The 285,241-nt window shown below is 46.0% G+C and overlaps 9 protein-coding genes and 1 long non-coding RNA gene across 21 annotated transcripts; 3 read left to right on the top strand and 7 right to left on the bottom strand.

Annotated features, from left to right (window-relative positions):
• The first annotated feature begins 5,431 nt into the window (after positions 1–5,431).
• Oxt (oxytocin/neurophysin I prepropeptide) lies at positions 5,432–6,323 on the top strand. The gene is made up of 3 exons (XM_021156364.3): positions 5,432–5,655; positions 5,906–6,107; positions 6,192–6,323. The coding sequence occupies exons 1-3, from the start codon at positions 5,536–5,538 to the stop codon at positions 6,245–6,247; spliced, it is 378 nt and encodes a 125-aa protein (XP_021012023.1). The 5' UTR covers positions 5,432–5,535; the 3' UTR covers positions 6,248–6,323.
• Positions 6,324–9,927: 3,604 nt separating this feature from the next.
• On the bottom strand, positions 9,928–11,899 carry Avp (arginine vasopressin). Its single transcript, XM_021156520.2, has 3 exons — positions 11,739–11,899; positions 10,390–10,591; positions 9,928–10,152 (listed from the first exon to the last, which is right to left on the bottom strand). Exons 1-3 carry the CDS (start codon positions 11,868–11,870, stop codon positions 9,980–9,982), a joined length of 507 nt encoding a protein of 168 aa, XP_021012179.1. The 5' UTR covers positions 11,871–11,899; the 3' UTR covers positions 9,928–9,979.
• A 7,417-nt stretch (positions 11,900–19,316) lies between these two features.
• Positions 19,317–59,627, bottom strand: Ubox5 (U-box domain containing 5). Of its 3 annotated transcripts, none has more exons than XM_021152707.2 (6): positions 59,520–59,627; positions 34,106–34,247; positions 32,180–32,274; positions 29,144–30,341; positions 26,851–27,009; positions 19,317–21,343 (listed from the first exon to the last, which is right to left on the bottom strand). In XM_021152707.2, the coding sequence occupies exons 3-6, from the start codon at positions 32,231–32,233 to the stop codon at positions 21,135–21,137; spliced, it is 1,620 nt and encodes a 539-aa protein (XP_021008366.1). In that variant the 5' UTR covers positions 32,234–32,274; positions 34,106–34,247; positions 59,520–59,627; the 3' UTR covers positions 19,317–21,134. The 3 variants fall into 3 exon arrangements, with proteins under 3 accessions (XP_021008366.1, XP_085690280.1, XP_029329960.1); XM_085834154.1 differs by lacking the exon at positions 59,520–59,627 and adding an exon at positions 58,114–58,225; XM_029474100.2 differs by lacking the exon at positions 59,520–59,627 and adding an exon at positions 53,186–53,260.
• On the bottom strand, positions 43,700–59,628 carry Fastkd5 (FAST kinase domains 5). Of its 5 annotated transcripts, none has more exons than XM_021152700.3 (2): positions 59,520–59,628; positions 43,700–46,566 (listed from the first exon to the last, which is right to left on the bottom strand). In XM_021152700.3, exon 2 carries the CDS (start codon positions 46,527–46,529, stop codon positions 44,100–44,102), a length of 2,430 nt encoding a protein of 809 aa, XP_021008359.1. In that variant the 5' UTR covers positions 46,530–46,566; positions 59,520–59,628; the 3' UTR covers positions 43,700–44,099. The 5 variants fall into 5 exon arrangements, with proteins under 5 accessions (XP_021008359.1, XP_021008363.1, XP_085690262.1 ...); XM_021152704.3 differs by having other exon boundaries at positions 43,700–46,603; positions 59,520–59,597; XM_085834136.1 differs by lacking the exon at positions 59,520–59,628 and adding an exon at positions 58,114–58,226.
• A 2,748-nt stretch (positions 59,629–62,376) lies between these two features.
• Lzts3 (leucine zipper tumor suppressor family member 3) lies at positions 62,377–72,437 on the bottom strand. 4 transcript variants are annotated; one of them, XM_021156774.3, is made up of 5 exons: positions 72,312–72,437; positions 67,466–67,628; positions 66,522–66,998; positions 65,335–66,189; positions 62,377–65,028 (listed from the first exon to the last, which is right to left on the bottom strand). In XM_021156774.3, the coding sequence occupies exons 2-5, from the start codon at positions 67,535–67,537 to the stop codon at positions 64,330–64,332; spliced, it is 2,103 nt and encodes a 700-aa protein (XP_021012433.1). In that variant the 5' UTR covers positions 67,538–67,628; positions 72,312–72,437; the 3' UTR covers positions 62,377–64,329. The 4 variants fall into 4 exon arrangements, with proteins under 4 accessions (XP_021012433.1, XP_021012435.1, XP_021012436.1 ...); XM_021156776.3 differs by having other exon boundaries at positions 65,398–66,189; XM_021156777.3 differs by having other exon boundaries at positions 66,864–66,998.
• A 12,478-nt stretch (positions 72,438–84,915) lies between these two features.
• Positions 84,916–95,548, bottom strand: Ddrgk1 (DDRGK domain containing 1). Its single transcript, XM_021154328.3, has 9 exons — positions 95,383–95,548; positions 94,226–94,432; positions 92,955–93,067; positions 92,615–92,716; positions 89,439–89,561; positions 89,150–89,188; positions 86,088–86,144; positions 85,563–85,611; positions 84,916–85,207 (listed from the first exon to the last, which is right to left on the bottom strand). The coding sequence occupies exons 1-9, from the start codon at positions 95,471–95,473 to the stop codon at positions 85,041–85,043; spliced, it is 948 nt and encodes a 315-aa protein (XP_021009987.1). The 5' UTR covers positions 95,474–95,548; the 3' UTR covers positions 84,916–85,040.
• Positions 95,549–98,689: 3,141 nt separating this feature from the next.
• Positions 98,690–111,181, top strand: Itpa (inosine triphosphatase). 2 transcript variants are annotated; one of them, XM_021155000.3, is made up of 8 exons: positions 98,690–98,812; positions 101,121–101,178; positions 101,276–101,340; positions 101,765–101,838; positions 103,714–103,745; positions 104,979–105,094; positions 108,728–108,804; positions 110,540–111,181. In XM_021155000.3, exons 1-8 carry the CDS (start codon positions 98,747–98,749, stop codon positions 110,646–110,648), a joined length of 597 nt encoding a protein of 198 aa, XP_021010659.1. In that variant the 5' UTR covers positions 98,690–98,746; the 3' UTR covers positions 110,649–111,181. The 2 variants fall into 2 exon arrangements, with proteins under 2 accessions (XP_021010659.1, XP_029330607.1); XM_029474747.2 differs by lacking the exon at positions 101,765–101,838 and having other exon boundaries at positions 98,737–98,812.
• A 2,608-nt stretch (positions 111,182–113,789) lies between these two features.
• On the bottom strand, positions 113,790–126,998 carry Slc4a11 (solute carrier family 4 member 11). The gene is made up of 21 exons (XM_021156219.3): positions 126,864–126,998; positions 126,180–126,265; positions 125,610–125,672; positions 121,631–121,795; positions 121,494–121,543; positions 121,014–121,245; positions 120,855–120,936; positions 120,291–120,414; positions 117,620–117,823; positions 117,453–117,546; positions 117,241–117,366; positions 117,050–117,163; positions 116,838–116,970; positions 116,552–116,625; positions 115,696–115,954; positions 115,415–115,521; positions 115,160–115,328; positions 114,896–115,069; positions 114,531–114,726; positions 114,285–114,454; positions 113,790–114,176 (listed from the first exon to the last, which is right to left on the bottom strand). Exons 3-21 carry the CDS (start codon positions 125,653–125,655, stop codon positions 114,107–114,109), a joined length of 2,589 nt encoding a protein of 862 aa, XP_021011878.1. The 5' UTR covers positions 125,656–125,672; positions 126,180–126,265; positions 126,864–126,998; the 3' UTR covers positions 113,790–114,106.
• An 8,784-nt stretch (positions 126,999–135,782) lies between these two features.
• Dnaaf9 (dynein axonemal assembly factor 9) lies at positions 135,783–278,537 on the bottom strand. 2 transcript variants are annotated; one of them, XM_021151874.2, is made up of 37 exons: positions 278,372–278,537; positions 260,251–260,330; positions 258,525–258,644; positions 252,199–252,323; positions 248,377–248,473; positions 246,368–246,474; positions 242,474–242,551; positions 236,059–236,157; positions 231,986–232,041; positions 229,851–229,986; positions 223,146–223,227; positions 215,389–215,425; positions 209,851–209,938; positions 208,645–208,721; positions 205,506–205,550; positions 204,841–204,886; positions 199,811–199,925; positions 196,806–196,876; positions 194,894–194,944; positions 193,721–193,808; positions 179,830–179,933; positions 172,715–172,861; positions 171,298–171,386; positions 170,272–170,370; positions 169,891–170,008; positions 166,719–166,807; positions 165,835–165,993; positions 160,386–160,511; positions 156,687–156,724; positions 149,609–149,744; positions 146,981–147,067; positions 143,225–143,331; positions 142,757–142,831; positions 142,045–142,247; positions 140,594–140,659; positions 139,721–139,814; positions 135,783–138,926 (listed from the first exon to the last, which is right to left on the bottom strand). In XM_021151874.2, exons 1-37 carry the CDS (start codon positions 278,452–278,454, stop codon positions 138,808–138,810), a joined length of 3,537 nt encoding a protein of 1,178 aa, XP_021007533.1. In that variant the 5' UTR covers positions 278,455–278,537; the 3' UTR covers positions 135,783–138,807. The 2 variants fall into 2 exon arrangements, with proteins under 2 accessions (XP_021007533.1, XP_021007542.1); XM_021151883.2 differs by having other exon boundaries at positions 209,851–209,935.
• On the top strand, positions 277,602–281,310 carry LOC147005815 (uncharacterized). Its single transcript, XR_015046201.1, has 3 exons — positions 277,602–277,953; positions 278,186–278,398; positions 278,845–281,310. It is a non-coding gene; the product is annotated as an uncharacterized LOC147005815 (long non-coding RNA).
• Positions 281,311–285,241: the final 3,931 nt, after the last annotated feature.

Below are 285,241 nucleotides of genomic sequence, written 5' to 3'. Positions count from 1 at the left end.
TTCTTGGAACCCATACCTTTGTGTAATCTCAGCATGTGAGAAGGACCCATACATGTTTTTCTAAACAGTGATGTACAGTACAAGTGGTGCAGCCAGCACCAGCCCCGAGGGGGCCGTCTGTGCAGTGTCAGCCCCTCAGGAACATTCAGTGCAGTGCCAGCCCCTCGGGTACAGGGTTAGCCCTCAGGTGCAATCGGTGCAGTGTCAGCCCCGCAGGAGCACTCCATTGTAAGAAAGATGGAGGCTCTGGAGGGTGTGATGTCATGAAGATTCCTCTCAGCTTCAGTTCAAAATGTAGTGATGCTGGTGGACCTCACCAAGCAAGTGAGCTATTTGGTTCAGGGGCTCTTTTTAAGACAGGGTCCCACTATGTAGCTCTGTCTTACCTGTAGCTCACTGCATAGAACAGGCTGGCCCCAAACTCAAGAGATCTGACTTCCTGTGTCTCCTGAGTGCTGAGATTAAGGTGTTCATCCCCACACTCAGTCAATTTAGTCCTTTAAAAGTGGGTCTAAATCAGGCAAAATGGGAGAAACAACAGGATCTCTGCAAGGTTAAGGCCTGCCTGCTCTACATGGAGAGTTCCAGAACAACCAAGGCTACATAGTGAAATCCTGTCTGGATGGATAGATAGATAGGTAGATAGATAGATAGATAGATAGATAGATAGATAGATAGATAGATAGATAGATAGATAGATAGATGACATAGAATGTGAGGCTAGCCTTGCCCATGCTCAGAGACTTGATGGAACAGAATCAGTCTCTCACTTTCCCTTTGTCTCCTAGTCCTCAGAGAATCAGGGATGGATGAGATGGTCAGCAGTTGGAAGCACTGCTTGCTCTTCTAGAAAACCAGGATTCATTTTCCAGGACCCATATGCCAACCCACAACCACCCGGAACTCCAGTTCCAGAGGATCCGACACCTTCTTCTGGCCTCTATGGACATTGTGCACAGACATGCATGCAGGCTCACACACATAATTTTTAAAAAATATTTTAAAGAAGCAAGCTGCCAGGTGATGTGCAACTGCAGGGAAATGAGTTGTGCCCGCGGTTACCATGCTCTGGTGAGGGCTGCACACTGGCTGAGGCTCAGCTGTTGCAAGGACCGTGAGTGAAAAAACCCTGCCTGGGCTCCCCCCGCCAAGCTGACATAATAAATGGATATTTCTAGAGTTTGCACTTGTGTTCACTTGTACATAGCAGCGACACACTGAGCCTTCTGCACACACACGCTTTGTTTCCTCTGTCTGAGTACTCACAGGTCGCCCCAAGGAGAATGGCAAGCATTTCCTAATCCATCCCCTGCATAATTTGGGTCTGAGACCCCAAGAAGGGTGGTGAGAGAATGAAGAAAGGGCAGACACATGGACAGAAAGGCTGGAGTCAGGTGGTCTATGCACTCTTTGATGGAATGGTAGCGACCATGGCAGCAGCCCAGAACCTTAATGTGTCCACTTTGCACAGCACAGGAGAGGGCCTGGCTGATCTCTGTAGGCAGCAATCCCAGGTTGTAAACGTCCAAGGGGAGGCTGCGGTTTCTATTGGCTAAAGCACACACTGGTCCATCCTTTGTAAACACTTGTACTAGCACACACTGTCAGCATCAGCACTCAGACCAGAGGAAGGCTTTGACAAACCCCTCTTCACCTCACCCCCAGGGGACGGGGGGAGCTTTGCCAAACCTCACAGGTCTGCAGCCCATGACAAACAGTATACATTCACCCAGGGCTGTCTCGGCTCTCCTCAGAGGATCCAGACATAGACCTTGTCTAAGCACCCATCATGGTGGTACCTACCAGCCTCCTTCCTAGCACATTCTGCCTTTGGGGCTACACTTACCTTTGTTTCCTATGGTGGCTTTCAATTGCTATAACAACCCCCCCCCAGGCAATTTTTAAAGAATAAAAACAAAAAGTTTAATTTGGTGGGTTTTGATTTGGTGGGTGGTATCTCATACACCCCTGAATGGCTCTGAACTGTCATTTATCTGGGACTGGTCTTAAACTCCTGACCCTCCTGCACATTTCCAGCATGCTGAGATTGCAGGTGTGTGCCTCCAGGCCTAGAAGGTAAGGGTTATTTGGGCTCACAATCTCAGAAACTCCACACCATGATCCATGGCCCCTGTTGCTTACAGGTCTATGTCGAAGTACACATCACAGCAGGAGCACACGGAGGAATGACTGCACCCCTTCATTTCATGCCTGCAAAACCAAAAGAGAGATCTAGGAGGGACCAAGTTCTTACAGCCTCCTTCATGGGCATGCTGTCAGTGACCTAAAGACCTGCCATTGGGTCTCTCTATTTTAAAGATCTCGCCATCTCCCAAGACATCTTCCTGAGGACCTACAACATAACACAAGGGGAACACCCATATCCTAACTAAAGCAGGAACCTAATGTAATATGCCTCTGATTTCATAGTCGGCCTCCTCCAGTGACATATAACCCCATGGGGATAGTGACTTTTCTCCTGGTACTGACACTGTACCCAAGGCCCCATGTACTCTACCTTGTAGAGGTAGAGTACTCAGTGTGGCATTGTCCTCCTGTACTTAGTGTGGCAGTGTCCTCCTGTACTCAGTGTGGCAGTGTTCCCTGTACTCAGTGTGGCAGTGTCCCCTGTACTCAGTGTGGCAGGGTCCTCCTGTACTCAGTGTGGCAGGGTCCTCTTGTTCTCAGTGTGGCAGTGTCCTCCTGTACTCAGTGTGGCAGTGTCCTCCTGTACTCAGTGTGGCAGTGTCCTCCTGTACTCAGTGTGGCAGTGTCCTCCTGTACTCAGTGTGGCAGTGTCCTCCTGTACTCAGTGTGGCAGTGTCCTCCTGTATTCAGTGTGGCAGTGTCCTCCCACTGAACTGCAGCCACCCCAAGGACTAGGATCCTGTCTGTCTGCTGTGTACTGGTCTCAAACACAGATGAGCTGGTGAGCATGTGGAGACATGCTGGCCTAACAGGCGCATTCTGCACATATTTTATGACATGCTAATTTATGTGCATGGATTACCTTAGGTGAGATCACTATGCCCTCAGAACATGCAGACTGTCTCTCTGGGGCCACTTTGGGGGTCAAACTCTTGGCCTTCTATGCCCAGAATGCCAATAGGCAATTGTGGGTGAGAAATGAACTGATTTGTAGTACGGTTCCAATCAACCTCACCACCCACTTAGCACTGATAACTCACACCAGTGACTTGGGAGCTGTTATTCAGGGTCAGATGAGCTGGGGAACCGGCTTTGCCCTGTCGGCCCCAGCCCCTTGAGAAGGTTGAGGAGAAGGACAAAGAGCCTAGGGGCTTTTCCATTCTCTCTAGGGGCAGAGACTACATGTGTCGAGCTGGTCTCTGGGACACCGGCTGTTACTTCTTCCTGGATGTTGCAGGACACTTTCTAAGAGAGCCTGAGATGAAGTTTAGAACACGGGACTGGGACCCACCCCCGTGGAAGAGAAGGGGTACGGGAGCAGAGCCAGTATGCAGATCTCAGCTGACCTAAAGCCCAAAGCTGAAGTGCAGTCAGGGGTACCCAGCCTTTGTACCAAAATGGATCAACCGCTATATGTGGATAGCTGGGAAGGGCCAGCTAGCTTTCTGCAGCTAAGACCACACTCCCGGCAGCTGAGGGCAAGTGTTTTCTTAAACAGGAGCCTAGGTACCTGGCATGGTGGTACACCCAGCACATGGCAGGCAGGTGGATCACTGTGAGTTCAAGCCCAGCCTGGTCTACACAGACAGTTCCAGGCCAACCAAGAGCCTATCTCAAAACAAAATAAAAAGGAATTCTAGACAATGCTTCACCTTTCCTTTTTAAAATTGTTTTAGATCTATTTATTTTATTTTACGTGTCTGAATGATCTGCCTGCATGTGAGTAATGCACTATTCGTGTGCCGGCTGCTAAGTCAGAATAAGTCCCTGGCTCCACTGGAATTGTTGTAAGTGGTTGTGAGCCACCCTGTGGGTGCTGGGAATCAAACCTGAGTCTTCTGCAAGAGCAGCTCTCAGCCACTGAGACAGCTTTCCAGCCCCAAGATGGCAAGATATTTAACATGAGCCCCAGTGGACGATCTTCAGGTCATTGAGGGCAAGCCCTTGAAGTGAGTAGTGAGACCTTCATCTCCCCTGGAGAGGTTTTTGATTTCTCAGCCATAAAATGAAGGGGTTGAGTCTTCTATGTCTTCCTGCTATGCTTTGTCTGTCTGTCTTTCTTTTGTTTTGGTTGGTTTTGGTTTTGGTTTGAAGCCCTGGCTGTCCTGGAACTAACAGAAATTCTCCTGCCTCTGTCTCCTGAGTTCTGGGATTAAAGGTGTGCACCCCCAGCACTCTCTCTTGATATGTATTTCATTATAAGGGGCTGGAGAGATGATTAGCCTGCACAGTGCTCTTGCAGAGAACCAAATTTTGTCCTGGGCACCCACATAGGCCTACCCATGATCCCCTTTAATGACAGCCCCTGGGGATCCAGCATCCTCTTCTGGCCGCCAAGGAAACCTGCGTACACAAAGGTACACACACAAAATTAAAATTAAAATTGTAATGCAAAAACTGTTCCCAAAATGTACTGCTACCATCATGCTGGGGACTTGCCCCACCCAAGGCCACTCACGCACTAGGCAAGCAGTCTGTTACTGGGCTGCATGTAACACCCTTCCCATGTAGACCTATGCAGACCTGCAGCCCAAACCTGAAATGCACCCAGAGCTGCCCAATTGATTGTACCAAAATGGGCCAACCATTATATGTGGCCACCTGAGAAGGGCACAAATGGCTTGCTGTAGCTGAGGCCACCTGTTGGCCACACTCCAGCAGCTGATGGCCACTGTTTTCTCAAACAGGAGTCTAGGCACCTAGCATGGTAGTGCATAACTTTAAGGTCAGCATTTGGGAGGCAGAAGCAGATGCAGCGCTGTGAGTTCAAGGCCAGCCTGATCTACACAGCAGGTTCTAACACAGAGTTTTAAATACTAGTGTAATTTTCCTTTTGCTCTAATTTTTCTTTCTTTTTATTTTATTTTGGTCTGTTGGCTGTGTTTTGGTTTTGATCTCTACTGAGACTTTGTTTTACGGGCTAGTTAGAAGAAGAGCTGAGCTGCATTCAGAGATTGAACAAGACGCCATCTTTTTCCCCATCTAAGCTTCAGGTCCATGAAGGACTCCCTCACCCACTTGCCCTATCCTGCCTTATTCTGAGATATTGGATATCTGTGAAAAACAGCTCCTGGCTAGGGCGCACCTCCACCCCCTCCCACGTCTCTCTAGCCTCTTGTAGCCTAGGCCACCCCTTCCAGGCTGCTTCTCTTTTGAGTTCCAGGTCATTAGCGGAGCCGATGACCTTGACCCTAGCCCAGACCCTGCAAATGAAGGGCCTGCCTCTAAACAGCATGGAACAATTTGACCCAAGAGACCTTCTGTGACCAGTCATGCTGTCACCCTCTTTAGACAGTGCTCCACCATGGCAGTGGCCAGACATAAAAAGGTCGGTCTGGGCTGGAGAAGCCATCACCTACGGCGGATCTCAGACTGAGCACCATCGCCATGGCCTGCCGCAGTCTCGCTTGCTGCCTGCTTGGCTTACTGGCTCTGACCTCGGCCTGCTACATCCAGAACTGCCCCCTGGGCGGCAAGAGGGCTGTGCTGGACCTGGATATGCGCAAGGTGAGTCTCCCCGACCCTGTCCCTTCTGGTGATGCTAAAGACCAGAGAAGCTCTCCCACCTGCAGAGAGCATTCCCGCACACTTGCCAGCCCTACCAAGGCCTCGCGTGGGAACCCAGGGCGTTGGGAAGTGTTAGGCTCCCTCTTGACGCCGTGAAGGTAACGGCAATGCCGGAGCACCCACTGCCCCTCGCTCCGCCGCAGTCCGGATTCGGATTGTGTACGGCGCCCACCCGCATCCTTCCCCGCAGTGTCTCCCCTGCGGCCCGGGCGGCAAAGGACGCTGCTTCGGACCGAGCATCTGCTGTGCGGACGAGCTGGGCTGCTTCGTGGGCACCGCCGAGGCGCTGCGCTGCCAGGAGGAGAACTACCTGCCCTCGCCCTGCCAGTCCGGCCAGAAGCCCTGCGGGAGCGGGGGCCGCTGTGCCGCCACCGGCATCTGCTGCAGCCCCGGTGAGCAGGAGGGGGCCCAGCAGGGTGACCCGTTAGGGAGCCGTCGGGTTTGCAGCTCAGAACACTGACCCATTTCTCTTGCAGATGGCTGCCGAACGGACCCCGCCTGCGACCCTGAGTCTGCCTTCTCGGAGCGCTGAGCCCACTTTGTGGGAATAACTTTAGCGCGCTTCCTTCGTTCCCCATGGCCACTGTCAGAAAAAAAGAAAAGAAAAGAAAAATAAAGTAGATTTCCTCTTCAAACTTGACTGGTGTCTAATTGTCGGAAACGGGAGGGGGGAAAGGCACTGGGAACGCCGTGGATCTTGGCATTTTGTAGCAGAAACAGTCCAGCAGGCTGCTGGGGGACCGAGGGGTGCTCTATGGGCTGCCATCTCCCATTAGCCCCATTTCCCACCCCCAACTGGGCTGGGCCTGATATACTTAAGAACAGCATTTGGAAGTCCAAACAGCAACGGTGGACTTCTGTGGGAAAGGGCAACGCCTAACAGGGGACTGAGGAGCCTAACAAGGCAGGCTAGGAGGCAGGGGACCTAGTTCAGTCACTTCCATATCTGAGAGGGGGCTTTAGCTGTGACCTCCGAGGTTGAGGGGGCAATCCTGGCCTAGAAGGCAGGATCTTGGCCAGGGGAGGGTAGTTACAGAACCATAAGGTTTCCACAGAGCTGAATTCTCACGCAGGCCCCAAGGAAACCACAGCTGGAAAGATCAAGAACCAACTGGCCTCTCCTCTGCTGTCCCCAGGGCCCAGCCTGAGCTCAGGCGGGGGGGGGGGGGGGGGGCGGGGGGGGACCTGCCCGCCTTTGCAGGACAGCGTGCTCTGGGGAGACATGGGATCTAAGAGCCAGTGGGCACAAGTGACCACAAAGCACGAGCCCACAGACAAGCAGAAATTCACAATCTATACTGCTCCCCTACTGCTGGATTAAAATACCGCCCTTGCCACGAAGCGCCTTGCTTGGCTGCCAGTGTTCTCAGCAGTAATGGGCAGAAGTGAGGGCATGCCCCGCCTCCACAGGGGCACGTGATTCGCTGTCAGAACAAAGTGTGATGGCTTGGGTGGAGCTCAGGGACTGGAAGTCTTGCCCCATTGGCTAAGGTTCTGGGCTCCATCCCATCGTGGCAAATAAGTTAAACATACAAACAAGCACTTTCTGTAGTTCTCCCACTCTGAAAATGAGCACAGATGCCGCCCTGTCCCCATAGGTGAGATTCACAGACAGGGTGGAGGCCAAAAAGAGACTTCAAGATTGATTTGGGTTTTTCTTTTTCTTTTTTCTTTTTGGTGGTAATGGGGTTCTTCATTTTCTGGGGCTGGCTTTTAAAGTTAGTTGTTGTTTTTATTTTATTTTATGACATTTATTCTACTAAATTTCCATTTCTGTGTACGTGTCTCTGTGTGAGAGTCCATGTACAGTGGACAGTGGGCACTCTTCCCACCTCCTCAGCACCTTTAACCCTCTCTGCTTGCCTGGGTTTAACCAGGAGGTACAAGAGCCAGGCAGACTCCAATGCCAGCCTCCTCGTGCAGTGCCCACGGGAACCAGAAGAGGGCATCAGATCCCCTGGCACTGGAGTTGTGAGGTGGTTGTGGGTCATCCTAAGTGGGTGAGGGGAACAGAACTGGGGTCCTCTGCAAGATCAGCGTGATCACTCACCTCCTGAGCCGTCTCCCCAGCCTGAGAATTGTCTAAAGTACTTTTCACTATTGCTTCGCTATGTGTTTGGGGGTTGTACACGTGCCACAGCATCCGTGTGGGGGTCAGAGCACTCCTGGCATTTGCTCACACAAGTCCCTTTGCTTCTGGAGGCTGCAGAGAGGAGGCAAGCATCTACTGTGAAGTCTCGGAGTGCCCTTCAATGGCCCTGTAGCAGAGGAAGGGACTCCTTGAAAGGGAAGAAGAATAGCATGTCCAGTAGGCACAAGTGGGCTGGGCAGATGCAATCCCTTTCCTTGGAAATAGGAGCCTGATTCTTCCAGAAACAGGTCTTGGAGAGGGATGTCTCCACGCCTCCACCTGGGCAGAGGAGCAGAGTGAGGCTCTCGCCTCCATTCTGAAGCTGTCCTAGGGATTGAATCAAGGGTGGCCACACAACCTGCCACACCTACCTCCTTTCTGTCCCTTTTTGGCCCTGCCCTTCCTTGGCCCTGCCCTATTGGAGGTCAGACCCTGAGAGGGCCATGTAAGGAGGAGGCTGGGATAGGAGTCTGCCTGGCCCCTGTACCCCCTGGTTAAACCCAGGCAAGCGGGGAGGGGGAAAGTTGCTGAGGAGGTGGGAAGAGAACTGGAGACTGGGTAGACGACCAAGACTCTGTCCAGAACTGACCATCCTGAGCCACCTAGTCAGGTCACTGAGACTAATCTCTTTCTCCTCTGTAGTTGTCCCTGACCTTAGAGTCTGCAGAGCATCCCAAGAAGCTATAGCATAGTGTGGCCTTAGGAGACCTTGCTGCAGTCTTAGGAGAAGAGGCTGCCCGGGAGGGACTGATGGGGCAGAGAGAAAGAGTGGGAAGTTAACAGGAGGGCGAAGAACAGGGAGACCAGAGGATGGAAGGATGGAAAACCTGGGAGAGCACCCCTCTCTGGCCAAGGCACCAGAGGGCCTGGAGGAAGGAGGGGGGGGGAGGGCTGAAGTGCTCGCTGACTTGGTCGTTAAGGTCAGTTAAGAGGACTGGGATTCAGTTCATAGTGCCCACATGGTAGGCTGTAACTACCTGTAACTCTAGGTCCAGGGAATCTGATGCCCTCTCCTGACCTCTGCAGCACCGGGCACACACATGATGCCAGGACATACATACATATGTAATGAAATGTAATGAAAAAGCATCCATATACATAAATAAATGAATAAATCTAAAATTTTAGAAAAAAAGAGAAGCTAATGAGAAGGGGAGGGAAGGAGTGCCAAAGAGAATGAGTATGTCAGTCTGGGCGCTACTGTGAGCACGTGTGCGCTGCTGCTGGACTCATGCGTCTCTCTGAGTCCTGAGCTATGGTTGCGGCCAAGAGTCATAGAAACGCCCCTAGCAGCTGTTACCCTTTCCTCCTCTTCCCCTTTCCCCTCCTCTTCCATCTCCATGGTGCTGGGGACCAAATCCAGGCCAGGGAAGCCTTCTGCTCCTGAGCCACAACTCCAGCCTATCTTGTCTAGTTCCCTGCGGGAGCGTGGGCGTGGCAGTTTGAACACGTGCCTGTAAGGGGCTTGTAGCTAGGCTCTCACTGGGGTCTGCCTCTCAGTGGTTGGGTCCCGATGGTGGAGCACCTGGAGAGAATGCAGGTGGCCTTGTCTCCTTTAGGTCTGGGGTAACATCTCTGTGCCTTCTCCCATCCAAGCACAGTCTTGGGTGAGTGGAAGTCCTTCAAGCTGTTTTTGCCGTAGGTGAAATCAGGGCTGAGATGGCCACCCCTGGCTTGTCCCCCCTTTCTCTGTCACTCTTGCCGATCTGTCTCTCCCCATATCCCGCTCAGTTCCTTTTGTCCAAAATGGCCTGCCTCTCTCCTTTTATTCGGGTCTCAGCCAAAGAATCAGTAAGTCACCCTGACCCTTCAGGGCCGCTCTGGGTCTCAGACCTTTTCCCTCTTCTGAGCTTAGGGTTGCCTTTGTCCTGAGTATTATGTGGGTATCCAGGAGCACCAGATCGCTCCCTTTATACTATAAGGCTTGCAGGTTCTGCCCCTTCTGGTGGGGAAGGGGGCGTGGACTATGCACGACTTCGGGTGTGGGGGTTAGCCAGGGCAGAGTAGAAAGTTCCCACTCCAACGCCTCTCCCTCCCCTCTTCTCCCCACCCCAGAAATAGAGACAGACACCAGGGTGCAGTTTTTAAAAGTTTATTTTCCATGCTGTAGGGGCGAGGCGTGGGGGTGATGGCTCAGTAGACCCGGGGCTTGGCAGAATCCACGGACTCCCGTGTCCCAGCCAGCTGTACCAGCCTTAGCAGCAGCGCCCGAGCAGGGCCGTCCAGCTGTGTGGCGTTGCTTGGCTCCCGAGCGCGGGTGAGGCGGAAAAAACCGTCGCGGCACTCGGGCTCCGCCACGCAGCTCTCTGAAGGAAGGGCTCTGTGAGCGCAGGCGCCCTTGGGGCTCAGCTCCAAGGGTGCGGTCCCAACAATCCCCACTGCTACCTTCCAACCCTCGACTCCCTTCATTCTCACCCTCCAACCCGGCGTCCCTACCTCCATTCCCTGTCCTGATTCCCCAGCCCCCCATTTAGCCACCGCCTTTACCTCCCACCCCACTTCATGCGATGCCCCATGCGATGCCCGCCCGGCCCTGTGCGCACCGTCGCTGCAGCAGATGCCAGCGGCGGCGCAGCGGCCTTCGCTCCCGCAGGGCTTCTGGCCGGACTGGCAGGGCGAGGGCAGGTAGTTCTCCTCCTGGCAGCGCAGCGCCTCGGCGGTGCCCACGAAGCAGCCCAGCTCATCCGCGCAGCAGATGCTCGGTCCGAAGCAGCGTCCTTTGCCGCCCGGGCCGCAGGGGAGACACTGTGGAGGAAGGAGGGGGGGTCAGCTGGAATAAGGCCAAGAGGGGCGGTGGGAATCTAGTGTCACCTGCTGCTTTGCGTTGCTGGTGCTCTGGCGATGTCCAGGACGAAGCAGCGGTAAAGGGCAAGAGTGGAAATATAACCGGCTGGGTCATCAGAAGGATCAGTGCTCATGAGGTCTCAAAACCCTCTCCTGCTTTGGCAGAGTCTTGCTGCGGGGCAACACTTGAGGGAGACCTTCCTCAGTTCTCAGTGTCACTGGTGTGCAGCCATCTCTTGGAGGCTTACCTCTCCATCATTCAGATGATCCTCCTACACATCGCTAGATTCACACTCCCCACAGAGCATCTAGATAGCTCACTCGTTTTCTGGCTTTGCTCTTACCCCTGCCCCACGCTGGTGGGCTTCATATGAGCCTTTACCTCCTGCCAACCTATTATGTCTTAGTTGGTAGGTGGCAAGGACCAAATTAGGTGCCCAGACACACCTCCAAAGGAACTCTGCAAAGGGAAGGCAGACTACAGGAGCTGCCTACCTGCCCACTCGAGCCTGTTCAACAACTCAAAATTGAGCCACCCATGGCCTGACCAGAATTGAGCCTAGTAGCCGGATTCCCTACAACTCTGCCAGAGGGGCAGACTCACAGCTGAACATACAATACAACAGATCTGGGCAAGAGGCTGAATGTGGGAAATGCTCCACTTGAGCATGGGGCAATGGCCACCTTCTGTGGACAGGAAGAAGCTGGCACTGCTGGCTAGAAAAGGCACCAAGGGAGGCTGAGCTGGGTGGGAAAGGATTTGAATTCAGGCAAGAATAGTTTTGTATACTCTGCCCAGTCCACAACCTCCGGGTGTGCAGAGGAGTCCAGGGCACTCAGTTTAACCTGTTCCCATCCCAAGCCCAGTCATAAGGAAGTGTCTCTCATTTTCTGGCATACCCCCTGCCTGGGAACAGTATCCTTTATGCGGCTTCTCTAGCACCTGGTCCCCTCTCACCCCTCTGGGTAGTCCATCTACTCTGCCGTAAGATACTGCCTCCTTCCAGGAACCTCCCCTAAAGTCTGACTGCTCAGACATTTCCCTCTCCTAGCCCCTCACCCGTTCCAACAGGCACTGCCAGCAGCCCTAAAATGACCACAGTGGTACCTGTCTTAGCTCCATGTCAGAGATGGCCCTCTTGCCACCTCTTGGGCAGTTCTGGAAGTAGCAGGCGGAGGAGAAGGCCAGCAGGCTCAGGAAGCAAGCGGAGAGCGTAGTATTGAGCATCCTGGCGAGCATAGGTGGGCACTGTGTGCAGCTCGGCTCTGCTGCCTTGGCGGGCTGGGCTGCCTATTTATGTCTGCAGGTGTTCCCTAGGAGGCGACAACGTGGCTGCTAACCCCCTCCCCAGTGGCTCCCCAGGAGCCCTCAGCCGACAGGTCCCAAGCTGTCAGCAGTGATTCAGGCATCTGGGGACACACGTGGGCCTGTCTGTGCAGAGGGTGGTGGAGGAGGGGAGCCAGCCATCAGGCTGTCACCGGCCACCGTGTGACAGGAGCCACTGCCACAGTGATTGGTGCTGTGCGATCAGTGAGGTGAGCCGACTGGAGGGTCACCTGGAAATCATAGTTGAATATTCCAGCTGCTCTCAGCAGACTAAAGGGGTCCACAGGCCCCATCCAGCAAGGGCTGGCATGTTTGAAGCAGGGTCAGCACCAGAAGGGGTGGGCAGGTTTGTTAGCTGTGGTATAGGATGAGAGGAAGCACCCATATCAGATGGGCTTTAGAAGGAGATTCCCACTTGCAGTCTTATGGGCTAACGGCCACAGTCATGGAGTCAAGGCTGAACACAGTGAAAGGTCTGCCCTGTGCCAGGCGTGGCTGCCTTTGGGGGCACCCAGGATGTTTCTATCCCATGCATAACCCTGTAGAGCTGGGGGTGGGGAGAGTTGGGAATAGTGCCCGTTGTTTCCACTAAGGACACAAATGGGAAAGCTATGGTGGCAATGTCAACTCCAGGCTCAGTAAGGTGCAAAGCTTGCACAGAGGATCTGGCTTCATGGGCCTGTGGTCAGAGCCACTTGGGAAGCTAAAGTAGGATGGTCAAAAATTCAAGGCCAGACTGGGTAACTTGGTGAGACACTGTTTCAATATTAAAAACATAAAAAGAAGGCCAGTCGTGGCGCGTGCCTTTAGTCCCAGCCATTGGGAAGCAGAGGCAGGAGAGTTTCTGTGAGTTCCAGGCCTTCTAGGGTAGAAGCTAGGGTGTAGGATAAAGCTCAGAAATAGTCCTTGGTGAGACCCACAATCATAAAGAGGAAAGAGCTTTGGGGAGACCCCAGGCCCTGAGGTTGGAAAAAGCTCAGGTCTAAGGCAGGATTGGAAGTGGAGACCCAGCTAAACAGAGCCAGTCTGAGAAAGCTGGTGTAAGTCCTGACTTTAGACTGTAAGTCATTTGTTTGTTTCTAAGGCAGTCTCGTTTAGTCCAGGCTGGCCTTGAACTTACTACACAGCTGAAAGCTGGCTTTGAGCTCTTCATCTTTTTGTCTCTGCCTCTCCAGTGCTAGGGTTACAGGTGTGCATCACCACACTCTGCTCTAGGCTTTACAGACTCCTTTTCTTCAGTCACCAGAAAAACTTTATGGTTTGGGGCCCAGGTTAGTTGGCCTATGCTTGACCTATGCACAGGAGCACAGTTAGCCCATGGCTTCTAAACCATGCATAGGCCAGGGTCCTCCCATCCCCATCGGTTCTTGCCACCCCTCCCGGGTACACCAGCATGCTTCAAGAGCTCCAGAGGACTGCTTGGCCTCATCCCAACAAGTACAGTGGGGACAGGGAGCCAAGCTGCCTTTCCATACTGGGGAGTGGAGGCCAGACCTTTTCAGGAAGGACTGTGTGGCACTTGAGGATAAGAGGCAGCTGCTATGTAGGGAGGCCGAGGACATGCTGGCTTCTATGCCTCGAAGCTTTCTGACTGGGCAGGTCATCTGGGGTGTCTGACTCCCCACTTAACTCCAGCATAAAGTAGTGAAGGGCAAGCACTCTGCAGGGCTGTGAGCCCTGAGTCACTTACTATGAACCCCAAGGGAAGTGCTTGCGTCATGGTGATGTTAGCTGACAGCGGCTTTGTGTTATGAATGTCCTTGTTAAGTGATTGTTTTCCAGAGGAAACAGCTTCCTTGGTCAGAAGAAACCTTTTTTCCACTAATGGACTGAAGATGAGCGTTGAGGCAGACTATTGTCTGGGCCTGTCCAGAGCCCTTGAGTGGCACGTCCACCAGAGCTTTGAGGGCTCCGTGCTGCTTCATGAATGGATGTCAGGTCCACGAGACTTAATCTTCACCTGCCTTAGTATCTCTGCTGGCTAGGAAAGGTCCCGCCAGCATGCTGGCTCTCTTCACTTCAGGTCCTCCCTCGCCACATGCCACATGGACTCCCAGATACCCTCATAGCTTCTTTTTCCCAAATACTGACAAGGTCTGAATCTGTAGCTCTGGCTGGACTGGAAATTTCTACGTAGACCAGACTAGCCTCAAGCTCACAGCCTACCTCTGCCTTGGGAGTGTTGCTTTCAAAGATGTGAGCCACCATGCCTGTCATGTGATCTGTCATTCTTCTTCAAAAGTCAGCATTTACTCTGTAATCCCTGCATTCCGATTTCTGCCCAAATCCGCCTACTGAAATTACTACTGTTGTAATCAGAAGAGCTTTGTGTCGCCATTTTGGTGGGCGTGTCCATCTTTATTTTACACTGGGCCTCTCCCAGTGGAGTTTCACACGATGAAGCCTTTGTTTTGACTGCACACTCTGTGCTCTCCTGGTCCTTCTGCCACACCACCCCCCTGCTTCGTTTTCTGGCTTCACAATCCTGGAACATCCCAAGGCTTGCTTGCTATGCTGTCCCTTCTCTTGTCTTCTTCCTAGAGTATTTTCATACTTTTTACAAACTTATGATGCCCCAGCTCAAACCTTCTGAGCCCTTCCCTGACATGCCAGACCTGTAGTTAGAACCTCCAGTGACAGCTTCCACTGGATAGGCATGGGGCCTTTCTGACTTAACATAGTTTAACTCCTGTTTTCCCCCTTCTCAGGGTTCCAATCTGCAATCACTATTCAAATAGCTGCACCCCCCACGACTTAATACTCAATGCCAGCATTCAAGAGACAGAGGCAGGCAGTTCTCTGAGTTTGAGGATAGCCTGGTCTATAGAGCAAGATCCAGGATAGCCAGGGCTACATAGAGAAACCCTGTCTCTAGAAAAACAACTTTCTTTTTGTTGTTTAATTTTGTACAGAGACAAGTTGGGTAGATTCACAGTGCTGGGTCGGGTGACCTGCTATGCTAGACAAGGACAAAACCACCCACCCCCAAAAGGTATGACAAACCTGTTTGCAGGGAAGTGGGAAAAACCAGCCCTGTCCATCTTCCCGCAGAGGCATCAAGCAAAGAGGCAAGAAACACTGCTGGGTGACAAGAAACTCACAAGGAAAGACAAAAAAGCCTCTGGGGTCGAGCAGAAATTGTGCAGTTTGGTTAGCACGCAGGGTTAGGTTGGCTCCATAGAGGCACACTGTGTCCCAACAACCAAAGGCACATGAGATGGCAGGCCTGGCATCACTCAGCACCATTGCTGAGGGATGAGGCTGTGCACGGCCTTGCAGGTCCCGGCTGGATAGAAGCCGACGGCCGCTAGAGACCTCCCCACACCTTCAGCTTGTGACTGCAAAGAGGAAGTCACTGAAAAAGGTGGTGAACCATATGCCCACGGTGTGGGGACCCCAGCCCTTGGGAAGAGTGAGAGGGCACAAACTCGAAGGCTATGCAGCTTTATAAAGGACTGAAGCCTCATCCAGGCATGAGTGCTTGGGTGCCTCTGTATGTGTGTGTGTATGTATGCACATGTGCACACATTCTCCTGTCTCAACTTACCAAGTCCTTGGATTACTGCCTTGAGCCACCCACCACTCTTGGCTTCACACATAAGTCTCAGAGTATGCAGCAGTCTTTTTGCCCAACTCACATAAAACACTGTGAGAAACTATCTTCTCCCTGTTCTTAGAAAACCGAGGGACAGAAATTGCGTCACAGGCCCAAAAATACACAGTAATAAGGCTAGGCAGGGTGGCTTAAGTCTTTAATCCCAGCACTAATGACACAGAAGCAGGCAGATCTCTGCAAATTTGAGACCTGGCCTACAGAGTGAGTTTCAGACTAACCAGGTTCACAGAGTGAGACCTTGACTGGAAAACAAAACCAGAACCGTTCCTCTGTCCCAAACTCCACAGCTGACAGCTGACTAAACTATAAAGTGTATTTACTCCATGACTGAGGCGCTGGTGACTGAGCCCACAGTGGTAGGTGATGTTGCATGTTCCAAGTTCCTAGGAAAAAGTCTCACCCCCGGTAAAGACTGCAGCTCTAATGACCAACTAGAACTTCTGTGAATGTGGAGAGCTGGAAGATTCTGTGTCCAGAGTCACATGACCTCGAATATCTTTAGGCCTGCTTAGGAGCTATCCACTGCTGACCTCTGTGTCTGACCAGCACTGAGCCTAGCGACTGAGTAACAGGGCTCAGAAAGAGGTTACCCTCAAAGCCATTGCCTGAACACACTAACAGTTTCATGAAATTGGCTTTTTAAATTTTATTTTCATTTTTATTTATCACTATTAGATGTGTGCTCAGTGTGGGTATGTGTGCAGATATGGAGTTCAGAGGACAGCGTCACGGAGTCAGTTCTTTCCTTCTGCCTTCAAGGGTTCTGGGAACCAAATTCAGGTCGTCAGGTCATCTTGACTGCCTTTGTGAGGATTTTATCGTAACAGAACAAAGCTGTCAATCAAGACACTGAAAACCTCATTGCTGGGGGTGAAGAGATGACCAACCCATTAGCAGCAGTTACCAGCATGCTCTTCCAGAGGACCTGGATTCGATTCCTAGCAGCCAGTGCTCTCAATCGAGCCATCTTTCCAGTCTGGCTGTACAGGGTTTTTGTTTGGTTTTGTTGTTGGTTTTGTTGAGCTTGAAGTCTACACAGTAAGTTTTAGGCCAGCCAGAGCTGTAGAATGAGACCCTGTAACAAAAATTAAAATGGTTGCAGCCTCAGCTTCCGCCAGCAGAGGCTGGAGTGGCTGGCCTGGGACATGCCCCATCTCCCTGTGGCTTTCCTGGAGGAAACTTTTGAGGTTCAGGCAACTCAGCTCATTTCCATGTCTCATCGGTGACCTCTCTGAGACATCACACACATACGTGTGTGCGCCAGCATCTCATTTCCCCTGTTGCTCATGGTCTCATTCCCCTCTTCCAGTCTCAGGGGCAAAGCTCCCCTGCCTGAGCTCATCCCCTGGGCGTGAGGGAGGAAGGCAGGTGAAAGGGGTTCTCTCTGGAGGCTCCCAGACAGGCTAATTACAGACTTCCTAATTAATGAGCTATTGGGCTGCATTTATCAGCTGAGTCATGGCTAATGTCTAGGCCCTGGACGACCTAAAGAGAGGGTGCCAAGAGTCAAGGAGGGCCCCGGGAGACAGAGACCAACTTGGAGCTGCTGTCTAACCCATTTGATAGTCTGCATTTGACCTTATAAATACATAAATAAATAAATAAATAAATAAATAAATAAATAAAACCACCTTACCTTATTTTTTAGGTATGTATGTACATGTATCCCCCCGTCTTGTGAAGGCAAGTATGTGAAGAGTCTATCTAGAGGCTAGAGTTTGTTTGTGAGCCACCTGGCATGGATGCTACGAGCTGAATTTGGCTATGGGGAAAAGCAGTGAAGTCTCTTAACCACTGGGCTATTCCTTCAGACTCCCACCCTTCTTCCCTCCCAATTCTCAGATTTCTGTATTTTATGTGTATGAGTATTTTGCGTGATATATGTATGTGCACCACATGCATGGCACCACGTGGGTGCTGGGAATAGAATGTAGGTCCCCTGCAAGAGCAAGAGCGTTTCTAACCACTGAGCCATCTCGTCAGTGTCCTGAAGGGCCCATTCCCTCCCTTCTTTCCTTTCTTCAGGAAAGGACAGGGTCTCTCTTTCCAGTTCTGAAATGGATGTCCTGAAACTTGCTATGTAGACCAGGCTGGCCTCAAACCTAGAGATCTACCTGCCTCTGCCTCTGAGAGCTCATACTAGCTTGCCTGCCTCATGTGCCTGAGACCTGGGGTTTGATTCCTCAGCCTGGGTGCACAGTGGAAAAGGCTTTTTTTTTTTAATAGAAGTGTTGGAAGAGACAAAATATCTTGAATGGTGCTATGTAGCACTGTCTTGTTGCAGGAAGATACAAGCAGCTGTGACAAGCTGTTCCTCTCTTATCTTTACTTCTGTGGCCTCCTGGAAATGTTCTCTTCTTGGCAGGTTATAAGGGTGTCACATGGGGTCAGGGAAACGCTTGCCTAGAATGAGTGAGATCCTGGTTTCTATCCCAAGCATGAGGTTGGGGGAGGGGTGGCAAGAGAGCCACTTCAACAAGTGGAGCCCCACATGGTGGTCAATGGTTAGCAGAGTTTCAAGCCCTTCACTGTTCTCTCGTCCATTCAGGGGTCTTCTCTCCTAGGAGAAAAGCTTCTATGGGGCACACCAGTCTCACATTCATATCTTGGCCTCGAATCGTGATCACGATTAAATGTGACAGTAGAATTGGTCCCTATCTCAACTGTCCAGTCTAGTGGCCTCTATGAAATGTGGCTGGCTGTTGACAGCAGGAATGTAAATCCAATTTGCTTCATTTTGAGACAAGGCTTCTCTCTGTAGCCCAGGCTGGCCTCAAATGCACAAGGGCTGGGAATACTAGCGTGAACCATGACTCCAGCTTTTATTTTAATACAGTCACCCAGGAATGAAAGGTGACTGCTTTGAACAGTATGGCTTTGGCTAGTTCCCAACCTGGCTCTCCCCTTTCCACTCAGAAACTGCGAGAAGATGCTGCACGTGCAAGGGGCCTGAAGGCCAGGTGAGACGGCAGTGGGCCTCAATGGGGAGCAGAGTGGGGGAAGCTGTGGGCCAAGTCCTCCTTCAAGAATGCACAAGGGAGCTCTGTGGGAGAAGGCCAGCCCACAGAAACCCCACTCCACCCCAGTGGCCATCACAATGGAATTCAGGTCTGCGTCACAATGCCACAGGCAGTGGGAGGCTGGTCTCTTTGTTTGGAGACCTAGTTACAGGAACTCCAGCGTCAGAGGACCCTGTTTCCTGGGGAATGGAAAGGAGCCCAGCAGCTGAGCAGCCTCAAGATGGAGAACTGTAGGAAAAGCAAGTCTAAGGCTAGACAATCCTACTCAGTCCCCAGACTTAGCGGCTGCAGGACCCAGGTGACGGCCTGCAGGGAGCGTGGCTTCTCCGTGAACAGCGAGCAGCTGCTGATCTTCTTCCTGGCTATCTGGTTCTTCTATTTCTTCTACCTCCAGGACTAACTCGACAGAGCCTCCTTTCCACCAGCTCAGGGATTGGCTGAGGGTCAGAGCCTTGGCCCCATCAGGCAGCTGACCAGGCCTCACCTGTTAACTTAGGGGGGATGAAGACCCAGAGCCCGGAGCTGCCACCCACCTTCTGTTCTCACAACACCACGGGTCTTCAGTTTTGTGCCTTCATTGAGTATATGACTCCATTAACAGGCAGAGGACATGTCATCTCTGGAAGGCAAAGTTGAAGCTGCATATTCTTGGTAGATGGTGTTGAACATGGAAACTATTTTGTGCCTGGCCTCAGGCCCAGTTTCTAATGAGAAATAAATGTCCACTGGGCCAAATATATTTTTATTTCAGTGTCTTTGAGACAAGAGTTTGCTATGTGGCCCAGGCTGACCTTGAACTCACAGCAGTTCTTTAGATGTTTGGATTTACAAACTTACATCACACCCAGCTCATGTATTTTAGGGAAGATTACAATTCTGGTAGTGGATGAAGGAAAAGAGCACTTCCATGGAGGCGGGGGTCAGATCTTTAAGGGAAAACTTAATCACATTTACGGTGTGGGAGTGGTTCCCCCCATCCTGGACTCCAGCTCATCCCAGGGCCTCCCAGACCTAGTTTTCCAGCAGAGTAGGCCAGGCATCTCTGGTAGAGCTGCTGAGGGGCAGCAGCCTGGGGGCTCTTGGGGGGGGACGACGACAGGGATGGCTCCTGGTACTCACATCAAGATGTAAAGGCTGAGTGGGAAGTGGGTTACTCCAGAGTCCATGACAGGTTATGGGTAGGTGCCAACCCCCAAAGCAAGACCTCTGTAGGTGCATGGGCTAAGAACACACCACTTAGAAGGGAGGCGCAGGCATAGAGTGGGGTGTACTGGAGCCACCAGGCAGTGCAAGTGGCCTGTCCATGCAGATCCTGGTGTCTCATACAAAGGCTGAAGCACAACAGGCACTGGTGGCATGTAGGAGGAAGGAGGTGGCATTCCCGTACTGGCTACCTCTATGGAGACATCTCCTGGGAACTCTGAAAGCTGATTCTCTCTCAGGACTGAGTCCTGGGCAACCAGGGGAGACAACATGTAGCTCAAGGGGCTGTGATTTATCTCAAAGACAGAGCAGGTCATGCCTGGAAGGGAACGGGAAAGCGTGAGGACCTGTGCAGGTATCCTTCTACTGGCTGGAAGCTCTGTCAAGCCAACAGAGTTATAGGCAATCAATTTCTTTGGGGCTCCATACTGTTTAATTTTGGAAGGAAAAAAAATGCAGCCTATGGGATCTGAGGAGGTGGTTCAGAGGGTAAAGGAGACTGCCACACTGCTGATGACCTAAGGTTTTGGGAGCCACATAGTTGGAAGAGTGAGCTGACCCCTGGAACACTGACTTCCATAGGTGTACCAGGGCACACACGTGCCTGCACACATACAGAATTTGTTAAAAGCCTTTTCTATAAGCAAGTGTTTTCCTGCCGTGGGTTACATATGGAACATGGATCCTCTCCCTTGGAGAGTGGCTCCAGGAGCAGCCAGACATACTCTGGCACCTGGCCTGATGGAAGCTGCTCGCCCTCCCTTGGCACTGGCACACCCACACTAAAGACATCTGAACCCTTGCTTATCTGGTAGCAGCAACTAGATATGGCTGTCCTGTTCTGTGTGCCAGGAGGAATCCTTGTTGAATGTCAACTGTCACTTTATTAAGGCTGCAAGTATCTGCAGAGGTGGGGGTACACATGGCTAACTCATGTGCTTAACAGCCCCTACCATGGTCCACTTCTGAGTGACTGCGAGGCAGAGAAGGCTGTGTGAGGTCCCAAGTCAGTCTATTGAGCTCCATCCACAAAGCTCCATTAGAAGGTTGTATGCAGATAACATGGGCACAGGGGAGTGCTCCTGACCAGTGAGGGCTGGCTCTGGTTGGGAGTGACAAGGTGGGCCAGGGAGAGTAGGGATGTCTTCCCCAGCCCAGCCCTATGGCTTTATTATCCTGTTGTTGCCTAAGCAGGAGTGGGATGTCCCTACCCAGTCTCCATAACACACCATGAGGTATTCAAGCCCAAGAGAAAACAGAGGCACTGGGGTCCTGTTCTTGCTTCCTCCACCTTCAGGTCTCCCCCAAAATGAGGCTTCTCCAGTTGAGGTTCATCACTCAGAAATGGACCCGGAGCACATCCTGGCTGGTGACTGGCTGTCGACAGGCTGTGCACATCATGGGCTGGGAACGTTGCTTCTCACTCAGGCAGGGTCGGCACAGAAGGTGACCACAGGGCAGTTGGTACACAGGCTCATTTGTGGAGTAGGAAGAAAATGCTTGTTTGCAGGAGGCACACTCTGGGCCAGAAACACTCCTTGGATGCTCTAGTGAATCAGAAAAATGAGGTAGGGTTAGGTGAAGTTGTTCCTCAGTGCAAGCTGTGTTCCTGGGAGCTGGAACTTCTTTTTTTTGGGGGCGGGGGGGTGGGTTCGAGACAGGGTTTCTCTGTGTAGCCCTGGCTGTCCTGGAACTCACTCTGTAGACCAGGCTGGTCTCGAACTCAGAAATCCGCCTGCCTCTGCCTCTGGGATTAAAGGCGTGGCCACCACGCCCGGCTGAGCTGGAACTTCTTTATCTCTATCTTGGTGCTGTGCATGAATGTTTAAGAATTGACTTTTGGTGGAAGGAGGTACAGAGACAAAGTTTGGAGCTGTGATGAAAGGATGGACCATCTAGAGACTGCCATATTCAGGGATCCATCCCATAATCAGCTTCCAAACGCTGACACCATTGCATACACTAGCAAGATTTTGCTGAAAGGACCCAAATATAGCTGTCTCTTGTGAGACTATGCCGGGGCCTAGCAAACACAGGAGTGGATGCTCACAGTCAGCTATTGGATGTATCACAGGGCTCCCAATGGAGAAGCCAGAGAAAGTACCCAAGGAGCTAAAGGGATCTGCAACCCTATAGTTGGAACAACATGATGAACTAACCAGTACCCCGGAGCTCTTGTCTCTAGCTGCATATGTATCGAAAGATGGCCTAGTCGGCCATCACTGGAAAGAGAGGCCCATTGGACTTGCAAACTTTATATGCCCCAATATAGGGGAATGCCAGGGCCAAAAGAATGGGAATGGGTGGGTAGGGAAGTGTGGGGGGGGTACGGGGGACTTTTGGGATAGCATTGGAAATGTAATTGAGGAAAATATGTAATAAAAAAATATTAAAAATTAAAAAAAACAAAGAAAAAAAAAGAATTGACTTTTGGGGGTGCGGGGGGAGATGGCTCAGTGGTTAAGAGCACTGACCACTCTTCCAAAGGTCTTGAGTTCAAATCCCAGCAACCACATGGTGGCTCACAACCATCCATAATGAGATCTGATGCCCTCTTCTGGGGTGTCTGAAGACAGCTATAGCAAACAGGGCCAGAGCGAACGGGCCAGAGCAAGAGCTGGAGAGTTGGCTCAGCAGTTAAGAGCACAGATTGCTTCCAGAGATTCTGAGTTCAAATCCCAGCAACCTCATGGTAGCTCACAACCATCTGTAATGGGATCTGATGCCCTCTTCTGCTGTGTCTGAAAACAGCTACAGTGTACTTTGATATAATAAATAAATGAATCTTAAAAAAAAAAAAAAGAAGAAGAAGAGGCCTGTCCCCTGGTCTCCCCCACCAGAGCCAGCACAAGGCACAGGTTTCCTCTGCCAAGAGAAGCTGTGAGGAAGTATAAAGCAGATGTGGGCCAACACGCAGGACAGTCAGAATGGTCGGGGCAGGGGGATCCTCAGAGGGGCAACCTCTATTTTTCAGTGGCTGCCTTCTAACCCCTTGATCCCTTGAACTGCCCTGGCCTTGGGCACCCCCCGCCCTGCCCCACTACAGGATTTATGGTAAGATTTCCTCAAGGCCTCTAAGTGAGGGCAGCTCTGGTCCCCAGACCCCTGTGGCTCGCTCTTCCTTTTAGTTTGAAAAAAGCTGTTCTTTCTCCTCAACTCTAGGAAATACAGAGATCAGACTGGCCTGTTTTCAAAGCTCACTCCCCAGTGACTTGGGGGATCCCCAAGTTGTCACACTTTGTAAAAATTCCTTGTTTTTGTCTTTTTTCAGGTTGATCCTGAACTTAGGATCATCTTGCCTCAGCCCCTTGTAGGCTTAGGACTACAGCTGCAAGCCTACTCCTGCCTTGGGAACTCTTAACTCCAGCCCTGCTTTCTTTAAAAATATTTGGTTTTATGTTTATGTTTATGTTTTGCCTGCATATATGTCATTGTACTGTGTGTGCCTGGTGCCCACAGAAGGCAGAAAGATTATCAGATCATCTGGAACTGGGTGTATAGACAGGTGTGAACCATCACCCAGATGCTGGCAACTGAACCCAGGTTCCCTGCAAGAACGAGCACTCTTAACCACCGACCCATCATTCCAGCCTATGCTGATCTTTTAAATCTTTGTATGTGAGTCCTGGTATATGTGTACCTTGGTTGGAGTGTGTAAGTCAGAGGACAACCTCAACTGTTGGTCCAGGCCCTTCAACCTTGACACAGGGTCTCCTGTTTGCCTCTGCATACATCAGGGTGTTAGTCTACAAGTTTCCAAGGGTTCTTTGGGAATGGGTAAGTAGGCAGAAGTAGGAGAACTGCCTTTAAATTCAAGGAGTACATAGCAAATAACATAGTATCTAGAGCGATGTAGTAAGATAGGACATATCAATCATCCTAGCACATGGGAAGCTGAGGCAGAAAAAATCACTGCAAGTCTGAAGCCAACTTAGGGTTCATAGTGAGACCTGTGATGCTTTGAATATGCTTGGTCCAGGGAGTGGCACTACTAGGAGGTGTGGCCTTGTTGGAGGAAGTGTGTCATTGTGATTGTAGGCTTTAAGACCCTCATCCTAAGCTGGGCGTAGTGGCACATGCCTTTAATCCAGCACTCGGGAGGCAGAGACAGGTGGATTTCTGAGTTTGAGGCCAGCTGGTCTACAAAGTGAGTTCCAGGACAGCCAGGGCTATACAGAGAAACCCTGCCTCAAAAAACAAAAACAAAACCAAAACAACAAACAAACAAACAAAAAACCCTCATCCTAGCTGCCTGGAAGGCAGTCTTCTGTCTGCCTTTGGAATGAGATGTAGAAGTCTCAGCTCCTCCTGCACCATGTCTGCCTGGACACTGCCATGCTCTCACCTTGATGATAATTAATGGACTGAACCTCTGAACCTGTACGCCTGCCTCAATTAAATGTTGTCTGGTCAAAGTGTCTGTTCACAGCAGTAAAACTAAGAGAGACCCTGTCTCAAAAAAAAAAAAAAAAGGCTGATAAAAAATGAATTCTTGTCATATGGATGACCTCAGAAGCATCCAGCATAGAGACTGCACAGGGGAGCAGGGTCACCTGTAAACAGCAGGGTCTCCATCAGGACTAGGACTGCAGGAATGGATCTCTCTCTCTCTCTCTCTCTCTCTCTCTCTCTCTCTCTCTCTCTCTCTCTCTCTCTCTCTCTCTCTCTCCTCTCTCCTCTCTCTTTGACACTGGGTCTAAGTATTTCAGGTTAATTTTAATGCCTGTACCAAGTGCTGGGCTTATAGACACAAAGTATCAAGTCTAGGTTAAGTGGTGCTGGACACTGAGCCTAGGGCTTTGTACATGGTAGGCAAGCACTCTATCAACTGAAGTACATACCTGGCACAGCACAGAAACATACACGGGCTGAGCAGTGGTGGTGTGTTCCTGTAATCTTAGCACTTGGGAAGCAAAGACAAGGTGATCTTTGTAAGTTCGAGGCCAGCCTGATATACAGAGCACAGCCAAGGCTACACAGAGAAATACACAAAAGGCTCCAACTGCCTTTAGCACCAACAGGAAACCCCATTAATAGGTCTCAGAGATCTAAAGCCTTGAACAATTTCAGAGACAAAAACAAAGATCATTAAAGCTAAATAAATAAATAAGCAGAGATGGTGGTATGATAAAGAAGAAAGGAGATACGGTACAGTGGGGCTCTGACTCATGCCATGTGGATCTTAAGTGGAACACTGTGATCTATAATTGTAAAAGAATCTGACTCAGTAAGGACAATGAGGCTGTGGACAATGGGGATGGTGAGCAAAGTAGCTATGGGAGCTAACAAGAGTGTTGCATGGGCTGGGAAAGGGTGCAGAGCTGGTACCAGGGTGTCTCTCAGAACCACAGCAAAGAAAAGCACAAAAGGGGCTGAAGAGAAGGCTCAGCCTGATGATCTGAGTTCCATCCTGGAATCCACAGTGGGGAGAACCAACTTCTTAACGTTGTCACGGCCTCCACATGTGTGCAAGAAGGATCTGATAATGAATGTTGTTAGAGAGAGGACACTGAAGGACAAACTGACTACTTCCATGTTGAAGGTCTGACAAGTGTAGACAAGGCTCTGTATCAACATGGGCTGAGGGAGTACTGGGAAGGAGAGCTCTGAAAGGCAGACAGCACAGTTCAGAGTTAGAGTAGGTGCTGGAGATGCCAATGAGAGAGAGGGTCTCAGACACTGTCAAGGAGGGTGGGGCCTGAGTTCTGAGGAGAAGCAGGAGCCAAATGGGCAGTATTAAATTAGGGCTCTCACTGGGAGAGATTCTCACAATGGAAAGTGAGAAGAAATGGCTGAAGGCAGGAAAGGCTGGCCAATCACATCCCTGGATGCTGAGTGGACAAGCAGCCACAAGCCTCATTCCACTGGGCACTTTAAAAGACACATTCTTGGAAATAGTTAGGAAGAAATAATCGAGTAGGCAGGAATGAAATGAAAACCCAGATGACAACAGGAGGACAGACTTTGCAGCAGCAGGGGGAGTCAAGTGCCTGCCCATAAGTCTCACCAGGCTTCACCTTGTCCTTTGTTTTATAAGGGCGTGGGGAAGGGAAATGTAACTGGAGAGATGGCTCAATGATTAAAGCTCACTGGCTGTTCTTGCAAAGGACCTGGGTTTGGTTCCCAGCACCTACATGGTGGCTCACAACTACCTGTAACTCCAGTTTCAGGATATCTGATCCTTTCTTCTGAACTCTATCAGGCACAGACATGGTACACAGACATACATGCAGCTAAAACAACCATACATATAAAATAAAATGGAAAAAAAAGGGGGAGGAAAGAAACCAAGTCAGTCCCCCACTTTGTATCTGCCACACAATACAATCCTAGGTTGTTGTTGTTTTTTTTTTTTTTTTTCCTCTTTTTTTTTTCTCTTTTTTCGAGACAGGGTTTCTCTGTGTAGCTCTGGCTGTCCTGGAAGTCACTCTGTAGATCAGGCTGGCCTCAAACTCAGAAATCCGCCTGCCTCTGCCTCCCAAGTGCTGGGATTAAAGGCCTGCGCCACTATGCCCGGCTGGTTATTATTATTTTGGGCAGGGGAGAGGAGGCTGTGTCTCAGTAATTACTGTTGTGCTTTTCTAGTACAATGATAAAAATGTTGCCAAGAAGGGCAGAAGATGACATCTGAAACCTCAACCTTTCTTCACATGCACATAAAATATCCAAACATCAGATGAGGGGAAGGTTAGGAAACAGAAAAGGAAAATGAGTGTGCCAGGAGAGAACTATGCAGTTCACTGCAGCCAGGTGTGGCGGGTACCTCTGTAATCCCAGCACTTGGGAACTGGAAAGTTCAAGGACAGCAAAGACCCCATGTCAAAATAATCAAAACAAAACCCTGTAGCAAAGGTAGGCAGGCCAGAGCCCACAGAATGACAGGGCTAACTAAAGGGCTGGCTCAGGAGGAGCCCCAGGCAGCCCTTCACCTCCTCTGGAGAAGACAAAAGAGAGTGGGCACCGCAGTAAAGGAGCTGGCTGCGCAGGCCCATGGTCCTGAAGAGACTAGATTCAGCATCCCGAACAGGCAGATGTTAGAGGCCCTGGGGATTACCGGAGCTGGAGGCTGGCCTCCTGCAAGCACTGCTCCCTCTTGTGCCCAGCTGGAGCTGCCCTTTGGTGAGCCGGGCAGTGAAGGAAGGCATGGAGCCAAGGGTGGAAGTCAGGGCAATTTCCAGACTTTGCGACAGCTTCTGCTCATGGGACACTGGACCTGTAGAGAGATACACACACCATAATATCCAGGAAGACTCAGCAAAAGAGAAATTGCCACAAGTCCTTAGAGGCAGAAAATGACCCTTTCAATTTCAGACACGTAAGTATAATGTCCCCAGGATGGTAATGACAGAACGAGGGAGTCAAGTCCTGGGAGCCCTGACATCTCCTTCCCATCTCTGATGCAGAAGCTCTGGGCTTCTCTCGCAGCTCCCTCGACAAAGTGTTGTGCAGGACAGAGCCATCTTGAGGCTTCAAGCTGAACTGCATCTACCTCCTTTCTTCCTTCATTTATTTTGTGGTACTCTGGATATAGCCTGGAACTTGTGTCTTCTAGATAGTCACTCTACCACTTGCTCAGCCACACTCCAAGCCCCTGTGTTACAGTTCACAAGGCCTTCCTGCTGGCCAAGGAAATGATGAGACAAGCAGATACCAGCTCTGGATAGCCCCTATCATACTCTATCCTCTGCCTCAGCTGCCTTCCCTCCTGTTTTCCTCTTGGTTTCTTTGAGATAAGGTTATCACTATGTAGCTCAAGATGGTCTCAACTCATGTTGATTCTTCAGTCTCTGGCCTCTCAGATTTAAATGCTGGAATTACACACATTTGCTACCATACCTTTCTGATAAAAAATAAAATTAAAATAAAATTAAAAAAAAAAAAGAGGCTCAAGTGCTACTCACTGGCTGTGAGTGAAGTAGCTGCAGCAAAGGCATGAGGACCTGAGGTCATTTCCGGGACTCTGTGCCACAGCCCCAGGCGCAGTGGAGCACACCTGTAACCCTGGTGGTGAGAGGCAGATGCCTTGAGCCTGCTGGCCACATAAAAAGTTACATGGCATCTGCCTCCTCAGCACCAGGGTTACAGGTGTGTACCACCAGAGAGAGCAAAACACACTCTTCCTTTCATCTTCCTTCTGGTTGCCAGTTGGATTCCTTACAAGTTTTTCTTAACTGCTTTCCACTTTTGTTGTTGTCATTGTGTGTGTGCTCATGTGTCATGCTCATGTGCGTGGAGGTCAGAGCGCAGCCTCCAGGGTTAGTTATTGTCTTCCTTATGGGTTCTGAGGATTTGCCAGACATTTCCAAAGCAAGCCAAGGGCTGCTCTGTTCACATGGTGGTGGGGATACCAATCCAGGGAGTCCCTGTGATGTCACCAGGAAGAGGCAGGAAGCCAGGCAGCTGAAACCTCATACTCAGCAACAGTACAACTAACTCACTCTCACATTTACCAACCATGTTTTCTTCCTGAGAGGTGGGCAGACCTCCAGCCTCATACTTTCCACTTTCTTGTGTGTTGTGTCTTCCCGTGGATAAGTGAGGCAGGGGGACCCACAATGCACTTCCTTCCATCTCCTCTGGGAAGACAAGACATAGTACTCCAAAGGCATCCAGATACAAGATGACATGGTCTGCTTTAAGGAACCTATTGTTTCTCCTCCCAGCAAGTCTGAATGGAGGCTTCAGGGCAGGAAAAAGCATTGCTCTTGCCAGAAAGCACAAAAGGAACTCAAAGCGGGGAGTTCACCAATAAGATGGTCGATCACAAAACATGGTGACAGAACTCAGGAACAGTCAGGTGTGACAGGAGGCTCAACACAGTTCAACACGAGTCAAGACTACACAGTGGGCTTTATCCTGAGCTACAGAGTGAAGCCTTCTTTCTAAACAGACAAACAAGCAAACAATTTAAAAAAAAAAAAAAGAAATCTCAGAATAATAAGAGAACACACATAATCCTTTGGGGCTTCCAGGTTATCTAGGGGCCAAAGACAAATCTGAGATGCCTTGGGGCTCAAGAGATGGCTCAAAGGTTTAGAGCACTGGCCGTTCTTCCAGAGGTCCTGGGTTCAATTCCCAGCACCCACATGGCAGCTCACAAGTATATATAATGGGATCTGATGCCCTCTTCTGATGTGTAGGTGTACATGCAGACTAATCACTCATATTCATAAAATATATAAATAAATCTTAAAACAAAAAACTGAGATTCCCTACAAAAATGAGAAGGCAGAGGCATGGTCTCCAGCCTCCTACATCTAATCTACAGAAGCATCCCGCCAAGGGCCGTGGCATCGTGTCAGCAGGAAGGGCAGGGAAGACAGCCTGACCACACAAGAGTGACTTACCTGCTGAACAGTCCATGTCTGTCAGGCCGAGCTCACTGGCGGCTTTCATCTTCTTGGCAGTTGGCTCTGAGGTAGTAGGTGAGAATAAAGGGCTTGTGGCAGAGGAAGACGCACTCATGCCAAGGCTGTAGTGTGAGCTGTGTTCAGCCTGCTCTGTCTTCCTTTTCCTTGAGGGCAGGGTAATGACAGAAGGGGTCATTGCTGATGGAGTCTGTGCTCTCCCAAGCAGGCGGCAGCCTGAAATAGAGTGCTGGAGTAGGAACCGGTCGATCCGGGCCTTCAGGGAAGGATGAGGGAGGGGCTGGGACTGTGCAGTAAAGGCTAGCCCTGTGAAAGGGTCACTGGGCACTCGGCCCCAAGCAGCTTCACTGAGGTTACACTTCTCCAGAGTGCTCTGGTCAATGACCTTGCCTGAGGGCAGCAGCATGGGGCATGGCATGATCTCCAGGGTGATAGGATCCAGGAACTCCTCTGGAACATCACTTTCCACCTCAGACATGTCCTGTAAGGTACAGGGAGACTGCTGGCCCTCAGACTGACCCCCAGGGTCATAGTCACTCTCCATGGGCAAGGCTGGAGCATGCAGATCCAAGTCCTGAGGCAGGCTTTCTGAGGCTGTCAACAAGACACTATTTATCACCTCCTGAGAGCAGGTCCTGGCTGGCTGACCCCACACCTCTAAACGCTTAATGCAAGAGATGCCACTGCCTGTCACATGGGTGATGCCGATCTTGAGGTGGGCCACATGACTAAGGGAAAGAGCCCCTTTATTCCAGAGTTCCTGGGATACCACAGCAGGAGAGAGGAGAGTGACTTCCATCGGGCTAAAAGGTGGCCTGGCCTTGAAGCCCCTGTGGCTGAACACCACATGGTTCTGGTTTTTCAGTAAGACTTTGCCGACCAAGGTGAAGGCCTCCTTGTCTGGGACAGATGTCTCCACCGGGCCTGTAGTCCAGCAGTCCTGGGCATCCTGAGAGACTCTGCTAGATAAGGCAGATGTATATAATTCCAGGCCAGAGACATTCTGACATCCCCCAGTTGTGAGATCTATGTTAACCCTACAGATTTCCACATTAAAGGGAAAGGAAACTGTCACATAGACTGGAGGTCTAATGAAATACTCTGTCCTAAAGCCATGGCTTCTCTTTATGAGGTCTTCAGAGATGAGATTTTCTACTTCATAACCATCAGCTGACACCTAGATGTAATGACAAACAGGAGATACACTGACCCAAATGAAGACAACTTGCTTTCAAAACTTGTCACTTACACAAATACTCTTTTTAATATTGATTTTTATTTTATGTATATTGATAGTTCTCCTGCTTGAAAGTTTGTGCACTACATGCATGCCGTGCCCATAGAGGCCAGGGAAGGGTGTCAGATGCCCTGGAACTGAAATTCCAGAAAAACTGCATCTGTGTCCTCTGGAAGAATGGTCAGCACTCTTAACTACTGAGCCATCTTTCCAACCCTGTAAAACTTGATTTTAAAGAAAACTTTAAAATCTTAATTTTTGTTGTTGTTGCTGTTGTTGTTGTTTGTTTTTTCAAGACAAGGTTTCTCTGTGTAGTCCTGGCTGTCCTGGAACTCACTCTGTAGACCAGGCTGGCCTCAAACTCAGAAATCCACCTGCCTCTGCCTCCCAAGTGCTGGGATTAAGGGTGTGCGCCACCACTGTCCACAATTTTTAAATTTTATCTGTTAAACTGAATTGCCCCAAGTTTTTGGAGGCATTCAATATCATGTCAAAGACTGAGGGTAAATATCCCCAAGCATGGCCCATTATTAGAAATACGAGCAAAAAGCAAGGCACCATGGTGCATATCTATATCCCAGCACTTGATAAAGCAGAAGGACTGGGAATTCAAGATCTTTTTTCTTTTCTTTTTCTTTTTAAAGATTTATTTATTTTATATATGTGAGTACACTGTCGCTGTCTTCAGACACACCAGAAGAGGGCGTCAGAACCCATTACAGATGTTTGCTGGGAATTGAACTCAGGACCTCTGGAAGAGAAGTCAGTGCTCTTAACCACTGAGCCATCTCTCCAGCCCTTCTTTTTTTTTTTTTTTTCTTTACTTTCTTTCTTCATTTCTCTTTGGATTTTTGAGACAGGGTCTCTCTGTGTAGTCCTGGTTGTCCTACTCATTATGTAGCCTAGGCAGACACGACAAGCTCAGAGGTCTGCCTGCCTCTGCCTCCCTAGTTCTGGGACTATGGGATTCAAGGCATAAACCCACCACTACCCAGGTAAAAATCATCTGATGCTACATAGCAAGTTAGAGAATAGTCAGGGTTACATGAGATCCTTGACTCAAACAAGCAAAAACAAACCAAAAATGACAGTCCATGATACTGTGTGAGCTTCACACTGGTGAGTCCCCACACTGGAGGGTGAGGAAGAAGGGTCCGTTCAAAGTCGTCCTTGGTTACATAGTGATTTATAGTATAGGTCAGACTGGGTTCTGCAGGTCAGCAAGAGACTCTGTCTTTTAAAAAAAAGAAAAAAAAAACAAAAAACCAAAAACCAGGTCTGGAGGACTGTCTAGTGCTTAAGAGCATTCAATGATCTTTCAGAGAGGACCCAGTTTTCCGTTTCCAGCACCTGGCTGGCCTTGAACTCACAGAGATTCTCCTGCCTCTCTGCCTCCTGCCTGCTAAGATTAAAGGTATGCACCCACAACACCTGGAAAAAGCATATGAATCTTAAAAACAAAACAAAAACAAGTCAACAACAAAACAACAAAAACAGAGAGGAAAGGGGAAGGGGCGGCAGGAGAGGGAGGGAAGAGCGCTCCTGAGTGATTCATCTGCTGTGCGCCTACTGGGTACAGTGATGCTGCTTGACACTGCTTGGCTGAGAGGACAGGGCACAGCTGAATGGTCTTCACAAACACGTCACAGAGTGACAGTACTGTGATTCTTGGGGACTGGCCAGTAATTGTCCAAATGCTGCCTAGTGGGACCTAAGGGGGAGAGTATACAAGCCAGGAAATGGGGAAAAGTATATGTGTATGGATTTGTTTGGCTTACCTTGTTGCAGTGAATTCTTGGTCTGAACTGTGGGAGGCAAAGATTTATTACCATCTTAGTAGCTGAAACAATAGCTTCCAAGCATCAAAACAGCCCTTTAAAAAAATATAGAGAAAATTAATATTAGCCAGACACATTAAAACTCAGTTTTAAATTTTCAGGAGTTGAATCTAAGAAAGGAGCAAATAGGCAGATGCAGAACTTCTGGTACATTCTTCCAGTCTATACCATTTCCCCGTGTCCAACTGACGCTGGGGAAATTACTCACTGAAAAGTTAAGAAGGGAACAAATAAAAAACCCCAAAACTTACTTGGGTGTGTATGCGTGTCTGAGTGTATGCCTGTGCACCAGGGGTGTGCAAGAATCCAAAAAGGTCAATAGAAGCTTCAGGTACCCTGGGACTGGACTCACACAAGGTTGTGAGCCACCATGTGGGTGCTGAAAATTAAACCCAGGTCCCTTTAACTGGTGAGCTATGTCTCCAGACCTGAGAAGGTACATTTCTGAAATAAGTTCTACAGGTTGGCAAAGGCTACCAGGCTTCTAGTTGATGGTAAAACATGTCAGTTCTATAGCATTTCCCATAGGGAGGAGACATGTATACAAGCAACAGAACACAATAAAATGGGTATGGGGGTACACACTGAATGGACAGGGTCACAGGAAACAATCACCGCAGTGCTAGGTACTCTTGACCCTGTCCGTGTAACTGTTTCCTTATTAAACAAAACACCTGGAAGACTCAAAATTATTTTTGAGAAGGCTGGCTGTGTTATTTTCTTGGTTTTTAGATCTATGCAGCGGTTGAGGGTATTATCATGGCACTCTCATGGCGAAATCCTTCTGAGCATGGCATATATGCCCACGTATTTAAGTATACCAGATTCCTTTTTCCTACTTTTACTTTTGACAGGTGTTATTGTGTATGTGTGCATATGAAGTGTGTGAGGCCGTGCATGAGGCCACAGCGCATGTGGAGGTGGAGGACAACAGGGCAGCCAGTTTTTCCCTTTTCCCTTTCTGTGGGTTCTAGGCATTTAACTCAGACCACTAGATTTTGTCATTTAAAGAACTTGTGTAAAATTACATTTATTTATTTACTATGTGTGTGCATGTGTGGCTCACGTATGCCACAGTATGTGAGGGAAAGACAGGACACCTTGGCAGGAGTTGGTTCTCTCATTCTACTATGGGAATTAAGCAGAGACTTCAGGTCATCAGGCTTTGCTTACAAGTGACTTTACTGGCTGTGCCACCTCTCCTATTCCAGGGTGGCTTCTAAGAGAAGGCTCAGAAGTTAAAAGCACTGGTTGTTCTTCCAGAGGACCTGGCTTCCATTCCTAGTACCCACATGAAGGCTTACAACCAGCTGTAACTCAGTCGTTCAATCTGATGCCTTCTTCTGGCCTCTTTGGGCACCAAGCAAGCATGTGGTACAAAGACATACCATGCAAGCAAGAAAACCATGCACATAAAATTGAAAGTTATTGTATGATATAGAAATGTGGAAGTATTTTTTTGTTTGTTTTATATTTTTGAGATAAGGTCTCTAGGCGCCCAAGCTCCTCCTACCTCTACTTTCCAAGAGGAATTCGCCACCACACTCAGTTTATGTGATCATGATTAAATCAAGGCTCTACATGCTAGGCAAGCACTCTACCAAATGAGCTACATCCCCAGCCCCTGAACCAAGGGAATCTTGATCACCCTTTCTGAGATACATCAGATCAAGTCTCAAGGGAAACCTTAATGGGTCCTGCCCATTGTCACTGCCTTTTTAGACCCAAGAGCCTTCTAGTCAAAAGTCTCACTCAGCTCATAAAGCTGCCACAACTTGATCAATGGTGGCCAACTCCATGAGTACATTACTGAAGCATACGTGCCAAGGACAGCCACACACAGACTACCTTTCTCCAAGCACTTACTGAGTTGGAAGGAATCCACATTAAATTATCTTCATCATCAGCCTCAGTGTTATCTCTTGCCTTTGGTCTGGTATCTTTAGGGACTGTGGCAGATTGTATCCCATACCTGATAGCTTTCACAGCGTTTAAATGGGATCCTCACCTGTAGCAAAAACAAATGAAACACATTAATACCATTTTAGGGCTGCGGGTACAGCTCAGTGGTAGAGCATTTATTTGCCTAGTCAGCATGCATGAGGCTCTGGGTACAATCTAAAGCACCACAAATAACTTTTAAAAATATAAAATAGGGCTGGAAATATAGTTCAGTAGTAGAGAGATCTGTAAAACTCTATGTTCAATTCCTAGCATTAGGAAATTTAAAAAATATAATTTGGTTGCTATATACAATGGTTTGAATGAGAATTGCTCCCAAAGACTCAGTCATTGAATGGCTGGTCCCCAGTTATTGGAACTGTTTAGGAAAGACTCAGAGGTGTGGCCTTGGAGGTGGTGTCACTGCAGCAGGTTTCAAAAGCTCATGCCAGGTCTAGTCTGTCACTACCTCTCTGCCTGTAACTTGAACATCAGATACGAGCTCTCAGCTACTTCTCCAGCACCATGCCTGCCTGCCTGCCACCATGCTCTCTGCCATGATGACCATAGATGAACCCCCACCCCCTGCAATAGACTAGTGACTAGGACACTTTATTAGTGTGTGTTTTGTTGTCGGAGAAAAGAGTTTATTTGGCTTTACTTCCACATCACAGTCCATCACTGTGAGAAGTCAGGGCAGAAACTAAGCAGCATTCTGGAGGTGGGAACTGAAGCAGAGACCATGGCATGATGGAGCTTCCTAGCTTTCTCTTTATATCTCCTGCAAGGCCCAGTGCTGGTACTGCCCACTCAGGGCTATACCCTCCCACAGAATTATCAGTCAAGAAAATGACCTACAGACTTGCCTACCAGCTAACCTGATGGAGGCTTTTGTTTTTGGTTTTTTGAGACAAGGTCTTTCCGTGAAGCTCTGGCTGTTCTGAAACTCACTGTGTAGATTGGGCTAGCCTAGAACTCACAGAGATCTACCTGCCTTTGCCTCCCCAGTGCTGGGATTAAAGTTGTGCACTACCACAGCTGGCTAGAGATTGTTTTTGTTTTGCCTATATGTATAATTATGTATGTATGTATGTATGTATGTATGTATGTATGTATGTACAACTATGTACCACATGCATGTCTGGTGCCTATGAAAGCCAAAAGGCGGGGCTGGAGAGATGGCTCGGCGGTTAAGAGCACTGACTGCTCTTCCAGAGGTCCTGAGTTCAAATTCCAGCAACCACATGGTGGCTCATAACCATCCGTATAGCTACAGTGTATTCATATACAAAACATAAGTAAATAAACCTTTAAAAAAAAAAAAAGAAAGCCAAAAGGCATGTCAAAGCCCCTGAGACTGGAGTTATAGATGGTTACAACCTGCCATATGGTGGGTTCTCTGGAAGAGCAGTTGGTACTCCTAACTACTGAGCCATTTCTACAGCCCCCAATTTTTTTCCAAGTGAGGGTCTCCTCTCTTCCCAGATTACTTTAGCTTGTGTAAAGTTGATCAAACATTTACCAGCACAGTAGGACACATTAGCTAACAACCACAATATTTCTAAGATGTATCTTTTCTCAAGCTGACTCTCTGGATAGCATCCTGGCCTACCTAGCCACTGTCATGACCATGCTCCTTATCATACAGCACATATGCATGTATCTAATTATTCTGTGGAAACCCATTTGTAAGATGGGATGCAGTTTTCTTAAGTTGTTAAATGATCATTCTCTATGCTACCTGTTATGCTCTTTCTGAGACCCATGACAAAATTTTCCTTTGTTCTTAATACTAAAATAAGTGTTTCTTCTAAGCAACTTGATATCACTAAGGTACAATCAGGATCCTCTCCCTTGGCTGCTATAAAGCAGGAATAAACCACGTGTGGTAGGTCGTGGTCCAGGCGTTTAATCTGAGAATTAGAGGCAGAGGTTGACAGATCTCTGAGTTCCAAGATAACAAGGACTATGTAGAGAGACCATGCTTCAAAAAACATAGGAAGGAAGGAAGGAGGGAACGAAGGAAGAGCAAGCGAGCAGTAATAAAATCTGTAGTTTAGCACTTAAATTTATCTTTGTCTAAAATATTTATGTCATAAAGTTGCTATGAAATCATTTTCAAATAGGATGGTGTACTGGCTAGTTTTGTGTCAACTTGACACAGGCTGGAGTTATCACAGAGAAAGGAGCTTCAGTTGGGGAAATGCCTCCACGAGATCCAGCTGCAAGGCATTTTCTCAATTAGTGATCAAGGGGGAAGGTCCCCTTGTAGGTGGTGCCATCTCTGGGCTGGTAGTCTTGGGTTCTATAAGAGAGCAGGCTGAGCAAGCCAGAGGAAGCAAGCCAGTAAAGAACATCCCTTCATGGCTTCTGCATCAGCTCCTGCTTCCTGACCTGCTTGAGTTCCAGTCCTGACATCCTTTGGTGATGAACAGCAATGTGGAAGTGTAACCCTTTCCTCCCCAACTTGCTCTTGGTCATGATGTTTGTGCAGGAATAGAAACCCTGACTAAGACAAATGGGTAAAGCATGATTCAATAGTGAATCCTACTCCTACTCTTGTAGTCGGCAACACACATGATCACTATGCAGCAAAGGTATCCTGACTGCTGCTGGGACCACCCATGTGTGCCACCACAGCAGTCCTGAGATGCACATGTTCAGTAGATTTCTGTCTTTTCCCTTAGTCTTATTTCAGTTTACATTTTTAAATGGAATCTACATGTTTTTAAAGATTTCAATTAATAATAAATTAGATTTTCTTACATTTATTTTTGTTGTTGTTTAAAGCAAGCTGTCAAGAACCCTAGGCTAGCCTTGAACTTATTACATAGCCACGACTAGCCTTGAGCTCATGATCCTTTGGTCTCCACCTCTCTAGTGTGGAGTAACAGGCATATACCGTCATGTTGACTTCCATTAATGTTTGAGTCAGTTATTCTACAAACAGAAAAAATACACGGTTCAGGGTCTTTATATGCAAAGTTTGTTTATTTTTTTATTTTTCTGGGGGGTGGTGCTACTTGAGCTTCATGCATATTAGACAATCTACTACTGACTTTGGGTTTGAATTCACTGGTTTTAATAGATGTTGGGTTGGTTTTCTTGGATTTTATATCAATAGTAGCAAGCTTCCTGAAATGATAATTCTTACTGTCTCTTGTTTTACTGTATTAGCTAGAACTTTCAGAATTCTGTAACAGAATATCTATCCTCATTTATTCTCATCAGAAAAATGCCTCTTTGGAAGAAATGAAAAAAGAAAGAAAGAAAGAAAGAAAGAAAGAAAGAAAGAAAGAAAGAAAGAAAGAAAGAAAAGAAAAGAAAAGAAAAGAAAAGAAAAGAAAAGAAAAGAAAAGAAAAGAAAAGGAAAAGAAAAGAAAAGAAAAGAAAAGAAAAGAAAAAACAGAAGATGCTTGTGAGAGGCTCAGTGGATAAAGGCACTTTCTGCCAAGTCTGAGGAGCCACGGGGTAGATGCAGAGAACCTCCACACATACTTACTGTGGCAGGCACCTCTCTCAGGAAATGTAATACAATTTTTTTGTTATTTGTTTTTTCATGACAGGCTTTTTCTGTGTAACACTGGCTGTCTTGGAACTTTGTAGACTAGGCTGGCCTCAAACTCAAGAGATCTGCCTGCCTTTACCTCAGCCGATATAGCTTTATTAGCTACCTATCTAGTTTCAACACACTGATCTTTCAAGGACAAAAACCTCCTGTCCTTAATGCTTCATCCAGGAAAATAAAAGGGTGGGGATCAATATTAAAAATTAAATAAAATTAAATAAAATAAAGACAAAGAGCCTAGTCTAGGAAGACAGCTTTCCCAGCCCTGCCAAGAAAATTGCCTTGCAACCCAAATTTATTGTAAATTCTGCTTGGTAAAATACATACAAATTTAGCCTCCTTTTCCAAATGTGGTGACAAAGTAAAAACTGGGAAACTCAGATCACAGCTAAAGTAATTGGCTGCTCAAAGAAATAGCTTGAAATCAGGCAGCAGTGGAAGTCTGAGACTTGAGTTCAATCCCTGTGACCCATATCATCAAAGAAGAGAACTGACTGCTATAAGTTGTGCTCTGATCTCCACACATGTACCATGGCATGTGTGCAACTTCCCTCCTTCCCCCCAACCCCCACTCCACCCCCGCAATGGAAGAAAATACAAAATACCAGAAAATGGGTATTATGTCATAAAGCTTGCCTCAAATTTGTACAAACATAGTTAATACAAATACTTGTTCAAATAAAATATATTTCTTGCTGTGGCTCTGGATTTAAAAATAAAGAAACCTCTGGCCAAGTAGGGGATAGTGGCAAACTCCCATAATTCCAGCACTTAATAAGGTGGGGATAAAGGATCTGGAAGTAGCTCAACGTTAGAACTTGGCAACACAGTCAGACTGAGACTCTGTAGTCTAATGTTTACTCGTCAAAAAACAAAAATAAAATATAATTCCTGGGCAGTAAACATCTTCGGTCAGTCAGGGCTACATACTGAGACCTTGTCTCTCACATATGCACACACCCAGAAGAAAGAGAAAAAGAGGCGCGAATATGGTCAAAACATTGAAAACAACTCTCAAAGAATTCGTAAAAACTGACAAGGAAGAGCCAGGCATGATAGTGATCATGCATTTCACCCCAGCACTTGGGAGGCAGAAGCAGGTGGATCTCTGTGAGTTCGAGGCCAGTCTGGTCTACAGATGAGTTCTAGGACAGCCAGGATTACATAGTAAGACCCTGTCTTAAACAAAACAGCAAGGGTGGGGGTGGGGTGGCTAGAGAGACAATGGCTCAGTGGTTAAGAACACTGATTTTTTTTCTTTTAGAGAATTGTGATTTGATTCCCAGCAGTCATACCAAGTAGCTCACAACCACCTGTAATTTCGGTTTCAGAGTATCCAACGCCTCAGGCACCAGGAATACGTGTGATCCATACTCACACGTGTGCTAAACACTCATAGTCATAAAGTAAGAAGTCATAAAAGGAGAAGGGGCTAGAGCACTGGCTCAGCACTTTAGAGAATTTATCGCTTTTGCCAAGGACCTGGATTCGATTCCCAGCACACAGGTGGAATCCACAGCCATCCTTAATTCCAGCTCCAGGGGACCTAACACCTTCTTCTGACCTCTACAAGCACCAGGCACACACGTGATTCACAGACATATATGCAGGCAGCATACATACATAAAATAAATCAATCTAAAAAAAAACAAAAAACAAAACAAGAACCAAGAATAACACTTACATAACCAGTGTGCTGCACTGATTGAAACAAGGTCTCCCTCTATAGCCTAGGCAGGTCTCAATTTTATGGCTATCTATCCTCCTTCCTCAGCCTCCTTAGTGCTAGAATTACAAATGCAAGCCACCACACCAAGCGTGGCTGTGTGCACCTGTAACCCACCCTTGTGCTGAGGAAGCACAACTGGTGAGCTCCAGGCTCAGTGAGGGATGCTGTCTTGGAAAATAAAAAGGAGTGATTGAAGAAGACACACCTGACCTTCTGGCCTCCACATACACCTACATGTGCATCCATCTACGCGTGCACATGTAGACAGACACACTAAGTGCTGAGAATATAACTCGGTGGTAAAGTGGGTAGCCTATCTATCACTTACAAGGTTCTGTGTTTAATCTCCAGAACGAAACCAAACAATACCCCTACAACACATCCCCACACACACCAAAAGAACTCTTCAAATTCTCAAGTTGGTGACATAGCTCCATTTGCAGTGTCCTTGCCTAGCACATACAAAGCCCTAAATTGATCCCTTTCCCCACATAAAGATGCAGTAGTGATGCACGCCTGTAATCCCAGTACTCAAGAGGTGAAAGCAGGAATATCAGTACATCAAAATCAGCCCTGGCTATAACTGTTCAAAGCCGGCCTAGACAACCTGTCTATATGACAGCCTAAAAAAAAAAAGACCCTAAAGTTTGAGAGCTACTGGTCATAGGTAAGTCATAGAAGGCTTACAACAAAGGAGAAAAATGACATTCATGAGGTTGTGCCTTAACTTCCTAGATGACAAAGGCAATTCCGAACCACTTAGAAGCCTTCACCCTTCAAAGGGCTCCTCTGTCTTCTAGCTGAAGAGCTCTCACACACTCTCTCTGTTCTACAGAAGGGGTTCGAAGACAACAAAGATGCACGGTACAAACTACTTCTCAGAAAGTCTCAATTTTTATGTTTCCTTTTAATTTTTCTCCCTTTTGTTTTTTGTTTTCTTTTGCTTTATTTTTGAGAGAGGGATATTATCCAAAAGAGAAACAAGGAAAATGATCTATGTCCCATATGTTACTGAATACACTGAAAAAAACTCAAAGCCTCTAAGAAATTGGTTGGGTTTACGCTTTTGCTTTTTTTTTTTTCCTTTTTGAGGTAGGGTCTTACTCTGCAGCTCAGCATAGCTGGAACTATGCAGCTGACGGTGGCCTAGAGCAGAAGGCCATTCTCTCACGCTCACCTACCAACTGCTAGTATTACAGGTATGATCTACTAGGGCTGTCACCAACTTTAAAAGTATTTATAGGCAGTCACATAAATAGGCATACACACCAAAGCACGTATGGAGGTTGAAGGACAACTTGGGGAGCTGAAGCAGGACAATTTAGAGTTCAGGCCAGAACGGGTTACACAGCGAGGCTGCCTCAAAAAAAAACAAACAAAAAACCCAAAAACAAAAAAGGTAGGGATTGTGTTGAACGTCTGCCTCAAATCCACAGGCCTTGGGTTCATGCCCAGCACCACAGAAACAAAACCCCTCCACCTAGGAATGCACATGCAGTTTGGAAAGTTATGGTGAGCACACAGAAGTTAAAATCTGACTACAGTGGACAGTTATGTTGGGGATTTTTTCCTTTTTTGTGTTTAAAGCTGAGGTAGGTAATTAAACACTGACTGGACTCCGCGGGTCTTGGAGGTATAAGCAAGGACTGAGCATCCACAGCTATACTCTGGGGAGGGGCAAATTTTTTTCTTCTGTGCTCAACCTTAGGAAGGGAAGAGTCAAGAGGAATTCTCTAGTAGTTACTGGTCTACCCAAGATTTAGGGATTTCCCAGAACACAGGACTTTGAAAACTGAAGTGGACAAAGTCCTGGGAAAATGAAAGGAATTATCTTCTCTAAAAGGTAGCTGACCGTGTGCCCCAGAGCTTGAAGCAACCAAGCTGACATTTTGTTGTTGCTGAGATTCAAAATGTAGAGGCGGAGAGGTAGAGAGCTACTTTGGAAGAGAATAGGGTGACCATGACATCTGAGCATCTGAGTACCCATTTGGGGCCTATAAAGAAGTTGTCATAGCTGAGTTATACAATCTGACTCTAAGTTTCACAAGAACGTAATGGAAAGTGATTCTGGAAGATACATATATTTAAAAGAGCAGGTTCAAACAGGTTACCAGGGACGTGAGGATTACCTGTCAAATACTGGAAAAGCATTTAACCTTAAAGAATAGAAGGAACACCAATGCAGTGAGCAATTTTAGAAATTGGATACTTTAGCCTTTAAAAACCACATAGTACTTATAATCTCTAAATTGAGTTACCTGTCCATCCAGAAAAAAAAATGTGGCTTGCAACATTTTTCAGACCTAGTTAAAATAAAATACAGCTCTCCTAGCTATTTCTATACATATATGGCCACTGGGACAAGAGGATTAAACACAAGGTGTGGGTCTAAGAGACACCTGTAACTTGATACTGTGTGCAGGCAAGTCACAGGCTTAGTGTGTCTGAGGCACTACACAAGACACATGTCAACAGTTTTATCTGTAGTGCTGTGGACCACACCCAGCACCTCATACATGTAAGGCAGACACACATAACTGACTCACGTCCTTAGCCTTGTTTTCATTCTTAGGGAAAAGAAAATGAAAAAAAAGAAAAAAAGAAAAAAAAAGTGGTTTTTCCCCTTAAGACAATTAAGATTAATAATGTACTCAGTGTTTAGTAACGCTGTCTGAAAGTTGTGTGGGATCCTGACCTTGTGGCCCTAAACCCCAAGATACTATCTTATTTTATATCTGTCAGACTTACCAAATAGTGCTTAAACTGCTTCGGCTAAACAATGAATTGATTTTTTTAGACATAAGATTGGCTAAGTGTGATGGCCTTTAAATTCCAGCACTCAGGAGACAGCAGAAGGCAGATCTCTGTATCCAAGGCCAACATGGTCTACATAAAGAATTTCAAGATAACCAGGGCTACTGAGAGACCCTGTCTCAAAAACAGTAACAACAGAATATTTATTGAGTGTTTAATGAACTAGGAACAAAAAGCAACCCCCTGAAATGCTAACGTGTGTATGAAGACCCACAGCTGACACCATACTCAATGGCAAAAGGCCACTGTGTCCCCCATACAATCAGAAGACAAGGACGCTGACTTCCATGATTCAAACCTTAGAATTCTTGCCAGAGCTGGTTAGGTAAGAGAAATAAAGAAAGCCAAAATTGAAGGGAGTCACATAATTCTATGTACAGATACATGAGCTCATATACAGAAAATCCGAAAGAATCCACATCACAACTAAAATCTTTATGGATTCAGAGAAGAATTAAATACAATGACAGGTTCTGACAGGTCATGATCAAAGACCAAAGGAGTCGTTTGAGTTGGTAGGATCAGAAAAAGCCCACCACAGAAGTGACCTTTAAAGAGGAGAACAAAATGATGATGAAAGGTAATCCCTTTTAAAATAAATTCTCACAAGCACATGGGTGTTTACCAATGATTTATGTTAATTACATGCATATAATCTCCTTATGTGGTTGGCTCTCACACAACCAAACTCTAATCAGGCAAATCACAAACTCACTGGACTTCACAACCTAAGAGTTAACACATTTCCTTCATCTGAGCTACTTGTCCTATTTGGGAAGCAGTGACCCAACCAGCACTTTAAACAGTGTGTGTGAAAGAGTGCAGGTCCTGCAGAGGCCAGAGGATGGCACTGGATCCTCTGGCGCAGGAGCTCCACGGGGATACTGAGAGCTGAACTCTGACATTCTGGAAGAGCAGCACAAGCTGAGCTGTCTCTCCAGCCCTCCAACAAAGGTGCTTAGTGAGTCTATACCATGTCTAAGGCTGTTTTGTTTGTTTTGGTTTTGAATTCATTAATTAAATGAATTTGGCTTTTTTATTGATTTATTTAAAATTGTTTTTTGGAACAGGGCTTTACTATGTAGCCCTAACTAGGCTTGAATTCACTATCTAGATCAAGCTGGCCTCCTTCTGATAGAGATCCACCTATCAACCTCCTGAGTGCTGCGATTGAAGGCTTTGTACCACAACACTGGGCTATATTCTTCTGGGTCTAGTTTTATGATGCTGCTGATGGTAAGCTCAGTGGTTAAGAGCGCTTACTACTCTTGCAGAAAACCCAAGTTTAGTTCCCAGCACACACATAATAGTTATTTAAAAAACAAAACCACCCCCTCAAAATAATTGTAACAAGGCTAAGACTAACAGAAACAGAAAAAAAAATGCAGTAAGACTTTGTGGATCAACGTCATTTTGAAGATGCTTATTTATTCTGAGCAAAACATACCAACTAGAGTACAACCAGGGTGAGACAAAACCTGTCGTAATATATAACTGCTATAGGACCTGCACCCATGGCTACTCCACAGATGGTTATTATCCACCCACACTGTGGCTCTTATAATTACTTGGAGGACAGGCTGAGAATCCCTGTATCAAATACTTGAGACTAGAGGTGTTTGAGATTTGAAGTCCAGGGTATCTACATAGACTACCTACCACTTGAATATCCTTGATCTGACACCTGTCAGTACTCACTTCCAGATTTTTGAATATTTGACTCTGATTTTCTGGTTAAGGATGCTCAACTTACAGGTAGAAGGTATGCACCTATTCCTTTTATGAGGATAAATGTCCATGAGTGCCCTTCAGAGAGCCGAGGTGAACACTTTCTCATGGAGGTATGCTAGCTTCTCTAAGCGAGTTCTTTTTAGTAGTGGAAGCCATTCCCAGTGGGGTAATTCTACCACACGGTACCCAATTTGAACTAGCTGCCTCCTCTTCATATTGTGCAATCCAAGTAGAGCCCTGGAACCATAGCAGTATTGGTTCTTGTTTGTGAACTGGATAGCTAGCTTCACTAGTGGGGGCTGCATGTGGGCTAGAGGGCACAAGCCAACCATCCCCACATCCCCCAATCTATCTGTCCCATTGCAACCAGGGTTCACCAAGGGTACAGTTGTCTTCTTTCTTAACTCCATGGGTGGCTGGCCAGTCTCTAACTCAATTTGCCCCTGGAAATACTTCTTGGCTTTTCCCTTTAGCAACTGATTCATCAAATCATCTGTAAGGCTGACTCCCACTTGCTTAAACTGTAACTGAGCTCCATCTTCAGTTGGTGTTGCTTCACTATTAAAGGGCAATGGTTTCATGTTAGCATCAAGCTGAACCTCTAAGTCAGAAGAGCGGGTATGAGGCAAAATCATATGGTGCTTGATGTACTGGGGGCCACCCAACATGGTCTCAAGTAAATAGAGAGTTTCTAGGAATTCAGGCTTTGATCTCATATCCTTGCTTGCTAGAGTCCACAGATTTGCAGATGCTTCTTGTTGAAGGTGAGAATTAAGACGGTTGCCCTTGTAATCTGGACATTCGATGGCAACTGTGCCATCAAGAGTAAACAGTTCCTTAGTGAGTTCAAACTTACTTCTCTCTCGAGCTAACCTGACAAATCCTGGGCTCAGAGCAACATTTATGAACTCAACTGGAAAGTATTCAGAAAATGCCAAGCCAATCAGGCAGGTGAGAAGGTGCTCTGGGTACTGGTTGAATTCAGGCATCTTTCTGTGGATTTCATTTATGAGACTGGAATAAAATTCTTCTGTGTTGGGTGGCTTATAATTCAGAGTTCCAAAGGACCACAGAATTTTGGCAACATCTTTACTTCGACAGTGTGCTACCCTCGGAGGCAAAGAGGCAGCTACTGCGTTCATTACTCTTTCATCCAGGATGCGTAAGGCTGAGCAGGCAAGAGTGAGGTGCATAACACCCTGAACCCCCAAGGAAGGAATTCTCTGAGGAGCAATTTCTCCAAACTGCTTCATAAAATTTATATGATCTACATGAGTGAAGCGGAACATTTTAAGAATATGAACTAAGGTGTGGCTACTCAGATGCTGCATGTTAGCACAAGCTAGATCTCCAATTTTCCGCATGACAAATTCAGAGAGACTACTACTTGATTTAAAAAACCCCAAACAGATTGTACCAACTTCCTCTAAATTGACTGAATCTACATACTTAAGGATCAGTGATTCTAGTTTTTGCATCAGGTCCTGTGGTACTTGACGATTTTCACCTATAATATAAATTAAGTGAATCAGCTGAGACAAAGATAGCTCTCTCCAGTGTAAATTAAGATAACTAAAAAAAATTTTTAAAAAACGAGGCACTCTGCGGCCTAAGTTCCGCCAAAGATCAGCTACTAGGAGAAGCTGATCTAGAGTCATCTCCCATACCTGATGGCAAAACCTGGTTTCATACACATCTAGCATGGACAGGGAGGGGGTAAGTCTTAAGTCAACAAAGGCTTTCAAAATACTGATCAGATCGGAGGTGTTAAAGAGCTGTATGTTTTTCACACTCAGCTGGCAGAGCAAAGCAAAGCTGTTACTGGATAGCAAAACAGAATTCTGTTCTGCTGGCAAAGAGCTGAGCTTATAAAAATAATTAGTTATGACTTCTGGCTGGAGTTTATTTTGGTAGAATGTGACTTTGTGCAAAATTAGTTCAACTTCTGAAGCAGATATGTGTTGGCGAGTGTCACTTCTGTTATAGCTGTGAAGCTGGTACTCTGGCCTTAGCTTTAAGAAAACTCGGGTTGCTTCAAAGGAATCAAAGACCTCTACATCCTCTTCACCTCTTCCAGCGCTGGATGAGTCTGGATGCAGTGTGCTGGCATTAAGGGTAGAAGCTTTGTTGAATTCCAAACCCAGGTGGGCACTGCTGGTTGTGAAGGTTCTCTGAGGAAGGGCGGTATCACCAACGTTCTTAACTTTTCTGGCAAGATGGCAGGAGCTATTATGTTTAGGGAGAGTCTGTCCTCCATGTTGCGTGATCTTTTCCATGTGCCAATAGGCCATGCTTTGGGCTGCATGGTAAGCAGAAGGATTACAAGACGCTTTGTACTTTAAAAGTTTTAATAGCTTGAGAGCGGCTGACATTCTGGAGTCTGTGCTGATCGTTTTGGCAGTCAGAGCAAAATCACATGTCCTTGTTTGATGGGGCTTCATTAGAGGTGGGCAGGGAAATGTTCCACAGAAACTGCCTGTAAATCTTCGGCATACCACAAGAGCCATGGGCCACAAATGATGGGGCCAGAATTGGTGCCAGATACTGAAAAAAGGGTAGATGAAGAATGAGTGGCTTCTACCTATAACACAAAATGTACACATTATAAGAATTAGGTGCAGCCAGGTGTGGTGGCACACACCCTTTAAATCCAATACTTATAAGGTAGAGGCAACAGGATGTATGCCAAGACTATCTTATAAAGCCCTGTCTCAAAAGACAAAAGAAAAAAGAGAAAGATGCAGACTGTACTACTGTCCATGCAAGTATGTGCAGTGTTAGTGAATGCCCAGAGCACAAGCCATTGAGTGTGAAGGACAAACTCTAAATGCATTTAATGTTAGTGAATGCCCAGAGCACAAGCCATCAAGTGTGAAGGACAAACTCTGAGTGCATTTAATGTTAGTGAATGCCCAGAACACATCAAGTGTGTGAAGGATAAACTCTGCATGCACTGCGAACAAGAAAACCTTACACCCAAGGCACCATTAGGTGATTTCTAGACTGCTGCTTGATATAAATTCACTTCCTTGTAGGGAAGGACAGATTTCCAAAAGAAAGCTGGGTTTAAAAGTAGGCAACTCATTTTTTTTTTCTATCATAGTCCCTGGAGAATACAAGCAATTGATAAAAGCTGCCATGCTAATAGTATAAAAGATTTGCCTTTTTAACTTTTTTATTTTTATTTGATGTGTACGGATATTCTATCTGCATTTATGCGTGCATTTATGTGTGCGTACCACCTGTGTGATTGATGTCTGAGGAGGTCAGAAGAGGGGGTTGGATTCCCTGAGCTAGAGTTACAAGCAGTTGTGAGCCACAGGACTTGGGTGCTAGAAACTAAGTTTAGGGTCTCTGAAAGCGTGGGTAATATATATTTTAAGGCTTTTCCGCCTATTTATTTATATATTTGCGTATAGGTGGGTTTGTTTGTTTATTTAATGTGTATGAGCGTTTTGCATACCAGAAAAGGGCATCAGATCCAATGGGACTACAGTAATAGACCACTGTGAGCCACCATATGGGCAATGGGAATTGAACCCAGGACCTCTGGAAGAGCAGCTTGTACTCTTAGCTGCTGAGCTGTCTCTCCAGCTCACAACACAGGCATTTCGTGATTCTATTCCTCTAGGTCCATTTATTTTTTTCTATGAAACAGGGTCTCACTGTGTATCGTTGCCTGGCCTCTATAGAGAACTCACTTTGTAGATCAGGCTGGCCTCAAACTCACAGAGATATTCCTGTCTCGGTCTCTCAAGTGCTAAGATTAAAGATACACATCATCATGTCTGGCTTAGGTTAGGTTTCAAAATGAAAATCTGGGAGGTTCAGAAAGGATTATGCAAGAGTAGAAGTGTGAATGATAGAACTAAGCAGAAGATATCTAACTCTGAAATGACTCTTTACAGTAAGAAGAATCAGAAATTAAAAATAGCCAACAAATATAAATAACAAAAACTTTCATTTTTGGAGAATATAAAAACACAAGAGCAATTAAAATCCAGGTGCTGCTTTGGGAAAAGACCTTTAATGCTGGCATGATGGAGGACTATAATCTCAGCCTTTCAGAAGGCGGGGCCATCTCTCCCGACCCTTAGTGTGCTTTAAACTGGGTGTAAGCTTTAATTAGTTATAACCACAGTAACCTTCCCAGTTCTCACAGTACAAACTTATAGACTCCTGTCATTTTCACTGCTAGTCCTCTTAGGAAAGGCCACCTGTCCTTTTCAGGCTGCTTTGTTTCCTGGGTAGTCTTTATATAGCTTAGGCTGGCCTCAGTCAGGATATTCTTGCCTCCATCTACTTAAAAAATGCTGGCATTGCCAGGCATGGTGGCACATGACTTTAGTCCCAGCACTCAAGAGGCAGAGGCAGGCGGATTTCTGAGTTCAAGGCCAGCCTGGTCTACAAAGTGAGTTCCAGGAAAAGCCAGGGCTAAACAGAGAAACCCTGTCTCGGAAAAATAAAAAAATTGCTGGCATTACAGGTGGGTACCACCACACCCAGCTTCCAGATGCCAATAACAGAGCTTGCATCACTAGTGCAAACAGTCAGGAGCTGGGAAGCATACTCAGAAAGCTGTACATGGTGGTGGTGGGTGGGAAGCAAAGTTCAGAAGCCCGTTTACTGCTGATGCGTACAAAGGCAGAAAAAAAGCCTACTCAACCCCATGCTTCAATGACTAGCAATGCCAGCTCACATGACTGTGCTGCTAACAAGCCCAGGGCAAGGCACATCTCCCCTGGAGGAGGCAGAATGTGATGATGCCATGCCAATGAGTCAGAACTAATTATGTCCTCACTTGGCTGGAAGCAGTACAATTTCCATTTCCTCTCATGGAAAATAATGAGCAGCCCATACAAATGACTTTCCCATACTCCTCCTCCTCCTCTTTTTAAAACAAGATTTATTTTCCTACCGAGTGTGGTGACACATGACTTTGATCCCAGTACTCAGGAAGCAGAGGCAGGCATATCTCTGAATTTCTCACCAGCCTGGTCTACACAGTGAAGCCTTGTTTCAAAAACAAACCAACCAAAAAACCAAAACAATAGCAAAAATCTTACTTTTTCCTGTTATGTTACATGGGTGCTTGGCCTACTTGTATGTCTAGGCCACATGTGTGTGCAGTACCATGGAGCCAAGGTGTTGGATCCTCTGCAACTGGAGTCTCGTGTTAGCTACCACATGGGTGCTGGGAACTGAACTATGTTCTTTGTAAAAGTAACAAGTGCTCTTAAGTGCACTGAGACATCTCTCCAGACCATTTTTTTTTCATTGCTCATACTTCTACCCCCTAATCCCCCGCCCCCATACATACTTGCAAATCCCAAGGAGATATGAGTGGTCAATGAATGGACAGACCATAGAAGGTTGTTGCTACGAAATATCCATGAGTGACCTTCTGCTTCTCAAAGGTCTATTTTTTCTTATTTTTAAGATTTATTGAGTTCGAGGCCAGCCTGGTCTACAGAGTGAATTCTAGTGTAGCAGTGTACACAGAGAAACCCTGTCTCAGAACAAAACAAAACAAAACAAAACAAAAAAGATGTATTTATTTAACACAAGAAGAAGGCATCGGATCCTATTACAGATGATTGTGAGCCACCATGTGGTTGGTGAGAATTGAACTTAGGATCTCTGGGAGAACACCCAATCCTCTTAACTGCTGAGCCATCTCTCTAGCCCCTGAAGTGTCTTTCTAACTCCACGTTTGACCTCTTCTTCCCAGAGTCCATAAAGAGTCATGATTGCATGACAGGCCAAAAGGCTTTGTTTTACCTACCAAGCTTCTTTCTCTAGGTTATAGGGACGGATGTTCCAATTTCACAGTAAATCGTTATACACTGGGATCCTTTTTTTTGAGACAGTATCTCAGTATGTGGCCCTGACACTCACTAGGTAGACTATGCTGAACTTTGCATGAACTCATAGAGATCCATCTGCCTCCACCTCCCTAATGCTGGGATGAAAGGTGACTACCATGCCTGGTGCTACACCTGGTGTTTTACCTGGCCAGCTTCAACTGTTCAGGTGATCACAAACTACATCCTGGGGCCCAAACTGCGCCCTGTACCTGGTTTCTTAAGTACATTTTATCTAGACACATCTAATGTCTGTGCTGGCTTTCCCAACAGAACTGAGTAACTATTTCAGAAATGACATGCCTGAAAACATAGTGTTTCTTATCTAGCTCTTTATAGAAAAAGTTCACAGTCCCATGCTACAGACCACTAGTTAGTTGTGATGAAAACTATCAATATGAAAGAGTGCATCAATAAATAAAAAACCCTCTGTTTACTGTTAAACAGACTGCCTCTGTCATCATTTCTGTTTGTCTGTATTGGCCTTTTTCAGGCAGAGTTTCATAAAATCCACACCGGTCTTGAGCTCATCATCTTCTGGTTTCCACCCGCTAATGTAGGCATGTGCTCTAGTTCATAGTCAGTCATTTTTAGGTGGCTTTGTTTGTTTGTTTGTTTTTGTCTTCTTGGTTTTTCAGGGGTTTTGTTTGTTTGTTTGTTCAAGGGAATCTATGCCCTCTTCTTGCTTCTGTGGGCACTAGGCATGTATACAGTACATACACACACATTCAGGCAAAACAGTCATACACATAAAAGTAATAGTCTAGAAAACATTTTTTAAATTACCTTTATAAACCAGGCATGATGGTGCAAACCTTTAACCTTAGCACTTGGATGGTAGAGACAGGTAGATCTCTGTGAGTTCAAGGCTGGCCTGGTCTACATAGAATTCTAAGACAGCCAGAGCTATATAAAGAGACCTTGTCTTAGGGACAGGGACAGGGACAGGGAGAGAGGGAGAGAGGGAGAGAGGGAGAGAGGGAGAGAGGGAGAGAGGGAGAGAGGGAGAGAGGGAGAGAGGGAGAGAGGGAGAGAGGGAGAGAGGGAGAGAGGGAGAGAGAGAGAGAGAGAGAGAGAGAGAGAGAGAGAGAGAAGAAGAAGAAGAAGAAGAAGAAGAAGAAGAAGAAGAAGAAGAAGAAGAAGAAGAAGAAGAGGAGGAGGAGGAGGAGGAGGAGGAGGAGGAGGAGGAGGAGGAGGAAGAAGCAGCAGCAGCAGCAGCAAGCAAAGGAAATCACCTCTCTGCTGGCTACGGCGATACACACTCAGCACTCAGGAGGTAAAGCAAAAGCTCTATGAGTTGAAGCAAACATAGCCACGTAGTTCAGGCTTATGACTTCATGCTGAGACTTTATCTTAAAAAAAGAAAGCTATGCAGGGCAGTGGTGGTGCACGCCTTTAATCCCAGCACTCGGGAGGCAGAGGCAGGCAGATTTCTGAGTTTGAGGCCAGCCTGGTCTACAGAGTGAGTTCCAGGACAGCCAGAACTATACAGAGAAACCCTGTCTTGAAAAACAAACAAACAATAAAAAACAAACAAAAAAACAAAAAAAGCAAGCTATGTTGGAGAGATTGGCTCATCACTTAAGCGCACTGGCTGCACTGCCAGAGATTTGAGGTTCAATTCCCAGCACCCACATGGTGGCTTATGACCATCTATGATCCCAGTCCTGGGAGCCAACACCCTCTTCTGGTCTCTATAGGCACTGTGGACAGACATACATGCAAACAAAACACTCAGAAACGGAAAATAAATAGAAGGCTGAAGCTACATAAGACCCTGCCTCAAAAGAAAACAGCCAACTAGGCAGATTAAGTTCTAAGATGGAAGATAATATCTTTTTCTTTTCCTAATTAAAATTTATTAGTGAACAGTAGGTTTTTACATTTTCTAAAAATAATTATTTTTTACAATTATTTACTTAATGTATATGTGTTGTGTCTGACTGTGGAGATACATATACCATAGCATACATGTGAAGGTCAGAAGACAACACGCAGGAATCAGTTCTGTTCATCCCCCACGTGGGTCCAAAGGGTTGAACTAAAGTTGCCAGGATTGGTGACAAGTGCCTTTATGCCACCCTCAATGACCCTAGACAAAGGGTTTTATTTATACCATGTTTGTACACGCACATCTTTATACACTGCTCGTATTCACACCCCTCCATTATCCTCTTGCCCTCTTCTGCTTTACTCCTGTGTGTTGTACACGCGTGGAGACAAGAGGACAGCCTGGTATCCTCCTCTGTGCAGGATTGTCACTGAACCTGAAGGTCACAACTGGGCAGACTGGCCAATGAGCCTGGAGATCCTCCTGCCTCCACCTCCCAGGAGGGCTAGGAATACAGGCACATGACACATCATATCCAGGTTTTTATGTGAAGGTTCTGGGGATACAAACTGGGCCCTTAAGCTTATGGGTCAAGCACTTAACTCACTGAGCTATCGCCCAAGCATCACCTCGATTGTTATGTATAGTCTAGATTCTACACAAGAGACAACATACAATCTGTCTATCTCCCCACCATTACCCTTTCTTGTTCCCTCCTCTCCTCTGGTTAGTCTCCATTCGAGGCTCAAAGTCCTAAATGAACTATTTATGCACCAACCTAGACCCCAATCCCCAATCCCCCTTTAGTTTTTTGAGACAGGGTCCCATATGTAGCCCTAACAGGCCTAAAACTTGGAGAGATGCACCTGTCTGTTTCCCTAGTGCTGGAATTAAATGCTTTTAATTCCACTACACCCTGCCTTAAGTCTTATTCTAACAACCCTTCTGTAAGGTAGGTTTATTATTTCTGTATCAGTTATGAGGGAAGAGACTTTACAAGATTAAGAAATTTCTCACAAGGAAAAAAAGAAATCTTTCACATGGTACAGAGGCACTGGGCTGAGTGGAGCTTGATTCCAAAGACTGCCAAGGCCACACACAGTACTGATAGCTAGAGAGACAGCAACACCATTCAGGAAGCTCAGGTCCAGACTTGAGGGGAGGGCTCAAGAAGCTACTTCGTCCACACTTTCCAGACGCCAGGAGCTGGAGTATTAATACCAGGTCAACGCAAGAGCATCTCCTATCTACCTAATTCTAGTATTCTAGTTATCACTATAGTCAATTCACCCTACTTATACAGAATAAAGAGAAGACGCAAGAACTGACATCTGTATGAAAGAATGGATCTTCAGGATATTCTACAATCAAAACAAAGAGTACCACAACCAAAAGACCTAAAAGTTGGCAGATGTATGAGATGGAAAAATTAAAGAATTTTAGGGGTTGAGGGACTGGGGATACAGACCTGAGTTGATTCCCAGCATCTACATGGTAGCTTGCATTTCCATCTGTAATTCCAGTTTCAGGGGATCTAATGTCCTCTTCTCAGCTCTGTGTAACAATGGTACACAGACATACATGCAGGCAAAACATGTAGACACATGAAATAAATCTAAAAAAGAGTAAAGGTGGCACACACCTTTAAACCCAGCACTTGGGAAACAGGCAATCTTTGAGTTCAATGCCAGGCTGGCTTACAGAGTATAAGTTCCAGGATAACCCAGTCTCCAAAAAAAAAAAAAAAAAAAAAAAAAAAAAAAAAGAAAGAAAGAAAGAAAGAAAATTCAGGGGCTGGAGAGATGGCTCAGTGCTCTTCCAAAGGTCCTAAGTTCAAATCCCAGCAACCACATGGTGGCTCACAACCACACCTAATGAGATCTGATGCCCTTTTCTGGCTTGTCTGAAGATAGTTACAGTGTACTTATTTAAATAAATCTTTGGGCCAGAGAGAGTAGGAGCGAGTAGGATTGACCAGAGCGAGCAGAGGTTCTAAATTCAATACCCAACAACCACATGAAGGTTCACAACCATCTGTACAGCTATAGTGTACTCATATATACATTAAATAAATAAATCTTTAAAAAAACAAAAATTAACAAATAGTTTTAGGAGCTGGAAGATGGCTCAGTGGCTAAGAGCACTTGCTCTTTCTTGCAGAGGACCCAAGCTCATTTCCCAGCACCCACATGACTAACAATTCTAGTTCCAGGGGAAGGATAAGGGTACCAGGCATGTCCATGGTACACATACATATATGTAGGCAAAACATTTATATATGTAAAATAAAATAAACCTAAAGGAAATTTTAAAAAAGAAAAATTAAGTTTCTATGTGTTGGGCATAGTAGCACATGCCTTTAATGCACTGGTGAGATAGAGGCAGGTAGATCAACGTGAATTTGAAGCCAGACTAGTCAACACAGCAAACTGCAGACTAGCCAGTGCTAAGAATAAGACCCTGTCTCAGGAGGGAGGGCGAGTTGGTTTTAAATTAGTCGAGGTGGCACTTACCTATCTATACCTCTAACCTCAATACTTTTCAGACTGGAGCAGGAAGATCAACACATGTTCAAGGCCAGCCTAAACTAAACAGAGAAACTTTTTCCAAAATAACAAAACTGACAAACTTCTAATGGATAATCTAGGGATGGACAGGCAAATAAGGCAATAATAACATTAACAAAAACTATTGCCAGGTGTACACATACACTCCAGGTGCAGTGGTACTTATAATCCCAGCACCGAAGAGACTGAAGCAGGAAGGCCATGAGTTTGAAGCCAATATTGGTTATAATGAGATCTTGTTTTCAATTTTAAAAAGATAAAAGGGGGAGCCGGGCGTGGTGGCGCACGCCTTTAATCCCAGCACTCGGGAGGCAGAGGCAGGCGGATTTCTGAGTTCGAGGCCAGCCTGGTCTACAAAGTGAGTGCCAGGACAGCCAGGGCTACACAGAGAAACCCTGTCTCGAAAAAACCAAAAAAAAAAAAAAAAAAAAAAAAAAAAAAAAAAAAAAAAAGATAAAAGGGATGGAGGGGCTGAATAGGTGGCTCCGTGATTAAGTAAACTTCCTGCTTTTCCGAAGGCCCTGAGTCAGCTCAGCTTAGGAACAACGGTAACTGTACCTCCCAGGAAGGTAACACCCTGGCCTTTGAGAGCACACTCACACACAGCACTCACTCACATACACATAGACAGAGATCAAAATAAAACAAAGACAGAAAGTGACACCAGAAAGAATCAATTGTATTCCTTGCTCATTAATATTCCCTATTCCTATGTCAATGATGAGTATATGATTTTTAATACAATAAATCTTTAATAATGACCAACTAAACTATGAACAAACTATATTGATGTGGGACAGTTAATTTTTCAGCTTTGGAGGCCAGGAGTCTAGTATGAAAGTAGTGTAGTATGGTGAAGGTCAGCTGGTTGGTCATCCACAGTGGAATGCATAATATATACAGGTATGTAAAAAAGACAAAGACAGAACTGGCATGGGGAGAGGGTGGGAGGTGCTGAAAACAGTCAAGGAAACAGGAATGTGTCTCAAAGTCAAACCTAAGAGAGGTAGGGAAGGGGGTGAGCAACACTGGCCATTCGACGACGGCTCATCCCTGTAATCCCAGGTACTCAGGAAGCTGGAATGGAATAAAAATTCTACCTGGGTGACTTAGTCCCAGCCTCAAAACAACAATGTTGTAAGAGCATCTTGCAGCTTCTTCTGAGGACCAGGATTCAACTCCCAGCTCACAACCATCTATAACTCCAGTTCCAAAGGATCCGATGCCCTCTTCTGACCTCTGTAGGCACCAGATGAATATGTAATGCATATACATTCATATAGGCAAATTACTCATACACATAAATAAATCTAAAAACAAAAACAATAACAATAAAAAAGGCCCATGGATGTGACTCAATAGTTGTTCGTTGCCTACCACACAGAGGCCCCGAGTTCACTCCCCAATACCACCTGAAAGCAGGAAGAAGGCAAGCAAGTCTGCCCAACCAATAGAAATGTGTTATATGAAAGCAGCTGCTCTAAAATGTCTCTTAATCACGTTGATACAACACTAAATCAAACCTCAAAGAAAAAGAAATAAACCAACAGATGCCAAGGAACAGATTATTGAAAATGCTTTAAGAAACAAAAATGGAGGGAGAAATGGAAAAACCTAACAGTGTTATGAACACCACTGAACTATTTAAATCACAGGCACAACTTCAACAAAAATTAAATTTACAAAATACATGTGTGAGAGCTGTGTAATGCCTGTAATCCCAGCATTTTTGAGGCGGAGGCAGGAGTTCATAGCCATCCTTAACTATATACTAAGTTTGAAGCCAGGCTAAGATATATGAGACCCAGCCTCAAAAAGAAAACAAGACAAAGGCCAAACCTAGCCAGGCATAGTAATACACATCTTTAGTCCCAACACTTGGGAGGCAGAGTAAAAGCTTAGAAACTGGCAGTAAGGGTCCTGCGCTGTCAGTGAGAACATTAACTAGGTTGGTCTTCCTTTTTGTTTCTGCATAGGAGCAGAGCCTACCAAAGTAGTCTAGGACAGGTAAGTTTAAGTGTATAAGTGTGTAGGTCAAAATAAGTGTCCATGAGCCAGGCAGTGGTGGCGCACGCCTTTAATCCCAGCACTTGGGAGGCAAAGGCAGGAGGATTTCTGAGTTTGAGGCCAGCCTGGTCTACAGAGTGAGTTTCAGGACAGCCAGAGCTATACAGAGAAACCCTGTCTCCAAAAAAACAAAAAACAAAGCAAAACAAAAAAAAAGTGTCCATGAACTAAGCCAAAACAAAATAATATCTAGCACAAACCAGCCCTCTTCCTTTTTTCCCCTTCCTCCTCTTTCTTTTTTTTTTTAAGACAGGACCTTAAACTACATAGCTGAATGAAAAAAAGACAATGAAGACCAACAGTTCCTAGGTATAGTTGAGGAGTTTATTGTAAGTATGAGGGAGACAACAGCCAGAGGCATCTGGAAGAGTCCAGAATGAACATGGCCAACAAACTAAACTGGGCCATGTGGAGAGGAGAGCCAGAAGCCAAGAGGCCAGGAGAGCAGGAACCAAGAGGCAAAAGGGTAAAAGGGATGGTAGCCAAAATGGCTGAGATTATGTAGAAATCAGAGAAGGCAGAAGAAGGGAAGCTCAGCGTATGGGCTAGAGAGTTTAGGATAGGAGGGGAAGCCTGCCAGTCAGGAAAACTCTACAACAGGTACTGGGAGATGCTGGGAGACCGGATGGCCATTTCCACTTTGATATGTTAGATAGGCACTTCACTTAGTCATTTGTCCAGGGTTGGAGAACTTAACACTAGCCATAGAGGCAGGCCTTGCACTGTGTGCTAAGGTTAGATATGTCACCTAGCCCACCCTCCATTCTAGAAAATGCAAGCAAGTGGAGAGAAATGTAAATACCCATGGTCACGAGAGAACTCTCAACAAAAGTTCCAGTCACATGCACCCAAATTTGTAAGATTTTAAAGTAAGAAACTCCAGAATTCCCTTTGTTAGAGGGGTAGGGAGAGTACCGGGTCTTACTCACAGCCCTGTCTGGTCTCAAACTCACAGAGAAGTGCCTCCTTTATCTCCTGAATGCTGCCATTAAAAATGTGCACCATAAGCCGGGCGTGGTGGCGCACGCCTTTAATCCCAGCACTTGGGAGGCAGAGGCAGGCGGATTTCTGAGTTCGAGGCCAGCCTGGTCTACAAAGTGAGTTCCAGGACAGCCAGAGCTACACAGAGAAACCCTGTCTCGAAAAACCAAAAACAAACAAACAAACAAACAAAAAAATGTGCACCATGGTACTAGAGAGATGGTTCAGCAGATAAGAGCACTGACTGCTCTTCCAGAGGTCCTGAGTTCAATTCCCAGCAACCACATGGTGACTCACAGCCATCTGTAGTGGGATCCAATGCCCTCTTCTGGTGTGTCTGAGGACAGCTACACATATACTCATATACATAAAATAAATAAATCTTTTTTTTAAAAAAAAGGCACCACCAGCCAAGCAAGGTCTCGCATGCCTTTAGTCCAGTACTCAGATCTCATGAGTTCGAGTCCAGGACAGCCAGTGCTGGTTACAGTGAGAAACCTTGTCTTGGAGTGGTGGCACTGGGGGAGAAGAAGGGGGGAGTGCACTACCATGGCTGGCCAGAATCCTGAAAGGAGTCTTATGAAACCTGGTGGTGGGAGTAGTGACAGAACTAGTTTTTAATCCCAGCACTTGGGAGGCAGAGGTAGGTAGATGTCTGTGAGTTCAAGGCCAGTCTTGTCTACCAGACAAATTCCAGGACAGCTAGCGCTATACAGAGAAACCCTGACTTGAAAAAAAAAAACAAAAAACAAAAAACAAAGAAAAAGAAAAGATGACTTACTGGCTGGAGAGACTGCTCAGTGTTTAAGAGTACTAGCTGCTCTTCCAGAGGATTGGGGTTTGATTCCCAGCGCTCACACTGTGGCTCACAGTCAACCTTAATTCAAGTCCCAGGAGATCCAACGCCCTCGTCTGGCCTCCTCCAGCACTGCATACAAATGGTGCAGACATGCATAAATGGAAATCACCCATACACATATAATAAAAAATATAAACTGACTTATTTACATGATAAATGCCAAGACTTCGTTGGGGACCAAATAGATAAATAAATAAATAGATAAATGAGGAAGACACACAGACACATCCGTCCGGCACAACTCTCAGCTGTATGAAAATTCAGATTTTATTTTGGTCTACCAAGCAGGACTAAATCCCCTAGAGCTAGCCTGCGGCAACTGAGGACAGTAAGCCTTAGAACCTAGTTCTAGAAAGGCACTGTTCTAAGCCAGGCACTGTTCTACGCCTTTAATCCCAGCACTCGGGAGGCAGAGGTACGATTTCTGAGTTCGAGGCCAGCCTGGTCTACAGAGTGAGTTCCAGGACAGCCAGGGCTACACAGAGAAACCCTGTCTCGAAAAACCAACCAAACAAACAAAAAACAAAGGCACTGTTCTGAGTCCTCAGTGTGGGCAAAGTGCAGAAAACATGAGCACAAAATACCAGTTCTCTCTGACGTTAGAGTATCTAGATTTGAGCGTCACAGGATGAAGCAATGCCCAGATGCCTACACCGAGTGAGCAGCAATGTAGCCTCTGAGAAGAAGGCTACATTGTGAATGTATCGAGTATAAAGGCTCCTGTCCAGAGTTCCCGAGTTAGAGCAAAAAGATCTTAACAGAAAAGGAGCAATTACTTCCTATCCCCGGGGGGAGAAAGAGAAGGGGGAACCACTCCTGGCCCGAGTTGGGTTTGTACAACCAGAAACTGCTTAAAATGAAGAAAGGGTGTTTGTCCTATTGCCTCACCCCATCCTAAGCCCTACATCAAACGCTGCTCAAAGTGCTGGCGAGATGCTGGTCAGAAACGCCGACTCGCAGGCGCCGACCGAGACCCTTAGGCTAAGTCACTTTGCTAGGGTTTCACGTGCACACTGGAATGGAGAGAGAGACCGGGGAGACTGCTATCACAACAGCCCCGTGAGAGACGCAGACACGATCTCCACCTCGCAGGGGGCTAAAAGCGCCGTCCGGAAAAGTCCTTTGCCCACTCTCACAGCAGTCCGCCGTGATAAGGTGACCCTAGATGGTGATGCTGAGAGGTGCTCCGGGGCGGCGCGAGGACAGCCGACGGGGAAGCGCAGCAGGCCCGGGAGAACCGGGATGGCGGAGCGCGCGGCCCGGGCCCGGCGGGGCCAGAGTGCAGGCAGCAAGCCGAGCCACTTCGTACTCCCCGGCCGCCCACTCACCTGAAGCCTGCGAAGGCAGCTCCCTAACTCCAGTCCCGGGCCGCCCCGGGTAAGTCAATGCACAGACTCCTGCATCAACCGCTCCACAACCCACTTCCGGCCAGCGGCCCTCACCTTCCGCTTACGTTGGTACCGGAGCCTCTGAGGCTCAAAAAACCGCAGTCGAAGTTTTCCATGCCCATATTCTAGTTTCTGACTTCAAGGGGTACCTTAGAACATGGGGAGGAAAAAATATCCTGGATGGGTCGCTTTGAAAGTAATTGCGCAGAAGTAATTGGCACAGGTTCTGGGTTTTATGACTTTGAAGAAGTCACACAAACTTTTCAAGCCTAGTTTGTCATCTATACAAAGAGGATCATGATGCATTTCTAATAGTGAAAATGCTTTCAAAAGAGGAACTAGCAATGGATAGATGAAAATGGATGCAAGGAGCCCGGCATAGGGATGCACGACTTTAATCCCAGAACTAAAGAGGCAGAGACAGGTGAATCTTTATGAGTTCGAAGCCAGCCTGATCGAAATAGTTCCAGGACAACCATAGCTATATAAAGAGACCTTGTCTCAAAAGAAAGAGAGAGAGAGAGAGAGAGAGAGAGAGAGAGAGAGAGAGAGAGAGAGAGAGAGAGAGAGAGAGAGAGAGAGAAAGGGAAGGAAGGGGAGTGGAGAGGGGAAGGGAGTGGAGAGGGGAGGGGAGGGGAGGGGAGGGGAGGGGAGGGGAGGGGAGGGGAGGGGAGGGGAGGGGAGGGGAGGGGAGGGGAGGGAAGGGAAGGGAAGGGAAGGGAAGGGAAGGGAAGGGAAGGGAAGGGAAGGGAAGGGAAGGGAAGGGAAGGGAAGGGAAGGGAAGGGAAGAAAAAGTGGAGCTGGAGCTGGAACTGAAGGTGGGTAGGTCAGGATGGTCTACCTCCCTTAGGAGGGCCTCACACGTGGCTGGTTTGACTATCAAGGCAAGAAAGATTCTCCCAAGTCCTATGTAACAGAAGTGCCTGTCCCAGGCCTGTCGGTGTCTATTCAGTCTTCAGCCTTGTCAGTGCCATCTATTTGAGACGCTGTGAAGGAAAACTGAGAGAGACACCATACTTTCTCCAAGGCACTGGTGGGGAAACAGGCTATATAAGAGGTTGTGACAAAGAGATTTGAGACCAGCATCCCAGCTTCTGGGTTCTATGTAAGGCAGCCTGCCTGGCTGTGAACATTTGAACATTTTGCCTTCCAGACCATTGGTAACATGGCCCTCACTGACTGGGGACCTCTTACCTGCTTACAACCTGCTCATAAACCCAGAGTGAAAAGTCCCACCCCCAGGGGACAAACTTTGACTGCTCCTGGGCAGCCATAGCAATCTAGTTTCTCTTTGCAAAATGCTGTTTCTTAGTCTCCCACGAAGTGGGAGGAGCTTGTAGCCCACCTCTAGTCAACTGTACTGGAAAGGAAGAGTTATTGCATGCTCCTAGGACTTTCTTGGTTTGCGCATATGGAGGCCAGAGGTCACCATCAGGCGACTTCCTCAATCACTGTCTACCTTACTTTTTGAGACAGTGTCCATCACTGTAACTGGAGCGCACAGATTCTGACTGGATGGTTAGTGACAGACCTAGTGGCTCCTGTGCGGGGTTACAGACAGAACAGGCTTCAGGGCCTGCTCTTATATTGTTGTCGCTGATACAAATTCAGGTTTACACACCTGTATGGCAGGCACTTTATTGTTTGAGCCATTTCCCCAACACCCAGAAAAACTTTTTTTCTTTTTAAAGTATCTGTATAATTTTTATAGGCTTGTTTGTTTGTTTGAGACAGTGTCTGACTGAGTAGCTGTTCTGGAATTCACTCTGTAGACCAGGTTGGCCTCAAACTCAAAGATCTGCCTGTCTCTGCCTCCTGAGAACTGGGATTACAGGTGTGTGCTACCACACCCAGCCTCAGGAAAACCTCCAATACCACGATGAACTGGTGCAAATCAATCTTATCAAAGAGCTGGGATGCTTGGGGTAAAGAGGAGACAGGTTGGGTGGATGAGTAAGGATGAAAAAATCTAGACTCTAGCTCATTGGTTCTCAACCTTTCTAATGCTGTGGCCCTTTAACACAGTTCCTCATGTTGTAGTGACCACCAACCATAACATTATTTTTTTGTCACTTCTTCACAACTGTAATTTTGCTACTGTTGGGAATCTTAATGCAAATATATGATAGCAGGATATCCAATATGCAACCCCTGTGAAAAGGTTGTTTGACCCCAAAGGGGTCAAACCCATGGGGGTCAAAACCCACACATTGAGAACCACTGCTTTGGACCCACAGAGAGCTAATATCTGTGATACCTATTACTGGACTTGTTGGGTGAAGGGAAAATAAACCATGTTTTAAAAGTGGTTAGATATGATGTTTACTGAACACTCCGTTGTTGTTGTTGTTGTGAGGCTTTGTGGGGAGAACTGCAGGAAACCCTGTAAAGGACGACGGATCACCATTTTACAGCATACCTGGGTCTTTTGTCATTAATTGAAAACCCATTCTTGTGATTCCATGCTAATCACTGGAGTGTTCAAGTGACTGCAGACTGTGCCTAGCTGTCCATATCACCTGCCTTCTGGATAGCAGCCTAGTGTATGGCGCCTGAGCTAGTCAGCTGGTAACACTGCTAACAGCCTGAACTGAAGAGAGAACACCCCCATTGGTAGGAAAGGTGGAACCACAACTCCTGGACAAGTATGGAAGACTTGGGCTTTGAGCCAATCTCCTTGCATAGTACAATGAGTAACTCTGGTCCCATGCCTCCTCTGAAGAAATATCTGTTCCAGCTTTGCCTGCACCCCCCCCCTTACCTCCCGTACTTGCAAAGATACAGGCTGGCCACGGAATTGCCATCCAAGAGGCTTTCTCCATTTTATTTCTTTGGGAAAGGAAAAATGAAAACTCTTTCCATCACATATGGTAGATATATATATTTATATATTTATATATTTATATATAATTTATTTTGCAGTTGGACATTCCAAAGCTGTTCATATTTTTCTCTCCCCGAATCTCTTTTGTTTTGTGTTAATGCCTTTTCCCAGTCCCTGTGGACCAGGCTCAGGGTCTGGATCAGGTGTCGTGAGGGATTAGAAGAATGGGCAGTGGTTGCCAGAGTAGCCGCCAATCAAGGTCAAAACCCTGCTGAGGACCACCCAGAAGGGCTGTGCAGAGAGGTGGAGACTACAAATAGGGCACTCCTATTTTTGTGGGGGATGCACAGCTTGTTAAACAGTCACCAGTCATGGGAGGAGGCTGGTCAGGGCTTGGGGGACTTGCTCACAGTAGTTACCAACCCTCTCCATCCTGTCCCCAAGATTCCATCTTGGGGTGGAAGAGAGAGTGAAAAAGAGAAATACAAGGACTGAGGGCCAAGTCTCCTCTGATTGTTATTGCTGGTGAAGTGGAAATTTACTTTCTTAAAAGAGAAATTAGAATTTCCCTGCCTGTCTTGGGGAGATAGAATCTGAGAGATCCTAGAGAAGGAAGTGACATTGACTGTCACGTCCCATACTGATGACCATACCAGCCAACCCTGCCAGGACAAATGAGCCAACTCAAGAGTCTGGCAAGCAACCCAAGGGTCAGTAGTCCTCTCTCTCTCTCTCTCTCTCTCTCTCTCTCTCTCTCTCTCTCTCTCTCTCTCTCACACACACACACACACACACACACACATTAGCCTTGTTCCTCTGGGGCAGTCCCATCCAACTCGGACTGGCCCCTCAAAACAAGGGCCCCAGGCTCAGACTTGGGCCAGTGGAGCTGGGGATGAGCAGTGCACCAAAAGCCAAGCAGAGCTTTCTGCTGGGAGGAAAGGTGAGACTTGGAAGAAAAGGCAGCCTGGGAAGATGTGAGCGCAAAAGGAGGCCAAGGGGAGAGATCGAGGGAAAACACAGGAAGACATCAAACATCCATCCATCTGACCTCAGAAATGGTGCAAACAGAAGACCTAAGAGGCAGGTATAGCTATAAGCAGAACTGAGCAGTGACCCTGGGTTGGGGGATCAACCAAGCAGCAGGGGATGTAGCCTTGTAAGATCCTGGCCAGAGGGTGAGGGTGGGGCTGAGAAGCCTCTAGGTGACCCTTCCCGAGGGTAGGAAGGCAGATCTCCCCTTGGGATTGAGTTTCCAGCCTCTGCTCTCACTTCCCTCACTATACACAGAGGGACACATGCTCAGGACTAGTCCAGGCTCTGAGGCTGGAGTCCAAAATACCTTGGTGGGGGAGGGGTCGGGCAGGTAGCCCTCTCAACCACAGGCAGGCCATCTGCTCCCACTTCCCCTGCCAATCTGCCTGGGGAAGGAGAAGAGCACATGAAAGAGAGAGACTGGGAGCCTAGGGTCTGTCGACACAGGCAGACCCATGCAAGATCCCTCAGGCTGTGTGGCCTAGGAGGGCACAGACAGTAGCACTGGACAGACGGTGGTAGCAGCCCAAGAAGGGAAAGGAGCTGGGGTACTCCCTGGCAATGCAAGCCTGCTGCCTCTATCTCCAACACGAGGCTTCCCCAGAAAGGGAGCCTTGCTCCATGCGCCTGGGACCTCACCCCATTGCACTCTGCCCTCTCCCATGCTCTCCTTGGCAGGGGGGCTGGAGTGGTCACCCACAAAGGCAGTGCTGGAGCTGCATGGACGGGGGACAAGGTGGGGGGGGGGGGCTGGTCACAGCTGCTTCGAGAACCTCTTTGGTCTGGGGATGTGCAGCACACGTGGGGAAGGGAGATGAATGGAAGGGGACATTGGTGACTCCGACCTTCAGACAGGGCACATGTCAGAAGGTTGTGCACGTAGATAGAGAATCAGATTTCAGTGGACTCGATGCGCTCCAGGCGGGAGGGGGTCCAGGCTTTCTTTTCCTCTCCATGTTGGGGAGTAGGCGTGCTGGACCCCCCTGCTGCCCCACGCTCCCGAAGTCGCCGCTCCAGCTGCTGGTTGCGCTGATACATCTCCACGTAACTCAGCTGGAGCTGTTTCTGATACTCAATGACCTTCTCCTTCTCCTCCAACCACACCCGGCGCTCCTCCGCAAAGCTGGCACCCTGGCGCTCACGGGCGCGCCGCTCAGCAGCCAGCTCAGCCTGCAGTCTCCCCACCTCCCTGCGTAGGGCCCGTGTCCCACCCTCTCCTCCAGCCTCCACCTCCCCATCAACAGAAACCAGGGAAGCGGCAGCCGCCACGCCAGCCTGCCGGCGCATCTTGGCCTCGTCACTCTCACAGGAGGCCAGCGCCTCCTGTGGCTCGACCAGGTCCACGGGGGTCAGCGCAGGCTTGAGGCAGGCAGGGGGCAGCTCGCCTTCACTCAGCTCCAGGCTGGCCTGTTTGCTGCCGAAGGAGTCCCTCAAGCTGAGCAGCTGCTCCTCCTTCTCCCGGAGCGAGGCCCTACCCTCCCGAAGCTGTGAGCGCAGCCCCACGATTTCACTCAACTTCTGCGACACATCGGCCTGAGAGTCCTTCAGTTGTTGCTTCAGGAGGGAAATCTCACCGGCCTTCTGGCACACCTGGACAGGGGCAGGCGGAAGCAGAAGCCGGGGTAAAGGCACAGCCGAGGTAGTAAAGGCTCATCACTACCCAGCTCCCAGATCTATCTCCAAAGGCACTAAGCACTCACAGTGGGGCTCCCTGCCAGGCTCATCTCTAGAGCCCGGGGGCAGCCTCTGTTCTCAGTTACTCTGAATTGAATTGGTCCAACGCCTTTCGTATCCCACCCCCGCCCCCGCCCTACACAGGAGTAAGTCTGGAATCTCCAGGGGCAGAAAAGATGAAAGGGAGTCAGAGAGGGGACACCTAAGCTCCCCAGCCCGCACCTCCCACTTAGTTTCCTCCATCCGGGGCAGGAAGTCGGCCTGCTCCTTCTGACAGACGGCCACCTTGTCCTCGAGCTCTTCCCGCTGCCTTATCAGCTGGGCCGCCTCCTCCTGCAGCTGTTTCTTGTCCTGCTGTAACCGCAGCACCTGCAGCTGTAGGCCCTGCTGGGCACGCTGGGCACGGCGGGCCACCTGCTGCAGCTTCCCACTGCAGCCCTGCCGGAGCTCGGCCAGCTCCCGCTCCCATGCCTTCTGCCGCTCCTCCAACACCTGGGCCACGGCTGCCTCGCTCTGCTCCAGGCTGCGCCGCAGAGCTGCCACCTCCTGCTCCTTCTCCCACAGCCGCTCCTCCAGCTCCTGGATCAGCGCACTGGGCGAGGGTGGTGAACAGGCTGCAAATGGCAGGCCCCCATTTCCACCCTCCCCGGATCCCAGGTGGCCTGACCGCCCCATGGATGATGACGACCCACTCTTACTGGAAGCCCGCCCACTGTCAGAGGTCCCCAGATCCTGGTAGCCTGACCCCCCACCGCTGCTGCCACTACTATAGCCAGCGGTGCCAATACGGTTGATATGGCTGGTGGAAGCACTGAGGGGTGCCAGATGCTGGCTATAACTGGAGCTATAGGTGGGCAAGCTTGTGAGTGAGTTCCGGCCTGAGTCTGAGAGGCCACCCCCACTCCCACCAGCTGGGGTCATGGTCCGAGACTTGTCCAGTCCGCCTTTGAGGCCTGCGGGGCCCTGTCGTCCCTCAGGGGTCCCATTGGTCTGTGGAGGACACAAGTTCTGCATGGAATGAAAGTTCTTGGGTACAACAGGCTTGAAGGCTGATGGCCGAACTAGTGGCTCCGAGCACTGCAGAAAAGGAAACAGGTTAGAGGCATCAGATTGAGATTTTATCCTTGGCCCCTCCTCTTCTTTACCCCCAAGACTTGTTCAAGAACCACCTCCTGCCCTCTGTTAGATCTCCCCATCTGGGCCTCCACCTCAAGTCTCCCATAAACCATCTCTGTCCTGAATCCACAAGTGAGACAGTAGCCCCAGGGTTACACTCCAGGGTTCCCCATGATGGTGCCCATCCTGCTGCCCATGGTTCCCACTAAGAGCTCCCACCTTAACCTACTTTCTTGGTTAACAATTCCCACTCTAAACAAGACTATGAGGCTCTCCTGGTCCTGGGGACTAACCTGGTCTAGCTTGCCAGAGGTGGTCAGGAGCTTGGGTGGGTGATTGGGTTCGCGATACTGGGGTGGAGCCTTGTCGCTGCCCCCACTGCTGCTGCTGCCCCCACTGCTGCCCACCACATTACCACAGACATCTGTGTGGTCACTGCCCCGCAGCTCGCCATTGAGGTAGAGAGAGTTGGCGAGAACCTTGTCCTCTGATGGGTAGCGACCAGGTCTCTCCCTGCTGGCCCCGCTACCACTGCTTCTTGGACCAGGGAAACTGCCTTGGTTGCCCCCACCCCCTGTTCGAGTGCCCACGCTTTTCATAGGAAACTCCTGAGCATGGGTCACCCCACTACCCACACTGCCCATAGTCAGGCGGGGATCTGGGGGTCCAAGCTCAGAAGGCCGGGGGGCAAAGGCCAGGAGAGGATCCCTCCCTGGATCAGTGCGCACAGGTAACGTCTCCAGCTTCGCCATGATTAAGCCAGAAGGGCACTGTAGGCACAAACGAAGGTAGAGAGGTCAGAATCTATCCCACCTCCACCCCCAAGCAAGTCAACCGGGGCCCCACTTTGTCTCTTTGTGTTCCTTACAATGGACACCAGAGTTACCAGGCCTCCAAGATGAAGGTACACATACCCTCTGAGCTGGGCTCACTCCTTAACCCCGCTCCAAACCCAGCAATCCTCTTAACTGTGCTGCAACTCCCAGACTTTAGTTTTCATTAAATTTATCCTGGGTCATGACTCTTATATTTCAGTTTCATGGGCTGGGGGGATTGGACTGGTTGAGAAAAGCAGTGCCTGGATCCAACAGGGGACCTCAGAGGTTAAAGGAGAGACAAAATAACCCTTATACAAAAAAAAAAAAAAGCTGACAGCTCGGGTCTTTCCCAGCCCCCTGAACCAAATTGGTAAATGATCAAGGTGAAAGCCGACTACAGGGTAGACTTCTCTTCTTACCTTTCCAAAGAGGTGGGGGGCCGGCGGGTCCTCAAGCTTGGGACCCTCCGAGGCCAGGTCTGCAGGGGCCATATGGCTCTTTCTCGAAATCCAGGCTCGGCCCTAACCAGCTGCGCGACTTTGGACTAGCCAACCAAGCCATCCCGTACTACAGTTTTCTCCTCTGTGAAATGGGAGGAATTAAAAAACCGTGCTGCCGCAGAGGCAGCAGGCGAACGAAAGAACCCGGGTCTTGGAGTTGGATGGGCGGAGCTGCCGCTTCAGCCTGCGCCAAGGTCGCGGGTGGGAGCAGTCATGGTTCTGCAGACCAAGGCACACGGGCTATAGCTGCAGCAGGTAGCAAGAGAGCTTTCCCAGAGGTTTTCCTAACTTGGCCTCATGGGGGCTTGGCCCCAGAGTGCCCCACTCTCTGAGATCAGTACTTTACAAAAGTCCCGAAGCTGGCAGAGGCTGGGGCAGGGCCGCGCACTAGAACACCAGCAGCCAGCTCCTTCCTCCTGGCTTTTCCCACAAGTGGGTGAAGGAGGGGCGGGGCTTGTGCAACCAGTGGTGACCCCTGAGGATGCCATGCCTGCTGAACCCTGCTAAGAATGCAGTACCACCAGGAAGAGTTCTTGGATTAGCCATTTCTCCACATACACACGCCCCTTTGGACCTTGACCCCGTTCAGGTGACCATGAAGTTCGTTGAGCCAATTCTGTTGGGTGTGCTTTCAAAGCTGTCCCACAGAAGGGAGAGCAAGGCCTCAGATTACAGGAGCTCAAAGCCGCCTAATTTGCTTCCTGGTTCTTTTGTCTCAAGTTAGCTCCTTGGAACACCTGCCCTAGAGATCTGTATAATATCGGTAGGTAGGGACATCAGGCAAGCCCCTGCCACTGGCCTGAAGCTCAAAGAATACCAATTATGAAAGAAGAGTGCTCTTCAGGCCTGATAGCCTCAGACACCAAGCAGGGCACCTTTCTTCCCTATCAAAGTTGGGTCCATGCAGCATCCCCGTGAATGCTCTGCAAACCTCCTTCTACTTGTGATGCCCAATTCTAATGTTGTGTCCTTCCTGTCAGGCCCCAAACCTGGGAGGCTGCCAACACACATACCCTTTAATTTCTCCTGGCCACACGATACATCTGGCTCTGGGTAAGTTCACTAGCAAGCTGGTCGTTGCTATTGTAGAAATCCGTTCCGTGCACATCCCCACAGATGTGGAGAACAGCACAGATGCCACCCCTCCTCCTTTAGGACAGTTTGTGCCCACACGTAGGCTTGCACTAGTCTTGGGCACAAACACCTAAGAAAGCTCCTAAGTGCAGGATGCACAGGTGACAGGTATACCGCCCAAGGAGAGGCCTCTTGGCATTCTGTGCCCTCAGATTTTTTTTTTCCTTCCCCTAGCTCCTGCTATCTCCACTCTGGGGGTCCAGAGACTGGCAGAGTGAAGGTTGGATAGCCTGCTGCGGCTTGGAGCCAACAGAGAAGCCTGGGCATGGTTATAGGAAGACCTGTCTGTAATCCTCATGCAGCTGGAGCTCAGGTGGAGAGAACACGCACGCACGAGAAGAGGCTAGGGCGCTGCTGTGGGTGTGACATCATTAACATGACAGGCAGAGATTGCCTGGGAGAAGACCAAAGATACCTCTTCCAGGGTGGAAGACTGATTGTTAGCATCCGAGAGTGGCGTGGGTGGGCCTAGCATGGAGCAAGGGCGGTAGAGCCCCCATAAGTCTGGGAGAGCAACAAGAAGTCCAAGAGAAGCTGTGCCCTGACAGCCAAAATGGGAGGGGGATTCAAAACAGGGGCACTAACCAGACTGGAAGCACGGGTCCTGAATCCTTGCTACTCTGGATTTGAAAGCAAAAGGATTGCAAGTTCAAGGCCATCCTGAGTAACTTAGTGAGACTGAGGCTCAGTGGTTGACTATCCCTACCAAGATCCCAGATTCAATCCCTAGTACAAAAAAAAAAAAAAATCAGAGGAGGACAAGAAGACAGGCAGGAAGAAAGCAGGAGCAGCAGCGAGCAGCCTGAGCCACCTGAGGGGGTCGCTTGAGTCCAGAAGTTTGATGCAATGATGAGAACCAAGTAAAATTCCATCTCAAAAAACAAAGAAATAAAACAAAGGAAGAGGGAAAAGGAAGGAAGGAAGGAAGGAAGGAAGGAAGGAAGGAAGGAAGGAAGGAAGGAAAGAAGGAAGGGAGGGAGGGAGGGAAGGGAGAGAAACGAGGGAGGGAGGAAGTGAGGGGAGGGAGGGAGGGAGGGAGGGAAGGAAGGACGGACACAAGGGCAGCTACCAGTGTTGAAAAGAAATATTCCAAAAGGTAAAACTAGAGTTGAGGAGTGTGGCCTGAATTTAGCAGCTGAGAACATCGTTGATGTCTATGTCAAAATGGCTTCAGAAAAGCAGTGTAAAACAAAAGCAGACTAAGCAAAGGGATGGCCAAGTGCTGAGAAGAGAGGACAGAGGAGGCCTGCACTGAAGGAAGTGTGGAATCAAAGGCTTTTCTTTCTCTTCTAAAAGTAACCCTGAAAGCTGGATGTGGTGGCATTCAGGCAAAGACACATCAAGAGTTCAAGGCCCGCCTGTAGCGTATACTGAGGTAGAGTCTAGTCTAGGCTGCATGAGATTGTGCCTCCAAAACCAAACAGCGGAAAATAGAATAATTAATCAACAGTCTGGGGAGATGGCTCAGTAAGACTGCCTGCTGCACGAGCATGGTTACCTGAGTCTGAATCCCCAGAAGCCACCTAAAAAGCCAGTGACGCTGGTGCCTGTAACCACAGCGCTATGGAGGGCTGAGACTGGAGGATCTCAGAGAGTTGCTTGCTGCCAGCCTAGCTCTGGCTTCAGTGAGAGACTCTCGAGGGAATGAAGCAGGCAGGGGCAGAGCAGAACACCCGTGATCTCTCTGTGTGCGCACACACATACATTTCCCCAAAATCCAAACAACATTTTGATAGGAATTAAAAATTAGATAGCAACACTGAAGGCAGGCACCTCCAGGGGAACAAGGCAGAACACTAGCAAGGGAACTGCACCAGAGGCTGCAGAGGAAGGAGCGAACTCCAGGAGTGAGCATGTTGACTGAGTGACAGGGGTAACATAGTGAGTGTTTGGGAAGATCTTTATAAACTGCGAAGTGCACACCCTTTCTGAGTGCCAAAGAACCAGAGTGTGGAGGGGGTCACATGTCACTCTGCATCACTCTGCTTCAGTTGAACCTTCTCAGGTTCTTGGGGTCCTAGACATTGTCCTGAGGTTCTATGTGAGGACAGCTTTGCAGTCAACCCATAAGCAATTCCCACAGAGTTCCTTGCCACAGTTCTAACCTGCCAGCGTCAACATCTTATAGCCACTCCCTGCCCCTTGCCTCTTCCAACCTCGGGCTCCTGCAAATTCTTTCCTCAAAACCTTGGTAGAGTTGGAAGGACAAGGAGTAGAATCTATTTCCCTGGCAAGTAGAAACTGCCGGGAGAGGAGGGCTGAGAGCCCTCTCTGAGACAGGCTTGAGGACTGCCCTAGGTGGCAGTGTGATCTGCAAGGGCAGTTGAACAGCATCACTCTGGGATGATAGCCTGTTGCCTGAGCCTGCCTCCATTTCTGTTCTATCAACCCTCAGTGCCTGTGACATTACAATACTAGCAGTCAGAGGGGCCAAATGGACTAAACCCTTCCCTGAGCAGGGTCAAGGGCCTTAGAATTCCTGCAGCATCAGCTCCAGGTGTAAATCACAGCTCAGCTACAGAACCTCAAGCAGACTGTTCCACCTCAGATTCTCACACCTACCTTACAGCAATTTTTAAAAAGGAAACGGATTATGTGTAAAATCCATGGTATTCTTTTTGGCACCCACAACCAAGTAGAGTTTGTAGCAGAGTCTCTAAGGCCTCTCTTGATATCCACCCTGTATTTCTCCTGAAAGCAGCTCTTCACTCCACACATGACCTCTTCTCAGCTCTCTGCCCAGCCTACATTCTTCTGGAACCAGTCCAAATACTCCTCAGCATAGCATCCTTGGTACCCAAGGGGTCTTGGAGCACTTAGCTCAGGATGACCCAGGGAGATTACTGTGAGACTTCCCCATTGGAAGCCTGTGTTACCCCAGGGGTCTCTGGACCCCCGGCATCATGAAAATGCAAGGCCAATACTTGTGGGGATGTTGGATATGAGCAATGTCAATAGGTAATGAATGCAGACATAGAAACAAGGAGAAGCTTCCAGGAAGGATTAAGGGAAGGGATTCAGGGAGCAGAACTTCTTGGTTGGGATGTGTGAGGGGAGATTCATCTTCCCTTGGAAATGTGGGCACCTGCAGGGGAAGAGGCCCATCCCCTAGATCCTGGCTCTGATGAAGCCAGTGCTTCAGTGCTGAAGGTACGACAGCACACCCCCACCCACCCGCTCACACAGGAGCCTGCCTCAGCTGTGCATGTGTGTGTCAGAGTGTGTGTGTGGGGAGGGGGAGGGTCGCCATTCACTAGCACATAGACCCCAGCCACAAAATCTCTGCAAAGGTGCCACAGAGATCTCTGCGGTTGGAGAAATTCCACCCATACCTCCCTCGGTTCTCCACCAACGCGCGTGGTCCCCGGGGGGGGGCGGGGTGCAGAGAGAAGAGGTGACATAATCCGGGCCGCACCCCCTCCGGCCGCCACCCCCCCCTCCCCGCGCGCCGGTTGAAGCGTCCATGACATCATCGGCCTCATCCCCCCCCCCCCCCAGCTCCCTGGTACCCTAGCAGCGGGACGCGCCCCCTCCCCAGCTTCCCACCGGCCAGAAGCAGCGAGCAATGCAGCGGACATGGTGACCTGAGGGAGAATCTGGAGGGGCACCCCGGCAGGCCTGTATCACTTACTCACTGCCTCAGAGTCCGGCGCAGAGGCTCAGACACCGGCGCTAGCTGTCCCGCTCTCTGGCGCAGCCCGAAGCCCGCCCCACAGGGCGCGCGGCGCGGCCGGGCTCTGCTCTTGGCCCCTCCCGCCCCGCGCCCGGCCCGCCCACCAGCGGCTGCGGCAAACGCGGGCCCGCCCTCCGGCCACGCCCCCGGGACCCGCCAATCCTGGACGTGGGTGGGACTCGGTGCCTTAACCCCTTTGGTCGCTGAGCGCGGGCCCGCCTGCCCAAAAGGCTGGGTGGCAGATACTCGGCCTCAGTCCCTGTTAGCCACTGTACCAAATTCTTGGGGTCAGCCCCCAATTTCTGTCCTACAAGAAATTCAGCAAATTTCTACTCTCTTTGAACCCCGTATCTGGGTGTATGAGCCCTTTGGTTTATGGACAACCTTGCTTGGACTCTAGATTCAACTCCTGCACCAGCTATTCCCTGTGCAGCAGATGTCCTAAATCCTTCAAATATGGGGCTGGACAGATGGCTTAGTGGTCAAGGGCACTGGCTGCTCTTCCATAGAACCTGGGTTTAATTCGCAGCACCCATATGATGACTAGTTACAAGGGATTCGACACCTTCTGGCCTCTGTGGGTGCTGCACAAACATATGGTCGAAACAACCATACACTGAATTAAAAAGTAATTAAGGGGGGAAAACAAAACAAAAAAAAACCCTGAAGAGCCTTCAAACCTACAAGATTCGGGGGGGTGAAGGCACCTGTGGCTATGATCTAGCTGGAGGCAAGAGCCAATAAATTGACCAATTTAAAACTTGACGCTACAGGAAATTTGTATTTTATACCTTGTGCTCCGTGCCTGCTGTAAAACTAACAAACCCCATCCTAAAAAGAGATTGAGTAAAGACTTTATCTTGACTCAGATCAACACCTTGGCAAGTGCAGGTGGCATACACTACAGGGGCTGCCAGCTGCCCAGGAAAACTTCCTAAAGGAAGCACTCAGCCTTCAACTATGCCCTTGGTCTGATCAGTATGAGGAAGCAAGCTAGGCCCAGGCTTCCGCCTTAGCCAAAGGCTGGCAGTTGTGATTGTGATAACTGATGAGTTTAGCCATCCTATGACATAGGACTGTGTCATAGATTTTAATTTTTTTTGGATTTTTTTAAACAATTGTTTTTATTTCCTATAGTGAATTTAATGAATTCCTGTTTTCAGTTATAATGATTGCTTTTAAATGTATTAAGTAAATGTCTTTAATCCCAGAACTTGAGAGACTGAGGCAGGGTCTCAGACTGATTTCAACCTGGTCTACAGATCGAGTTCCAGGACAGCCAGGGCTACATAGAGAAAAACACTGTCTCAAAAAACCAAAACCCAAACCCCAAACCCCAAACCAAACCAAACCAAAAAACCAAAAAGCCAAACAACCAAAAAAACCAATCAACCAATCCAAATAAGGAATTATATTAAATAAACTAAGATATTATTGTCATTAGCCAATGACAGATCATTTATATAATTCTACAACTCTGTGAACTGAGTGTCATGGAAATGTGATGATCCTCATGGTTTGTGGCCACCATATTACAAGATAAATTCATTTAGGTCAGAGAGGTAATGTGTCATCCTTGCTTTAAACAGATGAGTCCAGCTTTGCTACCCTTTTCAGTGAGAAGAGGATGAGAAGAGAACAGAATATGGGAAGAATCCCCAGGAGACATTTTCTTTTCCTCCTCCTCCTCCCTTTTTTTCCCCTGAGGCAGGGTCTCTCTATAGAGGCCTGGCTGTATGGGAACTCACCATCTACACCAGGCCTCAAATTCAGAGAGACCTGACGGCCTCTGCCTACAGAGTACTGGGGTTAGAGGTCTGTGCTACCTTGCCAGGCAAGAGAAAGTTTTGATTGGCCCACAACAACATGTATTTCGAGGCGTTATTGTGAGGGGTTTTGTTTGTTTGTTTGTTTGTTTTGAGACAGGGTTTCTTTGTATAGCTCTGGCTGTCCTGGAACTCACTCTGTAGACCAGGCTGGCCTCAAACTCAGAAATCCACCTGCCTCTGCCTCCCAAGTGCTGGGATTAAAGGCATGCACCCCCCCCCTTGGCTGTTTGTTTTTTAAGACTGGGTCTCACTAGGTAGCTCTGGCTGGCTGGCTGGCCTGGAATTCCCTATGTATTCACCATGGCCCTTAAGTCAGAGATCCCTTGTTTCTGCCTGGGGAATGCTGGGTAAGGATGTTGTAGTTCAGGGACAGAGTATAAACCTAGCGAGTATGAGACCTTGGATTGCATCCAACACCACACATACCCATTTAGGCTGGTTTGGGCTTCTGCCAACTCTGTTTACTTGGTCTCTTGTTATTGCCAGTATTTAAGCTCTGATTTTTCTATTCCTACTTTGGACCCACCTGTCACATGACTGTTTTCTGACAGTTCTAAGCATCTGACCTAGGTGAAAATGCTTTCACACTCTGTTCACAAAATTCTTCCCATCTTCCATCTTTATCCCCTTGTCTTCTCACTGGAAATGGCGGCAGAGGGGGGCTTATCTGTCTAAAGCAGACACTTTTTTTTTTTTAAAGATTTATTTATTTATTTATTATATGTAAGTACACTGTAGCTGTCTTCAGACATTCCAGAAGAGGGCGCCAGATCTCGTTGCGGATGGTTGTGAGCCACCATGTGGTTGCTGGGATTTGAACTCTGGACCTTCGGAAGAGCAGTCGGGTGCTCTTACCCTCTGAGCCATCTCACCGGCCCCTACCTCGAGTTTTTATGAGTGTGTCTCATCCTTTTGAAATTATTGTTGAGTTTTTGAGGAAGAGCGAGCGTGCCATGGCAGATGTGTGGAGATCACAGGACAACTGTTGGAGTCAGCTGAACCATCTCATCTGCTCAGAGCTTTTCTTTATCCTCAGGACTCAAATGTTGCTACTATATGTCTCAGTAGCACCATTTGTTAATTTTGTAGAAACAAAAGATCCTTTCAACTTAGAAAAGCCACAATACATTCCTGTCATTTTGTGAACAGATTTTTAGGGTCCCACTAAAACCATGCATTCAATGACTGTTGTCAAATGTATCTCTGCATCCTGAGAAAGCGGGTGAAACATTTCTTAGCCATCACAGATCCAATCTTCTTTGGCGTCTCCACAGAGACATTTATTCTGCTCATTTCATCCCTGTTGGCCTATTCTATTACTCCCCTATGTTCAATTTAAATTATTCTCTTTACAGTTCTCTGTCCTTATTTCATGGAGAATGTGGTTTTTTGTTTCTTCAGAGTAATACTATCAAGGAGGATGGGGCTATCCCAGCACTCAGGTAGCTGATGCATGAAGACTACTGAGAGTTTGAGGCCAGCCTGGGCTAAGCATAAAAACCTGCTTCAAGAGAAAGAAAGAAAGAAAGAAAGAAAGAAAGAAAGAAAGAAAGAAAGAAAGAAAGAAAGAAAGAAAGAAAGAAAAGAAAAGAAAAGAAAAGAAAAGAAAGAGGGAAGGAAGGAAAGAAGGAAGGAGAGAGAGAGAAAGAGAAGAGAAGAGAAGAGAAGAGAAGAGAAGAGAAGAGAAGAGAAGAGAAGAGAAGAGAAGAGAAGAGAAGAGAAGAGAAGAGAAGAGGTCATGCACAGCTCTGAGTGGTAGGCAGCACACGTTCGTCCCAGAAGCCTGAGGTGGAAAGACTTTAAACCCACAAACTGGAAGTCAGTTTGGACAACGTAGTAAGACCCCTTCTAAAAACAGTAAATGATTCCAGGGCTGGAGAGATAGCTTAGCAGCTAGGAGAACCAGCCAGCTACTCTTCCAGAGGACTCTTTCCGCTAGAGGTTCAAGTCCCTGCACCTACATGGCAGCTCACAACCATCTAGAACTTCAGTCTCAGATCCAACACCCTCTTCTGGCCTCCAAAGGCCATCAGTAGTGCATGCAGTGCCCAGACATACATGCAAGCAAAACACCCATCCACATTAGAAAAACAAACAAACAAACAAAAACAAAAAAACCCCACAAAAGGTATCACATACCTTTAATCCCAGCACTGGGCACTGGGGTAGGAGAGGCAGGAAGACTGCCGCAATGTCAGCCTGGGGCACATAATGATCTCCATATCAGCTAGGTCTACATGGAGAAATGGTAGCTAAAAAAAATTAATAAAAAAAAAGAAAAGAAAAACCAATACCTAACGCTTGTGTACTGGTGCTCTTCAAATGTATACATTTGGAGCTGAGACAGGCAGACCAAAGTTCAAGGATATCCTAGGTTATATAGAATGAGTTCTAGGCCAGCCTAGACAAACAAACAAACAAACAAACAAATTAACTTTAAAAATTACCCAAGCCCAGGCATGGTAGTTCAGACCTGTAATCCCAGCTCTTGTGAGGCTGAAGTAGGATAACTGTGTGTTCAAGGCCAAGCTGTCTTAGTTAGGGTCTTACTGCTGTGAACAGACACCATGACCAAGGCAACTCTTATAAGGACAACATATAATTGGAGCCAGCTTACAGGTTCAGAGGTTCAGTCCATTATCATCAAAGCAAGAGCATGGCAGCATCCAGACAGGTATGGTGCAGGAGGAGCTGAGAGTCCCACCTCTTGCTCCTAAGGCAATTAGAAGACTGGCTTCCAGGCAACAAAGATGAGGGTCTTAAAGCCCATGCCCGTGCCCGTGCCCTTAGTATCACAGCTGATACTAAGATTCCAGATTATGTACTACCTTGGCTTTGGTAAAACCACAGCCTATATGGTCTAAAGCACAAGTTGCCCTCCTACTTTGAATGTGTGAATAAATCCCCCAAGCTTTGTACCAAGTGGAGCAGGCACAACTCCAGTGCAGCCTTGCCTGGCTTGTAGTATCTTCTTCCATTGAACTGTGGTCAATGGAAGCATTTAAGAAACACACGATATCAATCTCACTTGTCTAGTGTCAGGTGGTCTGTTTGGTAGCTCCTGTAACTTGGGCTTAGGAGTCCCTGTGTTATCAATGGGATAAAGAAGAGGCATTCAAAACAAACATCAAAAGAGACTGGAAAAAAAGAAAGAATAAAGAAAGGAAGGGAGGGAAGGAGGAAGGAAGGAGAAAAGAGTGATGACTGGGTCTTTATGGTGGCACAGGCCTTTATCCCAGCACTCTCTGGAGGCAGAGGCAGATGGATTTTTCTGAGTTCTATATATAAGTTTCAGGCCAGCCAGGGCTATGCAGTGAGACCTTTTTTAAAATAAGAACACTGGCCGGGCGTGGTGCTGCACGCCTTTAATCCCAGCACTCGGGAGGCAGAGGCAAGTGGATTTCTGAGTTCGAGGCCAGCCCGGTCTACAGAGTGAGTTCCAGGACAGCCAGGGCTACACAGAGAAACTTTGTCTTAAAAAACAAAAAACAAACAAACAAAAAAACCAACAACAACAAAAAATAAGAACACTGATGTGGCTGCGCAGGGTCAGAGTAAGACAGATCTCTGAGTTGAAGGTCAGCCTGGTCTACAGATGTAGTTCTAGGATAGCCAGAGCTACACACAGAAAACCCTGTCTAAACAAACACAAACAAACAAAAAAAGTTAACCAGTAAAGAGAGAAAAACATAAGGAATACTAACTTGACCACAAGCTGGATAGAGAATGACATAATTGGTTCTGCAGATGTACCTGGACAACCAGCAGACTATTTCTTGAAAGGAATCCAGTCCTACCCTGCATAACCTATATTAGAGTTAAGCCTCCAAATGTAATAAATCTACATTGGGCTGTGGCTATAACTCAGTGCTTACATGAAGTCCTGGGTTTGAGCTCTATCACAATATAAAACTGAGCAGACCTGTACTTGGGAGTTAAGCAAGAGGATTAGAAGTTCAATGTCATCCTTTCTTACAGATGGAATTCAAGGTCAGCCTGAGAAACAAGAGAACCTATATCAAAATAACTGTACACATGATAAATCTGGAGCTGGAGATGGCTCAGCAGTTAAGAGCACTGACTGCACTTCCAGAGGTCCTGAGTTCAAATCCCAGCAACCACATGGTGGCTCACAACCATCTGTAATAGGATCTGATGCCCTCTTCTGGTGTGTCTGAAGACAGTGACAGTGTGCTCACATACATAAAATTAAATAAATAAATCTTGAAAGGAAGGAAGGAAGGGGAAGGAAGGGGAAGGAAAGGAAGAAGGAAGGAAGGAAGAAGGAAGACTGTGTTGTCCCCAACTCTTGGCCCTGGTAAGATGTTACGGCAGCATTGAAAAGCAGGTATAGAAGGATGGTCACTGTTGGTGGATGAAATCACAACCCAAATGTCTACTGTGAAGTAGACAACTTCCGGCTTCGAAGAGGAATGTGGGGCTGCTTCTGTGGGAGAACTGTGCCTCTGCACACCAAACTCTGGTGGATGATGAACTTTTAGCTTAGATGTGTGTATAAAGCTGGTGCATGGTTTACGTGGGGGTCTGGAGGACATCAGGCACTCCCACCTTGCTCACTCTCCACCTTGGATTTTTTTTTTTTTTTTTAAGATTTATTTATTTATTATATGTAAGTACACTGTAGCTGTCTTCAGACACTCCAGAAGAGGGCGCCAGATCTTGTTACGGATGGTTGTGAGCCACCATGTGGTTGCTGGGATTTGAACTCTGGACCTTCAGAAGAGCAGTCGGGTGCTCTTACCCACTGAGCCATCTCACCAGCCCTTTTTTTGGTTTTTTTGAGACAGGGTTTCTCTGTGTAGCCCTGGCTATCCTAGAACTCACTCTGTAGACCAGGCTTGCCTTGAACTCAGAAATCCACCTGCCTCTGCCTCCCAAGTGCTAAGAAGATTAAAGACATGCGCCACCACTGCCCAGTTACCAACTTGATTCTTTTTTTTTTTGTTTTGTTTTAAAGATTTATTTTATTTATATGAGTACACACTAGAAGAGTGCATCAAATTTCATTACAGATGGTTGTGAGCCACCATGTGATTGCTGGGAATTGAACTCAGAACCTCTGGAAGAGCGGTGAGTGCTCTTAACTGCTAAGCCATCTCTCCAGCCCCACCAACTAGGTTCTTGGAACAAGGTCTTTCACTAAAGCTGTAGCTCACAGGTTTGGCTGGACTTACCCCAACGGTGTGTAGGCCATATTCCTCACACACACCCCAATTACAGACATATGCTGGCACTTGGCATTTATATTGGTGCCCACTGTGTACTTTAACAACTGAGCTACTGTCCCAGCTTCTGTATTAAAAAGTCTTGTTTTAAGACAAGATTTCTCTGTGTAGCCCTTGATGTCCTTGAAATCACTTTGTAGATCAGGCTGGCCTTAAACTCAGAGATCCACTATCTCTGCTCGAAAGTGCTGAGGATAAAGAGATGTGCCAAAACTTTTTTTTCGTTTTTAACAGCAGTGCTTACTTAATGAGAAAAACCCTTTGAAATTGGACCAAATATTTATAGAAATGACCTGTAAAGGTCCTTAAGTTGAAAAAGACCAATATCAAAAATATAACTGAAGTGGTTATGACCCAAGTATGGTGAGGTCTTTTATGATGTTATATAACTGATTACATGTACAGTCTATGAAAGCCAAAAGGTAAAGAAAAATGTAAAACTATATTCATGACTGTATTCGTATCACTTTTTTTTTTTTTTGGTTTTTCGAGATAGGGTTTCTCTGTGTAGCCCTGGCTGTCCTGGATCTCACTCTGTAGACCAGGCTGGCCTCGAACTTAGAAATCCACCTGCCTCCCAAGTGCTGGGATCAAAGGCGTACACCACCACGCCCGGCTTTGTATCAGTTTTTAACTAATGTACGCCTCCATATATGTCTGTGTGAGAGTGTTACATCCCTTAAACTAGAATTACAGACAGCTGTGAACTGGCTTATGGATGCTGAGATTTGAACCTGGGTCATTTGGAAAACCAGCCAGTGCTCTTAACCACTAAGTCATCTCTCCAGCCCCCAAAGTAGACAGTTTGTTTATATTTTTATGTTCCCCAAGGTCTCAACATTCAATTTTGTTTTGGGAGTGATGGCTCACACTTTTGATCTCAAGTACCGGCAGATGCAAGTAGTTCTCTGGCTCAAAGCCAGCCTTGGTTTACATAGAGAGTTCTAGGCTTGCCAAGTCTACACAGTAAGACTTTGTTTCTAAATAATAAAACAACAAAATAAAATAATAGTAGAGTTATATTATAATACTAAGGAGCCACCTGTACTTGATCACTGTAAACTTCTTTGTAAGATACAAAATAAAAAGAAATATCTATCACTACCTTAAGTAAACTCTCTTTACTATTTGTGAAGCAGAAGAGGTTTTTTGGTCTTGTGTTGAAGGAAAAGTCTCTAGTTCCCTGGAGCCTGCTATGTAGCCAAGGAGGGCTGTGAGCGTCTCACCATGTAGCACCTATGTGCTGGGGTTACACAGACACTCAATCGATTTCATGGAAGCATGCAGACTTTTAAAAGACAGCACTCATCCAGCTCAGAATTTTCAAACACTTGTTCTACATATTTACTACAGACAGACTTGGTGATGACCTAATGAGACTTTTATTATCTACCTTTGTCTCTCATTTTACCATGCCCGTGTCTTTTCTCCTGAGTTGTCACCCAGTAGGGACAGTAACTGAGTTGTGGAAACAACTTCCTGATGATTATGGGCAATATGCTCAATAATATCTCAGTTATGACTTTGTATTTGTTACTCCAGTCTATTTTGATACGAGACAATATGCACAAGATAGGACAGTAAGGCAGCTGGGCAAGACCAAAAGTCCATGGCTTCTGTGGTGTTTTGAAAGACGTCAGCTCCCACAGGCTCATGTTTGTATGCTTCGACTCCTACTGATATCAGTCATTAGGAGTGACCTTGTTGGAGGAGGTGTGTCACCCCAGTCCCAGTGTGTCTGTCTGTCAGTCTCTGCCTGCTGCCTGCCATTAAGGATGTAGAGTTCTCAACTACTGCTCCAGTGCCTTCCTGCCTGTTGCCACGCTCCCCACCATAATGCTAAGAAACCAACCCTCTGAAACTGTGAGCAAACCCCCATTTAAATGCTTTCCTCCATACAGGTTGTCTTGGTCATGGTGTCTCTTCACAGAGCAATACAAAAGTGACGAAGGCAGCCAGTTCAGTCTACATAGTGAGTCCCAGGGATGTGTAGACCTGACACTTATAACTCTATCTCCTGCCATCTGACACACTTTTTGGATACCTGCAACCAGATGATACACACACAGAGAGAGACACACACACACACTAAAGCTTTAAACAAACAAATAACAAACAAATAAAATAACAAATAACAAATGAGCTGGAGAGATGGCCCAGTGGTTAGCAAACCTGCTATTCTTGAAGAAGCCCTGAGTTCAGTTCCAGCACCCATATCTGGCAACTCAGAACTGCCTCACTCCATGGGATACCACTGGCCTCCTTAAGTACAACAGACAGACAGACAGACAGACAGACATACCCCCACATACCACGACATTGCCAATGTAGTGGCTCAAGCCTTCAATCCTAACACCCAGGAGGCTGATTGCATTTGGTCATATTGGCTGAGTACCTGTTTAGCATATCAAAGGCATCAAGTTTAATATCCATCATCAAAATGAACAACCAATCAAGCACACTCACTCATACCATTAATGTACAACATATAATGCTTACCTAGGTACTCATTCTTGGCCCTGTACTCGATACAAAACGAACAAGGCTCTTTAGGACACCTTTTATATCTACTCTCTTATTTTTAGGTGTTGGGGATAAAATGCAGGGCCTCACATTGAAGTACTCTAATACTGAAGTACATTCTCACATCTCCAGGTCAAAGATCTGCTCATGGAGCCAAGTGTAGTGGTGTACAATGATTCCAGTGTTTGGAAGGCAGAGACAAGAACTTTGAGAGTTCAAGGCCAGCTCAGGCTGGAGCTTAGTAAGCTCCTGTTTAAAATAGACAAAAAGGGCTGGTGAGATGGCTCAGTGGGTAAGAGCACCCGATTGTTCTTCCGAAGGTCCAGAGTTCAAATCCCAGCAACCACATGGTGGCTCACAACCATCCGTAACGAGATCTGACTCCCTCTTCTGGAGTGTCTGAAGACAGCTACAGTGTATTTACATATAATAAATAAATCTTTAAAAAAAATAAAATAAAATAGACAAAAATTAGATTTGTTGAATGACTGTAAGATCAAGCCACCATTGAGGTGCTGAAAATCTAGCCATTAGACCAGCACTGAAGTACAATAGACAAAAAGCACCACACACTAGACTATGCAAGCAATGCACTCTGAAACGTTTGCCTCTGCTGCTTCTAAGATTTGCTTGAGTTACATGAGAGCCTATCTAGAAACAGAAACAAGTGTTTAAAATATTTATATATTAACTTTTTGTGTGTGCTAAAAATCAAACATGAGACTCTATATGTGCTATATCCACAGCCCTGAGAATTTTGTTTTGTTTTGTTTTTTCGAGACAGGGTTTCTCTGTATAGCCCTGGCTGTCCTGGAGCTTACTCTGTAGACCAGGCTGGCCTCGAACTCAGAAATCTGCCTGCCCCTGCCTCCTGAGTGCTGGGACTAAAAGTGTGTTCCACCAGCCCACTTTATTCTTCAAGTTTTACCTGACTAGTTGTGAAAGCAATTTGTACATGTTTAGTGAACTGTTAGCTACTTACTATTTAATGAACTGTTCGTTTAATATGTTTATTACATTAACAGATTAAGTACTAGATAATGAATACATAATGCACAAAAGATTATATGCTTGTAGTGGGGCTGTAGAGATGGCTGGGTGGATAAAAGCACTGGCTGCTCTTCCAGAGCCTGGGTTCAATTCCTAGAATCCAAATGGTAGCTCAAACTGTTTGGAACTCTAGTTCCAGGGGATTCAATGCTGTTTTCTGGTTTCCATGGGCATTACATGTATGCGGTACACACACACACATACACACACACACACACACACAGGTTATAGGCCTTTTCTTTCATATCAAGCCTTTGGAACATCACCAATCATTAAAAGCTGGAAGCAGGAGCATGGCATATATACCTATAATCCCAGCCCCTGGGAGGCTGAGTCCAGAGCACCCTGAATTTGAGGGCTCTGCTACCATCGCACCACAGGAGTCCTGGATTACAGGTGCATGGTAACATTCCTAGCTTTATATGTGGTATCAGAGACTGAACCTGGGTCAACAGGTTCCTATGGATGGTGCTTTTACCTGCTGAACCATCTCCCCCGTCTTCACAGTGTAGTCCATGGGTTTTGAGCCTTGCTGCCATTGGCAATCTGCTGTTGATGTATTCTGATGGCATCAAGATTCTTCCTTAACTTGCTCTGTGTGTAGTCTATCAGGAAAGGACTAAGAACCCATGGGTGGATCTAATGTATAACTAAGTAATCACTGATAGGCTGACTCTACTGTCAACTATGTCTCTCCTACCTTCTCTTACTGTGGTCATCTGCATTTTTTTCCTCTCTTACAAAGACTAGGCTATAAATGGCCTTACCAACAATGCATACAGCCCTTTCCTTTTCTCTGTTTACTGACTACAAATGCCTACTGTCTCAAAAAACAAAGGAGACTGTACATGTTGGTGCATGCCTTTAATTCTAGCACTTGGGAATCAGATAGATCTCCGAGTTCAAGGCAAGCTTGGTCTATAAAGTGAGTTTCAAGCCAGCTAGTGAAATATTGCCTCAACACACACACACCAAAGTAACAAACAAGGGGCTAAAGACATGGCTCAGGCAAGCCAGATAGCAAGTTTTGTCTACACACACACACACACACACACACAGAAGAGTAATAAGTGGCTAGAAACATGGCTAAGTTAGGAGCATCAGCTGGTTGCTCTTCCAGAGCACTCAGCAATCCACCTGGTGGCTTACAACCCTCTGTAATTCCAGTACCAGAGGATCTCATGCCCTCATCTGGACTCTGTAGACATGCACATGGTGCACACAAATCCACACAGGCAAAAACCCCATACACATAAAATAATTTAAAAATGTGTCTCGTTCTCAGCACAGCATGCTGCCCACCGCATGCACACCCCACAGGAACCAGAGCAAATGACCCTGCAAGAGTCCCACATCTTCCATCCCACACCCACTTCTGAGCATATGTTCCTCATATCCTGCAGTGGGCAGAATCACCCACACCAACTACAACTTTTTCTTGTCTAGGATTTAGGGCTGAATTCATGTGATGTGTTGTCAGAACTGTGAACATCCAGCCCCACTGGTCCTTCCTCCTCTCCCTGTCTCATACACAGCCAGCCAGTCTTTTTTCCAGAGACCTTCCTTTCAGAGGGACCTATGTCTCCTGGTCTCTATCTTTGGCATGTCTCATTAACTCTTCTTCCTAGGGTTCTCAGCTTACTCTGAACTCCTGGGTCTGTAAATAAGATGGTGAGATTTCCCTCACCAACTGGAGGAGATATGGCCTGAGAGACTTCCCAATCTTCACTTTTCTCTACCCATGAGAAGGTACTCATCTAGGGATTGGGGCTTGCAGGGCATAAATATAATAAATGTGTTAAGAGGTTTCTTGTGAAACCTGAGTGGGACTTCTGGCACCTCTAGATAAACCCTGAGGTCTTGATTTTACCTGCTTATCTGAGACCCCAGTGAGGCCTTCTACACACAACAAGCTCAGCAGTATTCACAGGCCTTTAATCCACAACTTTCTGGTCATATTCCATCCCTGCCCCAAGATGGCATTAGAGAAGGATGAAGACACATGTAGGCCACAGGATACACTCAAGGAAGGACTGGAGTCAGGCTGAAGCCTGGGCAGAGAGGTCCTGGCCCCAGGAGATGAGGGAGTTGCTGGCCTGGGCAAGCTCTGTGATGGACACCCGGCCCCGCTGTCGGATGAAATTGGCCACGGCAGCCAGTTCCTCTGGGGTTATGTAGATAAACTTGCCCCGGTCGTCAATCACACCTGTGGGGACATGCATGTAGTAGGACTGAGTCCTCCTGGGCTTTCTCTACCTAACCTGAGAATTTCCATCTATTCCTTTATAAATGATCTACAGCCTTTCAGTTCTCATGTCAGCCTTTCTGGGTACAACAAAGCCCATGTGGGTGAGTTGCACAAATCCTTTCTTCCCATGCCTCATTCCAAAGCTAGGCGAAGGCTTCTAGGTCTTCCTTGTGACCAAGTCCAATTCCTCAGTGTCCCTCACTGTGTATTCCTCCCGCCCCGGAGAGGCCAGGCTGCCTCTGGAATAAGTCTGCAGGCCTCTGTGCTCACTCAGCCCCACAGGTCAGGGCATGTTTGTAGGCTTGGCTCTCACCTGTTAGAGTCCCCTCCGTCAACAGGTCCTGGATGCGGTTTATGGCGTCCTGTGAGGAAACAAAGTCTCAGAGCTCATTTCGTGGTTCCCATACCCACAGACCCATCATTCCTCCTCTCTCTCCCTAGTGTGCCGTTCCTGCTGTGGCTGTGCTTCTCCTAGGAGGGAGTCCTGACTGAAGGAGCTCTGATCGTTGGAAATGCCAAGCCCCGATGGAAGCTCTCTTCCAGCCAGAAAAGGAATAGTGGAGATGTCCCCTGGCAAGACAACCTTTGGCAAGAAGTAACTAGATCTGGGCTGCGCTGGCCACAGGACTGTATAGCGCTTGACTTTCCTTTTTCTTTCCTGTTCTCTTCATCTCTGTAGAAATGCAGAATTCCTGGAATGCAAAGAAATCCCTACACTCTGTTCACTCTTGGTTGGGGACAGTCTGAAAGGGCATCACGACTTAACCATCTTCAGGCCAGCCTCCTACTCTCTACTGGCCACAGACCCTGTAGCTATATTCCATATTCTGAGGCTTACCTGAGTCCTAAGGCCCATCTGGAAAGCCAGATCTTCCAAAAGCACAACCTTGGACTTCTACAGATAAAAGGGAGAGGAGAGAGAGAGAGAGGGAGGCTGAGACCACTTGGCTAGCTCTATGCCAGTGTGATGCCCTATCTTTAAAAAAAAGGTGAAACAATATGCAGAGCTGTCTTCTGGGTTCTACATTCACACACACACACACCATTTCTTTAAACCAACATTTTCTAATTAATTAATGTGTGTGTTTGTGTGTGTGTGTACATGTGCAACAACACACACGTAGAGGGCTCAGAGGACAACTTTCAGAAGTTGGTTCTCTCCAATCACCATGTGAATCCAAGGACTGAACTCAGATCTTAAGGTTTGACATCAAGTGTCTGCACCTGCTGAGCCATCTTGCCAGCCCAAAAGTTGGTCTTTTGTTTTCAAGTTTTTAAAACTAGAAAATGGTTACCTAAGCCAGGTGTTGTGGTGCATGTCTGTAACCTCAGTGTTTGGCAGAAGAGTCAGGAAGGTCAGGAGTTCAAGACCGTGCATTCACACACATTTAAAGGAGAAAAGAAGAACTGCAGGAATGGTAAACAAGAGTCAGTACCTACCGCTGACCTAAAAGCCTATCTGGTGAAACAGACATACACAGACCAGATGATGACAGGCCTGGGGTCTTTCACAAGGCCCAGAGACTTGTTTCTCTCTTGTGTTTGCCTCCCATTCTTCTGCTTCGATCTCCACAGTCCTGAGAGGTGTACACTTCTTTTCACTCAGCCTCTTCACACTGTCTGAGGCAAAACCCTCTCTCACCTGGAATGGCCAAATAACTATCGCTAGGGCTGGCAAGATGGTTGCCAGGCAAGTGCTTGTGTGCTTCTGAGGACGTGAGTCCAATACCTAGATCTCACATAAAGAAGCTGGGTGTGGCTGGAAGTGGCAGTGCTCGCACTCAGGAGGCAGAGGCCGATGGATTGCTGAGAGCTCAAGACTAGCCTGGTCAACAGAGTGAGATCCTGTCTCAAAAGCAAGCAAGCAAGCAAGCTGCTGGGTGTGGCAGCATTGCGTACTTGGAACCTCACTGCTGGAAAGGTAGACAGGTAGTCTATTTGGCTCACTGGCCAGCTAGGATAGCCTGCATGGTGAGTCCCAGAACAGCGAAACAAAGTACATCACTCCTCCTTGCAAGAAAAAAAAAAGGTGGACAGTACCCAAGGAATAAACAATACCTGAAGGCCCCCAGATATGTATCTCCGTGCTCACCAGTACACGGGAGCACCCACACTATACACACACACACACAAAGCAGCCCTGTGAGCAGTGACAGTGTTCTCCCTCTGTGGTCCTGGCCCGTGTCTCATGACTGCTCTTGCACTCTTAGTAGAAACTTTAGCTCAGAGCAGCTCACACAAGGAGTCACAGCTGGGTCCACGCATGCATCTGCCCCCACCTTTGCCACATATAGCATACGATTTGAGAGAAGGCGGTCCTTCGCATTTCTGTGAATCTTCCACAGCAAATGAGCTGGGGGAGTAATGACATGGTGACACCTCCTCAGCTACATATGGCATGTGACTTGTTGGAATGCCAACCCGTATGTGCAAGCAGGGGTGCGGGGTGGGGGTGGGAGGGTTGGGAAGGATACAATCAAGAGGCAGCTGGGCCAGGGAGTGGGCAAGCGCAAAATGATCTGGCCAGCAGCTTCTACCTATGACATAAACCAGGCACTAGGATCTCAGGAGTCCCCTCCTATGCTGCCTGGTTCCTGAGGATCTGGCCTGAGGCAATATTAGAGTCAAAGTGTAGCTGCACAAACATCCTAGCCATGGTAGGAAGGAGAACAGACATCCTTACTGTTCACATGAAGTGGGTTGTGTGCAGAAACCCTCCTCCTTCTGAAATTCTGTCTAAAGGGTCAGATCCCTTGGCGTGCGGAAGGTGGATAGAGTGAATTTCAGAAGTCCTCTTTCTTCCTCCAAGCGTTTGGAGAACACCAAGAGTAGAATCTCCAGGGAACCACCAAAGGCAAGAGCCAGAACTACCTAGGAACTTTCTTCTGGCCCCTGCAGAAATGAGAGTAACATTGAAGTTGCCCCCTAAATCTACCTGGGAGGCCTTGTGAAGGAAGTATTTTAGACCTACAGGTAGAGGCAGATAGTTAGTTCTCAACAACAGGACATTGTGAAAAGTCACACTCAGGGCAGTGTGCCAGGGTGGAGTGCGGGCTTCATCAAAGGGGAAGGCTTACAACCTAAGGGAAAAGGACCCTCTGGAAGATGCTATGGCTTCTCCCTCTTAGGGATTCTGGGCCCCAGACATGAGCCCAGTCCCTCACTGCTGCAGGGAGATATCTAAGCCCTGCTCTCTTTTAGGAGAGGTGGGGGAGGATTATGCAAGCCCCAGCTTCTTGGCAGCCCCTGGTGCCACCCCCAGTATCGCCCCCGCTCCCTCTGCACTCCTTCCCTCAGCTGCCTCTGCACCTCTGAGCTGCACTTGAAAACCTCTCCCCTTCTCGCATCCTTTGTGGGAGACAAGTTGCTTAGCAGCAAAGCGGATCAGGATGTGCTTATGCAACCCAGAGCAGCATCCGGGCAGCCTGTGGAGTGGCTGTGGATGGAGGGACACGGCCAACTGCTCAGGATTGCAATGAAAACACTATCCTACTTCTTCTTGAAGGCCCAAACTCCCAGTCAGGACCACAGAGCATTTGTTCCGATTCAGTGGAACCTCAGCGTGACAGAGCTGACAGAAAACACATGTGAACTGACTTCAAAACACGATGACTCATTGAGCGTGGGGTCTGAAGAGCAGAGGGACTGTCAGTCAAGTATTAGGAAGCTATTGGAGGCTCCCACGCAAACCTCGGTCCTTCTCTACCTTCTAGGTCTGAAGAAAAGGGACTTTCCTGGCCAAGAACCAGCAGCCAACCCTTCTGGACCCCATGCCCATGCTGATCGAACATTGAATGAGACAGACACACCTGCTTGGTCCTGAGAACATATACAAAATATACATAGACACACGCATACTCACCTGCAGGAAAAGATATCAGAATTCTCTGAGCCTCTTACCTTGATGTAATTGATGAATTCTGTCAGGAAGCTGTGAGACTGAAGGGCAGAGAAAGCAGTGAGTGCCACCCCTGGTTGGAGGCCTGCTCACCCGCGTATGCTGCCCGCCTGCAGCCTGTCTTCTGTTCCCACCCCATCACCTGCTTTCATGAGATGTAAGGGCCTACACTTACTGGCACCCGACTCGCTTCTCATTATACAGCCCCAAGTGTCTAAGGTGGTGTAGGCGGCCTCGGACTTAACACACACTACCCTCATGGCACAGATCTCCCAGGAGTGACGGGCCCACCTGCTCCTCAGTCATGGTCTCGCTAACACCTTCTTCTTCTACCACGAAGGCCTCCTTCAGTTTCAGGTACTCCTCGTGCTCCCGCCGGGCCTGCTCCTCCCGAGCCTTCCTCTCTTCCTCCTCCTGTGGACCAGAGGAAGAGGCAGGTATTTGGGGCAGCTGCCCGCTCACATCTGTTGCCGTGGCTGCAGGATACAAGTTTATGCACTCCAGAGATGGTGCTTCTTCAAGACTTTCACCCTTTGGTCTCAAGCTACCCAACAGGCAAAGGCTCTCCTCATCCGCCCTACCATTGTCCAGGCCACGCTGCCCGGACCCTTTCCCTGTCCTCTTGCTCAGGAGAGTCACTTAGGAAAAAATCTTGAAAACCTTGCCGCAACTTCTTCCTGGTCATGTCTAGGTCTGAACAAGCAGCAGATTCTACACCCTACCGGCTGGCACATAGTCAGCCCACTGTTTCCTACCAGCCATGCACACAGCCAGCCCACTGTAGTCTGGCTTCTGAATCACGTGAGAAGAGAGTCTCACTAAAGAACTGTTCTGACTGCCTTGCTTGATGCGGGAAGGTCCACCTTTCTGTGGCAGCCCAGACCAAACCGGCAGATCAGAAGATTGCCTCGCCCCCGCTCAGGCAGTCTCTCTGCTCACCTCCCTCTCCCATGGAGGCCAAAAGTGGGTACCAGATCTCGAGCTGGGGTTGCCAGTGTGTGCCACTTGGTAAGGGCGCTGGGATCCAAACTCTGGTCCTCCCATAGAGCAGTGAGCCCTGACCCACTGACCCATCTCCGTTTCCTAACAGTGACTTATTTCCACACAAGTCTGAGGAGATGGAGAAAAACAGTAAAAGCATACAGGAATAGTTCAAAAGTGGAGCACTTCCCTGGAATGCACAGGCTCTGTGTTCAATACTCAGTCCTGGGGATAAAGAAAACCAAACAAAGAAAACCGCAACAACAACAACAACAACAACAACAACAACAACAACAAGAAGCAAACCCCAGCATAACTCCAGATTACTAGTCATCCCAGGACTCCAAATGCAGGGTAAGCAAAGTACAAGTTCAAGGTCAGCCTGGGCTACAGAGAGTTTTAGGCCTATTTCTACATAGTAAGACCCTGTCTCAAAACAAAACAAAACAAAACACCCACAAAAACAAAACAAAAAAAAAAACCAAATTAATTCAAAATAAAATTTAGAACAGGGTGTGGTGGTCCTTTAGTCCCTGCATTTAGGAGGCAGAGGCAGAGGCAGAGGCAGGAGGATCTCTTGAGTTTGACCTCTTGAGTTTGAGACTAGCCTCATTTATAAAGCAAGTTCCAGGACAGCCAAGGCTATATACTGTACAAAGAAACCCTATCTAAAACAAAACAAAAACAAAAACAAACAATAATAAACAAACAAACAAGTATCTGGGCTGGAGAGATGGCTCAGCAGTTAAGAACACTGGCTGCTCTTGCAGAGAACCCAGTTTGGTTGTCAGCACCCATATGATGGCCCCTATTTTTTTTTAATCTAAAAGACAAATAAAGGAAAATAAAAATAAAAACTAGCCAATCCAAATCAAGATACATTTCACAGACTAGTTTTCCAATATCCTTCAAAGCTAGTAAGATGATAAACAAGAAAAACTGACAATCAATCCCCACAGAGGCCTAAGAAGACAAAACAAGTGACCAAACACAGTGTGTTAGATATGACCCTGCAAAACAAAAATACCTGGGCTGGAGAGATGGATGGTTAGCAGCATTGACTGCTCTTCCAGAGGACCTGGGTTCAACTCCCAGCGTCCACATGGGAGCTCACAACAGTCTCTAACTACAGTTGAGGGGGATCTGATGTCCACTTCAGGCCTCTGAGCTTATTTGCAGATAAAGCACCCATATACATAAAATAAAAAAAATAAAATACTAGGGTCAGTGGGGATGCATGAAGCTCAGTTGGTAGGATTTTTGCCTACCAAGTTCTGGGTTCAATTCCTATCTAAACCAGGCATAGTATAGGCAGACATCTGAATAAAGAATAAAGTGTGCCACTTAATTTAAGGATGTGCTATTATTCTTGTGAGAAATATACCAATACATGAAAAACTAAAACAGGGAGAAAGCCAGAACAAAGGAGGTATATTAGGCATGACCGTTACTCAAAGGTGAAGAACTTTCTCTGTTCATGCCCTTCACTGACATTCCTACAGTGTGCATGGCCAGGCTTCCTCCAGACATACAGAGTTCTGGAACAAGCCAACCAGACGCCCTTGTGTTTTATGCATACTACATGTTTGCACTTCCCCCTTTCTTAGAAACCAGGTTCTAGAATAATCTGGCAAATAAGAATTCATTAATCATCTTTCAATGGTGGCTCCAGTTCTCCAGCACTAGTCCTATGCTAGGCCCCAACGCACTCACTGTCTCCTAAGACTGCTGACAATCTCAGGATCCTCTGTACTTCTCTATCGACTTTGTTCCTCGCTGCTTTCTCAGTTCCAGACACTCTGACCCTGTTCAAATATCTAGGTACCTGTAGCTCATGCTCACAAGAATCCCCAGCTCTGGGCTGGAAGGAGCTCAGCACTTAAGAGCATTGGTCGCTCTTCTAGAGGACCTGGGTTCCAATCTAGAACCCAATGGTGGCTCACAGCTATTTGTAATTCCAGTCTTCTGGCCTCTATAGGCACCAGGCATATTCACAGTGTACAGACGTACATGCAAGCAAAATACCCATACAGGTAAAAGGTTTTGTTTTGGTTTTTTGGAGACAGGATCTCTTTACATAGTTCTGGCCATCCTGGAACTTAAGAGATTGGCCTGTCTCTGACTCCCAAAGTACTGGATAAAAAGCCTGTACCACTATACCCAGCTCTTTTTTTCAACCCCCACCCCCATACACATAAAATTGATGGGGGGGGGGTGTTGAAAGAGACTCTCAGGTCAAAGCCATGCTCCTTCTGCAGGTGATGTTCTGAGGCAGGCCCTTGTGCTGGGTCCATGGCCAATCCTTAGTTTTGAAGACAGGAGTTAGCTAGTTAGTCCAGGCTGTCCTCCTGCCTCAGCTTCTCAAGTGATTATAGGTAGGAGTCACCACCATACCCAATACCATGGCCTATCTTGTAGGATGGAGGCATTTGGGAGCAAGGTTAGGTAATAATGGGCCAGGCAACAGGGTCCAGGGTCAATCTTACCTTCTGTTCTTCCTTCAGGCGAAGCCGTTCCTCTTCCTTCTTCCATTCGGCCTCACGTTGGGACTCTAGGCGTTTCCGTTCTTCACGTTCAGCCTCCTCTGCCTAGAGAGAGATTTCTATAGCACATTTCCTCTTCCTCTAGCTAGTTTTCTCACCCCCTACAGAGGCCAAAGAAAGCCATTGCCTGGGCCAGGACAAGGGCTAAGACTGCAGGCCACAAAGCCAGGGAGACAGTAAACACCAGCACAGCATAAAAGGAACCCCAAGGGCAGTCTGTCATGGGAACTAGAGATTGGTTCCTTTCCTACCCTTTGGAGCTATTCCCCAACCCCTTGCTTGCCTCTCGTTGAGCCTTTCGAGCCTGTTTTTCCTCTAGCTTCCGTAGTTTCTTGGCTCCAATTTTCCCTGTTGGGTGAACTTCTGCTGGCTTCTCAATGCCTTCTTCCTCCTGGGCTGGGTATGATCAGACAAAGACAATCTGAGTCCTAGACAGAGAAGACTCATCCCCACCCCTTGTGACCTTTAAGGGATAGGGTAGGGGGTGGTTTCTACCTACCTCTGCTTTCCAGAAGCATCTACCATATATGTGCATACAAATACCAGCGTAAGAACAAACACATTATGTACTTGGGGGTGGTGGTGGTGGAAGGCCACACACAGGGACAAAGGAGACTTAGATACTGCACAGCTGTAAGATGTCAATACCCGAATGTTTTTGAGACTCACATGTACCTGCAGAAGTCCCTAATTTCTTTCTCTGTGCCAAACCTCCAAGGAAGTTTATTCCTGCATAAATCCAGCATCCTGTATGTTCTAGTCAGGAACTGATGAATGTCTCAGACTCCTTCAACCTTACCTACAACCTTCCAAAGGAGCTTTATCTTTAAGATAAAGGATGCTTTATCGTAGCAGAGCCAGACAGAAAAAATAACCCTAACCTCAGGACTACTCCAGGGCCAGCTGAAAATAACTGATACGCTGATGCCTGGGCCTCAGAGTATAGGACCCAAATCTGAGACAGGACGGACGGTGAAGAGAGGGCCTCTTTGTTGCTGCTGGATGCTGCTTTTGAAACAGCTATATAAGCATGGCTGGCCTGAAACTTCCCATGCTCCTGCCTCTGTTTTCTGAGTGCAGGAATTATAAGCATGTACACACATCCACTGAAGGCTTCTTTTTAAGACAAAGGGGCTAATAATCCCAAGGACTCAAAGCAAAAGCCCAATTTCCCCTAAATTCTCTTCTTCAAGAACTAGAGAAGACAGACTTCAAGTACTAGAGAAGACACATTCTTTCCCACAATCATGCGGATTTTGTAAGACTCCCAGTATCTGCTGTGTGGATGTAAATGTCAGCTGAAATGTCTCTATTTCTAAGCACTTATTCTAGGGTTATAGCCAATTGCACTGAACCAAGATGAAGGAAGAGACACCCAATAGAATAGGGATTGAGTTAAGAAATGCTGACTTCAAGGACCAAAGCCCAGGCCAAGACTCCAGTCCCACCACTAAATGTCCTTCCTACACTGGCTCCATGTTCCTTGTGTACCTCTAGCTTGGGGGATTTCTTAACACCTTTAATCCAGCCCTCCCCCAGGCTGGGCCCTCTTACCTGGAATAACAGTTTGACCCTCATTCTCATCCCCTTCTTCCCAGGCCACTCGCTGGGCTCGACGCTGGGCCTGTAGACGGCTGCCCAAGTCCCTCCGACGCCGGGGTCTGCTTCCAGTTCTCTGTTCTTCAGACTCCTGAGGCAAAGAGCGGCCTACCTGGCCTGCTCCTGCCCTCTCTTCCTCATTGTGCAGTGGTTCTCTGTCAGCTTTTGGGAGGGAGGAATCATAACACTGTCAAGAAGCCCATCTTCAAGAGAGTGAAGCACAGCATCTTGGGAGTCTCATCCCCCCTGCTGAACCGCCTTCAGACTATTGCTGCCCACAGCACCAAGTCCCAACTTAGGTTTGTCAAGGCCTTTTTGTACGCACACTTTGGCCTGATGCCCACTTCTCATTTCCTACCTCCTTTGATATCTTCATCTTCTTGAACTCAACCCACTTTCAGGCGACCTGTGAGGATACTCTCACCCTGAGGTTTACAGATCTCGCTCGATGCCCGCTGCAAGATTACATTTACTTCTTGCTATGTTATGATTTTATAGGGTACGCCAACCAGAGACTACATGTCACAGTGGAGGCTGAATCCTCCCTCCCTGGAAGACTTGTTGGCAATCAGCTTTACCTCAGCTTCTGTCTCTTCTGCCCGTGGGACACAGAGGTGCTCTGAGGTGGCTTATGGGGTCAGGCATCAGAGAGACATACAGAAACTCCTACACTTACGTGAAATGTTAGTGAGGGGGACTGTCATGTTATCAGTGCCAGGCCAGTGACCTGGCCTTCTAACCCTGGTGGAGGCGAGGCAAAGCAGCATGGGTGCCCTCTTTGGCGGGAGATGCTTTCAGTTTCCTAAGGCTGCCTAGCCCTCCTACTCCTGGTAAGCAGAACACACTGGGCAGGATTAGAAAACCGGCAGCCTCTCCAATTGGTGCAGAGTAGAAAGGCAGGCTTGGTTCCTAGGTTGCATCCCCAGCACTGGGCTCCGCGCTAATTCCGAATGTGTCCTAAGGCGCGTGCGCAAAGCTGCCTCGGCCAGCGCACAAGCTCCTCGTAAGCACAGGAAAGCACGTCAGTGCATGCGCACAAGTCGACGGCCTACCAAAGCCCAGGAACTCTGAAAAACGGATTCCTCCAGCCCTGGGACGGCGGCACCTCCTACCTGCTGCCGCCCGACCCCGGCTGCGAGTCAGGAAGAGGATCAGGCCGATGAGCAAAACTGCTGCCACCAGATACACCCAGGGCCCCACCATGACGACAACCGGGCAGCGTAGCCAGCGCGCCTGCGGGATTCCGATCGCCAGGCCCCGCCCACTACCGTCCGCCCTGCCCAGCCTCTCGCTGAGCTCCGCCCCCACCCTGGGTTTGACCTGGGCCTCAGTTAACTGCAGAATCCCTGATGCTATATTTGCCTGCCACCCCAGTGCTCGGAAGTGGAGACTCGGAGACCAACATTTCAAGGTCGTCTCTGGCTATCTGGCAACATGGAGGTCGTCTGCAGTTAATGACGCTGACTGCTCTTCCAGTGGGCCAGGGTTCAGTTCGCAGCACCCACATAGTGGCTTACAAGCTTCTATTACTTCAATTCCAGGGGACCCAAAACCCTCTTCAGACCCTCTTGAGTGTCAGGCACGCATGTTATACACAGATATGCATACCTGCGAAGCACTCATACACGTAAAATAAGTGTTTAAGAAAAAAAGAAAGAAAAAGGAAGAAAATAGTGGGGCGAGTAAGTAGGGGATTAAGCTGCATCCATTATATTACTTTCTGTAAATGTGGAATATTTTGTAATTTGTTACTCAATGTTGATAAACCTAAGGCCTTCCAGGCATCAGGCAAGTGCTGTTACGGTAAGCTTTATCTAGTCTAGCACCTACGTTCTTTCCGTATATTTGGAGATTTAGACCCATGTTCGGCTGAAGGTTGAGGCTTTGCTGAAATTTTGTCGCAGCCCTGGCCCCCACCTTTAGTTGTTGTTTGGTTTTGTTCTGAGACAGGGTCTCTGGTAGCCTAGGCTGGCCTTGGACTTGCTGTATAGCAGATGGTGACTTTAAACTGATCCTTTGCTTCCGCCTCATAAGTGCCTGGATTATATGGGAGTACAGGTGTGCACCCTGATGTCCAGACGCTCCTCCATCTTTTGAGGATAGGTTGTTTTGTTTTAGTTCTTTGAGCTCTCATTATATGGCCCTGCCTGGCCTAGAACTCAATATGTAGACAAGGCTGGCCACAAACTTAGAGGGATCTGCTTGCCTCTTCTTTGGTTATAATTAAAGGCATGTGGCACCACAGACCTGCTTGGCTCCTGAATTCTTTTTTTCTTTTTCTTTTTCTTTTCCTTTCCCTTTTCTTTTCTTTCTTTTTCTTTCTTTTTTTTCTTTCTTTTTTTTTTTTTTTCGAGACAGGGTTTCTCTGTGTAGCCCTGGCTGTCCTGGAACTCACTTTGTAGACCAGGCTGGCCTCGAACTCAGAAATCAGCCTGCCTCTGCCTCCCGAGTGCTGGGATTAAAGGCGTGCGCCACCACGCCCGGCTTTATTTTTTTTTCAAGACAGGGTTTCTCTGTGTAGCCCTGGCTGTCCTGGAACTCACTTTGTAGACCAGGCTGGCCTCAAACTCAGAAATCCACCTGCCTCTGCCTCCTGAGTGCTGGGAATAAAGGCATGCGCCACCATGCCCGGCTGGCTCCTGAATTCTTAACAAATCTTTTTTAATTAATTAATTAATTTATTTATTTATATTAGGTATTTTCCTCATTTGCATTTCCAATGCTATCCCAAAGTCCCCCATACCCTCCCCCCAACAAATGTTATTTTATATGTGAGTGATTATATATATATGATCTAGTACCTGGTCTATATATGTAATATATATGCATATATATATATATAAATAATCTAATCTAGTACCTGCTCTCTCTCTCTCTCTCTCTATATATATATATATATATATATATATATTTGTGTGTGTGACTTCTTAGATGTTAAATGTCTCAGCCTCTCTCTCTCTCTCTAACCTTTGCTTTAAAAACCTCTACTTCTCCACTTTTCTGAGGATTCCCTTTAACTTCATGAAAGAGAGAGACAAGTGACATGCAGGAAGGGCCATGTTACTCAGCCCAGCCTTTCCCAGCCAACTCTAATGAACCACAGGTCCTCAAAAAATTACACCATCGAGGGGCAGTGAAGAGGAAACTATGACCTGACTCCAAAGACACTGTATACAGCAAAGCTTCTGAACTGTGTAACACGCACTATTAAGGTCACTGAGCAAAGATGTGAGGAGAATATAGCTTTGGCTACTCTGTGAGGACAGTTCATTAGTGGGCTGGGTATGTGGCTCAGTGGTACAGGGCTTGCCTAAGTTCCATAAACCCCTAACTAAGTCACATCTATGTAACAACACCCAAGGCTGTACGAGGTTAATAACATTAAGCTAAACAACCAGGCTTTGATTAGGATTCTGTTGTTTGTGTGTGTGATTCTGGGGGCCAAACCCAGGACCTTGGTCATGCTATGCAAATGTTCTACCATCAAGCTACATCCCTGACACCATATATAGCCCAGGCTAGCCTTTAATTCATGATCTTCCTGCTTTAATCTCAGTGCTGGGATTATAAATGTCCCCACTTCCAGCTAGCACCCTGTACTTCTTTTTCTTTTTTTTTTTTTTAAGATGTTTTTTATATGAATGAGTGTTTAGCTGCTCGTATGTGCGCCGCATTATATATGCCTAGTGCCTTCAGAGACCAGAAGAGGGCAATGCATTCCCAGGAACTGGAGTTACAGACAACTGAAAGCCGCCATGTGGTGCTGGGAACACAACTCAGGAAGAGCAGTCATGTACTTAGCCGCTGGGCCATCTCTCCAGCTTGAGCTTACAACTTTCAGAGAACCTAGGCTCAGTTCCCAACATCCACACCAGACCGCTCAAAAGCACTTGTAACTCCAGTTTCAAGGGATGCGACACCCTCTTCTTGAAGGGGCTCATGCACTCACAGGGTAGGGCTAAGAGGGTCACTCATCTTCCTTGGTGTGTTCCCAATGCAAAGGCTGAGGTGACGGAATAGAGAAGGGATAGGGTTAGCTGGGCAAGAAAAAAGGAGTCGAAACACTAGCTATCAAGCCTAACAGGTAAAAGACTGCTTGGTTATGCTGTTTTAAGTTCGCAGTGAGGTTAGGATAGACTCCCAGGCTTAGAGCACAGAGTTGGAGGTGCCGGAGGGGCGCCACTACAGCTGACACCCGTCAGGGCGCGGCTTCTTGGCTCCCCGGAGTTGCTTAGCAGAGGATCTGAGCGCTGAGAGACCTCTCCGCCCCTCAGCGCGTCCCAAGCGCCTCAGGCACAGATTGCGGGATGCTCATCTGCCGCGGCTGCCACCTCCTGGATGTTGGCAGCAGTGGCCGGAGGCAAGCTTCAGGTATCCGATAGGGCCGGAAACCGAGCTACCTACTTCCGCCTCCGGCCGGAAGTGCCTTCCCGGCAAAGGGTTACTGGGCATTCTGGACCGTAACCCTCGCTTGCAATGGCTGCGTCCTTGGTCGGGAAGAAGATAGTGTTTGTGACGGGAAACGCCAAGAAGCTGGAGGAGGTGTTGTGGGGTGTGGAGACTGTCTCGGAGGCGGGTGGAGATTGGGCTGCTGGGCTTTCCTCACCAGGGATGCACGGGAGAGAAGGCGGGAAACGAGGCTACGAGTTGTAGCCTCGGGGAGTGTGGGGTTTGCCCCTGGCTGTGTTGAAGGTCTGGGCTTGTGGAGAGACCGCCGTGGAGTGTGGCGCCTTGAGGGTCAGAGGATTTTTTAAATATAATTATTATTTTGGAGATAATGACACGTGTAGTCCAGGCTAGTCTAGAACTGACTTTATTCTCTTGACCCTCCTGGCTTCCGAATTCTGGGGCTGCACGCATGCTCCACCTCACGAGTTTTTTTTTAGATGAGCTGGTAAAGTCAGCAGGCTATAGGAGCTGGAGTAGTGACATCTGTGACAAAGATAAATTACCCCTGAAGCCCTAGATTTTAAACCTGAGTTCAGACACCTCCCCTCCTGAAAGGCAGTGTGTGTGTGGCGGGGGGGGGGGGGGGGCGGGGGGGTGTAATGGAGGGATGTTGATCTAAACTGAGTATAGTTCCATCTACCCTTCTATATCTGAGATGTGTAATACCTTATAAGAATCATAGCTGACCACAGTATAACAAAAGGCAGGTTAACAAAAGAAAAATGTGACAAGTTTGTCAAAACTTTACATGCTACAACTTTTAGAACAAAGACCCAGAGGCTTTATTTACTGTTCTTCTGACTTTGGATCTAACCCAGGACTCAAAGCCAATGATTGTCATCCTCCTCATTCCCTCGTGACAGAGTCTCAAACCTAGAGTGTGCTCTTTGGTGGGGTAGCAAGCTCAAGCAATCCACCTGTCTCTGCCTCCTCCAGGGCTGAGGTTACAGGTAGCACGACTATCCCAGACTTTTATGTGGTGCAGGGGACCAGAACTCAGGTCACCGTGCTTGTGTTGGCAAGTGCTCTTCCCATTGAGTCACTACCACAACACAACATGCCCAGTTACAAAATTAACTTACTTCATGCCTGTGGAGACCTGGAGAGGGCGTTGGATCTGCTGAGACTGGAGTTACAGATGGTTGTGAGCCACCCTGTGGGCGTTAGGAACCAAATTAGGGTTCTCTGTAAGAGCAACAGGTGTCCTTAACCACTGAGCCATCTCTCGAGCCCCATGTCTCCCCTCCCCCATCTCTTGAAATAGGGATTCTCTACCTGAGTTGGCCTTGAACTTCTGATCCCCCCCCCCCCTTTAACCTGCCTAGGGACAAGGATTTGGAATAACAGGTGCAGCACTTTCCTGACTACAACTCAGAAGTTTCCTTTACCTCCCTGCCCTTAAAAAGTATTTGAATTATGTTTATGTGTTGGGGGTGGGGCATGGGGCCAGAGCGTGGCTTTAGGAGTTGGTTCTCTTCCTGCACCACAGCTTACTTGACCAGTTCAGGCTTTCAGGCCTGTGAATGCAGTAAGGGCTTTTTACCTGCTGCACCATCTTGATGGCCCCCTCCCTCCTTTCCTTCTAAGATAGGCTCTTGGTGTGCAGCCTGTGCTGGCCTTCAACTCAGAAATTCACCTGCCTCTGCCTCCCAAGTGCTGGGATTAAAGGCGTGTGTGCGCCACCATGCCTGGCTTCTTTGAATTTTTTATTACATATTTTCTTTGTTTACATTTCAAATGTTACCCCCTTTCCTGGTTTCCCCTCCCAAAGCCCCCTATCCCATCCTCCCTCCCCCTGCTCACTAACCCACCCACTCCCAATTTCCTGTCCTGGCAGTCCCCTACACTGGGGCATCGAGCCTTCACAGGCCCAAGGCCCTCTCCTCCCATTGATGTCTGACTAGCCCCTGATTTTAATAGGGTTAAAAGTCACTAGGAAGCTACGCAGGATGGCTCGTTCCTGTAATGCTAGTACTGAGCTGAGGGGTGAGTCCCAGGCCAACACAGTTAAAGAAAAAAGTTCAGTCAGTCATGGGAGCTGCTGCTTCAGCCTGGCTTGCTGTTCCACGTGGAAAGCGGTGAATGTCAGCGGGGGTTAGTGAAAGCACAGAGCAGTGGACTTTGATGTTGGTAGAGAGCACTGAAGGGAAAGGGTATTCTAGATAAAGGGTGGGCAAGGGAAAAACAAAATGGAGGTGGGAAGGGATGGAGTAAGGAGAGGCATGCTAATTCAGTGGCCTCTGAAAGTTGAGGTGTGGCTTATGGGCCCAGTTTGATAAGCTTTAGAGGACTAATGGGGACGCTACCTGAGGAGACAGGTGGGTGACACCTCACACAGTTGCTGGGAATTAATGGAAATTGTTAGCAAATGGTGTGACACGTGTATTTTATCTTGGAACAGGTCATTCAGATTCTCGGAGATAAGTTTCCATGCACTTTGGAGGCTCAGAAAATTGACCGTATGTTTCTGTTTTGTTTCATTTTTAAAAGTGGCTTGATTTGTCTGTCTTCCTGTGTCCTGACTCTGTACATCTGTCTGTCTGTTTCCCTGATAAGTGCCTGAATACCAGGGAGAACCGGATGAGATTTCCATACAGAAGTGTCGGGAGGCAGCTCGGCAGGTACTTAGCCTTTGTGGAGTCCCCCACCCCCCATCTTGTCTTCTTGTGGCTCCTGGGGCCTGTGCCTTGTGGGAACAGGCAGAGAATAAAATAGTTGTGGCTTGCCCAGCGAGACTGCTTCAGTGGTGACTTGGAACACAGCCTTTTCTCTTCCAACTCTCACGTTTCTGAGTCTTACATCCATACATTTTCCTTCTACATAGCCACCCACACCCCACACCCCAGTGTGCACAGAGCACACTATGGAGAGTCAGCCTCCCTAGATGATTTTCAGCACTTCATTGTTCTTTGTTGAGAAAAAATTATCTTTCTAGTGCTTTGATGTCCACATCTCTAAATAGAAGACAGAGAGCTGAGTTGTATGGCCCTTGATGGACCTATAACTGCCCCAGCGTAGTGACTCAGGGTTGTCTCTGTGTTACAGGTACAGGGCCCTGTCCTGGTGGAAGATACCTGTCTGTGCTTTAACGCACTTGGGGGACTGCCTGGCCCCTACATGTGAGTACTGCTATGCTTGATCACCTTTACCCCGGAGGATCCCATCCTCAAAACTACCAGCATAGTAAAACGATTACTTACCTGATATTATGGGCCATTCACTGTCTTGGCATCAGCACCAAAGATAGGGCTGGGGAAGTGGCCCAGTTCTTGAGAGTTCTTGCTGCTCTTCCACTGGACCCAGGTGTGATTCTTAGTCCTAAATTAGACAGCTTACATTTGTCTATAAGTTCAGCTTCATGGAATCTGATGCTTCTGGCTTTCTTGGGTACCTGTACACACACACACACACACACACAAAATTAAAAATAACATAAATCTTCAAAACAAGAAAAGAAAAAGAGCTGGGTGTACTGGCACACACCTTTAATCCCAGAACCTAGTAGGCAAGAGACAAGCAGCTGTCTATGAGTTTGATGCCAGCCTGGTCTGCATAATGAGTTCCAAGGCAGTTAGAGCTACACAGTGAGACCCTGTCTCAAAGAATATAAGAGATAGGGGCCTGGAGAGAGAACTCAGTCCTGAAAAGTGCTTGTTGGTCAGTCATGACGACTTTAGAGTCCAGCATCCATATCCAGCTTACAGACTCCTGTAACTCCAGCTGCAAGGGACCTAGTGCCTCCTGCTGGCCTCCACAGTTACCTGTACATATGTGTGCACATACGGCCACATAGATATGTACATGTACACACACATAAGTAAATCTTAACGAGGGGCTGGAGAGCAGGTCCAGCTGTTAAGAGCACTGGTGGCTCTTATAGAGGACCTGGGTTTAATTTCCATCACCACATGACAGCTCACAACCATCTGTAGCTCCCTTTCTAAGTATTCTAACATCCTTTTCTGCCTTCTCTATATACATGCACATATATGTAGGCAAAGCACTGGTATACATAAAGTAATAGAAGGATATCAGAGGTGGGTGAGGATGTAACTCAGTTGGTAGAGTGCTTGCCTTCATTGTGTAATAAAGCTCTGAGTTCAACCCTTAGCCCTGCAGTACTTAACTGGTGAGCAGGAATGGTTGTGCATGCCTAAAATTCTAGCACTTGCAAGATGAGAGATGAGTGGATCAAAAGTTCTGGGTCATCCTGGGAGTTCTAGGCCAGTCTAGGCTACATGAGATCCTGTGATAAACCAAGCAAGCAATCAGAGAGACGGAGTTTCCTTTAATTATGAGACTGTGGTTATGTAAGTGAGATTGAAAAGTGGCACCTGCCCATTTCAGAGATGATGTGACATCCTGGCTTGAGTAAAGCTGAAAATAGAAATTGCTCACTGCCTGTTTTGCCAGAGCTGCAGTGCACACACTTGACGCATCTGCACGCTCCACGCCTCACCGACACTTGTGACGCTAGTATTTTGCAGTTTAGGGAGTGTGAAGTGTTACCACTGCTTGGTTTGGCTTTGGTTTGTTTTCTTGAGCATGTGCCTCACTCCAGCCCAGTCTGGCCTGAAAGTTGCTATGTAGCCCAGGCTTGCCCAGAATGTGTGGTAGTCCTCCTGCTTTGTTTGGCCTAGGTGTTTTTCAAGTCATCACTAAGGCTCTTGCCTTCCTTTGTGTATTGAGCCTCCTTCCTGTGTACTGCTTGTCTGGCTCTACTTTTTCTTAATTAGATTCATATTTCTCTCTTTTTCTTGCCTTTCCTTGTGTTTCCCTGGCTCCCCTCCAGCCCCCTGCCCTTCCCTTGCTTCTCTTTCTCTATACTGCTGAGCTAGACTCCCAGTCTTTAGATATTTTCTTAGTTTTGACTCGAGACATGCCTTTTCATTTCTCTTGCTCCTGGGAACTCTGATCCCTGTTGGGTGTAGGGCAGAGCCGGTGATGGGAAGATTCTGTTCTTGGTACCAGACTCTCCATTCTTTCTTTTGCAGAAAATGGTTCCTACAGAAGCTGAAGCCTGAAGGTATGTATCCCTGTTGTTTCTTCCCAGGGCTCTTTTGGGATTGAGTCTGGGAGTAGCCCCCCCCCTTAGCAATCAGTTGCTTAGTAATCAGCACTGAGGTAGGGGGCTGGGATAGGTGGTAAAAGCTTTGAATTGGAGGGGCAAGGGGGCTTTAGTTGGTGCTGGCTATCAAGGGACTTGACATTAATGACTGCTTGTGGTTCTTTGCTTCAGTCATGGCCTAGCCTTGCTTCAGTCCAGGAGTCTATATCTTCTTATTCAGGAGTATATGCCAAAATGTCCCACGGTAGTGCATCCTAAAATCTCAAAAACAAAAAACAAACAAACCCCAAAACAAAAAAACTAAAACAGGCTGGAGAGATGGCTCAGTGGGTAAGAGCACTTGTTGCTCTTGCAGAGGACCCAGGTTCAGTTCCCAGCACCTACAAGGCTGCTTACAACTGCCCATAACTTTAGTTCCAGACAATCTGGCATCTTCTGGCCTCTGTGGGCACCCGTGCATATGCAATGTGTGTGTGTGTGTGTGTGTGTATGTGTATATATATATATAGCCCAAAACACTTATATACATAAAATAAATAAATTCTTAGAAACAAAACCATTTTGTTCTTTGCAACAGTCTTATGTTAGCAAAGTATGGAGACACATGCCTGTACTAGGGAGGCTCTCAAGTTTCAGACCGGGCTACAAAGCAGGAAATTGTTTTTAAAACAAAAATCGAGCCAGGTACTCTAAGGCTGCATCTTAGGAGCTGTAACTAGGATTAGAACTGTAGCTCATCCTCAGCCATGAGTTAAAGACTGGTCTAGACTACACGAGAGCCTGGCCTCAGCAACAGAGGCTTGGGATGTAGTTCTGTTGTCAATGCTTGCCTGACATATATAAAGTTCTGTATTCATTGCCATGTAATCCAAGTGCCGTGACCGTGACGCATACCTGCAGCCCCAGCAGTCACCGCGTTGTGGCAGAGGGTCTTGTGTTCCAATAAAGCCTGGGTTACAAAGTGAGTTCAAAGCCAAGCTAGGCTACATGAGACCCTGATCTCAACAAGGAACCTATTTTAGTTTGTGTCAGAGCCTGAAGAGAGGCATTAGCTCCCCTTTGAGGACCAGAATGCAGCCTTTCAACCTCCCAGCACAATCCAGTTTGGAGAATCCGTCCACATCCTTGGGTGTCTGGGGTAAGGGTGGGGACTGGACAGAATAGATTCATCGAGCCTCTCTGCGCCTGCAGGTCTCCACCAGCTCCTGGCCGGCTTTGAAGACAAATCAGCCTACGCACTCTGCACATTCGCTCTCAGCACTGGGGACCCAAGCCAGCCAGTGCTCCTGTTCAGAGGCCAGACCTCGGTGCGTACCCACCTGAACAGTTCTTCAGGTCACCACAGGATGCTGTGGCTTGAGCAAGTGGCTCATGATCTTCAGGAACAACAAAACAAGACACCAAAGCTAGTGGCTTGCTGTGAGACAAACCTAGACACCACAGTTAGAAAGATGTTAGTCCCCAAACAGATTTGACCCTTAACCTTATATATTTAGATCTTGCCATTGTAGGTTCCGATAAGATGCAGATGCTTAAACAGAAGGTACCTGCTCTTAAAGCCACAGCTACAGGCCAGCTGCTGAGACCTCCTTGTTCCTCTGCCAGGGCCAGTCTTCTTCCCACTCAGGGTTTTGAGATAGAGTCTCTTGTGTGTTTCAGGTTGGCCTTGAACTTCAGATCCTACTACCTTTACTTCCAAGTGGGGGATTTAGTTCTGTGTCATCTTGCCCACTCTGCAACACTCTCGTTCCCCACTACCCCCATATTTGCTTTGATGCAAGGTCTCTATTAATTAGGTCTCAATGTCCTGGAACTCACTCTGTAGACCAGGCTGGCCTTCAACTCAGAGACCCCCTCAGCCTCTGCCTCCCTGCCTCCCTGCCTCCGCCTCCTGAGAGTGCTGGGATCAAAGGCATGTGCCGCCACCACAAGGCTCTTCCTGGACGTTTTTGTTCACATAGAATTTAAAGTTTTGTGGAGTCGGAAGTGGAGGTGAGCGTTTCTGTGCTGTGCAGCTGTTCTCCCACTGAGCGTCTTCTCCAGCCCAGAGTTTCTGTTCTTCACTGAAGCCGTTCAGCGACCCCAGTGTTGCCTGTCAAACCTTAGGTGTAGTCACTTTTCCTGGGGTTCACCAGACCACCAGTAGCCAGTCAGGCCAGTGCCCCATCTGCCTTCCAGTTTGCTCTGTGTCCCTTCAGCCCAGATAAAACCTAGTTTCCCAGTTGGGGCTGTATAGACACTTTATGTTACTGTTGGGTGAAAATTCTGGATAGTATTAACAAAAGAAAGCACACAGAACACAAAGCAATCTTTTGTCTTTTAACTGTGTCTGTGTCTGTGTCTGCTTATGGTTATATGCACGTGAGTGCAGGTGCCCAAGGAGGCCAGAGGCAGCACATCCCCTGGAGCTGGAGTTACAGATAATGTGAGCTGTCAGATGGTTCTGGGAACTGAACTCTGCTCTTTAGAAGGGCAGCAAGTGCTCTTAACCACTGAGTCATCTCTGCAGCCCCGACAAATCCATCTTAACTATTGTTCAGTGATTTGTGCAGTAGTATTAAATGCATTTGCAGTAGTATTAAATACCGGGTCTGCAGAATGTTTTTGTCTTACAGGTCTGAAAGTACCCAATGAATAAATCTCTTTCCTTTTTCACCTAACAATCACCATTTTACCTAACACTTCTCTAAGAGTTTGTCTACTTTACTATTATTTATTTTTATTTTTTGCATGTGGATATTTTGATCTGTTCACCACATGTGTAACTTGGTGCCCATGGAAGCCAGGAAGAACTTTGATTCCCTGGAACTACACTTAGGGAGATTTGGAAACTGTCCTGCGGGTACTGAAAATCAAACCCAGGTTCTCTGCAAGAACAGCCAGTGTGGTCCCTTCCGATCTCTGTTCCAGCCGTGGCTGCTTAACCAGCTCCCGACTCCTCCACTCCTCGACGTGGCCTTGACTTCCTATCCTCGTTCTGTTCTCGCTCATTGTCTTTGGTTTGCTTGAGACACGTTCACAGTGGCTCATGAACAGCATTGTCCTTGTGATAGCTGTTCACCTATAGCATCTGTTACAGGAGGGGAAGTCTGGGTGTCCTGTGACCTTGGGCTGAGAACGTTTACAAGTGTAGGTAAGGCTCAGGGACTTCAGTCACATAGCTTCCCACTAGCAAAAGCATAATTTCCTGTTGTCACTATGTAACTTGGCACTTATTTATGGGCTTAATCTCCATTATTTATAACCTCCCTTGTCACTGTCCTGTGTCCTTTCTCCTCCCCCAGACCTACCAGGTACTGGGATATGAAGCCAGATACTCTACATGGTAGGCACAGACTCTACCATTGAGCTATGTTCCCGACCGTTTTGGCTGGTTTTTGTTTTGAAACAGTCTTGCTGTTGTCCATGCTGGTCACAGATTCACCATGCAGCCCAGGCTGGCTTTGAACTTGTGTACCCCTGCCTCAGCCCGGGGCCTGGGATTCAGAAGCAGGCCACCCACGCTCTAGTTTAGTTTGTCTTGTTTTGTCTGAGCTAGTAGGGGTGCTGCCACTGCTGGGGTCTCATCTCATGCTAACCTAGTGCTCCACCCTGAACTTCACCCCTGATCCAGGTCAGACTTTTACTTGATAAATTGGCATTTCATGCCACTGATTTGTCATCTTTGTGACATTTTCATGTTTGAGTTTGTGTGCCCCGCCCCCTCCTCCAACAGTCTCCCTGTATAGTGCTGGCAGGCCTGGAACTTGCTCTATAGACCAGGCTGGCCTTGAATTCTCAGAGATCTGCCTGTCTGTCCCCGAATGTTAGGATTACAGGTGTGCACAGTGTGCCCTGCTGGCCTTGAGGTCTCCTTGCCCTTCTGTGTGCTGCTGCCTCCCAGGAGCTCATTTGCAGGTGTGAGGACTTTATTATAGGCAGTTACTCGTAGCTATTCGCAGCCTTAGTGCTGAGGATAGCCTAGAACTTGGGGGTCTCTACTTCCCAGGTGTGAAATCATAGGTCTTATGCAGCTAGGCAAGCTCTGTGCCTCTCAGCTACCTCCTCAGCTCGCTTCTGTGTGGGAGATACCGTACACAGTTCAGGACCCTTACCTTCCTGTCAGCAGATCTTCTGGAAGTTACATTTGTTATTGTGTGTATGTAGTGTGTATGTGGCAAGCATGCATGTTGCATGTGTGGAGGTCAGAGTTTGACTTTTGGGAGTTGGTTGGATCTAGGGAGTGAAAGCAGCAAACACCGTTAACCTGCTGAGCCATTGTGCCAGACTGTCAGATTTTCAAAGTTGGTTCTCCTTTTCTTCAGTGAGGTTACAGATTATCAAAACCATAGAGAGAGGGTTATCCCAGTATTGAGTACTGATGGGCAGTACTCACATGCAGAGCTCCTCTTCACAAACCTGCTCTGTAGCCTTTCTTTGAATATGTGTGCACACATGAAGATGTGTGGACACCAGGGGACCACCTGATTGTTGTCCATTCTGTAGCATTGGTTCTTTGTTTGCACATTCTCTTAAACCAGGCTAACCTTGGACTCATAAAGGCCACCTGCCTCGGAGTCCTTCCATCTTGGGGTTTTTTTTTTTCTTGAGAGGATTTCTTTTTGTAGTGCTAGCTGTCCTAGACTCACTCTGTGGACCAGGCTGGCCTCGAACTCGCAGAGGTCTGTCTGCCTCCTGAGTGCTTGGATTATAGACGTGTGCCATCATGCCTGGCTTTTTCTGGTTTTTTAAAGACAGGATCTGGCTTTGAAGTCCTGACTGGCCTGGTAACTCAGCCATCCTCCTGCTTCAGCTTCCCCGAGTGCTTTGATTACAGGCTTGCTCCATCTCGCTAAGTTACCGCTCCACACTGTACTGGTGTCTAACAGATTTATAGGCACTGTGGCTAGAGAAACTAGTCTACCACATCTCCAGTTACACACTTGTCCTCCCTCTTTCAGGGACAGATTGTGATGCCACGAGGCAGCCGGGACTTTGGCTGGGATCCCTGCTTTCAGCCTGATGGATATGAGCAAACGTAAGAAGCCCAGATTTCTTATGTGGTTCATAGGCTTGGGTGGGTACTTTGCCCATGTGCGGTCACGTGGATATGGGTGAGGCAGGCGCCTCTCTTCCAGCTGAAGCCATTTCTGCTGGAGTGGAGACGAGGAATCCAGGTCACCTAGTCCATGGCAGGGCAACACAGATATCCTAGGTCCTGCTTCCAGCTCCCGTGTCGTGGCTGGTTGACTCTCATTCTCCCGCCCTGCTTATCAAGATGTATAAACCTTGTGTTTTATGGGATGACACTAGCTCCATCTGGGCTGGGAGAATGCACACCTTTGTAGCTCCAGGTAGACACTTGAAACCCATACAGTAGAACATGTTCTTACCACTTCACACATTCACTGCACCCTCTTACTTACATGTATTTGTCCATAGCCATAACAGGACCAGGCTTCCCAGACTGTGGCTCCCTTGCTAGCACCTCATTGGGGCGAGAACACTGCAGCAGCCCTGGTTGGCGTGTCCTTGAGTGTGCTCCCTGGTGGGTGGTCACAGAGTACTTGGCGTCTAGTTAGAGAGGAGCTGAGTTCATTTTTATTCTGCTTATTCTATGTTCATGGGTGTTTTGCCTGTATGCATGTCTGTACACCAGATGTGTATACTGGCCGGAGGTCAGAAGGCACTGTTGGGTCCCAGGGACTGGTGTTATAGCTGTTGTGAACCAATTTGAGCCATCATGATCACTGAGCATCTCTGCAGCCCGGTTTATTCAGTTGTCATTACTTAGCCACATGTAGCTAGTTCTGAAACGTGAAGGCAGGATGTGCTCTCTCTCCGCTGCAGCAGTGTCTTCACGGTACTCTTGAGGCTTGGGTTGGAGCTATTGGGCTCCATTGCCTCCCATAAACACTTGCCTCATTCTTGCCCCCAGCTTCCCTAAGAACTTAGGACACAGCAGAGCTGTTTGGGCTTCTCTCAAAGCCCGTTCCTTTGAATTTAGAACGGTCTGACTTAATGGGCTGATAAGCTGGTGCCATTGCCTGCTTTCCTAACTTTCTCCTGATGAACGGCCTTTTGCTTGGGCTCAAACATGGTGTCTGTCTGCCCTTTGTCTGTTCACAGGTTCTGGATATAGTTTTTACATTCAGGGGACCCATCCCCACCCCCACAAATAGAATCATTAAGATTTGGGCTTCTTCCTATGCAGGGAAGAGGGGGAGGAAGGATTGATTGTAGGAGCCAGAGGGGACAGGGACACCACAAGGAAAAACACAGAATCAACTAACCAGGGTTTATAGGGGCTCACAGAAACTGAAGCAACAACCTAGATTCTGTATGGGTCTGAGCTAGGTCTCTGTGTATGTTATGGTTGTATAACTTGATGTTCCTGTGAGATCCCTAACAGTGAGGATGGGGTTGTCTCTGACTCTGTTGCCTGCTCCTAGGACCTTTTTCCTCCTACTGGGCCTTGACCAGCCTTAGTATAAGGGGATATGCCTCATCTTACTGAAACATGATGTACCATGTTTGGGTAATATCCCATGTAATATCCCTGGGAGGCCTGAAAGAAGAATGGATTTGGGGGTGGATGAGGGACTGGGAGGAGAGGAGGGAGGGAAAACTTGGGCTGTAATATATGACAGAAGGATAACTGAAAAAAATTTGGATTAAAAAAAAAAAAGATTTGTGCTCCAGGGAGACAGTTGGGTGCCTGTCCCCCAATACCTGGGTTCCCTGTTTTCTGAGCTGCTTCTCTTTCCTGTTAGGTATGCAGAGATGCCAAAGTCTGAGAAGAACACCATTTCTCATCGGTTCCGGGCCCTGCACAAGCTACAGGAGTACTTTAGTGAGGCTGCTGGGGCTGGTGACCACTAGCGCCATGGGTAGGGGCTAGTGCAGAACTCCCCAGGAGGCAGGCACTCCTGTGAGGCTTTCTCTGGGTTACCCTCTGCCAGGAGATCCAGGCAGCATCAGGAGCCAGTTCTTGGAAGAGCAGTTGGCTCTGCATAGGGGAATTCTGGGCCAGTTGATACTAAACTCTTGCCCCTTGGATTCAAGAGTTTCCTTTGACCAGGCATGGTAGTGCACACTTTTAATCCCAGAATTTGGAAGGCAGAGGCAAACAGATCTTTGTGAGCTCAGGGCCAGCCTGGTTTACATAGTGAATTCCTGGACAGCCAGAGCTACATAGTGAGAACTTGTCTCAAAAACAAAACAAAGAAACCAAAACAACAACAATAAAAAGTTGTTCTTGTAGCCTCTGGCTCTGGGATCCTGGGAAAATTTTGGTTGTTTGCTCTTCTTATCTGGTTGAGGGTTTGGCAAAGAAACACACAACTTTTGGTTTTAGAATGTAACAAATGTAAATTCTAGAAGACTTTCCAAAATAAATGGTGTGTCTGTTTTGAGCCCTGTCTGTCTTGAGTTTCCTTTGACCGGTGTTTGGAGGATGGTGCTGTGTATAGGATGCTCATGGCTGGCATACTCTCTACGTGAGTTCCTAGAGTGTGAGTCACGGGCTAGTGCAGAACTTCCCAGGAGGCAGGCACTCCTGTGAGGCTTTTTGGAAGAACAGTTGGCTCTGCATAGGGGAGATGTGTATGTGTGTGAGGTGTCACAGTGTAGAGTGCTTTACCCTGTGCTCTTGGATATTATGGGCTGGCAAATGACCTGAGTTTAATAATCCCCAGAGCCCACATGAAGAAGGAGAGAACTGACTGACCTCCATATGTATGCCATACAATGTACCCTGCCCCACCTATACAAGTAAACGTTACAGACCTCTCTGTCAGCAGAAGCCCTACAGGAATCCTGCTTAAGCTGCCTTGTACTGAGGTGTGCATCCCCTCTCCAGACCATTCCCTGGAAGGAGCGTCAAGGGCCTGTGCTTGCCCTGTTGCTTCTTGATGAGGAAGAGTATGCTCAGGAAAGATGAGGAAAGAAAGCAGGTTCCTGTGTCCCAGGTAGTGCTGTAGACATCACATTTCCTCTAGATCCCCAAACTAGGCAAGGTGGCCCTGGGTTAACCATGTGATAAGGGCATTTCTCCTGACGTCAGCAGGGAATGTGGGTGGGTGGAGAACACCTTTCTTCCCCTCCTGTCCCTACTACTTGCCTGTCCCAGCACTCTGCCTGGCTCCAGTAAGCATTTGGGGCCTCTCTGCCCCTTGCCTGATTCTGGGCATGGCTTCCCCTTCAGGGTATGCCCACACTGCTGAGGAAATCCACCCTTCCTATCTTAAATAGGCAGGAGGGGGGTAAGTACACAGGCAACACGTTTCTTGCTCAGTCCTTCCTGAATCTCCCCTGTGTTACTTGACTTATCCCTATAAACAGCCATGGAGAACATATTGTACCTGATTCCCCACTGCAGAATTACATGTAGGTCCAGACCCTGCATCTACGCACAGGCATACCACTCTCAGCATGTTCAGCCTTTGGTTTGCCAGCTCAAGTCTAAGGTGGAATTTTGGCTTACATTTCTGATTTTGTTTTCCCAGTACAGTGGGCAAACTCAGCATCCTGCATTTGAGATATTCTTACAATCAGCTCTTGGCAGCCTCAGCTCTGCCAAGGGCTTTGAGCATCTCTTGCCATTCCTATATCCTCTCCTAGTGTACAGGGCTGCTGTCCTAGTACGGAAGCATCGTCTATTTGCTCTGTAGTATTATCTGACATTTTATTCTGTGGTGCTGGGAACCAGATCAGGGTTTTGAACAAGTCAGAAAACTACCACCAAGCTGCTGAATCTACAGCCCTGGTTTGTCTACTGTTCATAGCTGAGCCAGTCCCACTCTTGGAGGTGACCACACACACAAGCACTGCCAATTAGCTGCCATTGTCCTGTCCATCATCAGAATAAAGGGTCTGTTACACAGAGGTAACAGTTCACTGAAGAGACGTGAGTGAGTGTATCCGAAGAAGCCACCATGGGGAATTAGTTCTTGAAGGGTGCAAAGGTCAGGTGTTGCTGTGGAATTTGTGGGTGGGGAACTGTATGGTTGGGTAAGGCACAGTTACTGCCCACCAAGGTGACTGGGATTGTCTGTGTCTAAAAGTGTTATAGAGCAGACGAAAGGCAAAACCAGACACTCCTGGAAGCCATAGGTGATTAATTGGGAATCCCAGTGCTAGGAGGGGCCCACAGGGACCCTTGAGGCTCCTAAAACAATAAAGGCTTTTGCCAGTTCCTGATTGTCTTCCAGAACGTAATGGCAAGACTCTTGCAGAAGAGGTTGCAGCTTTGGCTGTCTGATTGGAGAGATAACGCTAGACTGGGCTGGCCTGGAAGTGTCGCCTCCCTGAGAGTCCGCTCCTATAGTGTCAGAAGCTGCTGCCAAGGCTGCTACGAATGGAGCCTCTGCTCAGCTACTGATCTCGCATGCTCCATGGCAGAAGCACCAGGTAAGACGCATTGGTGGGTACAGTGTGCAAGTGTGGAGGGAACCAACTCTCTGATTGGTCTGGAGGCCTGCCTTGCAGGGAGGAAATTCACATCTGGCACAGGGAACTCAGGTGACTTGTGACTAGGGAAGTCCAGTGGAGAAGCAAGTGACTGACTGTTAAAGTGCTCACCCACCTGAGTTTCCTACCACGGGTTACTACAGTCTCCATCCATTTGGGTATTCTTCTGTTCTGTTTCTGTCAAGGCTTGCCAACAGATGTGTTCCAGAGACAGAGGAATGACCAGAGGCAGGAGGGTTCAGTAATTCACTGGAACTGGAGAAGAATCAACATCCAGTTCTCTAACTCACATCACCAGGCTGTGCAGGGCACTGTGCTCACCCCTGGCCACACCCTGCAGCTACTTTCCTCATACACCACACAGCATCGTGCTCTACCCAAATCCTGTCTCCTCTGGGTCTCTGTTCCCAGGATGTACCCCTTGCTGTGGCCCTTCAACGGGGTGATAGCAGATAGAGGGTTACTCAACATGGGTCCCTTTAATTCGCCCCGCGGCAGGTTTGATCGCTCTTCCCCAACTCTGGAGGAGTACCAGGGAGGACGACTGCATGTGAAAGCATAGAAACAAGACTTTTATTCACTCATGTGCACAACTGAGTTCCTTATACAATCAAGGAAATGGGCTCTCTCCTGGGCATCAACTCTTTTATCAAAAGAATATCCACTCTTCTTAGCCCCACCCGACAGTGTTTCTGACCCCAAACTGAATGTTAACAGGGTGAGGAGTGAGCACACACCTTTGAAAACCACAGTGCCAAGGGGCTTTAGGCTACAAGACAGCAATGAGGATGGGCCAGAGCCACAGCCAGCTCATACCTCCCCATATGTTGCCACAGAGCAGGCCTGAAGGATGGGGAGGGTGGCGCAGGTCAGGGCCTATGCTCAGCATCCATGACATCCAAGTACTTGGCCTCAATGATTCGGGGTAGCAGATTGTAGCTGCGGAGTAGAGAGAGAGGTAAACTGAGTGGTGGGTGGTTATAGCAGGCACCCGCTGAGCCCAGCCCCAGGCTGAGCCCTCCTGACAGCTGCCCAGCCTCGTCATACCGGATTGGAATCATGGCAATCATGATGAGGGGAAAGACCATCTTCATGTAGGGCAGGGAGCTCATGCCGAAGGCACAGAGCAGTAGCAGCTGCAGAATCTGCAGGCCTGTGAAGTAGTGGATCTTCCTTTGGGGCACTCTCCGGATGTAGTGCGTGGGTGGGTACGATGTCTGTGGGCAAGAGGCAGCCAGGCCGTCAGGGATGGTGGTTGTGTTCCCACACCCCCTCCCTGGTCCAGGCACCCACCTGCTCCTTGAGCAGCAGGGCCACACGCGAGAAGAGCTGGTTGCCATCCAGGGAGGTCAGTGCAATGTACAGGAAGAGCCCATACAGCACAGGCTTGGGGATCCACTGCAGAGGGAATGGCAGCAGCAGCAGGGACAGGCCCACCAGGACACTGGCACCCAGCGCCGTCAGCCGAGTCTCCTTAACATCCACAATCCTGTGAGGTCCCAGAGCACAGAGCTACATGTGGGTCTAGCGAGGGCCTCTGAGCCTCTGTCTCTAAGCCACATCCTTCCCTAGTTCACATTCAGGCTAAGGTTGTGCCCCTCTGACCTTCAGATCCACCTGGCTCTTGCCCTGGGACTCTAGGGCCCATTCATACTCACGTTTCATAAATGTGCCCATTCTCCACACGTTCCTCCACTAAGGCCAGTGCCCGCACATGCAGAGGGGAGTGGGGATAGGCGGCGTGGATCCAGGGTAGCCCAAACAGAGACAGCCCCGTATTGATGATGGCAAGTAGCAGGAGATCCCAGTGATAGGCAGTGCCCTTCACCAGCCTGAGGTAGGTAGGTAGGCACACATGGAGAGAGGCCCGTTGACTGTCAGAAGTCTGGAACCTGGTCCCACCCTCCCACGGCCCTCAGTACCTGTTCTCTGGTGCATTGACCAGGGCCGCCACCAGGTTCTGCTCAATGAAGAAAAGCAAGGAGAGCAGGAAACCAAGGCCCATAGCACTGCTGATGGCCTTGAAGGACAGAGAGTGGATCTGCGCCACCTCAAAAAGGCTCTCGCTGGGGTTATATCGGAACTTGCTCACTGTAACAGGGGACAGGCTTGGCCCACAGTTCCTAGGGAGCAAAGCCACACCCCGCCCCCAGCTCACCCCTCCCATCCCAACTCACTCTCAATTTCCTGGAAGCCATAGGAGCCGATGAAGGAGAAGGAGAGCACGGCGATGGGCAGGGCACAGTCAGACAGGATCTCACGCACACATGGGTGCAGGTAGGGGCTGGAGAGCATGGGTGGGCGCATCAGCATGGCCCAGGGCAGCTGCCTCTTACCCCACCCTGTGCCAGAGCCCCCTCATTACTTGAACTAGAGTCTATGTAGCTTAGGCTGGCTTTAAAGTTAAGATTCTCCTGCCTCCGTCCCCTAAGTACTGGACTCAAAGGTGTCACCTTACCTTTTCTTGAACTGGTAGAGGGTGTAGCCTAGCCAGAGTGTGCCCAACATGATGAGGAGGCTGAGCACCGCTGTAGCCTGGCCCGAGTGTGTGCTGCCGGGGCTGCTGGTTGTGGCCATCTCTACGGGGCTGGCCAAGAGGCTGGCGTTGAGTGCAGTGTGGAGACTGCTGTTGGGGCTTCTGCCAATGCCCAACAGGCTCACCAAGGAGGAAGTCCTTTTTGTGTGGTAGTGGTGACCATAGTAGTACTTCCCGAAGACTGTGGGACAGGTCAACAGGCCTAAGCCATCTGGTATCTGAGAGGCTGTAGCTTAGCTTCTTTACAGATATAGGATGGAGGGGTGTCCCGAGGGAGGTCAGGATACTGAAGGGGGAGGGGAGGGGCCATAAAGGGAGAGAGGGCTTCTAAGGGGAGACAGAAGGAATAGGAGAGAGCTCTGCCCTTCCCAGTCAACCAGGAGCCACCACATGTCTATCTTTTGTCTCCCAAGTCTTGGCTGTACCTGCACCCCATCATGCCTGGCCCGGCACCTCTGCCCCATCTCTGGTGGTACCTGGAGAGGCTATTCCCCTTCAGCAACATATAGGGCTGCTGCTTTGTGCCAGCCACGGCTCCTACAGCATCTTTGCCATGGGAAGAACAATCTTAGCTTGATACCTTCTCCTCTGCCCCAGCAGATAACAGCTGAGAGCTCCCATCTCCCAAGCAGGACCCCTTCTCAGCACTTACTCACTTTTTTTTTTTTTTTTTGAGACAGCCTTAGCTGTCTGAAAACTCCTGTCTGAGATCCTCCTGCCTCTCTCTGCCTCCCAAAGAGTGTTAAAGGCATGCACAGCACACCTGCCTTGGACTCACTTTTGACCATGCCCTTGACAGCATCCAGCACAAACGTGATAGAAATGAACAGAGCAATGATTTCTTCTGTAGACCTGCAAAGAGGTTAATTGCCTCGAGATGTGTGTATGGGTAGTTAGTGGCTTCCCTGAACTCCTGTATAGCCCATCCCCATGAAAGAATGCTCAATGGGACCACTCCTAAAAAGCCCACCTCCGCCTCTTGGAGAACACACTACCCTGGGGTTATAGGGCTTTGGCATGAGGCAGACCCACATCTCTGGACCCTGTAGCCCAGGACCAATCACCTCTTAAAGAGATTCATAAGCAGACTGAGGTTGAGGAAGGCATAAAGTGCAAGGAAGAAGCTGTTCCACAGGCCTGTCCATGCATAGAAGGCGTTGAAGTCCAGGTTGTAGTCATCACAGATGACTCGAATCACTGTATACAAGCAGGGCAGGATGGACAGTCAGGTCTGAGGTGGGGTCCGGGACCATTTCCCATTTCAACCCCACTGTACCCTGGGTGTAGATGGCCAGGGGCGCGGTTGTCAACAGTATCACCAGGGGCTGCCCAGAGAACAGTGCATACAAGAGGCCTCCGATGCTCTGTCCAGCTATGGTCTTCTGCACATCTGTGGAGGTGGTAAGGTCAGAGGTCATCACTGCCCAGGGTCCTGCCTGGCACATCCCTACTACCCCAGCCCCTCACCGATGGCCCCGTTTGTGTTCTCATCGTTGAGGGATCCAAAAGCAATGGTTGGTAGGAGGCAGGCGAAGTAGAGGAAGAGTGTGGTGGTGACATATTTGCCCACGCTCTTGCTTTTCCCAATGATGCCTAGGAATGCAAGACAGACAGCATTTGCCAGGAATGCACGGCAGGCACTGGTGGCCTGAAAGGCTAAGTTCTGGCTGGGCACACACCATCGGTGAAGTCCATTGGGTACACAGGAAACCTGCGCATGATATCCATCCAGATGCCCTTTCCAAAAGGGAAAAAGTCCTTGCATTTTGGGGGCTGGGAGAAAAGATAAACCGAGTTAGCCCTGGTTGGCCCATGTCCCTCCCACCACACTGCCTCTCTCCTGTACCTGAGGGTGTCTGTGAGTATGGAGAGAGCTCATGCTGTGCCCTGCGCCTCTTGGCATCATCATGGTGAGCAGCTGTCTCTGATGCACCAGAGCCTCCTTGAATTCTTCCTCTGTGCGAGTCTTCAGGAGCTTCTGGCGGAAGGTGATGTCTGAGAACATGGTGGCAAAGGTGCGTGCCACCTCCATTGCAGTCTTGGTGCTTTTCTGTGGACAGAGGATGGGTAGTACAGGTACACCTCCAGCCCCACAGCAGAGGACACCTGTCTTTGCCAAGTGAAGTCACACACAGGCAGCTGGGTCCATAAGCTCAGGCATTAATGCACCTTGTCACTATGTCACTATTCCTCCTAGGCCAGCAAGTCCCCAGAACCACTGTGGATCTGGTGGGTTTCTTTCCTTTTTGTTTGTTTGAGATAGGCTCACACTCTGTAGACCAGGCTAGTCTAGAACTATGGCATTCTCCATACCTTGGCTACCCAAGTGTTGGGAATACAGGCAATGAGCTGCCATGCCTTGCTTAGTATTTTCTCATAATTCAGACACTAGCATTGTCCTAACAAGAAGGATTGAGGGCTGGAGAGATGGCTCAGTGGTTAAGAGCACTGAACGCTCTTCCAAAGGTCCTGAGTTCAATCCCCACATGATGGCTCACAACCATCTGCAATGTGATCTGATGCCCTCTTCTGGTGTGTCTGAAGACAACTACAGAGTACTCATATACATAAAACAAATAAGAAGAAGGAGGAGGAGGAGGAGGAGGAGGAGCAGCAACAGCCAGGGTTGAGCACCGACAAGAAGTCACAGTGGAGCTCAACACATCCCTAGCCATGTCTCAGCAGGCCTGGTGTCTTCCGGTTTGTCGGACTCTGAAAGGGGTCCAGGCACATTGGACCTTATTCTCTTACCTGACATGGTCAAATATTAAGGTCTGGGTATGAAACATCCCCTAAAGACTCATGTATTGAAAGGCTTGAACCCCAGCTGATGGGTGTAGTCACTGGGGGGGGGGGGGGCGGGCATTAACTGGGTTCTGAGGACTCTGACCTCATTATGGAGTCACAGCCTGACACAGTTACAATTTCACGGCATTGACTGAGAAGTAGTGGAAATGACAATGAAGGCTTGGGCTGAGGAAGTAGGTTACTGGGAAGTACTCCTTAGAAGGGTATATCCTGTCCCAGGACCATCCCCCCACTTTCTGTTAGGTGCTGGGGATCAAACTCAGAGCATCACACACGCTACACCAGCCTGCTGCCCCAGAGCCAGAGCCAGCTTCTGGGCTGCCATGAGGGCACCTGTTCCTCCAGAACAGTATTTGCCATTACGATGTCCCGCTCCAGCCGGCCAAGGGGTGAAACCTCAAGCCAAAGTAGATCTCCCCTTATTCAAGTTGATTCTCTGAGTTACTCATCACAGTGACAGCTAACACATGGCTTGTTCAATCCCTTGCTCAAGTCTCAGGAGGCCCCTCTGTCAGACTCTGAGCAACAGTCTGGATTGTGCCTACTGTGTGTCCATGCTGGGTGCAGCCTGATTTCCTCAAGGTGACTGTTCTGGCCACACTGCCAGCGCCACTCCCTGTAATTCAGGAGGTGCTCTCTTTTCTTCTAGCACAGGAATATTACAGGCAGCATATCTATAGGAATACTGGAGCAGCCCCCCTATTCCTGGTACCCAGAAAATTCAGAGAAGGCAGCCTGCACCAGAATCAGGCAGAGTCATCAAAAAGGTAATGAAAAGTGGATGCTGTTGGGGATGGAGAGATGGCTTAGCGGTTGAGGGTACTGACTGCTCTTTGAGGGGACCTGGGGTTCAATTCCCAGCACCCACATGGTGATTCACAGCTGTCTGTGACTACAGTTCCAGGGGATCTGACACCCTCACATAGATAGGAGTGCAGACGAAACATCAATGCATATAAAATAAAAATTTTAAACAAATTAAAAAAAAAAAAAGTGGGTGTCCTGGGAGAAGGTCAACACTGGGAAGCCAAGAGGATGTGGAGTTCAAGGCCAGCCTCCAGCCTGTTTCAAAATAACTAACAAAGGGTAGAGGTGTGGGTCTGTGACGGAGCACCTGCCCAGCTATGTGTGTATGTGAGGGCCCTGAGGTCCATCCCCAGCGGGGAACAATAGAGAACACAAGGAGCAGAAGCTAATCAAAGTTTAACTATTAAGGCCTGTCTATGGCTTTGGGCAGGGGGCTTACAGTTCCCATTCAGGATTTTAAGCCTTTTCCTTATTGGGAGAACTCCCAGACTGGACCAGTTTCAGCCCCAACAAAGGTAGGGCCCAAGGAATGAAGGTCCTTGTCCAGCATACCCTAAAGGAGGAAGGCTGGTGGGAAGCCAGCCAAAGAATGGCCCCAATGCATATAGTCATTATACTGGACTTGAATCTAGGACCTTGTACATGCTGAGCCTTGCCACCAAGCGACACTGCCAGTCACCTGAATCAGTAATCATAACAAAGCATTTCTTTTTAGTAGGAAAGCCAATCTTTGGGGCATTTCCAGGGAAATTCTGATGCAACAGGGACTTTGCAAGAACATCTCTAAGACACATCAAACAGACAGGAAGAGCAGGTATGAGGTGGCCTGTAGCAATGTTCCCAAGGAAAGGGCAGAGCAACCTGGGGCCCTGTCTCACAAGGCACTAGAGATTGAAACTCACCATCTTGGGTGGGGCCAGCACCAGGATGACAAAGCGAACCTCACAGGAGTTCTCCCCCCAGTTCTGTGGTCGAACCAGACGGCTGATGCACACGTGCCGTTTCTGTAGGGTCTTCATGGTACATCTGCTCAGTAGAGAAGAGCCAAAACAAAGGACAGTTGCCACCCTCAGGAGCAGAGGCTCCTGCCACCCTGACAAGCCCATGACGGAGGTTACCAGGGGAAACAGACAACAGGAGGGCTGGAGCAACAGCTTAGCAGTAAAGAGCGCTGGCTGCTCTTGCAAAGGAGCAGAATTCAATTCCCTGTACCCACAAGGCAGCTTACAACGCACCAGGAGCTCTAACATTTGTGGCATGCATATGGTGTACACACAACACCCAAACACATTAAAATAGGAGATCAGATGGGACAAGGGGCTCATATCTTGTCTTCCACATTGGAGATGCCATCACAGTTGTGTCCTTTGGGTCAAGGCCAGTTTCTCCAGGGACATGAAACACCTGGACTAGCTCCGGATAACAGTAGGGGACCAGGCATGGTTAGTTGTAGGATGGCAACTCACATGATGCAGAGCCAAGACTGCTCGTACTGCACCCCTCGGACAGTGGCAGTGACTCCCTGGATGGTATCTGACAGCAGGTGGACTAAGAGGAGAATACGGGAGAGAGAGTCAGCTGCTGTAGCCAAGCCATCCCCAGGCAGGCCAGGGAGACAGCCTTACCTTTGCTCTCCATAGGGGCTCCAGCATCCGTAAAGAGCTTAGCCATGAGCAGGTCCAAGTCACAGTCAGGTTCTGCGTGGTTGGGGTCCAGGGCAAAGCGGTTTAGCATAGTTCGGAGAACATCATCCAGTGAGGTAGCTGTCTCATTCAGGATGATGCTGGCCTGGGCCAGGAAGCCATCCAGGTCCCGGTGTGCACGGACCTCTTCCTCGAAGTTCTTCAATTTCAGATACTGTAGGGACCCCAGGTACAGAACCACACAGGCTGTTAGACCCTTGTTTTGATGGCCCCTACCTGCCCTCCACAGTGGTCTATGACTATCCCTGCCCACCAGGAGTCATATCCAGGAGAGAAAGGGCAAGTTTGAGATCCCTGTTTAGGACCGCCTGGGAACATGGGGACAGCATAGCAGATGTAAGGGAGCCAGATCTCTTGAACCCCAACTGGAGACCCAGCACATTCCTGGAGAGTGGGCCTCACCTTGCGAGAGGTGTGTAAGAGCACGCAGCCACCAGTTGCAGCTTCTATGTCTAAAGGAGTGGGAAGAGAGCTCAGTAGGCTGTCCCACCCTCTCAGGGCTCCTCAGCAGAGCAGTGGGCCATCTACCATCCTCATACCAGATTTGGAGGGCTGCACTTCAAGGTTGACATTGACAAAAAACCGGATGCTCTCGCCAGACACAATGGAGGAGTTGACAGTGTCAAAGACCTCATCCCCCAGGCTGTCTTCCCGGACTTCAAGGTTATCCTCCATGTTGTTCTTGAAGTATCCCTGAGTGCCGGCTGTCACCAGGAGAGACCCTCTATCAGTGCTTCCTTAGGGGCTCTCAGCCCAAGGCAGGTACCCCTGCTCCATCTCCTGAGTGCACCCCCTGATGGTACAAGGCCTCCCACCCGTCAAGAAGAGAGCCTTGCTTTAGGGAGGCAGAATGGCTGGTCCTGCCTGGCCCTACTCTGAGTGTAGTAGCTGGCTCACAGAGCTGAAGCCCCTGCCAGATGATCGTTTGTACCCCTTTCAACTTTAAGAACCAGGACTCTGGGGGGCTGGTGAGATGGCTCAGTGGGTAAGAGCACCCGACTGCTCTTCCGAAGGTCCAGAGTTCAAATCCCAGCAACCACATGGTGGCTCACAACCATCCGTAACGAGATCTGATGCCCTCTTCTGGAGTGTCTGAAGACAGCTGCAGTGTACTTACATATAATAAATAAATAAAAAAAAAAAAAAAAAAAAAAAGAACCAGGACTCTGGGGGCTGGAGAGATGGCTCAGTGGTTAAGAGCATCGTCTGCTCTTCCAGAGGTCCTAAGTTCAATTCCCAGCAACCACATGGTGGCTCACAACCATCTGTCATGAGGTCTAATGCCCTTTTCTGGGGTGTCTGGAGACAGTGACAGAGAGTGACAGTGTACTCACATACACAAAATAAATAAATCTTAAAAAACAAAAAAACAGGGCTGGTGAGATGGCTCCATGGCAAAGAGCACTGACTGCTCTTCCAAAGGTCCTGAGTTCAAATCCCAGCAACCACATGGTGGCTCACAACCACCTATAATGAGATCTGATGCCCTCTTCTGGTGCGTTTGAAGACAGCTACAGTGTACTTATTTATAATAATAAATAAATCTGGGCCAGAGGGAGCAGGGACTGAAAGAGCAGGTCAACCAGAGTGAGCAGAGGTCCTAAATTCAATTCCCAACAACCACATGAAGGCTCACAACCATCTGTACAGCTACAGTGTGTGTATATATATATAAAATAAATCTTAAAAAAAACAAAACAAGGGCCGGGCAGTGGTGGTGCACGCCTTTAATCCCAGCACTTGGGAGGCAGAGGCAGGTGGATCTCTGAGTTCGAGGCCAGCCTGGTCTACAAAGTGAGTTCCAGGACAGCCAGGGCTACACAGAGAAACCCTGTCTCAAAAAAACCAAACCAAACCAAACCAAACCAAACCAAACCAAAACAGGGGTCTGTACTAGTCTGACCCTTCAGCTTAAAAACAGTAATGTTAGGTCAAGTGGCACATTTAATCCTAGCATTTAAGAAGCAGAGGCAGGCAGATCTGTATGAGTTCAAGGTCAGCCTGGTCTACATACAGAGTTACAGGCTAGCACACGCCTATTATATAAAGCTCAGGAGGCTGAGGCAGGAGGATGACACGAGCTCCAGGCCAACCTGGACTTTAGTGGGACCTTATTTCAAAATATAAAAAAGTTGGGCTGGTGAGATGGCTCAGTGGTTAAGATAAGCACGGGCTGCTTAATCACGAGGATAGGAATTCAGATCACATGCAGCACCAAGGCTGGGCCGCTCACAAATGCTAACTGTAGCTCCAAGGGAGCCGACACCCTCTTCTGGCCTTCTATACACATGCACTTACAAACAAACACATACATGCTCAAATAAAGAGCACGTATTGGCTCTGAGTGGTGTGTGTGTGTGTGTGTATATATATATGTATATACATATATATATATATATATATATATATATATATATACAAACAAACATAAAATTAAAAAAAAAGGGCTGCTTTTTTCTCTGGCTGGGAACCCCAAGGATGTAAAGCTACAGCAGATCCCAACCACCCCCACCTCCCTTGCCTCATTGGTGCAGGGCTTAGAGCCCTCCTCCCAGGGAGGGCAGGTAAGACTGAGGGCAGAGCATCAAGGCTGAGACTCAGCTTAGCAGTTGAGTAAGACCCAGGAGGCAAGAAAGCCTGTGAACCAGCTGGAAGATGGAAGGCTTCCTGAGTCGGCTTCCATTGTGCTCTCCCTTTCCAAGATGCAGCAGGAAGGGTTCTATAGAACATGAAAATCCCCCCTTTCCCTGTAGCCCTGGAAAAAAAATCACAGCCGGGGCCAGCCTCTTATTCCTTCCTTAGGCCTTGGTGCCTCTGGTCAGTTAGATTGTCTCCATCTCTCCTTAGGCTAGACAGCTAGGGCCATAGACATGCCCACTCTTGTCCTGTAAGCCAGGAGAGACCGTCTCTCCCTCCAGGGTTATCATCGGGCTCATTGAGAGTTCTCTTTCCCAGCATAGTCAGAACCTCTTTCAGACTGCCATATAGCTCCACATCTGTGGGCACTTTTAGGAAAGAGGCCGTTGTAATCCAGACCCCACTAATGGCTGGCACACACCTGCACAGGGACAGGGACAAGTCAGTGGCATGCCCACACCTGCCAGACAGTGACTCACCCTGACTCATTTCCATCCCTGCCCTTTAGCTTCCTCTGAATATCCCAGGCCTTGTACCTAGAAATCCTGAGGTGACCTGGTGATCACCCCACCCGCAGGCCTGGAGAATCATTGAGCCAAAAGAATTCCCCCCTGCCTCTATTGTGGAGGCCATGGCAACCATCCTCCTTAATGTGGGCCTACCTTATTTAAAACGACTTGAGCTGGGAGGGGATCCAGGTAGCACTGGCTTGTTGAGTAGGCAAGAGGTTCAGATGCTCAACGCTATCCTTAGCTACATAGTGATGGAGAAGCTAGCCTAGGCTACGTGAGATCCTGCCGAAATTATTTTTTGTTTGTTTTTTGGTTTTTTGAGACAGGGTTTCTCTGTATAGCCCTGGCTGTCCTGGAACTCACTCTGTAGACCAGACTGGCCTTGAACTCAGAAATCCGCCTGCCTCTCTGCCTCCCAAGTGCTGGGATTAAAGGCGTGCGCCACCACGCCTGACACCCTGCTAAAATTAAGTAAATCCACGTGGCTCCTGCAGCAGCCAGGCTCAGTCTGGCTTCTGCTGCCACTCCTAGCCTGATGCATCATTCTCTTCCTTTTCTTAACCTTGGCTCTCAGACCTCTTAGGTCTCCTGCCATGCCATTCCAAGTAGCACAGACATAAATATAACCTGCCAGCTTCCAGCCTGACCCAAAGAGCCCTTCCACCCAGGGGATCTGGGTAAAAACACATCCGTGATGCCGAAATGCATGCTACTAAACAACATGGGAAGGCTAGGGATGCAGCTCGGTGTGTAGAATATGTGCCTAACCTGCATGAAACCCAGAGTTCACGCCCCAGTACCCTGTAAACCTGGTTTGGTGGCACAAGCTTGTAATCTTAATATTTGGATATAATCGGAAATTCAAGTTCTTATTTGGCTGCATGGGGAGTTTTAGGCCAGCCCAGGCTACATGAGGATTTTTTTTTTCTTTTTCTCAAACAAAATCAAATGAGACAAAACAAAGAAACAAAGGGTAGACAGATAAGCAGCATGGAGCCAAATGCAGAGAAGGAGCTAGCCAGTTGAAGCAGGGACAACTGCAGCCTCTCTCTCCAGGACCACATGAGGCCCAACAGGACAAGGCATAGTATAGCATATAGCCTAAGCTGGCCAGATATGAAGGGCCCGGGAATACTGAGCCACAGGAGAAAACTGTAAGCGGTACCGGTAGCCAGCTGCCCTCCCAAAACCTCCGCACCTCTTGTTGCTTGCCTTTAGCCAGTCTCATCAGCTGCCTACTCAGCAAGCCACATAGCCTTCGGACAGGTGGGAGCTAACCACCCCAGCACTGGGCTATGGACAAGTGGCTCTGCCTGGCATTCATTGGTGGGTACACAGGCTGAGTTCCCCAGATTTTCTAGATACACACCTGAGAAGTATTCACCAGAGTCCTGACAGTGTTCATTCTGTGACATGGCCCAAGGACAGTTTTCTACAAAAGAAGCCAAAGAATAGTCACCAAACCTGTGGACCAGCCCTGGACAGCCTTAGTTCACCCCATGCCTGATGATTCCTCATCCTTCCTAGGAACACATGCAAGCCCACTTCGAGAGGTGATGGTGGTGGGTGTCAGAGTACTATGTAGGGGAGCCTGCAGTGTCTGGGAAGACCATCCTTATTCTAAGGTATTAAATCCCTTAGTCCGTCTACTATGGACTTCCTATGCGTGCAAGGGAAGCGAAGAATACTTCCTCAGGTCATGGCTTCTCTGACTGAGCCCCATCCAGCTCTGGAGGAAGACAACTGGAAATCGCCTCCTCCCTGGATCCAGCCCAGCCTCGACCAGTACTTTGAGGTGGGGGTGAGCCTCTCCTTAGATCTGCCCTGGTTGCCAAGGGCCACACATGCCCATCTCAGACGCAGTTCTTCCGATCTCTTCAATGGCCTAGGGGTCACCCAGGGGACCGACCCAGCAACTGCCTCTATCCCAGGGTTGTACCGTGTCCTGCGATGCCGGAAAGAAGGGGCAGAGAGGGTGTACTATCCGAGATGTTTGTGCCAAGAAGGACGCACGGGAGGATGGGCCTGTACGAGAAAAAGATGTAGTCCATATTTGCAGCCACTGAGAGTGAGTAGATGGGCAGGACTTGGAGGCACTTGGGGCGGTAGCTAAGGAAAACAGACCACACCCACGTGCAGGTGAGTGGCCGGATACACCCAGCTCTGATGAATCGTAACTCTAGGCGGCGGAACGCAATCCGGTGCTGAGGACAACGAAGCGCCACCCTGCCCATTTCGGAGCTCCCAACCCTCCCCTCCGCCGGCTACGTTACATCTTTCGTTCAATTGCTGAGGGTGTGTGTGTCAAGACCGTGAACGCAGAACAAACACGGACAGGATGCCCACGGTGTCCCAGGCTGCCCCAAGCTGCGCGCGCGCGCGCGCGCCCTGACATTCGGAACTCTTTTGGTCGAACCCCTCCGGAGGCGCAAAGCCCGCACAGCCTCTCGCCCACCCAGGCCTGAGAGGCCGGCGCTGGCATACACGCCTGGCGTGGCCATGGCCCGGGCTTCTCCGTGGTTCTGGGCCGGCTCGCAGCTGGAGCCGGCGACACTCCTGCGAGCCGCGCCGCGCTCCTAACCGTGCGGGGTGAGGCTACTTCCAGCCAAAGTTGCGCCCTCACCCGCGAGGTCTGTTCTGGATCCTCGGCGGCTCGCGTGCGCAGGCCTCAGAGTCGTGGGGTGCCGGCCTGGGAGGGACTACGAAGTTTCGGAACAGTGCAGGGACACTCACTGGAGCCTGGAGGGAAGGGGCGCGCCTGCTTTAAAAGCTTGGAGGAACTCCGCCCCCACCTTAGCTGAACGCCACTGACAGCCACACCCTCGGGCTGCCGAATCGCCCCCAACCCTCCCTTGCCGCGCCCCTTTGCCCTCGCCACGCCCCCGACCGCCAGGGCGGTCCCCAACCCCGGCCTACGCCGCTTTCTGCACTTGCCCGTGGGCTAGCGCCCTAAGCCGCCCACACTCCCGCGTGTTCACCCGCTGGCGCCCGCTCTGGGTTCCGCATCCCTCTCCCAGGTTAGGAAGTGGCCGGGTCTCTGGAGAGCGGCTTGCGGTGAGTTCTGATAAGTGCGTTGAGCACCTCTTTCCTTAACCCCAACCCAACCTTCGGTGGCTTCCCAGTGATTCTACAGACCTTGAACCTCCTATTGTCCCTGGGGCACACACTTAAGTAAAGTACTATTCTCCAGCCACTCCTTCCCACTCCGTGATAGCTTCCACAGCAGTTCCCTCCACTGTTGCTCAACCGTGTTAGGGGATAGGTGAGCTTGAAAGGCATTTGAAGTGTTGCGGGGATTTGCATATAAATAGGCATGGTGAGCCAAGTTGGCATTTGGATTGAAGGTACGGAGGGTCCTGAAGTCTCCCCTACACACACACACACACACACACACACAGACGCGCGCTCGTTATTCCAGGATCCCTCCCATCTCTAAGAACCGTGATGACTCAGGGATAGCCGCATGCTGCCTTTGTTGGGGTAAGCAGGCCCTGGGAGGAGGCTACATGCCATGTTGTTCACTTAGCTCTTAGGAACTCCTCTTAGTATCTTCTCCTTAGAATCCTAGCCCTAAACCGGGCAGTTGTGACGCACGCCTTTAATCCCAGCACTTGGGAGGCAGAGGCAGGTGGATTTTTTGAGTTTGAGGCCAGCCTGGTCTACAGAGTGAGTTCCAGGACAGCCAGGGCTACACAGAGAAACTCTGTCTCGAACATCCCCACCCCCCACCCCCTCCAAAAAAAAAAGACTCCTAGCTCTATCCAGGCTCATGGAGTTGCAGGGTGGAGGTTCAGGAACGCTGAAGAGCCCTGCAGGATGGCTGACTCAGGGTCGGGATACCTCTTCCACCCCAGTCTCTCATGTTGTGTCTTTTGCATCGCTTCCTAGCAGCACCCCAATACTTGGTTGGTCCAAACCCCTCCCGTTCCAGAAAATCTTTGGAGACTTAAGGAACAATTTCCCCAACCTCTCCTTATTGAGGAGAAAGGAGCCAGGAGTACCCACTCCCACCTCCACCCCAGTCTGTAGACTCCTGCACCACTGTCTCAGAGGACCGGAGAGTGACCTTTCTCCCTTCAGCCCTTTTGGCAGTGTTTAAGGAATGGTTTCCTTCGTTTTCCCACCCGTCCTGTGCTATGCAGGCCAGAGGCTGAAAGGGAAAACCGACACTGAAGCCCTTCTCCTGCCTTTGCTACACTGGGTGATGAGATGAGCAGGCAGGCTAGGGGACCCCACCTATGTACACACTTCCCCTTCCCTTCCAGGTAGTGTCTAATGACTTTCCATGTACCTTTAAGCTCTGCCTACCCCTTGCCATGTCTTTTAGAATCTGGGGTGAGAAGCAACTGTTTAGTAACTCATTAAAAAATGAAATAAAACAAGGCAGATGTGGCAGCACATGCTTTTAATCCCAGCACTCTGGGGACAGAAGCAGGCAGATCTCTCCAAGTTTGAAGCCAGCCAGATCTACAGAGCAAGTACTAGGCTAGCCAGAGATACTTTGTGAGACCTTTTCTCAAAAGCAAAACCAACCAAACACACACACACACACAAATTCCTGTAAACCAGGTGTGGTGGCGCATGCCTTTAATCCCAGAAGGCAGGGGGATTTCTGAGTTCAAGGCCAGCCTGGTCTACAAAGTGAATTCCAGGACAGCCAAGGCTACACAGAGATACCCTGTCTCGAAAAACCAAAAGGAAAAAAAAAACAAAAACCAAAAAAAAAAAAAAAAACCCACAACAAAATAGAAGAGTAGAGAGACTGCTCAGTGGTCAAGAGCACTTTCTGCTCATGTGGGGTTTAGTTTTCAGCACCCACATGTCGGCTCAGAACCACTTGAACTATACTTCTGACCGCTACAGGCACATATGATGTGATAAGTAGACAAAACACTCATACACATAATATAAAAATAAATTGATCTAAAAGAACACCCAAAACTTTAAGCACCTTTAAAATGGCGTATGAGCCGGGCGTGGTGGCGCACGCCTTTAATCCCAGCACTCGGGAGGCAGAGGCAGGCAGATTTCTGAGTTCGAGGCCAGCCTGGTCTACAAAGTGAGTTCCAGGACAGCCAGGGCTACACAGAGAAACCCTGTCTCGAAAAACCAAAAAAAAAAAAAAATTAAAATGGTGTATGTAGAAGGGAAGGGGCTGACAAGATGGCTCAGCAGGGAGAGGCCGTCAATCCTAACATCCTGAGTTCTATACCAGAGACCCACACTGTGGAAGGAGGGAAGCATACTCTCACAGGCTGTTCTCTACCCATGGGACATGTGTCTCCTCCCAAAATAAAGAGCTTTAATAATAATTTTTAAAAAATGGGGTGGTCTTCAAGATGGCTCAGTGGGTAAAGGCACTTACCATGCAAACCTAGGTGACCTGTGGTCAATTCCTGGAACCCACATAAAGGTGAAGGGGAAAGATAAACTCCATAGAGGTGTGCCAGGAGGCTGGCACCAGCTCTTTCACACCAGAAAGTCACCTGCCGCATCCACATCAAATCCAGGAATAAGCAGAGCTTGAATTTGCACCTGCAGCATGTCTATGTGGTGGTCTAACCAGGACTGCCCCCATCACTCCACAAGCCACTTTTCCTTTCTGGCAGCTTCCCTCCCACTTAGCAAAGAGAAGCATACCTGTGACCTGTGGGAGTGGAGATGCTGTTCAAGCTGGCTGCAGCCTATCCCTGGCATTATCCTAGACCTCCTGCTCCAGGGGATGCTCCTGCAGGGACTGTCACTGACCCTCCACCTGGTAACCCTGGGAGCTTTGACACGAGCCCATCTCACTCTTCCAGCCCCAAAGCCCTCTCATTCCTCAGACCTCTTAAAGTTAAATGCCTGCCTTCTTGGACAGACTCGCATGGTTCTTGAACGGGAATACTGCAGTTCATTCTTTTCTCCTGCTGTCTTGGTCCCAGCTCCCTGGCTAGATTTGAGCACCTGACAGTAGGACCTTATGCTTGTGCTTCAAGGGTACATACAACCTTACATATATAATAAAATCTATGTAATAAACTGGTGCTGCTTTGAACACCCATCAGTGTCCCCCTGTATGCATATTCAATCGTGTTTGGCTTTCATGTCCAAAAGGCTTGTTAAGGGAAAGAGTCTAAACAAAGATAAGACAGTTGTGGCCCCCACACATTTTACTTGGTGGTATTTCAAGTCAGTGACACCTCCTCTTCCTCTTAGGTACAGGCTTGCCAGCTGCACCCCAGACAGAGGCTGAGTCAGGAGGATTAACAAGTTCAGGGTCATCTTCATCTACACAGAAAGTCTGACATCCTCTTGAAATACCCGAGATCTTGTCTCAAAAACAGTGTGGGGCCCGGCATGTTGGCACAGGCCTTTAATCGCAGTACTAGGGAGGCAGATGCAGGCAAATCTCTGGGGGTTCGAGGCCAGCCTTATCTACTAACAAGTTCCAGGACAGCTGGGGCTTTATAGAGAGAACCTGTCTCAGAAAACCAACCAACCTAAAAACAAGACACAACAAAACCACAAAACTAAAACAACAATGCAACAAAAACTAAAATAAATAGAAACGATGTTAAAATGGAGGTTTGTGGGGGATGGAGGTAGCTGTGCAGTTGTATGGACAAACTCAGAGGCCAGAGGCCACCTTGCCTGCTGAACTCAAGTACTGTCTACCTTGTCTCTCTTTGGTACCTGGGTTCGCCAGCTAAGCTAGGTTGGCTGGTCAGGATCTCCCTGCCTCCACTTCCCAGTCAACACTAGATTACCTTTTTGTGTTCTTCGTGGATGCTCCAGATAGAAGCCAGGTCCTCAGCAAGCACCTTACAAACCGACCTGTTCCCAGAAATGAGTCTTTTTAGCTAGAAAATTCCATGAAGACTGAGTCTCAGATGGAAGCAGTTTCGTTATCAATCCATCTTTCCTGTTTCCCGTTGTCCTTATTTCTCTATTATTTGAACATTCACCCAGGCATGAAATTTCAGAGATGTAATTTCTCAAGATACAAAAACGAGAGGAAAAACTTCAAATTCTTTACTGATACATGAAACTCAGCTGTCGCTGTGTGGTAAAGGAGATGCGTGCTCAAAACTGCCGGCTTAGTTCTTTCTTGCAGACTTATACTCATTAATATGAAATAAAGTCTTTGAGCCTCATGCACTTTTTGCTTTAAGCTGATCAATTTAGCAATTCAGAGGTCTTGCAGGGGGGAAGAGAATAATCTGTTGACAAACACATTTATTTTTCTTCAGAGTTTTGGAGAATGAGACATTTTTGGCATTGTTTCAGAACATTGGGTTTTTTTCCATCTTGGCTTTTTCCACTTTTACCTCCAAGTCATCCCCATGGCTCTATCTGGCCAGTCATTGTCTTGTCTTGTCACCAACAACTCCTTCAAAATAGCTCTTTGGTTGGTCTGCTTTTTACTATCACCAACCCAGAGCAGCAGCCCTGCCTCCTCCTACATAAGTATGTTTTAAAGAGAAAAAGAAGATTGTCAAATAGACTTCCCCGGTACACTGGTGCACAGAGAAACCACACAGCCTTTGGTCAGTGTGTGTGTGTTGGGGGGGGGGGTGAGTTATTCTGAGTAACACGGGGCCTATGTAGTCCGGCCAGGCTGGAACTTGCTGTTTACCTGAGACTGGCCTCAAACTTTCATTCATGCCTCCCAAGTGCTGGAATTAAAGACTGTGCCACCATGTCTGGCTAATTTTTTTTTTTTTTTTTTTTTTTGAGACAGGGTTTCTCTGTATATCCCTGGCTGTCCTGGAACTCACTTTGTAGAACAGGTTGTCTTCGAACTTAGAAATCCACCTACCTCTGCCTCCCAAATGCTGGGATTAAAGGCTTGTGCCACCACGCCCAGCTTGTGTCTGGCTAATTTTTAATAATTTTTATACTTACTGTATATTGAGTGCCAGCCACCATGTATATCTGTGTACCATGTTGGTGACTGGTGCCAGAGAAAAGAGTTGGGTCCCCTGGAACTGGAGTTCTGTGAGCCTGTGAGTCACGATATGGAGGCTAAGAATGGAACCTGAGAGTCCTTGGCAAGAGTAACAAGTCCTGTTTTTTTGTTTGTTTGTTTGTTTTTTTTTTGTCTGTGTAGCCCTGGCTGTCCTGGAACTCACTTTGTAGACCAGATTGTCCTTGAACTCAGAAATCTGTCTGCCTCTGCCTCCCAAGTGCTGAGATTAAAGGTGGGCGCCACCATGGCTGTTAACAAGTCCTCTTAACCACTGAGACATCTCTATAGCCATTACTATTTATGTTTTGAGACAAAGACTCACGTAACCCACATTGGCTTAAAACTCCATGCTGTTAGAAAAAACTTAAAGCCGGGTGTGGTGGCGCATGCCTTTAATCCCAGCACTTGGGAGGCAGAGGCAGGCAGATTTCTGAGTTCGAGGACAGCCTGGTCTACAGAGTGAGTTCCAGGACAGCCAGGGCTACACAGAGAAACCGTCTCAAAAAAACCAAAAGAAAAAAAAAAAAAAGTGTGTGCCACTGTGCCTAGTTTATGCACTGCGAATGGGACCTAGGGCTACCTGCATGCTGGGCTAGTACCCTACCTACTACGGTGCATCCCAAGCCTGCGTATTCTGCTATGTGTATATTCATGTATATATGCATGCATGTGTGCGCAGACCAGAGGACAACCTTCCTCTGTCAAGTTCCTCACTGTCATTCACCTCTCACCCCTTTCACCCTCTCCCCTCACACTCCTCACCCCCACTTCCAGTCTCTTATCATCTGGAACTTGACAAGTTGGCTAGGCTGGCTGGTCAGTGAGCTCGGAGGCCTTATCTGGTTCCATCTCCAAGTGCTGCTATTATAAACATGCTACCATATCCAGACTTAAATTTACTTTTTATGTGCTTGAGTGTTTTGTCTTCATGTATATCTCTGTGCACCACTTGTGTGGCAGGTGTGTGTGGAGGCCAGAGGAGGTGTGGGATAGTTCTCCTGGAACTGGGGGCATAGATGGTTGTGAACTACTATGTGGGTGGTGGGAATAAAACCCGGGTTCTCTGGAAGAGGAGCCAGTGCTCTAAACCAGAGTCATCTCTCCCTAGGACACCAGGTGGCTTAAAAGCCATTTCTTCAGCCTCAGATTTTTTGTTTGTTTGTTTGTTTGTTTGTTTGAAGACAGGGTTTCTCTGTGTAACCCTAGCTGTCCTGGAACTAGCTCTATAAACCAGGCTGGTCTTGAACTCCCAGAAATCTGCCTACCTCTGCCTCCTTAGTGTCAGGAAGAAGGCAAGCACTACTGTAACCTGGCTAACTTCTTTGTTCCCTAGGGATCGTACTGAGGTTCTGAAACAGCCATTTCTCCAGTTGATAGATTAAAAATAAATAAATCCCTAAGACTTAATTTTCTGAGAATTTCAAACAATATATTTTGATTATATTCTTTCCCATTCCCCAACTCTTTCCAGATCTTCCCTTACCCTCCTACCCACTCAACTTTACATTGTCTTGCTCGAAAAGCAGAAAAAGAAAACAGAGCGCACACACACTTTGTTAGTGAGTTGTGATAGCCAACTACCTTGTCAGACTATTTTAAAGACAAAAGCTTTCGGAGCCCAGACTGGTCTCAAATTACATAGCCAAGGTTAACCTTAAAATTCCTGCTCCTCCTACCAAATTGCTTGGATTATAGGTCTGTGCCACACCATGCCTGGCTTTAGAATGTTGTTAAAGTTTTTCTTTCCTAGGTCAAAAATCATTACAATCATTAACAATGAAAAGCAAAACACAAAAAACTCCACCCTTCCTAGAACATGTACTAGAAAAGACTCCAGACAGCACTGACTGTGGAACTCAATCAGGAATCTGGCTGATGGAGAGCCTTGCAGGGGCTTCCTGGAGATCAGCCATAGAGGGGCTGGGAAGCAAGCCCCAACACTCTGGCACTTCCCCACATACCCTTCCTGGGAAGTCTTTGCCAGTCTGCCTCCTAGGGTCTTCTGCAAAGACAAGCACTTGGGCTCGTGGTCTGTAAGATGTAAGAGGGCTTGCTGCGGGGACAAGGTTACCCCTTTCCACATCTCCCAAACCATTCCATGTAGTGTGGCATCTCAGCTCCCACGCCCTCTGAGCTGTTTTTGGAGGCCTGCCCTTAGACTCCTCCTCTTCCAGCCATCTCCCAAAGCTGCCCCTAGGGCCTTCCCTTTGCCCCAGGTCCCTATGGGAAGGACAGGACACACACGCTCTGGCGAACCAGGCTGTTTGGAGAGCTGACCTCTAGGAGATGGACCTTTCCCTGCTCTCAGCTTTGGGGTTGGGGATGCGTGGTAAATGGGAGCTGAGTGGTGCAAACCTCACACCCATTTGCATATTTGTTTTCTTCCTTTAGTGCTGTAAATACTTGGGCCAACTTTGGAGGCTCCACTCAGACTCACTTCCAGATGTAACTAGGCCTGCCAGTGTCCCTCGTTCTGTGCCAGTTACTCTACCTGCTGGTGACTTAGTTGCCCACATTTATAAAGTTACACTGAGGTGGCAAACCCACAGGGCTTGTAAAGAGTTGACCAACCCATGAAGGCACTGTGCCAACGGGAGCCTTGCCAGGCCATCAGAGTAGGGAGTAAGCATGGTGGCTTGTACCTACTAACCTTCTACTTGGGAGAACAGATCAGGAGTTCTTGGCCAGTTCTGTTACACAGCAGAATTTTTGAAAAAGATTTATTTATTTTACGTATATGAGTACACACTGCAGCTGTCTTCAGACACCCCAGAAGAGGGCGTCGGATCCCATTACAGATGGCTGTGAGGCACCACGTGGTGGCTGGGGATTGATGTTCTAGCAGGAGAGCATAGCTACTCATTGTACTCTTGACTGAAAACTGGTTCTCCTCTATTCTGGGAGGGTTGTCCTCTTAGACCTAGTGTCCTGGAAGCTGCTTCGGGAGGGACACACATGGAGCAGTGAGGGAGGAAGGGGACACCCACCTAGCCAGCCAGATCAGCCTAATCAACACTGGTAATCAATGGGATGAGAGATATCACAGCCAGATCACCCTCACATCCAGTTGCTAGGAATTGAACTCAGGACCTCTGGAAGAGCAGTCAGTGCATTTAACCCCTGAGCCATCTCTCCAGCCCCAGTTACATAGAAATTTAAGGCCAGCCTGGACTACAGGACATCATCCTATTAGAACAACAACAACAAACAAACAAACAAACAAACAAACAAACAAAAAGAAAAAAAAAACAGGTGGAGGGAATGGGGGTGTGAGCTCACCCTGAGCCTTGGAAGAGAGGAGTCTGTGTGCGGTGTGCGTGTGTGTGTATGTGTGTGTGTGTGTAGCTTTTCTTTAGGACAGTCAGTTTTGTGTTTCCAGCTCCTCACACTTGAGGAGTCAAGTGTGTAAGCCAGGGCGGGTGACTGTGTGATGTGATTTTACCCTCTGAAGATGTGCTGAGGGCCTCCAGGGCTCCTCCCTCAGCAGTCCTAGCCAGGAACATCAAAGCCAGACTGAGAAAGTCTCCAGTACCCAGGGTTCCACCCTTCAAAGCCACACCAGGGATACTGGGAGACAGGCAGAGACAGAGGTACTTGCTGAGTGACAGTTTATTGGTCCTTAGCATTACATCTTAATCTCCAAGTGGAATTCACAGACACAACTGCAGATAAAAACATGTAAAATAATATAAAAATAAATTGAAGGCTACTTTTATATATTTACTGAATTAAGTAGTGTAATAAATACTATAATAAGCAAAAAGTTTCAATCACACAATTCAGTTTCACTGAAGTTATAGTAGTGTTTGTAAATATGAATTTTAAAATTTAAGTTACAAATATTAAAGCATTGAAAAACTAGTATAAAAGTGAATTTTGGCACGTAAGTGAGCTCTTCATTAGTATTTGACGGTGTGGGACAATGGGAAAGCCACTCCCCACCTACTTTTTGAGGTACAGCTATCCAACTAGTCAGCAGCATGGCTGGAATACTTAACAGTTTACAGTCTTTGAATTGAACTTTTCCCTTTTGAGAAGCCAGAGCTTTTTACTGTGCAAAAATTCTCCAAAATCCTAACAGGATTTAGGAGGGACATTTTTGTTGATCACAGCCTGAAGGGCTGGTGTCTAGGCCTCAGGTCAGAGAGCCTGAAGCCTTGCTGGGGCTAACTTGCTTGCAATGTTTGCTTTCTAGTCTCCCTCCAGTCAACAAAGGGAAATCCTGCAGGAAAACAAAACTGCCCATAACTTCAGTGACCGCACCACTATCACACTCATTCTGTGATAAGAACTGAAGCTGCTAACAGGAAAGCTGGGAGAAAGCCGGGAGGGCTTCTGTCTATCCTGGGAGCTGATCCCTAAAATCCTTGCTGGGTCCCTGATACCCACTTCTAAGATTAGAGGCTAAGACTATCATGGCTTTCCCCGCTGGAGATAGCCTCAGACCACACTCTTGGACTAGAGGAATCAAGTGGATGTTAAACCCCACATCAAAGTCAAGGGACCTGCATGTCGTACGGATGTAGGGATCGGCAGAGGAGCAAGCAGATCCCTCTCCTAGTCCTCAGAACTCAGTGTGTGGTTGCTGCCACCCAGACTCCTGAGCAGGCTAGGGAGCACCTATGGAGGCTTCAGCTAGCTTGCCCTCTTGGCTTAGAAACTGCTGAACGTTCGTTCTGCTTTTTCTTCAACCACAGTTTCATATTCAAGTTGAGGTAATCGGTTTTCCCTCTAACGAACGAGAGGAATGGGGGCAGTGGGGCAGGTTGGTGAAAGCACATGGCTATGGACAAGGGTCAGAAACCAAGCTCACCACGTAGCACAGCCCCAACCCCTCTTTAAAAACTCTTTTTGTGCAGCAGCCAGACTGCCAGGCCAAAGCAGCCGAGCTCTTAATCCAGAGCTTCCACTGAAAACTTCACAGTAACTGCAGGAAATGAACTGGCCTGTGGTTCTCCCCCACCCCCCAAAGAAAGTAACATAGCTTGTGGTCCCCTGTTCCCTTTTCTAAGGCTGCTAGCTCAAAGTTTAGTTTTTAAAAAGAGCTTGGTAAAGATAAAGGGAGCTATAATAACTCATTGCTTATTAATCAATTGCACTTAAGATCTATGCTGTTGATCCCCAGCCCGAAGTCAGGGACTCCCGGACTAGAGCTCAACATGAGGGCCTTGTCACCACTGTAGTTTGGAGCTGGGACTGAACCATATGGGCCTGAGTTTCACAAGCTTTTCTTTTTTCTTTTCTTTCTTTCTTTTTTTTTTTTTTTTTTTTTTTGTTTTTTTTTTGTTTTGTTTTTTTGAGGCAGGGTTTCTCTGTGTAACCCTGGCTGTCCTGGAACTCACTCTGTAGACCAGGCTGGCCTCAAACTCAGAAATCCGCCTGCCTCTCTGCCTCCCAAGTGCTGGGATTAAAGGCGTGCGCCACCACGCCCGGCTTCACAAGCTTTTCTTAATGCAAGATTTCTTACTCAATGGGACTTGTAATTTAGTTCATTCAGCTTCCAATTTTTCCCCTAACACAAGTATATTTTATTGACAAGTCCTTGATTACTACTTTGCTATTTGCCCAGAGAGTGCCATGTTACCAGGAACACAGACCCATATGCTCCATCTTACCTCTCCTCTGTGCCAGGGCCCTTTCTCAAAAACCCCTCTACATTACAGAACACTATGCTGGTTTTACTATGTGCTTCTTCTAAGGCATGCAAAAGGTACATGAAGCTCAGAAAACGTTTACAGTCCAGCAGCAGAGGCACTCAAATCCTAGCAGACATCACCTTTAGTGACCTTACTCCTCACACTAATTAGCAAGGTCAGTCTTGGGAATGCAAGTTAGTTTACCTTTGCTGTTTGGTCCAACCTAAATCAAAACCACTGGAGGGAATTCCAATTTGGATATCAGAATTTTTCAAATTCCTGGTCCTTGGGAACCAAGTAAACAAATTCAGGGCCAGGGGCAGTTTTGGGAGGTTTTCTGAAATGTATTGGGGAGGCTGAGTGCTAGAGACCAACAGTCCCCAAACGGTTAGACCCTGGGTCCAAGCTAGTTTTATAGGATATCCACCTCAACTGGGAAGGAGGCACTCCAGGGCTCGAGCAGCATGCCTGCTCTTCTCCCTAAATTAGAGAACCAAGTGATGCCACAGAGAGGAACTCAAGGACCAAACCTCCCAAGGTGCTGCTATTAGTGAAGGAGCCTTGCATTTCTAGAAAGCATCACATCACTTCCATTCATCCCACAGAAGTGCTCTCATCTAGAAGGCATTGTGAATCTCTGCCTGGCCACTGCTTAGGGAACCAGGGTCCTTCTAAATACCAGCAGCTACACCAAAGGCTTCTCCTTGGCCTTACATGGTGTCCATCGGTCCAATGGAGTCTTTTACCAGACACCCAGAGCTGCTGGTTCACAGGGCAGTGCTAGCTAGCTGCTCATCCTGTGCCCGCCCTCACTCACAATGCCTTTCATGGTGCAGAGAGAAGAGAGAATAAAGACAACATGTACTACACTGGCAGGCACAGGCCAGGGAGGACAGAGACAGCCCCTTCAGGAGGGGCCTCCAGGAAAGCTGGACACCCATTCATTCATTCATCTCTGGTGGGCACAGGCCCAGCTTTCTCTAGGGCTTCGGCTTCCGCTCAAAGAGGTCCCGGTATTCCTGCTGCTCCAGCTCAAGGTTGTACTTCTCGATCTCCCGGTTGGCCTCTTCCACATAATCATTCATGAACTGGTCCATGACTGGTGCCTGGTTAAGGAGGTGAGGCGTAACCTGGAGGACAAGAAGGGCAGCTTTCTCGAAAAACCACAAAAAAAAAAAAAAAAAAAAAAAAGGAGAAGAAGGAGGAGGAGGAGGAGGAGGAGCAATGCTTTAGCTGGGTGTGGTGGTGCACGCCTGTAATCTCCAGCACTCAGGAGGCAGAGGCAGGTGAATTTCTGAGTTCAAGGCCAGCCTGGTCTGCAAAGTGAGTTCCAGGACAGCCAGGGCTATACAGAGAAACCTTGTCTCAAAAAACCAAAAAAAAAAAAAAAAAAAAAAAAAAAAAAAGAAGGGCAGCTTATCCTGGGGATCTTGTAGGCAGGTGTGGCGTAGGAAACCAAAGTCTGCCACAAAGCATCATAGCCACAATGATGGATGGTAGCAGGTATCACCAAGTCCTCCACCCAAGCCTTTGGGTTTTATCAGCACACTGAAGCTCTTAGGCCCTCATTGCGCCCTGTCCATCTCTTCACACATGGACTTCTCTAACAGGCCATCTTCAATTTGTTCGTCATGACCCTGTTGTTATCAATGCTGCCGACAAGCCACACTTCATAGAGTAAACATTACAGCTGCTCAGTAAAGGCAGATTTAACACCAACATGGAATGCGTGCCTGTGGGGTTTGTCCCTGCTAGGCCCCCAGGACTGCAGACCCTGCCTGCTCCTAGGGCATAGCTGTGGTGGTCCTAGCGACTGCCTACACCCCCCATTTTGCAGGAGATGTTTATATCTCCCAGATCTTCATACTACAGCCCAACAGTTTCCAAGGATACGTGGGTGAAAATCAGTCTTGTCCCCAAAGAAGTTGACAAACTGGGTGCCATTGTAAAAGTAGCCTGCAGGTAAGGGGTCCAAGTGGCGTTTCACCTGTTGGAAAAGAATCCTGTTGCATTATCTGACAACTTTTTATCATTTCACTTATTCATTCATTCAAAACAAATAAATAGTGCTAGTTATGGTGGCCCACACCTTTAATCCCAGCCCCCTGCAGGTACAGGTCAGCTAACTGCATAGGTAGCTCAGTAGTTAAGAGTACCAGCTGTTCTTTCAGAAGACCCAGGGTTACTTCCAAGCACATCCATGACCTGTAACTCAGTTTCAGGGGTCTGAACCTTTTCTGGCCTCTTCAGGCACCACGTATATTGCACAGACATTGGGACTAGTGACAGCCAATGATGGGGCTCTGGCTGTGGCTTTTGGTCTATTGTCCCAAGACCTAGATAAAAGGCCTCCAAGGGCATGGGCTTGGGAAAGGAGCTTAGAAGTCAGTCTGCCATTAGGAAGGTTCACCCAGAAAACCTCATCTTGGCTTATTATCCCATAGCCTTCCTATGAACAGCTCTATCAATCAGCTTTCTTCTGGGCCTCAGATAATTTCTGTGTGGTTCATCTTAAGCAGAGATCTCGTGACACTACTTACAGGTACCAGATCTTTTCCACTTCATCCACAGGTCTCAGCAGCTGTGGCCACTCCACTTACTGAAGCTACAAGGTTAGGCTCCTTGACCACTCCCCCCTACCCCTTGTCTCCTGAGAGAAGAAAGACTGCCAGGACATCCTACATATAGGCCCTTACTCTGGGAACCCAAGACAGCAGAACAAGTCGAGCACAAGCCATGGAGGGGAAGTTAGGGCAGGGCACTCACATGGATGTTCTTGATCTCTTGCTGGGTCAGCATGCCCCTGGTTTTCAGAGCTTTCCTCTGAGGCCTCTATGCAGACGTAGAGAAAACAGACATTTTAACAGAACTAATGGAGCACAAGGGTAGCTGAAGGCTCCGAAGAGACTGGGGCTAGTTACATCTCAAAGATGCCAGTGGAGGGAAGAGTGCCGAACAGCTCTCGTGGACATGCTATTTGGCTTTTCTGTTCCTGAGGAAACGACGTTCCCACCAGAGTTATGCAATATAGCCAGGACCAAATGGTAGCCAAGCCCAGTGCTTTACAAATAGGCAATATCCTACTTCTTGGCAGATTCTTATGCAAAACTCACAGCAATGACAGATAATGCACAAAAGAAGCCTGAAGTTCCACAGTCTATAACATTTAAGACCTCCAAAACAGGGAGTGGTGACACATCCCTGTAATCCCTGTACTTGGAAGGCTGAAACAAGAGGACTAAAAACTTGAAGGCAGTCTAGTCTACATAGTGAGATTCAGCCTGACCACCACAGCCCAAACACCCAACCTCCTAAAACAGAAGCAAAGGCAGAAGAACAGATCCACACGAGGCAGCTCAGAGTTCCTAGAAGACGATCATCGGTGTATAAGAGATCTAGGACCCAGCAACCCTATTCCTGGAGTTCCAAGATAAGCCAAAGCTCCAACACTCTCTGTGTCAGGAGGCTGAGCACCCACAGCTTCTAGAGAATCTGAGTGTAAAAAAATATACAGTATTGGGGCTGGAGAGAGAGTTCAGCAGTTAAGAATACTGGCTTCTCTTCCAGAGGATCTGGATTTGATTTCCAGTGCAAAAACTATCTGTTATTTCTAGTTCAGGAGATATGACCTCTTGTGGCCTCCACCAGGCATTCACATGGTACAGACATACATGCAGGCAAAGTACCTGTACACATAAAACAATGAAAACTACACTATCACCTTTAATCTCAGCACACTAGTGGCAGGAGGAGCTCTGAGTTTGAGACCAGCCTAGTCTACAGAACAAGTTCCATGACAGCCAGGACTGCACAGAAAAACTCGGTCTTAGAAACAAAACAAAACAAACAACAAAAAACCCAAGCTGGGTGAGGTGGTGCATGCCTCTGTACCTAGTACTAGGGAGGCAAAGGCAGCTGTGAATCTCTGAGTTTGAGGCCAGCCTGGTCTACAGAGTGAGTTCCATAAGAGCCAAGGCAGAGAGACCTTGTTCAGAAAAAAACAAAACAAAACAAAAGCTCCCACCCCCCAATACAGTACTGCCATGCCTGCCTGGAGTTTGTCCCCAAAGGCTTCTTCTAATCCCAACTGTCCCTAAGAGTGTTGGCTGAGTCTTGGGGTATAGACTGGGGCAGGGGGGTGTCAAAGGGAAGGGTGAGAGGCTCAGAAGGGTGTGCTGGTCATACCCAGGCTCAGCAGTGTATATTTTGTAAGTCACCTGCTTAGCTGACTGTCGAAGCCAGTCTTTGAGGCTGTCCTCCTTCAGGGAGCAGCCAATGAACACAAGGTAGCATTCTGGCTGGCCATTGTCTTGAGGGGTGCTTCTTGAGTTGGGAGGTGGCGTGGGTCCCTCCAAAACTGGCACAATGGTCAGGGAGTTGGTTAAAGTGTTGTGGCAAACCTCCATGATCTTTTCAGAATCTGCACAGAGAACATATTTGTCCCTGAGACCAAATACCAAAAGAATGTTCCACAGGAACAATGTTGACAGGTTGACAGATTCCTAAGAACTGGCACAATGGAAAGGATGGGGTACACGTTTTTGACTTGGTTGATATGGGTGATCAGACACACTGTTACCTAGGCAGAGGAACCTAAGAGGAAGAAAAGGCCAGGTAGGCAAGAGGAGAAGCTGGACCATTCCCCATGGCATCTGCATTGACAGTGACACTCAGGGAAGTGGCAGCCTCTCTTCAGGGATGGAAGGAGGGCTAGAAGGAGGCCATGGGTGGCTCAAGGGATGGGGTGCAGTTCTTCAGAATATGGGAGCTGGAGATATGAGTGAAGTAACTCTAGAGCAGAGGGCAGATTCTCCACTGTGGGAAGGAAGACAGGACTGGAGCCGGCGGTCCTTGGAGCAGAGCAATGCCAGAAGACAAAAGACACCAAGAGCTGTGAGTGTCCACACTACCAAGACTCACCCCACTTACCTGAAAATTTCACTTTGCCAAGGATGTGGTAGATGTTTCCAGAGAAGGGACTGGGCTTGATGGAAGACTGAATTGCTGGTGGAGGAAAAGGACAGGGGTGTCAGGTACCTGGAAGCAGAGATCAAGCCTAGGCCAACATAGCTGGAAAGGTCAGGGCCAGAGGAAAGGCTCAGGGTTCAGGCTCCATCCTTCCCATTCAGGGCCCTGCCACTATTCCCACAGAGTGACCTAAGTGTGGCCATACACAGTCAGAAATGGGCACTGAGCTCATCAGACCCCAGCCTGCTTTTGAGAAAACACCGAGGACACTGACTGAAAGGAGGCCATGGGGAAAGGGATGGCTTCCATCTGGGGTAACACTGGGAAGGGACGGCTTCCATCTGGGGTGACACAGGGAAGGGACAGCTTCCATCTGGGGTGACATGGGGAGGGGACGGCTTCCATCGGAGTGACCCTGTCACAGCTCACCTCTGCACCTGCTCACAAAGCGGGTCTTCTCCAGGGGACGGTCAAACCACACACAGATCTGAACCATTAGCGGAAAGACGGATCCAGCATCAAATTTACCTTCATACCTTAAAATATTTTTAAATATGGAAGGACAAGCATTTTTAAATTTCATTTTTAATTCTTTGTCAGACTCATGTCTATACACAGTAAGTTGTAGTCCCTTTTGCTCCCGTCTCATTGGCTCCGAGGCTGGGGTTTTAGGGTCTCTATGCTGCTCCCTTTGGATGAGCAAGGGGCCATCTGTTCTGTAAGGTCTGCTCTGCTCTCCTCACTAGTACACTATTGCACTTACAATATATTCTCTCTCTCTCTCTCTCTCTCTCTCTCTCTCTCTCTCCCCCCCCCCTCCTTCCCTCCCTCCCTCCCTCTCTCCCTCCCTCCCTCTCTCCCTCCCCCGCCCCCATGTGAACTAGAGTCTTCTCTATTTCAGGTCAGCCGCACATTTGTTATGTAACTAAGGATGAGCTGAATCCTAGCAGTCTCTCCTACAAGCAGCAACTCAAACCACAAGGCACCGCCTAGTTTTTATGACGCTAGGGACGGAACTGGGGGCTCTGTGGTTTTGTTTGTTTGTTTGTTTTTTGTCTTGGTTTATTTTTGTTTTTCAAGATAGGTTTTCTCTGAATAGTCCTAGTTGTGCTGGGATTAAAGGGGTGTGTGTGTGTGTGTGTGTGTGTGTGCTGCCCTAGTGTCCCATCAACTAAGCTATTTCCCAGTCCGACCAAACTGTTGGAACACTTTTTTTGGTTTTTTGGGACAGGGTTTCTTTGTGTACCTCTGGCTGTCCTGGAACTCACTCTGTAGACCAGCCTGGCCTTGAACTTACAAGAGATCCTCTTGTCTCCGAAGTGCTGGGCCTAAAGACCTGTGCCCCCACCCAGCTGAAACACCTTCTAAAGTGTCTGTTTCTGTTTCAGTGTGAGACTGGGAAGCACATCAGCCCTGGAGCCTGACGTTCCTGAGAACACAGGTCTATGTTCTCTGGATTAGCAGTGGTTTCCTAAAGTCCTTCCTAACAGAGCAGGTGTTACCCTGCCCTGCCCTTTCCCTGCCCTGCCCTGCCCCACTTTGGACTGGAGCTTCATTTGCTTCAGCTTCCAAAACAGCTAAGATTACTTTCAGTGCCCAAGCCATGCCTATCTCACTGTGGACAGCTTAGGACAGACAGAGTTCTCTAGAAGGAACTGGGAGACAGGATGCAAACACCATGTTCCCTCAGTTTTCAACTCAGTAGTCATACTACTTGTCAGACCCAGTAAGAAAGGGGCCAGCGGGGCTGGAGAGATGGCTCAGTGGTTAAGAGCACTGACTGCTCTTCTGAAGGTCCTGAGTTCAAATCCCAGCAACCACATGGTGGCTCACAACCACCTGTAATAAGATCTGTCACCCTCTTCTGGTGTCTGAAGACAGCTACAGTGTACTTACATACACTGTACACAATAATAAATAAATAAATCTAAAAAAAAAGGAAAGGGGCCAGCCTTCTATGAACTAGAGTCAGGTATCTCAGCGTGATCTCACTTGCTACTAACCAAGGACAAGCTGAAACTTCTGGCCTTGAACTCCCAGATCCACCGACCTCAGCCATCTGCATTAAGGGTGTGTCCACAACCAGCTTACTTTCTTTTTTTTTTTTTTTTTTTGAGACAGGGTTTCTCTGTGTAGCCCTGGCTGTCCTGGAACTCACTCTGTAGACCAGGCTGGCCTCGAACTCAGAAATCCGCCTGCCTCTGCCTCCCAAGTGCTGGGCTCAAAGGCGTGTGCCACCACGCCCAGCCTGATTTTTAGATCTCAACCTGTGATTATTTTTATTTTGAGACAGGGTCTTTCTGGCTTAGATCATAGTGGTCTTACTGTTTCAGTCTCTGAAATGGTGGGCAAGCAACCAAGGCCAGACCTTAAACTAAGTTTTTTAACCCCCACCCCCACCCCTCAATGACAGGTTTCTCTGTGTAAGCCCTGGCTGTCCTAGAACTTGTGCTATAGACCAGCCTGGGATTAAAGGCATGGGCCACTGCTGTTCAGTTTCAAATCCATTTGTCTTGTTTTACAGCACAGTGCAATCAGTTTTTAAATTCACATAAATAACTGATGGTAGAGGGGCTGTGTCTGAACAAAGTGCCTGGGGGAAGTAAGGAAGCAAAGATAATCTAGAAAATATCAGAGTTTAATTCTCGCCAAGTTTTAACAGTGTCTTCTACTAAACCTTTGTATGTATTGTATACGGGGACAAACGCAGTAAGGACTCAATAAACAGGCTCTGGGGTGGGAGGATGGCTCACCATGGAACGTGCTCGCCATACCAGTATCAGAATCCACATCTAAATCACCAGCACTCACGTGTTGACGTGTGTTTGTAACCTCAGTGCTGGGATGAGATTGGGCATGGGGGGAGGTGTCCTAAGGGCTTGCTGGCCACCGAGTGTAGCCAAAACAGTGAGTTCCAGGTTTACAGAGACAAGAGACATTATCTCAAAATATAGAGAGAAGCCCCTGATGTTGACGACTGGGCTCTACGTGCTCAGGCACAGACAAGCGCACTTGCACACACACACACTTACGTTTGTTCAATATATAGAAATGGGGGGGGGGGATAGGTTTAGAGCTCAAGCCTTAATTCTGGCACTAAGGAAGCTGAAACAAGAGGACTGCCTAGGGTATATACTGAGATGCTATCTCAAACACACACACACACACACACACACACACACCCCTCAAAAAGCTTGGCATAGTGGACCAAGCCTGCAATCCCAGTACTTGATAGCTGAAGGTAGGAGAGAGCAGGAAAGGTAGTTCAGGACTAGCCTAGGGAATGATAGGGCTGTGTCTTTAAAGTGGGCTCTGGACTCAGATAACCTGGTTGGAACCTAGCTCCTTAAGTTACTAGTCGTTCCGTGGATACATCAGTGAACTTCTTGCTGTTTCTGTTATCTCATCTATAAAATGTGAACAATAACGCCATTTATTATATGCTGATATGAGAATAAAGAAGTCAAGACTGGTGCTGGGCAGTGGTGGCGCACACCTTTAATCCCAGCACTTGGGAGGCAGAGGCAGGCGGATTTCTGAGTTCGAGGCCAGCCTGGTCTACAAAGTGAGTTCCAGGACAGCTAGGGCTACACAGAGAAACCCTGTTGCGAAAAAACAAAAAAAGAAAAAAAAAAAAAAAGGTCAAGACTGGCAAAGCTCTGAAGCTGTCCTGCACGGCAGAGCTTAGCAGTGCACGGCAGAGCTCCCTGCCACTGTGGAAATGCTCTGGTTCCGCACTGCCCAGGGCTGTGGTTACCAGTCATAGGCAGCCAAGAGGAGCTCTACATTTTGTATTCCTCATTCCTGGGAGAGGCTGTGAGTTGTGAGGCAGCTGCAGACAACAGTCCATAGACCTCGTTAGCAGATGCCTACCTCTAGATGAGAAGGCAAGAGGACTGACTATTGGGTAGAAGGCTTTTCTACTTTGGGAGTTCAAGTCTTAGTTCCACGACATGATAAAGTACTATACTTGGCGCCTGCAGGATGACCTCCTGAATGGCAACGTCCAGAGAGGCTCTGATGTGGGGCACTGGCCCCCTGACAGGGCTACTGGAGCATGGCAGGTTATCCCAGTTAACACGTGTGACCCTTGTGCAGCGTATCTGCTAGTATCATTTTTGCTTTCTCTGCTGTAGATAAATAAACCATTTCTTATTAAAGCTACAATTCAGTAAAGATACTTGCCAGCCGGGGAACAGTAAGTATCGAGAACGCAGCATCTGAGGACTCGAGAAACTATTTTCTGAGAGAATCAGCTCAATGTCTTCATTCCTTTAAGAACACAGAGAAGACACGGGTTACTCGGGATTGTGTCTGTGTTAACCTGTTTCTTCCCTGCACATGCATGCTTTCTTTCCTGACACAGGAGAATGGGCTGTACCACAGTTTACTTCTAAATACTTCAATACACATCCTCTTCTTGTAGGCAGAGGCAGGCAGATCTCTGTGAGTTTGAAGACAGCTTGGTTCCACATACATAGTGAGTTTCAGACCAGCTAGGCTGCATAGAGATCCTGTCTCACAACAAACAAAACAAAATGAAACAAAAACTACCAAAAACCAAAATAAAAAGGATACTTTCTCTTACAGGACTACAATAAACTATTATACCTGAGGAATTTAGTTCTATAATCAGCAGTAGCAAGTGTAAAGTTTCAGGCCCTTTCTCTAACTCACTGAATCAAAACAATTTTTATTTTTTGATACAAGGTCTCCTATAGCCCAGGCTGGCCTTGAACTCGCTAAGTAGCTGAGGATGGCCTGATCCGCCTGCCTCTCCTTTTTCAGGTGCTGAGACTGCAGTCATGAAGCACCAAGCCTGGTCTGTGTGGTGATGGGATCAGTACAAGGTGGTGGTGTCTTCACTAATTTACAGCAGAGAGGCACGTGACAGCAAATGCCCCATTACTGCTTTTGTGGTTTAATCATTTGGTCAACACAGTGCCTGCCAGAGCTTAAGAATGTAAAGGTGGGGGCTGGAGAGCTGGCTCAGAACACTTGTTATTCTTACAAGGACATGAATTTGATTCAAGGCTCTCCTGGTGGCTCACAACCATCCATAATTTTTGTTCCAGGGGATTTCACGCCCTTATCTGACCTTCCCAGGCACCAAGCAAGCATGTGGTACATACACAGAGTCACATCTCCAGTAGCCGTCTTATGTCTAGGGTGTTGCTTGCTGGGAAGCATGCCCCACTCTGCTCAGCCTTTTACACGGGTGCTGAGGGCTGACCTGAGGTCCTCATGCTTGTGTGGCAAGTGCTTTACTGATTGAGGCATTTCCCTGGATACTAGAACTGTTTTCTTTTAAATTTATTTTTTGTGGGTTCACACTTGAAGTTGACCTCTGTCTTCCATACCAAGGCCCACAGAGGTGAACATGCCAAATGCTGCTTAAGGTGTGTGCACACCTGTGGCCATGGTAGGAGTGTGGATGTTACAGAACAGCTGTGGGAGGCACTGCTCTCCTCTGTAATGCCAATTCCAGGGATCAAACGCAGACTGCTGCACTTGGTGGCAAGTGCTGTCACCTGCTAAGTCTTCTTGCCTGCTAAGGCTGGTTTTTGTTTTTTGTTTTTTGTTTTTTGATTTTTTTTTTTGTTTTGTTTTGTTTTTGAGACAGGGTTTCTCTGTATAGCCCTGGCTGTCCTGGAACTCACCTTGTAGACCAGGCTGGCCTCGAACTCAGAAATCTGCCTGCCTCTGCCTCCTGAGTGCTGGGATTAAAGGCGTGCATCACCACGTCCGGCTGGTTTTTGTTTTTAGGATAGGTTCTTAGTATGTAGGTTTGGTTTGAACTTGAACTCATCTTGGCTTCTCAAATGCTGGGGATTGAGTTGAGGAATGTACACTGTGCCACACACACACACACACACACACACATACATATATATGTGTATGTGTGTGTGTATGTGTATATATATATATATATATATATATATATGTGTGTGTGTGTGTGTGTGTGTTATGTTTTTATACATAAGGTACTTAGATGGCTTGAAAAACTGAAACTATATAAAATACTCTATCCTTTGAGTCTGCTGATGGAGAAAATCAATCTGCTATATAACAAGTACCTTTTCTCTTTTACAAATCCTCTATTATTAGTTCACAGTTTGGACCAAGACCATGAAGCAAAGCGGTTATTTCTCTGTGTTCTCCAGGTCACTTCTCTCACTCCTTAATGCATGAGTCATCAGAGACAGTCCTGATTTCTAGTCTTCAATGCATGAGTGACTCTGACAAAGCAAGCTATCTAAACAATTTAGCATGGTGATAAACGGGGCCTCCTTGGTGACTTTAGCATTAGAAGTACTGTATCCTAGAAGAGTGCAGTGGTGCTTGAATTTAATTCACAGCCTAGTTAGTAAGCAGAAGCAGGTAAGCCTCTCTGAGTTCCAGGACAGCCAGGGCTTTATCAACAAACAGAACCAGCACTTCACAGGGCTGCAAAGCAGTTAAGAGCACTGGCTGCTCTTCCAGAGGAGCTGGGTTAATTCCTAGCACCCACACGGTAGGTCACAATCATCAGTAACTTCAGTTCCAGAGTATCTGACCCCCTCTTCTGGCCCCCAGGGGCACCAGGCATGCATGCAGTGCACAGACACACATAGAGGCAAGACACCTACAAACATTAAAAAATAGTAACACTGTTTCTTTTACGTGCACACGCGTGTACCAGCATGCCTGTGAAAGTAAGAGGACACTGCACTAGCGTGCTCTTTCCTTCCATCATGTGTGTCTGAGATTTACTGGGAAGATCCTGTGAGCCAGCTAGGTACTGAGCACGAGAGTGAAGTCTGTAAAGTTTACCTTGTGACAATCCCATTTTCGGCAAGAATGAAGGCTGCAGTAGGATTGGAAGCCCTGATGAGGGTCTGCAGCTGAACAAGGAGAGGGTGCCTCTGCTCCGCTGTGTGACTGGTAAACACCACGTTACTCACCACACCTGAAGAATAAAACAAAAACGTACCAGCCTTCAGAATCCTGATGGGGGATGCAGGCTCATGGGAACAGAGTGAACCTCTGCTCCTTTTGCTGACCAGCTTTTCTTGGTCACCTCTGCCCCAATACTGGTAGACCTAGCCACCATGCTTTCTCCCAGTCTAGGAACTGCCACATCACAAGAGTACATGGGCCTCACCTCTTTGCTGCTTCACTTCCGACTCTCATGTACTTTATTTGATGTTTGCTTAGTTTTTGTTTTATTTTTGAGCCAGGGTTTCTTTTTTCTTTCTTTTTTTTTTTTCCCGAGATAGGGTTTCTCTGTGTAGCCCTGGCTGTCCTGGAACTCACTTTGTAGACCAGGCTGGCCTCGAACTCAGAAATCCACCTGCCTCTGCCTCCCGAGTGCTGGGATTAAAGGCGTGTGCTACCACGCCCGGCTTGAGCCAGGGTTTCACACTATAGCTTTGGCTGGCCTGGAACTCACTATATAGAACCGAATGACGTTTAGATTGTGGTCTTTCTGCCTCTGCCTCCTGAAAGCTGGGATTACAGGTATGTGCCACATGGCTGGCTCTTTGCTATTTGAGACATGATTTTACTAAGATGCAGCTCAAGTTTACCTGGAAATCACTGTAGCCCAAGATGGCCATGGGTTCCCAGCGACCCTACATACTGGGATTATAAACTTGGCCACCAAGCCTAACTGCTGTTCTCTTTTCACACTCTCAAGGTTTATTGTGCATGTGCATGTGTATGGTAAAAGCTTGCCAGAGCTGGCTCTCTCCTGCTTCATGGATAACAGGAACTGAATTCAGGTTATCAGGTCCTGGTGGAAGCACCTTAACCGCTAAGCCATCTCACAGGCCCCCAGACTAATTTAGCCTCTCTTAATTCAGTTTTTTTGGTTGTTTCTTGGAGTTCTTGATAAAAGAGTTTTCCCGCATCCCTTACATTCAACCTTATCAGAAACTGGTGCCATCTGGTTTCAGCAGCTCAGACACCTACTTACCACCTACACATTAGGATTACACTCAGCGTCACACAATTCTGAGCTCAGTGTTGACACAAATATTCATACAATGCCATGCTAAGAAAGGAGCCCATGTAAGGGCTTAAAGAATGAGTAACAATGACATCACTCCACAACTTTTGGGAAAAATCTAATGTCTACAAAACCATGGAGAATTTAGTAACCAGCAAAGTTATTACCCATTCTAATGTAAGTATACTTCTTCCAAACTCATACTTAATTTCACATAGCTGTAAACACAGCTTAGAATGTTTTCACTGATATAGGCCATTTCTGCTATAAGGTAATCTACCTTTTGGGGATGGGTGGGTCAGGGTCTCATGTCGCCCAGGATGTCCTAGAGCTCACAATGTAACTGAGAGTGACCTCTAAGTCCTGATCCTCCTGCCTCCACCTCCCGAATTCTGGGACTTCAGGCTGCACTGGTTATGGGGTGTTAGGGATCAAACCCAGAATTTCTTAAGCGCTAGGCAAGTACGCTATCAACTGAAACACATCTAGAATCTCTCCAATTATATTTTTGTTATTCAGCAAAGTTATTTTTTGAGATGAAGTCTCACTTTGTAGCATTAGCTGGCCTGGAACTCATTATATAGATCAGGTTGGCTTTGAATTTATAGACCACTGCCTGGCTATCCAATAATTTTTTGTTTGTTTGTTTTCATCATTCTTTTTTTTTATTGATTTTATGTATGTGAGTCCACTGTAGCTATATTCAAACACACCAGAAGAGGGCATTGGATCCCATTACAGATGGTTGTGAGCCACCATGTGGTTGCTGGGAATTGAACTCAGAACCTATAGAAGAGCATTCAGTGCTCTAAACTGCTCAGCCATTTCTTTAGCCCTATCCAATACTTTTAAAATAATTAATTAAATAATTTTTTAAAGACAGAATTTTTCTGTATAGCCCTGACAATCCTGGAAGTTGCTCTGTAGACCAGGCTGGCTCTGAACTCAGATATCCGATTGTCTCCCGAGTGCTGGGAATAAAGGCATGAACCACCACTGCCTGGCTAAATAATTTTTATTTATATATTTTGTGAGAATTTCAAGCATGGGGGGGGGGCTGAAGAGATGTCTGTATACAAGAAAAGATCTGAGTTTCTTAGCTGCTGGCACATCTCCATCGGAATTCATGGCTTCCTGGTTCAGCTTTTCAGTATCTGTGTCTGTTCTTTCTTCATTCCCCAGTTACCCAAGTCAGGTTCTAAGACCAGGACACTGAGGTTGTAGCACCTAATGGATGATTTTTTTTTTTTTTTTTTTTTGAGACAGGGTTTCTCTGTGTAGCCTTGGCTGTCCTGGAACTCACTCTGTAGACCAGGCTGGCCTCGAACTCAGAAATCCGCCTGCCTCTGCCTCCCAAGTGCTGGGATTAAAGGTGTGTGCCACCACTGCCCGGCATAACATGATTTTTAAGCCAATCTCACATCTCAGTGCTGGGCCTAAAATTATGTGCCACATGCCGAATTTTATTTTATTTTACATTTTAAAGACTTTTATTTATGTGTATGTCTGCATGGATTTATATGTGCTATGTGTATGCAAGAGCCCAAAGAAGCCAGGTGTTAGAATCCCTGGAACTGGAGTTAAAGGAGGTTGGTCGCCACCAGATAGGTTCTGGGAAGTGAACCTGTTCCCTCTACAAGAGCAGTAAGTTCTAGTAACTGCTAAGCCATCTCTTTAACCTCTCTTAATTTTTAAATCTATGTGTATGTGTTTGCGTGTATTTCACAGGTGTGGTATAGCTCATGGAAGCCAGAAGGTATTGTATTCATGGAGTTATGAAAGATTGTGAGCTGGTAGGATGCTGGTAACCACACCTGGGTCCCAATGGAAGAGCATCAAGTGTTCTTACCCACTGATGTACCTCGCCAGCCCATTTCATTTATTTAAAGGTTACTCACATTTCCTTTCACACTAGGACAGACTTTCCTCACTGCCAGTGCTAGGGAAGCCTCCAAATGACGGGACACTGGTGACAGCTGTGCTTTGACACCTTTGTTTGGGGATTGCTGGGAAACATAAAACACCACTGCCTAGAAGCCCTGATGCCAGACACCTATGCCTCAGGAAACTACTGGAGCCTTTGGAAACTGAGTTAAGTCAAGGTTAGAAGGCAATGCCCAAAATGTGGCACCACAGGCAGTAGAGAGAATCCCTGAACTACATCCTGGGATGAGTAGAAAATGGAGTCAAGTCCCTGTAAAGCGACTGAGAGTACCTAGGCAGAACAGACAATGTGGTCGGTTTTGTAGTCTATGGACTCATTTTGTAGGGGTAGGATTCTAGGTCAGGAACTGGGCACAGAAAAGCGACTTTATTGCATACTGAAAAAGCAAAAGGATTATCTCTGGCATTCCTTAGCCCAGCTATGTAAACTGCTACCTGCCAAGAGGAAATGCCGTGTGTGGGGCAGGTAGAGCTGTTGTCTAGCACACAGGGCAAACATGCCACAGTGAGGAGATTCACCTTATTGGGGTCAGGAGCCTCTTTCTGCTCTGCATTAAGAGCGAACACCAAGACAGACTAAGATTACCAGCTAAGCTATAAGCAAGCAGCCTAGAGTGGCCTGTTACCAAGAGCACAGAAACATGTTTGTTGTCTGAAGGCTTTCAGCAGTCTAGGAATAAATGAAACACCTTTCTTTTATCTCTGTTCACTTCTAAAAGCAGACAGTAAAAACACCTTCACTTTGCTTACAGTCAGCATTCTAATGAGCCCTGCTAAACAGGATGTGAGCCTCTGCTATCATTAAATGCTGCAGAATATTAAGCATAGAAACAGACCCACTTCCAAGACAGCCATTAATTCTCTAATGAGAAGGAACACAATCGATGTTTTTTTATTTCCTGTCCATCCAGGGTGAGCCACATTAGCCAGCTCAGATACAAATGGAAGATAATTTACCAAGACACTGCAACTCCTGAGTTCCTTGGCATTCATGGGACAAGATTTGGGCTGTGTGGCAGTATATGCCTTTAATCCAGCACTAGGGAAGCATAGGTAGGTGGATCTTGTGAGGCCAGTCTGGTCTACATGTTAAGTTCCAGGACAGCCAGGGATATACAAAGAGACCCTGTCTCCAAAGAAGAAAAGAAAAGAAAAGAATCAGTGAATGGCATCTCTGCCCACACGACAGCAAGTACAAACCCGGAGACAAACTGCTGTTGAACAAAGGGTCGGAAGGGACCATTCCCTTAGCACTACCAAGGGCTGAGGGAATTCAGCTTGGCTCAGCCTAGAAGGATGAACACTAAAGAGGCTTTCTGGTTGGGCTACCAGCCCAGGGCTGCTCCAGGTTTATGGATAATGAAGACAGCATTTCCTCAAGGCTCTCTGCCAGGGCACCTGACCATCTGTGCTTATGCTCCACAAAGAAAAGTGGGAAGATGCTGGAGGGGAAACATCAAGACATGGCTTCAACACTGACAAGAAGGCAGGGCCAAAACAGGTCACCACATTTTTTCTGTTTGTTTGTTTGAGATGGATCTTACTTTGTAGCCAAGGTGCCCTTGAGCTTGTGACAATTCTCCTGCTTTAGGCTCCCAAGCCTGTGATGTCAATGTGAGCTACCAAGCCCAGGTTGGTCAGCAAGTGCTACCTGCCAAGTTAATACTTCCTCAGCTTCCTCAGAAGTTGTCACTGTCTAGTTGGCTTTCATTTCCCATCTGTAGATGGGATGTGAAATCTTAGGTGTCCTCTATTAAGACCAGTGGCTTTCTCAGACCACAGGCTTATTTTTCAGTGAATAATTTCAGAATAATAAAACTTTTTTTTAAAGACAGGGTCTCATCTGGCAGTAAGTAGTATTGAACACCTTTAATGCCAGCAGTCAGGAGGCAGAAGCAGACTGAATTCCAGGCTAACCTGGTCTACAGAGTGAGTTCCAGGACAGCCAAGGCTACACAGAGAAATTCTGCCTTGAAAACCATGAATGAATGAATGAATGAATGAATGAATGAATGAATGAACGAATGCAGAAGAAAAAAGTTCAGGCCAGCAGGGCTACACAGATTCTGTGTCAAACACAGATACAGGCATACACAACACACACACACACACACACACACACACACACACACACACCTCACTATGCAACCGAGATGATTTTACTACCCAGCCTGTGACTGCTATTCTCTGACAGAAATGGCAACTGTTTTCTCTGACAGGTCTCATTATATAGTCCCAGACGACCTGGAACTTACTATGTCTTGCTTCTAACGCAGAAAGATCTACCTGCTTCTACCTCCTGAGTACTGGGATTAAAGGTGTTAATCACGCCTTGTTAGAAATGACAGTTTTTGAAAGCATCCTGCTCCAGCTGTCACTGCCCCATGGATGCCCTGACGTTGTTCCCAATCACTCACCTGCAATGTCTAACTGGCTATTCTAACTCAGACTTGCCTTCACCTCTGACCTGTCTACTCAGATACTCCTGGTGAGGTTACCAGTGCCCTTCACACTTGCAAAGCTAATGGGTTGTTGTTGTTGTTGTTAAATTGACCATGCCTTGAGGACTCTGCAACATTAAACATAACTGATTTCTCCTGTCCTTGATATCTCAAGTACTGTTCCTTCTTGTTTCATCTTTTCAGCTTCCAGGATTTTTCAATCTCCTTCACATCTCTGGTCTTCTAACCTTTTCAACTCCACATCTGGATATCAAATATCTTGTCTGTGCCTTTTGATCATGGTTTTCAAGTCCAGAACCAAGGACCAGAAAGCCTCCCTTCTTATCTCCTGTTTCACTGTTCTCGCTTGTGCTTTCCAGCCAAGTACAGCTATCTCCAGCTTTTCTATATCCTCTAATCTAGAAAGCAGAGGCATCCTGAATATCTCTTTTCCAATTTATGCCCTACAACTAGTTTGTCAATAGGTCCTACTAACTGAATCTGCCAGGCATGGTGGTGTATACCTTCAACCCCAGCACTTGGGAGGCAGAGACAGGTAGATCTCTAAGTTTGAGGTCAGCCTGGTCTACAGAGTGAGTTCTAGGACCGCCAGGGCTACTCTGACTTGAAAACCCACAACCACCAAACCCAACAAATCCTGAATCTACCTGGATTAGACATTACGGATAGACCCAGACGCCCTTCATTTCACTGTACTGCCGACGGCAGGCACGATGGTTTATACTACTCTCGGCGCGTGCGAGATAGAAGCAGGAGGATCAGGAGTCCAAGGCTCATTTGGGCTACACAGTAATGTGAAGCCAGGTGGGACATGAGACTCTGTCTCAAAAAAGCAGAGGGCGACTGCCTCTACCTGGTCTACCAAGTCCAACGAGAACACTCTTCTTCCTTAGCCTCCTACCTACGCAGCTAGCTCAGCTGTCTGCCAAGACAACAGTTTTGCTGTTCCTGTGGACTGGTAAAGGGACCAGCAGGGCACAAGTATGCTGGAGACACCAAGTTGTTTTCTTCTATCAGATATTTGCTTGCTGGGCTGATTCAGAAAGCTCAACCCCAACAAACATATCCCCAGTCAGCACCCCCATTGAGGTACATGCCCTGCCCCCACCCCCCCCACTTCCAGGCACATCACTGTTACTCTCATCCCCTGAGAGCACTGAGCATCTCAGCAGCACTGCAGGGAAGTTATAATTTATTCTGGATCTCCAGGACCCTTAGGGATCTTGCTGATTTAGAGGTTCCATTTGCTGTCCGTGGGCAGCAAGGCCAGGGCAGGAGTGCGGCTGCTGCCACTGCTGGAGGAGCTTTAGTGCGTTCAATGAGAAACTGTGGAGCATGTCTGTCTACCCAGCAGGATACAAGGAAGTCACCAGAGCTTTCCTTGGAACCATTCCACATGCTGTAGATTTCAGAAAGGCAACAGCATGAAGGAAAGCCTACTGTATCTGATCAGAATGTGATGGCATAGAACCAGGAAGTCGAATATATTGCTTACCTTGTGAACACTGGTCAAGACATTTAGGAAAGAGAAATCTAAAGAGAAAAAAAAAGTATTTCAAAACCATTTATTTCAGTGATCATTATTTCCCACAAAAGCATGAATCTGGGAGATAGTGTAGGTACCAGGTGGTACTGAGCAATGAGTACCCTGTAAGTATCTAAGATAGTCATACAGGCACTGAAGCTTGTGTTCCATAGAAATTCCTACATGGCACATTGCAGGGAGGACATGGGAGCACTGAGAGCTCTTCAGATCACAGGGAACAGAGAGAAGGCAGGCTGCCTCATCCAAGCTTCATCTTTGTCACTTCTGGGGGCCAGTGAAGCATTTGTCACTGAGTTGCTGAATTACAACCTCAGTCCAAGCTGGTCTTTTAGAAAAATATATTGTTGGGGCTGGAGAGATGGCTTAGCGGGTAAGGACACCGTTGCTCTTCCAGAGGACCCGGGTTTGATTCCCAGCACCCACATGGCAGCTCACAGGCATATGTTAACTCTAGTTCCAGGGGATCCAACACCCTCTCCTGGCTTCAACAGGCACTGCATGCATGTGGTACACATACTTAAATGTAGGAAAAACACCCATAAACATAAAATAAAAGTAAATCTTTAAAAAATAAAAAGATACCTTCTTGAGTAACAGGAAATGTGAAGGGAAATGATAAGGGTTATAGCCATGGAACTCTACTAGGACCTAAGGGTCCAAGGTTCCATGCCTCTGTTCTGTAAATTTACTTAGTACTTTGTGTGTCAGTGTGCACATGCATGCACATGTGCCTTTCCCTGCTGAGTCATCCTGCCAGCCCTACTGTGCGCCATCTTGCTGGCCCTACTGTGCTTCTCTACTTTTTCTTTTTTGTTGTCATCACTGCTGTTCCTGTTTTTGAGGGTCTCACTGTGTAGTCCTGGCTATCTTAGAGCTCACTCTGTAGACTAGGCTGGCCCTGAATTCATAGAGAGCCTCCTGTCTCTATGTCCTAAGTGCTAGGGCTAAAGGCATGTGCTACCATGGCTGGTCTTGTCATGCTTTTCTGCATTCCTTTATGTGCAAGCTATGACCTCAGTTCCTCTTTAAGCTTTTCCCCCACAAAGTGTTGGAACAATCAAATTCAGGGCCTCTGCTTTCTGGGAAAGCACTCTGTAGCTGAACTATAGCCTCAGCCCAATCCGCCTCTCAAGTCTAAAAAAGAACAGAAGCAGGAAGAAGACTGACTGGACAGAGGAGGGGGGGTGAGTAGGGGGAAGATCCAAGTGAGAGTTCAAAGCAGGCCTGGTGGCACATGCCTGGAACAGGAAGTACTTAGGAAGCTGGGGCAGGGGCTCCTCCTTTTCAAATCAAGACAGAGACCAGCAGGGCTTCCAGAGCCCATTTCCAAAACACTGATACAGACAAAAACCAAACAAGATAGAGCTGATCTTTATCTCTTCAGTATGCAGAAGGAAAAAAAAATCACACTCCCAAAATACAGACCTGGAACGGTGGTGCAAACCTTTAATCCCAGCACTCGGGTAGCAGAGGCAGGTGGATCTCTGCCTAATCTACAACCTAGGCTACACATTAGAATCCTGCCTCAAAATAAATAAATAAAATAAAAAAATTAAATTAAAATAAGAAACAAATTAAAATTCCAATGTTATAATATTCCCTTTAGAGAGGGGACCTCCCACTGATGGGAACAGCTGCCTTGTATCAAGTCCCACTAAGGATGGGCACCACACAAGCAGGCAGGCCTGGCTTTGCTGTTATCCACTGACCCATGAGAAGAGTAGGCTGTGACTTTGTTGCTATCCGTTAGCGGATAAGAATCGTAGGCTGAGGTCGGGAAAGGAGACTGAGCCCCAGGCCTTCCACACACTGGGCCTGAGGCCCGCCAGCTCTAGGCTGTCTGGGCTCACAGAGCTCTAACGCTCCCACGTCAGCTAGTGTGAGGCTCAGGACTGTATGCAATAGCTGCTCACATACCATATGAACCAAATTTGGTGAGTCCTATTTTAGGCTGTGACTCTCTCATGGTTTATTCCTTAAGATTCTAGGAGGAACTCCTGTGTGCTAAAAGCAGGTCCAAAAGACCAGGAACAAAGAAAGACAGCTAGCTACACCAGAGGCTCTGACTTCATTGTGGGGTGTTAGAAGTGTCTGTGTCATTAAGTGCCTGTGACTTTGGGAGTTCAATCACTTAGGCCCTTTATGAGACCTGCCTCCTTTCTCATAGCAGCCCCTGGCAATTCACCAAGATTTTCCACATGGCATCAAATACTGTCACAAGGCTGAACATGAAGCCTCTGACATGGGAAGGGCCCAGTAGGGGTCAGTAAATTGCTGATGGAAAAGCTGGAGGAGATAAGTATGTAGAACACATGGACTTAACTTGCTGTCTTAGTTACTTTCTATTCCTGTGATAATCCAAGGCATCTCATAAAAGGAAGTGTTTGGCACATGGTTTGGCTAGAGGAGGAGGAAAGGCATGGTGGCAGGAACAGCTGAGAGCTCACATGTTGATCCAAAAGCAGGAGGCAGGGGTTGAGAGAGCACTCATAGCAGTCTTTTAGAACCTCAAAGTCAGTGACACATCCCCTCCAGCAAAGCCACACCTCCTAATCCTTCCCAAATAGTTCCATCAACTGGGGTCCAGGCATCCAAATAAATGTGTCTATGGGTGGCATTCTAATTCAATCCACCACATATGCATGCATGATTTCTTAAAAAATGGAATGAAATTTCTCATATCTTCTTCTTGTCCTTCCAATTAATATGGTGGCTTTCTTTTATTTTTTCCTTCAGTTTTTTGAGACAGAGTTCTTTGTGTAGCCCTGGCTGTTCTAGAACTAGCTCTGTAGACCAGGCTGGCCTCAAACTCACAGAGACCTGCCTGCCTCTGTCTCTCAACTGCTGGGATTAAAGGTGTGCACCACTGTGTCAGTGGCTTCCTTCTTAATCCAACTAAAAGACACTGATGTTTCTTTTTGTTGTTGTTTGAGAAAGGGTTTCTTGTACCTAGGCTGGCTTCCTCTATTTAAATATCCACTCAATTTAGCTTTACTTCTGTATTTAAATAACTACATACTTATCCCCATTCATATCTTATTAAACTATGTCTGTGGTATACTCATATGCAGGCACACTCATTTATTGTCTGCTTATTTGTTTTGCGCTTCTGAGCCAGGATCTCACACTCTGGTGGAGCCCAGGTTGGCCTTGAGCACCTACTTAGTCTTTAAGTATTTCTTTCTTTGAGACAGAGTCTCATTAGAGCCTAAGTTGGCTTCTAACTAGTGATCCTCCCATCTCTGCCTCCTGAGTGCTGGGATTATAGACCTTTAGCCACCCTATTTAGCTTTTCTCACATGATGTATTTCCTCCCCCACTCCCTCCCTCCCTCCCTCCTTCCCTCCCTCTTTTTGCCCCTTCTTTCCTTATTTGCATTGCTTGGGACTGAACCCAAGATCCATTACACACACTTGGCAAAATCTACTTCCATAGATCCTTCATGAATACTAACTATGCACGAAGCACTGAAAAGACATGGCTCCTGTTCTCATGGGGCTGAATAAAGCCTGCCTTCCATAATCTCATTCAATGTGTGGTTCCACAAACCAAACATGCGTAAAGACCTGTCTCATTCCCGTAGGGAGGGAAACTCGCTAGTTTACTTCAGTACCACATCATGGGCTAGAGACAGTCCTAAGTGTCTACCTGTGCTCCATGTAGCAGCTCAAGGGCTCCACACACACTGTGACGGCACCAATGGTGAAGTAGGACCTGACGTTTGGGTCTGGGTGAGTCTGCAGGGCTTGCACAACATCAATGACATCTGTGTAGCTAAGGAAGAAAGCACATGGTTAGCTTCCTGATTGGGGCTACAGAACAGGGAAGAGGGGAGCACTGAGCGCTGAGTGAGGGCTGAAGAGAGACCCAAAGCAGAAGGGAAACTCATAGAGTCCCTTGTGTTACCCCATTTTGTGATTAGAGCCTCTAGAATCCACAGTGTGTTTCTGCATTCCCAAGTTCTTTCCGTTCCCCTCAGAGGAAGAGTTGGGCCCGAGAGCCAACCTACTCTGGAGATAAGAACTTAGTGACTAGGCTCTGAAGGCAGGACAGGGTTTTCTAGTGTAACCCAGGAGCTCTGCCAGATTCTGTTTTCTTTAGTTCTTTCCCCTTCTCCTCCCATTTCACAAGGTCATCAGATCCATCAAATACCATTTCTATTCCATCTTCTGCCTGGAACTCCCTCCATCTTGATTTACAGAACCAGTTTGATGTCTTCACTTAGGAGTGAGTATGTTTGTAATCCAAACCCTCAAGCCAGTCCCTCCCAAGTTCCTGTTATTCTAAGCCCAGGGGACTTTTACACTTTCAGATGCTGGGCCAAAAGATCTGGGTCCTCTTTGATTCCATTTTCTCTTAGTCTTCAGCATAAACCTGAAAGAGATCACTGCTCACACTCCCATTGGGTCCAGACTGCTACTGTCCTTTACCTAGGACACCCCAATGGTCTCCCAGCTGCGCCCCCTTTTGTCCTGCCCCAGTGCAAACTGTTCTCAACAGGGAGGCTAGAGGGCTATGCTAAGCCCTCTTAGAGATCCAGTTACTCTGCTCAAACTTTCTCGTGGTTTCCATCTCAGAGCAGAAGCTGAGGCCCTTACAGTGGGCCAGGCAGCCCTGCACCCTCTGACCTCTCAAGAGCGAGGGAGAGTTCCGTGATCCCAGCCTGTCCCCCTGTCCCAGCACCTGGCCTCCTGGATCCTCTCTGAACATGCAGCCATACTTCTACTCTGTTCCCTCAGGCAGGAATGCTCTTTTCTTCTGGTGTACACCTGACTGGCTTCCTTCTGGTTTCTGCTCACGTGTCACTTTGTTGGGGTCTATGGTGCTGGGGATCAAACTCAGAGTGTTGCACATGCTAGCTGAGTGCCCCACCTCTGGGCTGCCTTGAGTGGCATTTTATGGAGACGTCTTGTGCCTTAACAGACACTGCAGTCATGGTGATGCTCTGTGTACCCTGTATCTCCCTCCCACAGGTTTCTCTGAATGCACTGACTGTCAGCCACAGCCTCTCCTTGCTGCTTTGTCTTCTTCCTGTGCTTCTTTGGCTCCATCTTTCCTCATTTAGTTCTCTGCAATAAGGTGTTCAGTGTTACAGTTTCTGAAGCCTAAAGCAATACAGATCAATAAACTGGACATCCAACCTCCAGCAGACCTTGGGGCTGCTCTCATCCCACAGAGGACAGCACTATCCCACAGGACTATTATCAAAAGGTCTGAGTCTATGGAGAGACATCTGACCTGATGGCAGTCTGGCAGGTCTGGTGGACCTGTGCCTGTGTGGGTCTTAGGGAGACCAGTGGGGGCCGGGGAGCGGGGGAGTGGGCACAGCCTGCCAGAGCTATGTCCTGAGCTCCTAGGAACAACTCACCTGTAAAAGGAACTTGGCTTTATCCCAGATTAGGACATCCTCCTTGGTCCTGTCCAATCATCAGAGCCTCCGGGAGAACAGGCTGTGCTAAGTTCTAGAGATTCCCCTTGGGAGCCTGGCTGTTCAAGTGTTATTTACTTATTTTTCATTTTATAGAGGCTCTCACTATGTAGCCCAATGGTGGCTTGGAACTTGCTATCTAGAACATGTTGGCTTTGAACTTGTGGAATCCTGCGTCAGCCTCCAAAGTGTAAGGATTACCAGCCTGTGTCAGTATGCCTGGCTTGCACTGTGGTTGGCTTGCTCAAGAAAGCTGTGAGTCCTAGCAGGCTCCTGCTCCCTGACTTCTGTCCTTGGACCTATGTGCACCAATATCCAATGCAGTGCTTGTATGGGCCTGGGTGCAGGACCCCAGACACTGCTTCCATTGATGTGTGTACACCATGTGCATGGTATAAGGGCAGGGAACCTGAGACAGCAACACATTTGAAAATAAAGGATTTCTGAAGGGAAAGGATCTCTGTGAGTTCAAGGCCAGCATGGGTTAGGAAATGCGTGCCTGGTCAGCTAAGGCTATGGAACAAGGCCAGTCTTAGATATATTTATTTTACGCCAAGATGGTTAAACTTCCAAAAAAGAAGATCCCTTTTATAACCACGTCTATTTCACTATCGCCTACCACATCCCTAAAAGCTTGGCAACTATATATCTGACTCTTCAATGTACAAGAGCACTCTAGGAGCTGGGGGCATGGCTGCTAGAATACAAGCAACATGTCAATTCCCTGCAGTAAACTGGGCCTAGTGACCCATGTCTACAGTCCCTGCATTTGGGATATAGATCACAGATTCAAAGTTATCCTCAGCTACATTTGAGGTTGGCTCTCAAGAAATGAGGCCCTGTCTCAAAAATGAAACAGAAACAAATCAAAACCCTTTACTTTCATTTTTGAAACAACAGTTGCTACAGCCTCTGAGATGGTAGGAAGCTGAGTGGAAGCATGCCACTCTGGAAAGCAAAGAAAGCCCCATTCTATATCTAAGGTTTTCTCCAAAGATCAAAGCAGCACTCATGATGGGGGAGGGGGAAAAGGAGGGGGAGGGAGGAGGGAGGGGCTGGAGAGCGAGCTCAGCCATTGGGAGTACTTGCTATTCTTCCAGAGCTTCTGAGTGTGAGACTCAGAGTTCACCCGGGTAGCTCAGTCTCTTGTAACTCTAGCTCCAGAGGATCTAATGCCCTCCCTGGCCTCTATGAACGTATATAGATATTCACACATAAAAAAAACAAAAACCAGACTGGAGAGACAGCTCTCAGGTTAAGAGCACTTGCTGCTCTTACAAAAGACTCAGCTTCAGTTCTAACACCTACATGGTGGCTTACAATAAATAGTCTCTAACTCTAGTTCTAGGGGAGTCTGATGCCCTCTTCTGGCCCCCATTTGGACATTGTATGCACATGTTATACATACATACACAGAAGCAAAACACTCATACACATTTAAAAAAATCCTCAAAAATAAATTCAGAGATATACTGATAAAAACAGAAGCTGGGGGCTGGAGTGATGGCTCAGTGGTTAAGAGCACTGACTGCTCTTCCAGAGGTCCTGAGTTCAATTCCCAGCAACCACATGGTGGCTCACAACCATCTGTAATGAGATCTGATGCCCTCTTCTTGTGTGTCAGAAGACAGCTACAGTGTACTTATGTATAATATATAAATAAATAAATAAATCTTTAAACAACAACAAAACAAAAGCTGGACTTGAGAAACAAGCCAAGTGTTCTGTTGAATCTGCAATCCTAGCATTCTGTAGATTGAAGCAGGAAGACCACAGGTTTGAGGGAGAAAATTCTTGATGTGAGGAACCCCTGCCATCTTCCTTAACCAACAACCTCAATAATGCCTAGTGTCAAGGAGTCTTACAGGCTATGAAGCAGGTAACTATATACTATCTTTTGAATTAAAAAAAAATGGGCCGAATCTGTACATGCCTTAGTAAAGAGCTAAAGCACTTAGCTGCTAATCTCATATAATCCAGCCTGGCCTTGAACTCATTATATAGCCAAAGGTTGACCTTCCTGATTCTACCTCCCAAGTCCTGGATTTGTAAGTGTGTGTTATCATGGCTGCACATAGCTCTTACCCTGACAGAGCCCATTATGGTATCCACTGATGCCCTACATCTAGGTGAATGCTGGGTCTAAAAGCAGACCAGGAGCAGGCACATGTCCAACATTTTTACAAACATTAAGAATCAGATAAGGAATCAATAATATTCTCTGAAAGAAAAGATAATGGAAGCGACTTTATCCATGTATACTGACAAGCTGGCAATTCATTTCCAGGTCCCCAGTCCCAGTGACTCTCAATTCTGGCAAGGGCAAGAAGTAGGGATGCTGGATTGACCCATTCCTCTGACTGGTACAAGCAACAGAAAACAAGCCAATTCTCCCTTTGTTGATCACATGGTCTAAAGGGCTGGCAGAAGGACACTGCATAGTGGGGTTAGGCTGTAACAAGGTCCCTGAGTGCAGGAAAGCCCCAAGGATGCACATTCCCACCTGCCTCCCTTCTCACAAACACCGTCCTAGCTCCTTCCTGGTCCCATCATTACAACCAGGAGCCCAAACAGAACTTTGGATCTGGGCCTAGTCTTTACTGGAAACAACCAGCCTGCTACAAACACCAATTATTGTGAGAATAGCACAAAGCTTCTTTACAACCATAACACTAGAAACAAGCCCAGCCCTGTTCTGTTCTCTTGAATCCGGGTGATAAAGGCCCTGTAAGGCACTCCTCCACAGAAGGGTGGTAAACAGGAGTTCTCTGGGGCAGCAGTAGATACTCTGCCAAATTGGCTCAGTGGTGAAGAGTTTGCTGTCATGGGGTATGAAGGCTGGGTCCCCGCACCCAGGCTAGAAAAAGAAAAAGGACATGGCTGTGCTCACCGGTACCCCCATTGCTGTGAGAGACAGACAGGAGGCTGCCAGCCTAGCTCCACTTTCAGTGAAAGACCCTGACTCAAAGGAGTAAGTCAGACATATTACACGGACATAAGATGAGAAGTCATTCTATATCCTCTTCTTGCTCCATGGGTGACCACACAGGGATACACATATATACACATCCATCTATAGAGCACACACACACACACACACACTCACAGAGAGAGAGAGAGAGAGAGAGAGACAGAGACAGAGACAGAGAAAGAGACAGAGAAAGAGACAGAGAAAGACAAACAGAGACAGGAGAATTTACTCTGACAAGAACAGTACTTACTAGGGACTTAGGACCTAAGTTAGAATGCAGAAACTCCCTGCTCAACTATACCCTGCACATTTTCACTGTGGGTCTCATGCAACTCTTCTGGGATAGTTACTGGGAAATGGGCATGGTGCTTATAGACTATGTAGGTGCTAGGTCTACAATTCCAGAAGAGGGAGGAGTAGAACTGATGAGGCTTCTGTGTCTAGATGGCAAGGCTAAACAGCGCCATCACTCTAAGAATTACTAGAGAACCTTTACCAGACCCCCTAATTCCTCACCTCTTGGTGATAATACAATATGGAAGCTAAGATTGAAACATGTAATTATCAGTTACCCTTAGCATTATGGCAACAGCATCCTGGTCTTTCTGAGGAGTGTCCATAGCATTAGGGCACACATAAAGTAACAACAATGACGAAGTCCCCATCCTCACTTCTGTTCCCAGGTCTCCAACACTCACCCTTGTAGTACCACCAGCAGCCTGGTCTTCTTGCGGATGTAAACTGACTGGCGGGCAGAACGGTTCTGTTGGGCCTCCAGGGCACTGGAAAGGTATTTTTGGAAGTGGGCAGCATGGAAACATTCAGAGCTGTCCATGATTTGCCGGTATACCATCCATCTGGAAGCAGCAAAGGTAATCTAAGCATAAGGCTACATGTGGCCCAGTCCTGAGAAGCCCTGTCATGGATGTAAATGTAACCAGTGTTCTCAAAGATATGCTGCCAATGACTATGGAGAGAGCTACTGTGGCATCACAGAAAAACAGAGAGGGAAGGTCAAGAATTCTGACTGCTTTAGAGTTATTCTAAAATAACCAGGAATGGTGGCATGTGCAGATAATGCCAGCATTCAGAAGCTGAATCAGCAGAGGACTGCCAGTCAATCTGAGGTCACTCTGGTTATTATCTCAGAGACACAGAGGCAAGGCTGGGGACAGGGAGCAGGAGAGGGAAAAGAGGGAGAAGAAAGGAGGGGGAGGGAAAAGAAGGGGAAGGAGAGAAGGAGGGAGGATAAGAGAAGCATACACAAACTGGGTGTTTGGAAGATACAAGCAGAAAGATCAAGAATCCAAGGTCACCTTCAGCCACAGCTACAGCAAGTTCAAGGCTATCCCAAAGTAATAAAATTCTATCCCCCAAATAAAAAGAAAGCTTTCAGGACAAAATCCTAGGTGTGAGGATCTGGTTAACCTGTAAACACAGTGTACTAAGTGAAGAGATAATGGATGCCAGCTGTGTCAGTAACGTCATACTAAATGCCAGTAGAAGTCTAATGTTTCCCATCACCAGGGCAGGCCCAGGACAGGCTCTCTTTCCCCAAAGCAAATGTAGATACCATACTAACCTGCCATACTCCTTATGCAGAGTGACCAGGAAAGCACAGAGCTTGCTGGCATGACAGCCTGGGAGACCAGTTACAATGCTGATGACAACCTACAGGAAAGAAAGCCATGTGGGTTTCTAACTCAGCTCGGGAGCCCTGAAGAGGTAAAGAAACCTAGGCCCAGAGCAAGGCTTTCTGGGTGTGAGCTTCAGCACCACTGCTCGGATTTCCAAGATTCAGAGATAATGGCAAAGTCTGAGGTCCTCGGTAGTTTTCTCTCAACTTGACAGGAGCAAGGGTCAAATGGGTAGCGGTGTCTCAATTGAAAAAATGTCTCCATCAGATTGGCGGGTAGGCAAATCTGTGGGACATTTTCTTAACTGCAAATTGATAGAAGGCCCAGCTACTGGGGAGGTGCCAATTCTGGGCTGGTGGTCCTGGGTTCTATAAGGAAGCAGGCTGAGCAAGCCATGAGGAACAAGCCATTAAGCAGCACCCCTCCATGGCCTCTGTATCACTCTTGCCTTCAGGTTCCTGCTCTGACTTCCCTCGCGGAGTGGGACCTGAGAGCTGAAAGCTGATTATTTTTGGTCCTGGTGTTTTATCACAGCACTAGAGATCAAGCTAAGACACCTACTGACCTTCCAGGGTAAGTGTGAGGATTTGTGACATTTATTTATGTAAAAAGTAATCAAGTTTTCCCACAGCATCTGTCCCTGTTCCACTTCAGATCTAGAGCGTCTGGAGAGCCTAACTTGCTCCTGGTAAGGAAGACACGCAGGGAGACTGTTTTGTAACAGCATTTCTTAGAGAACAGAAAGGCAGCCTGGGAACAAACTGTCCCAGCACTGTTGGTGTGGGGTGAGCAGGGGAGTTATGCTCAGGTGTTCCTGGGGGCTGCCTGTGCTGAGTCAGACCTCCCCCGCATGATAAGCTCTCAGCCTTTGCTAGAGGAAGAGAGGAGCGTTCCACCAGCACAGCATGCCAGCAGCTTTCCCTCAGGTAGCTATTCTAAGGCCTGCTGCAGAATTTACTGAGCAAGGACAAGTAGCTGAGGAGGACAAGAATCCTGCACTCCCAGGAGAACGGTTATTACAACGACAAAGCCGAGGGAGGCCTGTCTCCTGGATGTTTTTCTTTCTCTTTTCAAAAAAGTTTTGGGCTGGAGAGATGGCTCAGCAGTTAAGAACCTGACTACTCTTCCAGAGTTCCTGAGTTCAATTCCTAGCAACTACATGGTGGCTCACAACCACCAGTAAAGAGATAATGAGATCTGACGCCCTCTTCTGGTGTGTCTGAAGACAGCTACAATATACTCATATACATAAAATAAATACATGTTTTAAAGTTTCACTCTAGAGCCCAAGCTGGCCTGGAACTCTGTGTCACCCAGGCTGGCTTCAAAGCTGCAGTGATCCTCCTGCCTCAGTGTCCTGAATACTAGGACACAGGCAGGAGCCATGAAACCTGGCTATATGTTTTATTTCACAACATGTGAGACTCATCATGACACGCCCAGTCCTGGATAACGGACACCAGCACTCAGCAGCAGATGCTCACATCAGCACAGAGACAGCTACTGGGTCTTTTCTCTGTGGAGACACATTCTCCCTCCAGCCTGTAACCACGGCTTCTGCCCGGTGTTCCATTTTGTTCTCCACAGAACACACACGTAACCCACACCGTTCATCCTCCTTCCCCTTCCCCAGCATTCCCTATCTTGTTCTCCTCAGTCCCTTGAATTACATGTACACATCAAATACTTTCTTTTTTTTTTTTTTTTTTTTTTAAAGATTTATTTATTTATTATATGTAAGTACACTGTAGCTGTCTTCAGACACTCCAGAAGAGGGCGCCAGATCTCGTTATGGATGGTTGTGAGCCACCATGTGGTTGCTGGGATTTGAACTCTGGACCTTCGGAAGAGCAGTCGGGTGCTCTTACCCGCTGAGCCATCTCACCAGCCCCTACTTTCTTTTTTTAAAGCACAGTTAAAGTTTATGAATCAAAGCCTAGCAGATTAAGCACAGGTGGAAAAAGAAGGGGATGTGGCTCTTTTATATATAGACATATATATAAAAGACATATATATTTTATAAATATACATATGTATATTTATAATTATTATTTAATTTATGTGTATAGGTGTGCTGACTGAATGGATATTCGTGCACCAAGTGTGTGCAGTGCCCTTGGAAGCCAGAATCCTCTGTAACTGGAGTTATAACTCACGTGAGCTCTGATGTGGGTGCCAGGAATCAAACCCAGTTGTTCTGGAAGGACAGCCAGTGCTCTGAACCACTGACCCATTTCTCTAGCCCTGGGTGTAGGCTTCTTAAGAGTCACCCAGCCAGGTACTTTTATTTAAAGCTCAGTCCTAGCTGGGCAGTGGTGGCGCACGCCTTTAATCCCAGTACTCGGGAGGCAGAGGCAGGCGGATTTCTGAGTTCGAAGCCAGCCTGCTCTACAGAGTGAGTTCCAGGACAGACAGGGCTACACAGAGAAACCCTGTCTCAAAAGACCCAAAAAGAAAGAAAGAAAGAAAGAAAGAAAGAAAGAAAGAAAGAAAGAAAGAAAGAAAGAAAGCCAGCCAGCCCAGTCCTATAGCACCTTTTAAGTAAACTATCACAATGTAGGCATTTTCTTTTTTCCTTTGTCCTGTCATCTAAAGGAGAAATGGAGTGTTCTATCCAGGTGCTGTCGCCTCTGTGGATGAGCATCTGCTATGCTCTAGAGACACCTGTGCATAGCTTCCAAAGGAATGGCGGGCAGAGGCAAGTGTTGGGAAACACAAGGCAGAGCACATTAAGGTGTATCCTGGGGAACTCAGCACATCACCTCACTCTGGTGACCACAATACGGTCAGTCTTCCCTTTCTTAACAACACATGGTGTCATCCACTAGTCCGTTAAGTCACTGTCACAACCACAAAGAACTGACAGCCTGAGAACACATAGTGAGCGTTTACAAGACCTGGAGAAGCAGGGAGGGTACGGCAAGATGTCAGGGCTGGGGCCTGTCATGGGGCCGGGCCTGACAGTCAGTGTCATGTACAAAGCGGGTTTCCTGTATCTCATCATCAGTATTCAAGGAGGGGACACACTTATGGAAGGGCTCCCCCCGTGCCCTGGTGACTGACACAGGCCTGCAGAGTATCCAGTGTAAACCAGCACACACTTGGTCAACTCCTCACCTTGTTACTGTCTACTTCATGAGCGGGGCTCATCTCAGCTTGCTGCAGCAGACCCACAAGATGGGCTCGCATCACAGGCTCCTGACCAATGCTGCCGATGGCAAAATGCTGGAGAAACCTAGAAAACCAGAGACAACTGTCACATCACTGTCACTAGCCTTGCTTGACATGTCGACTCACATTAGTAAAGTCTTGCCTAAGTGCTACAACGTAACCCTTAGAGAGTTACTCTTTCTGTGATACCTAAGTGTATGTGGCAGGTGACTACCCTCCCCAGGTGTAAGAAGCTGGAATAAAAGCTCAGAAAGGATCAACATTGAGGTCTCCTACATTTCAAAAGCACAAACAGTAAACATCTAGAGCCAGATGCATACAACTCACCGGTCCAGCTCAGGAAGTTTGGCTGGGAGCAGTTTTGGGGAGCTCCAGTCCTGGGCAGGAGGGCTCAGCGCACTGAAGAGCTTCTGTGCATTGGAGTGCCTAGATCAGCAAGGGCTGAGGTTAGCACCGCACCTCCCACAGTAAATGCTCTGTACACAGCTGGTTCTGAGGCCTCCAAGCCAGAGTCCTACTGCACTGACTTAAAGCCTGATGCCAGTGCAACTGGCCTGCCCCACTCAAGGCTGGCCTTGGTTGTTTTGTTTGTTTTTGACAAGGTCTTAGGTTTTAATTCTGAGTTATAGTGGTTTGAAAGAGATGTCGCCTAAAAGTCTCAGGCATCTAAATACTAAGTCCCCAGTTGGTGGCTGTTGGGGAGAATAATGAAAGTGGTCTTGCTGGAGGAGGTGTGTCATCGCCCTCTCTGCTTCCTGTCTGTACTTTAAAGTGTGAGCTCTGAGCTGGTGTTCTAGCCACCTGCTTCCCAACTCCACCATTGGGGACGCTTATCCCTCTAGAATTATAATCCCAAATAAATCCTTCCTTCTGTAAACTGACTTGGTCATATTATCACAGCATCAGAAACCTCGAAAAGACATCACTGGATTTCCTCCTCCCTCTCTACTCTTTCCAGGGTCTCAAGTACCCTAGGCTAGCCTCCAACTGGTTACATAGCTGAGTATGATGTACCCTAGGCTAGCCTCCAACTGGTTACATAGCTGAGTATGACCTTGAGCTTCTGATCTTCCCGCCTCTACCTCTCAAGTACTGGGATGACAGGAATGTGCCACCATGCCACTTATGCATGCTCGGCAGGTGCTTTCCCAACTGAGCCACATCCTCAGTTTGGACTTCATCTGCCCGTCGCTCTGTTTCCTCAGCACACCTACCACCTCACAACAGTGACATGACTATAGGCCCTTTCAGAAGCCAGGACCCCTCTGTTACATAATGTTGAGTCACCCTGCAGAGAAAGCACACCCACAAAGCTTAGGGAATTCAGCACAAACATTGGGGACAGCCACTTACAATCTCTTTTGTTCCGCAGATAATCCATCCTCCTGGATCACTTTTAAAGAAAGCCCTGAGTTATCCTGCTGTTGCCAGGGAGAGAAGACCTAAACAAAACAGAATTTAAACAAAGAACACTTTAAAGCAATAACAGGATATGGAATCCACATGGGATCTGATGACTGCTGAAAATCGACACTGTCTGTGCAGAGAAAAACATCATCACAAACAAGTTTGCTTCAAAATGACACCGGAAAGCAATTCTGTTTAGTGTTTTTCAGATCCAGAAATGCCTTTCTGGGTTCCTGTCCTCAGAGACTGTGACCTTCCACAAGTAGGAAGCCTAGAAGCGGTGTCAGGAACACTGCAGGCTGCACGAGCATGCTCCTCTCTAGTGACAGGACCAGAAGGCAGTGGTGCCTGAGGGACAGAGGACGCCCGAAGGATGCTTTAAAGGCTACGTCTAGTTTTCCAGGTGGACTGCATGCACAAGCAGGTGGCAGGCAGGACTGCCCAGCAGGAAGGGAGAGACACAGCCTGAGAGAAGTCTTCAGACAACAGTCCTTGTTCCTTTGTATTCTATGGCTCTCCTGGAGGGACGCTGCTCATGAGCTGACTCACATCCTTCAAGAAGTTCTACCAGTCAGGATCCTAGCCACTGTTCTGGCTTTGACTATGGTGTTGTCTCACCATTTAAAAAAACAAATACATTATCAAAACACCTGCAACGCCTCCATTCCCACATCTTCAACATTGTTTTTAACCTTATTTTGTTGTTATTTATGCTTTTAGAGAGTGTCTTACATAACCCAGGCTGGCCTTGAACTCCATATCTATCTAAAGCTAGCCTTGAACTCTTGATCCTCCTGCCTTGGCTTCCTAGGATTACAGGTTTGCACTACCACACCTGGCTTCAACTATCACTTTAATGACATCACCGTTTGTTCTTTCTAATTAAAAAACCAAACCCAAACATGTACAGTTATTTGTACAGGTGTTCTGCCTGTATGTTTGGTACCACATGTGTGTACTGCCCTCCGAGGCTAGAAAAGGGCATTGGACCTCCTGGACTAGAGTAATATAGATAGATGGTTGTGAGCCACAGTGCGGGTGATGAAAATCAAACCACAGTCCTTTGCAAGAGTGGCCAGTGATCTTCCCCACTGAGTCATCTCTTCAGGCTCCGTACCTTTTTTGGGGACAGGGTCTTACCATGTGGCTTTAGATGGCCTAAAATTCACTATGGAGACCAGGCTGGCCTCAAACTCACAAGAGATCCATCTGCCTCTGCCTCCCAAATACTGGGATTAAAGGGATAATCTACTGCTGGCCTTTTATCATCATTAGTTTGTTCCAAGACACTATCTTACCATTTAAATTGCTGTGAGAGAAAAAAAAAGAGGTAGCTATTTTGCTAATTAATAACTAATGTTACCTCTGAGTAAAATGCTTGATATATCTTTGATTTGGGGAAAAGGGCAAGCATCAGGAAGTTGCTTGATCCATGGAAGTGAACTGGGAGATGAGGAAGTATGGAGCTTCGGAAGTGTATGAGAAGGGCGGCCACGACGCTGGTGGAGTCCTGGAGAGAGAAGGAGGAGGAACTTCAGAGAGAGCCATCTGCAGGACCTCAGGCCCACGGGTGCCAGCACGCACAGCCTTTCAGTTGTTTCCACAGTTACAGTTAATGAATTTAGAAACAGACATGCTTTCCCACTCCCACCTCGCTTGGCCTTTTCTACTCATACGGTCTCCATTCATACACATACAGAGAATGGTTGCTACCCACATCTGGCTGGGTCTTCCCACATCACTTACTAATCAAGACAGTCCTCCATAAACACACTCACAGCCAACTTGTTATGACAATTCCTCAATTAAGACTCTTCCTAGGTGATTCCAGATTATGTCAAATTGACAGATTAAAAACTAACCATCATACCAGGCACAAACCAGGAGGATGTAGAGGATGACCTTGAATTTCTGATAGGCTCGGCTCAGCTCTCCCGGGTAAAGAGTCCATTCCTTATCACATAAAGCATTTCTGCCACTCAGTGGGTTGCTGTTCATGCTTTTGCGTCTCCTCTGATGCACAGAATCTCTTAAAATTTATCTTTATTTCTTTGAAAAGGGTCTTGCTGTGTAGCCTTGACTGACCTGGAACTCACAGTGAGCCTCCTGCTTCAGCCTCCCAAGTGCCAGGAATACAGGCAAATGCCATCAAGCTCAGCTGGCACAGTTTGTAACACTGATTTGAGCCTGTGAGATGGCCCAGCTGGTAAAAGTGATTGCTGCCAAGCCTGACAACCTGAGTTTGATCTCTGGAGATCTACAAAGTGGAGGGAGAGAATCACGTCCCACAAATTCTCTGACTTCCACACATTCCCCATGTTAACTTCTACTCCAAGGAAGAGCAATCTCAGGAGTCACAGTATGATCAAATATCCTTCAACAGTACCTGAACTTACAAAGTGCTGGGAATAAAGGCCCATGCCACCACCATGCCCAGCCTCAGCTTAAGCAAGTACTTTAACCACTGAGTCATCTCTAGCCCTTTTTAAAAAGATTTTAAAAATTTTATTTATATGAGTACACTGTCACTGTCTTCAGACACACAGTAGAAGAGTGCAACCATTACAGATGGTTGTGAGCCACCATGTGGTTGCTGGGAATTGAACTCAGGACTTCTGGAAGAGCAGCAATCAGTGCTCTTAATCGCTGAGCCATCTCTCCAGCCTATCTCTAGCCTTCTTTAGAACTTAAATTAATTTTTAAAAGACATGGTATGATGTTTCATTCTTGTTTGCTTGAAAGAGGGTCTATTATATAGCCCAGACTGTCATAGAACTAGTTATGTAAATGAGGCTGGCCTTGAAATCACAGAGACCCACCTGCCTCAGCCTCTAGTGTACTGGGATTAAAGGTTTGTGCCTGGTGTGATGGTTAGTTTTTAATCTGTCAATTTGACATAATCTGGAATCACCTAGGAAGAATCTTAATTGAGGAATTGTCATAACAAGTTGGCTGTAAGTGTGTTTATGGAGGACTGTCTTGATTAGTAAGTGATGTGGGAAGACCCAGCCAGATGTGGGTAGCAACCATTCCCTGTATGTGTATGAATGGAGACCGTATGAGTAGAAAAAGCCAAGTGAGCACTAGCAAGCAGACAAGCAAACAAACCAAGCAAGAATGAGGTTAGAACAGGCTGGCCTATGAACTCATCTGCGGGGGACTGCACCAGAGGCGTCACTTTCTAGGCAAGGGATCCTTAACAGTGTAAGAAAGGCAAAGCTAAACAACAAGCAAGCAAGCAAGGATGTGTCCATTTATCTCTGCTCTTGTTATTTTAATTTTATGTAAGAGTGTTCTGTGTGCATGTCTGTCTGTGCACTATGTGTGTGCACTACCAATAGAGATCAGAGGAGGACACTGGATTCCCTGGGAATGGTCATGAGCTGCCACAGGGGTGCTGGGAATAGATGTCAGGCCTTCTGTTAGAGAAGCCAGTAATTTTAACTGCTCAGACGTCTCTCTTCAGGCCATTCTTTGCTCTTGACTATGGAGGCAATATGACTATCTGCTTCAAGTTCTTACCACTGTGACTTCCCTTCCCTAATCAACTGTAACCTGTCACTCCTTTACTGGCTAAACTGCCTTTTGTCAGAGTATTTGTTACAACCACTGAAGGAAGTTAGCGCACAAGGGCTTTCTCTATAGCCGAGGCTGCATGAACTTCCTATGTGGACCTGGCTGGCCTCAAAGCTATGCAATCTTCTGGCATCCACTACTGAGTGCTGCAGTTACAGTTAGGGACTGCCACCACATCTAGGGTGTGGAGAGCCTTTTGGGGTGCCGCTCAGCAGGAATCTGACATTGGCCATGACAAGGAAGTAAGCTCAGGGCATGATAAGGAAGTAAGTTTTGGCAAGAATCTAACTTTAGGCTGTAAAAGGGAAGTAGGGTAAGGCAGGAATTTTAGTCTTAGGGTGCAACAGAAGAACTAGGCTTCAGGCAAGAGTCAGACTTAGGGCTTGGACAAGGAAGTGGGCTCAAGTATTTAGGTCATTATGACAAGCCCTTTTAAACAACTGTCATGGGAGTAATCATGGGACTTAGCTTACCGCTTTGTTAGTTTCTTATTGTAATGCTCGCCCAAAATACCTGCATATAATTAAAATCATATAAAAAGTGGATTGGGTAGCCGGGCGTGGTGGCGCACGCCTTTAATCCCAGCACTTGGGAGGCAGAGGCAGGCGGATTTCTGAGTTCGAGGCCAGCCTGGTCTACAAAGTGAGTGCCAGGACAGCCAGGGCTACATGGAGAAACCCTGTCTCGAAAAAAACAAAAAACAAACAAAAAAAAAAAAGTGGATTGGAAAAATTAAATTTGCCTTCAGTCTCAGAATTGACTGGGGACACGCTACAATTTTGTCTAACTGTCTTTTTTCTTTTAAATCCTCACTCCAGTGCTGGAGAACCTGTTGACTGACTGAGCGGGCTTGGTCACTAGGGCTTTTAAATATTTCATAAGCTTAATTTACTCCTGAACACTGCTCTCAGATCTCCATGTGTGTACCATGTAGTATAAGTGCCTCTTCCTTACCAGTAATAAGTTAAAGAAAAAATTAAAAGATAAAATTATTTAAATCTATTAGACATTTATTTTGATTAAAAGGATTTATTCAATTATATATGTGTACATGGCTGCATGTGAATGCAGGTAGTAGGAGAGGCCAGAGCACAGACCGAGTCCTTTTGGAGTTAAAGGTCATAGTGAGCAACTCAACGTGGGTACTTGATTCTACAGAAGAGCAGCAAGTACTTTTAACCACCGAGCCATCTCTTTAGACCCTACTTTAAATTTTGTTTTTGTTGTTTGGTGACAATGTTTCTCTATGTATTCCTGGCTGTCCTGAAACTTACTCTGTAGACCAGGCTGGCCTCAAACTAAAGAGATCCACCAACCTCTGCCTCCCAAGTTCTGGGATCAAAGGCATGTGAAACCATTTCTAGCTAATTTTTTGAAAATCATTAATCAATCAATCAATTAGTTAACTTTTTGTTTTTCAAGACAAGTTTTCTCTGTGTAATCTTGGCTCTCCTGGAACTCAGAAGCTGGGCAGTTGTGGCGTATGCCTTTAATCCCAGCACTAGGGAGGCAGAGGCAGGTGGATCTCTTCCAGTTCAAGGCCAAGCCTGGTCTACATAGTGAGTTCCAGGACAGCCAGCACTATATAGAGAGACCCTGTCTCAAAAACCAAGCCAAACCAAACACTACTCCCACAGGTTAGCTAACCTTGCTATCCCAACACTGTTTTTCATTTTGTTTTAAAGATTTAATTTACTTTATGAATTGTTGGGTGAAGTGGAAATTTCTGGTTTCTTTGGAGACTCAGCTGTGTCATGCGATATTTTTCTGGAACTGTCTTATGAGAGGATGTTTTGCTGAGAACAGACACGTGGTGTTTTTCTGGAAGCAGCCTGGTGAAAGGGCCTGTGATGTTCTGCTAGAGCTTGAGGGACATGTGATGTTTAGAGAGGATATAGTATAACCCAATAGACAGTGGATGATGCTGGACAGCATTGGTACACCTTGCCATTCTTTACTGGTCATTGTTGGGCTTTGCTAACACTGGTCTCCACTGACAATGCTGGGTGGTATTGGTACACCTTACCATTTTTTGTTGGTCATCATTTGTTGTGACTCCATAGAGAGTAACACACCAACAAAACTTCTGGTGGTGTTCTGGAAGCTTCTTGCCGCTTCCTCAGATTAAGGTGGATTGGCAGAGCCTTGTAGTTTCTTCTAGATCAACCAGACATAGCTGATTCGTGAATGGTGTTTGTGAGTGGATGGAGCTGCTGCTCCCTGCTGACTCAGGTAAAATGTACTGCTGATATCTTGACAACACAGATTGGATTTGCTTCAAAGAACTATGTCTAAACAGGTCCACACCCTCCTTTGCTCTATTAACCCTTCCTTTCCACCACCTCTGGTGGGTGGTGGGCTAGAAGGGAGGTTTAAGAACCTGTATTAAAAGTAGGTTTTGAAAAATCTAAGCCTATTGTTGAGGGTTGATTTGGTACTGCTATTATTCAAGTGCTAAATTCTGTGCCCCAAGATCTGGGGCCCCAAGACAAATGAATTTTTACATACACCATCATTTGTTGCGCAAACTCTGCACCCCAACTTAAAGCTATTGGTTAAATAAAAATGGCTACAGCCAATTACTAGATGGAATAGAGTTAGGTTGATTTTCAGTTATCTGGCTGGGGTCACATGTAGGGGAGAAAGGAGGAGAAAGAAGAGAGGGGGAGCACAGAGGAGGAGAAGACAGAGAGAACAGGAGGTCTCCATTAGTCATGATGGACCAGAGTGAAATGCCTCCCCAGAACACAAGACTGCTGGAGCAGAGGTAACGTAGAAAGTTTCAAACAGCAAGCATTTGGGGAGCACACTAGGGAAGCCGGCCAATTGTTAGAGAATGAGATTAGGGGCAACCCCCCAGTAATTGTGCAGAGCCTAATAAATACATCATAGCATGAGTTTCATTCATTTGGAAGCTAGATGGAGATAAAAATATAAGGTGAGTTTACAATGAATGTGTTGCCTAGATATATGTATGTGTACCATATGTGCGCCTGATATCCATGAAAGTCAGAAGAGGACATAAGATCCCCTGGAATGGGCTGGTGAGATGACGGCTCAGTGGTTAAGAGCACTCACTGCTCTTCCAAAGGTTCTGAGTTCCCAGCAACCACATGGTGGCTCTTAAAAAAAAAATCTTTAAAAAATAAACAACTTAAAAAAAGAAAAAGATCCCCTGGAACTAGAATTATTGATGGTTGTGAGCTGCCATGTGAGTGCTGGGAACTGAACCTGGATCCTTTGTTGGACCAACAAGTCCTTTCTTCTTTTTTTTTTTTTTTTTTAAGATTTATTTATTTTCTGTATATAGAGTACACTGTAGTTGTCTTGTCTTCCAACACACCAGAAGAGAGCGCCAGATCACACATTGCAGATGGTTGTGAGCCACCATGTGGTTGCTGGAAATTGAACTCAGGACCTTTGGAAGAGCAGTCAGTGCTCTTACCCACTGAGCCATCTCTCCAGACTCCTTAGCACTGTTTTTTAAATGACTTACACTTTCTTGATGATGAAAGGAGGAGGAAGAGGAGGAGGAGGAAGATCATGAAGAAGATCATGATGATGATAAATGGTTTCGTTTTTTGATTTTGGTTTTTGTTTTTGTTGTTGCTGTTGTTTTGTTTTTGAGACAGGGTTTCTCTGTGTAGCCCTGGCTATCCCAGAACTCACTCTGTTCATCACTCAGGTTCATCACCAGGCTAGCCTCAAACTCAGAGATCCATCTGCCTCTCCTTCCCAAGTGCTGGTATCAAAAGTGTACACCCAGCTGATGTTTGAAGACTATTTATAAAAACTACTATTAAAACCCCTTTAACGGAAGGTTGGCTAAGTGATGTAAGAGTGCTTGCTGTTCTTCCAGAGAACTTGAGTGCAAGTTCTAGCACTCCATGTTAGGCAGTTTATAACTCCCTGTAATTAAAGCGCTCTGGATTCAATGCCCTCTTCTGCCTTTCGCAGGAAACTGCACTCATGTACATACACACATATACAGACAAGTTAAACAAAACAAGAAAACAAGCCAGGTGGTGGCTCACACCTTTAATCCCAGCATTCAAGAGGCAAAGGAAGGTGAATCTCTGAGTTCAAGGCCAGCCTGGTCTACATCGTAAGTTCTAGGACAGCCAGAGCTACACAGAAAATCCTATCAAAACAAACAAAACATGAACAAAGCTCTCTCTCATCTGCTAACGTCATTCAGTCTGCCTAGCTGATGCTCCCGAGTTTCTAACACTTTTTTGCTGAAGAAGGATTTGATCATGAATTTATCTGTTGAGTCGTCCATCCAAACCACTTTACTCCATGTTGTTCAGTTGAGGCTGAGAGCAGACCAGGCGGAAGGCCCACCCCTGAACTCCGCTATGGCACTGAGAGAGACCACATAGGTTCTGGCCAGTGACTACATAATGGGGAAAACCTAGATCTACCACCTTCTCCCTAAGGGGAGGAGTGATGCCGGTGTGCATGTTCTTAGGGAGCACATCTGTGGAGGGAGAGGTTAAACTGTCATGGAGGAAGTGAGCAAGTTTTACATCTTTGTTGTATTAATTCTTTCTTGTGGCTAAGGGATATGTTAGAGCCCCATCAATTCCACAGGATGAACCTTCCAGCTCTGAAGGTGTGAGCCTTGGGTCTGTGTGAAGAACCACTGGAGGTGTCTTTCAGCTATTTCCAATGTGTCTTTGGGATTAAAGGCTTGGCCATGGGCCTAGGCTGACTCCTCTGACCAGCAGGCCTTTCTGGTTAAGCATGGAGGTGTTCTGGGAGTGCACAGGCTTCTTTCTGCTCATTCTCCTTGCTGGCTTGCTCCAATGGCTACTGGGTTCCTGCCATTGCCACACGGTAATGGGAAAGGGAAATGGGATGCATCTCAGAGCACCCAGGCCAGGAATGAGTGGCACATACCCCATCATAGAAGGAGACGGCATCCACATGCTCCTTGGCAATGACGATACTTCCGTGATGACGGTGAGAAAAGAGAAGGCCACCAGAGAAGAAATACACACTCCCTACAAGAAGAATAATGCTGGTCAGAGCTGCAGTGCTACATCCTTGGGCTAGAGTCTTGAAGTGACTAGAATGATAATGTGTCCTTCCTGGAAGGAGAAGAAAATAGTCTAAAGAAAGACATTTATGTTCCAACTTTTGGTATTCAAATAATATATCCCAAAGAATTAAAATTTCCCAAGGAATCACATGCTGAGGAAGGGAAGGACTACAGTCCTGAAAGCAGATTTCACACACCTCTGAGAACTTATCCAACAGGCAGGACGGAACAGAGCTGAGGCAATGATGTAATTCACGATGAGTAGGACAGCACCTTGGCCGGGGCTCTTTACTCAAGCATTCTCCTGCCTCTACTCGCCTTCTTTATTTACTTACTTATTTACTTATGATTTTCAAGACAAGGTTTCACTATGTAGCCCGGGCTGTCCTGGAACTCTCTGTGTAGACCAGGTTGGCCCCAAACTCAGAGATCCACTTGCCTCTGAGCAGAATTAGGGAGTTCAACATCACCTTTGGTTATACAGTAAACCAAGGCTAGCTAGTTCCATATTAGAAATGAAAAAACAACTAAACTAATAAATCTAAAAACCAGCGCATGAGCGCGCGTGCGCGCACACACACACACACAAAATAATCTTCTCTCTAAAACAAAACCAATGAAACAGAAAACTGAAACCCTGCCCTGCACAGAACCTGGAAGACAGACATAGTACCACTGTACTCCAGGGGGGTGATTTAACCTTTTTCTAATGGGATCCATCTCTATTCTCTGCTTGTCTATTTGACTGGTATGTGTGGGTGGGTGGCCCAGCCTATCTTGTGTGGTAGCTTGTTGTGTGTGTCTCTGAGACTCAGGGAAAACAAAACAAAACAAACCAGAAAACAGCCATACACCTATGTAGGCTAAACAATGGCCTTGAATAGACATGACCCTGACCACACTGCTCTTGCAACTCACTCCCTGTTTAGCAAGAGACCTTGAAGGAAGGTCAGAGAGGCTGCTACATAGTTTATTCTCTGCAATAATGCTTATGGAAACCTTGCTACATCTCCAAGTGGCTGTCCCTTCCTCCTACCTTTATTGGTTGTCTAAATAACCAATAAATTAAAAGTCAAATTACATAGGAGACTGTAAGAAACACTTAAAAAAAAAAGTTGAAGCTTCCTATTAGACACTGTAAAACCTTTGCTTATGGAAAGGAACTCAAAACTTTTTATCTCCCCTGGTAAAACCTTCATGCTACAGGCTTAATCCTGTCAGTGGTAACACGTTTGTTTAGTTAGACAGAGGCTGCTGGTTCTCAGAACTTAAGTCACCTAAACGTCCAAGGTCTTCCCTCTTTCTTTCCTTTCCCTTTCAATGTCTCTAAAAATTAGCCAATCTCAGAACTGCTTTTGACTGCCCGCCCTCAAGACTCCTAATGATATGCTCAGCATAATTAAGAGCTGTTTTTCTGAAGACACCCCACCCCCTCATTGGGTTTCATCCAATAACTGCAGTAATGGTTATTAGACACCACTATCAGGTGCACTTACACAACCTGCGTGCTGATCCTTCTGGTCTGGGGAAGCTCAAATAACCTTCCAGAGCCTCAAACAGCAATGAAGCACAGACACAGTTTTTGCTTAAGAATGGGGTAAGATCAGGTATGGCTGCTCAGTGCTTGCTTGTGACTGTGGAAGTTGCTGCAGGAGGACCACTGCCAGGAGTTGGGCTAGCCTGGGCTACACAGAAAAGACCCTATCCCCAAAAATCTCAAAGAGAAAAAAACCAAAACAAGCAACCTCCCAAAACAAAAACCAAAAGCCAACAACAACAAGCATACATATTGTCAGCTGATGTGGAGAAGCAAGATTCACATTCCTTTATTGGGAGTTGTCAAAGGAAATAAGTTTAAAACAATTTGGATATGTCTCCTCCATATCTCCCTGACCTTGGAGAGCCTGTATGTAACTCTTTTGATCTTCCCTACCTGGTAAAACTTTTTTTGCACAGAGATCCTCTGTACTCCCAGACCTTGACTCCTGCCCCTTCCCTATCATTTCTTTTGGTCTGATCGTTTTAAAATTAGCCAATCTTGAAAGATTGTGAGGTTAGACCCACACCAATCAGAAAAGATACTGTGATCACCTGTGTTAGAATAAAAACCAAAGTGTGTCCTGTGAGAACCCAGGCCAAGTCTCGCTCAGTCCGTGGATCCTCCCCAAACCCTGGGCCCCGCCCCTACCCTGAACTTCTCCTTCCAGTGGGCTGGGCTTCTGCTTCCCTCCCCTGGCCTGATCCCTACAGAACTCAGACATTTTGGTGCCTGGGTTGCCTCTTTTGGTTGGGGGCGTCTCTCTTGCTCTTCCTCCCCTATCTCTCCTTACAGTCTGGTTTAGTCTGCCCACCATGTTCAGCCTGGACTCTGTACGCTTTCTCCTTTACATCACTATATAGTCTCTCTGATTTAGTTGCTTTCTTTGGAGTAGTTACCTCCTCCTTCCTTCTAGTGTTTCATTCACTTCCTAGCCCAGTCTGGGTTCTGGTCCACACACGCTTTTTTACAAAAAGAAACTGCCTTGCCAGGCTACTTTTGCTTTCTTTGCATGGTCCTTTCTGCCACCCTGAGATTACTCTTTAGAATCTAACACATTGGTGAGTTCTCCAGGTTTGGCAGAAGCTAGCTCAACCCTAAAGAGATCATATTGCTCATCTAGGGACCAAAAAGATGGAATGCCCACAGTTACTTTACAAATACCTAACCTTTTCTTTCTCTTTCTTTCTTTTTAGATGTATTTATGTGTATAAATGTTCGCCTGCATGTATGTATATATATTCCATGTATACCTAGTGCCCACAGACATCAGAAGAGAGAATAAAATATAACTGAAATTATAGACGGCTATTGACTATCATTGTGGGTGGGTTAATGCTCTAGTCCCTGGAAACATTCTTTTACATTTTTCTTTTATTTTTCTTTTATGTGTATGAGTGTTTGCCTGTATATATGTGTATGCACCACGTGTGCGCAATCGTTATGGAAGCCAGAGGACCTTGAGGAGACCTTAGCAAGAGACCTTAAAGGAAGATCAGAGAGGCTGCTATATAGTTTATTCTCTGCAAAAATGCTGGATGCCCTGGGATTGGAGTACAGGTGACTGTAAGTCATCATGTGGGAGCTAGAAATTATGCTTGAGTCCTCTGTGAGACTAAATAAGGCAGACAAGACCAACTATGAGATTCTGACTTGCTGACTTATTTAGTGATTTACTTAAAGCATTGCTCATTTCTAAGCAAGACTCCATATGTTACCTGGAACAGTGACCTAGAGAAATAGCCGGAACAATGGGTTACTGCCCTTAACAAGAGGACCACAAAAGCTGAAAGCTTACAACAGCCATGAAAAAAGATGACAGCCATGCACACTTGTGTAAAATCTTTCTTGCTCGCTCACCCATCTTGTGGTTTTAGAGGACAAAATGAACATGCAAACTGGACCCAGAACCAAGCCCTTTCAGGGGCTGTCCTGGCTTCCTTCAGGAAGCTGTGACATCTCCAGTTTGCCACTCCTAACCAGTGTCAAAATGTTTACTCCAGAAAGACTGCCACAAGGTCAGCCAATGCTCTTAATTGCTGGGCCATCTCTATAGCCCAACTTTAATCTTTTTTTAAAGTATCTGTCACCAGCCTCCTGTGGACATAAGCGAAATGAATATGGGCAGTGTGAAGGCAGACCTTTACTGCCCAGACTACCCTGTCCTATAGACTACCCTGTCCTATAGACTACCCTGTCCTATAGACTACCCTGTCCTATAGGTAAAAACAACTTAGTCTCCAGAGTGTTTTGTCCCATGCATGTGAACTGCACCTCTGCTCCTTATTGTTGAACAAACTATCCCAAAAGGGAGGGAGGAAGGAGGGAGGGAGGGAGGGAGGGAGGGAGAGAGAGAGAGAGAGAGAGAGAGAGAGAGAGAGAGAGAGAGAGAGAGAAACAACAACAGCAGTAACAGCAGCAATAAAACACTGTCCCATTTGATCAGGGTAGGAGAAGGAAGGAGCAAGAAGCAACCATTCACAGAGCCCTACAGGGAACAGTAAACCTATATACACATGGTCAGTTGATTTTTAACAAAGGTAATTAAATAAACGCATTTCCAACAAAGACAAGTCAAAGGAGAAAGAAAAGTCTTTTCAACAAATGGGGCTGTAAAAACTAGATATTCATATGTAAAACAAGCATTCAAAAAGACCCCTGACGTTGGAAATTCTACCCGCTGCCACCAGCCACAGAAGAAAATGTCATTATTTTACAGGAACAGTGATCCTGAGAAGGATTCCAAACCAGGTAATGCAAAATTCCTGTCTAATGAACAAAGCTTCAAAGTAAAGTCAGACATCGGGTGTGCTGGCCCACACCTTTAATTCTAGCATCGGGAAGCAGAGGCAGGGTATCGCTGTGAGTTCTAGGCCTGCCTGGTCTCAAAAACCAAAACAAACAAAACAAAGACACAACCACAACACCTCGGTGGCAGGGCCTGATCAAGTCAATGATTATAACCATATTCTAGATGTTCAAGAATCTGGAAGAACTACATTAGCTTGGTATATAAAGAATTAATTTTTAAAAGATTCAAAATGAACTCTTACAGATGAAAAATACAGAAATAACAACAGACAAGGTTAGTGGCATCGTGCAAGGCACACGTCAGTACGAATCTTAGGGGCCACAAAAAGGTCCAGGGGAGGACAGTTTCTAGAACAAAGGCCGTGTGTGCTGTTCAAGGAGAGATACTGAGTGGTTAGGCACTCTTGCTCTTCACACACAAGCGCACATGCACGCACGCACACACACACACACACACACACACACACACACTCACACACACTCTTTCTGGTCATTCTTCTAACCATTTCAAGCTAAAAGTCATTTACACGGCGTCCACACGGGATTAAATTACCTGGAGCCTGCAGTACAGATCTGGGCCGGCTCACAGTAGAGAAGGTTTATGCAAGGACCATCCTACTCTATTTTTGGCACTTAAGCTTCCTTAGGTTCTGATGAGCTCAGGGTTCTAGAGCAATACACAATATGGAAAAATGGACAGACATAGGATACAAGCAAGATAGGATACAAGCTGGGCATGGCACAAGCCTACAGCCCAAGCACTCGGGAGGCTGCAGTGAGATCACTATCCATACAAAGCTAGCACTGCTGCACAATGCCTTCTAGTCTGAAGCCTGAGCCACGGGGAGAGACTCTGCTTCAAGAATCAGTGAGATAGACACTATGCAACATAAAATGCTAAGAAAAACCATTCAGAACAACTTCGCTGATGGAGAGGGGATGATAGACTTTCAATGAACCCTACACACACGCTACTGGGATGGAAAAGGTTAGTGGTGGCACTCACCTGGAGGCTGTTTGTGCAAGTTTGAGGCTATCCTGGGCTACACAGAAAGACTCTATCTCACTCCCTAACTGAAAGAAAAAGAAACGAAAGAAGAATTTCTCTATTCTATTTTGTGGAAAAGTATAAATATACTAATCCATAAAGCTAAGCCAATCCTGAGTACAAGCAAATCAAGAAGCCCAGAGACAGCCCCACCCAGAGCAAACGGCCTGCAGGTGGGTGGTGCAGAAGTCGAAGCCCCAGCACCTCACAGAACAAAATAAAACAAAACCAAGTAAGAGTCAGTACTAAAATGAAAATCTTTAAAACAGACAGAGAGAAAAAGACAGCAGAATAGTAGAGTTCTGCTCAAGAACAATGTTCTAAGAGTGTGGCAAACAGGCAGCCGCAACATTAGAACATCCAGGGAACCTATGTAACAGCCCTCAGAGGTGTGTGCACAGCTGGATCGCTCTACTTTTTAATTTTTTATTATTACTGACTTTCTGAGACAGGATTTTTTGTGTAGCCCCCCTTTTTTTTTTTTTTTTTGTCCTGGAACTCACTCTATAGAGCAGGCTGGCCTTGAAATCATCAAGCTGCCTTCCTCTGCCTCCTGAGTGTTGGGATTAAAGGTATGTGCTACCACTGCCCAGCTGGATAGCTCTATATTTTATTATTATTTATTGTTTTATGTGTATGGGTGTTTTACCACATGTACATAGCGCTCAAGAAAGGCATACGATCCCCTGGGACTAGAGTTACAGGTGGTTGTGAGCAACTATGTGGGTGTTGGAAATAGAATCTAGGTCTTCAGGAAGAGCAGCCAGTGCCCTTAACTGCTAGGTCGTCTCCTTCAGCCCCTATCTCCAGCTTTACAAAGCAGGAGAGGAAAGGAGAGGGCACACCATCAGCAGATGGCCAGGATTTCTACTGACTGGGACAGCATCTGCTGCTTGATCTCAGCTGACTGCCTGGAAGACTGCCCAGGGCCATACTCTGCCCCTAAAACCCAACTCAGATAAGGTGCATTCGGGTGTGTGTGTGTGTTTGTGTGTGTGTGTGGTGTGTGACAGGCCCAGGGAACTAGGGAAAGAAATCTAAGAGCCCAAAGCCTGGGAAGAGCAAGCAGGCCAGACAGCATGCTTACTTAACAGCCCCATCCAGCGGTCTTCTAAATTATGCACTATCCAATGATAATTTAGCAGTCTGCTGTTTATGCCCTCTCTCTGTCGCCTCCTCTTGCCCCAGTATTTTCCCTTTTCATAGACTTTTTCAAAGGATATTGGCTGGCCTTCTCTGTAGAGTCTGCCCCAGACGTCTAAGAGCTGGGGTTTTTTAGAGTATCTGACTGAATATTTTCATCTACCTTCAGACTTAACTGCCTCACACCTCCTCCTTTCCTACCATTTCCCCTTTCTATTTACGTTTCTCTCAGCTTCATCAGTACACATGACCTTGTAGGGCTTGTAATTCTGACCATGACTGGCACTTAAGGGATGACCCTTTTTATCTGGCCATTACTGTACTTTCGTAGTAAATGTACTGTTTGCTAGTGTTTGTAGACGCTGTTCTACTCTCAGGTGAGTACTGGACATCAAGCTTGTAACTCAAACACTAACCGAGCAGAGGAGAAGAGGGCCTTAACCCACGACTGCCTTCAATATTGTAAGTATTTCCAATGAAAGAATTAAAAGAATTTCAACAAAACAAGTTGAAGAATATACAATGCCAAAGCAAAACAAACAACCAAACAAACAACCCAAGAATCAGGGAAAACCAAGGTCAAAGGACCCCTCCAAAATTACTAATCCTGGTAATAAATGAAACTCCAGACAAAGAATCCAAGAGACTAGTTCAATGTATGTTTAAAGAAATCAAAGAGGGGAAGCTGGAGAGATGGCTCAGTGGTTAAGATCATTGACTGCCCTTCCAGAGGTTCTGAGTTCAATTCCCAGCAACCACATGGTGGCTCACAGCCATCTGTAATGAGATCTGATGCCCTCTTCTGGTGTGTATGAAGATAGCAACAGTGTACTTGTATAAATAAAATAAATAAATTTTAAAAAAAGAAAAAGAAATCAAAGAGAATACAAATAAACCACTGGACAAATTCTAAAAAACACAAATAGTAGCTGAGTGAATATATAAAATCAACATAGTATATGAACATGGAATTCAATAAAATATCAAAAAACAATCAAATTAAAAATGAAAAATTCACAAAGTTTGGAGCTGTGATGAAAGGATGGACCATCTAGAGACTGCCATATCCAGGGATCCATCCCATAATCACCTTCCAAACGCTGACACCATTGCATACACTAGCAAGATTTTGCTGAAAGGACCCAGATATAGCTGACTCTTGTGAGACAATGCCGGGGCCTAGCAAACACAGAAGTGGATGCTCACAGTCAGCTATTGGATGGATCACAGGGCTCCCAATGGAGAAGCTAGAGAAAGTACCCAAGGAGTTAAAGGGATCTGCAACCCTATAGGGGGAACAACATGATGAACTAACCAGTACCCCGGAGCTCTTGTCTCTAGCTGCATATGTATCGAAAGATGGCCTAGTCGGCCATCACTGGAAAGAGAGGCCCATTGGACTTGCAAACTTTATATGCCCCAATACAGGGGAATGCCAGGGCCAAAAGAATGGGAATGGGTGGGTAGGGAAGTGGGGGGGTATGGGGGACTTTTGGGATAGCATTGGAAATGTAATTGAGGAAAATACGTAATAAAAAATATTAAAAAAAAAAACTTGAAAAAAAAATGAAAAATTCGGGCTGGTGAGATGGCTCAGCAGTTAAGAGCACCCGACTGCTCTTCCGAAGGTCCAGAGTTCAAATCCCAGCAACCACATGGTGGCTCACAACCACCCGAAATGAGATATGACTCCCTCTTCTGGAGTGTCTGAAGACAGCTACAGTGTACTTACATATAATAAAAATAAATAAATCTTTAAAAAAATGAAAAATTCAGTAATTCAAACAAAAGGCTCTATGGAGAGTTTTACCTATAGAATGAATCAAGAGGATGACAAGAAATCAGGAAAAAAAAATCTTGAAAAAAGATGGAGAGATTAAAACATCCGGACATAAATAAAGACAAATTAATTAGAAAGCATAATCATAACCCTGGGAGGCAGATCTCTGTGAGTTCGAGGCCAGTGTGGTCTATAGAGTAAGTTTCCAGCTGGTCAGGGCTATACTGTGAGACACTGTCACAACCAACCAACCAACCGACCAACCAATCAATATCAGAACAAAACCCAAACCAAACAAAACCCCATGAGAATGCAACCCAAAGGGCTTACCCTTCCTGTTTACCCCTGTGTACAGAAGTTGTTATAGCCTCCTATAAGCAAAAGCTAGCAGTCTCAAAACAAAACCTACCTTGTCTCTACTTTTAATTTTGGACTTCCTACACTCTAGAATTGCCTAAGAGATTTATTATTTAAGTCACTGTCTTTTTATTTTTTTTATTTTTTTGTTTTTTTGAGACAGGGTTTCTCTGTGTAGCCCTGTGTGGAGAGCCGTGTGTGCCGCGAGCAATCGCCATTATAAGATGGCGCTGGCCTCCGCTGTGACTAACTAGTAAACAAGCCTTGTGCGCAAGTGCAAGAGTGAACTCACTCCTAGTCACTGCCCATTCTCGGGGTGTAATAGTGGGGTGATGGGCAAGCAACGAATCAGGAGCTGTCATGCCACATCAGGTGCTGAAACGTCATGGCTGAGCGCTATATAAGGGACTCCATTTTCTGGGGTCGGGGTCTTCCTGAGAAGTAAGCAATAAAGCTTTGCCGCAGAAGATTCCGGTTGTCCTGAGTGTGTTCTTGCCGGTGGGAACAAAAGCTCAGGATAGCCCTGGCTGTCCTGGAACTCACTCTGTAGACCAGGTTGGCCTCGAACTCAGAAATCTACCTGCCTCTGCCTCCCAAGTGCTGGGATTAAAGGCATGCGCTACCACTGCCTGCCTAAGTCAATATCTTAGTTAGGATTTTACAGTTGTGAACAAACACTGTGACTAAGGCAATTTTTTTTTTTTTTTTTTTTTTTTTTTTTTTTTGGTTTTTCGAGACAGGGTTTCTCTGTATAGCCCTGGCTGTCCTGGAACTCACTTTGTAGACCAGGCTGGCCTCGAACTCAGAAATCTGCCTGCCTCTGCTTCCCGAGTGCTGGGATTAAAGGCGTGCGCCACCACACCCGGCTGACTAAAGCAATTCTTATAAGGACAACATTTAATTGGGACTGGCTTACAGGTTCAGAGGTTCAGTTCTCTATCATCAAGGCAGCATCCAGGCAGGCATAGTACAGGAGGATCTGAGAATTCTACATCTTCATCTGAATATGGGAGCTAGCAGAATACTGGCTTCCAGGCAGCTAGGATAAGGGTCTTATAGCCCACACCCACAGTGCCACACCTACTCCAAAAAGGCCACACCTACTCCAACAAGGCCACACTTTCAAAAAGTACCACTCCCTGAGCCAAGCATATTCAAACCACCACAGTTACCCAGTCTAAAATGTACTAGAAATCTAACTTGAGACAATATGGTATCTTCTCAAGGAAGAATTGAATAATGGAACAGAACAGAGGTGCCATAGAACAAGACTTGATTTAGAGGTTGGGGATTTAGCTCAGTGGTAGGTTTGCCTACACTGAATTTATGAGAACCACTGGCATTTGCAGAGCAATGGGCAAAGAATTTTAGTCAAAGATTGTTGCTGGGACAGGCACTTACACCTCTATATTGTAAATTGGCCTCTTATCACATACTACAAAGCAGAAAAAACTTCTGACTTAGTGTCGGGTGCAAAAGAAAACTCCAGTTCCCCAGACTTCAAAAGGCAGTGCAAATAACCAGCAATGGGCGCAGCCTGGACTACAGAAGGATTTCTGGCAGTCAGACAAGAGGCAGCATTCCTCAGGCACCTGTGAAGGTGCTTCCACTCTACCAAGAAAGACAGAAAGACAGAAAGAAGGAGAAAGAAAAGAAGGAAGGAAGGAAGGAAGAAAGGGAGGAAGGAAGGAAATAAGGCATTTATCACTTTATTTATTTTATGTGTATAGATGGGTAAAAAAAATTTTTTTAAGATTGTTATGTGTGTGAGTACACTGTTGCTGTCTTCAGACATACCAGAAAAGGACATTAGATTCCATTACAGATGGTTGTGAGCCACCATGTGGTTGCTGGGAATTGAACTCAGGACCTCTGGAAGAGCAGTCAGTGCTCTTAACTGCTGAGCCATCTCTCCAGCTCCCTCATTTTCATATAAAGGAATACTTTGGAGCTATGAAAATCAATGAACTATATGAAATTGTACAGCTGTGAATGGTGAAAGTTTTAAGAATCTAAATTGAGCCCCTTTATGTCAACCCTTCCAAAAGGGAAGTAATGTCAAATTATGAATAATTTAAAATTATGATTGCTTAATAGTGGATATCACAGAAGAGTGCCAGAGCCATAGCTTGTATAGAGTCCACTGCACCCTTAAATTAAAAAGTGGGAGAGCGGTGGGGGGACTTTTGGGATAGCATTGGAAATGTAAGTGAAATAAATACCCAATAAAAAATAATTAATAATAATAATAATAAAGTACTTCTACAAGGACATCTACCTAGCAATGTCTGTTTCACCTTAAAGTTACACCTGGTTTTGTTATTAGTCAGCAATGTCACAGTTGGTTTTGAAATATCTGATGTAATCTTCTTCATTTTTGTCATTACAACCTTGTACCTGTCTCAGCCTCCTTGGACACAGCAGCAGTCTGCTGCCCAAGTACATCCTCTGCAAGCTCTGCTCCCCACTGCACTGCTGTGCTGGCCCCAAGCAAACACAACACAATCTGAATAAATTCTAGCAGCATAAATCTGAACCCCAAAGCAAGCCTGAGGAAAACACACATGCTGTGATTTTATCTGGGTTAAATTAAAAACAGAAATGTTTAAGGATAATGGTCTGAGGCTAAAGCAAGTTTTTAGGGATTAGGTACTGGGCAGCCTGCCTGACCAAGGACACATGAAGGACAGGAATGACTGGGAAGCTGAACAGCAAGAAGTCTTATGACAGTAAAAGCCACTGGGCTAGGGAAGGGAAAAAGTACTGGACCAGAAGCAGTTCAAGGAGACGGGCTCTTCCTCCTCAGCTGTCAGCACTCTGAAGGGCAGAACCTCTGTCTGGATCTCAACTACCACAGAGGCCTCTGCCAACTCCTACAGCCACAGGCAAGGGTTTACCTTCAACAGAGCTCAGGATCTGACCAATCAATACTTTCATCAAGCTTGGATCAATCACACTAAGGAGCTCAAGACACAGTTTTAGGGATGAAACGCATCATATTCTAATTACAGGCAGATTTTAAGATACTAACAACATCTGAATTTCAGGGCCTTTTATCTTTGCAATCCTCCTTCCAAAGCCTGAGAAAGCCCTAGGCATTCTGTGGTATTTTCTTTTAAGAGACAGGATATGGTAGTACATGCCTAAGATCTCCTGAGGTGGGAGCCTCTCAAGTTCAACGCCTCTCTGTATTATAGAGCGTTCAAGGCCAGTCTGGGAAACTTGGAGAGACCCCATATGAAAATAAAAATTAGCAATAATAAAACTACCCAGAACATATAGCTTAGTGGAAGAGTTATTGCCTGTATGTGTAAGGCTTTTTTTTTTTTGTTGTTGTTGTTTGTTTTTTTCAAGACAGGGTTTCTCTGTGTAGCTCTGGCTGTCCTGGAACTCACTTGCCTCGAACTCAGAAATCCGCCTGTCTCTGCCTCCCAAGTGTTGGGATTAAAGGCGTGCGCCACCATCGCCCGGCTATGTGTAAAGCTTTTAGGACCAACCTTTAGTACCACAAAAAGGGCAGGAGAGGAATAAACAGAGGGCAGGCCTTAACATGGCATAAACTTAAGCTCTAGTAATCCTGTGACAGTAACTCTATAAACTAGTAAAATGCTTAATACACAGAGTAGGGAAACTCTTGTTAAAGTTTTCTGTTTCTATAGAATTGTTCTATAGCACAAACTATATACACTGGGGTAATGTGAAATCTAAGTTTTCTAGAGAGAGGGTTGAAAGAGGGTTTTGCTATCCAGCCTTGCCTTGAACTTAGTATGTGGACAGGCTGGCCTTGAAATGGTGATCCATTTACCTCAATTTTCCAAGTGTTGGGAGAACAAGAGAGCCGGATTACAAAATGTGCCACCATACCCTGCTGAAGTTTAAGACCTTAAAATGGCGTGACTGGGTTGGGGAGTGGCTCAGGAGTAGAGTGTTTGTTGCATAGCATACAGAAGAACTGGAGTTGTGCAGAACATAAACGATGTGACTAGTAAGGACATAAACATTTCGGGGCTGGTGAGATGGCTCAGTGGGTAAGAGCACCCGACTGCTCTTCCGAAGGTCCAGAGTTCAAATCCCAGCAACCACATGGTGGCTCACAACCATCCGTAACGAGATCTGGCGCCCTCTTCTGGAGTGTCTGAAGACAGCTACAGTGTACTTACATATAATAAATAAATAAATCTTTAAAAAAAAAAAACATTTCTAGTTGTACTCTTCATTATTACACAGAGACTGGATACATTAAATCTTGTTGGATAATACAATAAAGCAAAATCAGTTTTCTAATGAGCCCTTTGCTGAGAAGATGCAAACACACGGGAGGCAGAGGAGGTGGATCTCCAGTGTGAGGCCACCCTGGGAGACACGAGACTCCCTCTCGCACCCAAATAACCCATACCATACCCATCCCTGGATGTGATCTTGCTTCAAGGTCAGTACTACAGTCCTACTACATGATTTCCACAATGCCCCTGACTCCCAGGTCTGCACCAACAGATCGGGAGAACAGAAAGGAAGGGCAGAACAGAACTCCGCAGAACACCATGGGCTAAAACCGGAGCCACCCGTGCTTTGTCTGCTTTGTGAACGGAGAAGCTGAACCAAAGATCTAAGACAGGGAGAGGAATGTGCCACCAGCTAAAATACTTTCAATAAGAATAAATCATCCAGAAAGAGGACTTGCTTTGTAGAGGCTGAGGAATTTGTGAAGTCAGAGTTCAAAGTCCACAGAACTGCTATATTCAACAGGGAATGAGCAGGACTCACATGAGAATGTTCTTTGTCGAGCTGGGCTAACACTTCAGTAGCATAGTATTTGCCTAGCATGCATGAAGCCCAGGGTTAGATCCCCAGCAAATCTGTCTCTGTCTGTTTCCCTACCCACCCCCCAACACACACACACACACACACACACACACACACACACACACACACACACACACACACACGAGTGGTTAAGACAAAGGGAAACAGGCACAGGAAAACAACACTTTTCAAAGAGCACGTGTACTATTAACCACAGCAGCTGTGATAACCCTGCAAATCACACAGCCAATAACAGTCATAGCCGCTTACCTTCCTCAGGCCCGGACTGTGGGCTGTTGGAATAAAGATATGCTCCCTTTCCTCCTGTTAGCAAAGTGCCCAAGAAACAGTCGTCCCCCTTTAAAAACATTAGCAACAACAATAAAACGCTGGTGACTTACAGCATAAAAACGAACAGAATCAAACTCTTATCCATTTTATCAGTACTAAAATTTGTTTTTGTGACAGAGTCTCACTGTAGCTCAGGCTGGCTTAGAACTTGCAGTGATTCTCCTGACTCAGCTTCCTGATTGTACAGACGAACAAGTGAGTACTCCCTGTCACATCTGGCTTCTGTACCCTATTTGTGGTATTCTTGCTCTTGTCCACTGATGTCTCTGAAAAAGGAGTCGCCTTCTCCTTGGCCTAATGCTTTGCCATCTCAGCTTCTGTCAGGCCAATTTGGAATCTGCTTTTAATTATGCTTAACGTACTGTGCTTAATACAAGTAGCTCCCTGGTAGAGAGTGCTTGCCTAGAATGTGCGAGGCCTTAGGTTTGATCCCTCGTGGAATCCCTCTCCCTTTGTTCCCCATAAGCATTTCTCTTCCCCAGAGACCTAACAGGAAGTGGGAAATTCGAACAGGAGTCAAAGACAAAAAGAACAGAATCTTCCTCTGCTTAGCAGTAAGAGGACATATTTTAAAAAATAGTTTGAACTTTTTTATTTATGTATTTTACACATATGGGTATTTTTTTGTGCGTGTATGTCTGTGTAACATATGAATGCTTGGTGCCTTTGGGAGCTAGAAGAGAGCATAGGATTCCAAGAGTAGAGTTACAGATGATTGTGAGCCACCATGGAGGTGCTAGACACAGAACCTGGGTCTCAGAAAGAGCAGTCCGTGCTCTTAACTGCTGAGCCATCTCTCCAGCCTCAAAATGAAATATTTTATCACTACAAGTTGCTTATGTTTGGGCCATCTTACAAAACTATTTATGTGTATGAGTGCTTTGCTTGCATGCATGTATTTGGTGCTCAGGGAGGCCAGAAGAAGGTTCTGGAACTAGAGTTACAAACAGTTATGACTCACCATGTGGGTGCTGGGAACCCAACCTAAGTCCTCTGCAAGAGCAGAATGTGTTCGTAACTGCTGAGCTGTCTCTGCAGCCCCATCTCTCATGCTAATAATGATTTATCGCTGGAAACAAAAGTGCTGCTTACCTTTGTTGCTTGCAGGGTTTTCTCAGACAATTTTATTTCACTATCTTCTACCTGTGTTCAATAGAAATGAACAGTTTTCAATTTAGTGCAAGGATAGAATCCTGCTGTCTCTGCCTGGTAGTCACTCGACTACATCTAGTTCCTTTACTCCTGACATCCTGGCAAAGGTGCTGATGTCATCAGGGCTCAAGCTCTAGGCCAAAGTGGGTTTTCTCTCAAGAACCTTGGGCCCAGCTAATAAGCCTCAGAAACATGGGGATGGTGCCTGACCTCTACTTACCTTTCGCTGCAGGGGAGATCACTTTACAAAGAATGGGAATACAGTAAAATACTTCCGGTGAGTGCTCTGAGACAGTGGCTTTATGTAGCCCTGACTGGCCTAGGATTCACTATGTGGACAAGGCTAGCCTCAAACTCATAGAGATCTGCCTGTCTCTGCCTACTGAGTGCTGAGATCAAATGTGTGTGCCACAATGCCTGGCTCGAGTGCACTCTTACTCAAACAGTGTTAAGAGGATGACTTTGTGTTCCTCCCATAACTACATCAGAACTATAGAAACAGATTCTAAAATAAGTTCTAAGACCTGTCTTTTAAAGGCAGGTCTTACTCTCCGTCCAGGCTGCTGTAGAACTCACTATGTAATGCTATAGAATCCCGGTGAGCCTCAAACCTGGAATCCTCTTGCTTCAGCCTCCCAGTGCTGGGCTTTCGTGTACTACCTTGCCTGTTTACGGCATGTAAACTGTGCTGTGCATGTTTAATCTCAAGTGACTGAGACTTAATTACTGGAAGCAAATTACATGGAAAGCTTTTAATAAAAAAAAAAAGTTACATGTCAGTGCCCTCTGAAAACTGAGTTGGGACAAAATGAGACTTCCCTTTAACCTTGTCCTGTCCTAACAAGATACCTGCAGTGCCCTGGAACACAGCTCAGGAAAAGGGAGACTCCAGGCTCTGTGTGTTGAAGTCACCAAGCTCCACTCGCTCCTGGGCAGCATTCGGAGCTGTTTTACCAGTCTGTCTGCTCATCACCCTTCTCTCTGTGGACTTATATGCTCTCAGTCAAGAAATCCATGCATCACTGCAGTACTTGAACTTTTTGTTTTGTTTCATTTTGTTTTGTTTTTCAAGACAGGATTTCTCTGTGTAGCTCTGGCTGGGCTGGAACTCGATTTGTAGAGCAGGCTGGCCTCGAACTCACAGAGATTCATTTGCCTCTGCCTCCCCAATGCTGAGATCAAAGGCCATTACCACAATACCCAGCTAGTACTTAAACTTTAAACACAAGATTTCCTGCTAATATATTTTCTATTATTCAAAACACTAATATGGAAATGGTAATGCAATGTAGTCCTAGGATTTGGAAGGCGGTGGCAGAAGGATCAAGAATTCAAGGCACCTCTGTCTCCACAGTGAGAGTTTGTGGCCAGCCTGAGTTACATGAGACCCAGTCTAAAACAAAACAAACAAAACAATCAAACCAAACCAGCAATGAAATCAAACTGTATTTCAGACCTAGCTTCATCAAAGAAAATGAGTTTTTTCTACACGTAGAGAGATACCTAGGAAAACAGCAGCATCACTCTGACCACAGAAGGAATCAACGCCTCAAAGTCTCTGAGCCCCTGGACAGGCAGAGCCTTGAGGAAGCACTGGAACCAGTCCCTGGGCGCACATCAGCCTAGGCTACAGTGTTCTCATCTCCAACGTGCGGTGTTAACGTCTTCCTTGCATGACTTCACAGATAACTTAGCTGAAGCTTTCTAAGACGATAATTGGATTCTCTTCCCTAAATAAAAGCTATATCACAATCTAAGAGCCCTCCAGGGACTCCATAAGGAGGTTCTTCCTTAAAGGTCTGCCCCAGGATTTTCTGGTTAGGTCCACTGTGACCCAGTACATAATACTCACCAGCCAGGAACAGAATCTGGGGATGGCAGCTGTCAGGATGATGTAGCTGGTCTCTGGGGTAATAGTGCCATCTGTAGGAAGACCAAAGATATGTCAGTTATGTCTAGCCACCTTAGCCCACCCACCTTGCAGGCCTACTTGCACACACCTACTATCACCAGGTGTTACAGACAGCAAAACTGGAAGGCATAGCTGTCTAAGTCCTTTGACCTCAGACACGGTACACAGGATTTGGAGTTTGCTCTGCTGGGGTTTGGTTTTGCTTTGGTCAAGTATTTCCTCAGTGTGCCCCAGATTCCTCCCTCTGCAGTGTATGTTCTGTGCCAGTGTATGTTGGATGTACGTAACTTTCCTTTGATTTTATAGGAGCTTACAATTAGGAGATTGCTTTGAGGGGCTGGAGAGATCGCTCAGAGGTTAAGAGTACTGGCCACTCTTCTAGAGCACTGTGTTCAATTCCCAGCACCCACACAGCAGCTCACAACTGTCTTTAACTCCTGTTCCAGGAGATCGGACACCCTCACACAGACACCAATGTACATAAAATAAAAATAAAATAAATAAATATTTTTTTTTAAAAAAGAGATTGCTTTGAGTCTCAGAAGAGACTTAAACTTTGAACCTTTAAGCAGTATTGAGACTGAAAGACTATGAGGACTTTTAGAGTTGTGCTGAATGCATTTTTACATTTAAAAAAAGCCTATGGAGGTCAGAGAAAGGAGCTCTGTGGTTTCAGAATGGCTTCCATAGGCTCATAGTTTGAATGCTTGGTCCCCAATTAGTAGAGCTACTTGGAAGGTTTAGAAGGTGTGGCTATGTTTGGGGGGATGTATGTGTGCCTGTGTGTGTGTGTATTCGGGTGGGGTGGTGTTTGTGGCCTCCCTCATTCCCAAAGTTCTCTCAGCCTCCTGCTGTCAGTTCTCAGCTGTTCCTGTTGTTCTGTCTTTGCTTTGTCATCATGGACATTAGCACTCTGAAACCACAACCCCAATTAAACTCTTTCTTCTATAAGTTGCCTTGGTCATAGTGTTTTGTCACAGCAAAAGAAAAGTAACTAAGAAGCCGGGCATTGGTGATGCACGCCTTTAATCCCAGCACTTGGGAGGCAGAGGCAGGCGGATTTCTGAGTTTGAGGCCAGCCTGGTCTACAAAGTGAGTTCCAGGACAGCCAGGGCTATACAGAGAAACCCTGTCTTGAAAAACCAAAAGAAAAAAAGAAGAGCAAGATAATTTTACTGAGACAGATGAGGTAAACTGCCCTTTGATTGGAACATTGAACTCTGAAAATCTGTTAAAATCCTATTTCATGATAATAAGTTTGGGCATTTTTTCCCCTTTTGCTCTTTTGAGACAGTGTCGACTGTGTAGTGATACCTCTTCTAGATCTTGTTTTGTAGACCAAGCTGGCTTTGAGCTTGGGATAGTGATTCTCCAGCCTCTGACCCAGAGTGCTAGAATTATAGACGTACCCTGGACTCAGCACTACAAGTAGGTCCTATTGCAAGTATTTCTGATGTTTCGTGCTCTTGTAAACAAGCCAAGCTGGTACAGGATAGGGCTATTTGATTAACTGGTAGTTTGGGACTCCTGCTTGCTGCCCTGAGTATTTTGAACAGGACTTCAAGTCAGATGGCACCTAGATGACACCTATGCTAACTGTTCTGAACACCCCGCAATTCCTCGAGAAAACTGCATAACCACAACAGCTCACTGCTCTGGCTCCTGGAGGTGCAACCTCAGCGAGAACTATTCAGTTTGTACCAGACTTTGCTATCACACACCTTGGAAAACTCTAGATGATCCTGCAACCATTTTACTTGGTCAGAGGTAGGCTCCCCTGATGGCCTACCAGAGTGACAGCTGTGATTGGCACCAAAAAGACAATGATGTGAATAGTGAAAACACTCCTTTGTTTACAGGCAAGGCATACTGTGATTGGTGCAAAGCCGTCCTCTCAGGTTATACAACACACTTGCTGAAATACCTGGGGGATACCCTCCTTTGCTGCCTCCCTCAGTACTGCAACATTAAAGTCCAACGAGGTTTCTCTCAAGCTGTCTTGGCTGACAAAGTATGAAGAAGGAAGCGATCAAGACTTAAGAGTGACAATGACAGCAGAGGCAGCAAAGGAGCAGCAACACTGCACAGATCATAGGCCAAGCCACAAGAGCAGCAATGTGGCTAGCTGCTTTACAGTGAAGGAGAGGCAGAGGGACAGTGTGACAGCAACTGTGGTGTGAACAGGAGGGATGGCAGAATTAGCGAGAGGGTAGACAGCAGGTGCTACAGCTGCTGCTAGGGGCTGAGAAATCCCAACTCTCTAAGTCTGCATGGGAAGTGACACTTGGAGAGCACCAGGCCTATAAAGAGTGGCTCACACTTGGGAGAACCTGGAGCTCTGCACCCCAAGGCCTGTAACAAGGGCTATAACGTGGGAGCGGCACTTGCCGCTGCCACTGCCACTACCACTGCCACTTTACAAAAGCCGCTGAAGCACTTGATAGACTTACTGTGCAATTATGATTTCTGTCCAGGCAGAAAAAAACACACAGCAGGCTAAATGGTGACACTGCACAGCCGGCTAACTGGTGACACTGCACAGCCAGCTAACTGGTGACACTGTCAGTACCACACATTATCATCCTCTGTAGTTCTTTCCTTTGGCCAACATAAGGAGTTGTATATGAGAATTGATTTTATGTTAAATGGTGGCCTCTTGACCATTATTGAGGCTGCAAATCTTCACACATAAATCCATTCTTCTTGTTTATTTTCTACTTCCATGAACAGCCTGTTTGTATTTTTGACCATGTAACTACTGAATAAAACTTTTCTTATTAATTTATAAGTACATTCATCAATTACAATATATACCATTTGCTTATTTCAAGTAGTCTAATGTATTAATCAGTTGACTAGCTGTCATCTTTGGCTTAGTTTATAGTTTATTTTGTAAAAAAAATTTTTTTCTAAGGTTTTGCTTTCTTGACATCACACGCACTTACCTTTCTCTTTAACCAAGATCCGAGATGTCAAAAATGACTCTGAGAAGACCACAGATCCTAAGCATCCTCCTCCTCCTCCCAGCAGGTCAGGAATGTCATAGACGGTCATCCGAGCCTGTGTCAGTGAGAAGCAGGGCCAGGCCATGATCAGCCTAGCAATTCAGGAGGAACAGGTCCACAGGAAACAGACAGGCATGAAGCAAAAGAGTCCTGACAAATCCCTAAGGACCTACGCTGAAACACACTGTGAACTGGAAGGTGCCTCAGACTTTCCAACAGGTGATGGATCCCTGATTAGAGACAGGCACAGGTTGAAAGGCAGTATTTTTATAAATCCCATCAAACTGTCATCTTCTTAAGAAATAATACAGTCTTCTGTCTTTTTTTTAAATTTTAAACTTGTTAAATGTTTTAAACTCAAAAAATTTTTATTTATTGCTAGGCATGGTGGTGCATACCTTTAAACCCACAGGAGTTACACAGAGAAACACTGGCTTGAAAAAACAAAAAAAGAAATGTATGTGTCTGTCTGAGTCTGCTTATGTGCATGCTGTGTATGCCCAAGACCTGAAGAAGCCAGAAGGTGGTGCTGGATGCCCTGGAGCTGGAGCTGCAGTTGTGAGCTGCCCCCCACACCCCAACACACCCGCAATGGGTGCTGTGAACTGAATCCATTGAATTCGGATCCTCTGCAAGAGCAGCACTGCTTTAACTGCTGGGCCGTCCATCTCTCCAGCCCAGCCCCACGGCCTTCACCCTTAGTTACAACTTCCCACATCCTACAGACTTGGAGGTATTTCCTCCAGGCTTCTGAACCCCCACACACGTCACACCCCACAGCATCTCACTAACCAGGCCTTTGGCTTAGGCTTCAGTTCTCTCAGTGAGCTGGGAGAAGTGTTCATTACGCTGGTGTACACGTGGCTCCTTGGGTATGCTGAGTGCACAGCAGAACCTGTAAAGGTTCCTTCTAGCACAGCAGAGCCTCCTCCCCTTAGCCATGGCTGTGCTCACTGTGATTCCAGCTATTCAGGGACAACAGTAGTCAAAAAATATTAAAAGTCAACTCCAGAAATAAGCAGCAAATGGCTTTCAAACTGGAAGCCGTTCTGGAGAGAATGATGACATTTTCTGTTCTTTCTCCCCACCTTGCTGAGGATATGAATCATCTCTCTGAGCAGCACCCAGTGAGTATGCTACTTATCTGTTAGTCAACAGCCACCTGAGTTATCAGATTGACTTGTCATAGTGCCATAATGTTCAGAGTCTAGTAGTGTTTATTTTTTAAGAATTGGGACTTAATAAAGATATTTTAGCACAGATAAGGTTTAAGTGGAAGAGAGGCACTAAGAAAGAAAAGTCAGGCACACAGGCAATTATCTGTAAGTTTAAGGCCAGCCTGGTCTACTTAGTAGATTCTAGGTCAGCCAGTAGATATGAGCTTCTCTAAGATAGTTGCCAATTAATTCTGATTACTTAAAATTGACCCTGAAGCCAGGCAGTGGTATCGAATGCCTTTAATCCCTGCACTTGGGAGGCAGAGGCAGGCAGATCTTTTGAGTTCAAGAGTTCAGCCTGGTCTACAAAGTGAGTTCTACAAAGTGAGTTCCAGGACAGCCAGGGCTACATAGAGAAACCCTGTCTCGAAAACAAAACAACCCTAAAATTGACCCTGAGTTGGGCACCATGGTACACACCTTTAACCTCAGCATTGGGAGGCAAAAAGATATGGGGATCTCCATGAGTTCAAGGCCAACCTGGTTTGCAGAGCTAGTTCCAAGATAGCCGAGGTTACAGTGACAGTGAGATACTGTCTCAAAAAGAAAGACTCAAGGCAAAAGAGTAAAGTTTTGTGTATATAAGAAAAAACATTATATATTCATATATGCATGTTTACACATACACACACATACATACACACACACACACACACACACACACACACACACACTTTATTCCCAGCACGAGCGTGCAAGCATACCTGTCGGGAAGGAAATTGGGAAAAGTATCCCATTCATAAATTCTTTTTTTTTTTCTTTCTTTTTTTTTTTGAGACAGGGATTCTCTGTGTTGCCTGGAACTCACTTTGTAGACCAGGCTGGCCTCGAACTCAGAAATCTGCCTCCCAAGTGAGTGCCACCATGCCCGGCTTCATAAATTCTTAATGGCTTTAAAAAAACAAACAAACAAACAAACAAACAAAAAAACCTAACTAGGTGAAAGGCTGCTACAAGAAATACAGTCAGACTCTGAAAATAAATTGATGACAACAGCTGACTAGGTGCGAAGAGCTGTGCAGCAACACAGATAAAGTAAATCTACATATTCAAAAAACTCATGATTAAAGCCAGAGTTAGCTCAGTGGATTAGCAAGCACAAGGCCTTGGGGTCAGCCTCTAGTATCAAGAGCAATGGCTGTGGGTTCTAGTTTCTAGTTTGGTTACTATATGAAAAACACCACGACCAAAAGCAACTTGGGGAGTAAGTGCTTATTTGGCTTACAGGTTACAGCCACCATCAGGAAAGCCACTGTGGGAACTGAAGCAGAGAACATGGAGATTGTGCTCACTGGCTTACCTTCCCTGACTTGCTCAGCTACCTTTCTTACACAATCCAGGACCACCTGCCTAAGAGTAGCACCACCCAGAGGGCTAGGCCTTCCCCCACCATCAATTAGCAATGTCCCACAGACATGTCCACAAACCAGTCTGATGGAGGCAAGTCCTCAGCTGAAGGTCCCTCCTCCCAGGCTTCTTAGTTTGCATCAAGCTGTCAAAACCTAAGCAACACCCTGCAAGCACAAGGATCTGTATTCAAATCCCCAGCACCCACATACATAGCTGGGCGAGTGCTGGGGGCGGGCAGAGCCAAGGTGAGCTGGGTTGCTGAGCACCAGGGAGGTCCAGGCTTCTGAGAAATAAAGAGCAGCCCAACAGGACAGACGATGCCTTCCACTGGCCTCTGCATACTCCCTCTTAAAAGGGACCTCTGAATTCTTGGTACTTCTTTTTGACTATGTCTGCTAAGTGCTGGAATCACAAGCATGTGCTTGTGTGCCCAGTTCAGATTGGGTTGGTGATCAAATTCAGGGTTTGGTGCATGTATGCAGTATGGTGCAGTATGCTCTCCAGGCTGGTCGTTAACTTATAGACTCAAGGAATCCTCTACCTCAGCCTCCCAAGTAGCTGACACTATAGTGCCTGGCTTTGAATGAAGTAATAACAAAAAAATATAAATCTAACTTGTTACAGATCACTTATTATTGTACAAAGCACCTTAAAAAATGATGCACAAAAAAACTAAAAGAAGTCAGGGGTTAGAGGTCAGCAGGGAAATATCTGGGGCTGGACAGATGGCTTGGCAATTAAGAGTACTAGCACAGAAGTACCTGGGTTTGATTCTCAGCATACACATGGCTGCTCACACTATCTGAAACTCTAATCTCAGAGGCTCAACACCCTTTCTGGCCTCGGTAGGTACTATGCAGTACCTACTGCATAGCAGTGTGTACAGATACATGTTAGGCAAAACACCCATACATATAAAATAAAAGCCAATCTAAGACATAGAAATAAAAAAATAAAAACTAAATAATTTCCAGTATCTCAAATTTTTTGTTTGTTTGTTTTTTGTTTGTTTGTTTTTGTTTTAAGATATGGTTTCACTAAGTATCCCTGGCTAGCCTGGAATCAATATGTAGACCAGGCTGGCCTCAAACACAGAGATCAACCTGCCTTTGCCTCCCAAGTGCTGGGATTAAAGATGTGCACTGCCACCATGAGGCTAATTGACTTTTTCAAAGGGACCATATATAGTGTAAAATGTTTATTACTCACAACTTTACAAACTATTCTTGCAGTGTTAAGAGCTCTGAGGTGATTTTTTACTAGGGATGGGGACACCTTTGTACTATTTTTTTTTGGTGGGGGGAGGATACATTCGTACCAAGTCATCCACAGCTACTCCACCCAGTTGCCCATGACCAAAGCCTTGAGAATTAAGAAAGTGGACATGCATACTACAACCAGAATCTTGGTTATAACCAACCATTTTCTCATGTTCTGTTTGACAACACTCTTTACATCAGGGTTGTCCTGGAGAAAATGGAGCCCTTGGCTTGTGGCTGAATCTAGCCTACAAATTCTGACTTCCTTGGACACGTCCATGGGCCATGGGCCATGACTCCAGCAACTTATCCACCTATCCGCCCACCATCCATCCATCCATCCATCTATCTTTATTTTGAGGCAGTGTTTCACTAAGTTGTCCTAGTTGGTATGAAACTATGTTGGCCAGACTAGCCTCTACCTCACAGAGATCCACTTGCCTCTGTCTCTCAAGTGCTGGGATTAAAGGTGTGCCATGCCTGGCTCAGTTTATTTTGTATTTTGTATTTTATTTATTTATTTAATTTTCGAGACAGGGTTTCTCTGTGTAGCCTTGGCTGTCCTGGAACTGACTCTGTAAACCAGGCTGGCCTCGAACTCAGAAATCCACCTGTCTCTGCCTCCCAAGTGCTGGGACTAAAGGCATGTGCCACCACTACCCGGCTCAGTTTATTTTAAAATTATTCCACGGTCCCAGCAGAAACTATGGAAAATTCTGCCCTGACTCCTAATTTCACAAGATACACAGGCATCTGTGGACTGTTGTTTAATTTCCCCCTGGTGTCTGTTAAGGCAACAAGAGCAGTTAGGATATGTGTTGCTCTTCTAGAAGGACTGAGTTTGGCTCTAAGACCAACACTGGGCAGCTTACTACTGCCTGTTAACTCCAGCTTCAGATAATCTGACACCCTCTGGTCTCCAGCAGCAGCACACATGTAGCATTACATACAAATGAAAATAAAACTTAAAAAAAAACCACTGAAAATTTGGTTTGTTGTATTCAGTTCACAATTCTTACAAGGCTGTCACAGCCTCAGCTGCCTGCAGAACTTTCTAGATGTTTCTTACAACAAATCCTTTGCAGATGTCCCTCTGTAGCCATTCTCAGGCAGCTGACTTGAAACAATGCTGCTAACTGCTTACCGTTTTCACAAAGGATAAGCTATCTTCATTATTCAGAGGCACAATTCTAGAAGAAAGAGACAGTAGAGAAATACATTAAAGAATTATGGTTGCTCCTTGTTTTAAAACAGGATCTCATGTAATCCAGGTTGGCCTCAAATTCACTATGCAGTTGAAGAGTAGAGGCAGGAACACAGAAGTTTAAGGCCATCCTGGGCTATATGAGACCCTTGTCTCAACAAAGCACAAACAAGCATTGGGTTACATGTGTACAGAATTAGCACTGGAAAAAGTAATGTTAGTGCCTGACCCCGGTCTCCCAACTTCCCATGGGATAAAAATTGGGTACAAGGACTCAGCCAAGCCTAGGTCCAAGTGTGGAATGGCACCTCTCCCCAAGTAGAATGTGCTGACATCAATAATGGTTGCAGTTATAAGGGCTCCGACATCCTTATGTATCCCAGGAAAGCTGTAAACTTTCTAGGCATCAGAGGATGACCGTGAACTTCTGTTCTTTTTGCCACTTCCTGAGTCATTTCACTGACACTCAGGTCTCAAATTCTGGGTCCTCCTATCTCTGCCTCCTGAGTGTTGAGATTCCAGGGACAATATACGGCAATTGGACAGCCTCTTTTCTTTGTGTCCTCATACTTTCCCATGAAAGGAGTCACCATAATTGTACCTACCTTCCCTGGTTATTCACAGCATGTATATGAAAAGTCACCTTGGAGCTGTAGGGCAAGAAAGGAAACAAACCACGAGTCAAGTCTCGTGCTCTGGACTGGCTAGAATCCTCTGAGATGCCTGCTCCCCTGTATCTTCCCCAGGACTGGCTAGAATCCTCTGAGATGCCTGCTCCCCTGTATCTTCCCCAGGACTGGCTAGAATCCTCTGAGATGCCTGCTCCCCTGTATCTTCCCCAGGACTGGCTAGAATCCTCTGAGATGCCTGCTCCCCTGTATCTTCCCCAGGACTGGCTAGAATCCTCTGAGATGCCTGCTTTCCCCTGTATCTTCCCCAGACTGCCGACGCCACTCAATCAAGTGTATCCATCCATCCTCTTTGTTGTTGTTGTTTCTATTTTTGAGACAGGGCCTTACTCTGCAGCTCTGGCTGTCCTACAACTCACTATGTAGATCAGGCTGACTTAATACATAGAGATCCACCTGCCTCAGCCTCCTGAGTGCTGGGATCAAAGGCACCCCCTTCTACAGATAGACTGTTATTCTTCCTTAGCTATTTAGATGCCTTTCTCAAGATCCCAGGACATCACCAGGTGAGAAGCCAGGATGTTATTCTACCCATGGCCCTGCATCTGGGCTGCTTCTCAAGACTGCCTCAACTCTTGGCTGTGAACAGACACAATACCCAATGCAGCCTGACCAGGAATAGCCCTCTCCTGGCCCAAGGCCTCCTGCTCCTCACTGTCTAGAGACGACTCTGGTCCCCTTCCTTTTTAGTACCTCTGGGTCAACCTCCCAGCCCTTCTCTGTACCCAAGCAGGAGGTGCTTCTGCTATTCAAAGCCAACTGCTACAGATCCACAGCAGGGTCAAGCTTCAGCGCTGAAGAAGAGCTTTCCTGCTTCCCCCCTGGGAGACAAGGGTCTGCCTGAGACAGTCTCACCGTGTAGCCTAGTCTGGCCTAGAACTTGCTCTGTAGATCAGGCTGGCCTCAAACTTGCAGAGATGCTCCTGCCTCTGCCTCTCTGCCTCTCTGCCTCTCTGTGCCCCTCTCTGCCCCTCTCTGCCCCTCTGCCTCTGCCTCCTGAGTGTTGAATTACAGACATGTGCAACTATGCTCAGACCTGGCTTATTCTTTCTGAAAAAGTTTTTTTTTTTTTTTTTTTAAACATTTTGTGTGTGGCGTTGAGCACACAACTATGCACATGTGAAGGTCAGAGGACAACTTGCAGGAGTTAGTTCTCTCCTGCATGTGGGTTCTGGGAATTGAATTCCGGTCATCAGAGTTGGCAGTGAGTCCTATCTTGGCAGCCCAAGGAAGTCTTTAAATTGCATGTGCTTATATAAACTTAATTTCATGTCTCAGCAAGAATGAGTCAGTAACACGAGAGCTTCCTGTGTCTATTAATTGCTCCATCTTTCTTCCCCTTCTAGAAGATATGCTTATGTGTTAGGGACCTCAGTGAGGCGGTCTGGTGGAAGAAGCAGTTATGACTTCAGTCTGAACACTAACTAGCCTGGGAGGCTCTCTCCTCCTGCCTTCCTCCAGCTAGGATGGTTCATTCAGACCCAAGAACCTTTACAGTGGCTTGGGCAAGAACTGGAGTAACAGGAGGCCCAGAATGGCTGCATCAGCCTGGGTTGTAATAGAGCAGGAGATCCACAGCGACTAAGACCTACCTGCCCAATCACTCTACAGAGCAAGCACTCAGCTCAGAAACACACGTGGAAGGCTCCTTATGGTGCTTAAGTCAGCACAACTTGGAAGTGAAGCACATTCTCAACTAAGGCCTTAACAACAGAGGGCACCGCGCAGCACAGGAGGGGCGGGGGGCTTCCTTCATTTCTCCCTTTTCAAAACTGGGAGCGTTGGGAAAGGAGACCTGCAAGGAAAGCTGGAAGTCTTACATCATTGAGTTCTGGCTCTTCCTTCACCCATGGAGCTGCAGATGGCAACAGAATCCCTCCTGTCATGTCAGCTGACCAACCTCTATCAGCTGTGCCTTTCTCACTACTCAGAACCACAGATGTACAACAACGTAGGACATCGTAGGACATGCACTAGCAGGCAGGCAGAGCATGTCCAGATTTTTTTTTTTTTTTTGGTTTGGTTTTTCGAGACAGGGTTTCTCTGTGTAGCCTTGGCTGTCCTGGAACTCACTCTGTAGACCAGGCTGGCCTCAAACTCAGAAATCTGCCTGCCTCTGCCTCCCGAGTGCTGGGATTAAAGGTGTGCCCCACCACTGCCAGTCTCAGATTTTTTTAAAGATAAGGTGTCCTACTATGTGGCTCTAACTGACCTAGAGCTCGCCATGTGGCTCAGGTTGGCCACTAACTCATGCAGAGTTCCAACTGTCTCTGTCTCTGGAGTGCTGGGATTAGAGTCATGTGCCACCAAGCCTGGCTCCAAGTATTCTTAAATAAACTTTCTAGTGTTGATCTTTCATGACCTTTGTATAAAACTACACAAATGGTCCTCTTGTGGGGCGGAGGGTGGAGTGGCCTGAGTTCATGAAAATGTAGATAAGGACAAAGCCAGCACAGAGCTGTAACAGGACATACTGGGGATGTGACAGCAGGACTTCAAGAAACTTGGCTCCCTGCTGCCAGGAAGGAGAGGAGCTGGAGTAAGCTCTCTTTTATTAGGTCTCCTGCCCCTGGGCCCCTCCTGCAACTCTGCCTTTTCGGTTCCCCTGCTTCTCCTCCATTGCTTTGGCACCAGGCCGGTCGAGCTCCCAGAGCTCTAGTACGAATCTGCTTCACATTCTAGTTTCAAAACAGACATATGTTTTCCTGATGTAGTTTCTCCATACTTATCACGAGTGGTTCTCTTTCATACATCCTATTATTTGACTTGAACATTTCTCAAAATGAGAGAGAGGTGGAATCTAAATTATAAGGGCCAGGGGATCTTAATTTTTTTTTTTTGTTTTTGTTTTTGTTTTTTTTTTTGAGACAGGGTTTCTCTGTGTAGCCTTGGCTGTCCTGGAACTCACTTTGTAGACCAGGCTGGCCTCGAACTCAGAAATCCGCCTGCCTCTGCCTCCCGAGTGCTGGGATTAAAGGCGTGCGCCACCACGCCCAGCTCGGGTTCTTAATTTTTTAAAAATAAATTCTCATAAAAAATATCAGCTATTGCTTACCGTAGATCTGCTTTGAATGGAACCAACTCAGTGAACACTAACCCAGACTCCAGAGTGTGCTCTGCTACCTCCTTGGCCTGTAAAAGCATCAACAAAACCATCAATTACCTTTTAAGCAGCAAAAGTATACATATCTCTGATAGGAAAGTTCTAAAAGTTGGCCAGTGCCCTTCCCTTCTATGTGACTACTTTGTATACCTCAAAAGATTAAAGTGAAAGCATCAGGTTATGGGGAACAGGTAGGTGCCTGCTGGCTTCACAGGAAACGTACTTAGGCAGGGGCACACTGGCATCTGATCTGCTGGAGAGACGTAAGCAGCTGGTTAGGCAGCTGGAGTGAGTGCTACGTGAGCACGAGAGATGTGCCTCCTCCTTCCTTCTCCTTGGCTCTGGGGAGGGACCAATGCCCTCAGTTTCTGCTAGACATTGAGAATATTCAAATAACTTAACCTACAGATGATCAGTTAGGTAAAAAAAAAGGACGTGAGAACTAAAGTTGAAGGACATCTATGCAGAGCTTTCTACTATGTAGCAGCTAAAGGAGCTGAGAAAATCCACATTGTTACAAGGAATCGAGCTCAGTAGGAAGGGAATGCCAAGGAGTTGGTGACTACAGCTACAGTCTCTCTGACATCTACAGCATACACAACCTTTCCACTGTCAACTGGCTTCCTTCAGGAAAGTCCTACTGGCTTTGGAAGGCATCAAGCCGTCTCTTCTCATCTTACTGGGTCAGATTTAGGAATCCAACTCAGCAGGACAGGTTAACCGCAAAACAGCAAGGAAGAAAATGGTCAGAGAGCAAATACACCCATGCTTGCCTAGGAAAGGTAAGTCAGATTTTCCAACCTGTATTGAGTTTTAAACACTGAATCACTGGAAACCAACTATGAAGCTTGAAATAAGCTTTCATGGCTTCATTAAAATTCAATGGGATAATCTGTTTTTCTTTAACTTCTAAAAGTGTCTTGTCTAAATTACTAATAAAACAATGACTGTCCTTTAACACAATCGAGTGTTTATAAAGGCTCATAAAACAGCAGCAGCACGGCCACAGGCAGCAGTAGTTCAAGTGCTACAGGCTTGGCTACCAAGGCCCTAAGTCACACACAAGTGAGCACTGCACGGCATCCAAACAACAAAACGGTTAGGATGGTTTACATTAAAATGATGACTACCAAAACAGAAATATGGTACTTAAATTACCTTTGCCAGACTGCAAGTTTTAGCATAACATGCAATGCCAGCCAAAACAGCCTCAATAACAGCAGCATATATCTGGGATAAGAGCCTACTTTAAAAACAAAAAATAATGGTTAATATAGTAGCACATAGTCTTGTAAAAAGCTGTATGCCTGGGGCAGAGGAGATGGCTCAGTGGTTAAGAGCACTGGTTGATCTTCCAAGAGGACCTGGGTTCAAGTCCCAGCACCCTCAGAGCAGCTCACAATTGTAACTCCAGTTCCAGGGGACAAGATGTCATTTTCTGGCCTCCAAAGGCACTGAACACACATGGTATACAACATACATGCAGACAAAACACTCATTCACATAAAGTAAAAAAATATTATTTAGGAAAAGTTCTATGCCCATAAATGTGGTCTATAATGATGTTTACAAAGACAGAGTCTTGTATGTACGGCAGGCTGGCCTCAAACTACCTTCTTGCCTCCCAAACTGCTGGTATTACAGGCATAGAGCACCACGTCTGTCTCCCGAGAAATCGACATTTAGATATGGCTATTGCCAAAGTGGAGATAATTGAAAAAATAGAACTCTAAACTCATTTTCAAATGAAACTGTCAACTTTAACTCATAGCTCCTTAAATTGGATGATGGGACCCTGGTCCTCTAAAGAGCAGCCAGTGCTCTCAACTGCTCAACCATCTCTCCAGACTTGGTTTTTGTTGCCATTTTGTCAGGGCCTTATTATAGATCTCTGATTGGCACAGGACGCATAATATAGACCAGGCCAGCCTCAAACATGTGAGAGCTTCCTGACTCCATATCCTAAGTGCTAAGCATTGAGCACAGGTGTGCTACAATGGGTTATTAATTTGTTATTAAATGTGTTATATAATCTGTAATCTACTTCTATTCATGTTTACTCAGAGGCTGAACTGGTTAGGCAGGAGAGATGGCTCAGTGGTTGAGCACACTTGCTGCTTTTGCAGAGGATCTGGGTTTGAGTCCCAGCGCCTTCATAATGGAACACAACCATCTTTAACTATAGTTCCAGGGGAGCTGAGGGTCTTGACCTCTACAAGTGTACATGAGGTACAAATATATGCATACATCAGGCAAACATTCATATATTAACCTAACATTCATATACTAACCCTAACCCTAACCCTAACCCTGGTTGATTAGAAAGAGTTTAAGAAGCCCGACTTTAACTTACTAAAAAAAAGGAACTTTCAACTTTTAAAAAGTCATGTGTTTATTTGCTGTACTCTATTCTTCTTTAATTTTTTTTAAGACAGTGTTTTACTTTACCATGTAGCCTGGGTGGTCAGGAACTCACTATACAGACCAGGCTGGCCTTGAACTCACAGAGATCCACCAGCCTCTGCCTTAAGTGCTGGGATTACAAGCATGCTTCACTATACCCAGTAAATCTTTTCAAGAACAACAGTGACAGCGATTTGCTGGGCAGGTGGCTCAGGAGTCAAAGCACACACTGTGCTTACAGAGGGCCTCAGGTTGATCTCCACACTCATGTCAGATGAATCACAACCATAACTAGGGGCTTTTCCACCAGACACTGAAAGGCAAGAGGATTTCTTAGCAAGGAATTGATAAGACTTCACAAAGAACACATGTATTGAAACCTCTGAGACTCTTCCATGTGTAGAAGGTGTTAAGAGTTTGGCATCTGGGCTAACCCAGCAAACAATATCTCTGAAAGTAGAATATGTTGTCTAAGGTCGCAGAAACTCACAGCAAACTTGAACTTCACTCTCAGCTTGGTGCCTCTCCTCTTCACCACACCAGAGTCATCACTTTAGTTCCTTCCTACCTTTTGTGGCACACCTCCATCTTACATGCCACAGATTAGAGTGAAGACTAAAAAGCAACAAAGAATCTCAGATAACAAAAGGACAAGGCAGGCATGGTAGTGCACACCATTAATCCCAGCACTAGGGAGGCAGAGACAGGCAGATCTCTGTGAGTTTGAGGCCAGCCTGGCTACAGAGTGAGACCCTGTAGGATATGCTGAGGAGAGAGGCAGGAGGACCAGCATGGACCACACATTTCATCCTAGAGGGTCTGTGAACTCTTTTCTGGTTATGAACAGTTGTAGCCCCACCTGCACTGGGTTCTCAGCACTCCCACCAGCAACTCACAACCACCAAGGCATCCAACACACTTGTCTGGTTTCCTTGAGCACTAAACTCAGGTACAATCTTCTACCTCCCAAATTTGAATTATGTGTGTAGGTTCCCCAGAGGCCAGAAGAAGGCATCAGAGCTCCTAGACCCAGAGCCACAGGTGGCTGTGATGAAATGGCTACTGTGGTGACGTCTTGTCCTGACTACTTTATGTCTGTCTAGGCACTCCTCAGTCTGCCGTCTCCTCAAAAGCCACATTTGCCTCAGCAATGCTGTTGGGATTGCCTGTGTCCCTGACTAGGGTCTGTAGTACTAACCAGAGTAACTGACATTTGTTTAGACTAAAACATAAACTAAAACAACTAACAGGAAATGTATGAGTCAGAAATAACTGTCATGCAGCATCTGGAAAATACTGCTAAGCTCTGCAGAAATATGTTGCTCGGATTCCCCTCAAACACTGATGTAATTGTGGGGTTTGTCTTTAAAAACTATACCCCACTGAGCTTCAGCCTCAAGAGACTCTCAACAGTCCTTGGTCACCAGCTAATAAAAGAACTCATATCCTTTTTATTGGTTTAATTATCATAGTTGTCAAGAATTACTTCTAGTGGATCATCTTCAACGAGCTGGGAATTGAACTCTGGAGCTCCGTAAGAGCAGTACGTCCTCTTAACCACTGAGCTATCTTCCCAAGCCCCCAAATACAGCCCATGTCAGCTGCACGGGAAGATATACTGATATAAGATATTAGAGGTGATGCCGGAGAGAGTTATCATCTACTTTTCTTTATTTATTTTCATATTTTCTGTAATGATTATATATTTTGTATTATATTTGTATTATATTTTCCCAGACAGGGACTCACTCTGTAGATCAGACTAGCCTGGAACTTGTGGCAATTTACCAATTTCATCCTCCTCAATGCTGAGATTCCAGGTGTGAGCTGCCACACCTGACTCCCCTGCCCTCCAATAAAAGACAGATTAAGCTAAGCATGGCGGCTCACACCTGTAATTCTAACACTAAGGCGGAACATGCAGAAGAGATCTCAGTGAGTTCCATACCAGCTGAGCTATACCATAGGACCCTTGTAATGATTACTATTATCAACTCGACAGATCTAGAATCACTCAGGAGAAAGCTTTGGGCATATATGTAAGAGATTATCTAGATTAGGTTAGCTGTGTTGACTCAGCTAAATGTGAACATTAGCTCCTACACACACACGGGCAGTCATCTTTCCTTGATTCCTGACTGTGGCTGCAGTGAGGTCAGCCACTTCATGTTCTTCCTGCCATGAATTTTCTGTCTTAACAGACTGTACACTTGAACTGATCAGGTTTATTTACCACTATTATTACTGGATGTATCCATATGGCATGAGTGCTATGGGGTGAGGAGTACGCATGTGCCACAGCACATGGATAGAGGACAACTTCTTTCCTATCACCTTGCTGAAGCAGGGCCTTTCTGGCTGTTTCTGCTGCTCTGTGGACTCTATGCTAATTGGCGCATGATTTACAGGCAATTCCCCTGTCTCTATCCTGACACAGGCCTTCTATCCTGACACAGGAACACTGGAATTAGAAATGCAAGCCATGCTATCCAGGTTTTTGTGGGTTCTAGGAATAGAATTCACGTCACTCCACTTGCTCAGAAGTGTTTTTACCAGTTAAGCCATTGCTGGCCCTTTTATTTTAAAAACATACTTATTTATTCATTTCTGTGTGGGAGGGCATGCAGCCTGCAACCATGTTGCATGGCAATTTCCTCCCAGATGAAATAATCCATCTTGAAGGGAATGCTCATTAAAACTTAGAATTCTATCTTTTATTTATTTATTTATTTATTTTTATTTTTTGGTTTTTCAGGACAGGGTTTCTCTGTGTAGCCCTGGCTGTCCTAGAATTCATTGTATAGACCACGCGTTTCAAATTCTGAGATTCCCTGAATCTGCCTTGGAAGTCCTGTTAAGACTCAGGAAATGCTAAGCAAAGTTAAGACTCAGAAACTAAACAACTTGCTAAGTCTCAGAAGTTCCTGAAACTGAACAACTTCACAAGGCCCCTCCCTCTCTCCAGGGCTATGTGAGCAGTCAAGGCTGCTGAGGAGGCTCTCTAGTCTGTTGAGCTGCTCACAAGCTGTGCAGAGAGCTTAAAGCATCACCCAAGTTGGAGTGGGTGGCCAGTGCCGCAGTTGTGGCTGCCTTTGAGGTCATCCACACTTCTGGAAGTAACCCCCCAATAAATTCACTGGTTTACCAAGCTCAACTTTTGTGGTAAAGTGAAATGTTTGTTTATGCCAGAAACAGTATCACACACAGTGCACCGTGTGCACAGATCGGCAGTGACCACTCTCGCCTGCTGAGCCATCTTGCTGCTCCCTCCCTTTGTAATTTTTATTTTTTGGTATTTTAGTATTTTACCATGGTGACAAGGAAAGTAACTGATATAACTCTGTCTGAAGAGGAAAAAAAGCAGACTTTCACATGTAGTAAGCAGATGTCATGTGCAGTAAGCAGATGTCACGTGTGGCCTCATGTCACAGAAGCTTAACTGTGGTCAATCCATGGTCCCTGAACGCTTATTTGGAGATTCTAATAGAAGCATGCACTATCTGTGCAGCCTTGACTGAGTCTCACTCCTCTCCAATGGGAGAAGGAAGCTGTCATTTTATAGAGTATGCAGCCTGTGTGAGAAGGGGATGACACTAACACCTAACCAAAGCAGCCCTGATGTTCAACAGGAACGCTGCAGCCACATTACCTCATGCCCAGGAGTTTGATGTGACCTATAGACAATTATTTGTGGCCAATCCCTGCTGGTCATTGAAAGAAATGGCCTAGAACTCAGCTATGCTGGGGCCTCTGGTCAAGAGCTGACTTTTTAGAGCTTCAAGATCTATTTCTGATCCATGTGTTCCTCCTTTATGTGAAGGGAGGGGAGTCAGTACTGAGCAGGACCTCTCTACAGCACACAGCTGAGACTGAGCACAGCTCTGTGCACAAGTCTGAATGTCAAGTCCAGAAAGAACTCTGCAGACCACATGAGATATCAGACTTCCCCCAAGGAATCGCAGGAGGTTTTGGCTTTCAAAAAATCCTCAATTAAGTATTTTTTACTGTGTATAATATGCAGGAAGGAAAGTTATGTCATACAAATGTATGAGCATACACACAGGGAGATCAGGAAGCATTCCAGAGGGAGGAGCAGATGGCAAAGCTGCCAAGCCCTCTGGGGGAGGCTCCAAACTGAGCCGTTCTGGGACTGACTGGGCCATAGACAGACAGCAGTGTCTGCCTCGTAAGCAGCCATCTGTCCCCAGCAGTGAGGACCCCAAGGGGAAGCAGGAGGGCCTCAGAGAGAAACTCAACTCTGAGAAGAGGAAACCAATCTGGCTGAGGACTTACATTTGCTCCGTGGTCCTGGGCAGCTTCTCGTCGTCACCTGGAAAGGGAAATGTTCCAGGTTAAATTAAATACTACACACGCGAGACAGCTTCTGGGACAGGCGGGAGCCACAGAGCCGCTGAGGCAGCACCCTTTTGGGGCCGCAGACATCCGGCACCCTCCCAGCCAGAGGACAGTGACCTGCCCTGCAGGGAGCGCCATCTTGGCTCCGGGACTCCGCCGAACTTAGTCTGTACAGGTCAGAGTGAGGACCACAGAGGCAGACAGCTTCTGGGACAGGTGGGAGACACAGAGCCGCTGAGGCAGCACCCTTTTGGGGCTGCAGACATCCGGCACCCTCCCAGCCAGAGGACAGTGACCTGCCCTGCAGAGAGCGCCATCTTGGCTCCGGGACTCCACCGAACTTAGTCTGTACAGGTTAGAGTGAGGACCACAGAGGCAGACAGCTTCTGGGACAGGCGGGAGCCACAGAGCCGCTGAGGCAGCACCCTTTTGGGGCCGCAGACTTCCGGCACCCTCCCAGTCGGAGGACAGTGACCTGCCCTGCAGGGAGCGCCATCTTGGCTCCGGGACTCCGCTGAACTTAGTCTGTACAGGTTAGAGTGAGGACCACAGAGGCAGACAGCTTCTGGGACAGGCGGGAGCCACAGAGCCGCTGAGGCAGCACCCTTTTGGGGCCACAGACATCCGGCACCCTCCTAGCTGGAAGACAGTGGTCTGCCCTGCACAGGAGCCCTCTGCCTCAGGAGCAGGGAGCACATCTTGGATCCAGGACTCCACTGAACTTAGGAACTTAGTCTGCACAGCTGAGAGTGTGCACCACAGAAGCCTACAGCTTCTGTGACCTGCCAAAGCAACACAGCATCTGGGAAAGGTCCTGTTTTCTGCCTTCTTCTTCGACCAGGAGGAGGTCCAAACGCCAGATATCTGTACACCTTCCCTTTAAGAGGAAAGCTTGTCAGCAGGGAGTGCTCTAACCACTGAAACTCAGAGGAGAGAGCCTGTCTCCCAGGTCTGCTGACAGAGGATACTCAGAATCACCAGAAGAACAACCTCTGAACAGAGACAACTATAACAACTCCAGAGATTACCAGATGGCGAGAGGTAAAGGTAAGAATCTTACTAACAGAAACCAAGACCACTCACCATCATCAGGACCCAGCACTCCCACTTCGCCCAGTCCAGGGCACCCCAACACACCTGAAAAACTAGACCTGGATTTAAAAGCATATCTCATGATGATGGTAGAGGACATCAAGAAGGACTTTAAAGAACTACAGGAGAACATGGCTAAAGAGTTACAAGTCCTTAAAGAAAAACAGGAAAACACAACCAAACTGGTAGAAGTCCTTAAAGAGAAACAGGAAAACACATCCAATCAGATGATGGAAATGAACAAAACCATACTAGACCTAAAAAGGGAAGTAGACACAATAAAGAAAACCCAAAATGAGGCAACACTGGAGATAGAAACCCTAGGAAAGAAATCTGGAACCATAGATGCAAGCATCAGCAACAGAATACAAGAGATGGAAGAGAGAATCTCAGGTGCAGAAGATTCCATAGAGAACATCGGCACAACAATCAAGGAAAATGGAAAATGCAAAAAGATCCTAACTCAAAACATCCAGGAAATACAGGACACAATGAGAAGACCAAACCTACGGATAATAGGAGTGGATGAGAATGAAGATTTTCAACTCAAAGGACCAGCAAACATCTTCAACAAAATTATAGAAGAAAACTTCCCAAATCTAAAGAAAGAGATGCCCATGAACATACAAGAAGCCTACAGAACTCCAAATAGGCTGGACCAGAAAAGAAATACCTCCCGACACATAATAATCAGAACAACAAATGCACTAAATAAAGATAGAATACTAAAAGCAGTAAGAGAAAAAGGCCAAGTAACATATAAAGGCAAGCCTATCAGAATTACACCAGATTTTTCACCAGAGACTATGAAAGCCAGAAGATCCTGGACAGATGTTATACAGACACTAAAAGAACACAAATTCCAGCCCAGGCTACTATACCCAGCCAAACTCTCAATTAACATAGATGGAGAAACCAAAGTATTCCACGACAAAACCAAATTCACACATTATCTCTCCAGGAATCCAGCCATTCAAAGGATAATAACAGAAAAAAACCAATACAAGGACAGGAACCACGCCCTAGAAACAACAAGAAGGTAATCCCTCAACAAACCTAAAAGAAGACAGCCACAAGAACAGAATGCCAACTTTAACAACAAAAATAACAGGAAACAATAATTACTTTTCCTTAATATCTCTTAATATCAATGGACTCAACTCCCCGATAAAAAGACATAGACTAACAAACTGGCTACACAAACAAGACCCAACATTTTGCTGCTTACAAGAAACTCATCTCAGAGAAAAAGATAGACACTACCTCAGAATGAAAGGCTGGAAAACAATTTTCCAAGCAAATGGTCTGAAGAAACAAGCTGGAGTAGCCATTCTAATATCAGATAAGATTGACTTCCAACCCAAAGTCATCAAAAAAGACAGGGAGGGGCACTTCATACTCATCAAAGGTAAAATCCTCCAAGAGGAACTATCAATCCTGAATATCTATGCTCCAAATACAAAGGCAGCCTCATTCATTAAAGAAACTTTAGTAAATCTCAAAGCACACATTGCACCTCATACAATAATAGTGGGAGACTTCAACACACCACTTTCACCAATGGACAGATCATGGAAACAGAAACTAAACAGGGACACAGTGAAACTAACAGAAGTTATGGATCAAATGGATCTGGCAGATATCTACAGAACATTTTACCCTAAAACAAAAGGATACACCTTCTTCTCAGCACCTCATGGTACCTTCTCCAAAATTGACCACGTAATTGGGCACAAAACAGGACTCAACAGATACAAAAACATTGAAATTGTCCCATGCATCCTATCAGATCACCATGGACTAAGGCTGATCATCAATAACAAAATAAATAATAGAAAGCCAACCTTCACGTGGAAACTGAACAACACTCTTCTCAATGATACCTTGGTCAAGGAAGGAATAAAGAAAGAAATCAAGGACTTTTTAGAGTTCAATGAAAATGAAGCCACAACATACCCAAACTTATGGGACGCAATGAAAGCATTTCTAAGAGGAAAACTCATAGCTCTGAGTGCCTCCAAAAAGAAACTAGAAAGAGCACACATTAGCAGCTTGACAACACACCTAAAAGCACTAGAACAAAAGGAAGCAAATTCACCCAAGAGGAGTAGACGGCAGGAAATAATCAAACTCAGGGGCGAAATCAATCAAGTGGAAACAAGAAGAACTATTCAAAGAATCAACCAATCAAGGAGCTGGTTCTTTGAGAAAATCAACAAGATAGATAAACCCTTAGCCAGACTAACTAGAGGGCACAGGGAAAGTATTCTAATTAACAAAATCAGAAATGAAAAAGGAGACATAACAACAGATCCTGAAGACATCCAAAACACCATCAGATCCTTCTACCAAAGGCTATACTCAACAAAACTGGAGAACCTGGATGAAATGGAGAAGTTCCTAGACAGATACCAGGTACCAAAGTTGAATCAAGATCAGGTTAATGATCTAAACAACCCTATATCCCCCAAAGAAATAGAAGCAGTCATTAATAGTCTCCCAACCAAAAAAAGCCCAGGACCAGATGGGTTTAGTGCAGAGTTCTATCAGACCTTCAAAGAAGATCTAATCCCAGTTCTTCACAAACTATTCCACAAAATAGAAACAGAAGGTACTCTACCCAACTCATTCTATGAAGCCACAATTACTCTGATACCTAAACCACAAAAAGACCCAACAAAGATAGAAAACTTCAGACCAATATCCCTTATGAATATTGATGCAAAAATCCTCAATAAAGTTCTTGCTAACCGAATCCAAGAACACATCAAAACAATCATCCATCCTGACCAAGTAGGTTTCATCCCAGGGATGCAGGGATGGTTCAATATACGGAAATCCATCAACGTAATCCAGTATATAAACAAACTCAAAGACAAAAACCACATGGTCATCTCGTTAGATGCGGAAAAAGCATTTGACAAGATCCAACACCCTTTCATGATAAAAGTCTTGGAAAGATCAGGAATTCAAGGCCCATACCTAAACATGATAAAAGCAATCTACAGCAAACCAGTAGCCAACATCAAAGTAAATGGTCAGAAGCTTGAAGCAATCCCTCTAAAATCAGGGACTAGACAAGGCTGTCCACTTTCTCCATACCTATTCAACATTGTACTTGAAGTCCTAGCCAGAGCAATTCGACAACAAAAGGAGATCAAAGGGATACAAATTGGAAAAGATGAAGTCAAAATATCACTCTTTGCAGATGATATGATAGTATATATAAGTGACCCTAAAAATTCCACCAGAGAACTCCTAAGCCTGATAAACAGCTTCGGTGAAGTAGCTGGATATAAAATTAACTCAAACAAATCAATGGCCTTTCTCTACACAAAGAATAAACAGGCTGAGAAAGAAATTAGGGAAACAACACCCTTCTCAATAGTCACAAATAATATAAAATATCTTGGCGTGACTCTAACTAAGGAAGTGAAAGATCTGTATAATAAAAACTTCAAGTCTCTGAAGAAAGAAATTATAGAAGATCTCAGAAGATGGAAAGATCTCCCATGCTCATGGATTGGCAGGATCAACATTGTAAAAATAGCTATCTTGCCAAAAGCAATCTACAGATTCAATGCAATCCCCATCAAAATTCCAAATCAATTCTTCAACGAATTAGAAAGTGCAATCTGCAAATTCATCTGGAATAACAAAAAACCTAGGATAGCAAAAACTCTTCTCAAGGATAAAAGAACCTCTGGTGGAATCACCATGCCGGACCTAAAGCTCTACTACAGAGCAATTGTGATAAAAACTGCATGGTACTGGTATAGTGACAGACAAATAGACCAATGGAATAGAATTGAAGACCCAGAAATGAACCCACACACCTACGGTCACTTGATCTTCGACAAGGGAGCTAAAAACATCCAGTGGAAGAAAGACAGCATTTTCAACAAATGGTGCTGGCACAACTGGTTGTTAACATGTAGAAGAATGCGAATCGATCCATTCCTATCTCCTTGTACTAAGGTCAAGTCTAAGTGGATCAAGGAACTTCACATAAAACCAGAGACACTGAAACTTATAGAGGAGAAAGTGGGGAAAAGCCTTGAAGATATGGGCACAGGGGAAAAATTCCTGAATAGAACAGTAATGGCTTGTGCTATAAGATCGAGAATTGACAAATGGGACCTCATGAAACTACAAAGCTTCTGCAAGGCTAAAGACACCATCAATAAGACAAAAAAACCACCAACAGATTGGGAAAGGATCTTCACCTATCCTAAATCAGACAAGGGACTAATATCCAATATATATAAAGAACTCAAGAAGGTGGACTCCAGAAAGTCAAATAACCCCATTAAAAAATGGGGCTCAGAACTGAACAAAGAATTCTCACCTGAGGAATACCGAATGGCAGAGAAGCACCTGAAAAAATGTTCAACATCCTTAATCATCAGGGAAATGCAAATCAAAACAACCCTGAGATTCCACCTCACACCAGTCAGAATGGCTAAGATCAAAAATTCAGGTGACAGCAGATGCTGGCGAGGATGTGGAGAAAGAGGAAAACTTCTCCATTGTTGGTGGGATTGCAAGCTTGTACAACCACTCTGGAAATCAGTCTGGCGGTTCCTCAGAAAATTGGACATAGTACTACCGGAGGATCCAGCAATACCTCTTCTGGGCATATATCCAGAAGATATCCCAACCGGTAAGAAGGACACATGCTCCACTATGTTCATAGCAGCCCTATTTATAATAGCCAGAAGCTGGAAAGAACCCAGATGTCCCTCAACAGAGGAATGGATACAGAAATTATGGTACATTTACACAATGGAGTACTACTCAGCTATTAAAAAGAATGAATTTATGAAATTCCTAGCCAATTGGATGGACCTGGAGGGCATCATCTTGAGTGAGGTAACACAATCACAAAGGAACTCACACAATATGTATTCACTGATAAGTGGATATTAGCCCAATACTTAGGATACCCAAGATATAAGATACAATTTGCTAAACGCATGAAACTCAAGAAGAATGAAGACCAAAATGTGGACACTGTGCCCCTTCTTAGAATTGGGAACAAAACACCCAGGGAAGGAGTTACAGAGACAAAGTTTGGAGCTGTGATGAAAGGATGGACCATCTAGAGACTGCCGTATCCAGGGATCCATCCCATAATCAGCTTCTAAACGCTGACACCATTGCATACACTAGCAAGATTTTGCTGAAAGGACCCAAAGATAGCTGTCTCTTGTGAGACTATGCAGGGGCCTAGCAAACACAGGAGTGGATGCTCACAGTCAGCTATTGGATGGATCACAGGGCTCCCAATGGAGAAGCTAGAGAAAGTACCCAAGGAGCTAAAGGGATCTGCAACCCTATAGTTGGAACAACATGATGAACTAACCAGTACCCCGGAGCTCTTGTCTCTAGCTGCATATGTATCGAAAGATGGCCTAGTCGGCCATCACTGGAAAGAGAGGCCCATTGGACTTGCAAACTTTATATGCCCCAATATAGGGGAATGCCAGGGCCAAAAGAATGGGAATGGGAGGGTAGGGAAGTGGGGGGCGGTATGGGGGACTTTTGGGATAGCATTGGAAATGTAATTGAGGAAAATATGTAATAAAAAAAAAAACAGTGGAAAAAAAAAAGATAAAAGAAAAACTGTTACATCAAAAAAAAAAAAAAAAAAAAAAAAAAAACCTACACACGCACAGACCGCAAGTGGTACTTGCCTTTTTCCAGAATTTTCTCGGACTTTCATTTACCCCCGACTCTTTTCCAATTCATTTCACAGAATCTTAGGCTCTTGAATGTTTTTACACACACACACATAAACATATTTAAATTAATGTTGTTTAAGTTGTTTTTAAATTTTCTTTTTTTTTTTTTTTCTTTTTTTTGGTTTTTCGAGACAGGGTTTCTCTGTGTAGCCCTGGCTGTCCTGGAACTCACTCTGTACACCAGGCTGGCCTCGAACTCAGAAATCTGCCTGCCTCTGCCTCCCAAGTGCTGGGATTAAAGGCGTGCACCACCACTGCCCGGCTATTTTTAATGTTCTTAATTATCTGATCTAAGTAATCTTTCTTTCCAGAGTTTCCCGGCTTCTGTATGAATGGCCTCTGACGGCCTGACCTCTGGGAAGCAATGCTGAGAGCCACACTCAATTCAAAAGTTTCCCCCCATGTCTCTTTGGATACCCGAAGCTTCAGAGTACCCCAGCAAGCAGTGTTCCCCTACTCAGCCTAGCCTTCCTGAAGTTCACTGTTGCAAGTCCTCAGCCTTGGTGTGTCCTATCACAGCCTACTTCCTCTTCTCACAGAGCAGCTAGGCAGGAGTTGAGTCATGTGATCCGAGTGGAGCTCACATCCCGGCTATCCCAAACTGTCTCATTAATCTTGGCCCTTCTTCTGACACTCAGCACAGGGGATAAACACAGCTAACCTTCAAACTATAGGTTGAACTGAAATGCATTCTGTGAGGAATGAATTAAACAAATTGACTCTATAGTTGCAATCAGGGAAGGAGAAATGCCTACAAGATGGAATTTTGCATAAAATAGTAAATTGTAGAATAATGTCTCTTTCATAGGAAAAACCATTAGGTAATAGCTGGTAAGATAACGATTTATAGAGACTTACCCAAATAAGGAACATGAGTAGCTCCAAAAAAGTATGTTCTTGAACAGGCCAGAGGTCCCTTTGGTGAGACACACTGAGCGACCTGAACGTTGTGGGGAGAGGAAAGAAAGATGAGTATACTAGGAGCTGGTGAGCTGGCTCACAGGCCTGGCCATCTAAACTCAGTCCCCAGAAACCATGGAAAGATGGAAGGAGGGAACAGACTTCACAAGATTGTCCTCAGGCCTCCACTCATCTGTCATGGCACACGCACACCCTACTTCATGAACATATGCACAATAATCAGACTCTTAAAAAGGAGCACACTTAGACAAGTACTGCTGAAGTCATGAAAGCAAACAGTTAATGCAATGACGTTTATTTAACTGAATCTGATTTACTTTTTTTCTTTTTTCTTCCAGACAAGGTTTCTCTGTGTAGCCCTGGCTGTCCTGGAACTCACTCTGTAGACCAGGCTGTCCTGGAACTCAGAAATCTGCCTCCTGGGATTAAAGGTGTGTGTGTCACCACTGCCCAGTCTAATTTATTTTTATAGACAAAGATGACTTAATTTGATTTAAACAATAGTATTTATTTGTTTAAATTTAAATATTTGTTTTTAATTTTGATTTGATTTGTGTGAGGGGTGCAAACAGGTTACTACAGTATACATGTGGAACTAGGAAAACAACTTTGGGGAGTTGGTTCTCTCCTACGTGATTTGGGGAGGGGTTCTAGCTAACTTTAACTGTCAATATGACATAGTCTAAAACACCTGATAAGAGAGTCTCAATTGCAGGATTACCCGGACCAGGCTGTTGGTGGGCGCTGTCTATAGGGGAACTGTCCTAATGAATGGATGGAAGAGACCTATCCCACTGTGGGGAGTGGCCTTAGGCTGTACAAGAAAGCTAGCTAAGCAGGCAAGGGAACTAGCTCTTCCACAGTCTACAATTCAATTGCCAGCTTGAGTTCCTGTCCCAGCTTCCCTCAGTGACGGACTGTGATCTCAAAGGATAAGCCAAATAAATCCTTTCCCTCACTAAGTTGCTTTGGTCAGTGTTTTATCACAACATCTTATCCTGCAAATAACAGTAACAAAATCTTATCCTGCAAATAACAATAACAAAAACAAATTCTATTTTAAGAAGTTTAAAATATGAGCCCTATCTGATTCTGAAGGTTATATTACCACCACCACCCACTCCTGTCAGGCAAGAGTGTTGCTATGTTGCTCAAGCTAGTCTTGAACTTACAACTTTCTTGTCCCAACTTCCAAGTGAGATTACAGACATCGGCCATAGTCCTAAAGTTTTAGAAATAACACATTTGTCTTTTCACACAATACTTTTCCCTCAACTTTTGGTATGCCTTGTAACTTTCTGTCAAAGCTAGACACAGTAACTCTAGTAACAAGGCCTGAAAAAAAGCAAGCCTTTAGTGCAAAACTGTTAATCTGACTGGGTATTAAATTGTGTTTAGTATTTTTTGGAGCTTCAAATACCATAGGCTTCCTTTTCTTGTAGCTTTGTATATGTCTCTGTGTTGAGGTTTGGTCTTGTCTATTGTAATGCTAAATGCAGGTCCCCAAGACCTGAAGTCTGCACACAGATCCAAATGACCCTGTCCCCAAGTTATTTCTGATTGGTAAATAAAGATGCCAACAGTCAATAGCTAGGTAGAAGAAACATAGGTAGGGTGTAGGTTTTGGGGTCAGAGGAGAACCAAGAAGAGAAGGTGAAGGATGAAGAGAAACTACCATGGGTTAGGTGAGCCATAAAAGGCTGGCCAATTGGAATTAAGAGGAGCTAAAATAATAAGTAATAATTTGGTGTTATTGATGGGAGGTAGATTTGAATAGCATAGAGGGTAGACATCTGTTCAGCTCTTGTGCTTATTGTAAATATAAGGCTTATTGTAAATATAGTGGCTGTGTGTATCTTTTATTCAGGAACTAAATGGTCAAAGGCAGGGTAGATACCCTGGATCAGGATTAAATAATTTCCACAACATCTCTATCTCTGAGTTTCCCTAGGAACTTCTTGTATGATTTGCTGCTGCTACACTGATGATCTGCTGGGGTGGTGCTAAGGGAATGGGGAGGGGACATTCTCTAACCTTAAAATTAAATCTGGGTGTGCTTGTGACCTTCTTCACTAGAGGGTCTTAGCTTTTTCTTCCCTGCTTCCTAGGAAGGCTGGACTGTGAATAGATAGGGTTAGGAGAATGCCTTTGGTCTTTTTGTTTGTTTTTTGTTTTGTTTTGTTTTGTTTCTAGAGACAGGGTTTCTCTGTGTAGCCCTGGCTGTCCTGGAACTCATTCTGTAGAACATGCTGGTCTTGAACTCAAGAGATCAGCCTGCCTCTGCCTCCCAAGTGCTAAGATTAAAGGCGTGTACCACGACTGCCCAGCAAGTATGCCTTTCTTCTAAGTGGAACGGGACTGTGGTAAACTCTTTGATTCTGGAGAGGAGGCCTTTCTTACTACTCTCCTCATACTATAAACAACTTTATCCACCTGCTCATCATCTAAGAGGAATTTTTTGTTGGCTCTTTACCATAAGAGTCTATTAGGCTTCTAGAAATTAAACCCATGAAAATGTGGCACTCCCTTTATGACTGCATCCTCTATTAGGTTCTCAGCCATACGAGTCCACACTCAGATCCCAGGATTTTATCACCATTTCCATTTGAGGGGACTGAGGATGGTCTTTGGCCTCATCTCTCCTCCAGAGCTCAGAGTGACATCTTAGTTCTCTGAATGGGTCCAAGAACTGTTTGTTTGTTTGTTTGTTTTTAACAGTTCAGAGTCATACTTCTTTTTATTTATCTTTATTTTATATGTATTTATTCATCTTTGTATGTATGTGTACTGGCTAGTTTTGTGTCAACTTGACACAGCTGGAGTTATCACAGAGAAAGGAGCTTCAGTTGGGGAAATGCCTCCATGAGATCCAACTGTAAGGCATTTTCTCAATTAGTGATCAAGGGGGAAAGGCCCCTTGTGGGTGGGACCATCTCTGGGCTGGTAGTCTTGGGTTCTATAAGAGAGCAGGCTGAGCAAGCCAGGGGAAGCAAGCCAGTAAAGAGCATCCCTCCATGGCCTCTGCATCAGCTCCTGCTTTCTGACCTGCTTGAGTTCTAGTCCTGACTTCTTTGGTGATGAACAGCAGCATGGAAATGTAAGCCCAATAAACCCTTTCCTCCCCAACTTGCTTCTTGGTCATGATGTATGTGCAGGAATAGAAACCCTGACTAAGACAGTATGTATGTATGTGCACCACTTGCATGCCTTGTTCCTTAAGATGGGGACATCAGATTCCCTGAAACTAGAATTATGAATGGTTGTGAGCCACCTTGTGAGTGCTGGGAATCAAACCTAGCTCTTCTGTAAGAGCAGCTAGTGCTCTTAACCACTGAGCTCTCTGCCAGCCCAGAAAGACGTGATTCTTGAATGGCCCTCTGGGATTCTGCCTGAAAGAGAGGCTGCTTGTTATTAATGGGTGATGTCAAAACTCAGACTCTCCTAAGGGAGCGTTAGATGGAAGAGCATCCATTCTAGTTCCTGAGGGAGGGTGCCTAGCTCTTCTCATATCTGGCAGGGCGGGGATGATATTTCTCTGTGGTATTGCACAGCAGTTTTTATCTGCAAGTTTTTTGTTTTGTAAGCCTATGTCTTCGGTTCTCTGAATAGCTGAGGGCATTTCCCAGTAGATATTACACACACACACACACACACACACACACACACACACACAGGAAAGCTAGAAAACTTAACCACCATATCATTGGTCCTGAATTTATGAGCCCGTCTATCAAATGTCCAGGGAATTTAGTTGAACTTAGTGGGTGAAGGGAAAGTATAGGTATCCTATTGTTAAAATATGGGATATATACTGTACACGTCTCTATTTTGGATTTAATACCTGAAGTCAACAAGCAATACAGAAATGCCTCTTCTCTGGCATTTTCTATATATTCCAACAATTCTGGAGATTAAGATGGGAAGTTCTAATTTCATCTCCGTTGCTATGATAAAACACTCAGACTCAAAGCCACTTGGGGAAGGAAAAGATTTATGTGCGAATACTTCCAGGTCACAGCCAGCCACTGAGTAAAGTCAAGGCAGGAACATGAAACAGAAAGCCAGAGAACAGTGGTTGTGGGCTCATCCTTGCTCTGGCTGGCTCACGGGCTCAGGCTTAGCTAACTTTCCTACACAGCTCTAGATCATCCTTACTCCAGGAAATGGTTCTGCCACGGTGGGCGGGGTCCTCCTACACCAACTAAAAATCGAGACAACCCCTCCTGAATATGTCCATGTGTCTGATAAAAATAGTTACTCAATAGAAACTACTATTGAGGTGACTGTAGGATGTATCACGTTGATGGTTGATGCTAACTAGGACAGGATAACAGGACAGCAACATGCTACAGAACATGCATTCTGGCAGACCTCTAACCTGAGCTAGCTTGGAGGTAGCCCAAAGATTTCAAGCTTTCAGCCCCAAAATGATATGCCATATCCACTTGGGTCTTGTGTTCTCAAAAATCCTAACTAAAAAATAACTACACCTACCATTTTAGCTTTCCTAACATTCTGAAACATTTTTAAAAGCACTTGGTTAGGAACATTTAAAAATGTTTAAAATTCTATTAAGACGGCACAGACTTTGACAATCATTAGAGTCCTATATTCAAGTGTAATGGTCCCTTTTATTTGTGCATGTGTGTATACAAGGGTTGTACAGATTCATACATGCAGGTGCACCCACAAACATGGCTTGGTGTGTGCTTAAGACAACCTTCAGGTGTCGGTCTGAGCCTTTTCACTTTGTCTGAAACAGGCTGCTGCCTATGCCAGGCTACCCAGCCCTCAAGCCTCTGGAGTCTTCTGTCTCTGCCTCCCACCTTGCGATAGGGACACACTGCATTTATACATATCTGCTCCACTATGTCAGGCTTTTATGTGGGCTTTAGGATCTTAACCTTGAGCTATTTCCTTGGCCCTGAATGTTTTAAAGAGTATGACAAATGATACACATCTCATAATAATGAACAATCAGAGGGCAGGTGAGGCAGCTCAGTAGATCAAGCCTAATGGCCTGAGTTCAATCCCTAGAACCCATATAAAGACAGAAGGAAAGAACTGGTTCTATAACATCTTTAGCTGTCAGGATTTAACAAACTTAGGCTTAAAATCTGCTTTCAAATTCTGAAACTTTTATTTTATTGACAAAGAACCGCCTGGGAAAAGTATTTTTTCAACCATTTTCCTTCAAATATTTAAAAGTTAAACATTTTGGGGCCAGCAAGATGGCTTAGCAGACAAAGGTGGTTGCTGCAAAGCCTGGCAACCTGAGTTTGATCCCCAGGATCCACACAGTAGATGTGAGCATCCTGCCAGTTATCATCTGATCACGAGCGCATGCATGGTGGGTAAGTTCCATGTGTGTGTGCGCATGCATTTTATGAATGTTACATGAGTACATTGTCCCTGTCTTCAGACACACCAGAAGAGGGCATCGGATCCCATTACAGATGGTTGTGAGCCACCATGTGGTTGCTGGGATTTGAACTCAGGACCTCTGGAAGAGCAGCCAGTGCTCTTAACCACTGAACCATCTCTCCAGCCCGGAATTAAAAAAAACAAAAACAAAAACCAGAAATATTTTAAGAATGTGCTTTTATTTTAATCACACGTGTAGGGATTGGGGCTGCTTTAGACTGTCTGCAGCAGCTGACTTTAAACTGTCTCATGCTCTAGCAGAGGCATGGTTTTGTCAGCAACAGATAGTTTCTGCAACTGTGTGACATTTGGAATTCTGGGAACTTTTGGAAGGGTGTATGTGATGGTTTGTATATTCTCAGCCCAGGGAATGGTACTATTAGAAGGTGTGGCCCTGTTAGAGTAGGCACTGTGGGTATGGGCTTTAAGACCCTCATCCTAGTTGCCTGGAAGTCAGTATTCTGCTAGCAGCCTTTAGAAGAAGATATAGGACTCTTAGCTTCTTCTGCACCATGCCTGCCTGAACGATGCCATGTTCCTGCCTTGATGATAATGGACTGAACCTCTGAACCTATAAGTCAGCTCTAATTAAATATTGTCCTTATAAGAGTTGCCTTGGGCTGGAGAGATGGCTCAGCGGTTAAGAGCATTGACTGTTCTTCCAAATGTCCTGAGTTCAAATCCCAGCAACAACATGGTGGCTCACAACCATCTGTAATGAGATGATGCCCTCTTCTGGGGCATCTGGAGGGACAGCTACAGTGTACTTACATATAATAAATAAATAATCTTTAAAAAAAAAAAAGAGCTGCCTTGGTCATGGTGTCTGTTTGCAGCAGTAAAACCCTAAGACAGTGTATAAATAAATACTAGAGCCAAGAAGTGGGGTTGGTGGTTGGTGGCTGGTGGTTGTTCAGGTGGATTGGTTGTGGTTTGTTAGTAGTCGTGCTCAAAGAACAAAAGGAAAGAAGTTAGATTTGTGGATCTTTCTCTCTCTCTCATTCCCTTCCTCCCCTTTTCTCTCTTATCTAGTGATACAGTGTGAACCTGGGGGAATAAAATAAAAAGAACCCACAAAGTAGCAAAGACCAGCTACATAAAACAACTTCGAATTCAGGACTAAGTCAACATAATAACTGAAAAAAGATTCCTTTTGGCCAGCAGCCCTTTCTTGTTATTGGTAAAATTAACCAAGTACCAGACAGTCTGGCCACTCACCATGTGTTTGGCAAAGCTCCCTGCAGGACCAGTGTTGCGCACCAGGTGCCCTTCAGAAGGGAAGTTAAAGCTGCCAGCGCTCAGGTTGTCCCGTGTGGAGTGGTTGCCAAAGAGAACAAAAGGCTGCCGATGAGGGCTAGAACAGCAAGTCAACATGTGGTCAAACAAGGCCCCAGGACTGGACCTCAGGCTCTTCTGAGTGGTGTGACATAGGATGGGCAAAGCCCTATGTAGGTAATGCTCTTGGCTGGCTTGGAAGGGATGTCCGATGTCTCTGATTCATCCTAGTGACCCATGGAGGTTAGAACTATACCCCTGCTAAGTTTACGCTTTTTTGAGAAATCAGTCACAAGAGTCTGCTCTAAATAATATAATGATGCTACCCCATTTTTTTAAAAAAAGATTTATTTGTTTGTTTAATGTATATGAGTATACTGACATTGTCTTCAGACACACCAAAAGAGGGCATTTGATCTCATTACAGATGGTTGTGAACCACCATGTGGTTGCTGGGAATTGAACTCAGGACCTCTGGAAGAGCAGTCAATGCTCTTAACCACTGGTATCTCAGTCGGATACCCCGATTTTTATAAGGTAAAATTTTAATAGAAATTCAGCTTTTAGAGAAATGTGGCAGTTGGACTAATCAGATCCAATAGACAACAGAGCAGCTACCAACTTCTAAGTCTCTTTAGAAGGGCAGAAGAGAGTAGGATGCTAATGGTGTTCCTATCACACACCTCCCACACACCCACTGCCTGTCTTGGTGGTCTTTTCCTCTCCATCGTAGACGTGCGCCTCCTGCTCATTCCATAACCAATTCCTTCAGACCGTTTATAGTCAGGGTACCTTTCTAATAGCCACCAAGGAGACACCACATGAAACATCCAGCAAGTCAAGTGAATACTACTCACTTTTCTTCTTAGAAACTTAGGTCAGCTGAGCTAGGCTTTAAACAGAAAAGGATGTGTCTGAAACCCAGAGAAGTGGGTTTATTAGACTGGATAGGACTTTGGAGGGCGTTGGAAGGGACAGAGGGATTAGCTGTCTCTACCAAACCAAAGAAAACTCCTGCTGATCATGACAAAGATGAAGAAGGAACTACTCAGAAACCCTTACTCCTGAGAGGCTCTGCCAGAGCCTGACAAATACAGAGACGGATGCTTGCAGCCAACCATTGGACTGAACACAGGGTCCCTAATAAAGGAGTTAGAGAATGGACTGAAGAAGCTGAAGGGGTTTGCAACCCCATAGGAAAAACTACAACATCAACCAATCAGATTCCCCAGAGCTCCCAGAGTACACATGGAGAGACCCATGGCTCCAGCTGCATATGTAGCAGAGGACAGCATCAATGGGAGGAGAGGCTCTTGGTTCTGGGAAGGCTTGATTGTCCCAGTGTAGGGGAATGCCAGGGTGGATGGGTGAGCACACTCATAGAAGCTGGGGGCGGGTGAGATAGGGGGTTTCTAGAGGGGAAACCGGGAAAGGAGATAACATTTGAAATGTAAATAAAGAAAATATCCCATGAAAGAAAGAAAGGGGAAAAAAAAAAGAAAAAGAAACCCTTACTCTTCCATCTTTTGCAGGGCGCTAGGAACTTAGCGTAATTCATCCTATAGCCCCACCCCTACCCAGTACTGCTGTTCCCTGTCTGTAGTTTTGCTTTCCTGAGCTAGGTATAAAATAAAAGTCCCTTTCTTCAGAATGAAGCTGATTATCTATAGCATTTTAAAAGCCATTTTACTGTAAGAGTGCAGGAAAATAGGCAAATACAAAAGCACGAAGCACTGCGACAAATGAGTCACAACTATGGATTTTCTTCTCTCTCTCTCCCTTCCTTCCTTCCTTCCTCTTTTTTCTTTGAGACAGGGTTTCTCAGTGTAGTTCTAGCTGTCCTGGAACTCACTCTGTAGACTAGACTGCTCTTGAACTCAAAAATCCACCTGCCTCTGCCTCCCTATTGCTGGGACTAAAGACGTGCGCCACCGGTGCCCAGCACAACAGTGATTCCTTATGCTGTAACTGTAGTCAGCTCACATTCTGAACCTCAATGATCCCCATATTCAGCACCCCACCCATTTTCAATTCCATTTTCTTTGTCATCATTCACACTCCCTCCCCGGGAGACATACCTGTTTTCAGTAATATGGCTGGAGATCATTCCATGACTGAAGTAGCTTCTGAATGGCTAAAAGGAAGCCAATGTCTGATATAAGATAACAGCTTTGAAAATAATAAAGCTTTCACATATGTGCATATGTACATGTCAAGAGAATGAGTAGTATGTAACAAAAAGACAGAGATGTGTACAGAGTATAAGAACACAGAACAATAACGTAGATAAAATCATGAACTTTAGCAATGAAACAAAACAGAGCAAAAAAATATGAAAATGGCTGCAAAAGGCGAAGAAACACAAAGCAAATCCATTCAAATACATAGTTTTTAACTACAGAAAAGAACTCTAAGCAATCAGCATTTACAGCTCAAATCACTAACCTTGCCCCACTCTTCTCTTCTGTTAAAGGCCCCACATTCCAATAACTTTAAACATAATTGTAATAGCTAATTTAAATCAGCAATCAGGGGAATTAAAGAACACAGAAGTATAATGATAAACTTTTCATAAGAAAACAAAGAATTAATTCTTGACTTTGGATGAAGTACTGGGCTAAACTTATTAATCAAAAGTTACCATACAGGGTCTCATACTCAATGGTTCAAAGTTTCAAAAGGGAATTTTAGTGCCTTCAAGTAGTATCTCTTGTGTATTTTTTCAACTTGTCAGTATTTCTTCCTTGCAGAACACAATAAATCACACACAATCTCTAAGAACTGTTAACAATTTGGTAAATTTTCTCCAATTTTTTAATCATATCTGTAGACTATTACTGATTATACTGCAGTTTATTCTTTGTTCTAAAATATGTATACTGTTATTGAATCTCAAGATTATTACTGTGGGAGATGAAGAGATGGCTCAGGAGTTAAGAACATTTGTTATTCTTGCAGAGGACCCAGATTCAAATCCCAGTACACACACAGTGGCTCATAACTATCTGTAACTCCAGTTCCAGGGGATCAAATACCCTCTTCTCATTTGGGCAGGCAATAAGACACATGTGATACACAGACATATATGTAGCCAAACACTCACACACATAAAATAAAAATAAATAAATCTTAAAAAAAATAAGATGGAACATGGGCTGGTGAGATGGCTTAGTGGGTAAGAGCACTGACTGCTCTTCGAAACAGTTCAAATCCCAGCAACCACATGGTGGCTCATAACCACTTGTAATGAGATCTGATGCCATCTTCTGGTGCGTCTGAAGACAGCTACAGTGTACCTATTTTATTTATTATTTTTATTTATTATTTTATTTATAAATCTTAAAAAAAAAGATGGAACACAATCATGGAAATTACCTGACAGTGACTTTTGGCCTCTACATGCAAGTGGACACATGTGTGTACAGAATACACATGAATACATATACACTCATACATCACACATATATACAAATGTATTTTCATGGCAAAAAGGAAAAAGACATAAATAATGCAATTGTAATAAACATAGAAGAAATACTCAAAATATATAGAAAGGATTCTTTAATTTTATTTATAATTTCTTTAGAGACAAACTATCAAAATGATGGCCTCCCATGCATTATGGGGTCAAGAACTGCCTTGAACTTCAGATTCTTCTGTTTCCACTTTCACAGAGCAGGGATTACAAGCATGCCAACACATGCAGCAGGTTTTTTGTTTATTTTTGAGGGGTCTTACTATGTAGCTCTGTCTGGCCTGAAAAACCCAGAGCCCTAACTGCTGGAGCTCATGCGTGGTCACACCCTGGTGATGTATTAGTTTTAATTATGCATCGGCATGCACATGAACGCAGGTGCCCATGGAGACCAGAGCCGCTCGGGTGAGTACTGAGCAGTAAATGATTCTCAGCCTCTGGCCAGGCCCTGCAGCCCTGAGACTGAAAACACTCAAGATAAACTAAATATTCTAGTGAGTGTGTAACATCACATACAGCTTCTATGGCTGGTGAGATGCAAATCAGAACGTTTTCAAGGAATTTGGCTATAGGGTACCTTTTGACACAGAAAACGCCCAGTGGTACACACACACACACACACACACACACACAAGCCTGCAACAACAGTTAGTTTTAAAAAAGGAAAAAAAAAAGCCATGGGTTTAGAGTGTGGAAGGGTATATGGAAAGGTTTGGAGAGAGGAAAGGGAAGAAAGAAATGGTAATTATGATTTCAAAATAAAAAAGAAAGAGAAATCTTAATATGTGCCAGAGGAGAGAAGACCTATATCCACAGGAACAAAGACTGAGACAAAAGTCTCACAAAACAATGTGAATAAGTGGATAACAGAGGAACATCATTTGACTACTGAAGGGAAAAAACCTCATTAACCTAGAATCTACAGAATTTTGCCTATACATTGCAAAAACATATTTCAGAAATGTAGTTGAAGCTGGGAGAGGTGATTCTTTTTGTTTGTTTGTTTGTTTCTTTCTTTTTTTTTTGTTTTTTTTTGTTTGTTTGTTTGTTTTTGTTTTTCGAGACAGGGTTTCTCTGTGTAGCCCTGGCTGTCCTGGAACTCACTCTGTAGACCAGGCTGGCCTCAAATTCAGAAATCCGCCTGCCTCTGCCTCGAGAGTGCTGGGATTAAAGGCGTGCGCCACCACGCCCAGCGGGAGCGGTGATTCTTATTGAGGTGGTTCAAATGAGAATGGCTATAGCTCATATACCTGAATATTTGGTCCCCAGCTAGTAGAAGTGTTTGGAAAGGACTAGGAGGTGCAGACTTTTCGGAGGAGGTCACTGCGGGTGGGCTTTGAGGTTTCAAAACCCTACACCATTCCCAGTGTCTCTCTGCCTCTTAAATGTGACACAGATGTGAGCGCTCAGCTACTGCCCAGTGCTATGCCCTGCCTGTTGTCTCCCTGTCATGATGGTTATGGACTCCCTATCCTCTGTAACTGTAAGCCCAATAAACTCTTCTGTAAGGTGCCTCGGTCAAGATGTCTTTGTGGCAATTACAAGTGACCCAAGATATTATCTATTATCTCAGCACTTGGGAGGTAGAAGCAGCAAGCCAGCGAGTTCAAGGCTACCCCAGACTATATAGTGAGATCCTGTCTCCAACAAACAACAGTGGGGGAAAAAAAAAACAAACCTATGTTTCTCTATTATGTTCTCTTGTGCATACTGAAGCTGAAAGAATTTTTCATCGTAAGATTTAATTACAAACAACATTAAAGGACATCCTTAGAGGAGGAAGATGCCAAGCAGAGGAATGCAGAGCACCAGAAGAAAGTAAAAACAAGTAGGTAAGATTCTTTCCTAATTATTAAGGTATTTGAGAATAATAGCAGCAATGTGGAACAATATATAGAAACAATGTGTGTGTGTGTGTGTGTAAAATGTTCCAGGTCAACCCCCAGTGGTCAGGTAAGGGCGGAAGAGCTTGCTCTATGCCACTGTGGTACTCAAGAACAGAGTAGTGACAGTTTAAACCCCAGGGAGGCTCACAGGCAAGCTCAAGATGGCTCTTCTGAGTCTTTCTGGTGAATAGTTTTCTAACTATTCTGTTCCCTAGTTTTCAAAATAGACATTCAGTTTAGTCATGAAGCTGCCTTAGTCTGAACCAGGTAACTGGTAACTCACTACTAATGTAGGCTTGGAACAACACCACGGCACTGTCACCAAGAGGCTCAACTAGTATTCAGAGGTACATAAGTACTAACTAGCACTCACCATAACTATTGGTTGGGGACACCACATGCTGAAAGGTGAATATCCTTCTAATAGAGAAGTGGGCATAAGAAAAATATTTTGGGGGTATAGAGGATTGACACCAGAGCCTTGAATATATTTGTTTTTTACAGGCATGGGAGGGAATTTCTTTTATGACACATACAGCATGACTTATAGAAATGACAACCAAAACAAACCTTTACATTGGTGAATCTTGAAAAACATCGCTAAGTCAGGCACAGTAGCACACGACTTTTACTCCACCACTTGGAAGGGCAGAGGCAGGTTTATATCTTTAAGTTCCAGGCCAATCAGGGCACATAGTGACCACATAATAAAATAACAACAAAAATAGTAATATAACAACAATAATACACTTATCATTTTTCTTTCTTCTATGAAGTTCTACTTACGTACCTCACCCGCCTGAGATTCGGAAAGTTCCAGCAGGAAAGGGATTTCTGTATCAAAGTTAGCAAAGAAGCTTGTCCACTGATGCTCAAACACCGCCAGGTCCTAGTTAAAGGCAAACAAACCGAGTGTCATATAAGAGAACAAGAATCATGACCTTACCTGAAATACTAGGCTATTCTATACATGGATTATTTATTATTTTTGAAAAGAAAATATCCAGAAAAGAAACATCTTTGCAGACAAAGTGGGCTGGAAGTTAGTTACCCAGGGAGTGGGGACAGATATTGACTGCCCACGGATACAGGTAACTTCTAGGTTGATAAAAATAGTCTTTTATTTTTTATTCTTTTATATTTTACTTTTATTTTTTAGACAGTGCTTCACAATGTAGCACTGGATGGCTTGGAGCCATCTACATAGACCACGCTGGCCTGCCTCTACCTCCCAAGTGCATGGGATGAAGACAGCTGACTTTCACTAGAATTCTTTGCTTATTGATATCTTTCTATCCATCCACCTAAGCCATCTATAGATATATCTGTACATGTGTATAAGGTGTGCACGTATATATTTATACAATTCTCAATAAAATACTTTATTCAAGAACACATCAAAAAGATTATCCACCATGATCAAGTCAGCATCATGTAAAAGTTGCAAGGCTAATTCAACAAGTATAAATCGATAAATGTAATCTAATATATAAACAGACTGAAAAACAAAACCATGATATTCCATTAGATGCAGAAAAGACTTCTACAAAATTCAACATGCTTTTATGTTTAAAGTCCTGGAGGGACTAGGGATAAAATGATATACCTGAATGTAATAATTTACAGCAATAGTCAATGTCCTAAATGGAGAGAAACTCAAAGCATTTTCAGTAAAATCAGGAACAAAGTAGAATGTGTCCTCTCTCTATACCTGTTCAGTATAGTGCTTGAAGTCTTAGCTACAACAGTTAGACTACTGAAAGAGATCAAAGGGATTCAAGTAGGAAAAGAAATCAAAATATCCTTATTTGCAGATGATATTTTATACATAACAGATCCTAGAAAAATCTACCAAGAAACTTCTACAGATGATAAAAACTTTCTACAAAGTAGCAGGATGAAAAATAAACACATAAAAATCAATAGCCTTCCAACATACAAATAACAAACAAACTGAGAACAAAATCAGGGAAACAATACCTTTAATAATAGCCTAAAAAAACCCAAATGTCTTGGAAAACCTCTAATCAAGCAAGTGAAACACTTGTGTGATAAGAACTTACAAAGAAAGAAACTGAAGAGGGCAGAGAGAGATCTCTGTTCATGGCCTGGTGAGACTAACACTGAAAATGACCACCCTACCAAAAGTAATCTATAGATATAATGTAATCCCCATCAAAATTTCAACACAGCTTTTCATACAAATTGGAAAAAAAAACCCAATCTTTACCTTCATATGGAAGCACACACACACACACACACACACACACACACACACAAACAAACAAAAACAGGAGATCTAAAACAATCCTGAATAACAAACCTGCTGGGGATTATCACCACCCCAGATCTCAAGTCACATTCCAGGGTTATCATAATAAAAACAGCATGGTATTGGCATAAAAATGGCTATGTTGATCAATGGAATTGAATTGAAACCTGGGCATAACTCCACAATTGGACAATGGGTAGAAAATAACACATTTTGGAGCAATCAGCTCAAAATGGATGTCATTATGAAGCCCCTCCCTCTAAGGATCAAAGATTTATGCAGAAGAGGAGGGAAAAGATATTAAGAGCCAGAGTGTCTTAGTCAGGGTTTCTTTCTTGAACAAAACATCATGACCAAGAAGCAAGTTGGGGAGGAAAGGGTTTATTCAGCTTACACTTCTTCACTGCTGTTATCACCAAAGGAAGCCATGACTGGAACTCAAGAGGGTCAGGAAGATGCAGAGGCCATGGAGGGATGTTTCTTACTGGCTTGCTTCCCCTGGCTTGCTCAGCTTGCTCTCTTATAGAACCAAGACTTACCAGCCCAGGAATGGCACCATCCACAATGGGCCCCCCTTGATCACTAATTGAGAAAATGCCCCACAGCTGGATCTCATGGAGTCATTTCCTCAACTGAGACTCCTTTCTCAGTGATAACTGCAGCCTGTTCAAGTTGACACACAAAACCAGCCAGCACACAGAGGGAGTAGACAACTGCAACGCAACAGCATCTTTGAGACACAACAGGGCTGATACACACATGACCTTGACTGTGACAACACATACAAAACCTGCACAACAAGTTTCAGTCAGGCGAATCCTAGCATGTGGAAGGGTAAGTGGACATACAGTCCTGCCCTAGCCACGAGTGTTCTCCAGTGGATGAATGACACTGAGTGTATCAGCTACACTCCAGGGCAGGAGTGCTTGGCCAACACAAAGCGGGATTTCACGTTTTCTGTGCGCTTTTAGTTTTATTTTGTTTTGTTTTGTTTTTGTCTTCCTGATTTTTGTTTGTTTTGATTTTGGATTTTTTTTTTTTTTGAGGGAGAAAAAGAAATGAAGTTGGGTGGGTACAGAGGTGGGGAGGAGCTAGGGGAGGAGAAGGAATATGATCATAATGTATAGTATAAAAATTCTTTTAAAGACAGCAAATAAAAAGTAAGGAGTAAATAATATATCCTATTACTATTAAATTAATCATGTATCAATTTCACTGTTCTTGGCTTCAGAGGACAAGCTCTATGCTTATTTATGAGTTTTCTCTCTGTTTTATAATTCATTAATTTCTTTTTTAAAAAAAGCTTTCATTATTTTACTTTATGTTTTGTATGGGTTTAGTGTGCTTGCGCATGTCTGGTTCCTACAGAAACTGGAAGGGCATCTGATACCCTGCAACTAAGGCTTCCAGAAGGTGAGCCACCATCAAGGTGCTGAAAATTAAACCCATTTCAATACTGAATACTGGAAGAGTATTCAGTGCTCTTAATTTCCAAGCCATCTCTATGGTTCAACTCATTAATTTTTATTTTCATTTAAAACTTTTATTTAGTGGGGCTGGAGCTAGTGGGCCAGAGTGAGCAACCATCCATAATGAGATCTGACCCCTACTCCCTATTCTGGAGTGTCTGAAGACAGCTACAGTGTACATATAATAAACAAACAAATCTTAAAAAATAAATGAAATAAAATTTAACTATTGGTGATTCTGGCGTGGGGTGTGCATGTGGAGTCAGAGGACAGTTCTGGGGAGTGGGTTCTCTCCTTCTACCTTATGCACACTCTAGGGATTATATTACTTTACTAGCCTTAGCAAGTGCTGGCCCAGGCTTCTTGCCTTTTAATCAGCTCTTTTTTCCCTAGTAGCTCATTTGATATTTATTTTCATTTATTCCTAAGTGCCTTCCTTTCCAATAATTTGGATGCTTAAATATATGTTTAAAGTCTTGTAATTAAACTTCCATTTTGCATCATGAGAAAAAAAGAAAGAAAGGAAGGAAGGAAGGAAGGAAGGAGGGAGGGAGGGGGGGAGGGGGAGAGAGAGAGAGAGAGAGAGAGAGAGAAAGACAGACAAAAAGAAAAAAAGACTGGGCTGGAGAAATGGCTCAGCAGTTAAACCCATGTCCTGTTCTTTCAGAGGACCAGAGTTCAGTTCTCAGAACCCACATAATGGTCAAGTGCCTCAGAAACACTCATCTTATTGCTTCACAATATAACATTCATATAAGAGTCATAGTTTGGGGAGGGTGTGGGTGAGGATGCTATAAGTTTTCTTATATGCTTTATTGTTCTTTTGTTTTGTTTCTCTTTTGTTGTTGTTTTTAGTTTTTGTAATAAAGAAATCTGGGGCTGGTGAGATGGCTCAGTGGGTAAGAGCACTGACTGCTCTTTCGGAGGTCTCGAGTTCAAATTCCAGCAACCACATGGTGGCTCACAACCACCCATAATGAGATCTGACACCCTCTTCTGGTGTGTCTGAAGTCTAAAAACAGCTACAATGAGTGTACTTATGTATTAAATAAATTAAAAAAAAAAGAAATCTGAACCAGCCTGAATCTTACTTTTCTATCTGTTCATGCTGCCAAATGAGCATTTACTGTTTACTGTTTACTGCTTGTGTGTGACAAGGAGGAGAGGGGCTATGCTCAGTGCTGACCATTCTGGGGAAAGTTTCTCTAGGACATGAAATAACTTTGTTTTTATCTCCTCCTCCTACTGGTCCTCTTCCTCCTCGTCCACCTTCTCCTCCACCTCCTCTTCTTTCTCACGCTTCTTTTTGAGAAAGGGTATCACAATATAGTCCTAGATGGCCTGGAACTCACTCTGAGACCAGGCAGGCCTCAAACTCACAGAGATCCACCTGCCTCTGCTTCCCAAGTACCAGGATTTTTAAGGGCAAGTATCACCATGCCCGACTACCTTTTTTAATATATAGTCTCAACTTTCTACTATTCTAAGGAGAAACAATCGGCATTCTCAGCCACCAGGGAAATGCAAACCAGAACAACTCTGAGATTCCACCTTACACTTATCAGAATGGCTAAGGTAAAAAACTTCAACACGAAATGTGTCCTACCTACAGGATGTGCAGGGACAAAGATGGAGCAGACACTGAGGGAACGGCCAACCAATGACTGCCCCAACTTGAGACCCAACCCATGGGCAAGAACTATTAATGATACTACTCTGTCATGCTTACAGACAGGAGACTAGCATAACTATCCTCTGCGAGGCTCCACACAGCAAACAATGAGATGCAGAGACCCACAGCCAAACACTAGACGGAGCTCAGGGAGTCTAATGGAAGAATTGAGGGGCCCAAAAAGGGCAAGGACTCCACAGGAAGACCAACATAGTCAACTAACCTGGACCTTTGGGGACTCCCAGAGACTTCATGAACTACCAACCAAAGAACATGCAAGGGCTGGGCCTAGGCACCCTGCACATATGTAGCAGATGAGCTTGGTCTTCATGCGGGTCCCCCAATAACAGGAGTGAGGGCTGTCCCTGAACCTGTTGCCTGCCTGCCTGCCTGCCTGCCTGCCTGTGGATTCTGTTCCCCTAACTGGATCACCTTGTCTGGTCTCAGTGGGAGAGGAAAGGGGTAGTGAGGGAGATGACACCTAGAGGAGGATTCCCCTTTTCAGAGGAGAAGGGGAGAGGAATGGGGTAATATCTGCAGGGGGGGTGCTGGGAGAGAGGGAGCTGATGTTGGAATGAAAAGTAAATAAATTTAATAAAAAATATCTATTTTCCTTTTTTCTTATCCTTTTACTTTTATTTCCTTCTGCCCAAAGGAACTAGAAACAAAGCTCATCCTAGTATGAAATTGAATTGTGTGGCCTCTAAACTTACTCCTCACTTAAACACACAGGAGCTCTCCAAGAAATGGCTGGCGAAAAGTCCAGATGATCAGGTAACCTCTGGCAGTGCTAGAGAGGGGGAGGGGCGGTGTGCAGAGGAGGAGACGACTCTAATTTTCTTTGTGCAACCTCCAAGCAGATCACTCTTTGTCTTCTGCTTTCTAATTACTGTTTACATATATAAATGACAATAATCTATTCTACCCTATTCAAAATGGTTAGTACAAAGTATAAGTGGCACATCTCTGATAACTATGACCATTTATTTACTTATTTTATAGGTTAGAGGACAATTTTGTGAGACTGGTTCTCTGCTCTGTGGATGTCAGGGAGCGAACACAGGCCCCCAGGCTTGGCAACAAGTGCTTCGACCTGCTCAGCCATCCCACTGGCCCCACAGCAAGATTTTGTTGGTTGTCTTTATCTTTTTTAAGGCAGGGTGTGTGGTCAATGCTGGTCTGGAACTCTATATTTAGCTGGGACTGGCCTTGAACTCAGAGCTCCAGCAGCCCGAGCATCTCTGAGCATCTCCAGATACTGGGAGAAAAGGCACGCACCACCACACCCAGATGAACAATTAAGGTGGAAACCGACATTGTAGGGTGAGCACATTTTTGTAAACAAGGCTTCAGAGGAGCACAGACACACCCACTTCAAGGACTACCTACAATAGCTTTTGTGGAAAGGGACACTGCTGAGCACGTGCAGGAACCTAGGCAGGATTCTAGGCAATCACAAGTCTGGCACCTCTCTTCCGAACTTTGATCTTTTTAAGCACTTTGCCATCTTAAACTTTCATGTTACAACTTCTGCATTGTTTTTACTGAAGTCCAGAATAATATCTCTCCCCTTGAGGGAAAAAAAAAATAACCAAAAAGTCTTCAGGTGAAACAGCTGCCTCAGCAGGCTTTCCTCACCGAGAAGCCTCAACTCTCCCAGGATGGGAAGAGATGCTCCACTCTGATTAAAGCAAACTAAGCTGTGCCTTGCACGTCTTCCAGTTAAACCCTTTGGTGGGTAATTGCCTAGATAACTGAACATCATTATGTTGACCACACTTTGGCTCCTTACTTCTGAAAGCATGTTCTCCAGAGACGCAGGGTCCATCCTGCTGTAGACATTCCACAGACTCAGACTCACGTCCTGCAACTGACACAGAGAGCAAAACACTGCAATCATTAAGTCAGTCACTAGAAGGTCAATTACTTCTTAGCTTCTGAGACTCAAAAATTACTATACTGGTATAAATAGTGTTACTAGAATAATAAACTAAAATTTTATTATATTACTTTTAAATTATAAATTTTGTTAACTGTATTTATTATTAAACCAAGGCTTTATTAATTCTATTAGAATAAACCACAATTTTATTAATCTTATTTGACCCTATACAAATTAAATGCTTTCTCATTCAAGAAAATTATTTTCAGAATCTTCAATGTATTATCTGATTAAATTCAATGCTGGCACATACACATTTATACATACATACATATATATATATACACACACACTATGTTTTTTTGTAATTTTAATTAAAATAATATATGCTCAGTTTTTTTAAATCAAACTATAAAAAAGGCTTACAATAAAAAACTTGATTCTTCTACTCTTTCCTTTTAGAAAGTGCATTAGTCTCATTCAAAAACAAGTTTTTTCTTTTTGTTATTTATGTCTAGATTTATTTATATAAAGATGTCGATTTATTTCTTATAAACTTAGAAGTATTAACCTTTGAAAAGATGCAGGTCTTCTTTATCATCGTCTCACACTTTCTCTATATACACACATTAGGTGTTTATAATATCAAATCATACAAATATTATCTCTCCAAGGTAAAGTACACTTCTATCCCGTCAGGTGTACTGACTGCCCCAATTTTTCACTAGCATTATCTTTGCTTTGGTTTGTTTGCTTTTTTGAGACAGGGTCTGTCTCACTCCATGAGCTTTGGCTGGCCTAGAGCTTCCTGTATACTTGGCTAGCCTTGAACTCATACATTTGAGTACTGGGTTTAGCAATTCAATCCTGAACTTTAACAGTCCCACCTAGTCTACTGACTCCTGGGTTCCCAGCAGTACCACCACTGCTCTCTTCTCGCCTAAGCAGATGTTCCTATGCAGTGAGTGCCCGCAGCACTCCGAGCCTCTCTGCACTTCCTTCTTCTAAAGCCAAAATTATCAAATGTTGAGAGCAGAAGACGACACAGTCACCTCTGAGATCCAAGTAACCCACTCAGCTTTCCTCAGTCGACTGAACTTTACTGTGTGAAGAAAATATTCTTTAAGAGCCTGCTTATCTATGTGTGCATCCTAGGTGCTGTGGTCTTTGAGACTCTGAAGATTTTATCTTGGTTTAGTTTGTTTTTCAAGATAAGGTCTCTCTGTGCAGCCCATGCTAAGGAAAGCTCTCTGTAATGGTTTAAATATGAACAACACATTTTGGAAGGTGGTGGGAACCTCAGGAGGTAAGTAAGTCACTGTGCACATACTTTTGAAAGTTACACCTTGTTTCCAGACACTTCTTCATCTCTGCTTCTGTGTGCCATGAGCGTATCAGCCATTGCCACACAATACTATTGCCAGGATGCTCTCACCATGGGCCACAGAGTCTGGACTGAAATCTATGGAAACCCAAGCCCAAGAAATCTTTCCTCCCTCAGATGTTTCTATCAATCAGGAATTCTGTCACAGTGATGAAGTCTGAGCACACCTGCAACCCTCCTGCCTCTGTCTCCCAACTCTTGGGATTACAGACACGTACCGTAACCTTGTACAATCTGCTAAATCTTTCTCTTGTTTTGTTGTTGTTTTGTTTTTGAGACAGGGTCTCATGTAACCCAGACTGGCTTGGAACTCTACACAGCCAAGGATAACCCTGAATTTCTGAACCACCATCTCCCTAGTGCCTCCACACCCAGTTCTATGCTTGTTCAGGCTGGGCACTCACTCTGCTAACCTAAGTTACACCCCCAGGCTTAGATCTTTTTCTTAAGCATCATTTCCACCTTTCAGCTGAAGAGCTTATGTTTGTCTGTATGCAAGTAAACCAGTGTTCACTGTTTCCTCTCATTATCTTTATTTAGTGTTTGCTGTTCTAACCCTTTGCTTAGGGAGCTGGTCATGGTAAGTTTTACATTGCCTGGACACAGTTTCAGCACATTAGCAGGAAGAAGGAACCGAGAGCCAAAGGAGTTCAACCAGGAGAACTTTCTTCCTGCTGCTTCAAGGAAAGAAAAGTTCTCTATACCCATAACTCAGTTTAGCTCAGCCTAAGTGCTTGCTATATGGACCTAGCTTCTCATGCTGGCACTTAGCGCATCAGGGACATGTACAGTGATCCTCTGGGGTAGGTACCGGGTTTTGTTTCTCTTACAGAGGTGTCGAACAAAATTTCCCAAAGACACAGTGGTAGTTAAGTGAGTGAATGGTTGGAAAGACATCCCCTCCCAGAGGTGATTGGTGACTTTCTTTGGGTTATGGCCACGTGCAAAATTAAACTGTAAGTGGCTGAAGCTCTCTTCCCAGTACTTAAAGAGGCAGGAGCCAGACATCCAGCCATCGGAGTTGAGTAGGACATTGGGAGATAAGATCTACAGAACAAACTGGTCCACACATTAATCAACCTGAGAAAGGCAAAAGAAGAAGAAAACTATGATGGGGGACAGAGGGAGGTGAAGGGATAATGAGATGGAGGCAAAGGAAGAATACTTGGGAAAATAGTGAACATTATTAGTTACATGTTAGGCATGGTGGCACTTGCCTGTAACTGAGAGAGAGGCAGAAGGTGGAGGATCCTAAAGGAGGGCGGCGAGGCCTAGGTTACAAAGTGAGACCCTGTCTCAAAACACACACACACACACACACACACACACACACACACACAGAGGACAGGATCTTGCTATGGAACTCAACCAAGCATGGAACTAGTGATCTTCCTGCTTCAATTTGTCTGTGATCACCGGCATATACCATGTTTAGCTAACACGGGTATCTTAAAGATTTACAGTCTCCTATGATATTTGCTAATTCTTCCACATGACCCATCCCATGGTAAAAGGGTCTGCATCAATCCTTCAAAGGCTTTAGAGTGAGGGGATGTCTTCCCAGCCAGTCACTTTCTCATTAGCTCTGTGTCTTTGGGAATATTTGTTTGACCCCTCTGTAAGAGAAACAAAAAACAGTACCTACCCCAGAGGGTCATTGTATGAATTAAATCATGTGTGTGTGTGTGTGTGTGTGTGAGATGAATAGAAGGCACTCTACATATGCATAGTTCAGACAATTAACAAAGAACAAATATAACCATTATTGTAAATGGTTTCCTTTCTGTTTGCTGTGGCCTGATTCCCTCCAACTTCCTTGGGAATTACTGTACATTTCAAGGGAAACTCCCAAAGCCTGATTTTCACTCTGTAACTATAGTAATCCTAGCTGGCAGAAAGGTGAAATCCACAGACAGCCTTAGAGAGTTGGGGGGCCTGCTAGGCAAGTCCCCGCGTACTTCCTCAGGATGTTAGTCCTCGGACTTGCTTCTAAAGGTACTATACACCAGGATGTCCTCATTTCTAGCATGACAATGCTTCACCTGCCTGGTTTTCTGTTGGGTTAGGTAAGATCAGATAGAAACAGATGGATGCCTTCGGGCACTTAGTTAACATACCAGAGCATCCTCCCTAACCTGTCCTGAGGACTCTTTTTCCAGACTCGCTCTTACCTATTAACCTCTCTCAAAAGACATTTATTGGTCATCTCCAAGATGAAAGAAATACAGAACACTGCACACTCCATCTCTTTCAAAGCCAGGTATAATGACACACACCCTTAATCCCTTGTCTTAGGAAGCAGAGGCAGATGGATCTCTGGAAGTTCCAGGCCAGCCTGATCTGCAATGTGAAACCTTGGGTTGGTTTGTTTAATGCACATTTGCTTTGTGACAAGATCCAAACATAGTTTTCATACATACCTCATATTTCATGGTAAAAAATCCATCTCCTCCAATGCCTTCAAGTGCAAAGGCCTGGACAATTGGCCACTTCTCTACCACAAACATATCAAATATCTGTAAGTGACCTGGAAGAATCATACACCAATACACATCAAATACCATCCCGGACAGTTGGACCCAATCACATGTGGTCAAACAGGAATCATTTCTTACAAATTTACCAAGATAATAAGAGGGTTAGATATTGAAACTAAAAATATAAAGTGAAATTCAAGAAAAATTTAAATCACAAGCAAGTATTATAAATTCCTATTTCTCTACAGTACATTTACATTTTGGTTTTTTTTTTTTAAAGAGTACTATACTACAATTGATTTGTACCATTTAGTGAGTATGTTTATTTACAGACCAAAAGTTGGCTCTTTTATCTAAAGCCAGCCAATCAGCTTTCTCAAGTGAAAACTACCAAACCAAAAAGTTTCTTTTTTTTTTTTGGTTTTTCGAGACAGGGTTTCTCTGTGTAGCCCTGGCTGTCATCGAACTCAGAAATCCGCCTGCCTCTGCCTCCCGAGTGCTGGGATTAAAGGTGTGCGCCACCACTGCCTGGCTCAAAAAGTTTCTTTTCCAGCCAAGTGTAATGGGATTTGCCTTTAATAGCAGCACCTGGGAGATAGAGGCAGGTAGATTTCTGGAGTTTGAGCGCAGCCTGGTCTACATAGCCAGGGGCAGTTACACAGTGAGATCCTGTATCAAAACAAAACATCTTTTTGTAACAATAATTTCAATATTGAGGGGTTTTTTTCCTTCCTACAATATCAGCACTGATAGACTTGTTGATTCACCCCTGTAGTCTACATTGATTTTCCCTTTAAATCAGTGGTTCTCAACCTTCCTAATGTTGTGACCCCTTTTTAGAGATGTGGCAGTTCCTCATGTTATAGTGACCTCTAACCATAAATGTATTTTGCTGTTACTTCATATCTATAACTTTGCTATTGTTATGAATGGTAATATAAATACCTGAAATGCAGGACATACGATATGCAACCTCCAAAGGGGTCACAACCCACAGGTTGAGAACTGCTACTGTAAACATTTTTTTTTTCTTGCCTGCGTGTTTAAAACAGGGTCTCTATGTAGCCTTAGCTGGCCTGAAACTCATTATGTAGAACATAATTGGCCTCACCCTTATACAGAACTGTCTACTTCTGCCTCCCAAGTGCTGAATGGGACTAAGGGTATATGTTAAAAGATTTATCTTAATTATGTACATGTGTGTGTGAGGGCACCCGTGAAGTCAGATCCCCTGGGACTGGAGTCACAAGTAGTTGTGAGCTGCATGATATGGCGGTGAGAACTGAATCAGGTCCTCTGAAAGACCAGTATATGCCTTTAGCCATCTCTCTAGCCCCATAAGCCTATTTTTTAAATAGCTATTGAAATTAAAATTATAATTTTCTTAACATTTATAATTATAATTTATAATTATAAAGACACATTATATCTATAAGTAATAAGTAGTACAGACCAGATGTTAATTGTGCTAAATCCCTCATCAGTTCTCCTTGAGCACAGACAGCGTGCTATGCTACTGCGGTAACGTCCCAGCTATGAACAAGGAGCTCGTCTAAGAGAGCTCCTAGGTTCCATTCTGTTTGATTCTTTTCCTCAGTGAAAAGGGGTCAAGTGCTTTTCCAGCCAAATATCCATCAGGAAGGAGGACCATTCAATCCTCATACCAGCCAAGCAAGCAACATTCTTTGTTTCTTTTTTTAAAAAGATTTATTTATTTATTTATTTATTTATTTATTTATTTATTTATTTATTATGTATATAGTGTTTTGCCTGCACATATGCCTGCAACCAGTAGAGGGCACCAGAAATAATTATAAATGGTTATAAGTCATCATGTGGTTGCTGAGACTTGAACTCAGGATCTCTGGAAGAGCAGCCAGCACTCTTAATCTCTGAACTACCTCTCCAGGCCCCAAGCAAGGTTCTAAAATGGCTTGCTGTCAGATACTCACCTTGGGAGCTATAAGGAATACCAATCCTACTACAGTCTCGAACCATGTCCACAAAGCTGGAAATCTTAAATTCTTCTGCTGCTTCCTCATCTTCATACTAAGGGAAATTAAAAGAAAAATGGACTCTAATGAGAAACATCATTTAAATTCACATTATCAATGTATATTCTTAGGGACTGTATCTCCCCCCTCTCCCCAATACACACTGGGTCTCTCTGTGTAACAGTCCCAGCTGTCCTGGAACTCGCTCTGTAGACCAGGCTGGCCTCAAATTCATAGAAATTCACCTGCCTCTGCTTCCCAAGTGCTGGGATTAAAGGTGTGAGCCACCCCCACCAGCCTCAGGGACTGTCTTAAATGTCATTTATAAAGGACTATTCCCAACTAGGGAAGGATGGCTTCCTAAAGCCATCCTATTTGTTGGTCAAAAATAGTCTCCAATTCTGCATCTCATAAACAAAAATCAACTCAAAATGGATAGAGACTGAAATGGAAGAGATAAAATCTATTCCTCCAAGTGTCCCCAATAAGCACATGGAAAGAAATGTTCCTAATCAATACTGGGTAGAAACTGCCATGACATTCATTACAGGCAGAAAAATCTCAATTTGCTTTATAGTCATATTCTTCAGAAGGACCCAGAGGGAAACAGAAATAGAGATAGACACCAAGAAACCCAGATATAAATGTCACAAAGTTTAGGACAATTCTAACCTTCGCAGGCATGTCAGGTCTTTTGACACTATAATCCAACTCTGTCAACTATAAAGTTTAGACTCACTCAAAAAATTGCCTAATCAACTTACACATTAAACAGAATAATATTCTACAAGGCTGGCGGAATGTCCCTTTAATCCCAGCACTTGGGAGGCAGAAGTAAGCAGATGTCTGAACTGCCAGTCAGTCAAGGCTACACAGTGAGACCCTGTCTCAAACAGGAAAAAACAAAAAATCAAAAATAAAAGATACAGGAAGATCCCGTAACTATTTAAATAAACCTCCAAGTCTGTGTTGAGCAACATTTACAGCTATTCATGCCTGCTGCGCCCTCAGGCTGCAGGCTGGAAAGCCTGTAAGGGCAGTGTATTAGTTAGGGTTTTACTGCTGTGAACAGACACTATGACCAAGGCAAGTCTTTAAAAAACAACAAAATTTAATTGGGGCTGGTTTACAGGTTCAGAGGTTCAGTCCATTATCATCAAGGTGGGAGCATGGCAGTATCCAGGCAGGCATGGCGCAGGAGGAGCTGAGAGTTCTATGTCTTCATCCAAAGGCTGCTAGTGGAAGACTGACTTCCAGGCAACTAGGGTGAGGATCTTATACCCACACCCACAGTGACACACCCATTCCAACCAGGTCACACCTATTCCAACAAGGCCACACCTTCAGATGGTGCCACTCCCTGGTCCAAGGATATACAAACCATCACATTCCACTCCCTGGTCCCCATAGACTTGTTAAAAAACATGAGTCTATGGGGGCCATACTTAAACATAGCATAATGCAAAATGCATTTAGTGCAACTTTCAAAGTCCTCATAGTCTATAGCAGTTGCAAGAATGTTAAAAGTCCAAAGTTCAAGGTCTCTTCTGAGATTCATTCAACTTAATTAACTGTAATCCCCAAAGCAAGGCAGGAAACCAGCTGGGCAAACTCCAAACTCTGCATCTCCATGGCTGATGTCAAAGTGGTCTTCAGATCTCCACTCCTTTTTCATCTTTTTTGACTGCAACAAACTGCTTCCTCCTGGGCTGGTCGCACTCCCTGTTAGCAGCTTTCCTCAGCATGTATCCCATGGCTCTGGCATCTTTGACATCTTTGAGTCTCCAAGGCAATTTCAATGTTACAGCTTCTTCTTTCAGTGTCTGGGATTCCACTTGATCTTTTGGACTCCTCCTAAGGACTGGCATCACTTCTCCATCTCTGTCCTCTGTAGCACTCTATGCTCAGGTTGATCCACTCCATTACGGCTGCTGTTCTTGGTGATCATCCCATGGTACTGACATCTCCAATACACTGGGGTGTTCCACTCCAACTAGGCTTCACCAATAGCCTCTCATAGGCTCTCTTCAGGGTGACAAGCCTCAAATCCTTTGCATGACCCCTTCAATCCTGGGCCATCAACTACAGCTGAGGCTTCACCTTCTCCAATGGGCTTCCCTGGCCTCTCACAATGCTAAGCCTCAGCTTCTCTCCATGATCCCTTCATTCCTTCACAAGCAGTACCACCTGAGTGATTCTTACACATTACCAAGTCCAGCCGCAGCATGAGGTACAACCTTGGCTATCTCTGGAACACAGCTTCTTTGTGCTTCCAGAAAACACTTCCCAGAAGATTTCACCTCAGTGATGCTGGTCTCTTCTTAATCACTGATAATTTCTTAGCTCCAACTAGCCAGCATATATTGTCCCAGTAGTTCCTTCCATTCTTAACTCTAGAGCCAGAGCCATGTGGTTGAAGCTGCAAAGTTCTGCTGCTTGCACGAACTACAACATGACCCGCTTGTACTATTACATTGTCTCTGGCTTTCTGTTTTCCAAATCCTTCACTGCCTAAGCTTGGCTATCCTGGATCTTGCTCTGTAGATTGACCTTGAATGCAGAGATCAGCACGCCTGTCTCCTGGGATTAAAGGTGTGTATCACCACCTGGATCTAAGTTTATCTGGGTAGGATCTTGCCCCAAGGTATCACTCCCTTAATCTGTTATCTCCTAGAACACAAGTATTTGCTCCATTTCACTTCCTAGTACCCCTTTAATACTCGAGCCTTATATTTTATATTTTTCTTTCTAAGCTTACTATGCTTGTTCAAACTTTTCTTCAAAAGACTTAACCAGAGAACAAAGTTTCTGTTGGGCTTTTTTGAAACTTCCTTTGTCAATGCAATTAATCTGAGCCTCTTCACCTTAGCCTCAGGCAGACATTTTGGACAAGGGCAAAAAGTAGCCATAGTCTTCACCAAAATACCACAAAAACAGTCTTTATGCCACATTCTGAAATTCTTCTCCTTTGAAATCTCTTGGGCCAGGTCAACACAGTTCAAATTACTCCCAGCAACAAAGTTTTCCATATCCCTACTAGGATGACCAATTAAGCCCCATTTAAAGCATTCTACTGCTTTCCAAATCCAAAGTCCCAAAATCCACATTCTTTCAAATAAAAGCATGGTCAGGCCTATCACAGCAATACCCCACTCCCAGTACCAACTTCTGTATTAGTTAGGGTTTTACTGCTGTGAACAGACACTATGACCAAGGCAAGTCTTTAAAAAACAACAAAATTTAATTGGGGCTGGTTTACAGGTTCAGAGGTTCAGTCCATTATCATCAAGGTGGGAGCATGGCAGTATCCAGGCAGGCATGGCGCAGGAGGAGCTGAGAGTTCTATGTCTTCATCCAAAGGCTGCTAGTGGAAGACTGACTTCCAGGCAACTAGGGTGAGGATCTTATACCCACACCCACAGTGACACACCCATTCCAACCAGGTCACACCTATTCCAACAAGGCCACACCTTCAGATGGTGCCACTCCCTGGTCCAAGGATATACAAACCATCACAGGCAGTCTGAGCAGTCGTCCTGCAGACAGACAGACGGAGGCTGGAGAAGGAGAGGCAGGACAGGAGTGGGCTCAGAAACCAGTGAAAGCTTCTGCTGTCTCGTTCAGGCAGACAACCCAACGCCTCACTGCAGAGAGCTTTCCCCGTGAATATTCACTTTTGTGTAAGCATGCTCAGACACAGGAGCTCTATGTTTCTAAAGGGGCTTCTGTTCCAAACCAACGCTTCCTGAAAGAAGTACTTATCCTGTCTTTTCTCCTCACCTCATTTTCCGTCATGCAATGGAAATGCAGGTTTCTCCAGTGTGCCACGTAAGGCAAGAGATAGCGGTAGTTGACGGGATTACAGTACAGATGGACACTATCTGATTTAATCAATAAAATCACATCTGCAAGAAGAAAAAAGCAAAACACCAAATTGTCAGAAGCTTTTCCTGCAGTTTCTGCTCGGGAAATTAGTAAGTCCACCTTAAGCACAAGACTATAGTTAAGCAAGTCAGAGTTTACATGGCCAGACCCTGGGCTCATTGCTAGTATAACAAACAAGCAAACAACAAAACTTCAAAAGCAAAACATACAGCTATTTCAGAAACAATGTAACAAAAGTCTAAATGGGTAATTATTTAATCAAGCAATAGTCAAGAGTGGACAGTAAGGGTTTTCTAGTGCCTCTGCAAAGCTCCCCCTATGGTGGCCTTCCAAATATGACAGTGTAAGCCCAAAATAAGTCAAAAGAGCAGAGTTCATTCCTGAAACAGTGCACTGCAAAGTTCAATAGTCAGAGCTGGGGTACCAGGCTTGGCCATGTTACTCATTTACTGACTGATGACACACTGACTGCATTCCCGGAGATGAAGCCTTAGCTACATACATGCTCAGCAAGCAATCTGTCACCCTCAGCCCATTTCATCTTTTTTTTTAAGACACGGACTCACTAAGTTGCTTCAACTGGCCTTGAACTCAATACATAGCTCAGGGAGGTACTGAACTTGCAATCCTCCTACCTCAGCCTCCCAATCAACTATGGTTTCAGGGCTGTGCCACTAGGACTGGCTAGGTATGTATGTATGTATGTATGTATGTATTAGACTATCTAGCCCTTGCTGACCTGGAATTCACTGTGTAAACCAGGCTGGACTTGAATTTACAGCAACCCTCCTGCCTTTTCTCCTAAGTGCTAGGATTACAGGCAAACGTCACCACACCTGGCTTCACAATGCACTATCAGTGAGGAGATAAGAATCAAATGGAAATAACAGGACCACTCAGTCAAGAAACGCATCAATATGGCAGGGACTCTACACTAAAACCAGTGTCTAAAATTCATGTCCAGAGGCTCATTTGACTCCGAGCAATTGTGAGCATGGACATTGCATGTCAGTCTTAGGACAGTTGCTGTGTATAGCAGCGAGCTCTGTACACAGGAAGAGGCTGGAAGGAAGGAAACACAGGCAAGTGAATGAGCTTCTGGAAACATACCAACAGATACAGATTCAGAACAGCAATCAACAGCGGTGACTCCCCAAGTGAACAAGGAAACCCAGGCAAATCCAAGAGCCATGAGACAGGAAATGGAATGGGGCAGAAACATTAAAGTAGACTGAGTGTCAAAAATGAACACAGTCATAATTCCAAAAGAGAAATGGGCTTTGCTCAAGGCTCCAATGGCAGGGCCACTCGGCCTCTCTCTAACAAGACCACGCTAGGAACTGGCAGAGTGAGAAAAGTGCAGAGAGAAGAAAAGAGTGTCTCTCTCTCTCTCTCTCTCTCTCTCTCTCTCTCTCTCTCTCGCTCTCGCTCTCACTCTCGCTCTCGTCTCAGCACTGGGCTTCCTCATGTTCTAGAGCCCCAGGTCCTATCCTAAATCAATTGCAGACTTCCTGCTAAGGGAGAAATGTCATGACACCTGAAAAAGTCGGCTGGCAGTGCACAAGCCACATGTAGTCAACATTACAAAGTGGGGGGCAGTGCACACACCACACATACTCTACACTGAATATAACCTTAAAGTTTTAGGATCCAAAAACAGATGTATCATAACAACTGCTAGCTAAATCTAATTACACATTTCATACTCTCAATGGACTCTGATATCTGACAGAGTAAACAGTCAGATAAAAGAAGAAATTATGGTCAGGTGTGGTGGCTTTAATCATTTAATCCAAGCACTGGGGAGCATTTGAGACCAGCATGGTCTACATACATAGTGAGTTTCAGTTCAGCCAAAGCTACACAGTGAGACTCTATCTCAAAAGGAGAAGAAGGAGAGAAGGGAGAAAGAAGAAAGCACGAAGCTGGGCATGCTGGCACGTGCTGAGGACCACAGCACAAGTTCAAGGAAGCCACTCTGATCTATAGAGACACCCTGTTTCAAAAGCAAATTAAACTCAAATAAGGCAGCAGCAGGAGAGTGAGAAGGGAGATGCAGGAGGACTGGAAGGAGGAAGGGGGAGGGGATGAGATGGAAGGGTCAGCCTGAGAAGGGAGACACAGGAGGACTAGCAAGAGAAAGGAGGGGGGGGACGAGATGAGATGGTAGGGTCGGCCAGTACGCTGGCACGAACTTTAAATCACAGAATTCTGAGTTTGAGGCCAGCCTAGTTACATAGCTTGTTCCAGGATAGCCAGAGCTCCATAGAGAGAAACTGTCTCAATAAATTAAAATAAATAATACATTTAAAATTATATAAAATGTTTAAAAAATATTTTTGAAAAGTAAGTACCTCATGTTGGCCTTTTCTACGCAGTGAGGCTAAGGAGGAAGCCTGTGGTGGCCTACTCCATTCATTCTGGCACTCAGAGGCATCTCTGAGCTCCATCTCTGTGAGTGTGATGTCAGTGTCATCTACACAACAAGTTCCAGGGCAGCAAGGACCACATTGTGAAACTCTGCCTCAAAACCCAAAAACCTAGAAGCATAAATCTGCTGATCTTAACTTTCTAACTATAAGGATTTAAAAATGACCTTATTAATTTGAAGTAAAATGCTTATTTGCTAGGCATCCCCTGTGCAAAATTATAGGGTAAAAGCACATCTTTGGGAATTTAAACACACTCTTTATTTTTAGTACTAAAATGTCCTTGCAATCATGAAATGTGTAGCAACTGGAAACTTCCAAAATAAATTCTTTCCAAACCACTACATGTAAGGGAAGATATTTTATTTTATATGTGAGATTTTTGTTTTGTTTTATTTTATTCCTATGGGTATTGTGCTTGCATATATATCTGTGTATTGCTTGTGTGCCTGGTAGTTGCAGAGAGGCCAGGAGACGGGGGTCTGATCTCCTCAGACCCAAGTCACAGACAGTTGTAAGTCATTGTCTAGGCATAGGGAATTGGATCCAGTCGTCTGGAAGAACAGCCAGTGTTCTTAACCACTGAGCCATCTCCCCAGATCCCTGAAAGAAAGGTCATTTTATTTTATTCAAGGCAAGGTCTTTCTATCCTAGCCCTGTCTCAGAATCTACTAGGTAGACCAGGCAAGCCTTAACCGCACAGAGATCCACACTAGGCTCTGCCTCCCAAGTTCTGGGATTAAAAGCTTGAAACACTTTTCCTGGCCAAGAAATTTAAAGTCAAAATCTGAAACAAACAATAAATTGAAAAAAAACTGATAGTGTCTCCTACTAACATTAGAAGCTGCATCTATGAAGTCTCAGCAGCATGACTGTCCAAGCATGGGCTGCACAGGGCCACCACCAATGGACACACCAACATGGGCAGAGAAAAACCCTCGAAGCCTCAACCCTACACACAGAACTGTGGTCACTGAGGAGATTGGATATAGGAATATATATATACACATATATAAATATACATATGTATGTATGTACATATGCTCAATAATAATTAAAGAAAAAACGAGGCCAAGGATTGAAAGAGGGAGAGGGACACATAAGAGGGTTTAGAGCAGTGGCTCTCAGCCTTCCTAATGCTGTGATCCTTTCATACAGTTCCCCAGGTTGTGGTGACCCCAAACCACAAAATTATTATTGTTGCTCTTTCATAACTGTTATTTGTCACAATGTAAATGTTTTTTGGAGACAGAGGGTTGCCAAAGAGGTTGCAACCCACAGGATGAGAAACATGAAGGAAAGGTTAGGAAAATGTGTTACAATGTATTATAATGTCAAAACCTAAAAAGAAAAGGACCCGATGAAGATCACAGTGGTGGCTGTGCATGCAAGCCTGCAGCAAGAGGCCGAGAAGCGCCTGCATCTGAAGCCAGCCTGATACTGAGTGAGAGCTTACCTCAGACGGGAAGGGAAGGAAAACCAAGAGAGGATGCTAACTCAAAGTACTTCCAGTCTCCTTTTTCTGCGATCATAAAAAAAAGGACAGCTTAACCTAAACTGTATGAATAGTATTGGGGTCTTTTCCAAGGTAAAATGTTCTCAGACAGAAAGATAAGGAAGAAAAAAATGAAGAAAGGATACTAACTCAAAGTCTCCTTTTTCTGTGATCTTAATAAAAAGAACAGTGCTGCCGGGCATGGTGGCGCACGCCTTTAATCCCAGCACTCGGGAGGCAGAGGCAGGTGGATTTCTGAGTTCGAGGCCAGCCTGGTCTACAGAGTGAGTTCCAGGACAGCCAGGGCTAAAAAAAAAAAAAAAAAAAAAAAAGAACAGTGCTAAGAAAACTATATGGTGAGTTCCAGGACAGCCAGGGCTAAAAAAAAAAAAAAAAAAAAAGAACAGTGCTAAGAAAACTATATGGAGCCGGGCGTGGTGGCGCACGCCTTTAATCCCAGCACTCGGGAGGCAGAGGCAGGCGGATTTCTGAGTTCGAGGCCAGCCTGGTCTACAAAGTGAGTGCCAGGACAGCCAGGGCTACACAGAGAAACCCTGTCTCGAAAAACCAAAAAAAACAAAAAACAAAAAACAAAAAACTATATGGATAGTATTGGGGTCTTTTCCAAGGTAAAATTTCCAGAGACAGTACAACTCAGAACTATTTAATAAAAAAACTCTTCACTGCATGACAGGCTTTCTTGTTTATTTTGTGGTGATTAGCAGCAGCCCTGGTGTCCACTAGATGCCAGCAGTCCCACAGATTGAGCCATGGCCATCAAAACTGTCTTCAGACACTGCTAAATGTCCCCCATCTGAGACCACACTACTCAAGTGAGATCATCTGACAGGGGATGTTTGCTTTCATGGCATCCCAGCTGCCTTGCAAGCGCCTTGTCTCTTGTCCAGTCTTACTTGTTTGTTCTATGTCTCCTGACTCATCTTGCAGACAATTTATAATGCTAAGGACACGCTATGAGAAGTAGCTCCTGGGCAACAGCCCACAGGAGCATCAACGCTTGCAGTGTCTCCAAGCCAGAGAAGGCAGACTGCAGGCAGAAAGCCTGCATTGTATTAAAGTCACACAAAAAACAATTCCCAAAGACAGCAGGACAATAGCCCCTTGTTCCTCAGCTAAAGATCCACATAAAATCTTCTTTCTCACAGAGCGGCTTACAAGAGCAGTCCGTCTTTGCCTCAAAGCAGAGAGTGCTTTCACTGGCAACAGCACACGATCTGAACCTTCAGTGAAAAGGAGCAGCGGGCAATCCTAAGAAAAACGAGCACCCTGCCAAGAGACAAAGCCAAACACCAATGTCTGCTCTTGGTCTCAAAGATGATTTACCCAATAACTGTATTCTGAAAACTGCTGCTGACAGTCCGTTATCCAGTGCATGACCAATAGGAATATTCTATTTTAATAGGTCAACACGGAAATGCTATTTTTCACTATTAAAAAGATAAAATCTTACCTGGTATAATCCTAGCTACTTGGGAGGCTGAGGCCAGAAGGCTGTCAATTTTAAGACCAATCAGGGGACCACACATTGTTCAAACAGTAAAACAAAATAAGGCATGAATTTAGTGGAGCTTTGGACTATTTAAATTCTGCTTATATTTTCCTATTAAAAGATCATAAACGGGGTGCTGAGTGTATATCTTTAATCCTAGTACTAAGAAGGCAGAGACAGGTAGATCTCAGAGTTCAAGGCCAGCCTGGTCTACACAGTGAGTTTCAAGCCAGTTAAAGCTATATGAGACTTTGTCTCAAAACAAATAAACAATAACAAAAACATAGAAACAGAAACAAAAAATCATGAACTGGGGCCGTCCAGATGGCTCAGCAGTTAAAAGTACTTGCTACTCTTCCACAGGACCTGGGTTTGATTCCCAGCACCTGAATGGTGATTTACAACCATCTGTAACTCCAGTTCCAGGAGCTCTGATGTCATCTACTGGGCTCCAAGGGCCTCAAGCATGCGAACACACACACACACACACACACGGTACACATATATACATACAAGCAAAATAGTACAATACAGTAAAATTAAAATTAAAACAATTTTTACAAAAAGATCATAGCTGGGCGTGGTGGCACACGCCTTTAATCCCAGCACTCAGGAGGCAGAGGCAGGTGGATTTCTGAGTTCGAGGCCAGCCTGGTCTACAAAATGAGTTGCAGACAGCCAGGGCTATACAGAGAAACCCTGTCTCAAACAAAAAAAAATCATGAATTAAGGGTTCAAAGAAATAAATGACTCTCTCCTGCCTTTTGCTAATATAATATAGACTTACCATCTAGAATTTCTTCAGAAAATCCCGTTTTCTCAAAATCAGTGGTATTCTGACTGTACAAACCAAAAAGCAGATAATTTGCCAGCTCTCTACAGCCTTCATTGTACCTGCTGTCAATTCCTGCAAAGCAAAGAAGGCTAGGATTAGCTGGCCTATACCATGGAATACAGTAAAAGCCCATTTAGTAAGGCCTTGATGGCCAAACCAGGTTTGTGCTAAAACTAAATAAACAACCCCTTGTAAGAGAAATGGGCTGAGGCATAAGGTACCTTCCTTGGATCTCAAGATCTACACAGGTCGGAGAATTAAGCAACAAGATTACTAAGGCTATTAATTCTGAAAAGCATTTTTTCTTTCAGTTTTTACTTTACATGTATAGGTGTTGAACTTCCATGTGTATGTATATCATGTGTGTCTGGTGTTCAGGGAGGCCAGAAGAGCACCCTCCATGATCTATCAGATCCCCTAGAACTAGAGTTATAGATGGTTATGAGTCACCATGTAGGTGCTGGGAATAGAACCTGGGTCGTCTGGAAGAACACCAAGTACTCTTATCTATGAACCACCTCCAGCCCATATGAAGCATTTCTTACGGGCAAAAGGAACCAGAAAATATGGTGTTCTGTGGATTTACTACAGACCTTGGAATATTTTGTTAGCCTAAGAACAGATCTCAGAGAGATCCTCATGAAAAATGTATATGATCAACTAAAAACAAGTTAAAGTGGTTCGAAAAAGAGGAGGACAAGTGGACAGACTAGCACCCACTAGCCCTTCCCAAACATCAGAAGCAGTGTTTAGACTGCACTGTAAGGGGTGGTGCAGTGACACACACTCCTGCAGACGACCTTCACTAAGGTTAGTCTAGAAAGGCTGGACCAGAGACAAAAGGAAATTACACGACACTGTCTTTACTTCTGTCTCTCAATGACTTTGCCATCCGAGGACTACAGCTATTGGCAGGATGGAAGGATCAGAGGCAAGCAACTGCTCTCTATGTGGTTTTGAAAAGAAAGGGTTGGGCTGGTGAAATGGCTCAGTGGGTAAGAGCACCTCCAAGGTCCTGAGTTCAAATCCCAGCAACCATATGGTGGCTCACAACCATTCATAACAAGATCTGATGCCCTCTTCTGGAGTGTCTGAAGACAGCTACAGTGTGCTTACATACAATAAATAAATAAATTTAAAAGAAAAAAGAAAAAAGAAGCCAGGTGGTGGTGGTGCACGCCTTTAATCCCAGCACTTGGGAAGCAGAGGCAGGTGGATTTCTGAGTTCGAGGCCAGCCTGGTCTACAAACTGAGTTCCAGGACAGCCAGGGCTACACAGAGAAACCCTGTCTCGAAAAAAAAAAAAAAAAGAGAAAAAAGAAAGAAGGAAGAAGAAAAAAGAAAAAAGAAAAGAAAGAAAGGGTTGTAGCAGGCACAGTGGCGCCAGGACTTGAATACTAGTATTAGGGAGGCAGAAGCAGGCAAGTCTCTGAGATTGAGACCAGCCTGGTCTACAGAGCAAGTTTCAGGACAATCAAAGGCAGGCAGGCAGGCAGGCTTGTGGCGGGAGGTCCCTCTTTATCTCACTAACACCCCTCTTAATATTCACCCTCATTAAGATGGAACAGATGTCACAGGAATGAAAACTGGGAGATGCGAGCCCATTGTGTACCTTCCATGACAGCGTTACTAGTATCTTCCTGAGTCAAGGCTACAAACTTACTCTTACAGCACTGACCTAGGATGCAGAGGATTCCATCAGGCTGAGACTTGCTGCTCTGGGTCAGGACACTTTGAACCTGGCGGAGTCGGCTGCAGCTGTAACAGAACAGAGTTTCTTGAGTGCCGTAGTGTGAGAGTCCCTAAAAGGTACATGCAAGAGGAACGGTTTGTTAGGTAAGGAAAGTGGTGCCTAGCTCTTTAATCAGAACTTTACCCTTCTTTTCCATGTTCTGAAAGACATTTAGTGTAAGTGGTCTAAGGACTGCCTGGACAACTGATTATGAAAACCGTCAGTAGCTCTTTGGCTCAGTGGAAGATGGTACCAGGCCCCATTCATAATCAGTCAGCTGATGCCAACAAGTTCCAATGTCTTGTTACTTTTGCTGATTCTCTTTTTTTTTTTTTTTTTTTTTGGTTTTTCGAGACAGGGTTTCTCCGTGTAGCCCTGGCTGTCCTGGAACTCACTTCGTAGACCAGGCTGGCCTCGAACTCAGAAATCCACCTGCCTCTGCCTCCCGAGTGCTGGGATTAAAGGCGTGCGCCACCACGCCTGGCTTGCTGATTCTCAAAGGAAAGTTTCTACACTGCTTTAGCCTAACTTTAGCCTTTCTCAGTTGGTCTCAAAAGCAACAAACAAAACCAAAAACTGATATAAAGGCTTAAATAAACTAGCTCTAATTATCCCACACAACTGCCTTATAGATTTTTCAGCACAGAAGACACATTCTTTCTAGAGAGCTATTACTCCTTTGGTAGAAGGGATAATCCTTGCACTCAGGCAAAGTGTAAGGAGACATATATTCCTAAACAATACAATTCTATGGACTCTACTGTCTGTCTGTCTCCCTCTATTCTCTCTCAGTAACCCCAAAGATGAATATACAATTTCATGGTCAAGCCTGACTCTTCCCCACCACCTCCATGTCTAACTCTCACCCCATAAACATTTTTAACTGTTCAGTATCATGAACCATTAGCGATGCAAACTACACTACTTTGAGATTCCATCTTCCCACAGTCATAATGTCTGTCATAAGAAACAAGTGACAAGTACTGAAGAGGATATGGAGAAAGAGTGACCCCTATCTACCAGCTGGTAGGGATATATGTACGGTAGGGTCTAAACTGCTATAGACACTATGGAAATCAGTGTATAGAGGAGTAAGGCTAAAAACGGAACCACCATATGGCCTACCTATTATGAGAATATATACACAAAGAACTCCATATCCTACAACAGAAATACTTGCACATCTATATTTATTGCTGTCTATTCAAAATAGGTAGGAAATAGAATCAGCTTAAATGTCCATCAACTGATGGATAAGGAAAATGCAATACATATATGCATCAGAATTTATTCATCTGTAAAGAAAAATTAAAATTATGAAAATTTCAGAAAAACATATACAGCTGGAAAATATAGCAAGATAATTTAAACCCAGAAAGACCCTGCATGGCCTCTATGGGTTGGAGAGACATCTTAGCAATTAAGAGCACTGACTGCTCTTCTGAAGGACCAGGGTTCAATTCCCACCACCCATAAGGGAGTTCACAACTGTCTGTAATTCTAGTTCTAGGAGATCTGACACGCTTGCTCAGACAAACATGGAGGCTGTGATGGTTTGTATATCCTTGGACCAGGGAGTGGCACCATCTGGAGGTGTGGCCTTGTTGGAATAGGTGTGACCTGGTTGGATGGGTGTGTCACTGTGGGTGTGGGCATAAGATCCTCACCCTAGTTGCCTGGAAGTCAGTCTTCCACTAGCAGCCTTTGGATGAAGACATTGAACTCTCAGCTCCTCCTGTGCCATGCCTGCCTGGATACTGCCATGCTCCCACCTTGATGATAATGGACTGAACCTCTGAACCTGTAAGCCAGCCCCAATTAAATGTTGTTTTTTATAAGACTTGCCTTGGTCATGGTGTCTGTTCACAGCAGTAAAACCCTAACTAAGACAGAGGCCAAAAACAAATGTACATTTTTTCTAATATTTAAAAATAATAAAGTCAATTATGTGTGTATTCATGCAGGCACCCACAAGGACAGAGGCACTGGATGCCCCTGGAGCTAGAGTTAAAGATGGCTATGGAACCGAACTCAGGCCCTCTACAAGAGAACTGTTGCTCCAGCCCCAGCTTCAGGTTTTTAGATTTCTATATTTCACTTATAATGTTTATAAAGGTCAAGAAGCCAGAAAGGGCTCACGAGAGGGGGAGGGAACAATGATTTAATTGGGAGAGGTGACAGTAGCACACAGGTGCTCTGAGGGAAGAGGGGAGGACACTGGAGGTAAAGGTTATGCAAGAGGTGAGAGGGTTTGAGGGAAGAGAAAGGAGTGGGGTGGGTTAGTCAAAACTAAGGATTTATAGCTGGGCAGTGGTGGTGCACACCTTTAATCCTGGCTCTCCAGAAGCAGAGTCAGTCAGATCTCTATGAGTTCAAGGCTAGCCTGGTCTACAAAGCAAGTTCTAGGACAGCCAGGGATTCACAGAGAAACTGTCTTAAAAACAAAACAAAACTGAGGATTTATAAAAATGCCTCATGGAAGCCTACTACTGTGTCACTACACAATATGATTTAAGGCTGGAGGGATGACACAATAATTAGGAGTACTTCCAGAAGACCAGAGTTCAGCTCCCAAGACCTGGGTCCAGCCCAGCACCACATCAGCAACTTACACCTCCTCATGACTCCAGTCCCAGCAAATCCAAAATCCATGCCCTCCTCTGGACTCCCTGAGCACCCGCACACACATGGTATCACACACACACACACACACTCACACACCTACACTATAAACCTGGTCAAAATCCTTTAGCTGGGGTGGTCACAGAACCTAGGGAAAACGATTACTACTGCTTTCTTGAATGGAAGTCATTAAACTGCCTTCTAAATACTTCTGTCTATACCTACAGTGCTATTATCTTTTTATATATATATATTTTCTTTATTTACATGTCAAATGTTATCTCCTTTCCTGCTTTCCCCTCTGAAAAACACCCTCCCCCCATCCCGTCACCCCTCCTCCTGCTCATCAACCCACCCACTCCCGCTTCCTGGCCCTGGCATTCCCCTACACTGGGGCATACAGCCTTCATAGGACCAAAGGTCTCTCCTCCCATTGATGTCCGACTAGGCCATCCTCTGGTGCGTATATAGGTGGAGTCATGAGTCCCACCATGTGTACCCTTTGATTGGTGGTTTGGTCCCAGGGAGCTCTGGGGGTACTGGTTAGTTCATGTTGTTGTTCTTCCTATGGGGCTGCAAACCCCTACAACTCCTTGAGTCCTTTCTCTGGCTCCTCCATTGGGGACCCTGTGCTCTGTCCAATGGATGACTGTGAACATCCACCTCTGTATTTGTCAGGCACTGGCAGAGCCTCTCAGGAGACAGCTATATCAGGCTCCTGTCAGCAAGCACTTGCTGGCATCCACAATAGTGTCTGGGTTTGGTGATTGTAAATTGAGTCAGTCTCTAGATGGTCATTTTTTCGGTCTCTACTCCACATTTTTTCTCTGTAACTCCTTCCATGGGTGTTTTGTTCCCCCTTCTAAGAAGGATAGAAGTATCCACACTTCGGTCTTCCTTCTTCTTGAGTTTCACGTGGTTTGTGAATTGTATCTTGGGCTAATATCCACTTATCAGTGAGTGCATATCATCTGTGTTCTTTTGTGATTGGGTTACCTCACTCAGGATGACATCCTCCAGATCCATCCATTTGTCTAAGAATTTCATAAATTCATTGTTTTTTTAATAGCTTAGTACTCCATTGTGTAAATGTACCACATTTTCTGTATCCATTTCTCTGTTGAGGGGCATCTGGGCTGTTTTCAGCTTCTGGCTATTATAAATAAGACTGCTATGAACATAGTGGAGCATGTGTCCTTATTACATGTTGGAGTATCTTCTGGGTATATGCCCAGGAGGGGTATAGCTGGGTCCTCAGGTAGTACTATGTCCAATTTTCTGAGGAACTACCAGACTGATTTCCAGAGTGGTTGTACTAGCTTGCAATCTCAACAACAATGGAGGAGTGTTCCTCTTTTTCTACATCCTTGCCAGCATATGCTGTCACCTGAGTTTTTTATCTTAGTCATTCTGACTGGCAGTGTTACGATCTTGACATGATACCAACACAGAGCTGCACTGCTTTCAACCTTGTTTAGAGAAGCTTCTATCTGCAGTGGACAGTGGTTAATGTAGAGGCTGATGGCTATTCAAAGTGCTGACAACGCAAGTGACTGTGACACTAAACGGGACACTCTTTGAACCACCACCTCCTCCTCTTCCATTACCCCATCCCACCTTCACCGCCTCCTTGACCTCCATCTCTATCACCACCTCCACCACCACCCCTACCTTCACCAACACCTCCTCCTCCACCTCTACCACCCCTACCTTTACTACCTCTTCTTCAATCACCCTACCCCCACCCCACCTTCTCTTCCTCCTCCACCTCTACCCACACCTTCACCACCACCATCACCTCATCTTCCACCACCACCACCACTACCTCCACCACCTGCTCCTCGACCACCACCAGCACCAAGGCTTAGTGACCATCGGGAGGAGAAGGAAGACAGAGTTTACGAGCTGGAGGACAGGGAGTAAGTGCTTCTTCAGAAAGGCCGCAGCCACCACACCAGCCAACGCAGTCGGTGTGGTTACCTGCAGGAGATCAAGCCAGTAGAAATCCCAACATGGACAGGGAAAGTTCATGAGTCCCCATCCTAGCTGAAAAGCTACTGGCAGCTGATGGTTGCTAGGAGAAGAGTTTTGGGGTGTGGTCACCCACCATAATACAAATACCAATTCTCCTCAAATTAACATGCAGGCTTAACACAATCCCTATTAAATGCCAAAACTTTTATGGACATAGAAATGTTTATTCTGAAATATGTGGGGGCTGGTGGGATGACAGGGCTCCAGGCTAGGAAGGGCTACATTAGTTAGACCCTGTTCCAAGGACACTAACTAAATGTATGCAGTGGGCTCCACGAGGGTTCATCATACTATTCTTTTACTTTCTCTGTAGTTTTTATAATAAAAATTAGGGGCTATGAGGAAGGGGCTTGTTATGGAATAACAAGGTTTTAGAAGCAACAGCGTAAAGATAACTTTAAATATTGAATAAACGTCTTTTCCCTGCCTGCCCCTGCACATTCTCTTTTTACCAGGACTGATCCTGCAGTCGTTTCCCCTCTAGAAGGACTCTGCAAGTCAGACCTTTGGCCCATTTTCTGTGAAGGACAGTATGCTGACTGCCTGCCAAGGTTACCAAGAGCTCTTTGGTTTGCAAACTTATAACCAGCCACTGACAAAAAGCATGACCAGATCATGTGATGAAGACACAAAAGAGTTTCCCTGGCAACTGTTACTGGAAGCCAAGAGAATACTGAAAATAGGAGACTTTTTTCCTACTTGTACCCTGTCCAGTCCAAATACAGTGGGAACACACAAATGAAAGAAAAGGGTCTTTTTCCTTAAGTAGAACATTATCCTGATTAATATTTTTTTATCAAATGGTTAAAACTAAATTTAGGGGTTTTTCCCTTCTTGTACATTTTCTTGATGCTCAAATTTAATCTTTAACCAGAATATTGTCTGTCACTGAACCATGAAGTATTACAGCTACTTAATTATTTACTTTGGGGGCTGAGTGAGACAGGGTTTCTCTATATCCTGGCTCCCCTGGGATTCAATCAATAGACTAGACTGGCCTCGAACTCACAAAGATCCACCTGCCTCTGCCTCCAGAGTGCTGAGATTAAAGGTGTCTGCCATCAACACCCAACTTTTTTATTTTATTTTATTTTGCTTTGGTTTTTTTTTTTTTTTTTTTTCGAGACAGGGTTTTTCTGTATAGCCCTGGCTGTCCTGGAACTCACTTTGTAGACCGCCCTTGAACTCAAAATCCGCCTGCCTCTGCCTTCCAAGTGCTGGGATTAAAGGCATGTGCCACCATGCCTGGCTTAATTATTTACTTTTAACAAAAAGAAAACACATGAATATCCCTGATGAGTTCAAAGAAAAGCACCCTTTCCCATCCAGCACCCAGAATTAATCACAGTTGACATCTGGGCACATCTGCTTTTATTCATATTAGTGTTTTTTGAACTGCATGTGTAAAATATTAGTTTACTGTACTTTCATAAATAATAAATAGAACAAACTGAAGTTTTCATTGATCTTACACTCAAAGGTCATATATATGATAGTTTGTTATGTGTCTACATTGTGTACACCCCAAGTTCCAGTAGTAACACTGCCATGTGGCTCACAGTACCTGAGCAAGGCTGGTATATCCTGGATAGGCCTATATTTGCCCATGACTTAGAGTTTCACCTTCAGAAGTTGTGTAGAGGAGGCTGTCATCATTAGAAGCCATGGGTGGGTGTGCTGGTTACCTTTATATCAACTTGACATAAGCCAGGGACAGTGGAAAGAGGGGAACCTCAACTGAGAACATACCTCCTTACATAAGACTGGACTGCAGGCAAGCCTGTAGGGCATTCTTTAAAAGTTAGTTATTAATGTGGGAGGATTGAGCCCACAGTGGCTGGGGCCACCTATGGTCTGACGGTCCTGAGTGCTGTAAGAAAGCAGATTAAGAAAGTCATAAGGAGCAAGCCAGTAAGCAGCACTCCTCCATGTTTCTGCCCTGTGTGAGTTGCTGTCCTGACTTCCCTCAATATTGACAGTGACATGGAAGCATAAGCCCAGTAAACCCTTTCCTCCCCAGGCTGCTTTTAGTCATGGGGTTTCAGCACAGCAATAGTAACCCTAATACAAGGGCTAAAGGCACTTCCCATTAAATCTGAGTGAAGAAAACAACAGAGTCTCCCAAGTTGTCCTCTGACTACCATATATGCAGCTGGAGCAAATGCCGCCCAAAATCAACCAAATAATAGATAAATGTAAATAGCAACAACAAACTTATGAAAAAGCTGAGAATACAGCTCAATGGTAGAACATCTGCCTGGCTCTGGGTACAATCCTTAGTCCTGAAAACACACACACATACACACACACACACACACACACACACAGAGGAACATACGCGCACGCACACTCAGTGTTCTCAGGCTGGTGATACAGCTCCATGGTAAGCACTTACACAGGTGCTACCTTTATACTATTATTTCTTCCTGGGTCTCCTTGGGTTTAGAATGAGTTTGAGCATGAGAGATGACAATGCCATCACTCATGGGCACATCACAGAGAACTGGCTCAAAGATAGGAGTGGAGACCTTGGCCTTCTCAGGTTGACAGCTGTTGTGCTTCAAGTTTGGAAGGTAAAGAGAACTAGAGACTGCCACTATGGCTGCAGAAAGCTCCAGTGGCATCAACTTGGCTGTCATCTCCCTCGAGAGTGTAGAACACACACCTCTAGAAAACCAGCCTGCACCGTGTTCTTGAGAGAGCACAGCCCACGAGCAGTGCATTCCTTCCGAGGCACAGGAGAACCTGCACGATCTCTTTCTACTCACTGGTCTCCCTCACGCCACCAATTAAATTAGAAAAGAGACTGTAAGCTATCTAAACTAGCATCTAATGACACAGCACTAAAAAGACATTGAACCAATGGCATGTCTTGGTTTTGCTTTGTTTTTGTTTTTTTTGTTTTTTTGTTTTTTTTTTTTTCATGAAATTTGAATCAGTCAGCAGCCTTGAAACCCTTTCACACAGATTTGGCTGTTTCTTTTGGAAATCTCAGGTTACAAGTGCAATTTTCTTTTTGTATGCCAGGTATGTTCAGGAGCCTGTGGTGGCTAGGAGAGGGGATCAGATCATCCCTTGCATCTGGATTCAAACCCAGTCCTCTATGAGAACAGCAAGTGCTCTTAACCACCCACTGAGAGGTGTCTCTTCAGCACCTACATCCACAGGAGAGCCTTTATTAGAAATGCTCTAGGCTGGGCGGTGGTGGCACACGCCTTTAATCCCAGCACTTGGGAGGCAGAGGCAGGCGGATTTCTGAGTTCGAGGCCAGCCTGGTCTACAGAGTGAGTTCCAGGATGGCCAGGGCTACACAGAGAAACCCTGTCTTGAAAAAAACAAAACAAAACAAAACAAAACAAAACAACAACAAAAAAAAGAAATGCTCTGAAAACAGCTGTAACATATGAAGGGACCCATTATTACTGTGGTGATTTGAGTATGCTTGGCCCACAGAAGTGGCCCATTAGGAGGTGTGGCCTTGTTGGAAAAGGTATAGCCTTGTTGGAGGTACTGTGTCACTGTATAAGATGGCTATGAACACTCCTAGTGCTCAAACTCCTCCCACTGTGGAAGAGGGGCTCCCCCTAGCAGCTTGCAGATGCTAGTCTCCTCCTGGGTGCCTTTGGATCAAGATGTAGAACTCTTGGCTCTTTCAATACCAGGTCTGCTTGCATGATGCCATGTTTCCCACCATGCTGATATTAGACTGAACCTATGAAATTATAAGCCAGCCCCAATTAAATATTTGCCTTATAAGAATTGCCTTGGTTAGCCGGGCGTGGTGGTGCACGCCTTTAATCCCAGCACTCGGGAGGCAGAGGCAGGCGGATTTCTGAGTTCGAGGCCAGCCTGGTCTACAAAGTGAGTTCCAGGACAGCCAGGGCTACACAGAGAAACCCTGTCTCGAAAAACCAAAAAAAAAAAAAAAAAAAAAAAGAATTGCCTTGGTTATGCTATCTCTTAATAGCAATAAATCCCTAAAACAATTATATAGTTATTATCAAATAATGTAGAAAATAGTCTTATAAATAATAAGATTATTATTCTATTTGCTAAATTGACAGCAGAGGGAAGGGAAATGAGGATTGAACCTGGGAAGTCAATTAAAAGTCAGTGACAGGTACACACTTGTAATCCCAGCAACTGGAGAGTAGAGTTGGGTTAGGACTTCTAGGTCACCGTTGTGTTGAGAGACACTATTGCTGGGTAGACAAACAAATGTCTACTCATCCCAGTAAGGGAACCACCAAAGTCCAACTTGGTGAACCAGTGAGTTTTATTGGGGTTCCTGACAGGAGCAGAAATAAATCAAAGATAGTCCATCACCAAAGCTGTCAGCATGGGGGACAGCTCACAATGGCTAGAAACCTGGAGCTCACTGCACAGCCACAGGCCACTCCACAGGTCACAGAGTGTCTCTTGCAGTTAGCTGAGTGGTCTGGGCCTCTTCCAGGATGCTCTGGTGATCTCCGTCCCTTCCAGATGGACTGGCTGGTCTGAGTGTTTTTATACAGCACTTACTGAACAGAGGACCAAACCACATTCAAAAGTGGAATAAATGAACTGCTGGACACACAGCTCATCAGCAAAGTGCTGACCTAGCAACCCAAAACAAAGCTCTGGGAATGGTCTCAAGCATTGGCTTGATTGCCAGTGCCATAAGAAAACAAACACAATAAAGTGTGGGATCTACATATGGACACATAGGAATATGCACCGAATCCAACTTTTCTTTTTTTTTGATTTATCTTTTTTTTTTATTTTTAATATTTTTATTACATATTTTCCTCAATTACATTTCCAATGCTATCCCAAAAGTCCCCTATAGCGCCCCCCACTTCCCTACCCACCCATTCCCATTCTTTTGGCCCTGGCATTCCCCTATATTGGGGCATATAAAGTTTGCAAGTCCAATGGGCCTCTCTTTCCATTGATGGCCGACTAGGCCATCTTTCGATACATATGCAGCTAGAGACAAGAGCTCCGGGGTTCTGGTTAGTACATCATGTTGTTCCAACAACAACTTTTCTGTACTTCTGAAAGTCTTCATATTACAGTGTGGGAGGGATCACAGCGGGAATAATAAAGGTCGCCGTATCTGCATCAATCTAGACTTCAGGGATTGACGAGAATGAGCTCCCATAGGACTGAGGCAGGTTGACAAGACATGGCCTTTGCAGTAAAGCAGCCACCATTTACTTCCCTTGGCAAAATTAAGAAAATTGAAGGAAAGGTAGAGGCAGGGCACGAGGCAAGACCATAGAAGCCATTTCCACTGATGTCTGGCACTGGAGTGACAGGTAAGACAAAGTCAGTGTTGCTACTGGCATGACCAAACCACTAACCATAAAATGACTCAAACTGACACATATTGTATGACTAAAGAACATGTTCCTGCCATGTTACTACATGATAATCGCAATTTTCTCCAAGCCCCTCCATGGTGGAGGAGCTCTGAATAAGAATGTTCCCATAGGCTCATAGATTTGAATGCTAAGGGATTGGCAGTCCTTATTAGAGTAGGTGTGGCCTTGCTGGCGTAAGTGCCACTGAGGTAGGCCTTGGGGTTTCAAATGCTCAAGTCAGGCCCAGTAGACTGGGTGTAGAACTCTCAGCTCCTTCTCCACCACTCTGTCTGCCTGCCTGCTGCCATGCTCCCTGTCATGATGACAATGAGCTAAACCTCTGAACTGTAAGCCACATTAAATGTTTGCCTTTGTAAGAGTTGCCTTGGAGGCCGGGCGTGGTGGCGCATGCCTTTAATCCCAGCACTCGGGAGGCAGAGGCAGGCGGATCTCTGAGTTCGAGGACAGCCTGGTCTACAGAGTGAGTTCCAGGACAGCCAGGGCTACACAGAGAAACCCTGTCTCGAAAAACCAAAAAAAAAAAAAAAATAAATAAATAAAAATAAAAATTAAAAGAGTTGCCTTGGTCATGGTGTCTCTTCACAGCAATGGAACACTTAGACCTCCACCTCCACAGCCACAAAAATCCAGTGCAATATGATTCTCATTCTACATAGCTATCTTGCTGAGCAGAAACAGAGCTGTCATTGATAACACCCCCATTTTACTTAGGTTAGCAACAGGCCAGCTTCCTCTGCTCCTAGAGCTATCTGACTAATGAGGAAGATTCAGAAGCTGTAGTAGAAGCCTCTGGGAAGGCTCCTGTAAGGGAACTGATTTAACTAAGAGGACTAGCCTCCCCCTTCCTCCTCTTACCTGAAAGACACAGTGGCCAGGGTTCCTACAGTCATTTTTGTGACCATGAAGCTATTGTAAAGATAAAAGCCATTTGCTAATGTCACCAAAGGAAAGTATAGGAGTAGCTTGGCTCCTTGTTAACTTTATTCTAGAAAAGGCCTCTCATCCTCTGGAGGACATAAATGCTAACATCATTTTTCCTAAGATTATCTTACTAGCTGCTAAATGTAATTCCTAATAGATCACCTAATCTAAAAAGGTTAAAAACTCATGCTCAATTGAAATTTATGTCTATACAGAGTTCATCAATTTGTATTAAGATGCTAGACCCAAGAACGCCAGAAAACGAGTCATCATAAACAGGAAGTGCCATCCAGAGGTCTGCTCAGTGTATTCAGATATTTTCCACACTGGTCCTTCTCTTTGGCCAACTGTGAGCACTGCTTTCACTTCCTGCTCTCTGTAAAATCAGTTCCACAAGTACTCATGCAACAAGCATCCAGTGGTCCTCCCCCACATCCTTGACTGTTGCAAGCATGTCAAATTCAAACATAATGTGGAGGCCTAGATTAGATCTTAGAATAGAGAAAATTCATTTAGGGAAATAAGGTCTAGACTCCAGGTAAGCAAGTTTACTAATTATACTAGAGCTTTATACCAACACTGATTGTTCAACTGATTGTTAGAAATGCACCATGGTTCTCAACTATAATTCATCTATAAATCTAAAGTTACTTTGAAACTGAAGGTTTTTTAAAAAGCACGCTAAGGGCACAGTAGATGGCTCGGGGAGCTAAGGTAACTGCCACCTTGAGTTAGATTCCCCAGGCCCTACATGGTGAATGAAACAAGAGACCCTACTCCCTCTAGTTGTCCTTGATTGCCACTGCCTATACACCAACACACACACACACACCACACACACACACGCGATAAACATAATTAAAAAATTTAACATGGTAAAAATAAAACCAGGTATGGTAGCACACACCTTCAATTCCAACACCCAGAAGGCCTATTTCTCAAAAAGAAATATACTAAATATGCTACCTTTTCTTCAAAAGAGGGCTTTAAATCAAAGGTTTAATAGTTTTTAAGTACCCAAACTATAATACTTCCTTCTTTAATTTTTTTCTATTGATGCATTAATTTGTGTGTGCTATATGTTGCATGTGGTGGCATGTGAATCTCATGATGTGTGTGTGTGTGTGTGTGTGTGTGTGTGTGTGTGTGTGTGTATAGGTGTATATGTAGTTGTGGACCTGGTTTTATCTGTCTACCTTGTGGGTTCTAGGGACTGAACTCAGATTCTCAGGCTGGGTTGTAAGTGCCTTTACCTGCTGAGCTATTTCTCCAGACCCTTTAAAAATAAACTTTAGGGTAAACTCAACATTTTAAGCTGTGTAAGATCTCTCACATTTACTCCCCCTTTGGGTAAGAGCACAAAAGCTAGGAAACACCGCCATGTAACGCACTAGTGATGTCACAGAACTAAAGATCACAGTACACTGTCACCCCAGCCATAAGCACAAAGGTAAATAGTGCGGCCACTGCCTCTGGGCAGAAATAAAGCTACAAGTCTTAACAAGCAAAGCTTCCTGCTTCTACTAGAATCACACCACGCTTCCGAGTCAGCAGCCAAGCAGCTGGGGAGCTCTGAAGGTTTTGTTGTTGTTGTTGTTGCTTGTCTGACATACCCTAGCTCGATCCTGAACTGAGAACTGTTCTGACATAAAACGGAAGTTCTTCTTGAACTTCTGTAGTTCTGCAAGAGACCCCTACACAGAGAAATACTTTAAAGTAGGACAGTATATTTCAGCAAGATTTCCACTAATTCCTTAGTATTCATCCTTATAAACTAGGTTATACTTTGGTTAAGGAAAAATTCTAGGGCCAGACAGATGGCTAAGCAGGTAAAGGTGTTTGCTGCTAAACACATTACCCTGAATTCAATTCCAGGGATTCACATGGTAGGAGAGAACTTACTCCAGGCAAATTGAATCAATCAATCCATCAATCTCTCTCTCTCTCTCTCTCTCTCTCTCTCTCTCTCTCTCTCTCTCTCTCTCTCTCTCTCTCACACACACACACACATACACACACACACACACACACACCGTAATTTAAAAACAAAATTATGGGGCAGGAGAGATGGCTCAGCGGTTAAGAGCACTGACTGCTCTTCCAGAAGTCCTGAGGTCAAATCCCAGCAACCACATGGTGGCTCACAACCATCTGTAATGGGATCCAATGCCCTCTTCTGGTGTGTCTGAAAACAGCTACAGTACACTCACATACATGAAATAAATAAATAAATAATAATGAAAAAAAAATTTTTTTGAGACAAGGCCTCACTATGCAGCCCTAGCTGGTCTGAAACATGCAATGAAGACCACCCTGGCCCCAAACTCATGAGAAATGTGCCTACATCCACCTCCCAAATGCTGGGACTAAAGGAGTGGCCCACCATTTGAGACCAGAATTTTTAATTCAGGTGGGTCAGCAGTAAAGAACACTAGACATGCTTGAGAGGACCTGGGTTTGATTCTCAGCACCCACAGGGTAGTTTACAACCCTCTGCAACTCCAGTTCCAGGAGATTTGATGCCCTTCTGACCTTTGCAGCCACTGTGCATGCATGCACACTGTACATGGACATACATGCATGCACACTGTACATGGACATACATAGATGTAGGCAAAACATCCAAACACAAAGTAAAATGAAAAATCTAATTAAAAATTCAAATAAAAATGTTTTATTCTATTCTAAAACCCAGTGACATTTTACTTCTTTCTCATGCTCATCCCAGGTTCCAGAGTGATTTGGAACAACAACAGCCACCATAACAGAAGGAAAGAGAATAACAAATTCATGGTTGAAGCTTTTACTGCAAAGGACTACAGCACTATTCTTATGTACATTTTATTAACCAAGTGCAACTTACAAGTCAACTTAAAAGGGGAAAAGCAACTTTAATTCTACATTCTTGGGGGACAAAAACCAAAATTATATGATAGCATGATTATGGTCATACCTTAGAAAGAAGCCTCTAATTCTGATCAATAAAATTGTCACTTCTGATCTCTATTCTCCATCTGTGAGAATGTACTCCTACAGAAAAGGACCATGCATTTTGAGGTACTAACTATGGTCTCTAGGAACATGACTTCTTCACTAGTTAAGCCTGCCTCTTTCATCAGTCAGGAGTGAGAGAGCACAGAGACCAATGTAGTTGAGAGGAAGAGCTGAACCCAAACCTGATAGGAACCTTCAAAATGTCAAAAATACAAGGCGGTAGCAGCTAGGGCAGCAGGCATGGTGTCAGGGCTTGAAACCTCAGCCCCTGGCAGTACAAGGCAGGAGGATCAATCAAGTTCAAACCCAGTCTGAAAAACAGATTTAGATTTATTTCAAAAGCACTAGGGACATAAGAAGGGAAGACTTTAATAGGTAAGAAAAGCATGTTAAACCACAGGGAGGTAGAGAAATGAGGTGACCCTTCACCAAAATTCCTTTATCAAAGGCCTACTGTTAAACCACTGTGTACTAAGGCAAGTTTCAGCCAAACCACTTTATGCAAAGATCAGAGTAAAGTTATGGCTAATAAAGTCGGCCAACATGCTTCTTTTTCTTGAGACAGGGTTTCGCTGTGTAGCCCTGGCTGTCCTAGAATTTACTCTGTAGACCAGGCTGGCCTCAAACTCACAGAGATCTGTGCCTCTGCCTGCTTCCCCAATGCTAGGATTAAAGGCATGAGCCACCACCACCTGGTGACTTTTTTTTTTAATGTATGTATGTCTGCATGTTTGTCTGTATGAGTGTATATTGCATGTTTGCTGGTGCCAGAAGAGGACACCAGATCCCCTAGCTATCTCTCTATATCTTCTTAGCATTCTTTAAGAAAGTAAAGAGCTCTTAGCAATGTGGAGGCAGAGGCAGACAGATCTCTGAGTTCAAGGCCAGTCTGGTCTTCTAGGCCATGGATGAGAAACCTATCTCAAAATAAATAAATAAAAATAAATAAAAATTGAAGGAAAAAAAAGAGGGAGAGAGAGAAGACGAAAGTAAAGAGGCAGAGCGATGGCTCAGTGTGTAAAAGTGCTTTATGTGCAAGCCTGATGACCAAGCTCGATCGCCAGACTCACTGCGGAAGGGGAACCAGCTCATGGAAATTACCCTGTTGACCTCTACACACATGCCTTGGGGCCAACATGTCTGCACCTCTCCCTCAACAAACACACACACCTGCTAATAATAAATAATATTAAAAAAATTAAATCAAATAAGTAAGCCACATGTGGTATTACTTATTTGATTTAAAAAAATTTTTATTCCTGCTGTAATCCCACCATTCTGGAGACAGAGGCAGGGGAATCACTACAAGTTCAAGGTGAGCTCAGTCAACACAGCACGCTCCAGGCCAGCCAGGGCTCCATAGCAAGACAGACAGACAGACAGACAGACAGAGACAGCGAAGAGAGACAGACAGAGATGGTAGGTAGTACTCTGGGGATGGATTTTTATGATAAAGTTGCTTCTCCACATCCAAGGCTCAAAATATTCAAAGCAAGGGTCAGCAAAATAGCTCAGTGAGTAAAGGAGTTTGTCACCAAGACTGATGGCATGAATTGGATCCCTGAGGCAAACATTCAAACATGATGGAAGGAAAGGAAAGATGAAAGAGTAAAATTATCCTCTGACATACATACATACATGTGCTCTGGGACACACACACAGACACATACACATACTTTTGGTTAAACAAATAAAAATGTGGAGATGGCCCAAGTTAAGAGCATGTACTGTCTTGTAGAGGACCTGAGATCAGGTCCCAGCACTCATGTCAGGGGACCCACAACTGCCTGTAACTCCAGTTCTAGAGAATCTGATGCCCTCTTCTGGACCCACTGGGAATCTGCATTCACCTGGGCTTTCCTGTATACACAGTACACTCACAGAAATAAATCTAAACTGAACTACTTTAAAATACAATTCTTTTAAAAATGTAAATAAAGATTCCTGAGCTTATGATGGGGATACAGTTCAGAGGCAGAGCCTTTGGTTACCATGTTCACGACTCTGGGTTCCATCCCCAGCCCCACATCAAACAAATGTGGCACCGGACGGACACACGCACAGGCAGACAGGCTGACACACACACATCCCTCCAGAGAGGTTTATCGCCAGGCTGCTCAAAGTTCTAATGCATCCTGTTTAAATTTCATACAAAGCTGAAAGACTTTCAAACAGTGATCCTCTCTGGCAGAAGGATTGAGAAAGGATGGAGACTGTTCCCACGAGCAGCTACACACTACAAACTGAAAACCCTAGAAAGAATTCCTGTTGGGGGCAGAGAAATCCACACAGTGTCAAAGTAGAAGCAAACCAGGTCTCCCAGATGCAATGTTTCATTACTATCTCATTGCTTTTCTTCCTTCACCGCTTAGTCATTCAATAAACACATTGTCAGAGTATGTGAAGGAGTCCTGAGAAATGAAGAATGAGAATTAGTTTTTGGGGCCTGCAGAATGGCTCAGTGGGTAAAGGCACTTGGCTGCCAAGAGACCTGACTGAGTCCAATCCTGGTGACCCACATAGGAGAAAGGGAAGAAAAGACTCCTGGCAAGGTGTCCTCTGACCTTCATACTCCCAGTGGCAAGCACAGTGAGTCTCTCTCTCTCTCTCTCTCTCTCTCTCTCTCTCTCTCTCTCTCTCACACACACACACACACACACACTACATATATATACACACACAATACACACACACATAAAACACATACATACACTCACAATACATGCATCTACACACACACAATTTAAAAATAAAAAAGAAGCCAAGCAAAGTGGCTCATGTCTTTAATCCCAGCACTGAGAAGCAAGTGGATCTGTGAGTTCAGAACCAGTCAGGCCTACAAAGTGAGCCTCTGTCTTAGAAAGAAAAAGTCGTTTTCATTCTTCATAGTTTTGATAAAAGACAACAAAACTCTACAAAACACAAGGCTAGATGTGCTATAGCACTTGTCCAGCAAAAGCAACGTATTGGGATTTGACCCTCAATACTGGAAAGACACACACACACACACACAAGGGGGGGGGGAACGAACACAATACAACACTCAATCAAGAACACAGAAAAAGCCAGCCAGACACGGTGGCTCAGCATTAAGGAGGCAGAGGCAGGTAGATCTCTTCCAGTTCAAGGTCAGCTGGTCTACACAGTGAGACCCGGTCTCAATTTAAAAAAAAAAAAAGACAGAAAATAGGATAAGCTATTCTAACATTAGTTGACAACCCCCACTCAAGGGAACAATAGCATTTTTGCTTTGCCAAATGGCTGCAAGTAAGCAAACAAAAAAGGCCTCTTCTGGTTTAATGACAGGTTAGCAGTACCCAAACCCCAATGACTCCTCCCTTCCCTTTCTTATAGGCTCCTACTGCAACACCTCCATCACTCCAACCTCCGCGTTTCGCTGGCAGCCCCATACCAGCTCCGTCACAAACAAAGCCCAGACTATCAAGGTCAGCCCCAAAGACAGCAGAAATTGGAAACAGATCTTCTGTATGGAAAAGGGCAGGGCAGCCCTCCCTAATATCAACTCTCCTTCCAGTCCACCCCCACTCCTGGATTCTATCAGGAACCTAGTGTCAGCCGCTCTGGGGGGTTCCGAGCCTCCTTTTCCCTCTCCATCCAGTTTCCTTTTTCTTCCTGCGCCCCCAATGACCTTCAAGCCCCTGAAACAGGTGCTCCCCAAGGGGAAGGGGTCGGATGCAGTGGCCAGACACAGGTGAGCGGAGTTCCCTGTACATGCAGGGGGCTGGGAACTCTATAACCGAGCGGCAGTCTGGGGCAAAGGGTCTGGGCACCTAGGAGCAAAGGGGTTTACGCGGCAGTTTCGGGAGCTCCACTCGCGTTAACACAGGGCCTCTAGCGGTGGGCTGTCGGTGGGGAAGGTTTAAGGGAAAACCGGTCCATGGGGTGGGGATGTCACAATGGGGTCTTCCCGGTAACCGCGGTAGGTTGTCGAGCTACAGATATAGCAGGGTCCCTCCAGAAGGCCGCCTGTCCCCGGGCAAGTGTTCTTCACGGAGCCGTTTGAAACAATCCTCCGCAAGGAAGCCATATCAGACCACGCCCTGCCGCCCGAGGCGTAGCCTCCCCAAGGCGCATCCCGGGCCACCCTCGGCGGTCTCGACGCGGCATACCTGACAGAGGCCGCCCCACGGCCAAAGGTGCCAGCGAAGCGCGCGCGGGACAGCCCTAGCTGCTGGGGGACGAACGAGTCCATGGAGGCTGGCGGCGGAGGACCTGGGGGCCGCGGAGGGTCGCTGGGGCCGGCACCGCTGCGGGCCAGCGGCAGGGCGGAGCGAGGGTGCGCCAAGGGGGCGGGGCCGGCGCGCGCGGGCACGTGGGGGCGGGGCGGGAGCGCGCGCAGCGGGGGCGTCGGTGTGAGACCGGCCCAGCGCCGTACCGTGCTGCGGAGGAGCCAGGCGGACTTGGGGTGCGGGCCGCCAGGCGCAGGCTCCGGGACACCACACCTCCGGGCCCTAAGGTCTCTCAGTGTCGTGAGGGTTCTGTGGGAGCTACAGCCACGCTCGTGGACGCGCCCGGGGCGGGGTCTCGTTCCCGCGAGGGCCGGGCTAGGCTTCTTCAGGTCTGTATTTGGCTTTATCTCTAGGTGTCCTGGACCGCTGCCTGGCTACAGTTATCTGTTTCACATCAGTTGCCTATCCATCCTTGGAACGTTCGGCCCCTTAGCGACGCGGCCTGTTGAGAGCACTGGCATCAGTGTGCTCACAGTATCCCAGGAGACGCCTGCCTTTGCAGTTCAGAGTCTGGATAGAATTGTTTCCAGCTGTGGGTCGGTGGGCCGGAAAATCTCAGAGCCCAAGTTCCTTCCTGCATAAAGTGGAGGGTTGCTTACGTCCTTTATATACAAGGTCTAATTTAGCATCACATATCGACCTTGTCAAGATGTCCTACGTGTCCTAAATTCATCTTTTCATGGTAAATTATAACACCACAAGACTAGTTTCCCTGCTACAATGATCGGCCTTTGAATTATTTATAAATAGTACTGGCTGAAAAAATCCTCCTTCCACTCATAAAGATTTTAACAATCCCCAAGGTGTATCTCTTGCAGGTTTGACTGAAGATTTGAAAAAGAGAAGGAACTAAAATGCTTATTTTTATACTTAAAGGAAAATAAAATTTTGCCTTCAGACCCAAGTCGTGAACGTGTAACCATTGTTTAGAGGTAACCAACACAGTATCTGAAAATCAGCCAATCAGAGACAGCCTCTCTTCAGGGGCTTCCAAATCAGCCAGTTATCAACAGCTTCTGAAAGCCAGCTAATCATTGACAGCAGCCCAATCAGCAGCGCAGTGACAAGGCTTCTGAATGAAAGAGCCTTTCTTAGCTGCTTTGTTCTGTAGACCACTGTTAACAGCCAGGAGACTGTAAATTGCTAAACAGTCAATTTACTGAAACACCTCGAGCTTTTACGGACCCAATCATTATATACATCTCCCGCTCTGTTAATCAGCTTTGAGAATACAGCTTTTCTCTACAAGCAAATGTGATGTTCACCTTCTTCCTCCCTCCTCCGTTTGGTATGTTTTATGTAGCCTAGGCTGGCCTTGAACCCCTGAACTTGAACCCTTGAACTCTTGCTTCAACCTCCTAAATTCTGAGATTTCAGGCCTGCCTCATCATGTCCAGATGGAAGGCTACTACAATGTGTAGCACAGAACAAAATTGTGTGCCTTTGGATGCTTGACCAATGTCGTGGTATGCAGATATTACATCTTTTGTATTCATTTATCAGTTAATGAATATAGAAGCGTTTGTCCCACACTTTCTGTGCCTTAGCTTAATGCCAATATGACCAAATACCGAAAGTTTTTGTGTAGACATGTTTTTAATTCTCCTGTATATGTAGTATATTCCTAGAAGTGAACTGCTTGATTATACTGAAAGTCCGTGTTTAATAATTTGAGGCATCTTTTTGTTTTCCAAAAAAAAGCTGCACCATTTATATTGACATTACCTAGGTGAGAGGGTTCCAATTTTTCCACGCGTTCCCAAACATTTAATATCTATCTTTGGATCGTAGTCATCTTACTGGATATGAGGCTGTAGTTTCCTTATGGTCATTTTTTCCTGTGCTATTGGACAGAAATCATGTAAATGAGAATTCCTGAAAAGGAGCTGTGTCTGCAAAACTGATTTGAGACCTGATCTTCCTGGCAAGGGGAAACAAGGTCATGTTCCCAGGCCTAGCAACAAACACCCATCCCACTTCTTCTCTCCAAATGTTTTCTTAATTGTCTCCTAACTGAATATAGAATATAAACATTGCTGTTATCTGAACCAAGGTGCATAAGTTGGAAAAATACATAACCAGTTGGCTGTTACGCCCTAATTAACTACATGCAGCTGACCCACTCCTTTGTCCCCTTACCACTCTGAGCTCCAGACCTAACGTCTAGGAAAATGAATTAAGAGCCTTGAAGCCAGGTGCCCTGGATATGGCCCAGTCTCCAAGGGGTACTCCCTTACTTAACCCATAAGGTCAGAGTACAACTGGATAGCACTGCAGCTCCCCCGTCAATTTATGTTCCCATTTTTGAACAACATGGTACAGTCTCCCTTCAGGACAAAGTTTCCATCCTGAACTGGCCACTTCTCTGAGCGCTCAGAGAATAAAGCTTCCACGTGTAAGCTTCTGTAGCTGAAGTGAGTTTTCTCAGCTTCTACCCGGAACCCAACAGAAGAAGAAGTAACCAGATGTGCCACTGTTTACTGAATCATGGTCTGTAGCCAATGAGCAGCTAGATAGGGGTGTGGAAAGAGCATGGTTGAAAGAAGAACTGAAGAGAAAGGCACCTGGAGAAGTATTAGGATAGCTCTCTCCAAATGCACACACACACAAAAAAAAAAACCTGAAGATAATTATATCTCGTGAATTGTTTTGTTTTGTTTTGTTTTTCGAGACAGGGTTTCTCTGTAAAGCCCTGGCTGTCCTGGAACTCACTCTGTAGACCAGGCTGGCCTCGAACTCAGAAATCCACCTGCCTCTGCCTCCCAAGTGCTGGGATTAAAGGCATGTGCCACCATGCCCGGCGTGATTTTTTTTTTTTTTCATTGAGACAGGTTTCTCTGTGTAGCCCTGACTGTCCTGGAACTTGCTCTGTAGATTAGGCTCGCCTGGAATTCAGAGATCCACCAGCCTCTACCTCCCAAGTGCTGGGATTAAAATAAGACACCACACTCCAACAATTGTGTCCCATGTAAATGCTCATCAAAAGGTAACTTCAGCTGAGGAGTTCAATAATTAAGTAGCTAAGATGACCCTTTCTGTGACAGCCAGCCTCTTTCCCCAACCATTCCTGTCATTGCCCAACTCCCTGAATCCCAAACATCAGTTCAAATTCCCAGAAATGAGCTCACCCTGGACTACAGGAGGATTTCTAGGAGATAAAAGGCAGGAGTCCTCTAGAACTTCTGAAACCAGATCCCATCTGCCAAAAGGAGTCATTTTCCTTACCACTGGCAGAAGGAACTTATGGCTCCATTGGCATATGCCTGTAATTGCATATCGAAGTACATGCTGCCTCCAGGCTCCTTCAGCATCCCAAGTACCTATTATATATTTCATAGTTCACACTAGCACATTAGCATCGTAGGCGTTCTCATCTGCCCAGGCTTCCTTCCTCCCAGATACCCATTTGTTCTCTTTATAATGACAAGGTTTCCCCACTGCCCCTACCATTCTACATTTTCTCTGTTCACTATTTCCTGCTATTCTTCATTCTCTCACAGATAATCCTGGTCGTGCCCAGTCTTTTGGTCATATTCAGTCTACTTTTTCTCTCTGCTTTGGACTCTTCCAGATGCCTCTGACTGTTCTCTCATATCTACAATTAAAACTTTAACAATATCATGGAGTGGTCATATCAGCAATTTCTTTACAGTGTTATGGGAGAGATGGAAGTTATGTATGAACTCAACAACACAGATTTGCTCTCACCAAGGCTGGCCTGCTGCAGTTGCTGCTGAGTGTCAAATCTGCCAGCAGCAAAGACTAACACTTAGCCTCTGATAAGGAACTGTTCCCCTGGGTGACCAGCCAGTGACTGACTCGGTCGGTCAACTTTGGATAACTTTCCTTTATGGGATGTCAATGCTTTTTCCTTAGTGGAATAGCTACTTATTCTAGTTGTGAATTTGCTGTTCCTGCATGTAATGCTTCTGCTAGAACACCATCATCCATATACTTATAGAATGCCTTATCCACAGCCATGGTATTCCACACAGCACTGCTGACCATGGAACTCACTTCATGGCTAGAGATATGGGACAGTGGGCTCTATGCTCATGGAATCCATTCATCTTATCATGTTCCCCACCCTCCTGAAACGGCTGACTTGATAGAATGGTGTAAAGGCCTTTTGAAGACACAGTTACACTAGCAATTAGGGCAACCTTTTGAAGACACAATTACAGTGCTAATTAGCTGTCAGTATCCCTGAGTGCCTGGGCAGGGTTCTTTAGAAAGCAGTATATACTTTGAATCAACATCCAATATATAGTGAGGTTTCTCTTATAGCCAGCATTCACAGGCTCAGGAAGAGGGGGGGAGGGGGAGGGAAGGGGGGAGAGGGGATGGGGAGAGGGGATGGGGAGGGAGAGGAGAGGGAGAGGAGAGGGAGAGGGGAGGGAGAGGGGAGGGAGAGGGGAGGGAGAGGAGAGGAAGGGGAGAGGGAAGAGGGAGAGGAGAGGGAGAGAGGAATGGTCTTACCCCTAGTAACTCATTAGGGAATTTTCTGCTTCCTGTTTCCTCAACCTTAAGTTCTACTGGCCTAGAAGTTCTGGTTGCAGAGGAGTGGTCCTGCCTGGAGGAAGCAAACATTCCATTGATCTGGAAGCTCAGACTTCCCCTAGACACTTTAGGTTTATGATACCCTGAAGCCAAAAAACTAAGAAAGGAATAACAGTGTTAGGGTGCATGACTGATCCAAACTACCAAGGGGAAATTGGAATGTTTCTTCACAATGGAGGTAAGGAAGATTATAGTGCAGGAGATCCTTTAGGGTGTCTCGTGGTGTTATCATGTCCTATAGTTAAAGTTAGTTGGAAACTAGAATAACCCAATCCAGGCAGGATGACAAAGGGTCAGAACACTCCAGGGGTAAAGATATGCGTCACTCTTTCAGGTAAAGACCTGGAACCTGCTAAGGTTTTTCCTGAGGGTAGAGGAAATACAGAGTAAATAGTAGAAGAAGGTAGTTATAAATATCAATGGAGGTCACATGACCAGTTGCAGAACCAAGGATTGTAATTGACACAAGAATTTCTATAACATTCCATTAAGAAAATATTTGTGTATATATACATATATATCAAGCAGATATTTGTATTTTCTTTCCTCTATTATCATGTAATATAATATCAATTGAGATATACTAAAGGTTATGTTGGAAATCTATATTATTATATATATATATAATTATATTTAGAAGACTAAGCATTTCTCAAGGTACTTTGTAACCTATTTGAAAATTAATGATGTTTGTGGTTATATGTAGGATAGTTATATCAATGTTACATAGAATTACAAACTGGTTATTGTTCTCATATGGAAATTAAGCACAACATAACAAGGTGTGATCGTATTCTTGTTAACAAGGGGTAGACTTCTGGTGGCTAATCTTTATTGTCAACTTGACTACATCTGGAATCAACTAAAACACAAGCTGCTGGAAACTCATGAGGAATTTTTCTTAATCAGATTATATGAATCAGGAAGACCCACTTAAATCTGAACCAATGCAGGGACAAAAAAAATGGAGCAGAGACTGAAGGAAAGGCCATCCAGAGACTGTCCCATCCAGGGATCCATCCCATGCACAGACACCAAACCACTATTGCTGATGCCAAGATGTGCTAGAAGACAGCAGTACTGGTATGGCTGTCCTCTGAGAAGCTCTGCCAGCACCTGACTAAGACTGATGCAGATCCTCACAGCCAGACATCAGACTGAGCCCCGGGACCCCAGTGGAAGAGTTAGGGAATGACTGAAGGAGCTGAGGGGATTGCAACCCCATAGGAAGAACAACAATATCAACTAACAGACCACCCAGAGCTCCCAGGGAATAGACCACCAACCAAAGAGTATACATGGGCAGGTCCATGGCTCTGGCCACATATGTAGCAGAGGATGGCCTTATCTGGCATCAGTGGGAGGGGAGATGCTTGGTCCTGTGGAGGCTTGATGCCCTAGAGAAGGGAGGTGTTAGAGGGGTGAGGCAGGAGTGGGTGGGTGGGTAGGAGAGCACTATCTTAGAGGCAAAGGGGTGGGGTATAGGTTGAGGGGTTCATGCAGGGAAGACCAGGAAAGGGGACAACATTTGAAATGTATATTTAAAAAAAGAAGAAGAAACCACAAGGCTCTGCCAATTGGCCAGAGTTCACAGAAGTAACAAGAAGCCACTGGAAAATCATGAGAGGTTTTTTTGGCGAGTACCCTCTGTGAAGCCACGGCAAGTGAAGATTTGCTACATAGGGCAAGGCAAACCAATACCAGAGCCTCTTCCTGACATCTGTGAGGTCATATTTATATACTTTCTAAACATTACACATCCTCTCACGTGTCTGCTTCAGCAAAACATTCTTTCACCTGTCTGCCCCAGCAAAACAACATATGACTTAACTGAGTTTCCAAGGAAACCAAAAATTTCCACTTCAACGCTGCCTCTGTTCATTCTCTCACTTCTGTCTCTTGAGAGAAACCTGACTAATACACCTGACTTCTGTTAATTTCTGACGGTTCTACTTTTTATTATATTTATTAGTTTTTATCTCTTTAGATAGTCTGGCCTCCAACTTGCAGGAATCCTTTTGCTTCAGCCTCTCAAATGATAAGATTACAGGTGTGAGCCACCACATCCAGCCTTATAATGGCTCTTATTAAAATATCAGCCGGGCGTGGTGGCGCACACCTTTAATCCCAGAACTCGGGAGGCAGAGACAGGCGGATTTTTTAGTTCAAGGCCAGCCTGGTCTACAAAGT

This window comes from Mus caroli, unplaced genomic scaffold, assembly GCF_978045245.1.
Source record: "Mus caroli unplaced genomic scaffold, Mus_caroli_1 scaffold_2, whole genome shotgun sequence".
In the NCBI taxonomy this organism is placed as follows: domain Eukaryota; kingdom Metazoa; phylum Chordata; class Mammalia; order Rodentia; family Muridae; genus Mus; species Mus caroli.
The sequence above is the reverse complement of the archived record's forward strand: the minus strand, read 5'-3'. Positions and strand labels throughout refer to the sequence as shown.

Coding starts and splice junctions, on each gene's coding strand:
- Oxt (XM_021156364.3), top strand. CDS start 5,536: ATGGCCTGCCGCAGTCTCGCTTGCTGCCTGCTTGGCTTACTGGCTCTG. Junction 5,656..5,905: donor TGGACCTGGATATGCGCAAG/GTGAGTCTCCCC, acceptor CCTTCCCCGCAG/TGTCTCCCCTGCGGCCCGGG. Junction 6,108..6,191: donor CGGCATCTGCTGCAGCCCCG/GTGAGCAGGAGG, acceptor TTTCTCTTGCAG/ATGGCTGCCGAACGGACCCC.
- Avp (XM_021156520.2), bottom strand. CDS start 11,870: ATGCTCGCCAGGATGCTCAATACTACGCTCTCCGCTTGCTTCCTGAGC. Junction 10,592..11,738: donor CTGACATGGAGCTAAGACAG/GTACCACTGTGG, acceptor CTTCCTCCACAG/TGTCTCCCCTGCGGCCCGGG. Junction 10,153..10,389: donor TGGCATCTGCTGCAGCGACG/GTGCGCACAGGG, acceptor CCCTTCCTTCAG/AGAGCTGCGTGGCGGAGCCC.
- Ubox5 (XM_021152707.2), bottom strand. CDS start 32,233: ATGGTAATAAATCTTTGCCTCCCACAGTTCAGACCAAGAATTCACTGC. Junction 30,342..32,179: donor CAAGAATTCACTGCAACAAG/GTAAGCCAAACA, acceptor CATTACATCTAG/GTGTCAGCTGATGGTTATGA. Junction 21,344..26,850: donor GAGGCCAGCCTCCAGCTCCG/GTAATCCCCAGG, acceptor CTGATTCACTAG/AGCATCCAAGGAGTGTTTCT.
- Fastkd5 (XM_021152700.3), bottom strand. CDS start 46,529: ATGGCTCTTGTGGTATGCCGAAGATTTACAGGCAGTTTCTGTGGAACA.
- Lzts3 (XM_021156774.3), bottom strand. CDS start 67,537: ATGGCCCCTGCAGACCTGGCCTCGGAGGGTCCCAAGCTTGAGGACCCG. Junction 66,999..67,465: donor CCCCCCACCTCTTTGGAAAG/GTAAGAAGAGAA, acceptor TTGTGCCTACAG/TGCCCTTCTGGCTTAATCAT. Junction 66,190..66,521: donor CCTCTGGCAAGCTAGACCAG/GTTAGTCCCCAG, acceptor CCTTTTCTGCAG/TGCTCGGAGCCACTAGTTCG.
- Ddrgk1 (XM_021154328.3), bottom strand. CDS start 95,473: ATGGTGGGGCCCTGGGTGTATCTGGTGGCAGCAGTTTTGCTCATCGGC. Junction 92,717..92,954: donor CTCGAAAGGCTCAACGAGAG/GCAAGCAAGGGG, acceptor ATCTCTCTCTAG/GCAGAGGAGGCTGAACGTGA. Junction 86,145..89,149: donor AATTCATCAATTACATCAAG/GTAAGAGGCTCA, acceptor TTTTATCTGTAG/AAGTCCAAGGTTGTGCTTTT.
- Itpa (XM_021155000.3), top strand. CDS start 98,747: ATGGCTGCGTCCTTGGTCGGGAAGAAGATAGTGTTTGTGACGGGAAAC. Junction 98,813..101,120: donor ACGCCAAGAAGCTGGAGGAG/GTGTTGTGGGGT, acceptor ATCTTGGAACAG/GTCATTCAGATTCTCGGAGA. Junction 101,341..101,764: donor GTCGGGAGGCAGCTCGGCAG/GTACTTAGCCTT, acceptor TCTGTGTTACAG/GTACAGGGCCCTGTCCTGGT.
- Slc4a11 (XM_021156219.3), bottom strand. CDS start 125,655: ATGTCACAGAATGAACACTGTCAGGACTCTGGTGAATACTTCTCAG. Junction 116,971..117,049: donor CCTGGCCATCTACACCCAGG/GTACAGTGGGGT, acceptor GCTTGTATACAG/TGATTCGAGTCATCTGTGAT. Junction 115,329..115,414: donor TGGCTTCCAGGAAATTGAGA/GTGAGTTGGGAT, acceptor CCCCTGTTACAG/TGAGCAAGTTCCGATATAAC.
- Dnaaf9 (XM_021151874.2), bottom strand. CDS start 278,454: ATGGACTCGTTCGTCCCCCAGCAGCTAGGGCTGTCCCGCGCGCGCTTC. Junction 258,645..260,250: donor TGGAATCCTCTGCATCCTAG/GTCAGTGCTGTA, acceptor TTTGCTTTGCAG/GAATTGACAGCAGGTACAAT. Junction 170,009..170,271: donor AAACTTCCTGAGCTGGACCG/GTGAGTTGTATG, acceptor CTGGTTTTCTAG/GTTTCTCCAGCATTTTGCCA.